Source organism: Netta rufina (genome assembly GCF_964035555.1).
Source record: "Netta rufina genome assembly, chromosome: 1".
NCBI lineage: Eukaryota > Metazoa > Chordata > Aves > Anseriformes > Anatidae > Netta > Netta rufina.
In genome coordinates, this window is record NC_140123.1 from 64093034 (window position 1) to 64358102 (window position 265069).

Genomic DNA, 265069 nt, shown 5'->3' on the forward strand with positions numbered 1-265069 from the left:
GGTTTTAATCACTAAAATTCTAATTATCTGAAAGTATTTGATAAAATACTTGCCTGTTACTTATCAACCATAAGAATTAATCAATGAATTCATAAAACTCTCTGAAGAGTAGAAAGGAAGTAAAATTTCTGCCTGTATGGAAAGGTTGGTATTAGTGATCTGCTTACTCAGCACATGCAACTTTAACTGAACGGATCCAATTTCTTAGACTGTACAAGTCACTCTGGACAGCAGCAGTATGTCACTTACAAGTATGAAAGAGAAATTTAGCATATTACATTTTTTCATTTTCCTATTGTACTGGGTCTGGCTGGAATGTTAACTTTCCCGGCAGCAGCCCATACAGTGCCGTACTCTGTACTTGTAGCTGGAACAGCAGTGTTATCACATCAGTGTTGTGTCTACTGCTGAGCAGTGCTGGCACAGCATTGGGCCTTTCTCTAACCCTCCTAGGGGGTGGGCAAAAAGTGAGGAGAGAAACATCACTAGGGCAGCTGACCTAAACCAATCAAAGGGATCTTCCGTACCATGTCACACTCAGCAATAAAAGGTGGAAACAGGAAGAAGAGGGGAGGGGTGGGTTCTCGTTGGGAAAACGTCGGTCCTCCTCTTGAACACTGGCTACATGCGTTGAGGCTCTGCTTCAAGGACGTGGTCAATCATCGCTCATTTGTGGGAAGTAGAGAGTAATTTCTTTCCTCTGCACTTCCATATCGCTTTCATTTATTTTATTTGTTTGTTTTTCTCCCTTCTTTTTATTTTTCCCTTTTCCCCTCCCTCTTCCCCTTTCCCTTTTTATTTCCCCTTAGTTAAATTGTTTAGTTCATAATAATCTTTATTTCATTATTATTATTATTTCCCTTTGATTAAATTATCCTTATCTCAACCCGTGAGTTGTTCTTTGCTTTGCTTCTCCCCCTCCTCATCTAAAGGAGGGGGAGTGAGAGAGCGGTTGTGGGGTTTAGCTGCCCAGCACGGTAAAACCACCACAGTCCTTTTTGGCACCCAACCTGGGGCTCGAACGGTTGAGATAACAATAGAATTGATTAAACGCATACAACTAACACACTTGCTTGCTAGTAACGATGTCCATTTTCCTGTTAATAATAGCTTTGATCATATGTCATGCAATCCGTGTCATATTCTCCTTTCTCCTATATATCCAATCCGACAAAGTGCTACAATCTGTGTTCACTTTTTTTAATTCGCTGTGCTGCCAAGCACTGACCTTGAGTTTAATCTGGAATTCAGGCTCTGCGCTGTTATCATTTGGGTCCCATGGAAACTATCTTTCAGAAAATATTCAGAACTACACTGCCTTCCTTTTCTCATCTGGACACCAGTTTATTAATAATATTATGAATATTATGAATATTATGAATATTATGGTACCTTTCCCTTCTTTCACAGTGGGCTAATTACAACAGTTTGGGAGTATTTTGAAGATCCATCTGTAACCCATGTATTGCTATTTCTAATTCTGAATAACAGGTTTCATTTTCTCTCTAAGATTAGTCGATTGTTTAGAAAACTTATTTGGGAATCTGTCCCGAAACAGTCTCGTGGTGAGTGGCACGGTGTGTGGGATGATGTTAGCAGATACCTGTCACGAGTGTCTCCTCCAATAGTTTTGAACTTCACCCCTGAGCAAGTGCTAAATCCTAAAAACTTGGTAGAATATTTGAGAGTTGTATGTCCTGACCCTGATAATGCCGGAGAACGACAGCTTGCAACATTGTGATGGGTCCTGGCTTATTCCTATTAAACACTGTTTAACATCATCCAGCAACTTGAAGAGAGGGAGGAAGTCTCTGAATCTGATGACCAAGTAACACACGCTGTGGCTGACCCAGAGGACCAACCAACTATGGTATCAGTCGCCCCCATAGTCAAGTCAAAACAATGGAAACGGAGGTCAGCTCGTTTAGTAAGGGAAGAAGGCTCTCCTAAGAAGGAGGGAGAAGGGGAAATGGCAGGCACCTCTAAAGCAGAGCCATCACAAAAACAGCAGGAAGAAGAGACGGAAATCATAAAGGAATCAGAAATCACTCGATCCTTATCCCTGAGTGAGATGCGAGAAATACGAAAGGATTATGGTCGACGCCCAGGTGAACACATCCTCACCTGGCTACTTCGATGCTGGGATGCTGGGGCCAATAGCCTACAATTAGAAGGCAATGAAGCCAAGCAGCTGGGATCTCTCTCTAGAGAAAGGGTAATCGACAAAGTAATCGGGAGAGGAGCACAGGCCCTCAGCCTCTGGAGACGACTCCTGGCAGCTGTGAGAGAAAGATATCCCCATAAGGAAGATATTGTATATCACATAGGCAAGTGGACCACTATGGATAAAGGTCTCCAGCATCTGCGGGAATTAGCTGTGCGGGAGATGATTTATAGTGATTTGGACAATGCCCAGACACCTCAAGACCCCGATGAAGTCCAGTGCACAACATCCATGTGGCGTAAATTTGTGCGGAGTGCACCATCAGCACATGCCAGTACCCTGGCAGCAATTCGCTGGGAGGAGGGGATGGGACCAACAATGTATGATGTGTCCTGCCAGCTTCAACAATATGAAGACAATCTCTCTGCTCCGCTACAGTCCTGTGTCTCAGCTGTGGAGAAACTGTCTAAAGGACTTGACCAGCCCGTGGAACAAGTATATTCCCCCTCATTTAGACAGAGTGATACTTCAGCCACTAAGAATCAGCATTCGCCTGCTCAAGAGAGAGAGTACCCAAGACGTACACCACGTGGCACCTTGTGGTTTTATCTGCGTGACTATGGGGAAGATATGAGGAAATGGGATGGTGTACCTACTTCAACCCTAGCTGCTCGGGTACGTGAACTGAAAGGAAATACAGCAGCAAGAAGAGGGGCTCCTAAGAGAAATGCTGCTCCAGTTTCTATTGGGCAGTACCCCAGAGGCAGTAGAAGAGCTGACGTTATTCTTGACCATGATGAAGGGACCTCTGCCTCTCATTTGCAAGAATTAAGTGGCAGACACTCCAGCCAGGACTAGAGGGGCCCTGCCTCTGGCCAGGTAGAGGAGAGGGATAACCGGATTTATGGGACTGTGTGGATCCGATGGCCTGGCACATCAGAACCACAGGAATACAAAGCTCTAGTGGACACTGGCGCACAATGCACCTTAATGCCATCAGGCTACCAAGGGACAGAACTCACCTGTATCTCTGGAGTAACAGGGGGATCCCAACAACTATCTGTACTGGAAGCTGAAGTGAGTCTAACTGGGAATGAGTGGCAAAAGCATCCTATTGTGACTGGCCCAGAGGCTCCGTGTATCCTTGGCATAGACTATCTCAAGAGAGGGTACTTCAAGGATCCAAAAGGATACCGGTGGGCTTTTGGCATAGCTGCTTTGAGCACAGAGAAGATTAGGCAGCTGTCTACCTTGCCTGGCCTTTCAGAAGACCCTTCTGTTGTAGGATTGCTGAAGGTTGAAGAACAACAGGTACCAATTGCTACTACAACGGTGCACCGAAAGCAATATTGCACCAACCGAGACTCCCTAATTCCCATCCATGAGTTGGTTCACTGACTGGAGAGTCAGGGAGTAATCAGCAAGACTCGCTCACCCTTTAATAGTCCTATATGGCCAGTACGAAAGTCTAATGGCGAGTGGAGGATAACAGTGGACTATCGAGGCCTGAATGAAGTGACGCCACCACTGAGTGCTGCAGTGCCGGACATGCTAGAACTTCAGTACGAACTAGAGTCAAAGGCAGCCAAGTGGTACGCCACAATTGATATTGGTAATGCATTTTTCTCCATCCCTTTGGCAGCAGCATGCAGGCCGCAGTTTGCTTTCACTTGGAGGGACATCCAATACACCTGGAATCGGCTGCCCCAGGGGTGGAAACACAGCCCTACCATTTGCCATGGACTGATCCAGTCTGCACTGGAGCAAGGGGGAGCTCCTGAGCACCTTCAGTACATTGACGACATCCTCGTGTGGGGCAACACAGCAGAAGAAGTTTTTGAGAAAGGGAAGAAAATAATCCAAATTCTCCTGAAAGCTGGTTTTGCCATTAAACAGAGCAAGGTCAAGGGGCCTGCACAGGAAATCCAGTTCTTGGGGGTAAAATGGCAGGATGGACGTCGCCATATTCCAATGGATGTGATCAATAAAATAACAGCAATGTCTCCGCCAACTAGCAAAAAGGAAACACAAGCTTTCCTAGGCCTCGTGGGATTCTGGAGAATGCATGTGCCAGGCTATAGTCAGCTTGTGAGTCCTCTATATCAAGTGACTCGAAAGAGAAACTATTTAAAGTGGGGCCCTGAGCAACAACAGGCATTTGAACAAATCAAAAAAGAAATAGCTCGTGCAGTAGCCCTTGGGCCTGTCCGTACTGGACCAGCTGTGCAAAATATACTGTACACTGCAGCTGGGGAGCATGGCCTCACCTGGAGCCTTTGGCAGAAAACCCCAGAAGAAACTCGAGGTCGACCTCTGGGCTTCTGGAGTCAGGGCTACCGAGGATCAGAAGCCAATTACACCCCAACTGAAAAAGAAATACTCACAGCATATGAGGGTGTTCGAGCTGCTTCAGAAGTTGTGGGTACAGAGGCACAGCTCCTCTTGGCACCGCGGCTACCTGTGTTACATTGGATGTTCAAAGAGAAAATTCCCACTACACACCATGCAACTGATGCTGCATGGAGTTAAGTGGATAGCGTTAATTACACAGCGGGCTCGAATGGGAAAACCCAATCGCCCAGGAATCCTGGAAGAGATTATGGACTGGCCGGAAGGCAGAGATTTCGGAGTGCCAACAGAAGAGGTAACCCGTGCTGAAGAGGCACCACCATACAATGAGTAGCCAGAAGACAGAAAGCAGCATGTGTTGTTTACTGACGGATCCTGCCGTGTGGTAGGGAGCCATCGGACATGGAAAGCTGCTGTGTGGAATCCCATACGACGAGTTGTGGAGGCCATGGAAGGGGAAGGTGAGTCGAGTCAGTATGCAGAAGTAAAAGCCATACAACTAGCCTTAGATATTGCCGAAAGAGAAAAATGGCCAGCATTGTATCTCTACACTGACTCATGGATGGTGGCAAATGCTCTGTGGGGGTGGCTGCAGCAATGGAAAAAGAGCAACTGGCAGCGCAGAGGTAAACCTATCTGGGCTGCTACCCTGTGGCAAGATATTGCTGCCCGGGTAGAAAACCTGGATGTTAAAGTACGTCATGTAGATGCCCATATGCCCAAGAGTCGCGCTACTGAAGAACATCAGAACAATGAAGAAGTGGATCGAGCTTCGAAAATTGAAGTGGCTCAGGTGGACCTAGACTGGGAACGTAAGGGTGAGCTGTTTGTAGCTCGATGGGCCCATGAAACATCAGGACATCTGGGGAGGGATGCCACTTACAGATGGGCTCGTGATCAAGGGGTGGACTTGACCATTGAGGCCATCACACAGGTTACCCATGAGTGTGAGACCTGTGCTGCAATCAAGAAAGCCGTGAAGGTAAATTCTCCCTGGAACAGGGGGAGACGGCTAGGGTTTCAATATGGTGAGGCCTGGCAAATTCACCATATTGGACCACTCCCAAAAACCTGCCAAGGCAAACGGTACATACTCACCATGGTAGAAGCAACTACTGGGTGGCTGGAAACATACCCTGTAAACCATGCCACGGCCCGAAACACTATCTTGCGCCTGGAAAGACAAGTACTGTGGCATCATGGTACACCAGAGAAAATTGAGTCTGACAATGGGAGTCACTTCCGAAACAATCTTGTTACCTCCTGGGCAAAGAGGGATGGTATTGAGTGGGTGTACCACATCCCTTATCACCCACAAGCCTCTGGGAAGGTTGAGAGGTACAATGGACTGTTAAAGACTATGTTACGAGCATTGGGTGCTGGGACGTGGAAACAATGGGACACAAATCTACCAGAAGCCACTTGGCTAGTTAACAATAGGGGGTCTGACAGCCGTGCTGGTCCTGCTGAAACAAAACCCCTACACACTGTGAAAGGAGCTAAAGTTCCCGTTGTGCATGTAGGAAGGTGGATGGGGAAGGCAGTGTGGGTTGCTCCTGCCTCGGGAAAAGGCAAACCCACTTGTGGGATTGTCTTCGCCCAAGGACCAGGGTATACCTGGTGGGTCATGCAAAAGAATGGGGATATCAAGTGTGTGCCTCAAGGAGATTTGACATTGAGAGAAAACTAATCTGTAATCTAAGTTATATGTTGTAGGAAGATGCTGTAGGATCAACGACAGGTCAATTTTGCAAGGAGCCGGGCAGTGCAACAAGGACTTGAGCTAAGCTGGTGCTGGTGTCCAGACATCCAACTCCGCCTGCCTTGAGTGGCCACTTTGGCAGATGAAGACCTAATCATCAACAGTTCTTATGAACATTTTCCAAGAAAGACCTATGGAATGAAAAGATACACCTGCCTATTAATCCTGTCCTGTTAAATGACAAGGAATAATGATGAGAATGTTTGTATGCTAAAGTATGGGGATCTGAGCGTGACACAAATGTTATGGAATAAGGGGTGGAGGTTGTACTGGGTCTGGCTGGAATGTTAACTTTCCCGGCAGCAGCCCATACAGTGCCGTACTCTGTACTTGTAGCTGGAACAGCAGTGTTATCACACCAGTGTTGTGTCTACTGCTGAGCAGCAGTGGCACAGCATTGGGCCTTTCTCTAACCCTCCTAGGGGGTGGGCAAAAAGTGAGGAGAGAAACATCTCTAGGGCAGCTGACCTAAACCAACCAAAGGGATATTCCATACCATGTGGTGTCACACTCAGCAATAAAAGGTGGAAACAGGAAGAAGAGGGGAGGGGTGGGCTCTCGTTGGGAAAACGTCGGTCCTCCTCTTGAACACCGGCTACATGCGTTGAGGCTCTGCTTCAAGGACGTGGTCAATCATCGCTCATTTGTGGGAAGTAGAGAGTAATTTCTTTCCTCTGCACTTCCATATAGCCTTCATTTATTTTATTTGTTTGTTTTCCTCCCTTCTTTTTATTTTTCCCTTTTCCCCTCCCTCTTCCCCTTTCCCTTTTTATTTCCCCTTAGTTAAATTGTTTAGTTCATAATAATCTTTATTTCATTATTATTATTATTTCCCTTTAATTAAATTATCCTTATCTCAACCCGTGAGTTGTTCTTTGCTTTCCTTCTCCCCCTCCTCATCTAAAGGAAGGAGAGTGAGAGGGCGGTTGTGGGGTTTAGCTGCCCAGCACAGTGAAACCACCACACCTATTCATGAATGAGAGAAATATCAGTACGATTCTACATGATACAAAGTAACTTACAGAACACAGAGGTTTTGGTCAACAAATTTATTGAAAACACTAAAACGAATAAATACTTTTTCAATTACAAAAGAGAGTTGGCATACCTTACACAGAACAACAATTTGATTGAAAGATACTGCTAGTCAGTGCTTCGGCTGGCAGCATTGCTCTTTGCCACTCCCAAATTATGCAGAATTGCTTTGGCATCTATGCTGATGCGAAACTGTTCCGGATGTTTTATCCCAAGCAGTCCTTCGATCATTTGGCGAAGTGCAAATATTTCAAACATATTCTTATTGCTTCTGCAAAAGATTTAACATAGAATAATTGACATAAGATAATTGACAAGTTTCAACTTTACTGTAAAGATTTTACAGATTTATTATCTTTCAATGAAAAAAAAATATTGGGAGCTTCACATAACTGTCTCTAAGCAGAAAGTTATCAGTACATGGTAAGAAAAATCTCGACAAAAACCATCAAGAACTATGCTTTCTCTTGACTAAATGGTATTTACATGTAGTATAGTGGAAGATCAAGGAAAACCTGTAAAAAGATTTCCCCAGTGAGAAGGAAGATTTCAGAAACAGGACGTGTACAGAAAATCCACACTAACATCAAGGCAAATATACTAATGAACTACTACAAAACCAAGGATAAAAAATTAACTTTAAAGAATATTTCAAGGTTCATTTCTTAAGATTTATGGCACCACCTGTGAGGTTGTCTTTTAATTAAACAAATTAAAAAATCTGGATTTCTGAGTACACTTTTAGTTTATTTCTGATGAAAAATATTATTTAAATTAGAGTATTTTACAGGGAAACTTTTTTTTTCCCCCAGAGTTCAATTTTGTTCCTAAGAAAAATCAAACAAAACTCTCAGTTTTGTAAATAACTAACTCTAATGTAAGCAACAGTTTAGTGTAAATACCTGCTTTTATAAATGAAACAATCCCATTAAATAATGCACATCAACGGAACTCAGCAACATTCTGCCACTGACATGCTGAAGGTCTTTGTTATAATAAATTAGTAACCAGTAAGCAACAGAAACCTATTTTGTAAAGGTTAACGTTCCCCCAAAGTCTTAAATGGCTCAAGACTTTAAACTGTGTGTTGGTTTTGTTTTGTTTTGATAGAGATGAAAATTGACAAAACTGAAATTTAAGTCACATACAAAACAATTTTCAGAGGACATTTTTACCAAGTAACTCAGTAAAACTGAAGGTCGGGGGGAAGAAGGGTTTTCTTCTAAGCATTCTTGTCATCTAAATAAATGAGGAATATATGCTCTTTAGGCTAGTTATTTTTTAGTTCACATTCTGAACTACACAGATACATAGGCAAATTGAGAAACTCAATCTTACATATCTGTGACAAACATTTTAGACATAATTGCTAACAATGAAAGTCCAGCATTATTTGTATTGGAGCAAATGAACGTTAAAACAGAGATGAGCTTTTAAAAAAAGAGAAAGGTCCCCAGGTTCAGTGATCTAATGGCAATTAACAGAAAAACAGTAATAAAGGATTACTTTATTTCGGAGAGTTTCCGTAATATAAAACAAATCCTTTCCAAAATTGAAATGTCTAGTTCGCAATTCTGAAGCAATGCGGAAAAAGTACAGAAAAAGCGTTCATTACTGCAGTCTTCCAGGAAAATCTTTAAGTAAGCTGTAAAAGAAAATAATTAAAAAGTTTAATCACAGAACTTGGCTCACGGAAAAATAAATCATTGATTTATAGCTTTTGAGAGTTTTATATGCGCCTCATGTTGTGCAACCATGAGAACAAAGTAATAACTGGGTATATTCTAGGCATGTGATGCAAAAATCAGGTAAAACCAAGAACAAAACCCACCCAAGTTCCTAAGAATTCTGATATTACCAGCACTTGTGGTATTAAAACAAGGCCTATTCCCTTGAGAACAAAGAAAAACAGGACACTGAGCAATTTTAAACTCAGATAAAAAAAATCTTATCTTCAACATGTTTATTCAATGCTCGTTGATCATGCTCCTTTTCTTATGATGACGTGAGGAGAACACTAAGCTATGCTAAAAAAAATGACAAGGAAATATTTTAAGCTGCTGCAAAATGACGTACGGAAATAGTACATGTAGACACTGATGTGATACTAGACAGCTTTTCATTATCAAAACACTGTCACCGTACCGTTTCAAGACAGGCAGAATAGTAATTGAGAGGTCAGAGTTGGATAAGAACACCTGAATATCAAAACAATTCCTGTAAAATGCTGGATAATTTTTAAACATGGCCATATAGTATAATCTTTTCTATTTATCCTGCTCCCCAAAACTTAGTCAATTCAGAACAAAGTAAAATCGGTTCCCTTGTGTTATTTCACTCTTGATTCGAATAGTACAGACTGATTTATAGCAACACCATAAAGAACATAAGCACCGATTTAATAGGTAACAGAACTGAACAAATTTGTTAGAAATCCAACAAAACAAGTCACTATTCACTGCACTCTGCCTTTAGCATATAAACACACTTGGTATGCCCCAGGATATAGTTACTTAGAATATGCCATTAAATTAATAGTTATTGTAATATTATTCTACTTTTACTGTAGAAGAAGGAGGTCCTACAATTTATTCCTATAAATATCCTTAAATATCTAAAAATTCCTTAAATTCCTTTTTGTAGGTGTAAACAAATACCATATTCAGCTTACTTGGGCATTTCTTTGCTGGCTTGTTCTTACTGGTCTCAATAATACTGTATTATTTTATTATTAAAAATACTGGTCTTAAGGTATCTTAAAAATACTTTATTAATATATATATACACACATATACATACACTGTAAAAATGTTTTAACTGTGAAGTTTATAAAACAATATAAAAAAAATATGCTGAGGGAATTTTACTATAAAGCAGAAGAGCCAACGTGGAAATAATACCTCAAGTTTCACAAAGTTCAATTACATGAAAGCAAACTGATAAAGACATGCATTTAAAGAGATTTTTCCTACATTGTTTATATATTCATTTTATATATTCATTTCAAATAAGCTTTTGCAGAATATATTTTAAATCATCAAAAATGTACAAAATAAGCATATAATTTAAATGCCTGTCTATCTGATGAACTAGAAGAATAAAAACTGTATATTTTTACATATTTTTCTGTATCATCTCTGCACAGATTTTGTTTTTATTAACTACTGTAGAAAAACTAAATTGGAATCTATCCTGTCAGGATTTGACACAATTTTAAATAATCTGCAAAAGCCTCCCATAGTAATCATAAAAAATTGCAGCATTTTGTAGTTACATTAACTTAACTTCATTGGTAGACTGTAATGAACAATGAGCAATTTATTGCTGTTGACAGAATTCATCTGAAATTTACCCTCAAAGTAATCAGTCACTCACAGCATCAAGTCTCACCAGCTATAGTTATTCAGAAAATTCTGTTTTATAGCTAAAGCTCTGTCACCTCAGAAAATGAAGACTGTCGGGAACACCAGCTTGAAGTTCATGTTTTAACAAATTAACCATTACGCTTTTGCCTCATTCCTAATTGCATGTGGGTCTGCCAGGAGACCCGACCAACTTAACAGAGTGATGGAGAGTTAGCTCATGGAAAAGTTACATAAGGACCACAGAAACAGAAAACACTTGAAAGAACCAGTAACAACACTGAACAGCTTGCTGATGAGCTGTTGTCTCTTACACAGTCACTGGCAAGATTGGAACCATTTGCTGAGTTTAACTGATTCTCGTCATCAACAGCTGGGCCTGGTAAGAGCCAGTGGTTATAGCACAACGGAGGGCAGGCGAGGTCACAGTCAGTGCAAGGCCCCTTGAGTGCGGATGCCTTCGTGGGTGACCCTGAGTTAAGAGAGCCCAAGGACAGGTCCAGCCCATCACCCAGTACATGTTGACCTCAGGATGGTATGAATTGTTCTTCAGCTTCCTAGATGTGCAAGACCTTCACGCAGCTATGACACAGGATGTACGGGAGGCCACCATCATTCTTAAATGACCATCACATACACACACACAAAAAAAAAGCAATAAAAAAGGTTAAAAATAGAACAGGATTCCTTATGTCACAGAAGTAAGTTGGACTGAACAGAAGTTTACAAAGATCAGAAAAGACCAGAACAAAAACCTACAACTTGGAGGCCAGGAACTACCTTTATAACAAGACAGATTGACAGGATTCTGGATGTGAAACACCTGAACCAAACAGGGATGGGGTACATGGAAAGCTGTGTGCCAGTCAAGATGAACAGCAATAAGACTATTAATTCTAATTTGTCATTAAGATACTACGTATAGATAGGAAACAGATGGTACCAATACCTGAACTGTTACATTTGACATTACGTTTTCAGTAACTGGATGCCTTATTAGCATTGCTGATGTGTGAACTAGCAAGGGAAACTTGGGACACCCACTGGATCAGAAATACCACGAAGCCAAAAGGAATGATACGGCTCTAAAATCTGAAATAAATGAGTACTGAAACCAAGTCGGTCAGTGGGCTTAAGGAATACTGCAGAATCTCTTATAATTTCTATCAAAGCACAGAAATGTCTGTCTTAGGCCAACAGGTCCTTTCTTCTCATGCAGCTTAAGTAATTTCCCTCAATGTATGAGGGAATCTAGGTCTTATTTCTGGAATATGAGGACAGGAATTTTTATTTATTTATTTATTTTTTTAATAGGAAAAAGAACCTACAAGAGGGCTTCAGATAGGTCCAAAAAGTATAGAACCATTAGCATATACTGCTTACTGTAACAACAGGTACACGCAGTTACAGGAAGAGGCAGTGCAAAGTATTTGGTATTTCGCATCTGACTCATCTTTCAGCCTGGACAATTAAAATTTGAATCCATAAAAATACCTCACAAAAATAAATTAAAAAATTAAGTTATGAAAAAGAACATCTGGAAAAAAAATAAACACTTTTTTTTTTCCTCACTTAGTTCCTAATCACATAAGCTGTAACGGTAATATTTTTGAACAAAAATACTGGAATACTCATGCAGACTCAGAAAATTATTCCAGCAAATCGAAAGAATGCTTAGGGATTGCATATCATAGAGGAAAAATTTCGATTTCTACTCCTGTTGGTCAGAGGCTGTTTTTTTGGGTAACACGTTTCCATATTTTAGTACAAGATCAGCTACTTACGACTTCATATTTAAGGCTGCACAACAATACAGCTTTAAAATTGTGCATAAAGTCCTGTTTTAGTCTAGCACAGAGAGACCTCTGAATATTCACAGCTACCTTCCAGTTTGTTTTTAATAACTTGTTAACAAGAAACATACAAAGGTATGAAATTATGATTTCCTGTCAACAATACTACTTGTCAACATTAACAATTTCTTGGAAAATATTAACTATATTGGAAAAGAACAGACTCTGACTATAACGTGGATATGGGGAATTCCTATACCAAAGAGAAGGCTCTGCATAAGACTTTATATCCAGTTGCTGAAAAATAAGTTCTCAATCATATGTCAGACCAATTAAGCATTAGTCCTCCTTCCCTGGTTTTGCATATCTATGTTCTCTGAGAAGCAACATGGCAAAATGAGAACTTCTCACAATTTATCTCCACTATTCTTCCAAATCTAGGCATCCAGCATATAGAAATGACTACTACTAGATAACAGAACATGTACTGTTAGTGGGATTTTTCTTCAAAGTAATGTCAGATACCATCAACCCTGCTTAGGTTTTTCTTTCCCAGTTACTTTACCGATCAAAATTATGATGATTAGAAATACTTTAGTGTAAAAAAAAAAAAACTAAACTAAACTAACCACACAGTCTGAAAGGATGAAAACAACATCAGGTAAATCTTTCTGCCACTTATCTCACTACAAAATGCCTTCTAACTCAACGTTGTTCCATCCCAAGTCAAACACGCTTTATTTTTACCCCTATAGTACACAGTAACAAAATAGCCCAAGCCAACAATATACATTTCACAAATAGCAGCAGTCCCTTCTCCTTCCCTTTTCTGTTCCAAAAACCAATAATTTTTATTTTAAGAAAATTAACAAGGATTATTCCACATGACACTGGAATGGCTCACTACTTTTGTGTTCATCCAGATTGTTATCAACTGATTCTTTGCCTGTGTCGCCTGGAAAACCACTGTGAAGGAGACTATTAACCCTTTTATAGGACCACACCACAGTACAACTCATTGAAACATAACCATCCCTTACAGATGTGCCATTTCCAATTATTTTAAAGTGAAAAATGGCTAGGGGTGAGCTGTTCACATTAGGGGGGTAAATAAATAAATAAATAAATAAATAAATAAATAAGCAAACAAACTTTTATCTTTTATCTCCGCCTGCTAACAGGATTTCATGAAATGGCTGCCCTGGCACAGCCTTACTTCAGAAGAAAATTACTCATTGGCAAAACATCAGCAAGGTAAAACAGTGGAATAAACAGAAAAGCTAAACTAAATATCAAAAGAAATCACACCAGTAAGAAAGCAACCAGGACAATATGTAAAGCATGGATGCTGACAGTGAGAAGAGACGGACAATTCAGAAACATACTTTATATCTCTAATGAATTTAAATTACACAAATGAATGCTAATGCTAGATCAGGTTATTTATAGAGAAGCAGCACGTTATTTTTTACTTGGTATTTATGCTTACTTCACCTATTTTCATCATAACTTTATATGTATTTTTTTCAATTACTCACTTTTATCATTGATCATGGCCATCTCAACTAATGCATTAAGTGCAACAAAAAGGAGACATTTTTTGGGTATAGTTAAGTGGCTTAGTATGATAGGCACACATCGGTATTGCAAAAATAAGATCTTTCCTTCATCTGTCTTCAAGTCCACGCAAAGGGAACGAAATGCATGAGACAGGTAATTCACTGAAAGATAACAGAAAACAGGGAATAAAAATTATATAATCACAGTTACATTAGATGATCACAAATACATGAATATTTATCCAAAGAGTTACCGTTGCAGATATATACTAATTAAAAAAAAAAAGTTAAATGGCTGAAAATATTAATTTTATTTACTTATTTATTTAAATGCATCTTCTGCCTATTTTTATTCCTTAAAAAAATTGTTGTGAGTGGAAAAAAAGACAAGTTACAACTCACAAATTGAGCAAAATATATTTGCAAATATAAAACCTTTCTAATATCTTCCTTAAGAGAGAAATCACAAGCTGCATAGTTTGGGACTATATTGGTTTCAACATCTGGGAAGCCTCTAATAAAGGAGTAAAAGGCTAATTCATCTGAATAACTGCAATTACTGTCATGACAACAACTATTCGCATTCCTTTCCATAAAAAGCTGTAGTTTAAGTTATATATGCATCTACGTTATATATGCATCCATTTTGGAGAGCACTAAATTATTCAGAGAATTTAGATTAAGTGAATCAATTCAATTTTCTTAATTTCATGATGTCAAATCTTCCTCAATATCTTGGAATAGCATTGATCATCTGGAGCACAGAAAATTAAGAGTAAGGGAAAAATTTATCACATAGCAAAAGTTTAATTACAGTGCCATCTGCTGGATATTAGCATCTCGAAGGGAACAGGATATATATTTAAACTGAATGTGCTGCTTTATCATCACTAGATCATTAGACATGTGGTCAGTGATGAAAATTCATACACGGTAAGTTTCAACATAAATTTAACAGATAATTTTTTTTCCATGTTCTATAGGCTTGCAGTAAAAACCGACCATGAGAAGCTAAACTGATTCATTCTGATCAACAGCTTTCATCTGCTTACAGTTAATCTCTGCAATAAGTACTTTTTTTGTATTGTAATTCATTTGCATCATTTTTATCAAACATCTCTAGAAATGTGAGTTTCAATTTCAGGGTAATCATGCTTCACCAAAATATTCTGACTGAAACTATATGATACTGAAATTGAAAATACACTGATTCTTCCCTCCAACAGCTGAAATACTGTATTTGTTTATTAATGGTGACAGGGTGGTCTTCCAGAATGCTTAAATCCTACTTATTCTAAGTACTACCAGTATAAATACTGCACAGGTCAGTATTTTTGTCATCACTTCAAAGAAAATGTTTTTTGTCTTTTCAGGCTCTGTTTGTTTTTAAAGAAACTGCTGCCGAGAAGAGATGCTACGGCATCCTGGAAATTGCACAAGTGGAGTAACTATAATGAACTGAAGCAAAAGTTACTAAGAACTGTGATATCTCCAGACAAGTATGACCTTGTTTGCTTTTGCCTGTTAACAAAATACATTACTATACTGCATCAGCATATGGTAGCATTCTTCAATGTTGATAATGTTTATGGATAGCCACTTGCAGTGACAGACTTGGTAGGAGAAAAGGGGAGACAGCAGAGAGGTAAGAGCTAGATGGAGTATGAGCTTTACATTAAACTTTGACAAAGCAATGAAATTCTAGAACTGTTTTAAATTTGCTACTGATTTCAGTTTACTGAGGAGCAATTAGCTGTACCATTATATGCAGTGAAGATCTTGACAAACAAATCACTGCTATAGTGATTGCTTGAGAGAATTACCAACATCTCTTTTCCCCTTTGTCACAAAATACGTTGATCTCACTGACATAAATAAAGCATATTAAAATGACCACACAAATTCTGACATGAATAATAGCAAGGTTCATACTTGCTTCCCTATATTATGCTTCATCAGGTGGTAAAATTCAAATAAAACATCCTTCACTACTAAAGCATTACAGATGCTACAGTATCATTGAACTGCTGCATTTTGTACATTTGTTTTTTGTCTGGGCACATACCTGAAAATAAGATTTAAAAAAAAAAAAAAAAAAAGAAAAGAAAACGGTAATTTAAAAAAGACATAATAAAAACCAGAACTTACTTCGTTTTGCTGTTCTAAGCACAACTAAAGTTGACAGAAACCTCAAAGGCATAGATTTGCTTTTAAAGAAATGTGCAAGTTTTGGTTTACTCTGTGTAGGCTTTCCGTTCCAGTTTTGCACGCTTCCCCTTTGTACTACGCCTTTGAGAAGAACTTCTGCAAGTCTCTCCATTGTTGATGTCATGCTTGCATCCTGTTTCAAACAACGTGCACATTTAGCGTAAACATTAAAATACATGAAAATCCTGTCTGCTAAGTATGTATGTTCCCCTAAGGATTAAATATTAAATAGCAGATGTCGTGACCGTGTACTGCAATACAGTCTGTACATGGGATACTACTTTGCGTTCCACAAGCAGTTGAACAACATTAGCACAGGGCCTTGTCAACACACACTTCACAAAGAAACAAGGTAGTCAGGGCCCCTGATATGCTGACATTATTTAATTTGCCTCTGGTTCCAGAATAAAGTCAGTTCAAACTCAGCTTTAATCAGTGCTGCCTACTACACTATCCTCTTTTGTGAAGATGCCTGAAGCTAGGTCCTACAAAAGCGTTTACAGAACTAAGGTCTAAACATGACCCTTAAGAATACTGTACAGGTAAGATGTATTGGACTTTTCAAAAACCTGTACAGAAATATTACTTCAGAATCAAACTTAATAACATGCTCATTTAAAATATGTTCTCATTAGCACTGGAACCACCAGCTTACAGTTCTATTCAGTTAGACACTGAGTAGAGAACAAAGAAATCAAAATACTTTTGCTACTTTGCCACACGTTGCCATCAATTTCAACAAATCTCATGCATAAAGTGAACAAAAATATATTTCTTTTCCTAGTTCACAAGTTTTGTAAGCACATATGTAAAATACCATTTCTGAGATGCTACACACTACTGCAACAAAGATCACATATGTATGCAAAAATATGTTTACATACACGGTGCAAAATATTACAATGAATGTGAGAAAGTTAATTTGGTGAGAATTATTTTTTCATTTGCTATGTATCTGTGGTAGGCATTTATGCTTTGCAAAGACAGCAAAGTTTCTTTTATATATACTCCCTGAAAATATCTACTTTTCATACTCATTTATAATACAAAATATCTCTTGGGAATTTACCTGACTATCAGTGTCTATCTGCCTTAGAGACCAGTAGATAAATTCAATCATAGGCATATGTAGTTTAGGATCCACAAATGGCATCCACTGGAGCTGTCCAATGACCATAGGCAAAAGCTGTAAAAATACAGAATGGCAAAGTTATGTGCAGTATACGAACTTACAGGACAAGCTAACCACAAGTAAAAAGCAAACTAAGCAAAACTAAACTAAAGTCAATGTATTCCCGGAGTTTAACAGACTATATGTACAAATACTCACTGAGCAGATCTGGCACAGGTAACAGAATTATATACTGAATTTACATTTTACACAGGTTTACACAAAAAGTGGAAAGACATTGTGTGAGCTCAAGCTCTGAAGTCTAATACCAACGGCTACAAATTTTAAATATAATAATAATTAAACAAACAAACAAACAGTAAAAGCAGATTTCCAAGCCTCGGTATCCCAAAAAAGCGTTACAAGTATAGCATGGTATCATCTTTTATAAGACATAAATTGAACTTTTAATACCTAGTATCAGCACTAAAATACTTTAAATTAGATGTGTGTATCTCCTTAGGAAAAAGGAATTACATGCTGTATTACAGATAAAACACGAGATAAATTATCAGCTGAGAAAAGTGACTTAAAATAGAAAGACAGGTGGAATCTCAAGTTCAGACTGAACACTACACATTTCCTTAAAAATGATCTGTATGAATATTTGTATGATAAATTATCTATTACATCTCACTGTTGGAATTAATACTGATGGATCAACTGCTGTTTTCTTTTAATTAATGTATTCAAAGCGTGTATAAAACAGGCTGACCTGTTACACTCAGAAATAATAAAAAGAATCTTAACATTTCAACCTAAACAAATTCAAATGCCTTTACCTTCACACAATTTTCTAGAGTGTAGATTTCTTTAGCACAATGAGGTTTCTCACTGCCCTCTCTCTCTTCTTGTGTTTTTATTTTGCGAAGGTGTTGGTCTGAGATCCAGTCCATAAGAATAGTTAAGGGGTTGTAAACATTTACATTCAGTAGTAACTGTAATACATCCACAACATCAGTTATTTCAGTTTTCAAGTCTATGATTTTCTAAACCACAATACCAATAGACTAAAATATATGAGTACATTAGTAATATGCACGTGCTTTATTTTGTGCTTAAACAAATGTTTATGAAAGGCTTGGGAAGAGATTTTCACATACAAAATCACTCTATTTTATAATTCTAACTAAATGGATTATAGGAGAAAGAAAATCTTTAATGATCTTTAATGATCTTTAAGGATCTTTTTAATTTCTTTCGCATCACTTAACTGAAAGAATCAAAAAACATTCAAATATCCAAAGATTCAAAACTCACTTTTTGACTTAACCAGCACATTGAAATCATTTGATGTGATTGCTAAATAATTAAAAGTTCAATTTTTTTCTTCTCAGTATGGACAGTGATAGAAACAAAATCACTGTCCACTTTCTCAACAAATCACGGGATGGCCAAGGTGGGAAGGGACCTCTAGAGACCATCTCGTCCAACCGTCTTGTTTAAACAGGGCCACCCAGAGCAGGCTGCCCAGGACCACGTCCAGGCAACTTGTGAAGATCTTCAAGGACAGGGACTCCCTAACCTGTCCAGGCAACCTCTGCCAGGATAAATAAAATAGTAGTGGCTCTTCATTGACTTGCAGCCCAGCCTTTCAGCTTACAGGGGAATAAGCACAATACCTCTTTAGGTATATAGGCAATACATATTTGATTACTTTTCATAAAGAAGTGACACAAAAAGTGGAGTGCGTATTTCAAGAATGGTCTAATGGCCTTGGAAATAGAGAGGGTGAAAGTTTTCTTCTCTACAGAATGACACTGTTACTGAGCATGATCTGTGAGAAAAGAATATGAGGCAAACTATAACCACCATTTAAATATAAGTAGCATACTCTATGGATACAACAAGCATCCTGATCATCACGTAAGTCCTCTATGAATACTTCAGTTTGCACAAAAGAGAAAGATAAAGATTTTACTGAGACTAGGAAGCAGACGATTTTAATCATACTCAAGAGCATCAGAACTGCAATTCACTGAAGGAGCAATGGTCAAAAGAGTTTAGGCAGCAATTTGCTTGTCAGCATTTAGGTCAGATTTAAGTCAAGTGAGAAGAAAACTTTAACTTTGTATTATTGTGAACCACTGTCTCAGCGTGTCTTTAAGAACAGAGAAAATACTCCTTTAATTAACACTTTTAAAAACAACTAACTCTAAATTCTTTAATACTGGAAAAGCTCGGAGAGACTAAATTTCATGTACTAGAAAATGAAGCAGAAAGTAATTACAACCATTCACACAATTCTTGTCTTAGAGAAACAAAATCAGCAATTTTGCAAACAACTTGTTCAAACATTTAAAATTGTTGACTGTAACTTGCAAAGCTACTTATAAACTTGACTGTACTGCTTGACTACTTGACTGTAACTTGTAAAGCTAATAACAGGAAATAATTAATCTTGCCTGTTTTTTTAGGAATTCATTATCTTCCCTCAGAGAGTTAAGCGATGACTTCAGTTCATTATTTTCATCAGTCATATTTCTCAAGGTTTCTCTCAGTTGGCTCTTTTTTGTCTCAGGTTGCTATAGAAATAACAAATTTTAAAACATGATTAACAGGAGTGTCTTTTTAGAAATAAATCTCAACTAAGTTCCATTTTAGTGTTAAAAAATAGGACAAACTTTCAAAGATCAAATTTGTAATTCTTCATGGTCCAATCTGCACATACCACCAGTAGTGAAGAAAGCAACATCCACACCACGTATTAAGAAGAAATATAAAGAAAATGGGAGCCATGGTGTACAGCCTATGGATCTTATTTTTTTTTTTCCAGAAAATACCTAGATCTTCTCATTGATCCTCTTGTACATTCCTCAGTTAAGTCAGGTGTGGGAAAGAAGTGTGAATGAAAACAAATGTCAAAGCTTTTGTTTACACTTAGCTCTTTTTTTTAGCATCCATTTTAACCACAAATATGCCCAATTCTCCCTTCTTTGAATCTTTCAAATATTCTAACCATTCACTGCTGATAGTTAAGATGCTTTAGTTCACCTGTACTTAAACACCTGTCCTGCAATGTCCAGGAATGTATCCAGTACGTGCTACATTTCATTGAATTGGAAAAAAATAATTGTGAAACTCAAGATAGTAATCTTTTAATATTTGTTATTATTATTAGTCCATAATATAATTTAATACCAGTACATACCATTAAATTATAAGCAAAAACAGACAAAAAAACTGCAACAAAGGAAAACTGAAGTGACAATTACTTGTAACAGTCAAAAACCTGTGTGTCTTGAAAAAGAAACCAAGGAATGTCTTTTTTCCCCTTCACTGGAAATTTGTAATATAATTAAATATTTTCCAGCAGATTCTGAAAAAAAAACAACACTGAGGCTTTGAAACTGAGTATAAAACAAATGTTTTCAGAAAATAACATTCCTTTTCTCAGAAACCGTGAGAATCTTCTATGTGAAAATAGCTTTTTGTTCAGAAGTGTTGTCTTCTGCACTAAGAATTCAACCATCCACTACATTTTCTTAAGCCTCACTCTCAGACTGTTATCATGCTGCAAAAAGGACTTAAGCGGTAAATATAGAAATGATCTCATCAACAAAGAAAATGCTACAGATAGGCTCCAAATGGAGTGCTCAATTACTTCCATTGGAAAGGCCAAACCTTTAGAGTTAACCAAGCCTAGGAAAAGCTTGCTCAGCTTGGGATGGAACAGGAGCAAGATGGCTTGAAATTGACCATAAACTTTCAAAACAGTCAGGGACAGCAGAATTACAAGTGAAAGGTTTTGAGAGAAAAAAAAAAAAAAAAAAAGAATTAATACTCTCAATTTCTCCAAACTACATTACACAATGCTTTATAAGGCTTGCGTATTCGGGGTTTTGACAATAATTTCACAGTTCTTCAGGGATTTGGCAATAATTTCACAGACCACAGGGTTGTTGTAGGTGGTGCCAGGATGTCTAAACCATCCAATTCTATTATCAAATCAGGTACCATCCATATCATAATAAACTGCATCACTTCATTCCTGCCAAATGTTTGTCTAGTCTGTTCCGAAGACCTGCAAATACTGAAAGCATCAGTCTTACTGACCTCTCTAACCCAGTGGTTAACTGCTTTATTTTAATCTAGTTTTTCCAAATTTCCAAATTTCAACAGTAATCTGCACCTACACATCCCACAATTAACTGCACCATTCTGAACTGGAAACCACACCAAACCCCCTAACAACAGTTTAGTACTTTTTATGCTAAATCTTTAATTTAAGGGTTTCAAACACTTTAAAGAAATAAAGCATTATATCTAGCAAACATATGATGGCTTAAGAAAACTACAAGCAAGTTAAAATGTATGGTGAGCAATAAGAATAATTAAGTAAGTTATTGTACCTTTTTCATAGTTTCAAGTTTTGCCTGAACGTCTTCATCAGCATCTTTTATTGCAGCGAAAGCTGCTTCACGTCTGTGAAGCAATTTTTCTCGCTCAACTGGAGCACGTTCTCGTCTCTTGAGTTCCAGTGCATATTTCTCCTGTGCTGAACGCTCTCTCTATACCAAGGAAAAAAAATGTTGCAACGGCTTCAAAACATATGAAATTACCCATTTATAGTGAACTAGAATTCTTTTATAGTGAACTAATTTAGGGGAAGAGGTGGATGATGACAGTGATATAGTTAGTAATTTCTGAATTCTCTGTCAAAAGGGAGAATCTTTGTAACATTAATGAACATTACAAAATGTCTGAGGCCATTACAGTTCCTACCTGGAGCTTCTGATAGGCGACTTGCACTTTGTTACAACTCTGACTGGTGTCAGGTGGTATTGGGCCTCGACTATTGAGTTCTTGAGCTTCAGTTCCACTCGCAGTCTTCCTTACCAAACCATCAGTCTTATTCTGCGTGCCTCTTCTTTTCGTACCTTTACGCAAACTGGATGGTAAGGTGTCATCTATGGAGAGAAAGAACACACTTTACATTAAAAAGATAGTCTTAAATAAAGAAAGACTGCTTATCCAAAACAGGGAAAATGTATTTTAAGCGTTTACAGCGACCAGTATAAAGCAAGATATATTGACATGAAAAAGTAATCTCCTAAAGAATTACAGAGAAACGCTCCAAGTTTTGTTCCATGACTTGTTTGAATCAATCTATGCACGGACTGAAACAAGAGGCAGCCCTGTGGTTTATGGCCCAAGAAAAATTAGGCTATTGCCTTAGGTGTATCTGGACCTCCTAAACATTCTAAAGGAACAAAGCATATGAAAGGAAAGGTTAAATCTCTATGTTAAAAGTATATTTTCACTGATTCTTGTATTTCTGAACTGAGCAGAAATACATTTAATAGAAACTTTTAAAACTGCGGGTTGTACTTTGTGCAATATTTGAAACTCAGGATTTATTACCTGTTTCCATACACATACCTGTCTTTTGAACTGCATCAGGTACAGAACAATCAACGGTCTTGTCTTTGGTTCCTAGACCTCTTCCACTTTTACGGGTTTCTGACTTTGAAGAATCAGCATGTTTGGATGAAGACTTAGTTGTCTTTCTTCGTACGCTGCCATCTGCAGAATATATAAAATAACAATAATGATATTTTGCATTTGAGAAGCTGACACAGAGAAATCATCAAGGACATATTGGAAATGCTTATCACATAGTCATGTATATTCTACTCAACATTTTGTTGATTACACAGATTTTCATAGATCAAATGCCTTTCTAGTCCTTTAGAGAAAACATTTCTAATGTCATGTAGTCAACAAGAATAAACTGGAGAAGTCTCTACAATACTCTTCCCTTCCCATAAATTCAAAGTTTACTGCCATTCTGAGAAGTGACGTGCAATTATATTTAAAAAAGAGATCTTAAGACTGAGTTAGGTTCAGTTTGATAAGCGTTCGCTTTATCACTTTGATAAGTAGTCACACAGCATTTAACAATAAACCAATAGCATTGCTCTGTAGCAGTCTCATCTGACCATATCAGAATTTGAAACACTGAGATACTTGCAGTCCCCCTCGTGTTTTCACTAGATTAGTACTCATGCTTCAAATTCAATATTGCTACTACATCTGTCCAATGCAACAGCTAGATTAGACAAACTGTTCTACAGAAAAGCATACTTAAGCTCCTAAAAAACAAAACAAAAAAAAACAGACAACAATATAGCTACCGTTGACTTTACCTTGAGATGACACTGAAGGAACTGATTCACTTTCTTTTTTATTTGTCAGGTTTACAGGTTTCTTATCACCTGCTGGTAACTTCTGCTCTGTATGAACATTGCCTCTGCTGGAAGATGGCTTCACATCAGCTGATGGAACTGGGGCAGCTGATGGAGATGCTGCAGCTGATGGAGCTGGTGCTCTTTTAATGGCAGGGCCTGAATCAGTAGAGCTGGTATTTTCATCGTCCTGAGAAGTTGAATAAAGAGTAAAGCAATAAGCAAATAAGCAAGAAGGAGCTTAATATTCACTTCATTTATTCATACTGGTGCAATGGACCTTGCATTCTCTGGTGCATTACATTAACATGTAACATTGCCAGGGAAATGATAGCCATCATAAATTACTCTGGTCATGTGGCGATCTCTTACGGACTAGGGCTTTGATTCTTTGCTTGGCTAGATAGGAAAGGCTCCTACTCTTTGAAAAAGCCTGATCACGAGGCTTCAGGAAAGCTCACAAGCACTGCCAGCACGTTTTCAGAGCAGCAATTGCTGGAGCAGCAGCAGATAGGGAAGAAACGTGTTATGGATGTGCTTCATACGTGACTTAAAACTGCGAAGACAACCCACGCGTTGCTAGACCCAACCGACAGGGGAATTGGAGGACTTCTAGGCAAAAGCTAAGCACCAAGCCCCTCAGGCTGCGTTCTGCGGATGCTTACAACCCGGGACAGCGGATTGCGGGGGCAAAACCACGTCCAGACGAGGATGAGCCCCCCCCCGCCCCTTCCACCGCGCGGTGCCGCAGCCCCTGGGGGCGGCTTCCCGCTGCCTTCCCCCGGCCCCCTCAGCGGCTCGCGCCGGGACCCGCTGTGGCACCGCCCGCCCTCGCCGGGGCCCTGTGCGCAGGCGCAAGAGGCGGCGCTTGAGGCGGCCGCTGCGGGCGCTGAGGGGCCGGGGCTGGCGGAGGGGGTTAACGGGGACATTTTCTGCTGTGGCTGAGTTGCATCAGCACCAGAACTGAGGCTGGGAGCTGGAAGTGCCTGAACAGGAGGCACAGGCACGTTTGGTTGACTTTGTGATTTAGGATTCTGGCCAGAATGAGAGTTTTCATCATTGGCTTCAATGGGAGTGCTCTGTAGGCCTAGTCCAAAATGACCTTCTTTTTTAGAAAAAGCAGTTCCTAAGTCATTTTGAGTAGTCTTTGGAGTAGATTCAGTTGATGGGGTGCCATGTGCTTGCCACGTATCTGCATTTGGGCTTTGGCACGGTACACAATTCTTTGCAGTTGTGTCATTTGGAACTAAACATACCTTACGTCCCCATTGAGCCTTCTTCAAGGGTGACTGTCCAAATCCAGCAGAAGAAGAGGTTTGCTGAGCTTCCTTTCTGAATGACAAGTCAGGAAGACTGACTTTGTTACCAGATTCACTGGTCACTCCATCTCTTGGGAATTGAAGTACAGAGTTCAGGGTCCCTGAGGTCGATCCGTTAGATTTCTTGATATCCTGACTTGTCATTTCTCTAGCAGTCCCACTCCTCTGAGTCACAGGTGTGTCAACATTTGATCCTAAGGTTCTTAAAATGTTCTGAGCCTCCTCAAACTTGTTTTTGAAAAGCATTGCTTCCTCTGGTGTTTCAAACCAAATTCCAAGATGCTCTGGTTTTAGCAACTCGTCTGCATAATCCAAAGCGTGCCATACGAATGACCTATCTGATCCAGCATTTGGAGTTAACTTCATGTCAGTATTTATGTAGTGATTTGCACAGATTTTCAGTACTTGGTCCCGTCTCATTAAGAGACGGAATTTGCCAGAAACTTTATGCTTCAGTATTTTCACATTTCCAATACCCCTTTCTTTCCATTCCTTAGATTCTGCATCAAAACGAAACAGTTTGGCTCCGTTGCAGAAGAATTCTTCTTCATCTTCTTCTCCTGTCTTTACTGCAGTCTTGTCAGGGAGGGGCACCACAGGATCAAAATGACGAACAACATCATTCTTATCTCGGAGGGTGCTTCCTCCCCCTGCTGCAGCTTGTGGAGAAGAAAAGGTAAAGTGTCCATCGTTAGACTTGAAGTTAGTGTTGAGTTTAAAAGCTGGTGGTTGACTTGACTGTGCTGGTGTTGGCAGACGTGGTTTTGACCCTTCTGCTGTTCCAGGCTGTCCAAATTTAGATTTTGGAAATTGTATCGGTTTTGATTCGGCAGGTTTTAAAGTTGTTGGTGCAACTGAAGCCTTTTTGAAATAGCCAGGTCCAGAGGGCTGTGGAGAGCAATAAGAGTCACTAAGTAAGTTATTGTACCTTTTTCATAGTTTCAAGTTTTGCCTGAACGTCAAGAGGGCAAGTGCTCTTGAATGCCCAGAGTGAAGAGAATAGTTTCAGGTGCTGTCAGGAAAAGCAGTGGTTGCAGGTGTTTCTCTCCATGCCAACACCGCATCACAAGACACAACTCTTGCAATAATAGCACTGTGTTCAAACTCCCTTCAGCAGAGCAAATACCTGATCTAACCACTACCCATGTCATTACCAAACCAGTGAACTAATTTAGGGGAAGAGGTGGATGATGACAGTGATATAGTTAGTAATTTCTGAATTCTCGGTCAAAAGGGAGAATCTTTGTAACATTACTGAACATTACAAAATGTCTGAGGCCATTACAGTTCCTACCTGGAGCTTCTGATAGGCGACTTGCACTTTGTTACAACTCTGACTGGTGTTAGGTGGTATTGGGCCTCGACTATTGAGTTCTTGAGCTTCAGTTCCACTCTCAGTCTCCATTTCCGAATCATCACTCTCATCCTGTGTGGCTTTTCTTTTCGTACCTTTACGCAAACTGGATGGTAAGGTGTCATCTATGGAGAGAAAGAACACACTTTACATTAAAAAGATAGTCTTAAATAAAGAAAGACTGCTTATCCAAAACAGGGAAAATGTATTTTAAGCATTTACAGCGACCAGTATAAAGCAAGATATATTGACATGAAAAAGTAATCTCCTAAAGAATTACGGAGAAACGCTCCAAGTTTTGTTCCATGACTTGTTTGAATCAATCTATGCACGGACTGAAACATGAGGTAGCCAAAGTTTCCTTTTTCTTATGGCTTCAGGAAAGCGATTAACTGCTGACTAGACCCGGACCTAAGCCAGTTAGGCCAGTTAATCACTTTAAGCTAACTGAATGGGACTTAAAATGGGACTTACTGGACATGGCATGAGAAATTGCTAGACAAAGAATCACAGAACGGTTTGGGTTGGAAGGGACCTTATCCATCACCCAGTGCCACCCCCCTGCCATGGGCAGGGACACCTCCCACCAGACCAGGTTGCTCAAAGCCCCATCCAGCCTGGCCTTGAACACCTCCAGGGATGGGGCAGCCACAGCTTCTCTGGGCAACCTGTGCCAGGGCCTCACCACCCTCTGAGTGAAGAATTTCTTCTGTATGTCTAATCTAAATCTACCCTCTTTCAATTTAAAGCCATTCCCCTAGATTTCACAAATAGTTAAATAACCAAAATTCACGGATAACTGGAGGGAAGCATTAGGATCTTCTAAGGAATTCAATATTGCAAGCCCAACTGCATGCTGGTACTACAAAAGACAAAGATTATTTTGATGATGATAGCAGAATAGCAGAAATAGAAACTTGGGTACAAAAAAAAAAAAAATCAATCAGAAACACCTGGACCTGATCCTGGGCAACTGTGTCTAGGATGCCTGAGCAATGAGTTTGGACAAGATGATCTCTTGAATCACAGAATCACAGAGTTTCTAGGTTGGAAGAGACCTCAAGATCATCGAGTCCAACCTCACAGCTAACAGTCCCCACTAAACCATATCCCTAAGCTCTACATCTAAACGTCTTTGAGGTCCCTTTCAATCTCAACCTTTCTGCGATTCTGTGAAAACTCAGGGCAATGGGGAAAAAGTGGTTAAGGATAGGTTGTTGATGGCAGGCAACTGGGGAAGGGAAAGGAAGGGCAAACAACCACAAGCAGCATCAAGAAAAAGGAAAAAGGTTAACAGATAAGGAATGATGTCAGCAGGGCTAAGAGGTGGTGCACCACCACAAGAGGCAGCCCTGTGGTTTATGGCCCAAGAAAAATTAGGCTATTGCCTTAGGTGTATCTGGACCTCCTAAACATTCTAAAGGAACAAAGCATATGAAAGGAAAGGTTAAATCTCTATGTTAAAAGTATATTTTCACTGATTCTTGTATTTCTGAACTGAGCAGAAATACATTTAATAGAAACTTTTAAAACTGCGGGTTGTACTTTGTGCAATATTTGAAACTCAGGATTTATTACCTATTTCCATAGACATATCTGTCTCTTGAAATGCAACAGGTACAGAACAATTAACAGTCTTGTCTTTGGTTCCTAGACCTCTTCCACTTCCATAGGTTCCTGACTTTGAAGAATCAGCATGTTTGGATGAAGACTTAGTTGTCTTTTTTCGTACGCTGCCATCTGCAGAATATATAAAATAACAATAATGATATTTTGCATTTGAGAAGCTGACACGGAGAAATCATCAAGGACATATTGGAAATGCTTATCACATAGTCATGTATATTCTACTCAACATTTTGTTGATTACACAGATTTTCATAGATCAAATGCCTTTCTAGTCCTTTAGAGAAAACATTTCTAATGTCATGTAGTCAACAAGAATAAACTGGAGAAGTCTCTACAATACTCTTCCCTTCCCATAAATTCAAAGTTTACTGTCATTCTGAGAAGTGACGTGCAATTATATTTAAAAAACAGATCTTAAGACTGAGTTAGGTTCAGTTTATAAGCGTTCGCTTTGATTTATCACTTTGATAAGTAGTCACACAACATTTAACAATAAACCAATAGCATTGCTCTGTAGCAGTCTCATCTGACCATATCAGAATTTGAAACACTGAGATACTTGCAGTCCCCCTCGTGTTTTCACTAGATTAGTACTCATGCTTCAAAGTTAATATTGCTACTACATCTGTCCAATGCAACAGCTAGATTAGACGAACTGTTCTACAGAAAAGCATACTTAAGCTCCTAAAAAACAAACAAACAAAAAAAACAGACAACAATATAGCTACCGTTGACTTTACCTTGCGATGACACTGAAGGAACTGATTCACTTTTATTTGTCAGGTTTACCAGCAGGTGCTGAGAAACCTGTAAACTCTGCGCTGTATGAACACTGCCTCTGGAGGAAGCTGGATTCACATCAGCTAATGGAGCTGGTGCTCTTTTAATGGGAGGGCCTGAATCAGTAGAGCTGGTATTTTCATCGTCCTGAGAAGTTGAATAAAGAGTAAAGCAATAAGCAAATAAGCAAGAAGGAGCTTAATATTCACTTCATTTATTCATACTGGTGCAATGGACCTTGCATTCTCTGGTGCATTACATTAACATGTAACATTGCCAGGGAAATGATAACCATCATAAATTACTCTGGTCATGTGGCGATCTCTTACGGACTAGGGCTTTGATTCTTTGCTTGGCTAGATAGGAAAGGCTCCTACTCTTTGAAAAAGCCTGATCACGAGGCTTCAGGAAAGCTCACAAGCACTGCCAGCACGTTTTCAGAGCAGCAATTGCTGGAGCAGCAGCAGATAGGGAAGAAACGTGTTATGGATGTGCTTCATACGTGACTTAAAACTGCGAAGACAACCCACGCGTTGCTAGACCCAACCGACAGGGGAATTGGAGGACTTCTAGGCAAAAGCTAAGCACCAAGCCCCTCAGGCTGCGTTCTGCGGATGCTTACAACCCGGGACAGCGGATTGCGGGGGCAAAACCACGTCCAGACGAGGATGAGCCCCCCCCCGCCCCTTCCACCGCGCGGTGCCGCAGCCCCTGGGGGCGGCTTCCCGCTGCCTTCCCCCGGCCCCCTCAGCGGCTCGCGCCGGGACCCGCTGTGGCACCGCCCGCCCTCGCCGGGGCCCTGTGCGCAGGCGCAAGAGGCGGCGCTTGAGGCGGCCGCTGCGGGCGCTGAGGGGCCGGGGCTGGCGGAGGGGGTTAACGGGGACATTTTCTGCTGTGGCTGAGTTGCATCAGCACCAGAACTGAGGCTGGGAGCTGGAAGTGCCTGAACAGGAGGCACAGGCACGTTTGGTTGACTTTGTGATTTAGGATTCTGGCCAGAATGAGAGTTTTCATCATTGGCTTCAATGGGAGTGCTCTGTAGGCCTAGTCCAAAATGACCTTCTTTTTTAGAAAAAGCAGTTCCTAAGTCATTTTGAGTAGTCTTTGGAGCATCTAACTCAAATTTAAAAGAAATTTGAGAAGATACTTCTGTATTCATTTTGCTTGGATTCTGGGAGGCAACAGGTTCATTTCTCACTGAACGCATGCTGCTGTCCCACTTACCTTCTTTTTTAGCAAAGGCAGAACCAAATTTGTCCTGCGCAGTGTTACCACTGGCTTTGAAATTTGGAGTAGATTCAGTTGATGGGGTGCCATGTGCTTGCCACGTATCTGCATTTGGGCTTTGGCACGGTACACAATTCTTTGCAGTTGTGTCATTTGGAACTAAACATACCTTACGTCCCCATTGAGCCTTCTTCAAGGGTGACCGTCCAAATCCAGCAGAAGAAGAGGTTTGCTGAGCTTCCTTTCTGAATGACAAGTCAGGAAGACTGACTTTGTTACCAGATTCACTGGTCACTCCATCTCTTGGGAATTGAAGTACAGAGTTCAGGGTCCCTGAGGTCGATCCGTTAGATTTCTTGATATCCTGACTTGTCATTTCTCTAGCAGTCCCACTCCTCTGAGTCACAGGTGTGTCAACATTTGATCCTAAGGTTCTTAAAATGTTCTGAGCCTCCTCAAACTTGTTTTTGAAAAGCATTGCTTCCTCTGGTGTTTTAAACCGAATTGCAAGATTCTCTGGTTTTGGCATCTCGTCTGCATAATCCAAAGCATGCCATACAAATGACCTATCTGATCCAGCATTTGGAGTTAACTTCATATCAGTATTTATGTAGTGATTTGCACAGATTTTCAGTACTGGGTCCCGTCTCATTAAGAGACGGAATTTGCCAGAAACTTTATGCTTCAGTATTTTCACATTTCCAATACCCCTTTCTTTCCATTCCTTAGATGCTGCATCAAAACGAAACAGTTTGGCTCTGTTGCTGAAGAGTTCTTCTTCATCTTCCTCACCTGTCTTTACTTCAGTCTTGTCAGGGAGGGGCACCACAGGATCAAAATGAGGACCATCACCATTCTCATCTCCGAGGGTGCTTCCTCCCTCTGCTGCAGCTTGTGGAGAAGAAAAGGTAAAGTCTCCATCGTTAGACTTGAAGTTAGAGTTGAGTTTAAAAGCTGGTGGTTGACTTGACTGTGTTGGTGTTGGTGTTGGCAGACGTGGTTTTGACCCTTCTGCTGTTCCGGGCTGTCCAAAATCAGATTTTGGAAATTCTATCGGTTTTGATTTGGCAGGTTTTAAAGTTGTTGGTGGAACTGAAGGCTTTTTGAAATAGCCAGGTCCGGAGGGCTGTGGAGAGCAATAAGAGTCACTAAGTAAGTTATTGTACCTTTTTCATAGTTTCAAGTTTTGCCTGAACGTCAAGAGGGCAAGTGCTCTTGAATGCCCAGAGTGAAGAGAATAGTTTCAGGTGCTGTCAGGAAAAGCAGTGGTTGCAGGTGTTTCTCTCCATGCCAACACCGCATCACAAGACACAACTCTTGCAATAATAGCACTGTGTTCAAACTCCCTTCAGCAGAGCAAATACCTGATCTAACCACTACCCATGTCATTACCAAACCAGTGAACTAATTCAGGGGAAGAGGTGGATGATGACAGTGATATAGTTAGTAATTTCTGAATTCTCTGTCAAAAGGGAGAATCTTTGTAACATTACTGAACATTACAAAATGTCTGAGGCCATTACAGTTCCTACCTGGAGCTTCTGATAGGCGACTTGCACTTTGTTACAACTCTGACTGGTGTCAGGTGGTATTGGGCCTCGACTATTGAGTTCTTGAGCTTCAGTTCCACTCGCAGTCTTCCTTACCAAACCATCAGTCTTATTCTGCGTGCCTCTTCTTTTCGTACCTTTACGCAAACTGGATGGTAAGGTGTCATCTATGGAGAGAAAGAACACACTTTACATTAAAAAGATAGTCTTAAATAAAGAAAGACTGCTTATCCAAAACAGGGAAAATGTATTTTAAGCGTTTACAGCGACCAGTATAAAGCAAGATATATTGACATGAAAAAGTAATCTCCTAAAGAATTACAGAGAAACGCTCCAAGTTTTGTTCCATGACTTGTTTGAATCAATCTATGCACGGACTGAAACAAGAGGCAGCCCTGTGGTTTATGGCCCAAGAAAAATTAGGCTATTGCCTTAGGTGTATCTGGACCTCCTAAACATTCTAAAGGAACAAAGCATATGAAAGGAAAGGTTAAATCTCTATGTTAAAAGTATATTTTCACTGATTCTTGTATTTCTGAACTGAGCAGAAATACATTTAATAGAAACTTTTAAAACTGCGGGTTGTACTTTGTGCAATATTTGAAACTCAGGATTTATTACCTGTTTCCATACACATACCTGTCTTTTGAACTGCATCAGGTACAGAACAATCAACGGTCTTGTCTTTGGTTCCTAGACCTCTTCCACTTTTACGGGTTTCTGACTTTGAAGAATCAGCATGTTTGGATGAAGACTTAGTTGTCTTTCTTCGTACGCTGCCATCTGCAGAATATATAAAATAACAATAATGATATTTTGCATTTGAGAAGCTGACACGGAGAAATCATCAAGGACATACTGGAAATGCTTATCACATAGTCATGTATATTCTACTCAACATTTTGTTGATTACACAGATTTTCATAGATCAAATGCCTTTCTAGTCCTTTAGAGAAAACATTTCTAATGTCATGTAGTCAACAAGAATAAACTGGAGAAGTCTCTACAATACTCTTCCCTTCCCATAAATTCAAAGTTTACTGTCATTCTGAGAAGTGACGTGCAATTATATTTAAAAAACAGATCTTAAGACTGAGTTAGGTTCAGTTTGATAAGCGTTCGCTTTATCACTTTGATAAGTAGTCACACAGCATTTAACAATAAACCAATAGCATTGCTCTGTAGCAGTCTCATCTGACCATATCAGAATTTGAAACACTGAGATACTTGCAGTCCCCCTCGTGTTTTCACTAGATTAGTACTCATGCTTCAAATTCAATATTGCTACTACATCTGTCCAATGCAACAGCTAGATTAGACGAACTGTTCTACAGAAAAGCACACTTAAGCTCCTAAAAAAAAAAAAAAAAAAAAAAAAAAAACATTATACCTACCATTGACTTTACCTTGCGATGACACTGAAGCAGCTGATTCACTTTCTTTTTTATTTGTCAGGTTTACAGGTTTCTCAGCACCTGCTGGTAAACTCTGCCCTCCATGAACACTGCCAGTGGTGGAAGCTGGCTTCACATCATCTGCTGGAGCTGGTGCAACTGATGGAGATGTTGCAGCTGATGGAGCTGGTGTTCTTTTAATGGGAGGGCTTGAATCAGTAGAGCTGGTATTTTCATCGTCCTGAGAAGTTGAATAAAGAGTAAAGCAATAAGCAAATAAGCAAGAAGGAGCTTAATATTCACTTCATTTATTCATACTGGTGCAATGGACCTTGCATTCTCTGGTGCATTACATTAACATGTAACATTGCCAGGGAAATGATAACCATCATAAATTACTCTGGTCATGTGGCGATCTCTTACGGACTAGGGCTTTGATTCTTTGCTTGGCTAGATAGGAAAGGCTCCTACTCTTTGAAAAAGCCTGATCACGAGGCTTCAGGAAAGCTCACAAGCACTGCCAGCACGTTTTCAGAGCAGCAATTGCTGGAGCAGCAGCAGATAGGGAAGAAACGTGTTATGGATGTGCTTCATACGTGACTTAAAACTGCGAAGACAACCCACGCGTTGCTAGACCCAACCGACAGGGGAATTGGAGGACTTCTAGGCAAAAGCTAAGCACCAAGCCCCTCAGGCTGCGTTCTGCGGATGCTTACAACCCGGGACAGCGGATTGCGGGGGCAAAACCACGTCCAGACGAGGATGAGCCCCCCCCCGCCCCTTCCACCGCGCGGTGCCGCAGCCCCTGGGGGCGGCTTCCCGCTGCCTTCCCCCGGCCCCCTCAGCGGCTCGCGCCGGGACCCGCTGTGGCACCGCCCGCCCTCGCCGGGGCCCTGTGCGCAGGCGCAAGAGGCGGCGCTTGAGGCGGCCGCTGCGGGCGCTGAGGGGCCGGGGCTGGCGGAGGGGGTTAACGGGGACAACGGCGGGGCCTCGTCCCGTGCTGTGGAGCTGAAACGGGGACGAGCAGGGGAGAGGCTCGCTGTTGGGTTACAGCTCCGTGTAACGCAGGCCCGGGTGAAATCTGTGCGCTAGGGGCGTGCAGGGTAATGCTTGTGTAAGCAGCGTTCCCTGGAGAGGCTGAGGGAAGGGTTGCTCTCACTATCCTCAGAAGTAAAGCATGATACGAAGATACAGTGCATGACAGAAATATGTGATGTCTATAATCATCTCTAACTTCATGTATGAACGGCAAGGCAGTAGTTCTGAAAAAAAATAATACTGATAGTCCTGGCGCTGAGCTGTAAGAGAGAAGTTAAAAATAAAACTTACCCATGCACGTTCCCCCTCTGCACCACAGCTTTCCAAATAACACTCCAGGAAATGGTTGTCACTAAAAGTTACCAGCCACTTTATCATACCGTGTACAAAAATGATGTGGGTCTGGAAGGTAATCTTCTGAACAAGTATGAACTAAATCCTGTGTCAGACTGCACATAAGAACTGCTTTTTACCTTTCAAAGTACTCAAGTGCCAAAGAGCCTGCAGACAGCACAAAACAGCATCCACCTGACCAGCACCTACCCAGCTGCCTCAGCTTCCTCATTGCTCATCAGAATAAGAATGACATTTCAAAGGCCTTCAGTCTGACCATCAACATCAATTAGCATGTTCAAAATAAGTACACAACACATGATGCAAATTGCTCTTCAGCAAGCCAAAGTGAAAACAATAGTTATTTTAACAAGACTAAGATTTAATTTTTAAAATTTGACATTCAATACAAATATGTCATAACACAAATACACCCGAAATATGCCAGTGTCTGAACTTATTTAACATGCAAAAAAAATCAATTAGAACACATAAAAAACAACCATAAGCTGCAATTTTACATTTATACATCAGAAGTGTCCTTTTTAAAGAAGTTGAAATAATTAATCAATAACATCTAAATACTGATTTATACTGCTAGAACATCTGTATACTCAAAAGCCAGAATTCTATATTTGCCCACAGTCTGTAATGACAACTCTTCCACTTACTAACCCTTTGGGAGAACCAAAGGATTCGATCTTTTTCACAACATCCATTCCATCTTTCACAAAACCAAACACCACATGTTTACAGTCCAAGGCTTCTACTTTTTTGAGTGTTATGAAGAACTGAGAGTTATTTGTATCCCGACCCCTATTTGCCATTGACAGCAATCCAGGACCCGTGTGCTTCACTTCAAAGTTCTCATCTTCAAATGCATCTCCATAAATTGACCGTCCACCTGTTCCATCATGGTTAGTTATATCACCTCCCTTAAAAAAAAGGCACAGCGTTTACTTTCAAGTCCCAAAGAACAAGATCATCACGAACATCATGATGTTCAAGAACATCGACCAATAGCACAGTTACATTCTTTCCAAAATAGAGTTTTTGTTCAAAAAACACAGGTAAAACCTCATTCTTAGTTATCACAAGTACTATATTTACTTGGATATAAGGCTTTCCACCTTCAGCAGATTTGCTCATGGTAACAAAGCATTACTGGAATGTTCCTCATTTATCCTGAGCACAGCATTTTATCTTTGTTCCACATGGAAACTACTCTAAGCTGGTCATTCCCACTTTCTGTTTCCTGCTTCACTCGGCCCTTACAACTGGCAACCACGATTATCTCTATTCTCACTTAGTCCCTGCAGGCACGAAACTGACCACCCAGAAAAGGTCATGTTACCACTGATCAGAACTTTCCAGCTTCTGTGCAGAAAGTTTAAAGAAAAGAACAATGATAGTCATACTTCAGATTCACTTAATACCCAGTCAAGACTGGAGAGTTTTTTACTCTGATGACAAGCCATTTGTATATTGCTATCCATTTCTGAATTTGGAAACGATTGTGCCCTGCCTTGAGGGATGTAGCATTATGCAAAAGCATTACTGTAGCATGTAAGGAATTCAGTTTATCTTACCTGTTTTAAGTCATTATACCTCATACTGAATATTTGGAAGACTTTTAGGAACGAAGGGAAGGTATACGTGAGCAGATACCAATCTCCTAAGCCTTCAGAAATTATGAAGAACTTGCTAGTGCTACTAAATGCACGCGAAGGTTTAGCAGCAATGTTGCCTACATCGGGATTCACAAGCAATGCAGGAGGATATTGAGAACTCTGAGTATTTTTAGGACAAAGCCACTGCATGATACAAGAGATAGAAGACCTTTTAGACTGAAATTGGAGCATTTAAAATATATGGAATATTGATTTTGCAGTGCAGGTCATCTGAAATATCAAGTGTTCATCAAAAGGTGGAAAGTAAGTGTTCTTAGCAGGTGAGCAATATGGTAGCTCCTCTCTGTGGAAAGAGATGGCTCTGAATGTTCGTTTTGGGAAGCTTTACTTACTGCTTCTGTTCAGCAACAGGCCCCTTGTCTGTGGGAAGAAGAAATCTCTATCTCCATTATTTCTTCTACACTAAAATGGCAGCACTAACAGCATCAGGCAGCTGGCAAACAGTTAAAGAGCATTCAGCTTAGGGCAGCATGTGCTGCTTACACCATTGCTTGTCTCCTTGTAGAGAAAGGACAAGTAAGAGTATCTTGGACTCTAGATTCACGCTGCCACTGAGCAAGTGCTATCCTGTGATTTTTGTAGTGGCACTGTTAGACCAGATGGGTTTCGTTCCCTCAAAAAGTCTTCACGTTATGCTTACCTGACACACAAAGTCAGTAACTATTCTGTGAAATTTGGTGTTCTTGAATCCAAATCCTTTCTCTCCTGTGCACAGGGCCCTGAAATTTTCAGCTGTTCGAGGGACAATATTTGAAAACAACTCCATGGTTACACGTCCTAAAGGTTTGTCATCAGCAGAAACTTCAAAATAAACAACGGGATTGGTGTCCTTGGACAGTCCTTCTGGCAGTCTGTTCTTCAAATTGGAAATGCTTCTTTGGCAGCTTTCAAATACATTCTTGAAATTAGCAGCTATTTGTGGATCTTTAAACTTGACTGCAAGTCGTTCTACTTTTAGCTCCCCATCTGAAAACAAATCCAAGAACAGGTTTCTTTAGCTCTAATTCAGAATAGTCAGATACAAGTAGCTTTTGTTTGGTATAGTCTCCTCAGAAAAAAAGCCACACAAAGATATTTTAAAAAAGTGAAAAAACACCAAAACAACCCACCTGCATAATCTGTGGCTGTCCAAATTAAAGCATTGTTTGATGTATCTGAAGGTACTAAATTCATTTCATTGGTGATTACATGGTTTGCACACACTTTAAGAACTTGTTCCCTTCTCATTAAGACTCTGTAAGATGTCTTCAGAGTATTAAATAGGATCTTTATCTCTCCAACACCACGCTCCTTCCACTGAGTAGCATCTCTGTCCCACCTGTACAGTTTGGCTCGCTCTTTGAAAAGAATTACTTCATCTTCTTCTCCTGATTTTACTTCCACCTAGAACACAGCACAGTAGAGTACCTATGATTTCCCAGAACTGCTGTCACCAACAGAATTACATATTACACACTTATCATGGTTCTGACATATTACAATGGGAAATTTTTTCATGTTTTCCTTTCTTGAATGGTTTTGTGCCGACAGCTCTACAGATATTCATCATGGACATAAATGAAACGCCCAAGCTTTTCAGAATTTAGGAGCCCAATGAGCCCCAGTGTTTGAAATGAATTCTAGCACTGCAACACTACTTCCTCATGCTGCATGAGGCTTTATTTTTTGTGTGCATTTTTCTTTTTTACAAAAGCTATTGAGTGTTCTGGCATGTTCCCCCAGAAAATTTCGTATGTGCCGAATGATGTGCACACTGAAGTGAGAATACAGTACTACTGGCATTCTGGGCATTACCTTTTCAAGATTGTTAAAGAACTTAACATTTGCATCTGAACAGAATAAATATCAACTGTGAATAGTAAATTGAGGGCTGACAGCTGTAGCTCCTTGTTACTTTACATACGCGTATTACTGGTCTCTAACACCCTTTAGTTAAGGCATCTTCCAAAGATATGGAAGACTTGAGAGAACTGGAGAAATAAGTGACAAACAAACTTTTCTGAAGGGAGAAGTGACACTGAAGGAGACACGAAACAAAACAAGTAAGGCAAGAAAGAAAACCACAGGAGTCCTAATATGACAAACGGATGAGGAAACGCACACAATATTTTTATTTATTTATTTTTTTAAGAAAGAAGGAAAGCACATTGTAGTTTGTAATCAGATTAGCTGTTCAAATTAAAGGATACTACATATTGTTTATTTGTGCTGTGGTAGTGTTCTTTAATAATTACATTGATCTGTAATTAAATTTTATTATTTACAGAAAGACAGGCTATAACCATCTCAAACTTTTTTCACCTTGTTATACGCACTAAGGCTAAATACTAAATCCAGAAACAAGGAACTGCATCAAGCCTCAGAAAGTTACAGAAGACTACCTAAAGTTAAGCTTTAATGAAGTTTAAGGCTCTACTTCTTGAAAAACTATTTCTTTTCAAATTAAAAATAATCGTTTCCATAGCCTTGTGCAGTTAATTGTGCCACACCTTTAATGTTCAGTGATTCTAGAAGTCTCTCACCTATCTTAGAGCAAAAATTTCAAATTGGGTGGCTTTCAGAGAACTGAAACTACAAGTCATCAGTAGAAAATCCTAACTGAGTTGCATTAGCAGTGACAATTGTTCAAGTCCCTCCCAACACACCTTGTTTTTCAAATATGGTGTAATGAAACAATTTTACTTTTTAGAAGTTACTTGTACAAATTTTCATGATCTACACTGAGTGAAGATATAATACCCTGAAATTTTGTATCATTAACTGATGCAACTGATACCTTCCCCCAGCAGAAGTTGTACCAGGATTTAGAACAGCACGAGATTCTACACAGGCAGCAGACAAAAAAAGGACCAAAGCACAACAGATAGGAAGCATAAGTAGTCAAGTAAAGCATTTTTATACATTTCCTTTTTTTAGCAGATATGCTTATCTTAATGTTCTTTTATATTCTGGAAGTTTCTTTACCTCTGGTAAGGAAACAATAGGCTCAAAGTGGATATCATCATTATGTACGACTTCATCACCGCTATCACCTTCATCTTCATCTCCTTTTCTGGGTGTCTGTGCTCCAAATACGGTTGCTCCAGTATTTGCCCATTTGAAATCTTTATCTACAGTTAAGAGACATGCACTTTAAACGTTTTGCTGAGAAGTACAGTAATTTGACAATATGCAGAAGCTTGGTACACAAAGGTATTCTGTATGAAGCAGAAGTCCTGTTCAGTATCCGTCTCAGAGGCTTAACTCACCTTTTGACCCAAAAGCAAAGTCTCCAGAGCTTCTGGAAGCCAGATCTGCAAATGACAATTCTGAGGTACTGTTGAATCCAAGTGAGATGATTTTGCCTTCTATCAAACAAGATGGGAAAGTCAAATGCTTTTCTAATTCTTTAGGGAAAAGATTTATCATGTCATGTAGTCAACAAGAATAAACTGGAAGAACTCTCTACAATACTCTTCCCTTCCCATAAATTAAGAGATATTAAGTCTGAGTTATGTTCAGTTTGATAAGTACTTGCTTTGATTTATCACTTTGATAAGTAGTCACATAGCAGTTAATAATAAACCAACAGCATTGCTCTGTAGCAGTCTTATCTGACCATATCAGAATTTGAAACACTGAGATACTTGCAGTCCCCCTCGTGTTTTCACTAGATTAGTACTCATGCTTCAAATTCAATATTGCTACTACATCTGTCCAATGCAACAGCTAGATTAGACGAACTGTTCTACAGAAAAGCACACTTAAGCTCCTAAAAAAAAAAAAAAAACAAAAAAAACCACATTATACCTACCATTGACTTTACCTTGCGATGACACTGAAGAAGCTGATTCACTTTCTTTTTTATTTGTCAGGTTTACAGGCTTCACATCAGCTGATGGAGCCGGGACAGCTGATGGAGCCGGGACAGCTGATGGAGCCGGGACAGCTGATGGAGCCGGGACAGCTGATGGAGCCGGGACAGCTGATGGAGCCGGGACAGCTGATGGAGCCGGGACAGCTGATGGAGCCGGGACAGCTGATGGAGCCGGGACAGCTGATGGAGCCGGGACTTCTTTAATGGCAGGGACAGCTGATGGAGCCGGGACTTCTTTAATGGCAGGGACAGCTGATGGAGCCGGGACTTCTTTAATGGCAGGGACAGCTGATGGAGCCGGGACTTCTTTAATGGCAGGGACAGCTGATGGAGCTGCGACTTCTTTAATGGCAGGGACAGCTGATGGAGCTGGGACTTCTTTAATGGCAGGGACAGCTGATGGAGCTGCGACTTCTTTAATGGCTGGGACAGCTGATGGAGCTGCGACTTCTTTAATGGCTGGGACTTCTTTAATGGCAGGGACTAAATTGGTAGAACTGGTAACTTCATCATCCTGAGAAGCTGACTAAAGAGTAAAGCAATAAGCAAATAAGCAAGAAGGAACCTAATATTCAAACCACTTTAACTCAGGACAATAATGACAGTCATAACAAAGAACTCCTCCCCCCCCCACAGTGCTATCAGTTTCTTAAACTACAACAGCAATACTGAAGGTACCATGAAATTGGCACCATATTAAGTTCTGACTCCCACTTTGCTACAGTGCTTCTAATGCTTCAGAACTGCTCATTACTCCTTTCAGCCAATATTTTCAGGAAACTCTGGACAGAAACAAGCTGTGCATCTATGCAACTATGCCTCCTACAGACAACATAGGTGGCAACAAGTTCTCCTGAAATTAAGGTGGGTTCATTCTGGAAACAACTAGAAATCAGGGGCCCACACGAGATGAAATTAAAGATGGCCACCTCGATTTGCATAAAAAAAAAAGTAAGAGTTGTAAACAGCTAGGGAAAAAAATTGTTGTTGGAAGCTTTCTGACAGTTTTATTAATTCTTTTTTCTGAGGCTTACTACACATTGGACACTAACTTTACAAGAGACCCAACTACCTTTGAAGCAGAATGCTTCCGCAAAGACACAATTTCTTTGAAATCAATTAATTCCCGCATACATATTCACAGGGATATTTCTAGCCAAGGCTGTTTATATTAGGAAAACAGCTGCACCTCCTTTCTCTCCCTGACAAACTTCAGGTCTGAACCTCAGTTTCTGTGTCAAAGACTTGAGGCACAGTCAGAGGAGTCAAATAACTTTTCCCCCAATATATGGTTTTCTTCCTCACAAAGGGAAAAGTGTCAAGTCTCACGAGTGTGAAAATACTTCTACAAATTCAATGACAAAAAGTTCTATGAAGACTTAGTTCATACATCAGGAGTTGTTTTCTTTTCCTGAGCAGTAACACATTCTCCTTTGGTTTTCAACTCAGTTTTGCCTGTGATGTCTCCTGCAAAAAAATTAGTAGAAGAGAGCTGGTAAGGCAGCTAACTACTGAGAGAATTTGGGGCAACTATGTTATCAAATAACATCGTGATACACAGGACAACGTAAAGTAAGACTTCAAGAACTTTTCAAACAGCAGCATTATGTCTTCTACACTTGTATTATTACTACTGAGACCAAGTACTTTTTTCCTTATTGAACAGTATTAATTCACATGCTTATAATTTAAGTCTGCAGAATTAATGAGCATTTACAGCTGCAGACAAGGTTTTTTTTTCTGTTTGTTTTTTCTTTTGGTCTTTCAAAGGCATCTTGCAAAGCTCAGCTGTCTGTATTCAGAATAAAGACAGAAGTTTCCAGGTAAGAAGACAGTTTGATGTTCTTGCTTAGAGGCCCTCTAAAAATGGGCCTAAGTCTTTTTTCTTTTCATTCAGGTACTACTAACTGCTAACAATTCAACATACTGTGGTTAAAGATGCATTTTAAGCTGCAGCTTTTCTGATTCCAGTGCAAGTATTCCTAAAACTATCTCAGGAAAAATCAAATTAACCTCAGAGCCCTGGTGTTCTCCAGATTTAGAGCTTAAATCTCAGTATAAAAAAGTTACCTGTTGTCTTTTCAGACGTATCTTTTGCAGGACCTTGTGATTTCCTTTTCCCTTCTGGATAGAGTCTTCCATTAAGTTTTTTAACAGCTGTTTCATAGTCTTCATCTTAAGTATAGGAAACAAATATAAGTTCTCAAATATCCTCCAAGTACAGAGAAGTCTGTTAAGCCCTTCAGACTCACAAGCCTAGCGAGCACACATAACTTCTGCTAATGTTTATTAAGTTTTACTCACCAGCAAGTAAGCCTTCACTTCCTATTTTGCAAGTGAGTGCTTTGGTGCACTTGGTTCTTTTTCAGTCTAGATGTCTGGTATAGGTTTCATGCTTTCAGAAAATCTATTTCTTGTTCATTTTATTAAGAGTACCACTAAACAGAATTGGGAAGGGAGATGGAAAAGCTTTTGTATAAAATCTAGCAAGCCTGGATCTTTGTGGGAGGCTGCTCATCATCTCCTATTTCCTGTTGAGTGAAACGCTTCAGAACTGCAATTTAACAAATTGCTACTAAGTAAATTAAGAGGAGTTTACAATGAGAGTTGATGTAAAATACAATGAGAGTTTATGTAAAATATTCAGTTTCTCTATTAAGAATTTAGTTTAGAATAAAGAGAAGCCAGTCCACCATTTAGGGAACCTGAGCACTTTCATTTTTGATAAAGGCTGCCTCACACTCGACTCTAAAAATACTTATAGATACGCCTCTTGCTCGAATATTTAGTCCTACCTAACCGACTACATTAGCAATGAGCGTGAGCACCCATATAGCCCCAATGCAAATTCCTTTTTGTCATTCCTGGCCCTCCCTTGTTCTGTCTTGAAGACCCAAGTGTACATCTTTGGCACAAATGACGATAACACAAACATTACTGCCCATTGTTCCAAACCAGTATTAGAGTGTCTATTGGTTCTAATAGTATTATACGCTTTCCTGACAAAAAGGCAATACAAAAATCAATTTTGACACTCCTTACCATCATCCTCCTCACTCACATATCCAGGCTTATTCTTATAGCAGAAGAATGTTGAAGGTAGTTTAAGAAAGCCAGCGAGAGCTCTCTGCTCAGGCGTAGGTGTTAACTCGTAAACAATTATAACCTCATCAGATGGAAGATCATCTTCTGGCACTGTCTTCTTCTCCTCAGCTTTGTACAGAAAATGAACAAAGCATTAAAACTAAATTATTTTAGAACAGACAGCAACATTATTAGTCCGACACTGCCATTATTACAGAGCTGAATTAATTCTTAGGTGGTTAGAAACATATTCAGATCCTACATGTTTTTATTCATCCACAGGAAACAACAGTTAAAGTTACAGAATGCTAGGACAAAGCATGCTACAACTTAAGAATTTCTAAACTACATGCCAAACTACAACCTGTTTTATTGCCTTTGAAATTCAAGCCTCAGATCAGGAACAAACCTGCATTTTTATAATGTTACAAGGATTATTTATGTCCTTACATCAAACAAAATAAGATGGTAGAAAAAGAGCCATATAGGTGTCATTCACAGAGAGAGAGGAAAAATGCAGGACTGAGAAAGAAAATGTAAAGCCATCTACAGCAACTACTATTGAATTGCTTTAAGTGTTTGAAGTTCCAGAAAATATTAAATAGCAACTGAGCAGAACTTACGTCAAATTACTTACGAGAAATTTGAGCTTTTTACTAACTAATCTCAACTTATTACGACAGCAGCTGCTACTGAAACTTTTAGTGTTTTAAGAGTAATCTTATAGCTTCATGTTACTGGAATAACAAAATACTGCTATCAGCCTGAAGTTTAACTAGCTTTCCAGCAAGGACAAACACTACCGCCGATTTTATTATACAGCTTCTTCTGCTCTCCAACATCAAGTTGCCTATTCCACTTTTGCTGAATAAACACTGCTAATCAAAGGTTAAAGCTAGTAATCTCACATCTTTATGCATAATAGAATGGAAGCAAAGAGGAAGGATGTATCAGTTTAAGGGTCACATGTGGAGTTCCTTTCACTTGTTTTTGTTTAGAGGGGTAAATTACTACGTAAAGGTTTGAGAGAAACACATTGGTTAACTATTAAGAAGAACTACCCCATAAGCACATCAATATCCATATATTATCTGTTTCCAAGAATTATTTGATTGCTTTAGTACGTTAGCCCACTTGATAACATGGTAACATACTGCAGTAGAGGTCTGCATTAAGATGTTCAGCAGAATTTAAAGTGGGCTCTCAAAAGCTCACTGTCCTTTTCATAAGAAAGTATTTGCCAGCTTTGTGGCACAACATAGTCAAACTGGAACCTAAAGCTTCAGCTAGGAACTAATCAGTTCCTGAGGAATACTGATTTTCCTGCTCAAGCATTTTGACATTAATTTCTGCAAAAGATGACATGGAGAGATGATAAATTTAGTGTTCATAGACATGCCCCTTGATACTCTGGCACAACTGACATATTAAAATAAAGCTGCTTTTAAAAGTAGCTTTCCCATTTGTATCTTCCAGCAGAATAAAGGAATCTAAGTAGTACTAAAATAAAAGCAGCATTTCGAAGTTCTAAGCCCCAGTTCAATTATAAGTGCTTTTGCAGTGTTGTGTGCTTCACATTTGTCCCAGCTGATTAATTTCTAATCAAAGGGAGTAAATCACTTCAGGTTCCTAATATAGCAAAGAGAGTAGCTCAAACCCATAGCCAGCAGGCTTATAAAGGCATCCTTTTAGGTCATTTTTTTAGATCTCGATAGCTCTTCTGAGCCTGTATAAGGTAAATGCAGCAGGATAAAATTTTTGAGCAACAAATTTCTAGGTTCCTATCACGATTAAGTTACATATGATTTCATATTTTCTCCAAACCTCATGCAAAAAAACAACAACAACAACAACAACAACAACAAAAAAAAAAAACAACTCACTAGCCCTAGCCAATTTAAGGGTTAGTGGTATTATCAAGTACTGTGTTACTAAGGTAGGCACATATGCTGCCTGCTAGCCCATGCTTTATTCATTCAGATTAGTTAAGCAAGTGCCTCACTTTGGTTGAGTAAATATAAAAACTGAATAAAACAAATGCCAAGAAGTCAGTTCAGATCAATACCCAGGTAAAGTTCTTCACACACTGATCAAACACTGATTAAGATCCCAGCAATTCAAGCATCCACTTGAAGTGACAAAACACTTCAGCAACAGAAAGGATTACAACATGCATTTGACTTCAGAATATGAAGAATGAGTGAGATGTTCATGGGATCACTTAAATCAGTTTCTACTCAGCCTCTCCACAAGTTAACTTTGCTTATTTAAAAATGCTGTAAACAGATTAAATGTATCTTCACAGGCTGCAATGAAAACAGTGCCATGCACGTGTACAGTATATTCTTAAAAGGCTGTTGATTTTGGGACAATACCACTTCCTACTCAGAGAAAAAAATCCACACAATTGTTAGCATATGGAAGCAACAGAATAAAGAGCAATACCACGCGCAACAGCTGGAAGCAGTTTCACTGATGTATTATATTTTTGCTTTTATTTCAGCTTGGATATAAAGATCATGTAGACATAAATATCCAGCTAGTCACAATAATTTTGTTTTATCCCCCCCAAACATACCAGTATCTGCTAAATATAAAAACACTGAAGTTTAAAACTTAACACATGCAATTGATGTAACTATGAATTAAAATTGTTAAAATACTTGAGAAAAGCTCATGAAAAGAGCTGAAGAAAAGAAAAAAATAGTTGTTTTGCACCTCAATGGAAAATGACTTATGAGGTTCAATTTCTTTTGAACCTTGCCCTAGCAAAACTCAGAAACCATTCCCTGGGAAGATGTTCCCCGTGAGAAGCTCTCAAATTATATTTATGTAGACGTGAAAAACTAATTCAGACAGGACTTCTTGAAGTCATTTGCTATTAAGCCAGTCAGAGCTCAAAACAAAACCAAAAGCTACACTGAAGGTAATATAACCCTATCCTAGTTATCAGGAAAGCAGAAATTAACTGTCTGAAGTACCAGAAAAGCATATGATTTTTTATTTCAATTCTTTAAAAACACCTTCCCTTCTCCCAATGGAAATACAAATTAAACTGCCCTTGCATAGCTGCATTAGCTTGAGTATGCTTCCAGCAAGCATAACTTACAAGAAGTACTGTTTTTAACATCTTATGATGACACAATCAAGCTGTAAGGTGTAATTTTGGTTAAGGGTTCTGGATGTAAACAAGGTGGTTACATCAGCAAAAGCTGTTTGGCTAACTAAGGTGGACTTCATATTATACATGAAGCACGTGCATGTAAACAGTAGCTAAATTTGGCTCTCTCATCTCTGCCTACGCCTTGTTTTTAAGATTGCAGAAGTTAACACTGATAATAAGGAAAATGAATTAAGCATTTCCAGCACAGAGCTTGAATATATTTAAAGTTTTACTGGTTAACATGTCTAGAAATCTGCAAGCATATTTCACTGAAATGGAAGACCTCAGGTAGGAAGAGAATCACACTTTAAAAATAACAAAAAGAGAACATAATTCCTTTAGTAAAAGAGAATTTTATAGATGTGATATGTGTGTGTTCCGTAAAACTGTGAAGAAGTGCAAGGCAGGTTTCTGAACACCCTGGAAAAGTAAGACAAACAAACATGCCAAAAGCATGAAAAGGACCATCCATCGTGCTCACACATCAAAGGCATTCTCTTACCTGACAAATGAAGTAGTCAGACACAGAATTTTAAGTACTCTCTTCCAGCATGCATGCTAATTGTAAGGATTACTAAGCCAACTGCTGTGCTACAGTTGGGTTACTGTCCATGCCTGCTAAAGTGTTTTTATCACACATTTAGTGCAGCATGTAAATACCTTTACCGTCAGGTTGCAAGGAAGGTGTGCTTGTCCAAAAGGCCATTGGATTAGATTTAAAAAGGCTAAAATTAAATCCTAAAAAATAAATTGTTTGGATATAAGTGTTTAACTGTACTTATAAAGGGGGAGAGGGGAACACTTATCTAAGCTTTGGAAGCATTCTGTACTAGCTACGTGTCACAGTAGGAAAATTCATGTTTAATGCTATACTAGCTTACCCTACTCACCTGAATAAACCACGGCTAACATCTCTGCCACCACACTTTATTATACTTTAGTTAAGAAACAGTTTGTCTTCGTAAGTCTGAGACTAGAATGCAAATTATATACTATCATCTGGTTAAACAGTCTTGGAATGGTAGGAAGCTAACCCATCACAACCCCTCCCTCACTGCCCCCTCCTCAAAAGAAGGGGAGAGAAAGTATGCTGGAAAGAAAGAGAGGTGTATTATTGGGACAAAAAAGTTGTGTGAGTAGCATTAGGAGATAACTGCTTAATAAGTTGCATAGCTGAAAAAAAAAAATATTAGTTCAAAGGATACTCACCTTTTTCCAGAATTCTAAATGAGAAGTTGGCAGGCCCATCATGTGCTGAAGTAGCCAAGTTGTCTGCCTTGCCGTCTCGAGGCTTCTGCAGTGCACTGGAGCTTCTTGGTCCAGCTGCTTCCTTTTGCGATGCTGGAATACTGCTTTCGCCTTTTCTTGGAGGAGTAAAGCTGAACCCAAAGAGAGAACCAGTTGCCGAAGTATTTCCAAATGTGAACGTCTTTGACTTTTCATTACTGAAAATGCTTTTGACAGATTCAGATCCAAATACAAACTTCGGAGGAGAAACCACTGCTTTTGTTGGCGTTTCAGATGTGCTCGACACCTCTGAGGCCTCTACAGTTGTATCGGAAGTATCATCGCCATGGCTGAGGTCGGTTCTTTCTTTAGTAGTTTCTTCCAGTACAGCTACAGCATTTTTACCACACGGAGATTCTTTTGGTGTATTGGCACGAGAGGAAATGGGTATTATCAGTGTTCCTTTCTCCTGGGCATTCTTTGCCTCATCAAAAATCTGCTTGAAAGAGTCTGCCACATCTTGCTGTTTGAATCGCACAGCTAGAAGCTCAACTTTCCGTTCTCCATCTGCAAAGTCACACGCGGTCCACACCCACACTCTATCAGTTCCTTTCATTTGTTGCATATTCATATCTGGTGTTATTCTGTGATTGGCACAGAGTTTTAGTACCTGGTCTCTTCTCATTACTATACGCACTTGTTTGTCGTCATAGTTCTGCAGTATCTTGATCTCCCCAATACCTCTCTCTTTCCACTGATTAGTGTCTTTGTCATATCTGTAGAGTTTAGCTCTGTGACTGAAGACAACTTGCTCGTTTTCCTCACCACTGGTCACCTCCACGAGGTCAGGCAGAGGTACCACAGGCTCAAAGTACTGCCCATCTCTCTCCTCGTCTTGAGTAACATCAGAATCTTCATCTGTGCCTACAGACGTTCTACTCTGGTTCTGCTTGGAAGGAGATTTGGATGGGCTCAAGGCAGATTTAAAGCTGAAATTAAAGCCTGTAGTAGACTCCCCAAATCTAAATAGATTTTTCCGTACAGGGCTACTTGCAAGAGGTGATGCATACACGGAGCTGCTTACGCTGTCATCCAATGTTTCCTCACGCAAATCGCAGTTGTCCCATTCCAGAGCAGGCCCGGTACTTTCAGCTTGGGGCTTTACAACCAAATCGGAAGTACTGCTGACAGAAGCAGAGTTGACATTTTCCTCCTCTGTCAGTTTAGTTTTGTCATCTGTCAGAAATGTTTTGAGATCCTTTAAGCCACTCTTCATTTCTTCTGCTTTCTGTATAAGTTGAGCTGTCCTACCTGTATCGACAAGTTTGTGGGGTGTCTGTAGTGGTATATCTAGTAGTAGCCTCTGACATTCTTCAAACTTCTGTTTGAATTCCTCAGCCTGCTCTGGTGTTTTGAATTTTGCTGCCAGCTGTTCCAGCTTCGCATCACCATCAGAGAAGTCGCTGGCCATCCACATCCATGCTTTGTCAGAGCCAGAGAGCTGTTTCAAGTTCATTGTTGTTGTTATCCAGTGATTTGCACACACCTTCAGTACTTGCTCACGTCGCATTAATATTCTTACTTTGCCATTAACCTCGTTTTTAAGAATCTTCAGGTTGCCCACCCCACGTTCTTTCCACTGGCTTGTTTCTGCATCAAACCTGAACAGCTTCACTCTTTGTGAGTATAGCACTTTCTCATCTTCCTCTCCTGTGAACGGTTCTACTTTTTCAGGCATCTGAACTATAGGATCAAAATGGATATCATCGCTATCCTCAGTCTTATACACATCATCATCTTTCTCACCAAGATCAGCAGAGGTGCTGGCTTTGTGATCCGTTTTAGAAAGCTGCGAAGAAAACAGCTTTTCACCTGCACCTGAGAAGCCTTTGAAGTTAGGGTCCTTTTTGCCAAATTGAAAGCCTTCCCCAGCAGTACTTTTTGCAAGCTCTGCAAAAGTGCTGCTATTTTGGCCAAAAACAAACTCAACTTTCTCCTTGCTTGCAGTTTCTTGAGATTGGAGGGAAATTCCACTATCTGAAGGCAGTTCCTTTTTGTCTTTTTCATCAACATTTGTTAAGAAGCCAGCTGCACACTCTTTGGATGGATCATCTTTCTTAGTGGCATTTTTGCTAGGTTCCTGTATGCCAAATTTAAATCCACTTGATGGCACTGACATTGAAAAGTTAAATCCTTCCTTTGCAGACTTTGCTTCAGAATCAGCAGGAATTTGAAACGTAAATGCTGGTGTCTTGCCTTGCTCAGCATGACCAAACTTAAAGCCCTTTCCTAAGAAATCACACTTAAAACCTGTTCCTATTTGTCCTTTGGCAGGTTCAGATAGTTTACTTTTCAAATCAGAAGTAGATGCTGATGAAGCATCACTAACAGACTTAGCAGATGGATTTGGTGTTTGACAAGCTACACAGGCTGGTGAAGAACCTTCATTCCTTACAAGACAAGTATTACAATCCCACTGGCCTTCCTTTTTAGCAAAAAGCTCAGCAAACGTATTCTTCTGTGGCTTAGTTGCATCAGCACCAGAACTGAGGCTGGGAGCTGGAAGTGCCTGAACAGGAGGCACAGGCACGTTTGGTTGACTTTGTGATTTAGGATTCTGGCCAGAATGAGAGTTTTCATCATTGGCTTCAATGGGAGTGCTCTGTAGGCCTAGTCCAAAATGACCTTCTTTTTTAGAAAAAGCAGTTCCTAAGTCATTTTGAGTAGTCTTTGGAGCATCTAACTCAAATTTAAAAGAAATTTGAGAAGATACTTCTGTATTCATTTTGCTTGGATTCTGGGAGGCAACAGGTTCATTTCTCACTGAACGCATGCTGCTGTCCCACTTACCTTCTTTTTTAGCAAAGGCAGAACCAAATTTGTCCTGCGCAGTGTTACCACTGGCTTTGAAATTTGGAGTAGATTCAGTTGATGGGGTGCCATGTGTTTGCCACGTATCTGCATTTGGGCTTTGGCACGATACACAATTCTTTGCAGTTGTGTCATTTGGAACTAAACATACCTTACATTCCCATTGAGCCTTCTTCAAGGGTGACTGTCCAAATCCAGCAGAAGAAAAGGTTTGCTGAGCTTCCTTTTTGAATGACAAGTCAGGAAGACTGACTTTGTTACCAGATTCACTGGTCACTCCATCTTTTGGGAATTGAAATACAGAATTCAGGGTCCCTGAGGTCGATCCGTTAGATTTCTTGATATCCTGACTTGTCATTTCTTTTGCAGTCCCACTACTCTGAGTCACAGGTGTGTCAACATTTGATCCTAAGGTTCTTAAAATGTTCTGAGCCTCCTCAAACTTGTTTTTGAAAAGCATTGCTTCCTCTGGTGTTTTAAACCGAATTGCAAGCTGCTCTGGTTTTGGCAACTCATCTGCATAATCCAAAGCGTGCCATACAAATGACCTATCTGATCCAGCATTTGGAGTTAACTTCATATCAGTATTTATGTAGTGATTTGCACAGATTTTCAGTACTTGGTCCCGTCTCATTAAGAGACGGAATTTGCCAGAAACTTTATGCTTCAGTATTTTCACATTTCCAATACCCCTTTCTTTCCATTCCTTAGATTCTGCATCAAAACGAAACAGTTTGGCTCTGTTGCAGAAAAATTCTTCTTCATCTTCTTCTCCTGTCTTCACTTCAATCTTGTCAGGGAGGGGCACCACAGGATCAAAATGAGGACCATCATCATTATCATCTCCGAGGGTGCTTCCTCCCTCCGTTTCATGACTTCTATTGGCCAAATCAGAAGTTGGAGTCATAAATAAAGACTTGTTTTGTTCTTGGAAATTAAACATTTCACTCTTCTCAAAAGCTAAGTTTTTATGTGCATTCTGTGCCATGCCTTCTGTAAAAGGGATGCCTGAAATATGTTTATTGCCAAAATTGAATGAGTTTCTTTGACTAGCTGTGGGGTTAACTGCTTTTTGCTCGGCATATCTATCATCTTGTGAAGGTTTATCAGATGTCAGAAGACCTAAAAGGCTTTCACTGCTGTTAAATCCTGCATTAGCAGGCTGTGCAGCAGCTTGAGGAGAAGAAAAGGTAAAGTCTCCATCATTAGACTTGAAGTTAGTGTTGAATTTAAAAGTTGTTGGTTGACTTGACTGTGCTGGTGTTGGCAGACGTGGTTTTGACCCTTCTGCTGTTCCGGGCTGTCCAAATTTAGATTTTGGAAATTCTATCGGTTTTGATTCGGCAGGTTTTAAAGTTGCTGGTGCAACTGAAGGCTTTGTGAAATAGCCAGGTCCGGGGAGCTGTGGATTTGTGCTTGCCTGTGGAACACTGTAATTGTAGTAATCACCAGCTCCACGAGGAGAAATGATCCCAGGAGCGTCAAAACGTAAAGATGTGCCATATAGGTCTTGGGGAAACACACACGCAGAGGTGTTTTGCAGAGGTGGTGTATGAATTGGTTGTTGATAAGCATATAGATGTTGCTGAGGTGCAAGTCTGTTCATGCCATAGACAGGTGCCTAAAGAAATAGCAGGTGACAATCACCTTTTTTTTGTTATGACGACAGAGAACAAGGTATTACTATGCTAGAGCCCACATAGACATGCACTCTTAAGAACAGTGCACATTTTAAAATTAGTTTAGACTTAAACTTACGAGCTTACCTTAAATTGATTATTTTAGATCTTGAATGGCATCTGAAAATAAGCACTAAAGAGGAGCAAAAGATGAACGGGCTCTTTGGTGTTTTTGAGGCTTGATTTTTTTTGATAAGCAAAATGCTCCTTTCCTATATTACTTTTGGGAAAAAACTTAAATGCCATCACACGTACCCAGCAGGGGACACGCATTAGCACATTTACAGACCTGTTTTGCCAGCCGCTCTGCCTGAGCCCCACATTAAAGAAAAAGCAGAAAGATCAATCATCAGCTACCTCCATTTTAACAAATGCTATCCACGGAATATAGTTACATTCAGCTACAAGCAGTCATTCAAAACAATCAAAATCACTCTTTTCTGTAGACCAGTAGGAACAGCTTGAATGAATACATTCATCCTTACCTTTGTTGGTGTTACATTGGTTGCAGCAGTTCTGAGAAGGTACTGAGAGTTATAGGCAGGTGACTGGCTATAGTAAACGGATGGGCCAGTAGTAGCAACTGAAAATGAACACCAGAAGAGGTTATATCCAGATTCAGTTGTTTTGAATGGATTTTCCCCAGAGATCAGTTTTAGTTGTGAACCTTAAAACATTTCTGCTATATTTTATCAAGTCTACCTCAGTTTAGCTAAGTGTTTAATTAAAAAATCAGCAACAACTTACCTGTTAATGGAGCTTCATGAAGATTTTGTGCTCTCTGATAGCTATCTGACATAGAGTCTGCTCCATAGCTTTCACCAGGCCACCGATGAGATGACACATTCGAGTTGGAATTACTGAGTTTCATTTTTTGCATCTCATTCTATTAAGACAATGTTTCGATTAAGAGAATGTAACTGCATATACAGGCACTTGTAGAAGAAAGCATAAGGAGCAATACCTACACTAATTACAATCATGTTCAAGTTCTGAAAAAAAAATCAAGAGGTGGCTGCTGGAATAATCCAAGATCTGTTTATGCTATACAATATGCTGGGAGTGTTTTCTAAAGCCAGAAACAAAAATCCCAGAACCAACTGGATGATACCCAAGCTGATGAGAGAAGAACTTTCTGCACACACAGTCTTTGGAAGGTTTGCCTCCATACCCCTAACTGAGTCCCAAATCAGGGTTTTTAGGCAACAAGTTTTACTCTTGCACTCATTTTAGGTAGATGTTTACAGAAGATATTGTCACTGAGTTACGTGGTGGCCTAGCAAGCAAGCATTAGTTCATGCTAGGATCACTGAGTCCTTACTATAACAAAAAGATGAGCTGATCTGCATTGAACGTGGCGACAAAGTTGTTTACCTTTAAAGCTTCCACTTGCTGACAGATCATTTGGAGTATAGATCTGTGATCTTCTGCCCACTGAGGGGGAGTTTTAGGAGAAAACTGGGGAGTGGAAGAAAAGTTCATTTAACCTTTTGAATTTTTATTCAAATCTAACACTTCCCTAAAATAATATCTGGCTAATGTACCTTGTAGCTCTTAGTCGGTGAGACAGAGAACTTATCAGACAATGGAGTGGAATGTTTCACTTCTGATTCTATAGCTGGTGACAGATCATTTCCGAAGGCAAGACTTCCCTCTTCATCATTCTCTCCGAGTTCCTGAGTCACTGCATCCAACATTTCCCTCACGGTTTCAACAGATACCGGCAGCTAGAAAGTTATTTGAAATGCAAACCATGATTGCATTCTTCCTCAGAGGAGGAGACTACGTTTTGATCTCTGGTTGAACAATTCACAAGGTTTTCATTACAGAAACACTGTTTTCTCAGCAAAGCTCTAAATCTATTAAAGTTAATATAGCAGAACAATTCACACAAGCTTTGATTTTATTTGGAAACTATTAACCTCTGCAAGAAAATAACAGGCAAAAGCTATTTGTTGGCAAAGAAGCTGTCAACCACAGAGTACTGCATGATCTGGTATCTTACAGAAGTTTGCCAGAATCTGCTAGCCCACTAGTGTTATGCGGGTTACTTATCACATGAGAAAAAGTAAGTTTAACTTGCCTTTAAGTAAAATCTGGTCTAAAAAATCTGACTTGAAGGCAAATGGTTTCATTTTAAAATAGTAAGATAAACCAATGCATCTCTCAGAACAAGCTTTTAGGCAAGAAGTACTTACTTTCTCAGCTACTGACATATCTGAGGAGCTTTCATCTAAGATCTTCATTAGATAACGCTTGCTTTTAAGAAGATAAGCTTTGTGTTCTTCTTGTTCTTCTGGCAACATGGCACCATTCTCAATCTCCTCTGCCTTTCTTTGGAAGATCTAAGAGTATGCATGTTAATTAGAATCAGCCAGATTGCAAGTGAAGAAAAAGCATTTGCAGGTAATGAAGTTTATGAACTTACTATAGCAAGATTCCAGTATGAAACTGGATTCTTAATAGCTTCAAATGCTAACAAAGCATCATCAGTTCTGCCATCAACTGCATCCAACGTTGCAAATGCTATACGTGCCTCTTCTTCATAGACTGTAACCTGCGAGACCTACAAAGCAAAACATGAGTCATACCTAACTCAATACTTGGAACAGAAAGTGCATGTGAACATCCACTAAATAATCGGGCAGGTGGAGGTTAACGATATTACTAATTTTTTATTCCTGTAATACAAGGAAAACACTTTTAAAAGGAAGTTGGTACTAAGGGAGTTCAGAGGCTTCCAATCAAATAGTTTTAAAACTAGAAATAAAGTTATAAGGAAAGATTCCCCTGCCTTTATCAGACATGCACTTACTACCAAATATCACTGTTAGTAACACCACAGAGCTATAGAAGGCAAGAAAACCCCAACCAACGTACATATACACACTTATACATAGATATACATTAAGATTTTTGTGATATAACCCCTCTTACTTCAATTTTAGATTAATCAATCTGTACCTGAATGTCAATGCTATGGAAATGTTTGAAGAGAGGTTCAGTAGGTTCAGGAATACTTCTCTTCTTTTTGACTGTTTCCAGCATAAGCAAGACTCTCTTCCAGTAGTAAACACTTCGTCCAATGTACTCCTTTTGGTCATAAAAGGAGTTAAGGCTAATGCCCTGTTGAAGAACAGGGAATAAAGGCAGGTCACCTCAACAAATTCAAACCCAATGCTATTCATACATATTGTTCTCTGAACCAGTAAGATACTAATTATCTTCTCTAATACTTGTGATAAACTTCAGGGGACCTCTCCACAGAACTACGTAAAGCAACATACTGGTAGAAAATAGCACTACAGTTAAAAGTAGTATTAAGAGAGTACTGAGGGAGAGAGAACTCACTAGGGTGACTAGAGCAACTAACTTAACTGATAAAATTAACCACAGTTCTCTCATCTGATTTTATTTACTGTTTAGTTCACAGAAGAAGAGAAAAAACACATCATGTTATACATATTTTAAAATAATCTTAGCTTACGGTTTTTTGCAGTGTTTTTGCCCAATGTATAATTAAGGCAGGTTGAAGGCCATGTTTGTCCAGTGCTCGCAGAGTACTTATTCCATGCTGTACTACAAGCCTCAGTTTTACTGCTGTTCCTGGTCTGCATATCAAAAGAAATATTCCACAATTAGTGTTCCTTATTTTCTCTGTTTTAGTCCTAACCTACATCTAGCTTAGAAATGCATTATTAGAAATTAAAACCCCATTTTTAGGAAGTTCTTAAGTGTCTCAAGCCCCTCCAGCAGTAAGACTTCAATGTCCAAAATACATCAAGAAAAATGAATTTAATTTTACACATAATCTATGGGGATCAATTCATGATACCCTTGCAGAAGCTACTAAAACCCCGGTTTTGGATATTTCCAACCTTAAAAAGCCTTACATTGTTTTTCTCTGCGTAAGAGTACGAACAGCATCCCACCAGGCTCTTTGCTTTTCAGTATAGAGCTGTTTGCACACTGGCAATGGCAAGAACTGAGGCTGATGTGCACTGTAGCGAGCGTTAAACTTCTCTTGCAATTGTAAGTTGCTAGTGAATACCACTCCAAGCAAAAATACCTATTTTTGTAAAATTAAAAGATAAAAGGTATTAAATAACAGAAACTCTTAAACTGCATAGTACATCTAAGAACTGGGAAAATTTACTTACTTCAAGGTCTAACAGGCAAATGGATTCAGGAGCATCTGTCTCTAGTCTTGATGTTTCTTGGGGCAAGTGAAAAATTTGTTTTAGCCATCTGCGCACTGGGGGTAATGCTGACATCAAGGTCCACTGCAAACAAAGCCACACGAGGTGCTGGAGACTACCATTGTGCATTCGAACGGCACCTATGCAAAAACAAAGTTGTAGGAAGTTAATACCTGCATCCTAATTAGGAAGACTTGTATCTGATTGAAGCCAGATTTCTTTAAATGAAAAGTAGAGTTTTAGTATATATATCACACTGAAGGAGCTTCCTAGCAGTCTCTTCCCATCTTTTTGCCTCCATCTAAGCTGGAAATAAGCATTTTAAAAATAAGATGTAGCATGAAGTGATTTCGGCATCTATTTATATTATATAAATATCTTCTGAAGAAGCAGCATCCACTTCATGGAGTGCACAAGCTAAGTGTATTATGGAGATAACATTTCCACTGAAATGCATAAGGATTTTAAATTTTAGCCTCTTCATTTTGAGGCAGCAGATTAAACTAATGTATTAAACAGGAGTACTGCAGTTTTTCTAGTTCTGTAATGCTCGTGAAATCTCTATCTTCAGCAATGTTAAAATAACTTGAACACAGTTTCTAACTTAAAGCCAGACTTTTTTTGGCAATTATGTTTTTGCACTTATTTCCTTATCAGGGAAAATCTGTAGGCTGCATGCAATACACACAGACTTTCGTTGTTTTAAAATACATAACAAAAAATACCATAAATAAACTGCTTATGAGAGGTTGTGGTAGTATAAGCTTTTAGTTATTTAAGATAAAGGACTGTAAGCCTTATTATCTAAAATTACCTAAGAGAGTTAGGTAGTATGCACAACAGATTTAACAGCCTAAAAGTTAATAAAAATTATCAGCCAGGTAAAAAAAACTACTAGTACTCTAACCTTATTACACCAAAATTCAAAGCCAGACTTCATCATCAAGTCAAGTTCAAAAAATGAGAAGTTTTTACTAGTTTGCAACTCCTCCTAAAGTTACTTTTTTTTGGTGCTCATAAGCCTGTATTCATAGGTCACATAGGAAGACAGACCTGCCTTCCCATTGACGCTTACCGATGTCCAAACACAAAGCTAAACAGGCAGCAGCAAATGAAAATGGATCAGAACAAACTAGAGAACACAGAAAGGATAGAAGTAGGGAAGTATGTGACAGATTCTTAAGAACCAAGCATAACAATACTGCTTCTCAGCAACATGTTACAGCATAAATTGAAACTCCTTACATATCACTCTTTTGGAGTGATTAGGGCCATACTAGCTGTTCAGTGTTGCTATCTGTCTCTTACTGCAATACGAAGTATTTCTAGAAGAACCTCTGGTACAGACAGTCATGTTTATGCTGAGTTTCAGAGAGTAACACCTCTTACCAACATCATATTTATGAAGTTCCACTTGCACTGGTGCTTGTGTACTGATATTTCCGATATCCTCTGTACCAAGGAAAGACCTCTCTCTGGAAACCCCACTCTTGAAGAGATGATCAAACAGTGTAGATGAACCACTTTTGTTTGCCAAAGATTCCACTACCTCTTTCAGGAAGTCTTCCTTGCCATGGCTCAATTTCAGCAGCATATGGCCTAGAAAACAAAAACATCACATAGATAAAAGAGTGAACTTCATTAAGGAAAGTAACATTTGATACAGTGGGCTGTTCTTGCTACTGGAGGCTGAGAATCAAGATTTCCCCTTATGAAACTCACAAACTGGTAAGTTACATCCTCTCTGTAATTAGGTCAGTGTTTCAGCACATAGGCTTTCTAAGCCTTTAGTGACACCAGTCCCAAGGCATTGGTTTTCCTGGAGAACTGGAATTACAGAGTGTTTTTTTTTTTTTTTTTTTTAATTATTGTTCTAGGGGCATTGCAACTGTATTCAAAATAAGTAGCTATAATACAAGTCGGAGTTGATCTTATCAAAATCCATTCTGGAACAATTCAACCTGATGTCTACTGTTCTGTTGTTTTTTTTTTCTCGTTTGTTTTCATCTAGGGGCTATAGAGCATGTAGATTGAAAGCCTGCCTAAGCTTAGCAATAGAAACAGCAACCCTGATGAACAAATAAGGGGATGGAAAGGACAGAGAAACAGTAGTATTTTCTTTTATGCTTGGGCTAACAATACTTGTAAAATAGAACCAGCAGGCAGAAGCCATTTTCAGATTAGGAAATGCTAAAAAGTTCAATTCTACTTTAGTGTCCTGGAGATAAAAAGAAAAAGCTCACTTGAAAAGAAAGAATGAAGTCTGCCACCATGCTGAAGAGGAGGAAGAAAACATTAGATGTCAGGATCAAACTACTATTTTGCATTTTATATGTAGTCAGAATCCAGAGAGTATTACTGCGTTTTTCAAGACACAACGTGTATTCTTTAACAAGAGTCACTTGATTCTTAAAGTAGCTATTCATAAGACTAAAATGGAACTAAGGGATTTTAATTATTTTTCATTACCAGACTGGCTTTTCCGATCACAGGCCAACATTTCCAGCGTATCTTGTCCAGTATGCTCCCCTTTTATTAGTTTTGACTTTGGTTTAGGAACCTGGTGAAGAATTGTTATAGCTTCTTTACTATACAAAGCAGATCACTTAAATTAGTCTCAAAAGTTAGGAAACAAGCACAAAAAAAATAAGAAAAACGCACCAATTCTGAAGGTACTATATAACATATCCTTGGAAATATATGAGGTGGACAAATGCATCTATTGCAAATAGCACACTTTTTTAGTTCTGCTGTCTAAGCAAGAATATGGGAGTTACTCAGTTCATCTTCTTCCCTCCTTACACCAATAAGCTTACTATTCATTATGTTTTCAGCTGTATTGCAGAAAAGAACAGACTGCAGAAAATACACTCATTAGCCTTTAAGAGTCAATTTACTTTTGACAAGAAAAGCACAGTTGACGATACACTTTTATTCTAGTGATATCACTTGAAATCTTTTAAAGAATTGTGGAATAATAAGATTTGGTGAGGAGGGAGTCTTACAAACACTAATTAATTTTCAGAATACAGATGTTTAACAGAGCATTCCAAGAACCGCATCAACTAAAGGCATACACTAAAAAACAACTTACCTGGAAACTTATCAAGTAACACAATGCTGCCAGTTCACACGCCTCTCTCCACTGTGCCTCATTCTCCTGAGCCATTTTCAGTAGCAAGGTTCCTGCATACATGTATAACTGTCCTTTCATTTCAATGAAGGTACGAGATAACTCGTCAGTCCCATTCACATAGGTTTTCACTGAGTGAAGCACACGATCAAGGCTAAAACATAGAAAAGACTCAATCTGAGCAAAGTCCTGGTAAAAGCTATAGCATGATTTGGGTCGGTGTTATTTAACTGTGAATCAAGTAACTCGAGTTAACTAGAAGGCAGAGTAACTGTCTCAAACTCCTAAAGCTCTCAGCTTTGCTTGTTGAAGTAAAATTCACTTCACTTACCAAAAGGACAGACCAAAATACAGTTAGACCAGTTCTTCCAAATAAGAGGTACTGCAGCAATCTAAAGAGCTGCAGGCCAGTAAATAATCTCCACTCAGGAGCAGCTTTCCAATAAACAGTCAACACACCCTTTCAGTAACCTAACAAAACTATAATAGCTGTTAACATTGCCACGATCCAGAAGTGCTTCAGATCTAAGTACCTTGAAGGACTCTAAGGAAATGTTAGAAGAACGACTACATGTTTATGGTCAACGTTGGGGGGGGGGAGAAATGAAAATGTCTTTGGACATTACCTATTCCTCAACCATTACCTGTATTGCTTCATATACTCATTCAAGAAGAGCAGACCGAAGAACATTGTTTGTTTGTTTTTGTTTGTTTTTGTTTTTTTTTTTTTTAAAAAAAGGTAACAATCATCACCTAAGCAAGGAACAAAGCTATGACAATAGAAGTTAGTGAGAAAGGGAATCACAGAACTGTAGGGGTTGGAAGGGACCTTGAGAGATCATTGGGTCCAACCCCACTGCCAAAGCAGATTTCCCTAGAGCAAATTGCACAGGTAGACATCCAGATGGGTCTTGAACATCTCCAGAGAAGGTAACAGAAAGAAGAGAACGTAGATCTAAGGGAACATAGCTCTTCATCAACAAATTGGCTACAAATGTTGTTTTATACTACTTCACCTGTGACACAGACGATATGCCTTGAAACCAGCTAGCCCTGAAACACTATCCAGTTTTCTCTGAAGGTGAATGTTCTTACTGCAGGCAGCTTCCTCCCTTCCAATTATATTATATACCTTAAGTTTTTAATTATTCCAGCACGTATTGTGTTAACTTGACCAGGACAAAGCTGATACACAAGCATCTGGGAAATTTTAATGAGACAGTTGCTGAGGTACAGAACATTCTCTTACTGAAGGGCAAGAAGGTAATTGACCCAAGATAATATTGAGTCTTCCTCATGGTTATGGGCTGACTACTCAAACAAGACTTATGGCTTGGGGCTCAAGCCTATTAGGAACCTTTCTTTATTCTAAAACAGAGTCTCCTCTACCATCCACAAACTGGTTACACAATGAAATTGAAGCTTGTTTTGCAACCTAGAAAAATACATGCAATTCATAGTTTTGTTTTGCTTTAAATACAGAGAAGTTAAAACAATACCTTTCGAATGCACTTCTGCATTCTTGCATGTCTCTAGAAGATAGCGTCACTTTAAGAAAGCTGCAATAGGCCAGCAGATGATCCTTCTTGATAGTTTTCCAATTACTTTTATCAGACTCCAAGTCTTGTACAGATTCCAGGTATTCCTAAAGAAGAAGGTTCAGAGGATAAGGAACAGTCATCCTTCCATAAAGGCAAAGACAGTACTTCTCCAAAACAAATCATTATCATTTACTGCGTAATCTATTTCCACTACTGAGATATTCTTCAACAGCAAAATTCCAGGGAACTATTTGCCTGAACAGTTTGGTCCCTGAAATTAGAAACTAAACAACTCCGTAACATTTAACTCTAGGAAGAAAACTCCAAAGAAGTACTTTGTAATTTGAGTGGTTCCACTAATTTGCATTTGAAGGAGTTAAATCACTTGCGAAACAGCTGTCAGTGTAACGAACTAAGAGACACAAACTATCCAGTTTAAAGGATATGGAAGATAATTACAATATCAAAATATGATTATACACCTCAAATGTCTCTATGACACAGGAGCACCATTCCAAGCTTGACTGCAAAGGTATTTTCTTCTTTGCTTCCTGACAATGGAGAACAGCATCTCTTAGCCTATTATTTGAGCGGTAGAGTGTAACTAGTCTGATGTTAATGTAGATATCATCTGGTCTTGCATAGAGCTCTGCTTGAATCATGTCGAAAAGTTGATTCCATCCATCTTCACCTTTACAATCCAGCAACTGCTCCTATTGAACATGAAGGCAGCGCATTAATATTTCATCTTGCATGTGGGCCTTTTCAACAACTACATTAACAGACAACTCTTGCCTCCACCACACAAACTACATTACTTAAACTATTAAAGCTGAAAAGCTTCCAGTTATTACGAAGCTTAATGAAACACTCAAACATTTAAAATAAGGAAAAAAAAACAGAATGTCTCTTATGGATGGTATGTTCAGCTTGTGAAACCATTTGGTTCAAAGGCAGCATATCCTGCCACAGAATAGCCTGTCTAAAACAAACATCTTAAGACTAAGTGTCATTGCTGCTGTGTTACACAAAACTAATACCTGTGCAAAAGTGAGACTGTGCGACTGAAGGCTTTTACACAGTAATTGAGAGTTAGAGCATTCCTTACTTTCTGCTGTATTTAATCCAAATTTAGAAAACAAAAAAGCAGCATAGAGAGCAAGGAAGTCTGAGTTCTCAGGCCTGATACCTTCCTGCCAGTCACACAATAAATAGAGAACTGCCTACCTAGTCTTAACTTCTTGGATGTGACTACTAACATGATTTTCCTGCATTTTTGAAGACTATCAACCCTGAAACCTTGAGAAGTGTACGAAAGCCTGCAGTTGCAGTTTTCTTGAAAGCTAGACAGAAGTGTCAAATGGCAGAGAAATTAACATTTCTTTAAATAGAAGAATATTAAATCTAGAAAAATAGAATAAATTCTAGAAGAATTACATCTAAAGAATATTAATTCCATTAGATTTAATACTCAAGATTCTAAAATAATTTAGCCAGGAAGTTTTACAGAAGATGACACGGGAAAAGTGCTCCTCCAGTCAGATGCTAGAAGCTTCTTAACGTCACAGAACAGAGGTTGGAAATTGGCATTTACCTTCAACTTGTACACAGCAGGGCTTCCAGGAAACAACTTAGCAGATTTTTCAACCCAGTATTTTGCTCTTTCATCAGTGACGTCATTATTGCACAGTAACTCTGCTATCTTCAGTACCAGATCTTTCTGCGTTGGGTTCAACTCCACAGAACGCTAGTTTTCCCCATGCACACACACAGGAAAAAAAGTCAGGAAAAAAAAGGTAACTTGATCTTGCAATCCACACAGAATGGGAAAGAAAATTACAACAGTCATTGAAAAGACACAGGTATTCAAATTAGACAGATCTATTAGTAAATCCTTTTTGAGTAAGTTAAGAAAGACCTCAGTTTCTAAATGCATCACTAGTCTACAGCACCCAGATACATCTGCTGCAACTCAAAAGAGCAAAAATTCAGAAAAGAAAGAATTTCAAAGGGAAAAAACGCAGAAGCCAGCTACTCTGCCCCCACCAGCAGCTATACGCAGGCAGCTGGACTCTTAAGTACCTTTAGTCTAACTCCATATAGACATTTTTGAAGAAATATATAATTAAGTCACACACTACGACAAGCTGGGATGTATTGGCAGCAAAACTTTTGAGCACATCCTCTCCCTCCCCAAAACCTGAACAAAGGCATTCTGATGGTGAATTTTTCATTGGGCAATCATATAAATAAATGTAAATTATGTTCGCCCTGCCCCATCTCACACCCCCCCAAACAAAACCCCCCAAAAAAGCAATAAATACGAACAACTAGAAAACACCCTAGGTCTAGTCTTCCAGTAGCAACTAGATTACTGCTGTCACCTGAGCCCTTGCTAAGAATCTGTGACTGTTGTCAAATTCCCTAGTCCAAAGGGCAATGTATGATATGGAAAGAATTTAGTAGCAGGTAGCACAAAGACCCAGTCTAGGTCACAAAAGAATCATCTTAAAAAAAATACTGATGAAGCAAAACACATCAAATGAAGAATCCCCTCTGCAGTATGTCATATACACCTTTGGCAACAGAAAGCATACATATTACACTTTTTCCACAAACATGTTTTCTTCTATGCATTTAAGAAAAGTCCAGAACAGATTGATTTTAAAAGTCCCTTTACAATAGATTAAAGCAGGACATCGGAGGTCGGTGGAGTACTTACCTTGTAACATCCAAAAGCTTTTTCTATGTTGTCCTCAGCTTCATAAATTTGACCAAGAAACCTGTGTGCTTTCGGATCTCTTTGCTGTACACTCAGGTATGTCGATATGTATCTATGGAGCAGGAAAAAAAGGATCAATATTCCTTAATAATATGAGTCCCTGTGTCCTCAACCCCAGCCTCCATGGAACCGGGGCAGGAATTTAACATGTGATACAGGAAATGCAGACATGGTTGGTTCTAGATAACTGGTCTGGACGTTAAAGTACAGAACGTTATTTTTACGTTCAGACACTACTTATTTGCCAGCAAGTATTGGTATTTGTTAACAAAAAAAAAAAAAAGAAAGAAACTGTAACTGTAATTACTTCATAATACAATGGAATAAAAGCCATTTCAAACAGCAAGTTTTTCAATATCACGTAACTAATTATCTAAGTTGCTGTTTTATAAAGATTTAAACAGCACTTGATACCCACATCTACTGCTACTGTAAAGCAGCATGATAGTGATCTTGATTTCTCCAGTCTACTTCATATTCACTTAGCTTTTCTAATGTACTTTAGAGAACAGAATAGCAGAACACAGCAACACGTGTTACCTTTTAGCCAGTTCATACTCCTGTATTTCAAAATACAACTTAGCGAAGAAGAATCCTTTTAAAGACTTCTGAAAGGAAAACACACAACAAGCACATTTAGATGTACAACACTTTTAAAGTAATTGAATAGGAAGACCCTCCTGATACTTTTGAGAGACTGAATTTGGTAACTAGTTATCAGCTCCAGTCCGCTCCTCATACCCAAAGTTTGGTTTTGAAAGATGTGGGATTTGGAAAACAATGTTTTTCCAGTAACTGGCCAAGGCTACTAATGTGAAATTGAGGTTACTGGTGAAGCAAGCAACAAGCCTTAATACTTCTGACATTTCACAAACACTTCTGACTAAAGAGTGTAGAAGAAGGGAGTCTGCTACATTTAAAGTACAGTTTGTTTTTTTCCCCCCAATGTAACAATGTTGCAAAAAGAATCCCTAAAATCTGACAGAGTAAACAAAAAGATGTTACTTAGTCCTGCTCTAGTACATATCACATACAACTGTTTAAATATAGGTAAATGCTTTCTCCCCAACTAAGAAATCCCACCTACTCTCAGTTTATATACAAAATGCATCGATACAGTAATTTATTTCTAATGTCATCAGTCTGAGATAACTTGAACACACTTGTTCCGGGGATGAAAGATGAAAGGTATTTAAGGAGGAATAAAACAAGGAAACGAAAGTGAGAAAAAGCAAAACAGAAAACTGAGCAAGCAAGAGGGCAAGATGGGAGAAGCATGGGCAGGAGGAAATGAGTCAAAGGAATGAGCTAGAGAACTACAAAGTCACCAGCAAAAACTTCGAGGTAGAAGCTATTTTCAAATATGTATTTAAAATCTGAGCTCCCAACATCGGATCAAAAAAGCAGGTTTTGTCTGTGAACTCCAAAATACTGGAGATAGTTAGGCCTAATGACGCAAAACGTGAATCAACTGCCTGCATTCTAAATACATTCAAATTGCTACTCCCCACCCCTCTCCCACCCCCAAGTTATCTATGTAAAATTTTAAGAAGTGAATTTAAATGAAAGCAGGCCTCCTAGTTTTCAGTCCATATTTTCAGGTATCACAAGGTATCAGTGACATGCCAGAGTGGACTCATGCTTGACACCTTGTGTACAGGGATGAAAAGCAACCTCAAAATAAACGCTTGCAGCCTTTTAAAATAAACGCTTGCAGCCTTCCCTCCAAAATCAACACAACAAGGAAACCAGTAACTATTCCCACGGTGGACTGTGCTACACAGTCAGCTGTAAGCATCGTTCGAAAGTCAAAACTAAACGCGCGCGGTGGCCTTGAGCACAAGAAAAGGAGAGGAAATATTTTTTGTTGAGTCCACCGGGGAGTATCAAAACTGTGGGAAACGTATCTGTGAGTCCGGCGGCGACGCACTTGACGCTGCCTAGCCTAAACAGCGCCCAAATCGTATAAACTAAGTCACAGGACAACTTTGCTGCTGCTGGGAAAGGCACAAATGGAAGGCACAGGCCCTGCAGGCAGTCCCTAACGCACCACGGTTAGCTCGGGCACATTCACGCCGATTAAAACCAACTCAGAGGGGCAGGCCGGGATCCCTCAGGATTAGGGCCCGCTGAATTGCATCAGTCGGCTGAGCGCTTCCCAGCCATAATGGGCACGGCTGGCGTTTGCCACCCCCCGGGCCCGCTGGGTGACAGGGAGCGAGCGGGGCTGTGCGCCCCCGGCTCCCCCTCCCTCGGCGCTGTCGCTTCAGCCAGCGGCCGGCCAGAAACCCCCACACGTAAAGGAAACCGAAACCTGAAGGCGGCTATAAACCCCCTCCTCCCCGTGAGGCGCCGCGGGGCAGGGGCAGCCCCAACCCTCCCCTCACGACGCCGGGACCCCCCCCTCCCCCCCCACCCCATCCCCAACCCCACCGGGACCCCCCCGGGACCCCCTCCGCCTCCCCCCCCACCGGCCAAGGGAAGCGGCGAGGCCTCGCTCACCTCTCTCAGAGAAGGCGCGGCGGCCTGCACGGAGGCGACATAGCGCTCCACCTCGGCCTTGCTGCGCCTCAACATGGCGACGGCAGCAGCGCTGAGCCCGGCCGAGCTCCGGGCTCCCGCTCTGCGCCGCGCCGCGCAGCGACGCAACCGCAACCGCTCCCGGCCGGCCGCCGGCCACGCCTTAGGAACGCTGCGCACGCAGCACGCAGCACGCAGCGCGCGCGCTACGCACACTGCGCACGCTCCCGCGCGCCCCTGCGGCGCCCGCCCCAGTGGAGGGTGCGCAGGAGCCGCCGCGCCTTACGCAAATTCCGCCCCCCGCAGCGCGGGCGCCCGGCGGCGGCCCCGCCCCCGCCGAATGCGCAGGAGCCGGCGCCACAGTGAGGGGAGGGGCGGGGCGGGGCCATGACGCATGCGCGGGGCGGCCGTTATGGCTCCGGTTGTGGGCGGCCGTTGGGGGCTCCCTGACAGGGCTTCAGGAAATGAGTTTGCAAAGGGTCCCTTAGAAACTAGCTGGGAGCAGCCCTTCAGATGCACAGGCTGCAAAGTTTGAGACACGAGATATAAATTATTATTGTTTGTTTGTTTATTTATTTATTTATTTAAGCCGTAAGGCGGTTGCCCCACAGCTTAATTCCCAGCAGCAGCCAGCTTGCTGGAGGTGTGTGCCCCTCTCGCTTTTCTGCAAGTTCCAGGCACTTTGGTCAAATTGAGGCCACTGGGCCGTCCCCAAGTCGTGTCATATCTCTGCGAGCAGGCTGCGTTAAAAATTCATCCCCTCCTCAGTCTCTAGCGTCCCGCTGACATGCACAAGTTTCCTGCTGTACCTAAGCACTACCGACAACATCTCCACAACTCCTCCCACCTTTATTAAAAAAAATAAATAAATAATGAAGTATCCACGTTGTTTCTGTAAGCAGCAGCCACCTGACACCCTGCCAGAGTTAACCCTCTGTTTTATTATTAGCCCTATTAATGGTGATTTCTTTACACATTGGTTTTAATTTAAATTAAGAAATAGCATTTTTTTCCCTCTGCTTTTTAAATGACGAGGATTACAAAGTTTGTCAACACCTGCCAGGCTGAGGATTAAAAGTCTTAGCACTGGTGCAGAGGAGAATCTGAGTGCTAACTTTACAACCAGACCATACTCATCTTGGCTCACTGCACATCTTGATACCTTGGTAGGAACTGAGCTCAGGATTTGCCACTGCTGGAGGCAGAAAAGCTTTAGGCTCAGCTCCTTCCCCCTACAGCTACATCCATTGGGCTTTCTGAAGTGCTCCCTACTGTTACTCTAAGCAGGAGCTTCAAAAGGAATCTCTCTTCCTCGTGCATGATTGATCCCATGCAGTAAAAAGGGGGCAAAACTGAGGCATCCATTCCTAAATCCCAGGCCCACAGCCTTCTTTGAGAGACCTCGTAGGGGTCACGGTTCAAAAAGCAATAATAAACTCAGCCTCTTTAAAGAAAGCATGTCCAGCTATGTGAAATATTTATAATGCTGACAGGCCAGGAAGTCAGCTTCAACACTAGACCTGCAATTGTCCAGGTTAATTGTCTAATTGCTAGCTCCCTCCCTGTTTTGCACTGCTTTTAATAATGCTCTTGATGACAAAATCCATGGGTATTATTTCAATGATAGTTCACTCTGAAGACAACTCCCGAGGGAGCAGTGTGAATTTGGGCAACCCTCCACTGGAGACAGGACTCCAATAATAAGAATACAGAAAAAAAAAACAAACCACCAACACCTGGAGGGTGATTAAACACTGTGACATATTGCCTACAGAGGCTTGTGAGATCTTCCTTGGAGATACTCAAAACTTGGCTGGGTACGACTTTTAGTGTTGGTGCAGCTTTGAAGTTAGACCTGCCTTGAGCAAATGTTTGGACTACCTGGCCTGTAGCAGCCCCATCCTTCTGAAATATTTCTGTGACGCAGCAGGCTTTGAACCCCTGAACCCTTGGATGCTCGTAGTGCTACATAGTGGGGTCTGAAACACATACACTCCTGTTACTGACACATAGACCACCACCTTGGTGCTACTGCACTATAGCGCAGTCTTCATGATCAAGAATGTGGAAACACAGCAAAAAACATTGTGTTTGGGCCACAGGGTTACTGCGGAGCCTGGAGGAGGTGCAAACAAGGCTGCCACATTCTGGGATATAACCACACAAGGCAGGCCATGCCTCTCGGGGTCAGGGACTGTTTCCACCCACAGTAGGGCTGTGCATACAGTCAGTGGAGTGTAAAAAACCTAGAAGAACTGAATTACAATTTAAAGGAAGTATTGCTGAGAATGGTCTCCTGAACCCATGGCACAGTCCGAAATCCCAACGGTGTTATCAGGCTAGTTATATAAACTCTTTTTTTTTGGGGGGGGAAGAGGACTTCTTGTCATGAACACAGTTAAGGACTGCATTCAGCTACAGAACTGTTACTGCACTGAATAAACATATACAATAATAACAATAAAAAATACCTTACCTAATACTAAACTGGATATTTGAGGTGAAAGCCGCATTACATTGAAAACAGGAGAGAGAAAAATGTGGTAGGAAGGTATGCATTTTAAACTCAGACAAGGTATTTTCTTTAGGAAAACCTAAACTGTGCCGATTCAGAAAACAGCCAGAAGAACCAAGTTGTTCCTTACGAAGCAAACTGCAGTTTCTTTCTTAAACCTAAAAACTAAAGTGCATACATAGGTTAGGTGCATGTCTCCTTTAAATCAGGATAAGGAAGTATTTACATAGGCACAGGTAGAAGCATAGGGAAGAAAGGCTGCCTCGCTGCTTTTCCACCCATCTCAAACACTCATTTAAGAGAGCTGATACAAGTGTTAATAACATAGCCTTTATTGATGACACTGGAAAGATGTTTTGAAGCAACCAGTTCTCCATAAACAGGAAAGGAAATTTTGCTTGCTATGATGTAATTACATAAAATCTGTGTAAGTCACTAGTATGAAAAAGAAAAAAAACAAACACGTGTACTTGGTAACACAGTACCATCAGGAATTCCTGAGTAACTGCATTTTCAATAGAAAAGGGAAAAATAAAACAGGTGTGCACGAACAGAAGTCAACGGTATAAAACAATCAGGTGTATGTTATAAGGAATTCTGATGACTTGTGAACTCAGTTCTTGAGGATGACTAAAGAAATAGATCCTAGTAGGATCAAACCACATATATTTACACTCACAGTGTAAAAGTAATATTGCCAGTTAATTGAAATATGCATTTCCATTACTGTTCTAGAAGTTAAAGAAGGCTAAGAAGCTAAATTTAAACCTCAGGTGTTCACATTTGTAACAAAATTCCTCTTGCATCCTGAATAATTAAGGCAAAGTATGTTATCTTTTGAAAATACCTTGTATATAGTTTCTGCATAAAAATATGAAATAAAAATAAAACTATATATATATATTTAATGGAACACTGTTATGTATGGTCCAGCAGAATAAGGCACAAAAAGTAAATAAAATGCAAAAGCATATATAAAAGTTAATGTGTTACTCTGAATGGAATATAGCAAAATTCAAGTAGTTCTGAGTATGCTCATTTCTTGCAGTAGGAATATAGACTTCATACAGATATTTCATGCTAAGTCTGATGTACAGATTCATCATGTAAGCACAATCAGAAGCAGGTCATTTGTACAGTAACTGTATCTAGAAATAAGATACTTTTCAAACCATCTGAAACCAGGCTCCTTAATGAGACTATTTGACCTGAAATCTGGGCGTATTTTTGTTTTTGTTTTTGTTTTTTTTTCCCATGAAGTGAGGTATGTTTGGTTTCTTGCCCTAGACACTTGAAGTTTTATATTCATGCTTAATCTGCACATCAATACTTTCATTAATATAAATGACACTATGTGTCCGTAACGTTGGACACATTTGCAAAGTGTGTCTTTGCAGGTATTCACAAGCATATTCTCTATCTAAAATTCCACAGAGACTACTGTGCACAGTGGTGGACTTGTACCAATTCAACGGCATTATCAGGGTCAGAAACCTTTCAGGTGAGTTGATATTTAATTTAGTCTGTAAGTGTGGTCTACTTACCAACAACTAAGTATACATGTACATGTATAGAGAATGGAAATTTTCAAAATATCTCAATTTGATTAAAAGGCATGCATCATAATCTATTATCTGATTGCAGCCTCAAAGTCCCTCCCCATGAGTAGTATGTATAACGTTTCCATAAAGAACAGGGAGAGCAGAAAAGTCTTCACTTCCTTCCCAAAGTTTCAGCTAGTTTCTTCAGTCTTTTCTTCAGCTCTAGAGGAAACTTCTCATAGCACTTTTTGCAGACAGGCTTCATATCAAATTCAACGAATTTATTCCTAAAATGACAAGGCAAAAAAAAAAAAAAAAGAAAAAGAAAAAAGAAAAAAAGACTTTTTTAATGGCAAGGATGTTGAAAAAAATAAGTATCATGGCTCACATACACAGACAAAAAATTAGAACTCCAATTTATACATATCTACAAAGTTACTGCCACGAGGTTATATACATTGTAGACAGTAATTACAGTACTGCATGTGAGTTATGCAGCCTTTTCCCAAGTGTCCATATTTATTAGCTGTGTCACTTACAAGGCCTTTCTAATCTCATTGTAGAGCAAGGCAGACTAAGATAATGAAATAACATTATTTCGAGTTGCAGTTGTGTTAAAAATATTTTGGTTTTGATTGCCATGAATGCATGCAAAAATTTTAAATAAAAGCATCCTTAGCACTAACCAAAGAAGAAAGGAGCAGAGGTGGTGGTGAGAAGGAAAAAAAGTTTACAGACAGATTGGCTTTTTCTTTTTCTGCTTCTCTTTATCCTTCGCTTCACGTTCCCGTTTGGCAAGGCGTCGCTTAAATTCATCTGGCATTTTCTCATAACAATGTTTGCAGACAGGTTTTAGATCAATTTCAACAAACTTATCCCTTTGGAGTTAAACAGAAAAAATAAAGGGACAGAAAAGGAGGAGAGTTAAGAAGACTTAACTGGAGGAAGAACTGAACAGACAGCTGAAAAAGATGTGAATTAGTAAATGGAGCTAGAGGAAGAAAGGCACAATTTTCTCAGTGCTGATCCTATGTTTTTTGTACCATAACAGTTAAACTACAGCAACATCTACACTGTAAAGATAACCACCGATACGTTTTGAAGGCATCACACCTATCAATAAACTTACTTGAGTGTTAACTTAGTGTTGCAGGTTGAACAAGCGAAACAGTTCACACACCATGCCTTATTCAGAGCAGACACAACTAGAGCAAGGGAAAAAAGAAAGGAAATCATTAGCATTACAAAAAAAAATATTTAAAAAAATAAGCTGTAATGTTCATGAGACATGAAGAACAAGCGTTTGATTCATATATCCAGAATTGAGGACCGTAACAATAACATGGCAAGACTAGGAAGGCACATGTGAATGCTGTGCAGTGGGACTATAAAGTGTTGATAAAGCTGTTTCTGAGGGCACACACAGCGCTATGGGCACCAACAAGACCAGTTTAACAAATTTCTGACTCCTGTTGCTTGCTTCTACCTCATCTCATAGCATGCCGACCTCAGGCAACTGTTTTGTGAGGCCATGTTTCGAACATGACCAGGAGACTTTTTCAGCTGAAAAGCAATCCAGCAAAAGGGTGTTTATGTTTTCATTCTGCTTCATTCCCCAGATCCTGCTCAGACCACAGTGCCATCAACTGTAGCACTTGGCTGGTCGAAGAAAGTAACATGATCCAGGAATCAGGGTAATTCAGGTAAATCAGGGCTATCAAAGTGAAAAAAAAAGTTATGGACTAACGAGATAAATCACTTTATCATGATAAACATGAATATATTTTTATTCTTTGTTTTGGAGAGAAAGCATTTTCTCTTTGTTCTGTATCTCACTTTTCTGTTCCTCCTCTCTTTCACAGTACACCTTCCCAACTTTCCTTGCCAAAACTTGCTTCTCTTTTTAACCAAATGTAGAGGATCCAAGGCAATGCAATGCTTTTCTCCTATAATGCAACATTTTGTCAGCAGCAAACAGAAACACACCATTGTCATGCAAAACTTTTTTTTTCCTACTCTATTGGGTCAAGCACATCCACAGAAGAATAGCATACAGTTATTCACCTGCTTGCCAAAGTAATACTAAGCAGATGAAAGTCTTCACTTATAAGCAACCTCTCCGATACAGTCATAGACACCCTCTTGAAAAACTGCTGTCACAGATGTCTGTTTCACCAGAGAGAGGGAAAAAAAAAGGATACTCATCATTTGTGACAGCAGTTTTTGTCAAATTTCTGTGCAGAAGTGAAAGAAGAAATGTAGAATAATTGAAGACACGCAATGAAAATAAAGAAATGACGACATTGCAATCTGTTCAGTTCAGTGGCTGACACACACAATATGGGAGTCAGATTACACGGTGTAATGTAAAAAATACACAGAGATGTGGTGATCAGACAAGGCTGCACTATTCATTTGCTTCAAGCCCCAGTTCCTTCATTCAGGATTTCAGCAAAGATGAAGATACGGCTTCCTCCAAAGCCTTCCGGATTGTTGTTCTGCAGGTACAGTCCAGTCCCAAAAACGCGGGGAAAGCACATCCCGGGAATGTGGGTCTCACCCTATATTTACATGACTATGAACTACTTTATGGCTCCTTTTAAAACCTAGAGGCTTCCGCCCACTTTGCTAATAGCTTTGGTTTAGGCGAGGCTAACATTGGTATTACAGTGTTTACTTCAGGCAGGTGTAACCAGGAACAAAGTAATGTGGCATTATTGCAGGTAGAATGATTTGCCTTTGGACACCCAGCTACGATAAAATGCCAAAAAGTGTCCAAAATAATCCCACCCCCCCAAAATTAAAACACTCGTTTCCACTTATGCCTTCACAGGACAGATCTTTACGATTCCTTCCTGGTTTTGTGAAATTATCATCAGCCTAGATTTTCAAGACAGGTGCCTGAGATAGATAGGGAAATATATCCAGGAAGTGGATTGAAATGAAAGTTAGGCACTTTAAAAAATCTGTTAGAAAGCCCACCTAAATCTTTCAATATCTAAATTATTTTCCAAATCCGGATCATGATCCCTAAATTCATTTGAGAAGACGCCCATGTAGTCATTCTCACAGTTGCATGTGTTCATTTTTAAGGTAGGTGGGGCAGGAAGCCACCAGTGCATCTCCCAGCACCCCTGAACTTTGCTTGTTACTAAAGGTTTTCCAGCTGACCACAGTTCTCTTTAGACACTGTCATAAAACATTCGCTACTAGGTCTTCTTTCCATTTGGCCTCTGACTAATCAGATCTATCCTAATTTCTCATCAAGATAATGACTTATTTTGGTTTAATGAGAATAGTCAGAGATTCAACAAGGGTCTGACTTCCACTGTTAGAGAGAACTTCCATCAAAATGTAACGTTAAGAAAACAGTCAGTAAAGTGCTTACCATCCCCTTCAATCACACGATTGCAATGGAAACAAACATCACCGAACAGCTGAAGAGGAAGGAGAAGTAATGAATTTTTAATGGAATGATTTTATCAAAGGTAGCTTCTCAAAATAACAAAACATTCTATTTTGGCTTAAGGGCACAGTAGCTTTACTGTTTATTTCAGTAAAAAAAAAAAAGAGAAAATCGGCAGGTCTGCTTTTGTTTTCCAATTAAGTTTCGCATTCATCTTATCAGAAAAAGTCTCTGTAATGCTGAAGGTGAAAACATCTGTTTGCATCTGCATGACCCTCTAAAAATGTTTGTTTGATTTGTTTTGCTATTTCTCTAACCCTGAACATTTAAAATACAGCAAAGTCACATACAGATCTTCAGCAACCATCCAATTTAACATTTGGAGCCATGACTAGAACAACATACCACTTTTTCTGGCAAAAGCTGTAAGGAAATGCTATGTTTATTTATTTTTCTTAAAATCAATCGATCAATAAATAAAAGGCCAGAAATCCTTCATTCCATGGCATTTATTGCCTACAAGTGTGCCAGCAACATTTCAGTCATCTGCTCTTCATCACTGACAAATTAAGAATCCATCTGTAATTAGAAGATGCCTTACAACTCCCAGGGATAATTCCTCCTCTTTACTTAGCCAAGCAAAGGTGTGTACGTGACACCTTGTGGTTGGCTTCCAAATAAAAATGGTTTACACCTTGCAGTGCTGGACTGCACAATTAAGGGAGTGTTAGTGTGAGGTCAGAGGTTGGACTCGATGATCTCGAGGTCTCTTCCAACCTAGAAATTCTGTGATTCTGTGATTCTGTGAGTCTGCAGGGAACTGTACAGAATCACAAAATTTCTAGGTTGGAAGAGACCTCAAGATCATCGAGTCCAACCTCTGACCTAACGCTAGCAGTCCCCACTAAACCATATCCCTAAGCTCTACATCTAAACGTCTTTTGAAGACTTCCAGGGATGGTGACTCCACCACTTCCCTGGGCAGCCTGTTCCAATGTCTAACAACCCTTTCAGTGAAGAAGTTCTTCCTAACATCCAACCTAAAACTCCCCTGGCTCAACTTTAGCCCATTCCCCCTCATCCTGTCACCAGGCACGTGGGAGAACAGACCAATCCTCACCTCGCTACAGCCTCCCTTGAGGTACCTATAAAGAGCGATAAGGTCGCCCCTGAGCCTCCTCTTCTCCAGGCTGAACAAGCCCAGCTCCCTCAGCCGCTCCTCGTAGGACTTGTTCTCCAGGCCCCTCACCAGCTTCGTCGCCCTTCTCTGCACCCGCTCAAGCACCTCGATGTCCTTCTTGTAGCGAGGGGCCCAAAACTGAACACAGTACTCGAGGTGCGGCCTCACCAGAGCTGAGTACAGGGGGACGATCACCTCCCTAGCCCTGCTGGTCACACTGTTCCTGATACAAGCCAGGATGCCGTTGGCCTTCTTGGCCACCTGAGCACACTGCTGGCTCATATTCAGCCGACTATCCACCATAGGTACGTAGCTCTTATTTAAATGCAAGCGGTCACTAGGTGGTGTCCTCTGACAAAATAAAGTCTTTGTAGTCTTAGGCAGCTGAATGAATGAGCTGGGTGATGCTGTGTATCCTAACACAGATCATCTTAGAGTAGCAGAAAAAAACATGCTACTCACAAAGGCTTCGTGTTAAACCACAGCTCCTGAATCGCAAATCTGCTTTAACTTCTTGGGAAAGATTGGGTGTTATTAGCTGCTCTCACCTCGCAGACATGCAAAAGCTTGAAACAGCTCTACATAAGCGCCACTAAGCTTGAAGAGCAACTCGATACTGATTAGCCCATCTAGTCTTTGTGAAATCCCTGAAGTTTTCTTTTTCAATGCCAGATTTATAATTAGAGAAACCGATAAAAATTAACTGCAACAGAGCATCTGCTAATTAGCTTTATACCCACAGGTGATTATGAGAAAACAGAATAATGCCTATGGTCTTCCACCTCCTTTAATAAAATCCATTCATGAGTTTAACAACACAATTTTGAAAAAGAGGCAACCTTACCTGATTGTAGTGGGTTTCACAATATGCCAAGCCTTTTCTCTCATAATGACGATGACCCAGGAATGGCTTCTCACATTTCGCACACACAAAATGCTATGAAGAAAATTATATACATTTTTGGATTACTTGGAAGCAATTGTAGTTTTTTGGAAAGCAAATTAAATGATGTGATAAAGCAAATTAAATGATTAAACGTCACGTCTACTGAGCTAGCTGTGCCGTCTTGCAAAGGAGAATTAAAACTTGTCTTCAACATTTCAATCCAAATGTTACAAAAAAAGCAAGCAAAGTGACGTGTTATCAATTAATAGAATGAATGGAGATTAAATAATAAGCACCATCATTACACTCTTGTGAAGAAAGCTCTTGCTGGAGGAGATTTTCAACACAAAAGGAATAGGCTGCTTATCTTCCTAAGTTAAAAGGAAGATATGGAACTAAGTCTTGTACATGCCCTTGAAATATGAAACCTTCCCATGAAGTGCTTTAAATGTGGCAGGTAACTGTGAAAGACTTAAGAATATTATGGTGCCCAGTAGTATTACAGCTGTCACAGAACTTTACTGCCTTTCCATATATCCTCCTCTTCACTTTGTGAAATTTTCTTCTATAAGGAGCTGGCAGTGCTTCCTCTGATTAATGATTTTAGCTTCACAGTCAAAGGTCTCTGCAAGGTTGGAAATAATTCTCATTTCACAGTGAAAGACGAGACATAAGAAGGTTGAAAATGGGATTAGGAGAATGCATATACTAATTATTCCTGCATCCTTTTCTAATCCTTTCATGTAGATTGATCAGCAATATTCCAGCTATGTTAATATTTACACTTGTGAAAGACAATGTATCAGCTATTGTTTACCTCCACATGCCACTGTTTGCCCATAGCATTCACCACTCGTCCTTCAATTGGTCTTCTACATGCTCCACAGATGGGGACACCCATTTTGTCATGGCAGGGTAAACAATATAATTCTCCCTTCAACTCACGAGCATCAGCAGTAAGCTCCTTCCTGTTCAAAAGTTAATTAATTGAGAGCATGAATAAACGAACTGAATGATTTCAACTCTTGAGAGTTGCTGCAGATAACCTAATTTTTAGCATTTGTTTTAGAGATTGGATTTATACTACAATAATGGATCTAGCAGCATCAAATATGGCAATTCTTTTTTTTTTTTTTTTTTGAAACAAGACTGATTCCATAGTAAACTGAGAAAACCCTGCTAAGTACAATGCATTAAGTCTCTCTGAAAATAGCTACTGAGCTGTTTTCAAACGTGTTTGAAAGCTGTAGTCATGCTTGGCTTCTATTCTGGTCCTCTTATCACCTGTTTATTTTAGATTTACATAAATGTAACTGAAAGGAAAATGCAATTCTTTACTTTTTCCCTATGGCATTAAACATCAGAGAAAGAAAAATATGAGCTGACACTGGCACTGACGCAATAGTACAGGTTGCTTTTCAAATAAATCAGCCTTTGTTATGGCACTGAAACGATAGCTTCCTTTATACCAAAAATAAGCAACTAATAATACAGTGTGCTGTATCCTACAACGTCCCCTGATCTGTGCATCTGGGGATGTAGAAACACGAATCTATGTAGACTACAGTTGCAGAAGCTGATAAAATGAGGTAAGGGAAAGCTTCTAAGAAAATGTCTTTAAAAGGAATGAACAAAGTTTTCATCCAACTCAGCTAGAAATAACACGGGCAAGATAATAAGCAGCTAAGGAGGATCACTTTTCTACCCTTTGTTGCAGAAGAAGAAGCTATCAGTCATTTTGCTGCTACAGAAACATCTATCTGTGCCCAGACTTCATATTTCCTACAGAAATGCTGAAAATTACAATCTTTCATTACTCCCCAACATACTGGCTGTTGTCTGAGCGAAAGGTCTAACTCCACCATCCCAAAAGCAACAACCAGACACACATCTGGCTACAAGGCACCCCAAACCTGTCCCTCTTGCCTGTGTAACAGGACTGGATTTCACTTTAAAATGTACATGGATGAAGCAAAGAAAAACAGCATTTTCTTGTCTTCCTTTGCAGAACTCAAGTTACCCGCAGTTTGCACAGTTGAAGTGATCAGGGTGGTAAGGATCATTTTTGAATATGAGAGGCTGTTCATCAATAATGGCATGGCACTTCTGGCAAATGTACTTTCCCAAGCCTCTGGCCTTTTCCCTGTTATGGCAAGGACGGCAGAGATGCCTGAAACAACATAAAAAACGTAGGTAAGTACCAGCACCAGTTAGTACAGTGAAAAATATAGATCAAACATCTATTAGAACTTCATTTCAATCAGCCTTTTTGAGGAGAAGGAGGGCTATCATATTTCCTATCATTTCAGGACTATAATTTCTTCAACTTGTTTGAATTTAAGCTGTGTCAAAAACACAGAAAACAACTTTCACTACAGATTCTCACTGCTGAATATTTTATTCTCAAACTCTTAAAAATTTAGCTTGGAAGCTGGATGGCCACACAGGTCCTAATTGTATAAAAGCAACTCTGTATGACATATTAAACTTATGAAGTCAATGGCCATATAATCCACTTGCAAAACATCCTTGTGATTACAGCTGGTAAATAAGGGAAGGCTCCCAATGAACTGAAAACATTTATTGATGAATAAGGTGCTGAACTGGACTCAAATTGGAAACCCATGTTGGAAAAACAAGAATTGATTTAAAAAAATACAATACTTTTGCATCTGAATGTTGTCTCTCTTATCAGAATGTACCCTACCAATCCTGAAATGTCACTGGGTACAGACGAGACCTGGTGTTGACAAGAAATCTGGGGTTGAGGTAGATAAATGGTTAAGAATTTATGTGCTTATTCTAAGATATCCATTCTTAATTTTGTGATGCACCCTCAGACCTTTTTCTCATAAAAGCCACTTCAGTTACTCCACCTCAACTGGAAAGTTTTAAGGGCCATAGCTGCTAAGTCCCACCTCTCATTTCATTTTATTCATGAGCAGTAACAGAAGGATGAAGGCCTACCTCCCAGCATTCTTGACAAATCCAATATCTGCCAATACTTGTTGGCAGATGTCACAGCAGAAGCATTCTGGATGCCAACTGTTGTTCATAGCCTTAATAACACGACCAATAATGAACTCACCTGTAAGAAAGACAATACCAGGATTTACAATACCGTGCTAGACAATGTTAAAAGAAACCCACAACCGAATCACTACAATTACGTCATCATCCTCTCCTCATATACTGCCCACCTCCCCCCAAATCTGGTAGGATATATTATTTTCAGTGTTGCAGTTCTGGTTCTAAACTCTGGAATTTGGGTTGTTTTTGTTTGTTTGTTTTTTGCTGTGGGTCAGAAACAGATGTCCTTGCTGATGGACAACCTTCTGTTCTTTATATATAAGTCTTTCTCCACCTTCTCTCTGCAATTATCCCTTTCCAGTCCTATCTGTTTTTTCTTATCTGATCTCAAACTCTTGCACAATATACAGAGTTCTTTTTATAATATGGCATTCTTGTCTCTTTATCATCTTTGTCTTTCTCCTCTTTTAGAAGAGGGAAATTTTAAATTGTCATTTACACAGTAGTGGCTTCTACTCCGCTAGGCCTGTAATCAAGCCTTGAAGGGGCTCTATACTGAAAGCACAACTGAACTGAGCTTGGGTGGCCTTGAACCTACTGAAAATAACAGAAAAGGAAAACAAAAACATGAAGTCAAAGCACAAAGATGCAATGGGAGAATGCTCTTGTTAAACAGTAAATCCAACACACACAACAACTTCTAACCTACTACAAGGAGTCCTGTCCTGCAAGGCATTGAAAAAGTGTTAAAATTACTGTTGTGCATGCACTGTGTGACTCCACTGCACAGGCAGTGGAGCCATGTCCACCACACAGGGGACACGTGTTTAGTTGTTGTCTACGTGGATGTTGCAGCCAAGGCCCCTGAGCAGTGCCCCAGAGCACTCTGCCTAAAACGTGCTGGGAGCTCAGCTTCCTGGTGCTGAGGAAGGCTGAATCCTGGCTGCAAAGAGCCTGCAAATCAAACAGCTGTCAAAGAGGAGCGATCAGTCAGATAACAGATGTGAATGAAAGGAAGTCTAGCATGCAACTCTGTGGCATTCCCATGAAGTCATCGCTTTTCAAGAATAAAACCTGACGGACTCTAAAAATGTCAGGAAAGCTTGAGGCATCGCTGCTGACAACAGCCCTGTTGATTTTGGCCACTCTTAGTAAATCCAAACACTGGAAAAGCCCAGTTCCAGTTAGGACCCATGAGGTGCTGTAGGTAAAAGAGCAGAGTGACCCGGGAGGCCGCCCAGCCAGCCAGTCACACCCTCCAGCAAAGTCACTTACTTTCAACCCATCTGTCAGAACTAGTCAGTCTGCAAAACTGATGAGGTTTTAACAGAGCTGGTGCTATGAGGAGCCAGGGTAGGAGCAGCTGAAGCTGTTCTAGATGAGGAGCTGTGCCAGCTGGGCAGCAGAAACCCTGGAGACACATGGTGTAGCTCCTCCATACCCCTCTGCCTGGGACCAGAACAGCTTCTGGTATCCTGCAAAAGGCTCCTGGGTGCTGAAGAGGTAAAGGCTCCTCTGCCCAGCCCACCGAAGGCAAGTAACAGTGCTAACAGAGAGGAGCAGAGCTCAGCCATGTGTGGACAATGCTGGTGTGCAGGAAGAGCAGCACTTTCTGTTTAAAGAGGTTAGAGAGGAGGGTTTGCAAAAATCCTTTGCAGGCCAGAAGCAGGGATGCAGAAGGGGAAGCCCTGGCACAGAGGAGCAGGAAGGGGACAAAGGAAGGGGATTGCAGAGTGACAGGAGGAATACAACAATTCTTCATGCTTAGGAAGTGACTGGCCTGCCTGTAGAAGGAATGAAGTGAGACACTTTCTGGTTTGTCGCATACTTCAGGTTTAGCTCAGATATCATCAGTAAGCCCTGTCTTCCTCTTCCCCTTCCCCTGCTTGCTCAATTCTGCAGCTTTAAATTCAAAGCTCCAGAACATCTGCTTCCCCCTTTCCCAGCACCCAGCCCCTCCCTCTGCACAAGGGAAAGGCCTTACTAAGATAAGCAAAAGTTGTAGCGGCTTGCCAAGGCACCACAGAAAAACAAGAGCTTCCAGACCAGCTCAAGCAGTGGTACAGTAATGACTTGGGCAGCCCTGCCCAAGCAAATGTGTCACACACAGAGAACACAGAGGGAAAAAAAAAACAACCTTGCAATTGATTGCAGCGTAGCAGAAATGCAAGCATTTACATCATCAGACAAATTGACAAAAGGCAGCCCTCGGTGTTACACAGGTTAGACATCAGATGCTGAAGGAATTTGTTTCAGAAGGATGAAAGGGGACCAGCCGACTTATCAGTTGGTGGTAAGAGGAGATGATAAAGACCGGCCCTGCTTCCATGGAGGAGGACAACATGGATGGGTTGTGACTGTCAAAAGAGGTGACGGACTCGCTGGAGGGTTTCAGCTGCATGAGAAGGGCTGAATATAAGCACATGCATGTAGATGCAGGTAACCACGAACGGTCTGTTCATTGGGTCACTGGACCAATAGCTTAATTTTACACTCAAATAATGCAAACCTTTTAAAAAAAAAAAACAACAACTACTGTTTGATGACCTTTAGGAAAAGCAGCTCCCCAAGTTCTCTGAAGCCTCCTTCATTCTGGAAGTTCAGATGTGTGGGGCCACCTCCCCGAGGAGATACAGAGGGGTTGCACATCTTCCCCCAGCAAAACGCGGACTTCCCATTTGTGATCAATGTGAAGCACTTCGCCTCAGCGGAAAACTTACCACACTGATGGCAGCACGGGGCGAAAAGCATTTGGAAATCGTGTTCACAGTACTTCCTCCCTTCAAACTGCAAACGGAAAACAAGCTGAGTGTTAGAGGGATTAGGAGCATGCCCCCAATGTAAATACTGTCACATACCAAGTTGTTTCCAGATGCAACTGGGTAGTAGAAGATGAGGAGTTGTACAAAAAACAAACCTGACCATCTGCTAGAAAAACAGGCACTAAATTCACCCACCTTAAGTCAGCACACGGCATTAAGAAAGTACTATTCCTTTAATACTGTTTAGAGCACGTGGCATTTTTCTGTCACCCCTTTACCTCACAGCGGATGCCTGAATTTTGACAGACTGACGACAGTCTGATGCAACCGATAGGATTCTGGGCAGGAAATTAGCTTTCGAAAACCCTTCCTGGGGGGAAGCATTTTCTCTGAACCCATTTGATCCCTTCCCCACTCTGCATTTCCTGTAAGAATGGCCCAGCACACTGGAGGAAGTAAGTCTGGGGGGGAGGAAGAACCCCCAGGGACTGAAATCCTCACAATTTATGGAGCAGTGCAGGCAAACATACAGAGAAATCATGCTTTTCCTTCACCATGGTGGTTTGAGGAAATGTTAAGGAACAAAATTCTCTAAATTGACTAGGTGAAATTGGGACATGATCTAAAGGGATTTGGAGCTGAATTTTTTCAAAGCTTAGAGAAGTTCAGTTGTAGTTCAAGCTCATGGAGAAAAAAAATTATGGAAAAAAAAAAAAGTTCAACAGCACTGCATTAGCAACCTAACCAAGGAATATGTAAAAACATGTAGACGAGTATGTCCTGAAGTGAAGGGAAATGTTTAGATACCTCCAGGCACATCATTAGTAGACACAAATGCCAACTAGCATGTTAAAACCAGACAGACAATATCAGGTATGTTTGGATTTGAATGTCTCTGTTTAGTACGCTGGAAAAGGGATCGCAGGAAAACCCCAATTCCTTCTTTGTACTGAGTCTAACACAAAACGAAGCAAACAGCATAAAATACTACCCACAAATTAAGTTTTGGTGCATGGATAGAGAATACAGCAATATCCCTTTACACTATGAAATATCAAGGAGCAAATACAACATAGTCATTACTTGTGCAATATACAGAGCCATCGGCAGGGTGGTGATTTAATGAAATAGTCTAGAAGTCACTGGAAACTTGAGAGCAGAAACTTAATTCCTGTGCTCAACCTGAACTGCACCTACAAGGATCAGATAGACACATGAGATACATACAGACTCTTCCAGAAGCCTATCCTAGCGATTTATCAAGTTGTTTTTTTTCAATGTAATACTCTAAAACAGATGAACTTTTAATTTGAGAGTTTTTTTTTGTTGTTGTTGTTTTTTAAATTGAGTGACAGAGGACTGACTAAAGAAAATTAATGAAAATTATTGGTTTGTTGAGAATGGTGCTTGCTTCCTGCCAAATACAATCCTTTTTAAACTAAAGAAAAGCAGAAAGCTTCCAGCTTTGTGCAAACAGTTGGTACAATGGAAGATGCAGAGGCTTGCTTGGATTTCAGAGCCACCACATGTTGACCTGGGCAGACCAAACAGGTTTGTGTCAGGCAGGCTGGTTACTATTCCGTGTTGTTTGTATTTTCAACCTGCCTGACTCATTTGTGCTGCATTTGTGGATGACCCAGCAGCTCCCCCTCTTAAAGAAAGCCTTAAGCTTCCGTAACAGATCCCACAGCATGTGTTTGAAAGGCAAAGTCATCGAACTATTGCCTGGTGGAGGTCCATGGGTTAGCTGCATGGTTCTGTGTTTCATTTCAGAACATTTCACCACAACATTATCTCCAGCTGATCTCCGCATCTTTACTAACTCAGGTCACGGGAAGGCATGCCCAAAACCTGCTTCTTTAAAGACATTTCCTCTAAGGGAGTTTTTGGTAAAGCCCAATTTAAGAAAACACTCCAGGTGCAAATGGAATAGAAATAAATCTGAGAAGCTCACTGCAGCTGCACTTTCCTTTTATCTTGCTATAGGTTGTTAGAAACAACTTCAAAAATAAACAAAAACTGAAAGGAACTCTCCCCTCATTTAGGCCTCATAAAGCAAAAGTCCTGCGTCTTTCTATTTCAGTGATCATTATAATAACAAAGCCATACAGATTCCCCTGTTATAGGAGTACTCTTGGGAGTCTTTCATAAGGATTTTGCTTTCTTTCTTTCTTTTCCTGTGGGATGCACCTCTCTAAACCCTTTCATCTCCCCGCCCCTCAGCACGGAGCAGGCTGGCCTTTTTCTGAAAGGGCACAGAAAGGGGTTCTTACTGCCCCCAAAGGGCTCTTAAGGGCCCCAGAAGGGCTTCAAACAAACAGCTGCACTCCAGGTAGGCTTCATCTCTCCTGATTTCTGTTGTCTGAAGGTGAAATGCTCATGGTCCACAGTGGGATAGACCTCTAGGGAAGGAGAATTGCTGAACCCAGGAATAACACGGTCTTGAGGAAAAGCCACCGAGTAATTACAAGGGGAAGAGGGACAACCTGTCCCTCTGGGCACGGTGCCACCAAAGCTGCCCATGCAAGCAGGCTGTTCTGCTGTAAGTACAGGACTGCACGCTCTGCTGGGTTACAAAACTGTGTGACAGCAGCTGCAGGGAACGCAGACGCGTCCTGTGGTGCAGCAGACCTACCTACCCCTGCATTTCTTCCAGCACAGCCCGACCAGTTCCACCCCACCACGGTGGAGCACGCAGCATGGCAGCTTATCACGTGGCAGCGTTTGAGTGCAAACGTGATAAGCGGCTTAATGGCTAACTGGGGGAACTCTGCATTGCTCGTGATAGGCAGGGGGAGAATATTTGACTTCCCGAAATCATTTCCAAGGAACACTAGCTTAGCTGAACGGGGCACAGAACAAACACGAAGTGATGCAGGTCTACCAACAACGCCTGTGTTTACCCACAGGGAACCTGCTCTGAAAAACACATTGCCTGGCCACACCTCCACATGCAACTCGTTAAAGGGTGCATTAAACCAGTCGGAAGAAGATAACCTTTCTGCCCTTCTTCTCCAGTCATGGTTTCCTCACAGTGATACAGATCATCTCAGAGCACTGTCAGCCATCTCCTGATGGCAAACCTAAGCCCACCTTCTACCTGCTTAGGGCTGTTCCTGTTCCTGCCTCTCCCCCAAAACGCTGTCACCCATTACATTCCCGACTTGCTGAACTAACTCACACCAAGCTCTGCCCTTGTCCCTCCTTCTCCCTAAGGAGCAGCACCAGGAACTGTGCCAGGCTTTCCACTGCCATCATCTCACTGACCACTGAAGCGCTAGGTGAGAGCTGTGCTGGCAGCACAGGACATGTGTGGACACCCTAAAGGGTGCAGAGACAGAGGAGCGGGCCCTGCCGAAGATTTCCAAGTTGAAACAGCCCCAAAGGCACAAGGGCTGGCACAATATGGACCTTCGCTTTCTGTAGAAGGTGCCAAGTACAGGCCAATATAGACGGGGGAGGAAGGCTGGGAGAGATTTCTGAGCCATCATCTGAACCATCATCTCTTCAACAGCGGCAGGCAGGCTTGCTGGTATGGAGAGAAACTGCAACATCTTGTGGTAGACACTGGGAGGACTAGAGGAAGAAGGGTGGCCTGAAGTTCAAGCCACACACAAGTCTTTGGATATTCCCTTAATCCCAATCATCATCTTATCTCTACAGTGGCTGTGGCAAATGGTAGCTTTTCTTAACTGAGACTTTCCACTTTCTCTGTAACGTTTCTCAAGAACGTGGCAGTAGGAGGCAAAATGCACACATCCAACATATTTAAACACCATCAGGATGCTTTCCCTGGCCAAGGAGGCTCAGGTATGGCAACACGTGAGCAACAGGGAGGTTGTAATATTCCTGGACTAGGTGCAAAGATAGGACTTCCTTTCCACTGCAGTGCTCCTCCATCCTCTAGGAGATACAGGCTTCCTGGAGCAGTATTTCTCAAACTGTTACCTCAAACAGGACCATCCCATTTTCTGAAAGAGGTTTCATGAATAAAGCCCTCGTTATTTAGAGAAAATACATTTTATTCCTTTAAGACACTTTTATTAACAAACGTTTTAGTTCTAAAATATTTCTATCACTTTACATTTGCCTCAGGTCTCAACACTCAGGGCAGGCAGTAACTCAGGGTATATTAACAATTATAATGCAATGCGTAAGTATCTAGGGGGTGTTTTGTTTGTGTTGCCTTTTCTTAATTGCGACCGTTTTGCAGCTCACCTTTTGATGTTTTGTGGACCACTAGTGGCTCATCTGCCACAAATTGTGCAACACTATCCCTACCCCGCTGAAAAATCTTTTGATCCTCAAGCAAGGTGAGAGAAAGCAAAGGCAGGAATCCCTTTTGCCATTTTCTTTTCCAATCAACACTCCTCCCTCAGCCTCCTCCTCACCATATAGCACAGCTCTGTAGAAATAAAAATACTACTGTGGAAGATGAACTGTTTTGCTCTTGACACACTGGCACGCTCTGTGTGAAAGTGGATTAGAATAGGATTTTCAGATGCAACTGAAGAAATTTGATACTTTTGAGAACTCTGCCTTTGTCTGCATGAGCTTCTGCTCCCTGTTCACAATCTTGAGGTAGTAATTCCCTGTCTCCCATGATCTACCCTTCCTTACACCGATCGCTTCACGTTTTATGAACTAGTCTAAAGCTTTCACTAAAGCCATTTTGCACTTGAAATAGCTGAGCCACCTCTGAATCCCCATGGAAGGGGAAGACAGGAGAAAACAATTCTGATACCAAAACACACCTTGAGCTTAAGGACAATCCAGCTGGGGCTAAGAAAGCTGAGTGGGAGTGTTTTTGTTCCCTCAAAGGCACATTAAACTCCAGGTTTACCTGATTCTAGGGTTGACCTGACTTAGGCCCCATCTGGTTTGGGCTGTCAACACACCTTGACCTCAGCACGCTGGCTTACAGGTCATCCCTACCAGCAATATTAGATGCTGTGCTGGTCTCACTCCCTCCGCAATAAACCTCCTGAGGACTGCAGGATGCTGGGATTTCCCTCTATATGAGTGCTCTCCTCTAAGAAGGATGCTTCCCCTATGTTTCTGATACAATATATAGTGTTTACAGATTTCAAGAAAAAAAAAATGCAGTGGGAGGGAAATCTCCAGTGGTTCTTTTCTCAACTGTGATACCGTTAGGCTACACATTTAAATAAGGTTATCCACAGTGATGTCCTCCAAATGGGCACAAAAACATTTCTCCTTTTTTCTCCCTCTACTTTTTCTCCCTCTCTCCCAATTTCTTTCACAGCACTTCCTAAGCTACTGATCTGCCCGGAGTTACTTCTCCCGGCTTACCTCGTAGAAGAGCCCTTCGGGGAACTGCTGGAAGCACTGGGCACACACAAAGCACTGCTCGTGGTACAGCTCACCATTGCTGTTGACGATTTTCTCTGCTGGTGCAAAGCCGCCTCTACAGCGCTCACAGATGGCATTCGCGAGCGCATTCGCCATGTTGCTGCCATAAAAAAACAAAGGGAACAGAAAGAAAATTAGCCCCAAAAGGCAACACCACTGACTGTGACTCAAAGTAAGATTTTCCATGGACTTAATGTCTTGTGGTGTTCCCTTAGCAGTAGAACTGCCACTTCCACCTGTCCCTAAACTCTTTAAAAACAAAAACCTTACAATACATTCTAATAACAATTAATTAAAAAAAAAAACAAAAAAAAAAACACAGGAGCAGTGTTACAGATACATTTACTGGCTTTTTACAACACGAAAAGGCAGGTAATTCAAAGTATTATAAAAAATGATAAAATACATTAGAATAACAGAAAGCACGGGCAAATGTTAAGAACAACTGAAGACTGGCATCACATTGGAAAATATAAATGACAATTCTATAATAATTCATAGTTCTAAAGTACATACAACAACAGTGCTTCAAAAGCTCTAAGCAAGCAATATGGAAGATCAGAAGGTGTTTAGTCTGGCAGATTACTGAAAACCAGAGCAAACAGTTTTTCCTGACATCATCCTTGCTTGCTTGAAGTCGTTTTAAAAATTTGGTTTAAAGTCAAGGGATTTGGGGTTGGTTTGTTACGGCTCTTCTGAGTTAGAGCAGCTCACAGCACCCCAGCATCAGGCCAGGGACAAGGTGGAAGGTGGGAATGCTCTTGGCTGCAGTGCTGGGATGCTCCATCGTGACCCAGGCATAGGTCAACACCAGGGAAAAAATACTCAAATAGCAACCTTGGCTGCTTCTCAAAGAGCATAAAATGACAGTGTGCTAGCTGCAAAATAGCAGAGGAATTAGCAGCTTCACTGGGATCATGTCCGTATCTGCAACAGCCAGCACAACTGCGGTACAATTAATTAAGGCCCTAGTACTAGAAAAAGGCTCATTCAATTTTTCCTTTGTAAGCATTTTCTTACTTATGCCTGGAATCCCAAAGCTATGCCTTTCAGGATCACCCCTCTGCCCTGATATCATCTGATAGCAGATTGATAGCAGATGATAGCAGAGCAAACACAGGGTGATGGTTTAGTTTCACGCAATCATAACACAGCTGACGAAAAGACTGCCTCGAACATCTATGTGGAAGCTTGTTAAGACATTATTTTACATGTACGTGCACACAGGCACACGTTTTGATACAGAAATCTGTTGCATTTGTAAGTGCAGGGCACTCGGTCCTGTGCAAGATGCCCCCCAAGGGTTAACACCTCTTGGCTCCCACCAGCTTCAACAGGAATCAAACCCATTCCTTGCACAGCACCACGTACACCTATCACATGGCTCAAAAAGGAACGTGCTTTATCTATTTCTTACGCTGTACCACGGAGGAACCCTACACAAGGTCACATCTGACCAGTTATTATTAGCTGGCTTTTTTTTTTTCCTCGCTCTCTGGAGCTCTCTGCAGAAGAGGCCAACAGTGACTGCTATCAAAATATTCGCTGTCCTCGCAGTGAAACAATGACTGGGCAGATTTCACAGAGGAGGTCAGACCGGGGAATGGTCTATCTCATGCGTAAGAGACAAGCACACTGAAAAAGTGCAGTGATTACACTATAAAATGTGCTTAAGTATAAAGTTAGCCACACTAAGTTCAGTGGGGGGGAAGAAAGTCACTTCATCCATACTCTTTATTAATTTAAATGAGCGGTAATCATAATAAAAACTGTGATCCTTCATCATCGCCCCAACAGTTCCTGAGTACCAAGGATGTTATGCTGCAAAGTTACTTGATGTTAAGTGCTGTCAGAGACAAAACGCAAGCAAAAACATGAAACAAACTTTGAATGCTAATGAAAGCACAAAGTTTGCCTCCTCGATATGCAAAAGCACTCGTATGCTTTGATTTGAAACACATGTTGTGAGAAATCACCGATGCACGCGACAGTTCTATAGTAGTGAGATAGATGGGCTATACGTTTGCCCCAAATAAGCAACAGCCTAAAAATCTGAGACTACTTGGCAAATGCCAACCCTGTTTCAACTGCTGATAAAAATTTCTGACGCAATTACAGATTAAGTTCACAGCAACAGCTCAAATTTTTGCCGGTGATTACAACTGGCACCGTACCAAACACAGAGCAGCGGCAGAGAACGGCTCCCGCAGCCTGCCCAGAGCTCAGAGGGTAAAAGCCCTGGGTACCCTACGCCAACGGCATCACCGCGGTCACACCCCACAGGCGGACAGAGCCAACTTACAATCTTGCATAAAAGTCACAAAACTCTTTGTAGAGCTTTATGTCACTGTGCCTACGCTGCAGTTTTGACACTGGTTTCTCGCCTTCGTTTCCCGCAGGGTTGTGGCCATCGCGAGCGACCTCGTGGGCGATCTCCTCGTCCTCCGGGATCGCGTAGGGGTAAGCTCTGCGCTGGAAGTCCATGTCTCTCTAATTGCTGTCACGGGCGTGTATATTCTGTGCTTAGACTGCAAAGGAGCTGAAGGCAAAGGCGGCTAAAGAATATGCTGGGCTTCCCCTGGTTCCCAGACGAAGCGATTGACTTTCACAGCTCCGTGTCACTGAGCCAGACCTACCCAGAGCCCTGCCAGAGCTTCAAGTTAAAAGCTGGGCTGTGGAGAAGCACATTCCAGCGCCAGGCTGTCATGCAGCCCGGATGCTGGAAAGGGGCTTCGCTGCCGGCTGATGATAGAAGAAATCTTTTCGGGCCTGGGAGAGCTGTTTTATGAGCAACCTATGTGAGCGAACATGTTCCCCGGTGTCCGCAGCTCCTGGCTGCTGAGGGGTGGATTCCAACAACACTTTATCATGGGCAAAACAGCAAGGTAAAGCAACAGGAGGAGACTGCTGTCATTAGGTAAATATTGTTTTAACACCACGGCACAGTAATTACACTGTAAAAATGGCCTTTAATGCTCCTCTTCCATCTTCTAAGTCGTATGTGCCGAATATATCTCTAGGCATCTCCCTTCTTATCAGCACTTCGGAGAAGGCGTAGATACAGGGGGACAGTTTGTTTTCTGTTTTGCCTCGCAGGCCATTAGCTGAACTGCCAACTATGTTATAATGGGCAGCTGATGAAGGAGTTAAAATGGAGCTTGGTTTTCAGTGCTGTGTTCAGAGCAATTACCCAGTGCAAGAACGCTCCACAGGGTTGAACACCAAAAGTACTTTATAGTGGGTATTAGGGAACACAGAGAGCAAGACAGGGAAAAAAGGAGAAATAATGAAAATTTATCATTCCTTAACCACAGAATGCCCTACTGATGTGGCAGTTATTTTATGGTTACAAACCTATGGTGTGCTGCTTACTAGGGGAGGCACCGGCAGCCACGGGCCTGCACTCCCGAAATGCTTGGGGCAGGCAGCTTCCAGGAATGTGTAACACCAAGCCAAAACAAAAAGGGGTTTTGGAAAGCGGTCTCTTGCATGGAACTGACTCAGCCTCGTTAGCAATCGGTGAGGCAGCAAAGCCACATGCACTTTGTGCTGGTGACACACGGCGTCTTGGCAGCCAAGGAACTTGCCGGCCTGAGAGGGAGCAGGGAAAGCGGAGGAGGACAGGAAGAAGACTAGAGGGAACACGCAGAGAAATGAGAAACAGATGACAAAGGACATGACAGAAATCCCAGTCAAGGCTACTACGTGTTCATATGCCTTCAGCACCTAAATAAAAATAATCCTTAAGCCTCTAGCAGAGGGTTTATGTCATGACTACTTTGCACCACACCTCTCAGCACTGGCTGAGGTGGCCGAGCTAGCGCCCAGCAGAGGGCAAGGCCGAGACCCCTCAGGGCTCACACCTCACTGTCTTCCCATCACCTGGCCACCACAACACCACAATTCTGCTGAAAAGCAAACAGGCCAGATGTTGGGAATGGGTTTGGTCAGGTGTCTTCTGCTTCACTCCTCTTGGTAGCCCCCCACATGCCACAGGACATGGTGGCCGGTGGGGCTGAGGCGGCGTGGCCCTGAGCTCAAGCCCTGTTTTTGTTTGCTCCAGGTGGAGCAAGAAGATGTCCATCCAAAAAGCCTGATTTCATTGCCCCAGCTTTGTCCAAGGGGCAGCCCTGCGAGGCACGGCAACTCCATACATGCAGTAAGCAGAAGCAGCCTTGTTCTCCAGGCCTCTGGCCACTGCTGCCAGCAGAGTTATTCCCGACTCGTTTCCCATTAGGGAAGAAAGGAGCGTGCCAGGAGTTTAAAAAGGGCCTTCCTGCTACTGAAACTAAACACATCTTCTACGGGGATGGTCTGGCAATCCACAAATGCAGAGCAGCTGGCCATCTTTCTCTCCTTTTTGTCATTTTGCTGGAGACTTGCTGCCAAGATCTGAACCGGGCTGTTAAAAACGCTTTGTATTTTCACTAGGAGTTTGTAAGTTTCCCCACGGTGCAGCAGGGGAGAAAAGGTAGGCAGGAAGGAAGACGACAGAGTGGCTCCTCCTGGCACACGGGGATCTGCTCAGCAGCCAAAGGTGAGGTGACAAAGGAAGCAGCAGGGAGAGGAAGGGAAGCGTCCCGCTGCTGTTGTGAAAAACAGCAGCAAAACAAATGTGAAATGTGCTGCTTTATTGTCTCGGAGGGAAAACTGCCTCCTGTCTCCCTCCAGGAAAGCCCACGCTGGTGGCAGCCCACAGGGACTCTTACCGAGACGGCTCGGTGGCTGGTGAGCCTTGCTTCGTTCCCCAAATAGATGCGCCGAGCGGTCAGGGCTCCAAACAAGGTGCTTGGCAAAGGCAGCTGCCGCTTGGCAGCCTGCCCTCATGCCCCCGAAATAACGCTGCCCGCCCCGTGCAAACCTGCTGCATCACCGCCGCTTTCGGAGGCCACGCACTCCATCGGGATGTGCGGGCGATTCACCAACAGTCACGGTGCAGCCCTCCCCTTCCCACAGAGGTAGGGATGATTTCAAGTTCCCCCTATTGAACACGGATGGCACGCAGCGATCCTCGCACGCAAAACGCAGAACAAGCAGAGTGGGAGCTTTGCTGCGAAACAGGCGTGACCCTGGAGCGCCTTGCGCCGAGTTCTGCACCAACCTTTTGAAGTGCTAATTGGTTTTTCGTGTCTTTTTTTTTTTTCCACTGGAATTGGAAACACTCTTGGGTTCTGGTTCCTGCAATCGCTCGTCTCTTAAGCAATAAAATTCTTTCTACGTTAAACGGGTCTCTTAAGGCAACTGGAAAGAAGGTATAAATCTCTTCCGTAATAAAGATGTACGCTGTAGGTGGGATTTTCGTGTGTGCTCAGCACTACCCTGATTCTGCTGAAAAGGATGGAAAACCATCTCGAAACCACTGCAATAAAAACCAGGTGAATTCCGAGTGCTCCTAAAAGTTTCATCCTTTACCTTTAGCCACAAGAAATATGATTAAGCTTCTGCGGTGGGAGTTTAAGCAGGGCAAACAAAAAGACAACTCTGGCTGTTTCAGATACTTCAATAGAAACGTATTCTAGTATAAACATGTCCAAAAAATGCTTTGGTCTCTGCAAGCAGAGAGGGTTCACATTCCATCACTTCATAAGGAAATGAATACGACTGCAATAAACAGGTACGCAGCACCTTCCCACACAACAGCTTTCATTGGTCATGGGAGCACGGTGAAAAAGCAGTCTCTAGCAGGATTCACAGAAAGGCAGTGTGATAGTTAGCTCTGGGACTCCTCAGGTGTCCACAATATTGAAAAAAATATATTGTATTTTCTTCCTGTTAATTGCAAACGTTACCAAATGAAGCCGTGTTTTGCGTCAAACAAGGGATGACTTCTTGTGTGTACAGATACTTGATCCTCTTTAAAAGGGCCATCTCTTCCTCCCCCACTACTATTTTTGCAGCCTCTACAGACATGAAAATCAAAACAGAAATGTCACACAGGAGAAGCTCACCAGTGCTCTAGCAAACCTGTGTTACGTGAGATACGGCATCCCCTCAGTTGTTCTTTAAACACCTCTCCCTGTGCTGTTAGCCGTATGTGTACCTCCCCATGCTAAATGTACTGTGCTCAGACTCTTCCAACTCAATCCATTTTAAAGCCTTTAAAGATGTAATTACACTAATGCATTTCATTTAACATCATTTCTATCCCCGTGCCTAATTTAAGACCAATAAAAAAGGTCAGCTACTCAGTGCTAGGGACTGCATATCCAACGTCTCGAAGAGACTCCCTCTAGGAAACAAATCTTTTCGAGAATAATGAGACAAAATCAGGCCCACCAAGCTCAAAGGCCTCTTTCTGTTTGGATACACCACAGTGAACTTCACAGTGAGAACAGATTGTGGTCAGGCAATTGCAAGCAAATTACAGCTACGTGTATGTGTGCTCCTCATCCATTGCTTCAGGAACAAATCTAAAACCCAAACACATAAAAGTGTATGAGGTTGATTTTTGCATTTTCTGACATTTGAAACCCTAGGAAGATGCTGCACTGCCGTGCTTCTCTCCAGAATACCCGTTTGCTGCCTCCAGTATTCAGTTCATGTCATCTCTCCCTGAAATTCACCAGAAATGCTTTCCTGAATGTGAAGGCAAGCATCAGCCTCCCCTAGCTGGAACTGATGTTACGTTACAAGCCGAGCCCTCTGACCTGAACAGTTCACCCGGGAGCTATAATTAATACCTTGACTAAACATAACGCCCAGGCTACCAGGAAAGACGTCCAGAATGTCCACGAAGCTCCTTATAGGGCTGAGATAAGTGTCAGCAGCAGGCTTTCTGGCTCTAGCCAACGCTCTTATTATAGCAGCGTCTCCACTGGAGACACCGTGCCGAGGACTGACCTTCAGCCAAGCTGCCAAGGGGCAGCCCTCACCTCTCTCCCGAGTCCTCTTCAGTGCTGCTGCCAACCTGCACCTTCAGCAGCGTAGCCTCTCTGGCCATTTTTCACCTTCATTAAGTTTGTTTTTCTGGTCTCGGGCTTACAGCGATGACGTTTTTCACGGCCCGAATTAAACAATTTGTTTGGGGTAGTAGGCAGCATGTGGTAAAGGAAACATCTTTTCAGCTGCTGCTCTTTTAATTCTCTCATATACAAATTAAACCATAATCGTGAGTCATTCTGGGGTTTGGTTTCCCATTTTTTCTCTTCACATGCTCACTGCAGCATCACCTGGCTTTAAAAACAGCAGAAGGGAAGGCAGCTGAGCCATCTGCAGTCATTACAACAAAAATTAAACACCAGCACTAATATTCAGCAGCTGAAGGAGAATAACCAGAAGTGATTTGCACTCCTATGAATCGAGCATGACTCATATATTGACAAATAAAGCTAATGCAGAATAACAGCACCTTTAGACTCCATTATTATGGTCATAAAATTTTGGGTAATACTAAGGGAGGATCTTCATCTTGTAGCAGCCATTTCAAGGAAGGAAGCATGAAAGAATTTCAGTACCAGTTACCGAAAAGCATTACTTGGCAAGCATCTCCCAAACCAAAGCCTATGGTAAGCTTTTTTTTTCTTTTAGTTTTCACCCCAGCAGTTGTCCAATCCTAAGTGAGTAAAGCAGGAGTGAATGAATCCAAAACGTGCATGTGATGCCACAAGCAAGATTGTGAGGAAAGATGGAAAAATTCAGGCTCACAACAGAATATTTCTGGGATTATCTGAGGGAGCAGAGCTGGGGATCACCCAGGTTATTTGGAAGTGAAGGGAAGGGTGAGCAAAGGCAGAGCTTTCTGCTTTGGATCAGACGGGCTCGAGCCCTGCCAAACCTCCCTCCTTTTGTTACATGACACTGAGTGTGTGGGTATGATGTGAGGATTAGCTAAAGAAAGGAATGCAGCTTAGAAGTAAGCAACTGCTTGTACACTTCAGGCAAAATTCACTACCCGCAGCCTGGTCGCTCTTGGAGCTATCCCAAGGCTGCAGTGCTGGCGTGCACTTCTGGAAAAGAAGAAAATATGTAAGGAACAGCTTCTAAAATGTAACAGAAATACAGTGTGTGCTTCAGTCTTTGAGATGAGCGAGGAGGAATGTACAAAACAACGTAACGAAAAGCCAAATATCAAGCCAGACAAAGAGCTTGCAATGCAAACTTTCCATACGGAACAAGAACTAGACCAGCCAGGGCAGTTTTGAGTCATAAGTCTGAGTGGGTAACATTTTTCTAATAGCTGCATAGGAACAGAGTTCAAGAGGTATACCGAACCTGGCATCAAGAGCTTTATGACCTATGGAGAGCGTGGCATGCATGGATCCAACATGCTGGAAGAGACAACATTTTCATCTTCATCCATTCATTCCCTGCTGGAAGAACTTGAATCTTTTGGATGTTTTATTTAAAAAGGCACAGCTGACAAATGCTGCCAGGTATCACTGGCTTTGTGCCAACATGTTACCTACTTTTTATTTTGGTGAGGCTGATGGCTAATAGCTTTCACTTAATTTTCCTTGAGCTCTATCCTGGCCAGTAGAGCCGACAGAAAAAGCAGAAAAGCTACAGGGAAATGCCACGGAAGTCATAAAACAAGTCCCTCCTGTTGGGAAAAAAGCTCTACTCAGATAAATCATGAAGTTTCATCCTGTTGATATATCAAGATGCATCCCAGGATGCCTTACAATCTTCTGGCACATGTGCCATCCAGAAGCAGTGCGCACGGAGTGTTACATATGAAACCATCACTTCAAAATGCCACCAAGAACTACCTAAAATCATCTAAAAGGCCCACCTGCTCTGTCTGCCCCTGTCAGAGGCAAGGTGCTTGGCAAGCTGGAGCTGCTCCCGTGCCCAGAGAGCAAGAGGCAAGAGGCATGCGGGTCTCCGGAGGTCACCGTGCCTGCCAGCGCTGCATTTTTGTGGAGCAGCTGCGAGACCACAGGAAGAGAGAAACGGGAGGGCAACCCGCTCCTGCACCCTGTGAACTTGTTCTCCCCGATGCCTGCACGTTGGCAATTTTTAGCGAGTGGTGGCACTCACGTGGGATTTAGCTTTCTCTCCTCTGCAGAAGTATTTCCATGCGTAAACTCAGTCCAGCGCGACAGACTGCACTCAAAGGAGAACCTAATTAGAAGGAGGAATAACGAGCGATCGCATCACGTTTTCTGTAAAGAACACCTTTGATAAGATGTTATCAAAACACGTGAAGTCAAAAGCAAAAATAAATCCACAACTTCTGTTTACCCAACCGATGCTGCCAGAGCAACCAAAATACTAATTGCTCTAATCATCGAAGCCGAACCGATTCATTGAAATCACAGCTTATGGCAAGGAGGCAAGCGTAAGAGGAACACCGGTAATTGCTCGGTTTTCCGTCATGCAGGCAGCTACCTCCGGTCATTCGGAGTCACGGGAGGTGATAATCAGAGCGAGCAAGTCAAACCGAATTGCTCTGCAGCTATTATGCAATCTCAAAGACAAGGGGTGAGCGAGGAGGCAAGAAAAAAAAAAAAAAGGGTGTGTTCATTGTGAGCTATTTTAACCCCTAAAGCAATGAAAAGTGCGGCACAATTGAAAAGCGAGGCCTCCAGTCATTTGGGTATCTCCAACTAGGGTGCAACACAAATTCCAAGTATCGGAGTATTAATATGTAAGCATGAAGTGTATTTTTGCTGGCTGGGAGTTGCTATAATTAATAACGTTAATAACGCAATGCTGCATTTACATGGACAAATCCTCTCTTCAATTAGAGCACCTAGCAGATGAGCCAAAGTGTTTTTTTATTTGGGAGTTACAAAGCGTCTGATCCAAACAAATATTTCGAGGTCCCAACTCTATTACTCCAGCAGAGCTTCTAACCACAACAATGATGAACTGTACTTTTCTTGTGGCTGAACATTTATTTCCAAGCTCTTGCTGATTTAATACGTTGGTCTATCTTTTTATTTTTATTTTTTTTTTTAACCAATATATTGAATAATTCCTGCTGGAGTTGCTGATACGGGCACCACGAGGAAGCAGAACATCCCCCTACTGACAGAGGTTAAGTAAATGTTATTGTTTGCGATGCTATTAAGAAATGCTGCCAGTGGAAATCAAATCTGCGGTGGCTTCCAGTTACAGAGCTTTTCCTTCTGCCTTCCCCAGTGCCCTGAGGGGGCTGAAAGCCCAACAAGGTCTCTAGTTCCCGAAACTGGAGGAGACCCATGGCCTCGCACAACTCCCAAAATGTGGCATCTCAAAAGCTGAGGCAGGCGCTCAGCCCTACCGCACTGCCATTGTTTTGTTGTTTTTGTTTCTTTTTTTTTCCATGTATTTCTTCTTATACTCACCTACGAGCTTTGCTGCGCGGAGCCTATCCCCCCAAGGCTCAGTGGGCTGTAGGAATGTGCTTATGTCTCCTGTTTTCATCTGCGAGGGAGTCTTTGTGCCTGAGATTTTGGGGCACATCCACATGCCTTCCAGCCCGGAGCCGGTGTGCGCAGGCAGGCGGGAGCCTGAATGGACCCGGCAGAAGGCTGCCTGCACCTACCCACGCAGACGTACCCGTCAGCTTCGGCAGCACAGCCCAAAGGGGCCAAAAGGGTTTCTGCCAACGCAGAAACCATCCACGGAGCTTTCTGCACAGGAGAACGGAGCAGTGAGCTGCCCGGGTGACTGACAGCCACCGCATGAACCTTGCCCATTGATCAAAGTAATTTTAAGTGTAGTTATTAGAAAGAGAATTGCCCCTGCTTTTCCCAATGCCTTGTATTAGCTTGGAAATCGATATTATCAATTTTTCAGAGGAATCACCATATTTCTTACAAAGTGCATGAGAAAAGAAGGGGAACGTGCAAAACCAGCGAGCATGCTGCCACTGCTAAGTGACTCCTAACGATTGATCAGAAATGTATGCTTACAATTTCCTTCGCATCCTGTTCGCTGAGAAAAGCGAGAAAGAGTAGCTCAGCACAGAGTTAGTTGTGTTTTTTTTTTTAAACCCCGTTTCTAAAGACAGGGCGAGACAAGATTTATCAGCGATGCTTGCGCCGGATCAATATAGCTGGAAAAGAACAAGTCCTTCCCTCTGTGCTGAAAACACAATAATAATAATAATAATAGCAGTAATGAAGCAGATGATTTCTCAGCTGGCATGCAGATCGATGAGGGCCACCTGTGCTCCAGGCAGGGCTCAATGCTCTTCCAGCTCTGTGCCCAGGGAACATCCTGGACAGCCACAGTTCAAGCCTCCATCAGGCAGGGAAGAGAGCATCCCTGCCCCAGCAGAGGCATAAACCAAGCACCTTCTTGCACTGTGTACATTCAAAGAAAGGGTGAGCTGTCAGACCAGCTTCGACATGAGGTGGCCAGGCTCCAGTTCCCTATAAAGTCAGTAAAGCTACCAGGAGGAGGGGACGTGCCCTCAGAGGGCAATTTCCTTCCATACAAGCTTTCTATGAGGGTGATGAGTGTGGGGCTTGCTATTTATGGCTGTGGGTGGCCTCAGTTTCCTCCATCGGCTGTGCTGGTGCTCCCCAGCCCCCTCGTGTCCTCACCGCTGCTGGTGGGACAGCTCAGCTGCTGGGTCACCACGCTGCCAAAGCAGCTGGGGCAGTGACTAAGTGGGAACGAGCGAAACCATGCATTAAATCAAGCTCTGCTGCTTGTGAATTAGGCCCTGTATGTTGCCAGAGCTGTGTGAGATGAGTTCCTCTCAAGATGACCCAGCACCTACTTGCTAAAGCAGGACTCTGCTGGAGAGACTCGGTGAGGTGTAAGAATGCATTTATCAGCTCTTACTCTACGCTGCAATCTGACAAATTAGGAAACCTAACAGCAAGAGCCAAACTGTATTGCTGTGCTCCTTCCTGGAAAACACCGAGGGAAACGTGCTTAGAGACTGACTCATCATAAACCGAGTAGCAGACCTGAAAGACAACGACGGGGGTCAAACCTTTGGCTGAAGCGACACCAATGGCCACAGATGCAGAAGCTGAAGATTGGCTTCCCGTTACGGAGCTCCGAATCCCACAGCACACGACCTATCACGAAGTTATGTCAACATAAGACATTAGTTTTATACCTCAAAGGATCCAGAGCTGCAATTACAGCCGTATTTGCAGCATGGAGAGGCTGCAGACATCATGTATGGCTTCAGCAGACGGTGATTTTAACTATTATTTTTTTAATACAGAAATTCTCAGAGGATGCCCTAAGAAGATGAGCAACTCAAGCACATTTTGACCCAAGATCAGAAAAACAGGATAGTTTGGGATAGTTTAACCGGGAAAGTAACTTAGGGTAAACTGCTCCTCAGGGGGCTGATGTTACCTAGCACATTTGGACGTAAAAAAAAAAAAAAAAAAAAAAAAAAGAAGCTAAACAAGAAGCTGGGGAGAAAAACTACAGGAGGGCAGGCAAAGCCAGGGAGGATGGCAAGCTGTATTCAGCAGAGATGAAAGAAACCTCCTGTCTTTCTTGCAGACTCTAGATACTCAGAAAGTATGTGCTAAGGACAGGCATTTAAGTGTCACTGGGCTGGGGGCAGACGTGAAAAAAGCCAGATGTTTCCAGTTTTAGAAAATTAAAGGATTTTTCCTCTTCACTCCGTTTGCTCCTTGCCCTGTTGTTCTGTCATTATTTTGTATTTACAACGCCTCATCCTTTTGTCACGGAGAATGCAGCAGAAACCATAAAACCAGGCTGCCTGGCAACACCGGCTGAAATATAACAAAACGGGTTAGGAAGAAGCAAGGTCCAGTTCGACCACGCACCCGCTGAGCCGCCAGCAGTACCAGAGGAGCCCTCTCCTCCGCGGCACCGTGCTGGCAGCATCCTCCAGCCACGCTCTGCTCGCCTCCTGCACCTCAAGCACCAGATCTGGGTTGTAAAGGCCTCGATTTGGCATTTCCTCTGCTTGCATTTTATTTCGTAAGACTGATCCTTGTCTCGTATTTGTCTTGAACAGGAAGAAGCTCAGGAAAGGATCAAAACACCCAGATTTACGCCACCGGTGCAAGGCAACCTCCCCCTGCCCACACAGGGCTCCATTCCCACCTTGGCCACGCACACAGCAGGCGGCTGGAGGCAAGAGAGACACCAGGGCTTATTTTCATATGTAAGCTTTAAAAAGCAGCTTTCGCTTCCGTAACTAGAGTCTTCCTCACAGCTAGTTTTGCATAAAGGAAACTAAGCACAAATAGTCAAGAGTCTCTGCGCATCTTTCTCTAGCAAGTGTGAGTAGTCTTCAGTCTATGATCATACGAGTATGATACTATTAATGCTAGTGAAAGTCCATCTAAGCAATCAACTCAGAATTAATACTCTATATAGATGCCAAGGACATGTATCAGAGCCACAAGGTGCCACATTACTAGAAATGACTCAATGTTTCGGGTATATTGTGGCAAATAACCTCAACAGGCTACCATAATACGTTTTGCCACAATATTTTTAAAGGGAGGTGCTCAGCAAATCCCCCAAATCTGACCTCCCATCCTTCTGGAACTGCTATGAGGGTAATGAAAGTGCAGTGCCAAAACCCATGTAAGTTACAAACCCTTCCAATGTGATGCATGAGTATCAACAACGAAAAATAATCTATAAATAAACCCCAAGAAAAGGCACTAGGGGATAGGAAGCGCTTCCTCTCCGACGATGCTTTTGTTAGCATTTACACAAGAATCCTGTTCCGGGGAGCCTGAAGTAGAAGCCGACGGCTTTTGCAGGGGTTGGGGGGAATTAAAAAGAAATTCAACCTCGCATTTTCACTTGCTCACGTTGTTCACAACCCCTCACCCTTTCTGCTCCGAGCAGAGGCTTTGTGAAAATTCCCCGCGCCGGCTCGCGAGGCGGGCAGCCCCGTGAGATAAGCCCAGCCACCGAGCGAGCGAGCGGCTTTCCGATTTTCGGGTGCCCTTCCTGCCCCGAGGTCAGGCCTTCTTCACCTCCACAACCAAGGTGCCTGACGTCCCGAAACCCCAGGGAGCTGCCCAACCCCTCTGTCCTCCCCGGCGTGGTGCCAAAATGGGCTTCACACCACACCGGGCCAGGCCGTGAGGTGACAACCCCTGGCTCCCTCCCGCCGGCCGACGCCACACCGCTGCTGCCCGGAGAGGAGGCACACCACCACCGGGACCCCGCGTGTCCCCTCTCGTCCCTCCTGTGCCTTTTCCCCAAGTGCTTCGGGGCTGTTTCTCCGCACACGTGCGGAGCAGCGCTGGCATTTCGCTCTCTGCAAGCCCCGACACCGTCACCAGCCGGCCCTGCACTCACCTCAGCTTCTCCTCCTGACAGCCAGGCTGCCCCACGCTATCCGGACGATCCCGTCTCCTCCTGTACAGACCCGACTGTGACAGCTCTTTCAGCTGCAAGGCCGTCATATTCCTCTACCTGGAAGTTTGTTGCTTTTTTTTTTTTTTTTTTTTCCTTTTGGTAAGGGTTGGGGGGTTGGCTTCGGCTTGGATTTCCCCCCCTCCTTCCAGATGTGGCTGCCAAGATGCCCGGAGAGAAGCGGCTCGGCGCCTGCACACCTGCGCCCGCCGGAGCCGTGAAACCTCCGCAGGCAGGCAGGCAGGCAGGCAGGCAGCCGCTCGGCTTCCTGTTCCTCATAGGTACACACCCTCCTGCAGGGCACCACGTTTCCTTGATCACTTTATCACACCTCGGGGATGGCCGCCACAAGCTCACCGGGTGCCCCAAGGGGCTCTGCTGTGCTCCCACCCGGACAGGAGCGACTCCGGCGTGCGCTGTGCGAACACCGCAGCCCTTCCAGAGCCGTCTGGAAGTAGCCAAAAAAGAAAATCCACCGGGCTGTAATGGGCTAGAAAGTCTTCCCCACTGTAATTTAGCACACAAAGGAGCTCATTAGTGCTATAAAAGTGCGGAGCTACTCAAGCATGCCAGCAAACTCCAGAGATTAATCCAGCAAAAAAAATTGTGCGGCAAGGAAACTTCAGAAATCAGCACTAAAACACTCTTTTGGCAACACAGCAACACTGTGCTAGTCAGACAATCCAATCACTTTTTTTTTTTTTTCTTTTTCTCCCCTACTCCTGGCTACCAGAAGGTAGCCGACAGCTCTTTGTCACATTTTGCAGTGATGGAGCGTCCTGTGTCGCTTGCAAAGCAGGAATGAAAATGTTGAAGGTTTCCTGTGAGACAGGAAGGCGGCTAGCAGAGATTTGCAAGCTGCGTGCCTCATCTCGGTTAGTAATGAGAAAGTCTTCATTTGACTGGGAAGGTTTCAAAGAACCTTACTCCTATTTCAAAAAAAAAACAATTAATTCGAAGCTTCTTTGATTCTTGGCACATAGGAGCCCTGAATTCACTGTGTTCACTTCTGTGATGAGTGTGGGGGAGGAGACGGGTTGGGTTTTTTCAAATCAACTCCCATTTAATAAAAGCAGAGAAACCTAACAATTTGCAATGAGTGTTGAGACCAGGACAGGAAACAAGATCTACGTGGCGTCAATCTCACGGTTTATTGTTAAAGTGCTTATTTTGTAGTGGAATACACACAAGAGAGCATTACTGTAATTCTTGTAAGAGAGAAGTGCAAAGTCTGTACTAATGAGCATGTCACTCGCTGTCAGTTTTGTCAAGATTACCAGACAGAACGCCAGCCCAGGAATTTTAGATAATATTTTCAGTGTCAGTCTGGAATGTCATCAAAATATAATATAAAACACCACACCATGGAAAAATAATAGAAATTACTCTGGCATCATATAACATGCCAAATGGATGATAGTTAGAGAGATCCCAAGTGATTTATACGATGTTAGAAGGCTGCCCGCATTGAAGTGTCAGCACGAGCTATATATCCGTACTCTTGTCCGCAGAAAATGAGAAGGATTGGTCACAATATTTGCCTAAACACGCTGCATTCCAGTTTCGAACAAAGTACTTAAAATTACTTCTCAGTGCACACAATAGGATGAGCTTAAACATAATTAAACGACAGTTCCCTGCAGTCAGCCAGTGACTCAGTGAAAAGTTAATGCTGTTACAGGCAGATGTTCAGGACGGAGGATGACAGATGCCCGTGGCACAGCAACATTTACACGTTATCAACAGTTTTTACTGTGCTTTAAATACCACTGTAGCAAAGACAGATCTTTGTCCAAACAATTTCAGATAATAGCAATCTAAAAAGTGAAGACAGAGCAGGTTTTTGCTACGGAGAAGCTCTTTATAAACTAATAAAATTCAACTGTTACCTAAATTTCTTCATAACATTTTATTGACTACAGTAGCAGTCTCTTCAGTGTACTTTTGTATTAATCATGATACAAGTCCATCAAAAAAATAACAGAAAAATCTTCCCTGGCCTTGCTGCAAGTTGCATTAGTGTGAAGCAGCATTAAAATCCAGCCTTATCTGCGTGGACAGCCGCTGAAGCTGCATGGCCTACAGGACATCAGTTTTTACAAAATGTGCTTTGAAACCTCACTTGCACCAAACTGGTATTATCGGAATTTAAAATCTGTATCAGCAGAGAGAGCACATCAATTAAAGGAATACAAGAAGTCCAGGCACAAAAATGAATTGTTTGTTACAGAGCTGCTTGAGATCAAATGGCCTCAATCCAAAGGAGGGCAAGATGGTTATTTTTTAAAACAGATGTGGTAGGCAACTCCACGGCATGCATTTTTAGCTGGCTTCTTCAGCAAGCCTTGATAGGGGTCTAGGCTGCTTTAGAAAAGACTTTCTTCTTGGAGGACTTGAAGATAAGCTACAAGCTGTCTGCAAGAAGAAATCCAAGTGGAATTCCTTTTCTGCCCCATGGGATCCTACACCAATTCTCACGAGAGACAAGGCTTCAGATCTTAAATTACTCAACTGTTAAGTTCCGAATATCAAATACACATTGTAAGGGTGGTTGTCAGCGAGGTGCTGGAGAATGCAAATGACTTTTCTCCACTAACGTGCTGAAAGGTTTCCCAAAAGCAGCTCAGATGGAGCTAGCTCAGCAGGAAGAATTTCCCAAGTGAGTGCCTCCTGCTCCCCCCACCTTCGCTTACCTTCCAGCCTCTATCTCCTGTTTATAATTCAGTTTTAAGAGATTACATTCTTACATTCCTCCTGCATAGGATGGGGCTACTTGGATCTTGCACATTCCGGGAGAATTTTTGAGGACCAGCCAAGTTGCCACAGCTCCTCTTGTTACCAGTAACACACAGCCTCCTTTCATCTTCTGCACTTTGAAGATTCATCCTTCATTTCTGAGTGTGTGCCTCTTCACTCACGCAACCGGCCTTCCTCCCTCCCCCAAAAGAAAAAGTTCTGCCTACGTCGCTGCTGCAATCTGGTTGATAAGCACAATGCTGTCGATGTTTTGTTAGAGGAAAATATTCATCTGCACCTAAGTACCAAAAGACAGAACCTAAACTGAAACTATGCGCAAGTCCTTCATCCATCCCAAGCTATAAATGACTTTTTGTTATGTGTTACAAGGGTCGCCCTTGAGTTTTCACTTCAGTCCTACAAGGCATTTATCTTGATATGTCAAGCCTGAATTTCACTGATATCTCATGCCAGCGAAGTGTTTTGCAAGTGTTTGTGCTTGCAAGTGTTTTGAAACAAAATTCCGAGCAAGTGCTATTGCTTTGGGGACTGTGGGTATTCAGCAGGACTTTACAATTGAAAAATCATTTGAGACAGGCTGTGACTTGTTACTTTTCACTATGTTCAAAGGGACAATCTGTGATGACCCCATGTTGTGAATTTAGGAATAATAATCATTTTTTAAAAGTACTTTTAATTCAGTGCATTTCCTTGTGAGTTCTCATTTAGAGAGCACACACGTTAACTACAGAGATTAGGAAAGACAAGGCTTTAGTGTTCTTATTCCACACAGAGAAGCCTTTATCAATGTTATTGATCTTTTTTTCCGCTCCAGTGGCACAGTCTTGTACTTTTTTTTAACTTTGAACAGGCGACGCAACTTCAATTGAGTTTAGTTTGAAGATTTTCGAAGTGATAGAAAAAGCTGTTTACAGGGCAGCACAAAAGGCCAAAAAAATAAATCCAGAGAGCATCACGAGAAGAGCAAGCAGATGCCTGTTGAGCGCCCACCGTTAAAAGGTGGCAGCTCACGGTTTGCTGCCTGGTGTTCCTCTGCCCATGGAGAGAACGGTGCCAGCAGCAAAGCCAGCATCAGGCCAGCATGAAGCACCCCTGCAGCAAGCAAAGGAAGATGTTGACAACTCTTCTGGCGGGTTTGTAGGAGCCAGCAAATTTTGTGATGTGCCAGCAGCAAGTGAGGTGCTGAATGACACCGTGGTGGCGAGCCCCGGGTGACAAAGAATGCCTTGGGTCGCTGATGAAGCAGATGAAGATAAAAGGAAAGGAGCGGAGAGAAATCAAGCCACAGATCTACGCACATGAACCTTGAAAAGGAAATTTCAAAGCTTCACAGGAGCCTAAATGGTTGATTCAAGGAGCTAAATAATTAACTAATTACATGTTTCCTTCCTTGTGCCTAATGGGACTCCCACATCTGTTTTGATGTCTCGTGCCCTGCTCCACTTTGCAATCAATCAATCCCAAAGCGTGCATATTTAATCTGTGGATGGCACTAAAAGCTGAGGCGCTTTATCCACGTATGCTGCAAAGCACTGCTATGGATTTATGTCCAGTGATCAAGTGCTACTGCCATCATTTGCCAGCAGCTGCTGGTTTACCTTAACCTCTTCTAATTCTGAGTACCATAAAAAACTACATGGTGATGTACAAGCATGCGAAAAACCTTCTCTCCATCTGGACTCGAATCAAGTTCTTTCGGCTGCCTCCTGCGAGCTCTGCGCCCCCTGACCTTCTGCCCAAAGGATGCATAATTCAGCTGCAAACACATAATTTTCTCCAGCAAGTGGAAAGCTGCTCGAGGATGTGCTTAACAATATCTCCCTCTGCTGGGAAAACGCTGCCTTCTTGCCCAGTTCCAGCATTTCCCTCTCCAGCCGGAGGGATCGGAGTATTATCCCAAATTCACTTTAGTAATTCACACTGGGGCCAAGCTGAGAACAGAAGGGCATGACAAACCAGCAGCTGAAGAAGCAGGTTATTATTATAACCAGACATGTATGCTGTTAATCAGTTGATGATCAATGCATGAGTAAGCGTGCCAGGAAAACATGTGACACAGCATGAATCAGTCTTCCCTGCTGTTTGTAAATAAGCCTCTTAAAAAAAAAAAGAGTGATAAACAAACTGGAAAGCAGTTGGAGGGTTCAGATGGACATAAATAGTCATACGGACCCTGACCTCACGGGATAAACATCTTAAAAAAAAGGCAAAAGAACAAAAAGATGGGGAGGTGAGGGTAACAAAGCCAGCAAATTCAGGATTTTAATCCATTTTAATAGCCTGGGACATGTGGAAAAACACAGGTAAGGCACACACACAATTCCCAATCTGAATTTCTAAAAAGAGAACCTTCCTTCGGGAGCATTTTACTGTCTTGGTATTAAAAGCCTCTTCCCAAAAGAGATTTTATTTTCAAACCTTCTCAGGAGGACAACCTGAGAAGTCTTATTTTTAAGCAAGTTGTCTTCCACCAGCACCCTGCTACCGTCGATCTATCCAGAATCTCTCTTCTATTGTCATGAGATAAAACACCACTGAAAATGGGGTTAAAAGCCCCTGGAGCCAGCTGGTTCCCCAGGTACATCCTACAAAAGGCCAAGAAAGCCTCAACAACAACAACAACAAAAAAAGACAACAAAAGTAGAACCATAAAATGGGTGGCAAGTGAAGGAAGCACTCTGTGTTTCAGCACTTTGATAGCTGGTTTTGTGCCCCAAAAGCCAGCGAGCCCCTCGAGAGCCACAGAAAGAATGGATGATCCACTCCAGGAGGGCATAACAAGACCTGGTTTTGCAGGAGAGCGAGGGAGAGATCTCAAAGCAGGCCCCTGGCTGACTTCTCCCCTTGGCTGGAAGAATGGGAGCATTAAGGATTTCTTCATTTTTCTCCATAATGCCACCAATCGAAGCTAAATAAACGGGAACAAAAAAAAAACAAAACCAAAAAACAGCTGCCTAAAAACTGCTTCCTCTTTTGATTGCCCAGTAATGAATTCTCCTCGCCCCTTTGATTTCCGTCTAACAAATAATTTTCAGATGACCAATGCTGCACTGCAAGCAGAGAAAGACAAAGTTCTCATCGAGATTTCATAACTTTTACACTGAAATGAAAAGAAACTGGCAAAGGTGGAAGATTGTGTGCTCCCTCTGAGAAGGACAGAAGAGCTCCTGGTGGCCCTCACAACACGGACATGCTTGAAGACACCACCACCACCACCACATAGACACCACCACCATAAACACCACCACATAGACAGGCAAGGTGCAATTTTCAGTCACTCAAGAAAATCTTAAGTTTTAAGTATACACATTTGGGTTTCAAGGTTATTTGAACTTGTAATTGTTATCCATGAAAAAAAAAATCCATACAGGAAAATAAATTCACAGTGTGAAAGAAACAAAACTAATTTGTCCTGAAAATTATGAATAATGGAAAATGGAAACACTCACCCTTTAACACTGCAAACATTACTTTTAGATTCAGCAGAGAAAATAAAAATATAACCTCATACAGATTTTTCAAAACATTTTAAAGCACATGAAAAGCATCCTTAAGACTTCTATATTAGAGGAAATGTCTTACATCCAAAAAGCACCAATGCCCCACCTGAGAAGATTTACTTCACCGGCAAAGTGACTGACTTTTGAACGTAAAGAACTCCCTCAAATTGCACCAGAAGAGACACAATTTCGGCACCAGGGGGGACAAATCCATTCCTTCCACTTAAATTACATGTTCAGGTTCAGCTCGTCTGTGGTGGTCTTTCCAAAACACGTCCTCTTCACCACCCCGATCGGCACAACCAACACCCCACTGCTCAGTAGGGTCAGAGATGGCATAGATCTGCAAACCAACCCTGAATCCTCTTTCTGCAAGCCTGCATGAGGACAAAACAGTTTCCCTAAAATCCTTCCAGATGAGCAACAGCAAAAAGCGTACTGGGAACACCACGGCACTTCTCTATATTTTGAGAATGACAAAGGACTGTCCAAACCTCTATGAACAGTGCCACTCGCTTCTAGTAGAAAGGCAAACCAGCAAGCTGAACTATTACTCATCCTCCTCCTAATTTCATTTATCACTGCTCCCATACACGGCTCCTGCTCAGAGCAATTTCCCCACAAACAACTGAGAGACCATATAACGTGTAGCCAAACTTTTGGCTCTAAAAACAGCGTGGCTTGCGTTCCAGCAAAAAGAAGAGACAGACCCAAGAACATTCGGGTGGGCACTTACTGACAGGGGGTATCCTCGCCGGCAGCAGGTTCACAATAAGCAGCCCTTCCCATATATAGCTTTACAATGAATACCCACTGTTTGCACGTTTTCCCCGTGGTTATTACTGGTAGTTGTGATAAAGAAGAAAAAAAAAAAGTGACTTAGCAAACCACTTCCTTTTTTCACCCTGTAAAAAAAAAAAGTGATGCAGCGAAGAAGACAACAAATACATCAAAGCTCACAGTTTAGGCTCCACAAAATCCATCGCACAAATTGTCCACCTGTAAACAACCAAGGAGAGAGAATCAAGCAAATCCTTCCCCCAAAAGGAAGAGTATAGCTTAATTTTATCACTTTTTTTTTTTTAAATGACAAAAGTACTAAAGCCTGGAGAGGGAACAGCCAACAGCTGTAGGTCCACATCTTGGGATCATTCAGGGATTCTCATCTTATGTGTTTCCTGATGCTCCAGGGACTCAACATGAATGTGGTAACTTCCGTCCCTTCTGTGGTTTACCTTAACTTGTGGCTTTCTGTGCTCTCACAGCAGTCCTTGGGTTGATCAGCTCATGCTTAGAGGGCAAACTGTGGCTGATTCCAGCACAGGGTTTCAGAAGGGGACCATGTGTCTGCTGCACAGTTGTCTCCAAGGGTTTCCTCATTTAGGAGTTAAAAAGCAAAGGAACAGGTAACAACATCATGCATAAATCCAGAAATCTTAAGGGATATGAGTCACAGCTGGGAGTAGCAACACCTGAGGTCGCGGGTGAGCACTGAACAGCAGCACAGTGGCACCCTACACCACAAACACCTCTGCCAGCGTCAAAGGGAAGGAGATAACTTCTCTCCCCACTCTCCCACCCACTTCAAAATGAGGAAAACCCTTTGACTTTCTTCTTTTCTGAGGTGAAGGCAGACAGCTTCAGTCTCCATCTCTTGGAAGACCACCTCCTTCTCTGCTAGCCTCAGCACTGGGCAAGGACTAACTGGGAATGGAAAACAACCACCGCCTCCCAAAGCAGCTCACAACCTGCATGGCTGAGCAGGAGCTGAGCTGCAGCTCTGTTGTGCTGACACAGCCCAAGTTCAGTTTTCCTAAAGCACTCCGAATCTGTTGAAACCATTTCAAAGACCCCAGGCAATCCTTTACAGCTCCAAGCAGCAGTCACCCCACGACACACAACATTCCCCTGCCACCTGCTGTACACCCAGAGCTCTGCCAAGCGCACCTGCCAGTGATGGGGATGGAGAAGCAGGATGACAAAAACTGCATATGGGGAAGGTTCACGAGGCCACAGCCTCCACAGGGGACATGCATCTGGGCAGAGCTTCCCCTGAGCTCGACTCACACAACAGGATGGCTCCAGGACACATGCCAGAGGAGATCTAACAAGCAGCATCGTCCACTGCATGCTCTTAATGGAGTGACTTGTGGCCTGCTTACAGAGAACAAACCATGAAGAATAAGTTTTCATATGCTTTCTTCCATTTAATAGTGAGTTGGACAAAGCAAGTCAAACAGTTTCTAAAGGTTTCATATTTCCTAACCACAAGTATCTAACCCTCCTCACACTATTCAACCACATACTGACAATAGGGGTTGCAAAATATTCTTGTAGAGCTTATAAAGGAATTGAAGAAAATTGCTGTTCTTTTCTTGATCGCTCAGAAAGGTATTTATCAATTTGTGCGTTTATGGACAAGACCGCTAACATTCCTGTCCTTTTCAGATTAGTGCTTGTTTTACAAAACAGAAGTTAAAAGTAAATACAGAATGGGCAAACATGACTTTGATTCTCCAAAGCAGTGAAACTGAGCAGGGCCAGTCTTCGATTTACAGCAGCATTTAATGGAGAAACTGATGTGCTGCTTTGAGACACAACATTTGTGCTGGGATTTGACAGTGGCCCTAAATAAATAGGTCTATTTGGATATTTAAGACTGTACTTAGTATACTGTAGTGTATTTATCTGCAATATTCAATGAATTTCTGAAGTCTGTTGCACAATGCCTTGCCTTTTAGGGCCTTCTTGCAAAATTTTTGTCAGAAAATGCATTTATTTCATTAACCTTTCCTGAATATTTTGTTTCCATGCACCAAAAAATACTATCCTATAACAACAGATACTAAATTTGCTTTTTCTTCTCCACTATGTTTCTCTACACTCTCCTTCTTGCTATTTCTGTCTTTAGGCCACTTAACCTTATCAGTAACCCTTTTCTCTGGACAAATTAACAATGTAAGTTATCTTTCCAAGCTGCTGTTTCCTATAACACCGCATAGTGCTTCCTCATTTGAACTCCTTATCTCTTCCTGTGAAGTCCCGCCAGCACAGAAACAGCGGCGAAGTCGTCTTAAATTTATCACCAGACAGTTGACCAGACTAGGAGAAAGAATGCACCGCAGCTTTGTCTCTCAAAAGCAGCATGGCAAATGGCAAGGTAAGTGCAGTTTGTTCCTGAGGATACAAAAAAAAAAATAATAAAATCACAATAAAGCAGTTGCAGCGCGGAATGAAAGAGAGGCCACTTGCTATTCCAGTGCGTGTTATTTCATATATTGCTCGTACGCCAGCAGGCCCACTTGCAAAGGAAGCCAAGGACAGTTGGTTGATTCATGGTGACTGTAAAAGCTGCATGACTGCATGGAAAATGCCAATAAGCATCTGTTAAAAGGGAACTAGGAAAACACGCGTTAACTTTTAAATTAACACTTTTTTTAAAAAAGAAGAAACAAGTCTGAGTCACTTATTAAGGAATCTGGCCTGGGTAAACACGATTTTTCAGCTTTGTTTACTTCAGGGTAGGTGGTCCTATTGTATAACCAAGCCAAAACGCTGTGCTAAAAGAAAACTTGCAAACGACTTTACAGCAGGGAGCAGGATGAGGCCAGCCCTTGCTAACGTGCACTGCACTGCCCTGCCTCTGCGGTCTCTGATTGCACAGACCAGGCATATAATGGGGAAGTGCAACACGGAGCCACTTCAACCACCCCAGACGACCTCACGAGGTTGTGGCACTGAGCTTCCAGCGCCAGCAGAAGAGGGGGTGGCAGCCCCCAAGGGAGAGGAGAGGGGCTGAGCATGGGCAAGGCCTGGAATTAGGCCGGTGTTGTAAAGCAAAGGTTGCTGATGGCAGGGAACTGCTTCAGTCCCACGTTTCCCATAGGATTTCCCTTTGCTCTTTGAAGCAGAGCAGCAGCAGGTCCTCACAGCAGCTCCCCGCTAAGCTCTCGGAGGTGCTGGCATTGCCAGGGGCTGGTGGAGAAGGCAGACAGACACACCCTGCAGCTGCCAGCCCTGCCACCCCGAGGGGTCACCGCTCACAGAGCAAAGCAGAAGGAAGCATTTACTCATGTCTCAGCTGCTTCAGTCTGCGGAGGGTGTAGACATGAGATGACTGGGCTGGTCTAAGAGCTCGCCACCACTGAAAAGGCAAAGTCTAGTTCCTTTTCTTAGGTTCCCCTGCTCTTCCTCCCGCAACCACCACGCTCCTTCCTCACCTCCAGCCCCAGCTGCAGGGAGCAGTGCCCTCCTTCGGGCCATCTCTTGCTCTCACCAGAGCTCTCCCTGAGCTGATGCAACCCACCAGACGACGACCTTTTTATGGGGGCATCCCCCCTGAGGTGGAGGGGTGACCCCATCCCTGCACCCTGCAGAGCTCCCCGCAGATGGAGCTGGAGAGCTGCGCACCGCTGCGGGCTGCACTCCTCTTCCTCCTCCTTCTTCTCCTCCTCCTCAGCCCTGCCCTGATTGCTGCTCCCCCATCACATCATGATGCTGAGCAAGTATTTGGTGTCAGGAGCTGTCAAAAGCTTCCTCTTCTCTAACATGGACAGGAATAACAGGAGACAAACATGACCTTTCCACCAGCGTACTCCTGGAAGATGTGAAAGCGGAATTTATCCTGTTGAGCAGGGCAGTAAAACCACAGAATTTGCCCCAAAGCTAATGCAGTTTTGAATCCCTGAAGGCATTTATGTTCACCTAGCTGCCTACTTTGAATCTGCCCGCAGTCCTGCTTGCTGTTATAATTCCCTTATAATGCCCAGGACTACGTCAACCAGACCCTGAACAGCCAGGATCCTCGTGGCCAGAAAGGGAAGAGATCCTCACCGTCATTTGTACCTCCTGCCTCCTTCTCGGTATGTGATGGGGGAAAACAAACAGCGGGGCTACAGCTGCCCAGCGTGGCTGGATCGCTCCTCGTGGCCAGATCCTGACACTCGGGGAGGCACACGCGTGCAGGCAGCACGGCCGTCAGGGCAGGGTCCCATTTCTCCTCTGACTGCACCTCCCTGCCTGGCCACACCATCTCCTTTCTGGAGGACGAGCATGCAGGAGGAGGCGATGCTGTTCGGTGAGAAGAGAGACTCTAGCTCCCGGGTAGGGCTATCACGTTTCTCCTAATTTGCTCACGGAGACTGCAGACACATTAACTCACAACCAAAATAGATCTGCCATTCGCGGAAGCAACCCTGTTCCCATGTTTCAGGAAAGCAGAGTGCACCAACTAGTGGATGCTGTGCTCTCTCTGGTCTTTTCCAAGTGCTTTTTAGGCTTTAACAAGGCCTCTCTGTTGTCCTCCTCTGGCAGGCCTGCTCTCAGGCTGTCTCAGTCATGAATACGCAGCCCTTTCAAACAAATCTAGGTCGGCCACCCTTTGTTTTTTACACACAACATTTCCAAAAGACGATCTGCTTTTCAGTGCAAGCACATCATACTGCTAGGTCCTTTCAATACACCCTCCAGATCCCCTTTTAGCATGCCACGGCCATTTGAATTCTCCCTCACGAGTGCTTCTCTTACCACTTCTCTTTGTGACACTTCAGCCTCTTCCTTGTAGAGCTCTCTCCAGCCTGCCACGACCACTCTGAATGCCTCTCCCGTGCCCGCCAAGGCTGCTGCAAACCCTACCAGGTCAAGGGCACCTGTAGACTTCACAAGCTGTGTCTGGGTCGCTGATCGAGTTATTGAATGCCAGTGGGAAAGGAGGAACTCCTGTAAGGATTTCCATAGCCATATTTTGGATATGGAACTATAGCCATAGCCATACATTGCCAGGGATCAAAGTTAGGCTTACTGGTCTTAAATCCTCCAGCAGTCTGTTTTTGCCACCTTTTTCAGATATAAATCGTGCATTCACTCTTCTGCTAGCCCTCTGGGGCCTTTTATATGGGCTCTCAAAAAGCATCACTAACAAGCATTACTGTGGTCTCTGTACTACTGCTGGCACCACAGGCACATGATTAAGCCAAAATATTACAGAAATTGTATCACACTGACATTAATGTTGAGAAAGGCACTCTTCCTGAACATTACTGCTGCACATTGCTATTATCTTTAAGGATTAAATGGTAACAGTGACAGCCAGGGGGAAATAAACAAAATTCAGTGCAAAAGGAAAGGCTATGTCTGTGGAATGGTATGGAAAGAGCAGAAGATAAATCCCTTTTAGGAACTTATTTACACATTTCATACTGCTCCTAGCTGCACTCACTGCCAGCTGTGTGAAGCTGGAAGCAGGCTGCACAACCAGCATCATGCTGTGAAACCGAAGCCCATGATGGAGAATGTCATTTATGGGCTCCCCTGTCCCCATCGAAACTTGGAAGGTGAAATGAGATAGTGCTGAATCCACGGCTCTTGCAGAGCATCCAACAGTAATACTCTGCCTAACACTATTGTTAACCACTTTCCTCCCAAGCTCTCTAGCCCCAGAGCTTGGAAGTTTCTCACCAAGCACAAGCTGTTCCATTATACTTTTGCAAAAAGGACAGCAGCTTGGCTGGTAAAGGCAGAGCATGGACACTACCAGGTGGCATTTATTATTTATGTGAATCTCACTGCATCTAACAGGTTTCTTGCTGAAGCATCAGCCAAGACAACATCTCTCTGGACCTGACTACCCAGTCTGGGCTGCACTACAGAACAGAAAAGAGAGCTAGGGCATGAATGCCTGCCTGGCAAAACAGCAACAAGCCAAAAAACTTACTGACTGCAAAGCCTGGATTTCTTTCAAGAAGGATTTGCTCGATGCCTCGATTAAGAAACTGCACAGAATTATGGCGTAATTCAGATATCTGTGGCAATCCTACTTGCAGATGTGAACTTCTCAGTTACTGATTGACTGTGCCATAAAAAATCATTAAAAAGGTTTACATTTAACAAGACTAGAAGAATAAATTTAGGCAGCAGAAATGGGAAAAACAAGTTATTACAAATCAGACCAGTGAAAATGAACTCAGCTTAATTGTTTGGAGAGGAAAATACAGTGAGTCACCCTTTAAAATTTCAAGCGTTCCCAACACAACCTCTGACAAGACTGTAAATTACTTTAAAGGTTCAGAAAGGGACTGTAGGCTCAGGCTTCAGATGACCCACCTACCTACAAATAACTTTTTTGACTATTGAACATCATTCATGTTATTAGCCGGGTTTCGATTTTTGAATAAATGTGTCAACATCAAACTTCCTTGAAGCTTTTTATTACCTACTGTTTAGAATATTTGCGTACTAGCAACAGAAATCATTACCATGTGTGTAACAAAAGATTTCTGTGCTTATCCTTCCACCTTACCCACCACACTGCTTTCCTCTCTTGCCTTTTTCCCACCCTACTGAAGGAGATGAGAAACTGAAGAGTGCAAAGATGTGTAAGGATACATCTTCTTCAGACTTTCTAACCAACTGGAAATGCACACAACATGCTTTCTGAAGTCACTGCAGACTGAAAATTGTCTTTTCACAGGCCAGCCCATTCCAATCCACATGTCTATGTTGTATGTCAGGGTTTTAATACTCAGGAACTCATCCACCCCTTCAGGCCAACAGCATTAGGGTCTTAGATCTGCAGAAATCATACCAGAACCTTGTCCAGCTTCATCACCCAAGATTTGCAGTCCCTACCCATCGCCCTCCTCCCCTCACCTAGAGGCTTTTCCAGGGAGTTATTTTCTGGATCAGTGCTTTTATAGCAGTATAGTTGGAAGGTGCAGGGTTACATACCATAACAAAGAGGCAGGATTGTGTGTTGAATGTTTAAGCTGGTAAGAAGCAAAAAGGTATTCTTCAGAAGACAAAACCAAAAAAAAAAAATCCGTAATCATTCACAGCTAAAGTCTTATGTTGGACTTTAGATGCACAAAGCTTTGGTGTACTACTACCAGAAAATGCTAAGGGTGCCAATTTGCAGAAAGCCAGTAAACACATTGCATGTATTTTAAAGCTCTGACAATTAATTCTGCTTTATGTGACAACAGCTATGCACAAACTTTCTAAGCTGCTGCTATCATCTGATTCTTTTTTCCCCTGAAAGATGGGGACACCTTACTGCAAAGCAGGCCAGTCATAGTTACAGGATGAGCTGAGGTACTACTCCATCCTGCTGGCTGTAACAAAGCACATCGCCTTTTTTTTCACCTGTGGAATTTTAAATGCACTGTAACCCTAAAATTGTATTCCTCTGGCAGTATTTTTTTCTTATTTTAGGTAGGAAGGGGGGTGTCAAGGCAGACACATTCTCCAGATGACTGATGTCTTTACATACCACAGTCCTCTGCTGCCTGCTTCCCTCTGCTATGTACAGACCTGACTCTTGTGTTTGAGCATCTCATGGTCCCTAAATTATTTTCCCTCGAGCACTCCTGCAAACTTGGGAACTGCTGTGCAGCTCAGCTTGTAGCCTGGAAATTTAAGGCAGGGGCAGCATAACTTACCATGGGTCAAAAAGGAGAGGGTGCAGGGCAGGGCTCTGAGCTTGCATACTCACTTCAGGCCACCTGGAGCCTGGAAGCACACTCCAGAAGGAGTTAAAAAGGAAAAAAAAAAAAAAAAAAAAAAAGTTTAACTCAAGCAAGAGGGAAGGGTTTCAGGGCTTGAACTCCTGCGCAAAGCATTCATTAGTGGTAAGCTCCAACCTCAGCTGCCAGCAGGGCTGGCATTCAAAAACCCTCTCTCAAAGCACCGGGTGGAGACACAACTGGGCAGGGGACATCCGGCAGCACACTCATTTCTTACACCACTGCGAGCTATTTTTTTTATTTTTGTTTTTGAGAGGGGCGGGGAAGCGTTTTTCAAAGAGCGAAGGAGCAGCCGGAGGAATCCGGGCCCAGAGGCGCGGCCGGGCCGGGAGGGGCTGACGGGTCCCGCCCGAGCCCGCCCGCCGGGCCCGCGCTCCGGGAGCCCGCGCTGCTGCCGCCGCCCGCCCGCCCCGGGGGCTCCGCGTCCTTTCCGCGGTGCTGGGCCGCGGGCCCTCTGCCTCCATCCCTTCCAGCAGCGCCCCTGGGCCCGGCGCGGCACCCCGTCACCACCAGCCTCCGTTCAAGATAAATTAATAAATAAACAGACCACACTCACGTGAATGCACTGAAATTTAACTGCTCCGAACACGTTTTTGCGTTTAGCCCGGCCCGTGCACTTAGGACACGTCTTCCGCTGGAGAAGGGGTGGTATTCAGAGGAATTACTTGTGGGATTAGTTTTGTTACATAGCGTCTGCAAGCTGGGGCAAGGCTGTATTTGCAGAAGGCTGAATTTAGCAGAGACATCATGAAGTGGCAAACAAGGGGAGGAAAAAAAAAAAAAACAAAAAAAAAAAAACAACTTACCACCTGGCTACAGCAGTGGTCTCCAAACTATTTTGATCACATACCCCCTTATCAATAAAAACACTAAGCACACGCCCCCAACTTATGTATATTTATTTATAAATCATGTACATATCCTACTGAAGGTTTAATATTCCCATACCTCAATGCATTGTCATGTATCCTGCTTTGGAGACCTCTGTGCTAGATACAACATGAGGACAGTGGCTGCTGTGTGACAGAAGCAGGACGCCTACAGACAATGAGCAGACGACTGCTGAAACCCAATCGCTTCAATCTGAGGCCAGCAGAAATGATTTACAGACAAATTACACAAGAGACAGGAAATGAAAAATAGAGTGGGGGAATGGAGGGTCATATATTTACGTGCCCCTTATTCCCCCCCCTTCTCTTTCTCCTAGTCTTTCCCCAAATCCACTTCCACTGCCCCCAGGCAGCTCCTCCACAGCCTGTTTTCCTTGGTAGGGACTAAAATAAGGATCACCTCAAGTTTCACCTTTCTGCAGTTCTACGTCCTCAGGGCACCACCACAAGCACAAAAAGGTTGCTTGTGGGCTCTGCTGGGGGAAAGTTAATGGCAAAAATTATGGGTAGATGAACAACCAGATGAACAGAGGAAGTGCATTTGTTCACACATGAAGACTGCAGTGGTTTATGAGCCATTTCAAATTGATTTGCATAAACTCTGACAGCTATCCTTGTTTAGATTGAAGGGAGATGATTTTTTGGGTTTAAAGATGATCCCATGCACAACTCAACACTAATTTAAGGAATATGGATACATCAATTTTTATCTGCTCTCTGGTACCTGTCTCTGGCCCACCATTACAGGTTCTTATGCCAGTACTACCATAAAATATTCCAGTGCAACTTTCAGGTAGCGCATATCTCAGGAAACAAAAAAAGAATAAAAAGAAATACAAGCAAAAGAAAGACAGCACAAGACCTCTTTGGACTAACAAACAGGGTGTGGTATTTCTCATATTTTTTTCCATTAAAAGTACTTTTAAGTGCCTCTCCAGACACACACCCTTCATGAAAGAATGTGAGAAAGTAGCATTCGCAGGGACCTTAAAACCAATCTAAATATGGCTTTAATAATAAATCCCCTATGAAGTGTGCAATGTATATAAATGATCATGTTAAGATAAAGAATTACTGTCAGGGTGTATCCTTAACAAGCAGTTAGAAACCAAGGTCTAAATTCAGGGCTAATCCACAGTCGGTTTTAGGTACATCATTTGTGCTTCCTCTGACAACGGACATTCCAGCTTCTACTTCCATTTACTTTCACTGCCATAAAAAGAGCCAGTCATGAAGTTCAGCTGCATGTCAGGAGCTCAGAACAGCACGTACATACTAACTTTTCTCTTCCCACAATTTAAGCTATGGTGTGAGGTCATTTGCCCAATTTTATTTGTGGGTAAACTTGTGAAAATGGAGAAAAGTAGCACTAGAACTCATCCTAGAATAATATGCTTATTTTTCCTTTAATTCAAGTTACGTGCTTATAATAATGACAGGAATAAATGAGAAACGTGTAAGCATTTTTCTAGAAAGAAATGTGCTTTACCTGGGACTTCCATAAATACTCAAAACTTACAATGAATTAATTTGAAAATACCACAACCGTACAGATTCAAAAGATCCCTGATGTACTCCTTTCAAAACAGCTATCACCAACCTAATCCGAACAAAAGACATCAGAATCCCCAGATGTTGTGTGGGACAAAAAGGAAACACTAGTTTTGTGCCTGGGGTATTCCAATGAAAGAAAGGAGTTCCAAAATTTATTTTCCTGCTTTCTAAGTAATACAGAGCTGCAAGGATGCCAAGTTATTTTGAACACACTGCATAACAAAATTCCACTGGGACAGCAAAAAAGCACCAGCTCACTGTATCTCTATTTCATTAACATTTCTAGATCATGACAATGTCAATAACATGCAACCACTGAACCCATATTTATGCATAAGGTGTATCCCTTTTGGTAAGGTATAAAAAGAGTACTAAATTAATTTTTGAAAAGTTACTTTGCTTCTCTTGTGGATGCCTATTTCAGTAGCTATCATCTGCTACTGAAAAACGAGGCATCAGTCCAAAGTAAAGAGCAAGCCTAGGAAGAAAAAATAAAGTTTTTGAATAATACTCCACAATTTTTCCACTAGCTCTTTTGACAGAAAGAAAAAGAGGAAGAAAAGTTTTTTCATCTGAAACCACACATGGAAAAATAATTTGGCTTGCCTCAATGTTAGGGGGGAAAAAAGCTCAGAGGAAGTTTTTTTTTTATGTTTTTTTCTTTTGTTTTTTTTTTTTTTTTTTTAAAGCACAAAAAATCCCAATGCAGCCCTGGGCAGAGGAAGCTCAGCCGTGGGATCCCTCCAGCAGCATCTGCGGGCCCCAGTCTTGGTCCTATGTGCACAGGGGCAGCAGCAGCAGTCGTGCCTGGCTTGGTGGCTCCACAGGAGATCCCCCATGCTGCAGTTCATAACCTGCGGGCAGCGATAACCCAGAGAAAGGTGGAGGCACTTTGTCACTTTTCATTCTCACCTGACTGTGAACTTAGAAATGGGGAAGGAAAAGTGCCCTGCAATAGCTTGGAGTGCTAGTGGAGGCCAGCCTGCTGCAATGAAACCCGCTACTTAATGCCACAGTGCCTGTTTTTGCTACAACCAGGGATTCAAGAGACATTTCAGATTAGTTTTTCTTTATGTAAGAGATTCAAAATGCACTGGGCAGTGACAGAAACACAACAGTCTTCCCCATCGTCAATGCTCAAAACAAAAAGAATGGTGAAAAAGAATTAAGCAGAAGATGGGATGTCGCGCATCTCTCCTGATTTATTTCAGATCTCATCCTTCATGCCAGGCCTCTGGCTGCTCTTCTGAGCCATTTCAAATTACTTAAACTTCTTGCTGTCACTACAGACAAAATGGTTCAAATGGGATTTGCGTGAGGGGGGAGACAAAGACAATAATGAACAGGGACAGCTCTGGTAGAAAAAGCTGGTACAGCAAGAAAGGAGTTGAAACAGCTGAGGGTGGGAGGTAGGGAGGGGAAGGCAATAGCCAGCCACAGCTAATAAAGGGGAACAATGAATCCTTGAAAACACAACATCCCACCAAGTCCCAATATGTTCCAAATTTATTAGTGGTTAGCAGTGAATGCTTGGAAAGAAAGCACAGGATTCCCAGTAAATGGATTGAAGACAGATACAGCCAGAGGAGATGACATACACCGATGTCATGTGAAATATACTACATGAAATGGAAGCAAGACTAATGGGAACACCTACAAAAAGCCAGTTGGGGAAATACATCTGAACTGCTGCTGGGATGAAGGAGAACAGCTTCACATGCACAATGTTCAGAGATGGGACTCCATGCTTTATATTCCTGCGATCACTATAGAAGTTTTTAAATCCAGTTTTAAATTATCTTAAACTATCCTGTGCCTAAAACTTGAAATTACATACAATTCCCACAAAGAATGAACTCAAAGTGGCCCAAAGTTTCTTTAAATTCTGGTCACTGCGTGTCCCAACTTTCAGCCTATGGATGCAAGAAGATGTTAGTAGTAATAATAATAAGAAGAATAAAAATAAACAGAAAGCAGCCTTCAGTTTTAACCGTCATTGCCAGGAACAATGGAGCAGCAATTAAATACTGGAAGCAAGAGGCAAAAGGGAAGAAAAATAAATGAAAATAAAACTTTCCTTGTGGTCAGATAAGCCACAGGCTTTCCAGCTGAATTCCTTTCAGTTACAGAGACCTTCATTAATACATTATTTGTACTTGGATAAAGTACAATAGAAATGCATATTTTAAATAAAATCTTAGGGAACGCGTACAGGCCAGCCATGCCAAAAAGCACATACCTACCCAAAGGGAGGTGTGAATATCACCGCTGGGACTGCGTGAGGCTGCCTTCGCCCTCTGAATGGAAAGCCAGAGGAACGCGCTGCAGTGCTTTATCCAGAGCAACATCCTCTACTTAAGGGGAAGAGGATGCTTTATAATCCGGCCAACACTAATACACGCTTTGAGTGCTCAAAGGCACCTGCCCAAATACAGAACCGTCAGTCCAAGCAACCCTATAACTGAGGATATAAAAACCCAAAGGGTTTGAAAAGAGACACCACTAAGGAACAACCGAGACTCTTCTTTTCCCCCTCAGGCAGGAGACGGATGCCAATTCGAGAACATCTCATTGCTCTTGTTCTTATAAGCAAGACATTTGGCAAAGCAAAGGCTTCCTTTGTTTGCTGCTTGCGTTTGTTTGCTTTTAAGCTCTCTTTCCCAACAGAAAAAAAAATAAATAAAAAAATAAAAAATCTGTATACCATTCCTGGCCCTGTTCTCTGACCTTCAGTAAGCTACATCATCCTTGAAATTGTGGTTTAGAGGCACGGTTTATGCGTAGCCCATTTCACAACTTCTCCAGATGGACCAAAATTGCTGCAGCAGTGTGATGCTGAATACAAGTTCAGTACAAACTCTCCTACCCAGACCACTTTTTTAAAAAATAAGTGACCTGCCCTGGATAGACTCTACTAATATGAAGTTATCATCCATCTTCCCACAGCTGGCATAAACTCCAGAAAAAAAAAAACAACACCTGTAGGCTCTGCTCAGTTCTACAGGGCAGTCACTAGCTCTGTGCCTGATCGTGTTTGTTCCACCAAGTAGCATCATACATGGGTGTAAACCCAGCCCTAACCTGCATGTACCTTACACGTAACGTGTGTCCCCACGCATCTCCTGCATTTTTTTTTCTTTTAGGAACTAGGATAGGAATTACGTAATTGAAATCTGCTGATACTTATGCCCGCCTGTACTCTTATGGAAACACTTGAAATTTCAAGGCCATGTGCAATATACTCTAGAAATGTAAAAGTCATCTCCAGCTGGATGGCCCCTTGGAGTTCATCATCACTTTAACCCTCCCTCAGAAAATGATTTAGAAAATGGCTAAATCCTGGATTTCCACCCAACGTCTGACCAGTGATGCAAGTGAAACCAGGAGTAATGCACAGAATTGAAGCTGCTCAGGACGTATTTTGGAAGACCCTCTCTTCTCCCCCTGCTGCTGTTTGATGCAGCAGGACCCAGGTGAGAGCACAGCCCAGGACAGACCAAGGCCCTTGTGTTCTCACACTGTCTCTCCCTCCAGAAGCTGGCTGTCACAGGGGTAGTCACAGAGGAGAAGGCAACAGGTAGCTCACAGTGTACCTGACGTGGCGGTGCTCGGCGCTCAGCAGGAATCAGCAGCCTTATGTAAATGAATTAGGAACACAAACAGAACACAACCTGCGCAGACTAATGGATAAATCATTACAGTCGTACAGAATCAAATCAGGCTAATGAAGGACTGGGAGAAGATAGCGAATCATGTTTGTACCATTAAATCCTAATGTGCTGCTCCTAATGCCATTGGAAAAGTACTATTATAATGCAAAGTAACACACGAGATGTCGAGCAAGCAGCCCAGATAAGCCAGGCACCTTAGAAACCACAGTGACAGACAATAAAACTCTGAGTCTTATCTTCCTTTCTTCTCTGCACCAAAGCGTCCTGCCACAGATGCTGCAGAGCCCTGCACGTGGGTGCGAGCAGAAGCCACGGCTCTGCCAGCCCTCGGTGCCTTTCACCACGCGTGCTAACAGCGCTATGCTGCCTTAATTCCTCCCCAGCTTTTTCACGCCCCGCCGGGCGAGCCTGAAACCCGGCTGCCACCCAAGTGGCGGGCTCCTGAGCGAGCAGACCTGCACAGGCTCGCTTTTCACTGCCTGCGGATCCAGGGTTTCACCTCCTTCCTCACCCGTAAATCTGCATGACGGTTTGCCAAGCTATGCAAACTCATTTACGGTATTACGGCAAGAGGGTGTTGCCAGGATCTGTTGAAAAATGGCATGAGTGACGCTACAGGGGTCATATAATGCAACAAGCCTTTTTTTAATTAAAATTTAGATGTTTGGATGAAAAAAGCTGAAACAGCTCCACTGATTATAGAGACAAAAGTTACAGTAGATGCACTTTGCCAGGCAAAAACGCCAAGCTACACATCCTCAACTGAAGGCATTTATCTACGGGCACAGAAATGGGCAAACATGCTGCACCCACTTATCTAACATGCAGCTGCTCTTCTTCAAATAAAAGAAAGAACAGATGAGGAAACTACCTTCTTGAGCTATAACTGTTACAAGACCAACCTTACTGTGCCACCCTGACAAAACCATCTCAAAAAATGGATAGTTTCCTATCTATACTTGACACACAGAAGCACAGTTTCAAAACTGACAATTATTTTCCATGTATTAGTATGTATTTTTCTCTCATTTGGCCATTTATGGACCCCTATGTCTAAGCAAGTGCCAGTGACTGGAGCAAAATTTCAGTTGCCTTCCACGGGAATGGGGAAGGCTTGCTGCCATCCACCAGCACGGAACCAGTTAACCACTGCAGCACTTGCACGTGTTATCAGAAATGTTAAGCAACAAGTGTTCAAACATATGGCTTGAGGTATTTCTGCGTTCCTAACCACACGCAGAAGATAATCAAGTATTACCTTAAACTGGTGCAGGCTTCACTACTTGTATGCACGCAGTCCTGAGGAATTGCCAGAAAGCTCCACTAATCTGTTTTCTCCAAAGTAAGCAACGCACCCCATTATCAAGGATTTTAAAGGAACTTCATTCTGAGGAAGGGAAAAAATCACCTGTGTTTCTGAAGGGTAATCATTTCAACTCTTATCACAGAAGTTGGCAAAAAGATGTATCAAAACAACCATTTTCGGAAAAACTTTCTTTTTTTTGGGGGGGGTTGTATTTTCACAACTAGAAATTCAGACCGTATCTGGGCTAAAAAAAATCCTCTCCCTTTCCTTAAAGGCTGTGAACATGACAACAGCAATAGCAAAAGGGATGACACAGTAAAAGCTTCGGGTGGACAAATCTATATCCATTCCCAACAAGCATAGCCCAAATTTTCCAGATACAGGAGGCAGAGAGGCCAAAACTGACATTCACAGAGATAAAAAGGGCAAAAAAAAAAGGGGGGGTGCAGAAGGAGAATATTCTTAAAATTTGTTCCTCGGGTATTTTCGTATCACTGTCAAGCAGCAACAGAGAAGGAAACTCCACATTAAAAAAGATGCTAAATGCAGCTGGTGGTCCAGCTCATTTCTCTCTTCACATGCAAGTGCAGACAAACCCTTCTGAGCCACAATACTCCAATTTTTATTTTCAAAGGTGGACGCATTTCATCCCTTGCAGAAATCAGTTCTCTGTTCTTAGAAAACACCCCTGTATTCCTGGAAAAAACATGGGTCAATTTAGTCTTTACTGTCACTGGGTTCCTGGCCTCACCTTCCAAAAGATACAGCCAGAGGGACGATGCAGAAAGCAACTCTGTAAGGGGAGAAGCAAGCAGCAGTATGCTGGCCAGTTAGCTAGAGATGACCTCAGCTTGGTTTTTTTAAAAGCTAATGAATAAGCTAACAATTTCTGACCTCAGCTGCAGATTCCTCTCCTCTCCCCCCACATATATTGATCAGTGCAATTGGTTAATAGCGTGGCCGTAAGCTTGAGTGCAAGAACAAGCCGCTGTTGTGGTTCAGATTGATTAAGTATTGAAGATGTCCCCTGTAAAAACACACACTTGTTAGCACAGAAAATGCGTATTTACAGAAGCAAAGCAACTGGAGACGCCCGAGCCATTAGAAAATTGAACATCCTAGCGTGCCATGATAAAGTAATATTAGATAATGTGATATATAAGGAAAAACAAAAAGCAGTGCTAATGAGAAGAGACAGCAAACATGGTACCACCACCCGGCAGGTTTCCCAGGGCAGCATCCATATCCACGTCACCTTGTCAGCCTCCTGACTGCTGCCTGGCATGTGGACGTCCCCAGAAGCTGTCACTGCTTCTCGCTGCCCCTCTGTCATTTATACGGAGGGAATGGTGCATCGCAGCGTGCCGAGCCCATCGGGATACGGCTGGTGGGAGGTTCTGGAGATCAGGGCTGAAATTGCTGTCACATACTAAGAAACCCAGCTCAGAAGAGCAATGCTTCTGCTATGGTCCAAGCAAATTGCCCCACCAAAGGGCAGCTGCAAGGCTCCAACATAAAAAAAAAAAAAAAAAAAGAAAAATCCCAGCAGTGACGACCTGTAAAGGCAAGAGGCAGGAGCAAAGTACCACTTACCAGAGCGCTTTTGATGCAGTACCACCATCTACCGAGTGTTTAAAATGCAAGTCATTCTTTTTGACACATTTCTGCTTCAGAAGAAAGGCTTCAGTAGAGGCAACCCGTCTTTATTTATATACCTGACGGGGCCATTACTAGAAGTATTTTGGAGACAATATCCTATTGCAACAGCTGCCTGTATACAACGAGCAAAGTTATTTAAAATTATTCAATAATTCAATTTTTTTTTTTAATTATTCAGTAATTTAGAGCAGAATCAATTAAAAAATCTACACTTTCTTCCTGCAACTTTTTACCTGTTTGGTTGGTTTAAATGCTTTGTGTACTAATAATCTATATATCTCGTAGGAAAGCTAACACACTCCTCTTGGAGTCAGGGACACCAGGAGTGGCTGTAGGCGCTGTCCCTCAGGCGGCATGACGTGCCAGCCCCGTGCACTTGAACTCTGGACTCCAAGGAAATGAAAATTTAAACTCACAACTTGACCTGAGCGAACTCGGGAATTTAACTCAAGTGCTCTGCATGATTGGGACTATACAGTGTTCAGACTAAATAAATTAACCCGATTATTTTTACTTAGATACACTCTACTGTTTATGAATTTCCAAAACCAAAATATGTCCTTTTTGTAATTTTTTGATGTTTGCTTTAAGATAAGAATATTTGAGATGAGTATTATGAGCTACTTGCCTTCCCTGTTTTCTACTCATATTATAAGGAAAAAGGCAAATGAAACAATCGTCTTCAGTCGATGCAATTATGTTAACATCCTTGCAACATTTCCACTCAAGCACTTGGGAAACATTCAACATTACAATCTGAACTGTTAGACACCAATGGCACAAATACTTTTGGTTTGTTGCACTTTAGATCCAGCACGAACTTTATATGAACTTTAGATATTTCCGTGGTATGCAGAATATATTTTTAGTGTGTCAAACTATGAATCCCCTTCCAGCTAATTCAGGTAGACTCTGTCTCTCCTCTACCCTCAAGGCCAACTACAAGAACATCATTATTTAAAGCATGTGCACAGAGCGTACAACGTAGTATTTCAAAGTCTGTTGGAAAATCTTGTGGTCTGGAACTACAGCCCTGATCATTTTACAAACACTTACGCTAAAAGGGATTCACGCTGTGTTAGAAAATGTGCATTCAGGAGTTTTTCATTTTATTCTCCCCCTGCCATGGTGGGAAGAACTGGTAAGTATCCGTAACGCAAACACCAAACAAGGCGCATTACTCAACATGAGAGAGAAAAATCCTCTGCTTGACCTGAGTACCATCAGCATCCTTCAAGCCTACCCAGGTGACACCAGAATACAATTTTCATCGGTGCGGGTAGCCTTCTTGGAGGACAGAGCATATTTTTGGTGTCAAGACTCTTTTCTCAGGTGGCAAGTGACAGGACATGAGGAAACGATCTCAAGTTGCACCAGGGGAGCTTTAGATTGGATATTAGGCAGTATTTCTTCAGGAATTGGAGTCGGCTGCTCAGGGAGGAGATGGAGTCCCCATCCCTGGAGGCATTTAAGAGACGTGTGGATGTGGCACCAAGGGACATGGCTTAGTGGTGGGACTTAGCAGGTCAGGCTGATGGTTGGACTTGGTGATCTTGAAGGCTTTTTTCAACCTAGATGATTCTATGATTTCCCAGCACCGTATGGCCACCACCCAAATGATCATTATGATGGCAGCAGCAGCTCTGCTGGGAATGCTGTGGCTTACAACTCATCATTTTCCCCATCATTTTGCTTCTGCAGAGTCCAGTGTTTATTTCTGTACGTGTGTGGAAAGCACAGTGCTGCATCTTTTTACCTGTGCGCTCATGGGCTCAGCAGCATGTCCATATCTGCAAGTCAAACCACTGCACAGCTACTCAGCCATACGTTATCAAAGTCTGTCAGGTAAAAATAACTACGTGAACTTTCCCTCAGATGACACAAAGTGCTTATTTCACTGTTCTGTCCTACCTTGAGAATACATTTGCGCTAAAACTTCTATAAAAAAAACATAATTAGCAACCTTAAACTTCTTGAATGTCAATAGATTTAATGCAGCCCGAGCTTCCTGCTGGGAAAGAGAGCCACCGGGAATATTTTATCATTCCCCTGACGGCAAAGCTGTCCCACAGATGTCCATGCTTTGGAGCTCATCTCAGCCTGGCAAACCAGCAGCTCGGCACCAGCATCCCAAGACATCAAGTTCCCAGCATGGCATCGGATGGTGTTAGGTGACACAATTTAATGGGGGATGATGCCGTGGGAGGTGGATGCCAGGGGGAAAAGAAAGGGGCTTTTCTCTTTGAAAAAGAGAAACCATAGCTGGTTAGAGATGACAACAGAGGGGGATTCATTACAGGGCTGCAAATCTGTGAGTTTACCCCAGGGATTGTCTTGGTTCCAGGATTTCTTTTATAATTTTCTTTTCCTTTTTTTTTTCCCCTTCTTTTTTATTTTTTTCCCTCCTTTTTCTTTTTTAAATGAGAACCTGAAACAGTTCTTCAGTCTCTCAACGAACAGGAAATCAGCCAAAAGAACAAGCCCCACAGGCTCTGAGATTATTTTAAACAATTAACAATAAGCCACTATTCTTTGATACAGTTACAGAAATCTCACTGCTTTGATACACAATGGCAAACAAGCTCATTGAAGGGGCAAAAGGAGGTAGTTCTTTTTTCAGGAAGATAAGTACTTTTCTAAATAACACATACCCCAAGGATCGTATTTATACAACCATTTCAACAAGCAAGTCCTTTTTAAGTCCACTATAATCCATTGACAATAAAAGATGAAAGAAACCTACAGGAAAACACAGGGTATAATCAAAATACTTAATCGGTGAGAAGTTCCTTATCTGAACCGTGAACTTGGTCGTGCTGTGGTTTGTCCTGTTTTACCCCTCCGCCAGAGCTTGCCACATGGGTCACCAGCAGCATCCTCCATCACCGCTCTCCCATGCTCAGTGCAGTGACATTAAACATCTACGGGTGGAAATGTTCTTTATTCTCCTTATCCACCCCCCTCCAGAGTTAAACATTTGGCCTTGGCTTTGACTAAACAGATTTTTCTTTTTTTTTTTTTTTTAAACCAAGTCTCACGATCTCCATTTGACCCCGGTGGGAGGCAGAAGCTGAGAGCATGGTGCAAGGCGGCGAGACCCCGCCGCCCACTTGCAGCGCTGCAGGGGCCAAGCGAGGGTCAGCAGTGGCAGAGATGGGTGTAGCGGCTTTTTTTAAAAGAGGAAAAAAGAAAGGAAGGAAGTAATTAAAAGATTATTTATTTTTACAAACAGGAGAATAGCTACTGGAATATTCCTCCTCACACCTTTTTTTTTTTTTTGAAGTACGCTTGGCAGACATCAGATACAGATTTGGATGCAAGTGATATTAAACAACCTCTCTGACAGTTAACATTTTTGAGAAAAAATAGCAAATTCTCACTTTCTTTTAAGGTTTTACTTGTTTGTATGTTCCCTGAGTCACCAGCATATTTCCCTAGGCTTTTCTGACAGCAGTATCCGTATCCTTGTAACCAAATAAGTATGGGAAACTCTGGGAACATACAACTTTGTGCAAACACTTAAAGCTCAGAGACCCTAATACAAAACAAATACCTCTTCGAAACAAACATATCCAGATGTTTTAACATATTCTTTTATATATATACGGAGATATATATAAGATGTGACTCAGGCATGGAAAGCCAAAAGAATGTTCTCATTTCCTGAGGCTGGCTAACAAAAAGGAAAAAAATGTGAATGAAGGAACAAAGATTTAGGAAGTCAGCTTTTTCTTGGTAACAGCAGCTTTAAAATTATCCACTTCGATTCCTTCTTAATATAACCGGAGTATTGCCTCTCTCTTGCAACTGCATACACAGGAGAGAAGAAAACACCATTGTTTTCTGGGGTGTGTAACAGCGCTGCAGGCATGTCCCACTTCAGAGACTGCTGCTCCATTTATTTCAATGGTTCCTCCAGGGCCTGAAAGCAGTGGGTGAAGAGACCCCCCTGGCACATTCAAACCTGAATTCAAACCAGATTCTGCTGAAGTCAGCCCCACTGACAAATGTTACATAGATTTAAACTGGTGTTGAGGCATCGCTGTTCTCCATGCCCTAGGTACAACCACAGGAGTGGTTTCAGGAGTGGTTTCCCTTGGGCAGGCCTCCTTGAATGGCCCTGGACAGTCCAACAGAAGCATGGAAGTGCCCCCTTTCCTGCTTTGTGTCCACCACAGGTCCAGGTCCCCAACAAATATTGCTTGGTCCTTCTGCAGGTCCCCAGTCACTCCCCACAGGAGCCCCACCTTCAGCATTGCTCCTGAGGACAGTAGCTACATAGTCCAGTCAAAGCACCTATCTCCCTTCCACCCCAATCATCACCACAAGATCACGAGGAATCAACCCAGATCGAACCAAACCTGGTTTCCAATCCATACATCTGCCCACCTATCTGGCCCCAAGTTTCCAGCGGGGTCAGTTCCCCAGGCTCAATTAAAATCCCCCTCTGAGGGAGCAGGGCCCTGGCCTGGCCCTGGACGGTGCCCCCTGCTTTTGGGAGCCGGCCAGGCCCGGGGCTGGGAAGCGATCGCCACAGGGAGAGCCTCACCCTGCTCTCCAGTGGGGCCTGGTGAAAATAAGGGACTTAATCTAGCACACATGTTGGCCTCCCCGCCGGCAAAAGGCGGGCCCGTCCTGCTACCGACGCAGTTCGGAAGCGCATGGTTTTCATCTGCGAACCGAAATACGCTCCAGTTCGTGAGCTTTTCCTCACGATGGAGCGCTTCCCGATGCTGGAGGGTTTTGTGAGCACAGGCTGCTTTGCTGATTCAGCCCTCAGCCTGCCGGGGCCGCATCCAGGCTCTGCCAAGCCACGCTTCTCCCTCCCGAGCCAGCGGCTGAGTGTGCCAGGGATGGGAGAGAAAGGACAGGAGGGGAAGGCTCCCTGCCCACCCACTCCCCAGCACCCTCACAGAGCCCCCTTTTCTCCTCAGAGCCATCTCCAAACCCATCCATGTGTGCAGTCTTATCCCCCCACACCAACCCCACTGCTGCTGTGTGCCAGCACAACGTCTGGACAGGAGCCACCCTGCCATGTCGCTGCCTCACAAATACTTGCCAGCATTACCCTGCTGCTTCACTGTGGTCCTTCCCGGTGCCCCCCACCACAGTAAAACACCACATTAACATAGAAAATCCTTTTAATTCTAAGCTCAGCCACTTCCCCTGACTGGCCAGGCCATGCATCAAGTCATTACACGGTCTTAGTTTCCCCAGTTAGCCCCACCCATGACCTTAGTAATACTCCCCAAGATTTTAACTCAACGCTTCCCATCACTTTAGGTTTTGATCCATCAGAAGCCCATCCACCGTGCACGCTTAGGTCTTCAAACTATTTAATGCAAGCAGGGATTGAGAAACACGACAAATGCAGAGCACAAAACCTCATCCTGGGTGATGACACTGTTCTTCATACATCCTAGAGAAGTGCTCCAGACCATTTACATACTTCTCAGTGCAGGAGGAACGTGATTTCAGGTAGAGACGAGGTCCACGTTGCTCATAGACAACTTGCCCCTAGACAGACCACCAGCTTCTGCCCCAGAGAATTCACCAGCAGTCTCTATGCACTGAGACAAATCCATTAAACTGTCCCACAGAAGGGATTGATGGGGCACACATAACCAGCCATGCAAATTACAGTATCTTGACTTTCTTTTATCTGCTCACAAGAACTTAAGTAAGCATTTCCATAAAGATTTTGACACTTCGGGAACAGGAAGTGCTGAAGTAATTGCAAAGGAGTGTCCTAATTTGCAGAAAAGTATTTCCCCCAGGGCACAGTCTTCTGTTCTGCTTTCTCCAATTGTCAAGCTGAATTAGGACTTTCCCATCCTTCTTTCACTCTTTTAAAGCACGTTTCCGCCTCAACACCAGCGCCTGTGCACAAGCCGTATCGGGAATGTGCTCCGTAGCACATCCCCACAATGACAAAAACAACAGAGCACATACATGTGCCCGATTCACGCTGTGGACGGCTTAGACAACGTACAACTTCAGCTGTCAAAACACAACTGTCGTTTCGATTTTCCTCATCATCAGCACCTGCCATCATGGAAAGACCTTACGTAAGTGATTTACCCACCAACTGTCAGGCTGCTTTGAGCACAGATAATAGTTAAAGCGTCCCCACACTGGAACGCAGTAAGAGACTGCATCGAACGACACAGCAAAAAACCTTTCAACTTGGATTTGGGACGAACAAAATACAGATGAATCGGGATGTCTAGCCCAACACAGTACAAAACCACAATTGCAAGAGTGGAATAGCCTGCCTTAAGTGCTTTGATAATAAATATTTTATTGTAACTTGAAAAAGAATTTGTTAACTATGCAAGTGATGATGCTCCGTGCATTATGGGCCATTAAATGGTTCCCCTGCAGAAGCCATCCAGAGCCAGTTCTAAGAAAAAGACTGCTGTGATTTAACTCCAGGATCACCTACAGCTTCTTGTTTGTCTTATCAATGCCTTCCAAAGCCAGTAGCACTAGGAAGTGCCCACAGTTTTCAGCTTCACACGAACAAGAGCTGTAAATCCAATGAGTCTACACTAATTTCTCAAACACAAATATTCTGTAAATAAAGAGGAGCTTGCTTTGTTCAGTATTTGACTGCACACTGGCCTAGATTTATTACCCCAAAGAAAAACTTAGTTTGCATTAGGAAACTACAAATGTTTAAGATAATAAAGGCTCTGAGCTGCAAGCTAATATTTTTCTCTGAATCCCGTAAGAAACTTATTCCAACAATAACACGTCAAGATGAATTCAACACAACCAGCTGGAAAAGCTGCCCACAAAACTCAGCCTGTGGTCCCCCTCCTGTGCCCCCGCCAAAAAAAAAAAGCCATACAACTCATGCACTCTCGATCCAAGTATCACACTTCTTACATCTTACATTCATATGTTGAATGCTGGGTGCATTTTTGGTTGAATCTATAACATTTATAACAACTATGAAGCAAGCGTGCGTTATAGCAAGTATCTCTCAGCACCAGGATGCACACTCAGCAATCCGGAGCGACAAACTGCTGCCCAGCATCATCCCAACTGCACATCCCACACCACCCAAAAAACCCCTCTCCCCCGTGGAAGACCTTCTTCTGTCTGACACTGAGCTCCCACAGCAGTGCCCTGGGGTTACAGGCATTCAGGTTCCTCGCATTGCAAAAACAAAAGCAGTGGCAGCAACTGGAGCTCAAAAAGCATCCATCAAGCGGAAAAGATATATTAAGTTAGAAAGAACAGAATTTCAGAGAACATACTGACCAGATGTCTGCTCCACCTCCGTACACAGGTCTGGAGGGAAACCTCAAGTCATTCTTTCCCTTTTTGGTTCTCTTCCGCTGATTCAAACAGGAATTCAAATGCACTGATTTTGAATCCCCTCCCCTCAGAATTCACAATACATTTTACGTGGACGTTGGCATTAGTTTTACACTGAACCTAGCACAGCTGCGTGACCCGAAGGCAGCTCCCCAGCCTCGCGTACCCAAGAACCAGCACCTTCTGCCCTGGCACAGCCGTGCTACCACTCAGTCTTCACCTTCTTCCACCCCCTGGTCCTTCCTATGACAACATGACCAAAATAATACAAGGAGGAGAGAGGCACAGGAGGAACCACGCTTGTTTTGTGCTGCAGAAACTTCCTCCCCGTGCAGCCAGGAGGGAGGTGGGCTCCCCACCGGCACGCTCTGCCTGCTTCACCGCGGCAAGTTCCTGCACGCGGAGGCCCCGGCCTGACGTTGTCCCAAAATTTCTGGCGGTGCCAGGGGTGTAGCTGAGCTCACGCCCTGGGGAGCGTGTAGCAGCAGTGCCACCGGCCCGACACCAATAGCTTCAGTGAAGCAGGCAATGGCTGCGCTCACCTGGAGAGGCAAAGCACCTGTGCGGGGCTGGATGCCCGCAGCACCACTGCTGTCACCTGGGCTGCTCCCAGGAACAGGGGAATAACACAGAAAGCATAAAGAAGCCCAGATGGGCAGCTCCGGCACCCCAATAAGAAAGCTAAGCGGCTGAAATAAAAGCAGTGAGCCCTGTAAGCACGGAGCCACCTTACCTTTTCCAAGCGTGCAGGGCAGCGAGGCTCAGACCTGGGGGCTCGCCCCCAGCCCCACGCCACGTGGCGGGGACGCGGTGGGCCACGGCTGCACCCCGGGGCTCGCTGCTGCTGCTGGTGGTGGTCCCCGAGGAGCAAGGGGGGCTCGCGAAGGGGCTCAAAAAAGGACGAGGCAGGCTCAGGTCGTCCCGGAGCGGCTCCTTCTTCCCTTCCTTCCCCCGGCCCCAGCCTGCCCCGTGCCCGGGCTGTGATTCGGGCTGGCTCTTCCCGAGAAACGTTTACAATGGGCGAGGCTCCGAAGCGCCGGGCAATTAACAGAGCAGACTTTGCTTCCCCTACCCCATCCCCAGTAACCTTTTTCCCTGCAGGTAATGCTCCCCAAGGACTCTCCAAGCTTTCCCTCCATGTCCCCCTTCCCTCCCCGCCGCCCGGTAAGCGCGGGGCAGGCACCAACCCACACCAAACACCCACGGGCTCCTCGGCATCGCCTCCCGGGCCGGAATCTGCCATCCCCAAGCCCTCGCAGCCCCCGGCCGCCATCTCCTCCTACCTGTTGGTCATCCCCGCCGCCGCCACCCCCAGCATCCCGCTGTAATGGCGCTGGGCGCCCGCCGCCCCCCCCCGCAGCCCCGCGCCGCCGCCGCTGCCGCCGCCGGGGGGCGCCCGTGGCCCGCACCGCCCCCGGCCCCGCTCCCGGCCCCCCGCGGGCAGAGCTCGCCTCAGCCCGGGGGCTGGGGGAAAAAGGGTCGGTGGTCCTCGGTGCTGTGTGTCGGGGTGCCACAGGTCCCCCCCCCTAGCCTGCCTCAGGGCAGAGCTGCAAGTGTGGAAACGTAGAAACACCACCGGGCTTTTGTTTGCTGGCTTGCTGCCTTCTTGGCGTGGTTCGGTGTTGCTTGCCATGGTTAGGGGTACAAGGGTAGCAAAATCGGGAGTGTGTTTCTGTACGCAGACTTAAATAAATTACATGGAAAAGGGAAGGGAGCCTTCCCCTTGGAAGGGGAAGCGCTCCCCACACCTGGAGCACTGAGTCTGCTTCTGAGCCCCCAGTACACAACAGCCCTGGGCATACAGCATAGAGTACAAGGAGGGTCACCAAGGTGATGGAGGGCCTGGAGCAGCTCTCCTGTGAGGAGAGGCTGAGAGCTGGGACTGCCCAGCCTGGGGAAGAGGAGGCTCAGGGGATCTCATCCATGTCTGTAAATACCCAAGGGGAGGCTGCAGAGGATGGAGCCAGGCTCTTGTCAGAGGTGCCCAGTGCCAGAACAAGGCGCAATGGACACAACGTGGCCCCCAGGAGGCTCCCCCTGAGCCCCAGGAGCTCTGTGCTGTGCGGGTGAGGAGCCCTGGCACAGGCTGCCCAGAGAGGCTGTGGGGTCTCCTCCTTGGAGGCCTTCCAAAGCCGCCTGGAGATGGGCCTGGGCAGCCTGCGCTGGGTGGCCCTGCTGGGGCAGGGCTGGGGCCTGGTGGCCTCCACAGGGCCCTGACAGCCTCAGCCATTTCATCTGATTCTGCTAAAAAAAAAGAATAGGAAAATGACAACCAAACAAAAAACCAACAACCAAACAAAACCCTCCACACACCATCTGGCAGCAGGACTTCCGTATATCATCTCAATAGGTAAGTGCTCACTCTGTGCTTGTTGAAGGTAACACTACCCCGGTTGTTTTTCTTTCTAATCAACTTTGGGCAGCCTGCCACGTTACTTGTAGGCAGCTTCTCAAAAGTCTTTAATTAACCCCAGTTTGGCTGCAAGGAGCCTCTCAGATCACAAGCAGCACCTCTGACCAGCGTGGCCTGGAACAGGACCTGTGCCATCAGTACTGCACCATGCCTGCCCCTGCCAGGGCAGCAAACACCAAAACGGCCACCTCTGGAAATAATTAACAGCCCAGGCACGGCAATGAGCACAGCTGTTGTGGTCCTTCCTTTAGTAAACGCATTAATAGCTTTAATAGCGAGTGAATTGCACCCTGTGCAGTTTTCCGGTGCCTTTAAAGATGACAGCCCTGGAGCGCGCTCTGCTAGCAATCTCATCTCAAAGCAACAAAGGCACTTGTAAGGAGTGGGAGAGCCTCCACCAAGCAGTATGCCAAATGGTAAGTGCTAACAGCTTTCGGAAGCACACTAACAAGAAGATCTAGGCATTCAGTTTTGAAGATTGCCTCCCCAGACTGTGAGCACTTTACAGCAAGTTTGTGCCTTGGCTTTGGGATCTGTCTTAAATTTTTGCTTTGGCTTCCTGTACATCAGAAATAACAATTCTTAATGATCTCCATTACATAATATTAGAGCATTCTGGCATCCTAATTAACTTGTAAAATTCAGTCCAGAGTACTTACGTTAATAGTTTAATAGGATTCACAAACACATACTGCAAAACTCAAAAGAAAAAATGTAATTTTTTCAAATCCTATATAATGAAAGACTATGACCACTTTCTTCCTATGCAGTTTTTTTTTTTTTCTTTCTTTTTTTTTTTTTTTTTAATGGTAATCTGCCTATGAAGCCATCATTAGCTTGGCTGTTCTACCACTAACATGGTTAGTATCAGGAGGGTAAGTGCAAGTATCCCCAGAAGGCAAGTGAGGAGGTGGAGACAGAGAAGTTGAAATTAAGTTCACAAAGGAAGCATGTGGCAGAGCAGGGATTTATGACTCCATGTCTCCAGACCAGCGTCTTAATCACAATATTAACATTTATTTATTTTTTAATTATGTCTCCATGCTAGACCAAACTAAAAATCAGTTTTATTTGAATACATGCTTTTGATGTTCTGTTTCTGGGAAACATTAAGCCTTCCATCATTGTTGAAATACCAACGTGTAATACCAGGGCTGGCAGTGGTAGAAATGACAGTGCAGAATCTTTACCTACTCTTTACCTATTCAGAACCAAAATTATTAGTGTTGCTGACGCCAGAGAAACAAGACCATTATTGTAGGCCTGGGAAAGAAGTAAAGAAGGAAATCTTGTTGGAGGTACAGCCCCATGTGTTTAAGAAAAGGTTGGATGTGGTACTTAGGGACATGGTTTATTGGGTGATATTGGTGGTAGGGGGACAGTTGGACCAGATGATCTTGGAGGTCTTTTCCAACCTTTATGATTTTTATGATCTGTGATGATGAATGCTATCATCTTTACACCGAGTTCTTTCCATTTCCAGAAAAAATGTTTTACAATTTTGACATGATATAAAGAAATTTGAGTAAATAAGAGCCCAGGCACTTAAAAAATTACCTATTGCTTTGTCTTCTTCATTGTCTTCACAGGCTCCTTTCCCAGAGTAGTGGTCACAGCACCGAGCCTGCCAGAGTTCAAGGAGTGTTTGGACAATTCTCTCAGACACATTGTCTGATTTTTGGGTGGTCCTGTGTGGAGCCAAGAATTAGACTCAATGGTCCTTGTGGGTCCCTTCCAACTTGGGATATTTCATGATTTTATGATCTTCACAGCTTAAGCAATAAGGCTTTTTTGGTAGGTTTTCCTTATATAAATACTTCTGCCTAGAGAAACAGATGCTATCAAGCAAAAAGGTTCTAATTTAGGCTTGGCTACACAGAGTCTTGTCAATGCTTACACTTGAGGGTCTCAACCTCAAGGGTATTTGACCTACCTTTTGTGTTCTCACCGAACTTCATGAAACTGCAGGTACTGCATTCTTCTTATCGTACTTTCAAAACTATGAGGCTAAAGCAACAGCAAAGGCATCTTTGAGTGTCTTCTGATCATTTAAGTATGAATAACTTTTGAACACAGGATATCCAGGTAACATTCCTAGCAAAACCCTTAATGGATTCACAAATTATGAATTAAATTTCAAATTCTTGCTCAGCATTAATAACTTTTTGCAACTCAGTTGTAGAAACAACTATTGACCACTGTTTGAGCTCCACAGAAATCTCTGATATCTTTTTACATAGTGTGTAGTTTATTCAGAATAGCTGCAGCATCGTTCTAGTGATCATTCTGACATCCCTATAAAAGCAAAGGCAAATTTCTGCTTCATGCATTTTAGTGTATTTGGCTTCACCTTTTCTTGGAAGCTGGAAAGGGATAGTGCAGGAACAAGGACATAACTCTTATAGATCAACCTCCAAAACCTGCAAAATTGATCATTAAAATTCTGTGCTTAGCAGCAAAAATTTATGCTTCATGACAAGGTCAGTAATTGGATGGATGGACTAATGGCTGAAGAAAAAGCTTCTGGCAGCACCACAGAACAGGTACTTTACAAAGTAATTTAATGACTTTTAGTGCTCATGGTATTATGCTCACAGTTTTATTTATGCTTTTATGTTACTTGTGTATAACAGAGGAGTATTTGTCCACAGCAATGTGTACTGTTGGTGATGCTTTAAAAAAAGTTCAGGGAATCTGTTCCAAACTGAAACCTTAGCCTACACTGATAAATGAAGCCAAGAGAAGAGTTAAAGCACTACGCAGCCATCCTTTCTGCTCACTAGGCCATTATTATACTTGACCTGTGACAAGAAATAAGCCACTACCTGACCCACCCCAAATTCCTAACCCACCCATCAGAAATATTTTTTCCAAGTCATCGCTGTTCTACCACAGAAGGTAGGGAACAGAAAGTAGGGAACAGGCAAGGATCCAATGATCTCTTTGTCCTGCTGACACCCTCCTTTTTCTCTGTCACCCGTGGACCGTATTTTAGCAGAAACATTGTCCCTCGCTGTTGCAGGATCAGTGGTATCACTGTTGGGGAAATAAAATAATTGCTTAATTCTATTTATTTGATGCAACCAATTAGAATTACAGACGCATATCAGCACTCCAACATCCCCTCAATGATAAACTGCCTGCAGCTGGGAGTCCCAAGTCCCACATCTTTCCCCTGGTGCATTTAGAGCATCTATCATCTTGCGTGGCTATGTGGATGTTTTTGCTAATGCCACTGCTCTGCGGTCCTCCAGAGAAAGAAAATGTAGCTCAAGAGTCAAGAAGCACAGAAGTCAGCCAAATACCTTGGAGTAACTAGAGGGGAAACAGGTTACAACACAAGGTAATTGAAGTATGTAATTTTTCTATTTTAAGCTTTTTTTCCATTCAACTTCTCACAAAATCTATCATTAGCTTTTCTGCACTTTCTGAAAATCCTTGTCCTGCAAGAAGAATGTGATATATCCACTATCCCCTAACTCTCTGCAAACAACTGGTTTGAGTGGTTCCCAGGAGAAAGGCTGCTAGAGAACGTGAGGGCCACCCCATCAACAACAGCTTCACTTGGATTGCTGTGGCTGCAGGTTTGAGTAATTCCTGTTGACTACTCGTGAGAGGAACAGTAACTGGTCTGTATAAATATTTAGCTACCAAAAGCCAAAATGCTGTGACTGGCCTCCTCCCTTGCCAAAAGCACTGCTGAGCATGAGCAGCCTAACTCCACAAGGGGGAATGAGGAGAGTTAAGCAGTACTTAGGTAAAAGCCTTTTCCTGCAGTTGTGCAACATTTTCCATGGATTTTATTTTTCAGATGTTTTGTGCACTACAAATGGCAAGAGACCCAAGAACTAATACGTGCATCCACTCAGGAAAAGGGCTGAGTGTTCTCAGAACAAGCTTCGATTTTCAAGCAATTAAGCTTTCGGATGAGACAATGAAACCCTTAAATCCTGCGCTCACATGCAGCTGCTATCCAATGTCTATCAATTTCAAACACTTTCAGAGGCCATTATATGAGGTTTGGGACTGTGCCCGTGCCCAAAATAGCACGCTGGTTTTTACACTGATTACCTTGGATTCTTAAGATGCCTTAAGATGCTCACAGACATTCAGCTGTCAGCAAAGAGAATGATTTGCTAATACCAGAAGGTTTAATTGCTGAGCAGTAACTGATGAGCATTTTTCAACTTCACTTTACTACCCCCTACCCTCATTATTCAGTCTGGCCTTGATCAGGACAGGAAGGAAGCTCCCGACCCTAATATCTCATCCTTGCAAGGCAATATTAGATATTTTAGATCGCTGAATCTGAGAGGTAGAAGAGGTAGGTTCCTTCCCTTCCCCAAACACGTGTGTTCAGATTAGAAGTTGACTTTGGACTTCAGGCTTTTTTTTGACTGTTTATCTGTTTGCTCTTCGGTTTACTTTTCACACTTTTTTCCCTAAAAAATATTAATAATTTCATTTTTCCCTCTTCCATCCATCCAAGTTGCCATTGCTATTACTGTGTTCTACAGAAAAGAGCACACAGCTACTACACCAGATCCACATACTCCTTTCCTTAATGCTACAGCAAACATGCCCCTTTTCTGCCCCTGTTCTTGCATTGGAGCAGCATTTCCTCAGGTAAGAAGAGGCATTCAGGGAAAAAGAAAGGCATGCTGTTGCGTAAAGGTGAATTTTATTGAAGTGATGGCCACATGAAAAGGGCATCACAGCCCTAGTAATTCTGAAATTACTACACCACCTTTTATCTCTTTATACATTTGGTTTCAGCTTGGGGTTGTTAACTGCTATCTGGAAGGCTCTTTTGGGAGACATTTTCACAGTAGCAGCAGTAGTGGAACAATCAGTTAAGGAAGAAGTGGTGCACCAGGTGAAGCCACTCATGACAGTTTTAAAGTATTTTCCTCCCAGCAATTTCAGGATACCTGCTTCCAAAGCAGAAAGATGCAGCAAGGAAGATTTAAATTCTTCTCAGTGATGCACTGGGGAAGGCAGAGGTGGGTCAGGAAAGGAAGACAAGTCCACTCTCCCCTGTACCACTTCTAATGTGGGCTCCCTCTTGCCCTTACTGAACCCCAAACCCAACTGGTCATATCTATACTTCAGTTTTACAGCTTCTGGTCTTCCAAGTGAAAGATGTTTTGCTTGTTCTGTGGAAAACAGAACACAAGGCACATATATAACCCACTTCTAAGTCAAAGCCCACAAATAGTTAAAATGGGGCCACAGTGCCCACAATGTCTGAACTCAGAATCACTCTGCATAGTGACAGTAGGGTCTCTTTTATTAAGCTGTGCCCTGCTGTTGGGAAGCTAGGGCTGAAAGCAGGCAGATAGGAGTAAAAATCGGTCCAAAGCTCAAACTCTTTGGGTAGGGATTACACTTTCTGGAAAATACCATAACAACTATGACACTGTGAAGAAAGGAAAAAAATAGAACCAGAAAGCAAAGCCAGCACAGTACTCTTCCAACAAAGAGCACCACAGCACATCAAGCAGCAGCAGTAATTACAACTTTCAAGCATAGCTGTGATTTGCTTTCAAAAAGCAATGCTGTACATCACAAATACATGACAGAAAAACTTCATTATGCAAAATAATCCTGCTTCTAGTCCACATTCTTCTACGCCACTTAATGCAAGTGCATATTAAACCTTGATAAGTTTGTTTGCAGAGTTTATTGCCACAAAGGTTAAATTCTAGCAGTCTTAGCATTCAAACACAGTTTAGTAGCAGTTATTAAAATAGTTTTATATTAAGACTTTAATCTTCCATTGTACAAAAAATATATATAGCGATGCAAGAGGTGTCCACTACATTCATCAGTATAATACTTGAATTTTACTAAAATCAGTGAGCATGCAACTCAGACCTGAAAAGTCAATAAGCAACTGGTACTTAGTACAGCCAGTGATATGTTACTTGCATACATTTATTCACAGTTTACAACGATAAATAATCTTCAGTTCTGACATAGGCATTTAAAAAGGAACTTGTCACAGCTTTCCTTAGACAGTTGAGCAGGCATCATGAAGAAGAGACTAAACCAGATCAGCTGCAAACAAAGTCTGAACCAAATGAAAAAAATTTGTACCCCTTTGCTCATGTGCTTCCATTGTTCAAGTCACAGCAGGAGAATGACTTGCACATATTTTTATGCATATTTGAAACCTCCCCTTGCTCTGTTCTAGCATTCTTTTGAGTGACATTAACCAAGTTCAGCTGCAAATGGGAGTTAGAATTAAACAACCGAGATCTGGAGCAAATCACAGATGTTGAAGGTATGGTTATTTCAAAAAAGCAAATATGGCTTCGTGCTTGCAATCTACATTTACAAACTGCAGATGCCCTATGCTGTCAGTTTTCAGTTTTGTGACCTGAAACAGGATGTTTTCACTGGTAGCACAAACCATAAAGATTCCAGTTAGAGCATATAATAGAAGAAAAAATAAAAAATGGTACTCAAGAGTATGGAAATTAAAATACCTAAATGAAGTATGTTGGATTTGTCAGTTGTGCACTGAAATATATACAAGTAAAAAAAAAAATCTAAAAGCTCAGTTACCGAACAGTTTATTCACAGTACATGCTGACTTTCTGTTCTTATATGCAAATACATTTCAGCCCTGAACAAAGCAATATTAAAAGGAATAAGCATCATTTCCTCAGGGCCTCAATTAAGATGGACAGAAAGAAAAGAATACTATTTAGCATTGGTATGTGTAGCAGGGAATGATTCACTGTAAAACTGCACAGAGCGCATACGAGTGGAAAAAAACATTAAAGGACTCCGGTTGGAAGGTAAGCAGGGTACAAAAGCACTTGTAAGCACTTCAGTAATGTACAAATAAATTAAGATAGTGAAAGGCAGTATGGACTAGCAAGAGGAAAAAAGACACAAGCTTAAAAAAAGGTGCTGTGCTAGTAATAGAAGAAAAACTTCTGTTTCAGAGATTTATTTTTCTTGGAAACGAACAAACAAAAACAGAAACATTCTGTTGAAGAGCCTGGAACAGAGATTAGAGTACCTGTCCAAAAGATTTGTGCAAACTATGTGTGCAAACACAGAAGTGACAGAAGGTAACATCTTTGATCATCAGGACATTTAAAAGATACATCTATTGATGATATCTGTCCTTTTCCCTCCAAAGTCACCACTAGGAATCTGATATATGAACTCATAATTCTTCCTTTAGTATCTTCAATAAAACTATGAGTAGCCTTTTAAGTACAGGCATCACTGCAGTAACATAACATTTCTTCCTGGTCTTGAACAGAACCTCAGGTTACAAAGTCATAGCTTAAGCCTTTTCTCCTAAAGCTTCAGCTCACTTATGACTGCTGATGTTGGAATACTATTCCAACACTTCCACAGATGCCATTAATCTCCATTACAGTACCATGCCCCAGATGTGCCAGACATTACGCTTTCTATAGCTTTAGGCACCTTCTAAATTTTGTGGACCACTGCCTTCATATCTTCACTCCAGCTACTGCGTAAGAAAAATATAACCAAGACTAAAAATTTAGTCAAAACAGAAAATCCCACTTCTGTTTCCAAGTGATCTTACACCTTGTAAGCATCACCAGAAAGGAAATAACTATTTTCATTTCTACATGCAGAGAATAGCACGAACCGTATAGATTAGTGAGCTGACAAAAATATGTGAAAGAAACTGTAAACAATTCAAAACGCTTTACATCTGAAATCTAGTTATTCCAGTTACTATTAGATCAAGTTTTAAATCAATATCAGAAGACCTGGCACAGATTTGCCAAATTCTGTGTCAAGCAATTTACAGTTAATTTGTCACTTCTCATTATACTTCTGATCATCAGCTCTAACACGAGGTACACTGCTGTCAAACAGCACAGGACAGCCTTTCAGAGCTACCAAAGCTTCTTCCTTAGAAAAAGCTAAAAAGCTGAAAACAGAAATCTTAAAGTAGAACAACCCATTGGTGTTGTAGCACTGAACTGTGTTTTTTTGTTTTGCAATGGTGGAATGTGTTTAAAGCTTCAGTATTTCCACTGTCTCATCGAAGTCCTGACCAACTGTGAAGGTACGAAGCCCAGCCAGAGGGCCTTGAGGTACTCTCTTCCTCACCTGAAGGAGAAGAAAAACATACTGTGAACTAAATTTAGTGTGCTAGACATTACATCATTTGGAAAACTGATCTTGACACCCTCCTCCCCTACATCAGTTTTCAAATGCTGTCCTTGTAAACTTGCTGAAGAGGTAACATATACTTATTTTCATGTTGCCAAAAACGTGTTCAAGGACTTTAATCACAAAGTGCACTTAAAATAACCACTTTATCATCTTCAGAAAAATCCGGCTCATTATAGTGCCAGAACACTGAAATGCTACAGGCTTAATTGAAGTCATACATTTCCAAATGTGGAGATTATCATGGAATGCATGATAATGTCACTTTTCATGTTCAGTGTTTTTGTTCAATAGTTTTAAGTGTTCATACATACACACGGTACTTACTCTATTTTAAAATCATTTGTAAGTATGTGTCAGTTGCTAATGATGTGCTAAAGCTACATGTTGATTTTGAGAAGATACAAACAATACCTTAAAAAGGAGTTTTAAGGGGACAAACCAGATAATGTTCTGGCTACTTGTCAAATACTCTGTTATATATCATTACAGCTCTTGGGTTAATTTCTTTAAAAGGCTTAACTCTTCTGCCTTCCTTCCCTAGTTCCAACAGTTCTTAAACAAGAGGCACACTTAGCTGAAGATGTTTTTTAAATTAAAGCTGATTTATTGAAGTGAATATTAGGTCTGCAGTACTGCCTTCAGAGGACCACTTTAATTATCTTTCTAGAACATCTGCCAAGAAAACTATTAACCTATGGGAACCTCTATTTTAAGGTTACTTTGACAGAAATCTTTAATCCTACTCAAAATATTGAGCACATTACATTTTTATAGCTTACTATCATCTTTCTAAAGTGTCAGAAGTAATTAAAATTTAAGTATACATGTAACTATGTTTTCAAGTATTTATTTGTTTTATGAAAACTGAATAGTAGATTCCCAAAAGACTAGCATGACTTTATTTTAGCTCACAGGCACTATGCTACTAAACTTGCTGCTAAACTTTGTTTTTCCTTAAAGGTCTACATAAAAGACAGCACAGAATTCCAGTTGCCTTCAGTTCCATTTCTCCTTTTTTTTTGGTGACAATGTTTTGAATCTCACTTACCTTGGGCAATTGCAACCAGCTTTCCTTTCTCTTCAGGACTGAGCTGCAACATGGTGTCTATTACTGGCAGCAGCCTTTCTCTCTCACTTCCCGATTTTAGAAATATAAACTGCAACAGAACGTTCTTCAGATATTCCAGATTAGCTACAGACTTTTCTCTCTCCTGATTTCGTTCCAGTCTTCTTATTTCACTCTTAAGAAGCTGCACATGAGGAAAAAGACCACGCAATACTGTTTGCATCACATAAAAACAATTGAACAATGGTACTTTGAAGAGCTAAAATGCAAATTATTCAGCTTGCTTCAGAAAGGACAATGTGTGCATAGCAACGTTCTGGACAACAACCCAATGAAGCTTGAACAGGTGACAATTTTGTCCAGAAATAAGTTTTTATTGATCAAAAGTAATTATTCTAGTAAAATATATTCAATAATTATGAGATATTATTCAATTTCAGTGGTAAAGAGTTGAGAAGTTAGAAAACCTGGATCAGAGTTACGAAATAATTTATAAAAGAAAAGTTACATTTAGAGTACGTTAACTTTAAAAATGTTTTTAGAAAAATTCCAGGAGGTACAATCAAATCAAACCAGATTCTATTAATATGTTTAGAGAGATGCATATATCTTCTTTTAACTTAGGACAGTTGGAAAGGGATTACAGGAAGAAAAACTACTGTTTTCCTCAGAATTTAGTGTTTTTAGCTAAAAGAAAACAGTAAAGGCACTTTACTAGACACTAAACTTCTAAAATCTGACTTTTTTTTAAAACTTCCCCTCCATCCCAAATAAGAGAAACTGGAAAATAAAATGTTCACTTTAGAAGCACTAATTTCTTTTGTGGAATAAAGCCCTTCCCAAAATTAAGTTTTGCATCACTGAATTTCCAGAGACTGGGATTTTCTGAAAGATGTTTGGTGTTAAATATTTGGTCTACAAAATAGACCATAGAAATTAGAGCTGTCCCCACATTCACTGCACATCTGCTAACCTTTATTTGTTCCATTAGGATCGCATTGGTTGCTTCTGATTCACGAAGTAATTCATTCAAGTGATCAGCACTCTTCGTTGTTGTGTTTAATTTTTGAATCAGTTCATCCTTGCTGAGCTCTGTTTGCCACTGAGATGGTTCTGCGATGAATTGGAAAAGAAATTGGAAAAGAAAACTGAGAAAGAAGGAAAAGGCATGTGCGCCTACTTTAGGCTAACTTAACATTAGGACTTCATTAACACAGGAAATGAAATCCATGCAAATTCAAGCTGCCAAATTAATAGCCATCACTTCTGCTGCTGCATGCTCATTTTGCAACCTATTTTTGTGTACATAAATTTCTTAGAGGACTGACAAATCAGTTCTAAGTACATCAGGATATACGGTTTTAATTTAGCCCTTGTTTCCCACCCTTATATGGAGATTTTTCAACATTTCTCCATACGGTATTCAGTAGACTTTTCAAAACACAACTAGATGCTACTATATTTATTCTTCTACTTTTTCTACTCTTTTGTTTTCTACTGTTCTTCGCACTGGCTTTCGTTTTCCTGAAAAAAATATGAAACTATGTGTTCATCTTTATCAGAACAGGAATTATCTTTTCATTAAGGAGAGTTATTTCACTTAATTGTCTCAAGCAAATACTAGTCCAGAACACAGTGCTGAACTACTCTGATTTATTCAACCATCCTTTTTCCCTTTAGGAAGTTACGGATACAGTCTTTAAATTGCTAAATAATGTCACAAGTTTTTGTTGTTAGTCTTTACTGAAGGAAAAGACTCATACAGAACTTCAGGACAGGGTATACTCAGTGGCACTAATTAGACTTGCGTATTGCACCTATGAGCCTGAGAACAAAATATTTTTGTGTATTTTGAGGGTGCAAATTTCTGCAGCTTACATGGGCAAATGCTTCCAAAAACCATGCATTCAACCTACCAGGCTTTGTTTCTGGGGAGTTCAGAAGCTGTTCCAAGGATGGAATGTAAGTACCAGCAGAAGACACGGACTCTGTGTCTGTAGTTTCCATACCCTCTCCCTCTTCCCTGGCTACAGCATGCACATCAAGAACAGGGAGGTCAATGTTTCGCCGTTCTCTTGAGTTCTTTGTTGCTGGATTTGAAACAGCTGGACCTGAAAGATACTTACTGATGATTGTCATCAAAATGAAATTGGTTGGGTTACTTCACAAGCACACTAATTCTGGATTAGAAAGCAGTACATAAAGTACAGCCTTAAAAGCCAGATATAAGCATGACATTTTAAACAGAAAATACAGCCTTTCACCTCAAAATGACCATTTCAGTCAAAGCCAGTTTCTAAATCCAAACTTGATTAGCAGTGTTCACTTCAGTGCCTATGAAACCTTAATGCTGTTGTGCCTATGAAACCTTAATTAAACCTTGAATATGTTGTAGCTATAACAAGAATGCCGAATGTTTTTAATGCAAAACAGTATTAGCTTTTCTTTCAAGTAGTCCTGTGGGTGGTGTAAATTAGTTTTAGTACTTTGTGTGCTATTGTGCTGCTTCAGTACAATCAGTTACTGCACTACAGGTAAATAACATCTGGAAAGACCAACTTCTTAAGTTGTTACTGCTTTCTGACAAATACCTGACTACATCCGAATTAGTAACTGCACAGATAAAAAATAGCGCTTGAGCTTGAACAGAGTAAAGTTTTAAATTAGAAATGGGGTCAAATAGCAAGTATACAAATAAAAAATATTGTTAAAACACCTTTCAATATGCTTCTCTGCAGCTATACCACTCATTCTGGAGGCAGAAGTCCACTAACCTCTCTAAAATCTGAGAAAAACTGATAGGGAGAGCACCAAATATTTACAAAGTGATTTCCCTCCATCTGTCTCAATATATATGCTGCATAAAGCAAGTGATATTTATTTTGAAGGTAGAGTAGTAACTTGTCCTTTACTCAGTATCAGTGGACTGATACGGCTTACTGCAAGTTTTCCATAGTAAGTTTCTGCTGCATTGTAGAACCACACACTATAGCTTTGTTTCAGGTACACACTCAAGTACAGGAAATATAAGTAATGCCCCAGAAGTGTGTAACCCAGGAAAACCTGGTTTTATGACCAGAAGTTACCTCTAGTGCTTGGTTCACTCTTGAGCTGGAAGAGCTGAGCTTCTACCCTGGAGAGTTGCTGCTGAAGTGTCTCTACTGTCTTCCTGTGCTCTTCTTGCAGATTCCTGACTTGATCTCTGAAATTGTTCCGGAGAGCTTCATTCTGGGCTGTCAGCTGACTCAAAGCTTGGGTATGCTCTGTTTTCATGACCATGTTCTCAGATTGTATTGTGCAGAGCCTGAAAACAGCATACACACAAAATGTGAGGAACAAACACCAAAATACTTGTTTTTTTACATTTAAAGTTTTTTTTTTTTTTAGCTTAAATTCAACTCTAAAATTGCAACACAACTATTTATATCCTCATGCAAGGCACATTATTTACGTTGTATTTCTTTTAACATTTACCAAACACTCAAACAGAACTTCTGAAAACATACATTTCTATGATAAATGTTTTTTTTTTTTTTAAACTTCAGAACTCAGTGAAAAAGTGGGTAGAATAACCATTCTTGGAAAGAAATGTCAGCATTTTTTGCATCAATTGTACTCAATTTGGCAGCACTCCACAAGCAAGACAAAATTGTCACAAGCAATTAAACGAGTGCATGTATGGAATGACTAAGCATAGGACTTGCCCTTATAAGCATACAAACTTAAATTTAGCCAGAGAAGCAAAGAGCTAGTCTTTCTGGGTACGAAAGAAACCTACTGGTTTCCAGAGAAATGCAAAACGATATAATTCAGCTGATTACAATGAATTATCACATGGCTATCAGGAACAGAAAACAGTACATAGATAAAGACAAAGTCAAGAATTCCTAAGCCTAAGCTGTAACTTGTAACGAGTATCTCATGTGAGTTTTTTGAACCCTAAAAATAAAGAGAAGGCACAGAAAGACATTTCAGAGCTCAAGTAGGTCCTCATGTCATTTCTCAAGAAGCAATGCACATTAAACAGACTCCTTACATTTTGAAAGAAAGCTTGTGGCAAATAGGGACTTGGAAAAAGTACTTCCCGTAAGGAAGGCACTTCGTGGTGGTTATTTTATCATGGAAATTCCTATGGAAATAGTTGGCATTTAACCACAGTATTTTTCCAATAAGAAACAAATGCATAAAATGTAGCTGAGCAGTCAAACAGAAATGTAGTGTTGAGCTTTGGACTCAGCAAATAGTCAGCAAATTAACATTTTTTTAAGCATGTTGAATTTTTAAAATCTGGCATTTAATGAGTAGAAAGCTTGCAAAGATCTCATTCTCATCAGCTACTGCTTCATTTTCACTGCTGAAACCTCTGAAGGCTGACAAAAAGTAGCAAACTATCCTTTTGAAAATTCCTTTAACTTTCTCTACAGCTACACCCTTTCTTTGAGAAGTATTGTTTGAAGCCAGCTGCCTGCCCAGTCCTTTAGGTTTACACAAAGTAAAGTGTCTCTATCTAGTCATCAGCAGACCCTACTTTTCACGAAGTTCTGCCTCTTTTGCAACTGTCTCTTGCAGCATCTTATTGTGTCTTTCCAGCAGGGTGTCATGTTCAGACTGCAACGCCTGGAAATCAGCTGTATTTAGCTGTAAATTATGCTGAACATCTTGTAGCTTAACTTTAAGTTGATCTATCACCATTTCCAACTGTTCTCTGCAAGGGGGAAAAAAAGAAAAGGTATGTTTAGAAAGTTATATTATCTCAGAACCTATATTATATGCACAGCATTTAATGTAGCTGATCTGAATTAGTTTATTCCATATTTGAAATAACTACAGCACTCTGACCATAATCATCTTAGAATGTGACCACAGCAGAAGTGATTAGGAAAGTTCTGATCATGTTTTAATATAGGTGCAAACTGGTTTATCACATCCCATCTGAACTGCTGGGAATGTACCTTCTGGGGTAGAAGGTGTGACTGCTACCACTTTCTGCTTCAATCCAGTTTGAAGGAACAAGAGAGAAGAATATCTGGCATGCAGACACAAGAAAGAACTTCTACTTAGAAGTAGAAGAGGGCTGTTTGCTTAGTAAATGCATATCAATTCAGTGAGACTGAATAAAGTGGACAGTAATCTTCTGCAACCACTTCCTAGGAGACTGGCAAAGGAGTAGAAAGCAGCATCAATCCAAATAAGATATATTTCTGACCAAGAGAATTTATCAAAAATCAGATATACCAGTAGGAGTAAGTCTTTTTACATATTTACATATTGTTACTTCCATTATTTTATGAATTGCATATCCCATTAACCCCTAGAGTTAATACTTGTAAATCATTCCTTTGATAATTGTCTGTTTATTATTACTTGTCCACTTTAATAAATGACCCTCCTTCATGAGCTTCCTGAACAGGAGACAGAAATGCAGCTCTTGCAATTTGCTTGCTTCAAAGAAGTAGATGCATTAAACAAACAAACCAGACAACCAAAAAAGACCAAGTCCTCTAAAAAAACACAAGTCTCCCTCTGGTGGATTGTCAACAGCAATTTTATGTGCTGTTTTAAGATCTGTATCAGAAACAACTTACATCTTATACAAAAACACCCAGTCTGTCTCCAAGGTCAGCCATCAACTGGTTCTAAAAATAACTTACAGAAACAGATCTATTTTCAATGAGATTCATACACATTCTGAAGTGAACCTGAATTTACATGGCTCACAACTATATTTAAATGATCTCCAGGGAACTTTATGCAGTGTAATTTTTTTCAAGTCTTTCCATATATAATAGCTGATAAGACAACAGCCTAAATCTGCTGGAATTGATGACTGAATTGGCAGCCAGAGCTTCACCTACAGTAAACCATTCCTTCCTGAAAAAGGATCAAAGTCAGCTCAGATGAGCAGTATCAATCTGGTGTTAACTTCTTAGTTGGTGCATTGCTTCAATACTTTACATCAGAGAAAACGTTTCAAATTTACACAAGTGACACTGGTCTATTTCTGCTTATGAGAACCATGAAAATCTAATACTATACATTTCCTCCCAACTGAAAAAGCAGGTAACCTGGAGAATAAATATATTAGAGATGAATCAAGGGATTAGAAACTAGCATAGTACTACTGAGAGCTGAGACATGGTTCAAAAATTGATGATCTTTTTTCTGTTCAGATAGGGAGAGGCAGTTAGAGAGTCAAAAAGTTAAAAAAAAAAAGTTGAGTTAAATAGCTCTATTTCTATATACACTTTTTTCCCCACTTTTTGGTCAGTCATTAGCACAGTAATTCAAGTACCAGTATTTTTCTGTACACAAGTTTTGGTTTTACCTTTCTTGTTTGGCTCCCTCAGTTTCTGTCTGAGAAGCAGATTTACTCTTTTGCTGTTTTAGAACATTGTGAACACGAACTTTGTAGCTCTCAAATTCAGATGTAACAGATTCCTGTTCAGCCTATGACAGAAGATAAATTCTTAGTAAGTCATGCAATTGCCTACGCTCACCTATGTGCTCTAAAATGAAATGCATCTTGCGCTGAAAAAAAAAGTAAAATGAACCACCAGCAGCATTTTCTTCTGAATGGCTAATTAAAACAGGAGTATTGCAACAGATTGTGTTTTTCTTTAGATCTTAATTGAATGATATTATCAATCTTGAAACTTAAGAACAAGAAGCTACTGATATTCAAAATTATTTTTTATAATATTTATTCTGATTCAATATTTATATACTATTAATATATTTATATATTATATATAAATATATATTCTGATATTAAAATTATTCAAAATCTGAGTCTTCAAGAAAGGGAAGAATATTTACAAAACCCAAAAATTACATTCAGGAGATATTCACATGTAAAAGGCTCTATCAAACAGATAGAAAGGAAGACAAAGATGAAAGGAAGAAAAAAAGAGGGTCTAGTTTTCCTTTCTATGCTAAGTGTGAAATGTCTAATAAGCTTGGAAACTACACATAATTGAGAAGTTATATCAGCCTTGAAGGGATAATATATAGTGTAAGATATGATATAGTTGCTTGTAAGGGTATTTAGTTTGTCTGCTCTTCTGAACTGAGCTGATACACAGCTGAGACACTGGACAGAAAATTGCATCACAACATAATAGCTTCATCCTTTATTGTATAGTATACAGGCAAGAGTTATTCCCATGTGAACAAGTACTTGTGCTATTTTCTATGAAGATAGAGATGTAGGTTTTCATTCTTGGCTTTTAAGGACGCTTACACGTCCAGTCATCCCTGAGATGACTAAAGTTTTTTTAATTTCCACAGTGATCTACATCTACCAGTAGAATTCAGGCAGGCCTCTTGTAGGACTAATGACAGAGTTAGTCCATTTCAGTTCACCTTCTAAAATCGAGATGTTTTTTGGAAGGCACTCATGTTACTTATCTGTAGGACTGGCATTTATCATACAAAACAAGCTGTGGATCAGCACACTAGTCTGTGTAAGTACAGCTGGAACATAACACTGCTACTGAGACTGCCTGTTTCTAATGCAAAAAACAGAATTAAATTCCAGGCACTTCTAACACTGTGTCATACAGCCAAAAAATAGAAATAAACCTCACCATTACTGTCAACTCCACACATAACTTAGCTGCCAATTAAGAAGCTGCTCATACAGCAGCATATTAAAAGGTGCTTGTGAATACACTTCATTGATTTTTCTTTTAAAGTGGTAGCTATGTTACTGTTTTTACAAGCAAATGATACTCCTTCCCCCCCCTTATCTTTAAGAGGTAATTACTTCTCTTTTCTCCCCAACATGTATACTTCCTGACCATCTTAAATGAATTCCGACTTCCTACTGCTACAAGGTTTTTCCTACTGGAAACTCAAGACCGCAGTCCAGACAGTTGAGATTTTCCCAAAGAATTTCCCAATTCTTGACAGACAAAAGACCTGTGTTTTTAGAGATGCGAACTGTCTCTAGACTGAAGTCTCCTTTCTATCTACGACATGACTTCTATGACAGTACCTGGGCTGCTCTGCATTCTTCTTGCAAAGTTGCAATTTTTTGCTGGTAAGCACTCAATGTACGCTGGTGTTGCTCAGCAGAGGTTCGTAGCTGTTCCTGGACTTTATGCTTTTCCGATGTTAATACAGACACTTGAATCTGAAAAGGCAAGTTGAAAACTCAGTCTTTAGTTTGTCATTTTTCTTCCCTTTTCAAGAGGGTGTGCCACAGAGCACATCAGATTGTATTACAGTAAACCCTGCCCAGAATTGGTGAATATAAAATTAAAATTCAATAAAAATAGGACAAATAGACATAAGTTCTGATATACTTAAATAAAATATGGCATTTTTTAAAGAGAAAACTGAAAACTACAGTGGTGGGTGTGGCGACAGCATGTTAGAATAAAAAACTTCCATGCCACTATTTATCATATTCTAAGAGACTTTACACAGATGAAAAACACAAGATTTCTGCTGATGAAGCCACTTTTTTTTAAACTGAGCAGCTCCCATACGTAAAGTTATTTTAAAATTTATCCCAGTTAAAAGCTTCAAAATTATTCGGTTCTCTGTTTTGGGGAAAAGAGAAAAGAGGAGCAAGAAGGGGTAACCCTGTTTAAACAACATCACAGGGAAAATATTTGGGGAAAGCAGCAAACAAAAAAAATCATTCAAGAAACAGAACCAGTAACTAGATAATAAAAACACTCTTTCTTCAGCTTATATTCCATCTGCCCACAACAAATCACATCTGTATTGCTTATATAAGAAATACTAACTTATAACTTTATTATACTAACAAAGAAGTGAAATGTCTTGCCTTAAAGGATTCCACTTGTTGCTGACTGGCTTCCAGTTCCCCTTTCAATGATGCCTGCAACATTAGATGATCATTTTCCTGCATGATAGAAGCATCTGGTTAATTAAAGAAAACAAACCACAACAACTTAGTAATTCAGCTACAAGACCATTATTTAAAAGCCAGTTTAAAAATGGAAGTATGCAGTCATTAACTGCTGGACTTACAGCTTGTTTTGAATCAGCCAGTTCTTTTTTGGTTTTCACCAGGAGTTGTTTTATCTTGGCATTTCTTTCCTCATCTTGTTGCATAGTTGACTGAAGTGACTCTAGTGCAGAAAACAGTTACATGCTAAGAGAACTTCCCCTCCTATATTTCCTTAAAACTATTGGAAAAAATTTAAACAGTTCTTACAATCTATCAGAACTTGCTAAGTTACTTGTTTGCAGCAAGTTTATTGTATTATTTCTGTATCAAGACCTTCTTACAAATGCAACTGTTTCGAGAGTTCCACTTAAGGATAGGAAGAAACCAAAGTTTTTAACCACATGTTAACTAGTAAAGCTTTATAATTGTGGTATGTCAGAGTGAAAATCACTGCCAATCACTTTCAGAAGTAATGATTCTGTTAATCAGGTAAGAAACCATTTGTCAGTCATGCTATTTAGTTTTTCATTTGCTGATACTAGATCAAGCAACTGAAGACCTAGTAAAGTTTACTTTCTAGAAAGTATTTTCAACTATGTAACTGCTTAGTGTTCCCTCAAAATCTTACTCTCACTCACTCAACTTCGGACATATGTTTTTTTTTTTTTTTAAACCATTACTACTAATTGTGCCATACCTGCTGTTTATATTTTACTCACTTATTTCTTCCTGTAAGGTCTCTTGTTTCTGTTTCTGAATCCTCGTCTCCTGCTCAAGATCTTCTATTCTACTGTCTTTATCGGCAATCTTCTGATTAAGCTCTTTTACTAGCCTTTCATAATCAGCTATTTCCATATCCATCAGTGTACTCTTTTGAGCATCCTGCAAGTTACATGCAAAGAAGATACAAACTTAAAAATCTGCCTCAGCTGCCAAGAATTCCTTCCTCGCCCACCCCAAAATAAATGAGAAATATAGTTGTTCGATCTTTTAACAAAAAGTCTTTATAACTATCGATACCCACAAATAATACCCACCCATCAGGTTTCCGTATCCTCAGCAAATAATTTGTTTTTGAATAAGAACCAAAAGCTTTAAAGCATCTGTTGACAATTTCAACAGTTATAAGCAGTAGGTATTTTGCAGCTATTAGTTTATACCATCTTCACTCCTTGCAAGGGTGGCTTCTGAATAGTGCACTATACAAGTACTCCAAACACCTGAATTCTATTCCTTTCTAGTTGTGATAAAATGCTTACCCAGGCTAAAAACAACCCTCACCCTCCTCTGCCAAATACCTCCTCAAAAAGTACACACATCAGCTCTGCAAAGAAAAAAGGGTAAAAATCCTGATGTTTCCCCTTTTGCATACCTTAGGATTAAAGTCCTCAGAACAAAACAGGAGACATTAAACACAGCAAGAAGGACCAAAATCGTTGGTAGTCTGTCAAGTACTAACACAAACAACAGTAATAACTGTACCTTTTTGGCCAGCTCTAATTCTTGAATAGTCTTCTGCAGATGCTTCTTTTCCTTCTGTAGTTGCGTCTGAAGCTCCTCCAATTCTCGGAGAGCGCCACTATGTTCCTGAAATTTAAATACTTTTTGATTATGCAGTCCAATTTCAAAATAGATGTCAGATGAGTACACAAGTTTACAACCAGACACTCTCTACAGTTGCACAAAGATAAGATTCTTCAGGAAGTCACTGGGAACCAAAGAAAACTTGTTAAGACTGTAAGATGTTCACATTTCATCGTTATTTCCGATCCACTCTAAGTGATAGTACTGCGAAGTTCTTTTAATGAACACACTAAGCCTTCAAAAGAAGACCGAGTGAAGTAACAAGAAAAAGCATGGAACTTGTTCTAAAATAAGCACAATTTATAAAACTCTTCCAGAAGTCACATTCACCGACAGTAATGCTTCAAATCCATTCACCATCTGCACATAATATTACCTTTATTTTCTGTTCTTTTAGAAGCCTTTCTCCTTCCAGTTCTTTTTCAGCCTTTGCCTTGACTTTTTGTAGCTCCAGTATCTGAGCTTCCAGCAGCTTAGTATTACATTGCAGTGTTTCAACACGAGCCAGTAGATCTTCATTAGCAGAATGTAACTGATCATGCTAAAATGATGGTAGCAGGAAGATAAGCTGAATTGGCATGTGACTGATTAATAAGATACTATCTATACTTAAAAAAACAAAAACACACCAAGCACACTGATTTTCATCCATTTATCATATAATCAGCACTCCTACCAATGATAGTAGAAAGTCTCATCCACCTTAGTTGCTTTAAACCAGATTAAGAAACAAGCTAAATTAAAGTCACCAGCACAACTTGGTTATTTTATTCAGAGTCCCTGTGCCCAGCTTTCTTTATGACAGTTGTAACAAATTTGAAAAACACCTTTTGGCTCTCTGCAAGAATTGTTTCCTACAGTAATAAGCAAGATTCAAATACTCAATCACCCCACATCAAGTGCAGTTGTATTTATAACTGAATCACCATCCTATTAGTCCCCCCTAAAACATTTAGCTTCAGCACCACCAACCCTTCAATGAGATCACATCAGCACATAAGAAAGAACTCTTCCTGTGTCTGGACTACTGCTGCAATGATTAGCAGCAGTATTTTTGACATCTTCAATATTTTTTATCTCAGTCTCTATAATGCAAATTAAGAATGCAGTATGAATGAAGTATAGGTGAAAGAAGCTGACAATTGCCTGAACAGTGTTTTTATTTACAAAATACTTTATGCAGAAGTTATTTTTCAATTTATTATAATCAGAGTATATGCTATTTGTGATTTTTTTTCCTTATGCTATTCACTGCTAGATTCTGTTTATAAGAAGAGTGGCATAGGTCAATCTTCAGTGTAGTTATGTGGCCTGGGAATTTAAATCCTAAATCCCAAGCCCATTTCAGTTAGCATTGCAGAATGTCTCACAGATATTTAATCCCATCTTAGACTTTTGAATGTCACTACAGTACTCCACAATGCATCCTGAAGTCTAGTTCTGTAGAAGATCCAAAAATACCTCACCACAGTTAATTCTGTATGTTTAAACATTCAATTGGTTAAGCAACAGGCACATTTTATCTAAGGAACTGAAAAAAATTAATACTAAGGTTACTGTGGTTCATGAGAAGTGTACGTGTGAAATCAGAAATAGCCTAAGTCCCATACTTGTTTTTGTATTTGGTACATGTGACAGAATTGTGTCTCTAACTGAAGAGAGAGCTGGACACCTGCTCTTTTTTGTGGGCTGACCTTCCTATTAAAAAGGCCAGTCACTCTGGACATCCTTAACTTTCTCACAGTCCAGATAAGCACCAGATGCTGAGGAAAAAATGAATTTCAAGTAACCATCCATAACACACTTTGGTAGTAATACATAATTTCATAAACAGTCACACAAACAAAACTTAGCCCAGACACTTAGCTCAGACACAAACACAAAACTGACCTGCTGGGATGACACCTGTAGCTGTCTTGTGAGGTCATCTAGCTGACGTTCAAGATTAATCGCTCTGGCTTTTTCAGAATCCAGCTCTTCTCCTTGCTTATCATATTCCATCAAAAGATTCTTAACACAAACACACACGAACTTCAATTTCTACAATATACATCGCTTGTCTTTAGCTCATGCTAAACCCTAGACACTTAGCCTTCCAATATTTCAGCATATGAGGTGCTTTACTGCCACATCAGAAGCATCAAAATGAAACTACAGCTGTAGTTTCATTACAAGAGAAACTGGGAGAAGTCATTTTCCGTTCATAAATTTCAGTTCATGAAACTATAGTAATTCAGGTTGGAAGAGACCTCAGGAGGTCTATGTTCAACCTCCGGTGTAAAGCAGGGTCAGCAGTGAGATGAAACAAAATTATTCAGAGCTTTGTCCAGTCAGGCTTTTCCAAGGACCTGACTACAAGGATGGGAGATGGCACTACATCCCTGCACAACCTGTTCCAAAGCTCAACTGTCTTCAAGGCAAAAATGTTCACTGTATAGCCTTTTTTTTTTTTAAAAGCACCTGCATTTAAAAAAAAAAATTCTGTCCTTCTAGACCATAACATCTTAACTTGGACAAGAGTATTGAGAGAGATGGTGTTAAAGGCCTTCCTAATGTCAAGCTAAGTGACATTCACTACTCTCCTCTCATCCACAACTCCAGCTGCTCTATCACTGCAAGCAATCTGGCTTGGATTAGTCAGACATGATTTACTCTCAATAAATCCATGCTGACCATCCCCAGCCACCTGCTTCTCTTTCAGGTGCCCGGAGATGTGCTCCAGAAGGAATTGCTCCCAGGGAATTGTTAACTTTATCACTTAAGGGCTTTCTAACTGATCCCCAATGTTATGTACTTAAATTCATAAGAACAGATTTGCCTCAGCAACAGTGTTTGACACATACAATGCCAGATTTAAAGGGCCATTTAAGAATACTACCCAGTAGAAAAGAATTGCCTTGTTTTCTTCTGACAGTAGATACATGGTTCTGTTACTAGAACCTTACATTTCTTGATTGTGGTACTTAACTGCACTGGCATAATTTCTTTTACCAAACATACTTGTGCAAGTAAATAACGTATATCCAGGCTAGGACTCAAAAGCAAAGTATTTTTCTGACAATTAACCATCTTTTGTAGATAGTGTTCTTCCTACCTTATAGCTTTCAGCTCCTTGAATGACATCTTTCATTGAAGCAGACAGCTGATCTTTTTCTGATTGAACCGACTCCAATTCTTCCCTCAGCAATTGCACCTTATTACAAAGAAGCATACATCATTAAAACAAAACCCTACAAGCAGAACGCTTTTTGTACTAAGAAGCAGTCAGAGTACCTCTTTTCTGCTGGCATCCAATTCTTTCTTTGCTTTCACAGCAACCATCTTGATTTTATTTAGCTTCTCTCCTTTTTCTGCAGATTCTTTTTCCAGCCTTCCTATAATAAAAAAGTAAGAAAGTAAATAAACTTGCTTTTCCTCCCCCCAAGAAACAAAACTCAATCAGAACACATACTAGTTTGAAACAGAACAAACCCTAACATGTTGCAGGTATTCAAAGATTTCATTCTGCTAAGCCCTTCAATTCACTCTGAAGCTAGAACATCCAGCCTCACAGGTAAGCCTTCCCTGTTTCAAAGGCTTCCATTACAGTTTACAGTAAAAGCCATGTTTCTGTGCACTTCTACATATAATTGTAACAACTTAGAATGATTTTCTTTCTATTGTGTTGGGATGACTGCAACAAGGCAACAGTAGCTTCAGCAAAGCATTGCTTTCCTCTTTTCTTGGTAGCCTTAGGGATTCCTATTGACAAGTATTATCCGTATTAAAGATGAGATCTAGTACACTGTTTAGAGTTAAATGTACTTAGGAAGAAAGAAGAAATATTAAATGAAAACAGACAAAATTGCTAATGTTACTTTGAATGCCCAACGAGAGGAATGCTGTAGGAATTAGCATTGGTATCTACTTCCCCACCTTCCTTGGTGTAGAGGAAATACAGGACAACTATGCAGAGAAAGAAAAACTCCAAGTTTAACAATACAAAAAAAACACAAAACTGTTTACATAGAAGACGACAGCAAGCAAGATACCGATTTTTTCCTGAAGCTCTGCTACTGAAGACTGTTGATCATTTTTCTCTGTCAATGTCTCCATTACATTCTGTATTATAAACAAAGATATGAGAAGTATTACAAGAAGTTTCTTTGCGGTATCTGTTTTTCAACAAGCCACTAGCAGTTCCAGCTACAAGCTGGACTGCATCTGCATTCTTATTATCAAGGAAGTCTGCATGTGCAATTTCATATTAGCTTGGTAACTAGCCTGATAACTGAAAAGCAAAATTATGTTGAAAGAAAAACATTCCAACATTTTAACAGCTGTTTTCCATCCTATTCAAGGACAAAAAATGGAATACCATTAATACTGACTGACCAGCTGTCAGTTTTACATAACCATCTATACCCACGACCTGAAGTAGAAGTAGGTAATGCAGATCAAGTAGTTTTGTTTGAGATGGAGCCACAGAAAAAGGTGAAAAATTAGGCCAGTTAGTCCATCTAGTTAAATGATCACTTTTGGCAAAACCAATAGGAAAACATTTTCAAATGCAAGCACATTTCATCAAAACAGCATTAGGATTTTTGTTGCTGTTTGACTTTTTTTTTTTTTAATTGAGGGGAGGGAAGGGAATCTGAGGTGCTAGGCAACTCAGAAACATGCGCTTCCTAGAAGGGAAACTCACTTTGAGGCCAAGGAAAAAAAACAAAGAGAATGAAAGTATTTTTTGAACCTTAATTCTGAAGACTTTAGAGGTTTAGTCTGTATACTTCAATAACAAAATATAACCTTTAGAGAACTCAGTTCGTCTTTCACATTTCTAAGTTCAGTTTCCTTTTGTTCCAGAACGAACTTTAAGTCATCTTCGTTTTTGGATTCTTTTTGCTGTTCTTGCATTTGACTTTCATAAAAAGCAAGTTTTCCAGATATTTCTTCAATCTTCGCTAAAAGCTCTTGATTTTCAATTGTTGTTTTTTCACCAGCATTCTTCAGCTCCTGGATGTCACGTTGAAGGGCTTCTTTTTCAGACAACATTCCTTCCAATTCTTCTCTCCAAAGACCTTTTTCTTTTTCAAAGTCCTCAATCAGGGATCTATGTTCTGTATACTGAGCTGCATTTTCTTCCTGTAGTCTCTCAACTTCCCTCTGCAGATGAAGAGCTTTCTCCTCATTCTGTAGAGCAAGGCACTGCTCTTCCTTCATTTTTGCCAAGCATTCATTTGCTATTTGTAGTAAGCTGAGAAAATCACAGTCCTCATCAGAATCTGAAACGCTGGACCCCACTTGCTCAAGGATGTGGTGTATCTGAGCTCTTACAAGGGAGCTGTGTGCTCGTTCACTTTCAAGTAATGATGAAATATGGTCTTTCTCTGCAGTCATCATCTGTAGTTTCTTTTCTAAGTTTTCAGACTGTTCTTTCAACCAACCATCTTTCTCAGATGTAATCTCTTCCAGCTTTTTACTTAAGTCACCTTTTTCCTGAATGATTTTCTCATTTTCCTCACGAAGAGTATACATTTCAGATGAAAGGTTCTCTCTTTCACCCACCAGAGATTCAACCTGCTTTTCCAGTTGCATTAGCAGTTCAGCAGTTTTATTCTTTGCAGTTAAAGTTTCATTCAGTTTCTCTGTTAATTCCTCCAGTTTTTTCTTCAGGTCACTATTGTCCTTGTTAACAACATTTATTTCTTGCTGAAGTTCCTGAACTTTTCCTTCTTCTTGCTTGCACCTCTCCTGAAGGGTTTCTCTCTCTTCACCCAAACACCTGACTTCATTTAAAATATCCTTGTTTTGATCAGAAAGAGATACGATCTTTTCTTCTAGTTCTTTGATAGCAACCTCTTTTTGGTGGACGCAGCTTGCTATTGTGCCATTCTCCTCCTGAAGACTAACAACTTTATGTTTAAGTTCCTCTGTCTCTAGTTGATCAGATGACATTTTTTCTATTTCTGCCTTGAGACGATTCACAGTTTCAAGAAGAACATCCTTCTCATTGAAAGCAGCCCGGAGTTTCTGCTGTAGTTCACTGACATCAGAAGCTTGCTGTTGTCTCATTGATTCAAATTCCTTGCTGATCTTTCCAGCAGATTCTCCTAGCTCAGTCTGTAGTGTTTCCAGTGTTTCTCTCAGGGTATCATAATTGAACAATGCTTCTTCCTTCTCTTGAGTTAGCCTTTCAAGCTGTTCTTTAAGTTCCTGCATTTCAAAAACTAATTCCGTCTTTTCTTTTTCAGAACTAGATAATAAGGTTTTATTTACTTCAGAAATTTCTCTCTCATGTTGCTCCTTTAAAGTCTGAATTTCTAATTTATGCTCTTCTGCTGTGGTTTCACATTGGTGTCTTGTTGTTTGAAGCTCCAATTTTAGCTTTTCAATTACACAACAACAATCTTCCTTAGTAAGCTGCAGTTCATTTATCTTAAATTCCAAGTCTTCCCTCTCATGAAAATACTCATCCTTTATGCGGCGGATTTCCTCTTCCAGTTTTAGTTTAACATTGCTCATATAAGTTAGCTCATCTTTTAAAATGGCATGTTGAGATTGGAGATCTTCCAAGCTATGCTCCAAGTGTCTAATCTCTTCTTCCATTTTGGCTTCTATGCACGGTTCTTCTTGCATATCTACAAGATTTGTCTTGTTCTCACTATTTTTATTTACCGCTTTTAGCTGCTCCAAGTCATGTTCTTGCTGGTCAGTGGAAGCATACGCTTCATCTTTCACATTTTTCTCTGTTTTTAAGTCCTTCTCTACCAAACTGTGCTGTAACTGATTTATGTGATTTTGCTTTTCTTCATTTTCTTTAGAAGATATTTCAATGCGATGCATCAACTCTGATACCTCTTCTTGATGGGCAATTTTTAATTTTTTAAGCTCTTCATTCAGACTGAAGATTTCATTATGGTAACACTGAGAATTGCTTTTAATAGTTTCTTGCAGACTTGCAATTTCTTTGGTTTTGTCATCATTCACAGTTTCCAACTGCTTGGTCAAGCACAAAATTTGCTCCTCATAAGTAGATTTAATTTCTTGGACATTGTCTTGTAATCTTTTAACTTCTTCTTGATTATCACGGTGACATTCAAGCTGTTCCACCAACTCCGTTTGTTTCTTCACTTGTTCCTCTAATTCTATTTTCAGCTTTGTTACATCATCGTTGTATTTGGATTGTGCATTTACTAATTCATTCTTCAGAGCTTTTATTTCTTCCAGAGAGTCGGTATTTGATTGCTCCAGTTGCTTCTGCAGTTCTTCTGTCTTGGCCACTGCAGCCTAAACAAACAGACAAGTCATCAAATGCTGATAATTTAGCACATAAATTCTAAATAAACTGTTTATAATAACAAACTGGAAGATTTAGGAGTCCTTAATTTTAAAAATTGCTATGATTTCTGAACAACCAGTTATGTTGGAACAACTCAATTCAGAAGACTCTGCAGAAAATACAAAATTGTTTACAGAATGAAAAACGAGAATTAAGTCTTAGATCATGTTTGCCTGCTTGGAAAGCAGCTACTGTGATTATGTATTAAAGATCAAATTACCTCTATAACATCATATTGAAGAAGCTAGAATATAAAACCATTCATCAATTCCATGTGACTGAGTCTTCACTTTATTATTAACTGAGATTATTGACATGATTTAGGTGACTTAGGTGACAGGCTGCTTCCTAAGAATATCAGAATTTAAAATCTCCTATTTACCCTAAGAAGACAGTTGATTTGGAGGCATTGCATATCTAGGCTACTGAAGCATGGACTGAATTACTTTTGAACAGTTGTGGGTCTAACCAATACATACAGAGATTTTACGTTTATTGTCAGTCCAATGAAAACACTGAAGTATCTGTTCTCTGTAGCCTCTAAATTACATAAGCCACCTTTAGATCTTCTAAGGTGTAACAGAACACACGTCAGCGAAGAAAGATTAAAATAGAAATGAAACACACGAACAAAAGCAAAAAAAAAACCATTCTGAAATATTTTAGTAATGCTTTATTCATTTCAGTACCTCTGCTTCTTGTTTTCTTTGAATATTTTCTTTTTTCAGAGCTACACACTGCTGCTGACTTTCAGCTTTTTCCAGAAGCACAACATCCAGTCTTTCTGTGAGAGCCTAATTTAAAAAGAAAGAAATTATTGGAAAAAGGGTTCCTTAACAACAGAAGCCTGAATGATTTTTGCAAAGCAGTAAGAAGTTGCATATTGGTCAGGGTTTTTTTTTTTTTTTTTTTTTTTTTGCTGTTGTCAATTAAGTAGACCAGCCTGATCTTAAAAGTTACTTGCAGCCCAAATGGAACAGATACGGAACAGGAAGACTAGAACAATGATGTCGCTTAATAGGTTTTGTTCAAAATCTTAGTTGTGCTGAGCTGATTTATTTTTACTACCATGTAGGAAGAGGAGGAAAAAAGCTTCCCTTCTGTCGAAGGGAAATCTCAATCCAAATTATTAAAAATATTTCCCCAGTTGATGAAGTCCTCCTCACTGCCAATTTTCACTTGGGTGTGCTGCCTATAACCCTTACTTTGAGACAGATGTTCTTGGCACTAAAATAATTCCAGTTACATTTTCCCTAAAGTATTTCTTGTGACATGCAACTTTAATTCTGCATTTCTGATCTTATGAAATGACTGTCTCAAAAGACTTCAGCCATTTAAAAGTCTTTCTACAGCAGTCATTCTGAGATAAACAAAAGCCTTCCTAACCTATTACACAAGGACAAAGTCTTGCTGGGGAAATTTTTATTCTATACATTTTTTTTTCTCAAAAAACTGTTTCCTGAAAAGCAGAGTAGAGATACACAGTAAGGAGGAAAAAAGATTTTAGGAAGCAACCTGAATTCCTGAAAATAGATCACAGATTTCAGTAACAGTTCTACAGCTGTTCACTACATATCACAAGTCATTTCTGTAGATCTATTTCAGCTAATATTATGCAATACATCAGAAACCCATTATGGATTCTTACCTGAATAATGTCATCAGCTCCTCCAGAAGCCGCTTTAGATTTGAGTTCTTCAATTTCTTTCTCTAGTTCTAAACAAAACAGTAAAAAGTAATACAGAACTTCCACATCAAGCAGGAATTGATGCTTTATCACCGTATCTAATTTCTAATAAATCCAAAACGTAACATCACTCTATTTAAGTCAGAGGAGCCTTAGCCCATGAATTTTTGTTGCCAAGTGATACAAAGGGCTAACAGAAAGAACAAGCGTTCAGTGCTATTTCTCTGGTGCTAATGTTTAGCCTGATTTCCTGAGGAAACAAAGCTTCCTTGTTTGGGTGGAAAGACAACAAACAAAACCATGACAATTGTCTTACCTTCTATTTCATGGCCAATTTAAGACAAGACGTTCATTTCCTACTAGCCCTCTAAAAATAGGCAGCAGGTTGGAGAAAAAGATCTCAAATAACCCCGCCGAAGAAACACCCAGTATAGCTCATCCCCATCCTTACTGTTCTGCTGGGCAGCTACCAGCAGCCAGCATGACTGTAACCCCAAAGAAGGGGAGGTGACACTGGTCCAAGCAGGGAGCCACTATAGGAAAAGGGACAGCAGAGAGGAGGGGGAGAACACATGGGAGCAGACATACTCGGGATACTTTTTGGTATTAACACAACATTTCATTTTCTGTATTTTATGATTTCTTGTCCAAAGAAGCAAATGATCAAATACAGAATAGCTAACATTTCTAAAGAAGCCACTGCACTCCTCAACAGGACTAATTATGAAAAACCTAATAGAGATGCCCCCCCTCCCATCTGCTGTCTTAAAGGTTATCCTGCTACAGGTATGTGGAACAGATAATGGCAAGCCCCACTTCCACAAGCTACACTGTTCCATCATGCTACATACATGATTAAGTTTATATTTGACAAAAAGCAGTGCTTCTTTTTCTTCCATACCTCTCACTCTAGGGACTTGAGCCCTTATACTCCAACAAAAATAAGGAAATCACAGGAAGGAGAAAAAAAGGAAAAGCCTAGAATTTAAATCTACCTAGCAAATATATAGAGTGAAATTAGGAAAGGTCAGATAGTACCAAGCATTAAGGTAGAAATTATTCTCTCTCCAGTCAAGTACCTGTGCATCTTGACTTCACTTTCTGTAGAAGCATCATTTGCTTTTTGGCAAACTTGATGAGATCTTCTTTGGGCAATGTGTCCAGCTGTAAAAAAAAAAAAAAAGTACTTATTACAGAAACTGACTCCTCTAGCCCAAAAGTAAACAGAAAGCAGTGCATCTTAGCATCCAACTTTTAAGGAGTGAAATTTTAGGATGAGAAAGCCTTAGCACACTCATTAAGGACAATAACAGGCCAAATTACAGAAGCTGTGTTATCCAGTTCTATCATTTCAGGTGCAGCATCAGCTAGAAAGGAGAACACTCAGCTGGGAAGGGTTATATTTCAGTAGACTGGCTAAGGTGTTTGGAGTAACAAATTGAACGGTGTTTTAACCACAGCACACGTACCTAACATCAACATTGTTTAATTTACTTCTAACATATGCAAAGAAGCCTACATACATTATGAAACAAACTGCTACTAGAGCTAGATGCTATTAAATACTTTATTGGTTATTATGACAGAAAGTAAACATACCAGTAACATAATTTTTGTTTCATGCATTCTAAAATGCCTTAGCTTAGCATTCACACATCAATTTTCAGAACACCTAGAAGACATGAAATTGTTTAAAAATACCTTTATATCTTCCTATTATTCACAGCTAGCATGCTAAGCTGCTACCCTCTCAACCACTGACAGCCAAACACCAGGTTTGTGAGGTCTGATTACCTTTGATTTGCCCGACCCCGGTGTGACAGCAGAAGCCACCATCTCTTGCCCCCCATCTTGTACCTACAACAAAATAGAGGTAAGATGGGAGAACTGAACTTTTTTTTATAGTGTACACTACCAAAGGAACCAATTGAAAGCCTACAAACATGGAGAGTAACTTGGTATAGTGGGAACTCAAAAAGACAGTATTTGTAGGGCCAGTAGGACAAAGGAGGAAAAATTGAGAGCTCTATTTGATTAATGCAATAAAACAGCAGAATTGAAAACTGCTAGATCAGTACGATCCTATGGCTTCATTACTTAAGTGGCATCTAGAGTTGTCACTCTAGCAAAAAAAAATCTTTTAATTTACAGGCAATTAAAATAGTGTATCTATCTTGTTACTAAAAATGTACAAACCAAAAAAGCTTGTAGAGAAGCAGCAGTTAAATCGAACTTTGGCAACTTCTGAACAAATTGTACTCCTCAACTATGTTCTCATTTTCTTTAAACATCCACTCTTTAAACATAACATACTTAACACTAGAAGCTTCAGCCTGACAATGTAAAAAAAGCTGTGTGTGTGGGCACGCATTTGTGTGTGACACAGAGAGGAGGAGGGTGTGTATACACACCCACATCCTTCTCACTTTTATTTTGCTACTCTTTATTCTCATGAAGAAACCCTTGTAATAGAAACCAGGGAAAGAACAAACTGGAAACAGATAGTGACTGACATTTTTTGAGAGAATAGCTAAGAGAGGTAACCTGAAAGACTAATTAGAAATAGGAGTTCAAGTACAGACCAAGGACAGAGATAGTTTAGTTATCTCTCTGGAGAGCCTGGACTCTCACACGGTCTAGAGCTTTTTGAGGAAGCAAAAGCAAACTTTTTTGTATTTCACGGTACACGGAGCTATGTCAACATTGACATTCTTAATATTTCAGCATTCCTATTAGTTAACCTCTGCAAGTACAAGCAGTATACTTGCACAGTATAATTATGGATAACACATTGAATGTACTGCTTAAAAAAAAATGACAGCACGCCTCTGTCCATACTATTGCAGGATCAGATGATCCTGTTATTTTTATCACAGAATCACTCAGGTTGGAAAGCCCTCCAAGATCACCTGGTCCCACCATCTCCCTACCCACCACTGTCACCCACTAAGCCATGTCCCCAAGCACCAGGCCCAACCTCTCCTTGAGCACCCCCAGGGACGGTGACTCCACCACCTCCCTGGGCAACCCGTCCCAGTGCCTGACTGCTCTTTCTGAGCAGAAATGGCTCCTCATTGCCAGCCTGAACCTCCCCTGGTGCAACCTGAGGCCATTCCCTCTAGTTCTATCACCTGTGAGAAGAGGCCGACCCCAGCTCCCCACACCTTCCTCTCAGGTAGCTGCAGGGAGCAATGAGGCCTCCCCTCAGCCTCTTCTTCTACAGAGGAAACACCCCCAGCTCCCTCAGCCGCTCCTCACAGGACTTGCGCTCCAGGCCCTCGATGCCCTTCTTGTTTACAGGCACAGCGCCAGAACTACGCCTCACGCAAGAAAACGCAACCCGCATTACTTACCCACTAACCAACCCCACCCGTGGCGCTTCACCTCCCCGCCCCCGCACGCACAGGGGCGGCTGTGAGGCACACAACCCCTCACGACCCTCTCAGCCCTGCAGGATCACGAAATGGCGACCCCCGCCCTCCCTCCCCCCCTCCCCTCAGGGATAACGGCGCGCGCCAGGCGCGGGAAGCGGCGCGCGCTCCCCTCTCCCCCCCCGTTACCTCCATGTTGCAGCCGGCTGGGCGCCAGGGCCGCCGCTACATCCTCCCCGCCGCCGCCGCTTCCGCCTTCGTCATCCCTCCTCCCCGCAGGCCACGTGACGCGGCGCGCGCGCCCCCCTCCCCTCATTTTATAGGCCCGGCACGGGAGCTCCGCCCCCTTGGGAGGGGTTGGGCCACGCCCCCTCGGGCGTCGTGGCCCCGCCCCCTGTGCCGCGGGAGGCTGAGGGGGGCGGGGGTGTGGCAGAGGCGGGCTGCCCTGAGGGGAGCCGGGTGTGGAGACTTCCGTGGAGGGGCTTTTGTACATCCATACACATTGTACACACATATACACACATATACACATCCGTATATACACATATATGCACCACAGCAAATAACAGAAGCCAGTTATTAAGGCTTGAAGTTCATTATTTTAAGTTAGGAGCCCATTTCCTCCGTAGTTGGTTGAGGGGAGCGATGTTAGCCCACCGATGTTATCACACCGCACACCTTTCTTACCATAGTCGTGCAAACACCTTTGGTAATGCTTGAAATGTTTCTCCCGAAAAGTGATTGATTTTTAATGAGAAGTTTCCCGGGAGAAAAGAGTTTAGGCACTTTGTTGCATTTGCAATTCACTGGGTAGATATTGGATGGCACTGAATTAATTGTGGTGCCGTGAGAGAATGCCTTTTGTTTTTGTAAAAAAAGAGTCACGTTAAGCAAAATGCTGCTCTCGCAAGAATAATTTGTATTTGTCCAGGTCTTCCTATTGTCATTCTTCTTTTAAAATCCAAATGACTAATGGTGACTAAAGGCACAAAGGCTGTGTATACCTCCAATAGCATTTCCTTATTTCTTTTTCTCTGATGCATAATGTATGTTTATTGTATATTGTAACATAAGCAGGCAAGCAATTATGGCAGGAGCAGACAGTTCCTTGTTACAGAATTACAGAATCACCTAGGTTGGAAGAGACCTCCAAGATCACCGAGGCCAACCTCTGACCTAACACTAACAAGTCAAGTCCTCCACTAAACCATATCACTAAGCTCTACATCTAAATCTTATTCTCACAGAGGTTGCTGGCCAAGAACAGATCTCCATAACCAAACCACCAGAAGCTGCTTTTCCACAACTTCCATCCTTACACTCCTCAGAAGTCCCACTCTTTCCTCATCCACTTTGGGATGCTCTGAACTGGGTACCCAAGCCTGTGGTGCCACAGCCTAGGGTGGAGGTTTCATGCAACTTCAAGAAGAGCCTTTCTGGAGAGAGTCCTTGCCAAACCATCTTGTGGCCATAGCATTTGGTCCTAAACTATGCCATACTGCACAGCTCAGTCCTTCCACGTCCATCTCTGACTGAAGCTGGATGTCTGGAGAGAACATTATAGAAAAGCCTAGCTGCTTTTTTTTTGGAAAACCCCAGAGAAACAATGTTTCTGCAAATGCATTCCTGCCTTCTGTCCTCTGAAAATATGTATTATGATCCAACTCTTGGGTCATCACCTGACTATGCAGAAAATGATTTTGGAGATTGGCCAAGGCAGATGCACAAAGGTTTTTCTGATCTCTTTGTACTGAAGAGACTGAACTACCTGCTCACTCATCACAGGCTGACACCACCTGTTTCTAGCTGGAGGCACTCACCCCTTGACAAAGCTCCCTACTCCTGTGGGGTATATGTTTGTCAGGCCAGTTCTCACTCTGCCATCCCCCTTCATTTTGTGCAAGAGGTCTTAGCTACATTTGGCAAATAAAATAGTCTTGAAGGTCTTTCCTTTGGGTCCTAAATTGCAACAGAAATTGCAAAGCATCCTGTATAGGAAGTAGTAGTTCTTCCTAAAATAAATAAAACAATAAGCATTGAAGATTTTGACTGCTGACTGTTTCAATTTGTTAAAACCAAGTATTTCTTACAGTAAAGTTGCTTCATATTTTTTTGGGGGAAAATGCTGATTCATATCTGCAATAGTCTTACATAATTTTCTTAAACAGATTGTGAATCTTATCTTATCTATCCAGAAGGAGCCAGTAAAATTGCATCTATGCAGCTAATTTGGGACCAGATAAGTGAGAAAAACAAGAATAATTTATGTGTTCTGTGTATTCTGTAATTTTATTATTTTTGTAAAGATAATTAGTTCTCATTTTTTAAATAGCATTGTTTATGTAAAACAAGATTGCCAGGAGGCTTATGAGATGTGTGGAGGCAGAGGATAACAAACTTTAAATCCTGCTTTCATAGAAAGGCCAAATTCCACAGGACTGTGGTTGGTTATTCCACTAAAGCAGTGTGTAGATGTTTGTTCAGTAGCATTGGAATTATTAGACCTGCAGGAATGTTCTGAAGAGAACAAAATGAGAAAATTACTGTAATTTTGCACCTGAGGAATGTTTCCAGCTTGCAGAGCTAATGCTTTAAATACTGGCTCTGTAGAATCTGCTTTTCCTGCCAGTTCTGTGGATGACAAACTTTCCTTTGTGAACCACTCCAGACAAGCTAACTTTCTTGCTTTGAGTTACCTCTGTGGGTTCTGTACATGCAAAATTAATATAAATGAAGGCAGGGTATGAATTTACAGTGTGTTAACTATTCACCCCTGTGTGGCAACTTAAAGTATTCTCCCTGCCCTGTGCAAATGAACCATAAATTCTTTGGCCATACTGACGTGGGTTTGGGTTTAGCAGGTTCCCACTGTAATGAAATTGTACAGATATAGTGAATTAAAGAGGGTGTGAAGGGGGAGACTATTCTGAATGCTTGTAGGATGCAGGGGCAGTACTGACCTCTGTATTTATCTCTATACTACTTTATGTGTGAAGGGTTTCCTTAGGTATTAAAAAAAAAAAAAAAAAAAAGTTTATGTAGCTCTTAATTCTGCTCTGAAATTGCAGAGATGAGAGGTACAGTCTGGTGTTCTATTACTAAACTGCAAAGCCCACCAAGCCTGTTTAAAGGTTATCATTAAACAAGGAAACTAACATTTTGTTTGAGCACCTGGGGTTGGGTCTGGCTGTAGAAGACTGTTCCATTGTTGACTGAACGTAAAAGCTCTTCGAACCGCAAACAGAAATAGTAGCAAATACAGATTACTGTGGGTTATTGGCACAGTAACAGGTTATTGTGAATCAAGAGGCCCAATTTTATCTTTTTTTTTTTTTTTTTTTAATAGCTTCCTTATTTTCAGATGTCCAGCCTCAGACCCTACCTATATTGCCCCTTTATTGCTACCTGTATTGCCCGTGCCAGAGAAGGACCCTGAGTGGCCTGCTTTTGACATAATCCCTGTGTCTCCACGAATGGGTTAGATGTGCATAATTCAACTGTGAGCCTTCACACAGTCTGTGCTCACACTGCTTATAAATACCACCTGCCCTTGCAGCAGCTTGTGCTGAGGCCCTTCTAGAAAATGATCCGTGACTGATTTGCCTCTTCAATATTAACCACGGGACACTGCTGCATGACGACATTCCTGGTCCACCTACACAGTGCCTAAGTCTGTGCTTGGTCTGGAGGGCAGGCAGAGACAGGTTATCTAGCATAAGCCCATGGCTTCAGGCCTGGAGGCTTGGTTTGGTTGCATCCTACGAGTATGGAGGGCTAGACTTTCTCTCTCATTGTGCTTCTAGCCTCCCTCACCTATAGCCTGCACTGAGCCAGGGCTTGTCTAAATCATCAAAGACAGCAGGGTGGAAGCTTCAGTCCAGGTTTGAAATACAATGTTAGCAAAACTCTGGAAAATTCCAGAATTAATCATTAACCTTGTTGGAAAGATAAGGTTCCTTCTGAGCACGTTGACACAGATCATAGAATCATAGAATCATAGAATCAGTAAGGTTGGAAGAGACCTCCGGGATCATCTGGTCCAACCATCCCCTTACTACCAATGTCACCCACTAAACCATGTCCCTAAGCGCCAGGTCCAACCTTTCCTTGAACACCCCCAGGGACGGTGACTCCACCACCTCCCTGGGTAACCCGTCCCAATGCCTGGCTGCTCTTTCTGTCTCCTAACTCCCAATCTGATCATTATAAAAAATTTTAAATTGTGTACATTATAGGCTAATATATTCTTATCCTGTAAAGACAGGACAAGTGGTATAAAAACTAGTCTCTGTCAATGGTCGGTTTCCTACTGGATAAACAATAACTTTCAATCCAAAGCAGGAAGCAAATCATCTGCAGTACAATTAGTGGAATGTAAAGCAGTGTTCCTCCGTCTTTGAATGCTAGCTAAGATAGAACAGCTTGCTTCTCTGCCTCTAATTTATTTGTTTGTTTGTTTGCTTATTTATTTTTAAGCTTGGTGCTTCTCCCATTCTGCTTTGTAAATGGATGCCTTCCACCTGAAAGTAAAACGGCTGGCCTAGTTCCTAAAGACAGTCAAGGTACAGTGAGATCACGACTATCCTGGAATTCATATAGCAATTCCTGGCAAAAACTCTCTATCAAAGCAGGAACCTTCATTAATTCCAGCAGGGGGATTTGTTCTGGTAGTTGTTAGTGCAGAGCTACAAAACAGGCACATGCAAACAGATTACATGGATTAATGAACACTGATTTTCAGATATTTGTTAGAGATTAATAACAAAGTTTCTTGGCTATTAAAACTCTGCTGGTACACTTTCTTAAAAGAGACAAGCAGCACTGAAGAAGTTGCTGTGGGGTTGCATTCAGCTAAACTGACACGAGTCCTATTTAAGCTGACATAGAAGTTGCACCTCTGTAAGAAAGTCAGTAAAACCATACTTCTGGGTAACTGGACAAAAATAAAGCACCAGTGTATGCTCGGGGCATATGTCTGACTGGAGCTCTGTACAGAGTTTTATCACCACAGTAAATAGAGAGTTACTTGTTTGCACCAGAAGCTTGACAGTAGTTCAGATTGACATGAAATAATTTAGTTAAATATGTACAAAATCTCCTTCTGCTGATGCTCATCGATTTACAGTATCAAAATAAATTAAGCTTTTTACCCCCTGAAGCCACTGTTAGTGAACAGTCTCTGTATAATACATCATTTAAGGCTCTTCTGTGCATAACAGCTGACAAACATAAAGATATGGAAGTTAAAGGCACTCTAGATATAGGCACCCTCCAGTTATCTGCCCAGAAGCACGCGCACATCTCTGTTGTAATACTGTGATAACAGACAACAAAACACTGTTTTTTCAAGCTATTTTTCAAACCCTTTCCCAAACTTTTGGAACCCCTTTTCCAAACTTTCCCAATAACTACAGATCCGCTTACTGTCATTTACAACAATTCATTGTTCCCTGTAGTTTTACAGAGAATTAATATTCAATTAATAGCACATTACAAATTATGACTGAATCCACAGGTTGATCTGTGTCGGCTGTGCTGGCTTAACAGAGCATAAAAGGCAGAAACACCCCATTTTTCTATTCCCAGGCCTGCTATATTTTGACATAAAGGTTAATATTTCTGTCTTTGAATTTATATATATAATATGTAAGGATAATGTCAACAGGGTAAGGAAAGCTAGTTTTTATTTACCCACATATCCAGTAGTTGCTTCTCTTCTTTCTGTTATTTTTTTTTCCCTTTATTGTATTCTCTGACCGGTGTTACTTTTTATCTGTTTTTTTTTTTTTTTTTTTTTTTTTTTTTTTTTTCAGAGCAGCTGAATTCCAGTTGGGTGAAGGTTTACCTAAGGAAGAGAGAGTAAAGGTGACTTAGCCAATATAACTCAAGCCTCTATCACCCTTACCCTGCCGCAGTCACCTTCAGCATTTTTGTCCTTCTAATAGATGGAGAGATTTCAAAGGAGGAACAAATAGGTCATCTATGTATGTGACCTTTCGTACAGCTCAGCTGCTAAAATGTCACCCAACTACTAAGTTAAGCATTTTTTCCATTTACTGATGGCTCCTGTGACCCTGAACGAGGATTAGATTGACAAACAGCTGACTCATGTCATTTCATGGAGTGACCCAAGAGAATGAAAAAATGCCATAGAACAGGCAACGCCTTTTCCTCGTTCTGGTGACAGCAAGTTAATAATGAACAAAAACTAGAGAAGCCACAGAAAGCTTCCCAGGCTCGTATTTAGTTTTGCTGCAAACAGCAGCACCTCTGCCAGGTGATTTTTTCTCAGGTAGTTGGTTTACAGAAACGTCTTTTTTATGGAGGCAGGAATCTCCATTGACCTAAAGCCCTCCCAATACCTACATTTGCACTTGTATAGCAAATGCCTGCTTCTAGGTCCAGTGTTTCCTGCATTTTTTAAGGGAAACTCATTGGATTGGGAGCTTACAATGTAACTTCCACATTTAATGGGAAGCCTTTTATTTGTCTCTAAACTTGATATTGATGCCCTTTAGAGAACGGCATTCAATTTAGATATTTAGATTAAATCGCTAGCCTGAAATGGTCTGTGTGTGCTGTTAGTGGCTGCTATTATTAAATCCCAGGAACCTTCCACAGACCAAAGAGAAAATACCCCCAGCAAACATTTTGTGTTTAGCTATAGAGACTAAAACAGAATTTTCCTCCAGCTGTGGCTGTCCATGTAGTTTTCCCCCGGCATTCAGAGTGTAAATGCAGTTAAACAGGAACTCTTCAGAAGTGGATTGGTAACAGTTGTTTATGCCTATAGAAACGCCTATAGATCATTTAAATTAATTTCCTACCAAAGTATGGCTACAGTGCTGGTGCTAATGCTAAGGCATTATATGATAATATTGGCCAGGCCCTATTGCAATTAAAAGTCCTCATTAGGCTGTTTGCATATTTGGTCAAGGGAAGAGCAAAGAGGAGGAGGAGGTGGTAATGATACATTTGATTTGCGCATTTGCAAAGGTGGAGAAGAGGCAAGTGTATGCTGCAATGACTCTTGTCCTGCTTCATAGCAACTTTCAGGATTTTCCAGATGTTTACAGAAGTTGATGATATCCGTTTCAAAAGGCAACAATGGCAAGAGCTTCTTGACTTGATGCAGTAAGAACGACTACCTCCACAGATGGAATACAGATAAACACCTCTATATAGCTCCTTAGCAAGTTTTGTCAGTGGAATTAATGGGTATTTGGTGTTTTTGGAAATGTTGCTTTCATCTCAATGATATTTATGATGTCCAGTTTAAAGCAAGGAAAAAAAAAATTCTACTTTCTGCAATTCTGTTGCTCTGTTTGCACACTATGGGAATGACATATAATGCCCATACCTTGTGCACTCTTTTAACTTTTTTTTTTTTTTTTTTTTTTTTGTTCCTAATTTCTCATTTGAAATTGCCAGGTTGATTTGAAAATGCCAGCTGCAGTTTAATAAAGACACAAACTCAGAACATGTCTGAAATATTTTAGTTAATGCTAAAAGTTACTGTGGGAGGGTTGAATGACAAGTATCCAGAGAGGGATTATTTTCTTCAGATAGACCAGTCAAGACTTCCTCATAATTTGGGCACTCTCATCATAATGAAAAATCAGTAGTATGTGAAAGAAATATATTGAAACATTAGGGGCACAAGGAGAAGCAAAATACATAAAATGGAAAGGCCGATAGATCATAAAGAATAACTCCCATTACTAATAATCACAATTCCTCACGAAACACAAGAGATGTGTTAGCCATTTTCTTGTTATAGTCCTCATCAAATTTCTTATTTTGTGCCACAGTGAAATAATTCTTCCAGTCCCCGACAACTCCTATGGAAAAAATAAAAATAAAAATTACGAGTATTTCTTGAAGCCCATTAGCCACGACTTACTAGAGGATTGTAGTTGAAGGGAAGGATTATTTCAAGGCAGAATTACAACCAGGAAGAGTGAGTTGATGCCAGTAATAAACCTCAGTACCTTTTCTCATGAATGGGGAAACTGAGTGATCCATTAATCCCACAAAATCCTTAGTGTAGTTTGCCATGGGATTTTCCTTCATTATCTCAAATGAGGTGTTATGGATTATCTTGTTAAGAACCTCCTGTTCCAAGTCCTTCCCCATAAACTTCATAATCTTCTGAATTTCTCTCTTTGGATTCTGCAGGGAGAAGAAAATGGGGTAAGATGCTGAGCCAAGAAAAGGAAGGAAATCACAGTGTTAACACTGTGGTTGTTGCCAGGGAGAGAAGTCTGATACAGCTAATGTTATAATAGATAACTATTGAGTGTAGATTATATCTACTGAACTTTCAGGTTTCAAGCAAAGCTATGTAAACACACATTCAGTCTTTACCTCCTTCATATCTTCATAGAAGAGGTAGAGAATACGGTGCTTGTCTTTTGCCTTCCACCAGCCTTTCACGTGGTCATACCAGGAGCCCCAGAGCACTGAAAAAGAAGAGCAGCAGCCTCTATAAATGCCCAATCTGTCTTTAGGTACCCATGGCCCTCACATTCCCTCCATAACCAGTGTCTGGGTGTTTCCTAGCTGGTTTTGAATCACTGTGGCCATGACTGCTGTGCTCTGTACTGAATGCAGCACTCATGCCATTCATCCCTTAGGCATATGGATGCTCAGAGCAGGATTGATGTCTAACTGCAGACGCTTACATCTGAGTGAAAAATCTAGGCTGCCCTTTTGATGGAGAGAAAGAGACATTTCCAGAATGTGGCTCATGTTTTTGACTGGACAAAACTGCTTTTAATTTGCCCTGCTTTCAGCAGGGAGTTGGACCAGACAGACACCAAAGGCCCCTTCCCACCTGCATTATTCTGTGCTCCTAACTGGTTTAACTATTTAGTGTGCTATCAGAAGTGCCTGTTTCTCTCCAGCAAGACCGTGATGACTAGCTCGGACAGAGGTTCCTATATTATAAAAGTCTGCACTGGGACAGAGGGCTCACAAGCTCAGCCCATCAAACACAAGACTCAAGTTCTCATTTAGAAATGAGACTCTTACGCTGGTCCTGACAGTGGTGTTTCTAGGCCTACGTGGTGGCAAAAAAAAAAAAAAAAAAAAAAAAAAGGACCTATGGAAGTTTTACTGACCCAAACTGAAATGGTCAGCCTTTATTTTTTGGATATCAGCATCTCTTTTAGAAGAGGAAGAATCAGTTTCTGGGCTTGTCTGTCCTTAGCTAGACGACTGTCTTTGTTCAGATGCCTGATTTTTAGACAGGTGAATTGAGGTAGAAAAACGTTCTTAGCTCAAATTCATACTGCACAATCTATACAAAATTAAATTTTACATTCTTGTGTGTCACATTAGAATACAGCCATTGAGCTGCTGTTTCTTCCCAGCTGTGTTCCAAGCAGGTTTCTTTTAACCTTACAGAGAGAAGAGATTACCTTAAAATCATCATATATGTTTTTGAATGATAGTGGAATAAAAAGCAACAATTGTTTTTCAAAATGTGAGTTTAAAGATAAGATTCACCTTTTCGGTACTATAAAACCCTCTGAATGAAGCTACTACTAGAACACCTCTAGTGGATATTCTTCCACAGAGTGTCAGCACTGGATTTCAAACTGTAGCTGAAATAGATAAATCAGTGTCGTGCATTTTTAAAAATGAACAAAATCTCTTATAAAACTGATTGCAATTTATCACCTTTTCCAGCCATGAATTTCTCCATGAACTCTTCCATGGTTCCTGGGTCAGGAAGTGCTTTATTCATTCTGTGGAAATGGTAGTATGACACCAGGTTGTCTTTTGCATTTCTTGCCACATAGATTATCTTTATGGAGTATGAAAATGAGAGAGAGGGAGAAAGAGAGAGAGAAATATGAGCTTACACATGGCTGCGACATAGATATTGAGCCTCTCCTGAGAGAAAACTGCAAGAGTGTTTTCTCTTGGAGCCTGAGTGACAGGCTTAAGAGATTTTGCTTTGAAACTGCCATTCTCTGAAATCCAACTTAGGTAATTCAGTCATAACTTTAGTTTCCCACAGACATTGCACAATAAAGGGAAGATAGGCGAGGAGACGTTTAGTTTTCACAAAGACTCTGGAAACCATATTGAGTCCCATTTTATATCACTTTCTTTCCAGTTGAAGTAGGCAGAGTCCTACCTCTTCAACCTTACCTTACAGTTTTGTTCCCAGAAGGAGGGGGGCACCATCTGCACAGGAAGATGAGTTTTCATTGTTCGTGGAGAAGGCATAGCTTCAGCTAACTCCAGGCCTGTGAAATAACATTTTATGAGAACTGACCTGTTCTTTAAATTCTGCTAGCACTTCTTTGCTACTCTCATAGGTGGGATTTTGACTGTCTTCTTGAAAGCAACTAGGTAGCAGTGTAACATAGACAACATTGCATAAGCACCTTCAGTGCTTCTGGAGGATTTTGTACCTATGTTTTCAAGAAGAAAAGGGAGAACATTCATTCATATCTTCACTTTGCTTTCTTGGACCCATGTCTAAGCCATGCATCCCAAAGGATAATAATGAGTACTAATTTATGTTTACCCACCCAATATTTTTCCTCCACAATATTTAATGATCTCCCTTTTCTTTGCAAATAAGAGGTGTTTATTTTGTTTGTTTGCTTTTTGTTTTGTTTTTGTTTGTTTGTTTTTCCTAGGAAATGAGAATAACTCTGCTGACTAGACTTTCTGGATAGCACGCAAGGAGAAGCTGGGGGAATGATGGATGAAGTTCAGATTGTATGCAGAGTAGATTGTGAGTAGTTCTGGATATATGGGAATCTATGAGAATATCTGGGGATATGTGGAGATATGTTATTTTTTCCCCAACTTTAAATGTCTGTCATGACCTCTTTCAATTATTTGCTAGCATCCTCTGTCAACTTCTATCATTTTTTTGTGTCTCTCTATATGTCAACACAGTCTGGATTAGAAGACAAAAAGTAGCACTTCTGCTGCAGTCAGTCAAGCTTTTTGGCTTCAAACGTGAAGAGAGTCTGCCTTAATGGTTTGTGTGGGATGGGAGTCCCTTGCTGGGGGAAGGGTCTTGCAGGGAGCTGTCTTTGCAGAGTCAGGCCTGCCAGTTCCCTGAATGCCCGGTAGCTTGTTGTGATGACTAGACCCTTGAATTTAACAGCAGTTACTTAAAACAATAGCAAATTAAAACAATTAGCAAACCTACAGAAAACACATCATCCACATTTTGGGAATATATCCAAGACATAGGTTTCCATTCCGTATTGCCCCTAGTCACAGGATGGGGATCAGTTTGCACCCATGTTGCCACGTGATGCCCATCTGCTGCTGTGTTAGGTGCCGTGAGTATCTATCGTATGCAGCTTTCAGAAGATGTTCTGGACCAGCATGGTCTTCAGCAGGGCCTGTGCCCTATCTGTCAGCCTTGCACTGGCTTGAGTAGTGCTCGATGTTTGTGTTAAGCCAGCTGAACTGTGCCCTGATGCCTGACATAGCACTTAGGGCAGGGGCAGAGAAAGCGGGACCTTCCCCAGAAAAAATGTGGCATCAGTTCTGGATGTTTGCTTTGCTTCATTTTGTCTGAAATACAAGCCTATTCTCTTTGATATTCACCTGAGTAACCATTAGGCGAAGGATCTGGCATATACCATTCAAGGAAAGGATGGCGTCTGTAAGTACTGGCACGTCTACACTTCTCAATGTCTCCATTTTGTTGAATCATATCCACTATCTCCTGTGTCCATGTGGTACCTGAAAATATCAATGTTTAGATATTTCTCCCAGGGAGAGATGAGAGTCTCTTCTGCTAGAGAACTGAAAGCCAGAAGGATGGACACCATTTCAAAGAATGAAGGAACAGCACAGCACATGATTGACAAAATGTAAAGAGATAATCATGGAGAAAAAAAATGCATAACTAGGAATGCACAGGTCATTTCTGAAGACATGTTTCTGAGATTCTGTTTTGGACAGGTTTATTCTTGCCAACAGAAAAACCCTCCACTACTACTACAGTAATGAGGAAAGCTCTGAGATAAACTCACATAATACAATTTGGAGACTGTAGTATTTGAAAATTTGAAATCCCAATTTTCATCCCTTAAAACAACAACAACAACAACAACAAAAAAAAACAGCTAATACAGCTTCTTCTTTTCAAAATTTGAATGAAAAAATTAAATACCTGAACTTTGAGTGAGTAAAAATTTCATACAGTTTGACTGTATGAAATAAAGTCGTATGAAAACGTTGCAGTATTTTCAATATTCCTGTTTGAAATGCTTTAATGAAATTCAGCACATTTTACTTCATCTGCCTGAGCTAATGCAACGTCTTGTAAGAGATACCAAATTGTGTCCCTTGGGTGCCTTTTTTCCCCTATAGCTGTGGTCACTGGATTAACTACATCTCATCTCAGGTACTGTGTCAGGTCATCTAGGGAACAGACTAAGGGATGTTCTAGAAAGCACCGTGGGCAGGAAACTCAATCCTTAATAAGATGCTTGAAGGGTGCAGCTCTGGCAGATAGAAAGTAGTGTCAAATGGACTCCTAACTTTATTTCTTCTCAGTTCAATGGCTGAGATACTTTAATCCCGACTGATTAAAATAGCATGTCTTTGCTTTCAATATACCCAAAATAAGTTAAAAGCTTTCAGCAAAATCTGTTTTTTCCTACCTTCAAAAGTAATTAATTTTCAGTAATAATGATTTTACTTTTTTTTCCTCTGCTGGAAACAACACTTAAAAATTCTTTCTAATTCAAGTCATTAATTTTTTGTGATCATCTAATGTTACACAGTCTGTTCTTGAATCCTATAAACTGTTTTTGTTCACCCAAGATTAATATTGGATGTTTCTTACTCATTGTTTTCCTTTATATAAATATAAATAGCCTAATGAAGAAGAGAAATATTAATGAGTTGTGTCCAATTTATAAATATAAATAAAAATACAAATACCAGATAGCTAAGATTAATGGTGGGCATTTTAATGGCTGAAATTATTAAGTGAATTTGGTTATTACTTTAAAATAAGTAAGCCATTTGCAGGTGTCAGTACAGGTTTACACCAAGTCATTTGCCATATTCATAATACAATTCATACTTGAATGGTTTCTATTATTTCTTAGTAAATGATGATTTGTACCAAGCTTCCTTAAATCTTGTAAAAGTTCTATAATACATTAATATGTATGTATATAATCTAAATCAAAGGAAATATGTAATTAGGCTTTGATAGTGTGAACCTCAATAGTAATACACTGATATTAGTTCTGCCAAAGAAGTCAAAAGTAGCTTACCACATCTGGCAGAGCTTCACATCTTTGAAATATAAGTCTATTTTGGGATTAAAAATTATCAGTCACAATAGAAAAATATAGTTTTCCATTCCAACAGTAAGAACTATCCCAAACTTTTCTATTCAATTTCCTCTACACACAAACCTGCTTTTGCATAGGTTGCAATGAGAAGGTCGTCAGGTCTGGCTTTGAAGTTCCACACTTGATTCCATATGCTGCATATTGGTTCTGTTAAGGGAATACCTTCCAATTCACGCAGCTCAGTTCGAATCATTTTATCTTCCAGATTCAATTTTTCCATTTTATCCAGGGCCATTGTGTGCTGCATGAGGAATGAAAGGCTTGGAAATTAATGTTTGCTCTGAAAAAAAATACCCAAATTTACTCACCCATTCTCAGGTTCTCTTTTACGGAATGAATTCCATATCTTTTGATTTCTTTGCCTGTGATTTGACCTATCTGGGTCCATATTTAGGCTCCTTAAATCTGGATCTATCTTTAAGAAGTGCTTGGCATATTGCTGTTGGTAACTCTCAGCATCTTTAAAAAACACTCCATATACTCAGATACAGAAAGAGAAAAAAAATACATTCTTTCTAGCTTTAAATATTTTAGCAAACATATCTGTGTAAAATGTTGACTGTAAGTTGGTGGCCTTTGAAAGGCAAGAAAAAGTCATCAGGGATGCGATTCAAAAGAGAACAGAGACTAAAAGCTCCCACTGGAGTCAGCACATAGGACCCAACCCTTCTTTCTTAAAGAAGAAGAACAGAAACTTCTGATTGTATCTTTTTGGTCTCATACTCACAAAAAATATTTCCAGGGCTTTTCCGTGTTTTGTTCCTGGAGCTTTTCACTCTTAGGATTCTTTGCTGAAGATTTGAATTTGCTGCAGATCAATAACCTGAAACAGATAGATGATTAACTAAAGGTTGTTATACATTACTTGTTCAAATTGATCTAGTAAAGTCTAGTGCTGATCTTGCAGTTTTCCAGGAACTAGTTACTGTTTTCAGGATTTCTCTTGAGGAATATTTTAGCCCTAAACTTCAGAGCTCCAGAATCTGGTCAGAGGAACATTCTGCTTAAGAGGAGGCTACACAAATAATCTCAATTACGAATATCAGTCAGAAGAGATAAAAGCCAGATTTCAATCTCAACAGCAAACATTGCCAAGATATTTCCTTTAATTTTCTTATTTACTCACACCTGTTTTCACATGGATTCTGTTGAGCAGAGCAAGAGGTTGGGTTGGTGTCTGGGCACTTACCCAAGAAATTAAAAAAAAAAAGAAAAAGGAGAAAGAAACTTGGCAGAGAATTTCTCATGCTTGAATGTCTTCAGTCCTGGGCTGTATTGATGGCTGTGCACCTGCTTGGATCTTCAGACAGAAGTAGGATGAAAACTTGGGTGGAGTTTCTGTTCCTCCTATGAGTGTGAGGAGAGCGAAGGAAGAAATAGAGCACCAAACAACCCCTGAACATTTTTTTTTTTCTGGCTTAGTTTCTCATGTAAAGTATGATTCTTTGCTGGCAACAGCATTAGATGTTGGCTAGTACCTCCAGAAAGATTATTTTAACTTGTCTGTGTTGTTGTCAATAGTTACAGAATAATTTATGTTTTTCCTAATGTTTAACCTAAGTTGCTAGAATAGTTTATTATTCGCAAACACCTAAGATCCACAGGACTGAGTGAATTGAAAGAAACTGGGTTCATTTTTCACCATATACTGCACAATGCTCATCTAAACTGTCCAGGGGTCAGTTTCATTGCTGGGACAAGTTGTTTTTGATATAGAGAGTTTTCTAGACAGGGTTATATTTCAACTAGCATGACTAGGTGATTTAGGATCACTGCACATGAGGTAATGTTTCTTTATAAAATTTAAGGCCCTGCTTATCTGTAGATCAGGTTCTGGGAGACAAATGGCATGCCCCAGATCAGCCATAAACAGCATAGTAACACCGGCTGCAAAAGACTGTCAATGTCACTTTAATATCTAGTGCCTTGCTGGTGCAGACATCCTGAGATGTTTGAATGCATTGGGAAAAGCTGTCCTTTTTCTGAGGCAAAAGGGAGGTCACTCCAACTGAACTCAAGCAAGTTTGAGTGGGAAAATATTTTGAGAGAGCATTGTTATCAGGCATCGCTTCTGTGTTCCACTGAAGGCATGTGAGCACTGTGAGGCCTCAAGCTCCTGTTTGCTCATCCTTTGGGTGGCCAGGCAACATTTTTATCTAAAAAATCTTTCTGTTATCTCATTTTTTAAAAGATTATTCATACATCTCAGTCAAAGGAGGATGTGGCCATCCTTGCACAAATCTGATCCTTGTGTGGTGGGCTAATCAGCAATCCACCCCTCAGTCCACATGCAGTTTACCCTTTCCGGAGATTTTGTAAATTACAGGTTACGTTAGTGAAGTGGGCTTTTGCACAAAGCCCAGCAGAGCTGACATGGACTGTTCAGGATTGCTGGTTCTTCAAATATAATGATATATATAGGCTCCCAGTACAGAGGAGTACATAGTAAAGCTATGCAGATAAAAGAATGAGGACAGGAATAGAGAAGGTGAGTGCAGGATACTGCAAACAGAATGACAGGTAGGGAAGATGTGCAACTGTGAGAGAGAAGAGGAAAGAGAGGGACGGGGTGATGACTTTTCCCATGTAAGTCATAGCAAAGGGTTAGTGGATTCCCTCCAAGGAGCTGGACACACACACACAATGAACTGGCAGCATTCCCTATGCAATTTCAGGGAAAGTTTCCAAAGAATCAGGAAACAAGCAAAGAAACTGAAAAGACTTCTTGATTTGTTTCAAGCCAACTACTTCATTGGCTTTTTTTTGGCTCTGACATGGTGGTTTTGTTCTGAAGGTTGACAACAGCAGATCTAAAAAATAACACAGAACAAGCACAGAATATGCTTTAAGGCCTAATATTTCTTTTTCTGTTTTGCACATCATTTTTATGTGGCTGTTATTCTCGAGTTCTGTAATCAGAGGCCTTGCCCTTTTCCCCACTACAGAAGCCCGTGTTGATTTTGCTAATCTTTCTCCTACCTACACGTGAGGGTTCATTTGTTAATTCAAAATGGTGTTTATGATCCTTCTGGTTATGCAACTATCCTGATGATGCAGTAATCCCCGGAGTAAGTCACCTGAATTTCCTCTCTGAACAGAGAAAAACCCAAGAACTCTTTATCAAGGGGCTCTCCTTTATTGCAGCTGCGAATCTGAGTAGCCTGTGAACAGTGCTCTGTGCCAGATAAGCTCTAATTGGGTCAAAAACTCTACCAACAGCTTTAAAACTGCTTACAAAGTAGGCAATGGGTGATGGATTTCTCCTATGGTGAAATAGGGAGGTGAGAGGGGAAAAGCCAGCCCAGAGACTGAGTTTCTATATCAGGATCGTGTTTTTACTAGGCCACTCTAAAGACACCAGGCACTGTCTGTGAAAAGCTTCTTCCAGGTTTTCATTGACCTCCTCCTGAGTGCAAACTGCTGGCAGGTGTTTTCACCTGTAGTGCATGCTGGATTTATTTTATTTTATTTTAGCTCGGCTGAAAATGCTTAGATCTAGGAATGGAGAGCTACAGGCAGTTCATCAGAAATAGTAACAGGAGGAGACTGCAGTGTGGCTGATGAGTGGCTGTGAATGAGGGGTATGTTGGGCTGTCCTTGGGAGCATTTCTGCTGTATGGCATGGGCAGTGAGACTGGGTTAGTTGGCACTAGGTTTCATCGTCACTGGGCTTTCAGAAAGCCCAGAAGTCTGTATCTAATCAGCCTTTAAAGGGAGTACAAAGGAAGAAGAGATGTACTTTTATCTTAGTTTTGTCCTCATCTTCCTTCTTTGAGCTACATGTGGTAAGCTGACAAGTTCTCATTTATCATTGTTTTATCATTGTTTATCATTAATTGTGTATGAGTCTTTCACTTAGTTCCGGGTAAAATTCTCTTTTCAGCACACAAAACAATTAATCACAGAGAGACTCAGGAACACAATTGCACGGGATCACCAAAGTCCTCCTGTGGCTGCTCACAATACTTACTGTACTGCCTCCACTTCTCCTCAGTCTAAGGATTCATTTTCCCTTTGGCACACTGTCACTGGAGTTGTTTCAGGGATAATGTTACATTCATACCATTTTCTTACATACTTTTTTTTTAGTGGAATAGAGTAATTACTGTTTCTTCTAATTTTTGCTTGGTGTGAACTGAAAAGCAGAAGTGTATGGCTTGCAGGCCCATAGCTATTTGGCTGATTCAGGACCCCATTAGTACATGCTGCTGCCGTGCATCATGGCTTTCCATGCCTACATTGTGCTGCTCTTGACATTAGTTATCATTATTAATATGAGCAGATATTCATATATTAATAACTAGAACATCTGAAAGCAGTTAAGCATAGATAGACAGCACTACAGTGGAGTCAAAACTAGAAGTAATTAGATGAATAGACACACTTTCTTTTAGCATTCCAGGGGTTGGATTTATATATATATATTTTCTGTTATTTAAGTGAAATCTCCTTTAAAATATCTTCTTCTACTCCTATTAAATATAGCAGATTTGCTTTAGGTTTTCTAGCTTGAAGAAAAGACGGAAAAATGATTACCTAAGAAATAATTTCAATTAGCATATGAAGTTGTTTTTTTTTTTTTTAAGTATTCATAGAACATTTCTTACTGAAGACAGTTCTGGAAATAGATTCTCTTTCATTAGCTAATGGAAAGCCCTAACATTTCTATATTATCGCTTTTTACCCTACTTTCCTTGCAGTGAGTGTTTCAGGGACCATATGTGTATTAAGAAAGAGCACGTGAAAGAGTGCATTTTAAATTTAATCTAGAATCACAATGGGACTTTGAAATCATGTTAGAAAAAATGTTTTCTGTTGTTATTTATACAGAATCACACTTGAACTGGAATGAAGGCTGTGAATGAAGGCTGTGAATCCTTCATCAGTATCCAGTACTGTAATATGGCTTTAAGTATGATGTTCATCAGGGTTTTCATATATTTAGCTTTCTATATGATCTAGGGAGATATGTGTTAGAAAAAAAATCTGTATTAAAATCTGTAGCTGTACATTTGAGGCTTTTTTTTTTTTTTTTTTTTTTTGTGTGTGTGTGTGTTATACTTAGAGTTTTTATTATGTTTATAAAAAACTCTAGTCTCCCTCTGCTGGACAAACACAGTCTTTATTCCAAAAAATGTTAAAATCATTTTAACTTAGCACTACATTTGAAAGCTACTGAAGTCCTTAGATACTCACCTCTGTTAGTCATCCAGAAATAAGCATACTCTGGAAAAAAATAGGAAGAACAGGCTGGACAAGCCCAGGTTTCACTTTCAGGCTTTTTGAAATTTAAAGCTGATTGCTTACCTTCATCTCTCAGTGATTGAAGAAAACTGACCTGACAGTCAGTCAGCGAGAAACTTGAGGCAAAGAAAGCTTTTGGTATTGTGGGGCACAGCTAGAGTTAATCACAAATACGATGAGATAACATGAAACCAGGCGGAGTGGCTGATTCCCCAGAGGACTGTACTGCTGTGCAGAGGAACCTGGACAGGCTGGGGAGGTGGGCTGACAAGAATCTCATGAAGCCCACCAAGGAGGAGGGCAGAGTCCTGCGCTTGGGGAGGAACAACCCCAGGTACCAGCACATGCTGGGGCCCACCCAGCTGGAAGCAACTCAGCAAGAAGTAACCTGGAGTCCTGCTGGACACGGAGATGAACATGAGATAGCAATGTGTCCTTGCCACAGAGAAGTCTAACAGTATCCCTGGTTGCACTGGGCAAAGTATCACCAGCAGGCTGAGGGAGGTGACCCTTCCCCTCTGCTCTGAATTGATGAGGCCATGCCTGGAGCACTGGGTCCAGTTCTGAGCCCTCCAGTACAAGAGAGACCTGGGCCTACTGAAGATAGTCTAAGAGAGGCCACCAAGATGATGGAGGGCCTGGAGCAGCTCTCCTGTGAGGAGAGGCTGAGAGCTGGGACTGCCCAGCCTGGGGAAGAGGAGGCTCAGGGGGATCTCATCCATGTCTGTAAATACCCGAGGGGACGCTACAGAGAGGATGGAGCTAAAACTCTTGTGAGAGGTGCCCACAGAGGCAGAGGCCCTGGGCATAAACTGGCCCCCAGGAGGCTCCCCCCTGAGCCCCAGGAGCACTTCTGTGCTGTGCGGGTGGGGAGCCCTGGCACAGGCTGCCCAGAGAGGCTGTGGGGTCTCCTCCTTGGGGATCTCCAAAAGCCACCTGGAGATGGGCCTGGCCAGCCTGCATTGGGTGGCCCTGCTGGGGCAGGGCTGGGGCCTGGTGGCCTCCAGAGGGCCCTGACAGCCTCAGCCATCCTGTGATTTTGTGTCACAGACACCTGGTTGTCACAACCCGTATGTTATCAAGAACAATCCTGCAGTTATCTGTAAAACAGGAACAGTACTATGGATCTTGTGGTGGTTAGTTAAAGACTGTCTGGGGAGCAGCCATATAAGGTCGATATAGTTATCAGAGATATACTTATGTAATAGCAAAACAAATACTAAGGGAAATGTAAAGTGTAAACATGGAATGGAATGTCAAAAGGCTTTGATTCAACAAAATGTTTAATCCCATATGTAAGTGCAGTCCCTACCAATAAAGCACTTATGTTCCATTACCATCACACTGCACAAATTTATTTGATTTAAGTATCCTCTCTCCAGCAGAGTTTCCTGTTAGAGGAGGTGTTGAAACCCATGGTTTGTATAACTCTGGCCAAGCTCTGCCTGTGTTGGGGTTGCAGTCATATTAATAAACAACCTTGTTATTGTGAGCATGCATAGTCAGGTGATAAAGTTTAATTGGTCTCCAACAGCTTTTTCCAAATACTTTTTCCAAGAAAATATGCATATGAAATGCTGCACTGTCACCCTGTCAGAAGCAGTACATGCTTTTGGCTTTGTTTCTGGAAATTACTTTGTAGAAATAAAAGGTCAGGTATTCAATATGTAGGATAACACATTCGCGCTTGTAAATGAGATTTGGTTTAGAGCCACAGGGTGAAAACAAAATCTTGTAATAAACACAGAGTTTGGTGTCCTTTATATATATGAAATGGTGGAATTTACTTACAAACATTAGTTAACAAGTTAATACACGATTCCCAGCTGTCTGCAGGCTCCACTTTGCTAGCAAGCTCAGTGTTGATGATGTTAATGCAGACAACATTGTTTGATATAAATAGGATAGTAGCTGTCCAGGCATCTCAGTCTTGAACAGCCTGGCTGTTTCTTCAAGCAAAAGTCTATGTTAGAGAACATGGGAACACTGCTTGGGTTTTAGGTGCATGACACAGCTGTGTCCTTGTCTCTTCTCAAATGAATCCCCAGAATTTGTGCCAGATCCTGTGGGAGACTGGTGTGCCAACACCCCAGTTCCTGCTGTGATGAGCAACCTGAAGTGAAGAGATGGAGCCTAAGAACAAATGTAACCAATGAGCCTATGAAGCTGGTGAAGTATCCAAGTTTCCAGGCTGCAGGCATACATGGCTTGATGAGCAAGTGCTAACTGAGCAGTTACGGTCCTTTTCCTCAGAGCAGCGCTAAATGGACAAGTCATTTATTTTCTCTAGGCTTTCCTGTCAACCTGTCCTGCAACTGGCAAATTACAGCAGGAGAGAAATGCATTTTACATTATTTTTTAGAGTGAATATTTTAAGTTATTCTTGATTCATTTGTACCAACAAATTAATCTAATTTTTAAATCTGGATTCTAATTCTCCTAAATGGAATAAGGTGTCACATATTGCATCCATGGATCCAATAGAAGCTTCGCGCCATGGTAATAGTGGGGGGTTCTTTTAGCAAGCACCTTCATGAACTGATATGAAAATATTTCTATTCAAGCCAAACATCTACTTTGTGGCATAGCTACTTGTGAACATCTCTACTTGCATTTGGTGAATTTTTTGAACAGACTATTTTCATGATCACTTTATTAAGCCTTTTTTATGGATATAAGCAAACTCTTTGCAAAGGGCACTTTTTGAACTGACATAGTTTCATATTTGTTCTCTTTCAACTGGCATTTCTATGGCTTCAGTTTGACCATTTATTGAATGTTTGTACCACAGCATCAGAACAGACAGCCTGTGAGCCAGGGAAAATGCATTTGCTCTCAGATATCTATAAATACCTATATATCTTCTGCACACCTTTATACAGGTTGTGATTGAGACAAAATGGCTTCACTACTTTGGGTTCACTACTGTCATACAGGTCCCTTGGGGCTACTGGCAACTACAGCCTCCCCAGATGCTGTGTGAAACCAGAAAACTAGGTCAGAGCAAAACAAAATCAGATTTGTTCAAAGGTGGTCATTTTTGCAATTATTTGCTGAGAAGAAATACGCACAGCTTTCATTACAGCTGAAGACTGGAGATTGAAAATGTTATTGTTGGATCTGCTTGTGGTATAGCAGGATGCTCAAGTGCTATCCTGCACTCCTTTAGGCACTAAAACATCTTGACCTTTCATCTGGAACAATTAAATGGAGTTTTGCTTAAGTGCCGCATCTGCTATTCAAGCTGGGACTTTGTTGCATGAAGACTGCTGTTCCCAGTTCAGAAGACATTTGCTTATCCAACCAAATTATAATTCCACTTTTCTTTTTACAAACATCTGTTTGGAAACAGTGAAATCTCTCCGGATGTGAGGCATCAGAAAACAGCTTCAGAAATTTTCATGCAGCGTTGATTTTGGGATTACTAGCCAAATTCCTCTCCAAAATTCTGGAAGCCCAGTGATTCACTTATTCACTTTAGTGCTTCTTGGATCTGGAAAATCCTTGTATGACTATTTCATAAACTGGAGAAAGGAATCAAGATGCTACAAACAAACAAAAATCGAATACAGATGCTATTATTTCTTCAGTACGATAGACCTGTGTGTCACAATTCTTGTTAGGTAGCAGAAAGAACATTGTGTGTGAAATACCTGAACTTTAAGAAAATCTTACTAATAAAGGTTATAAAAATAGTTCTCTTGGCAGTGGCTGTCTTTATGTGTGGTTGTAAAAAGACCTTACTTGGTTAAACACAGTGCAGTGATGGAAAGCAAAGCAGTAAAAATGTTTAGTAGGTTCTCTTGTGAGCATAAAAATCAAATTATTGCCACCAACATTTTGTCAGGAACATTCATTAACAGCATAAAATCTGATACTCTTCATAAGTAAAGAAGCACTACTTGCCTATGTTTTTTTGATGCATAAAGCCAGCCTGAACTTAGAACAATGGATCCTTATTCCTAAATCCATGATGGGATTTTATGTATTTATTTTCAAATGTCTGTTCACATTTTAAATCACAAAGATATTTTGAGCAGCTGAATATTCCCTGAGCTTCAGCTGAACCTGAAATCTGCACCTCTCCTCACCCCTTAAACCAAAGAGCAGTTTAATAACCAGATACCAGGATGAAGTTCCCTGGTGTTAGTGGAAGATGGAGTACAGGTGCCTTTATGTCCTTACGGAGATGGGAATATTATGTGAAAAATCTGTTCTCTCCCTTTTAAAATATTCATTTAAGCTTTCTCATTGATTAAATCTACTCAGAGTGTAATGGATATGTTTCTCCTCTCAGTTGGGCATTCTTTCAGGGACTAGTAGGAGAGAAGTTGGTCTAGGATTCAGTCTGCTGATGTTGTCATATATTTTTCTTCCCATAGGCTGACAAATCAGTTAACCTGTTTTCTTCAGGCAGCTGATAGAAAAACAGATAGCAGTGGTCACATTTTTTGAAGAATTGACACTCTTCTGAAATGAATGACCTGTGTTTCAGTGTCACATGGCAGAAGAAGCCTGACTGAAAAAAAAAAAAAAAAAAAAGGAAGAAGTTCTCATGCTGTAAGAAGTAGCTTTGAGGCTTAGAATGTGTACTACTTTTTTTCCTTAAGCTACAACAGCAACAACAACAACATCTGGAGGTGTTGAAGGCTGTATTTATATGGTGGCAGCCAGAAAGGCCTCCGGAGTGCTCACATCACCAGCCTGTGGGTGCATTTCTTCTGTTCTTGTGTCACTCTTGGGCAGTGGAAAGAGTAAAACCATTTTCTGAGCAGCTAATTTGTATCTGTAAAGACTGGCAGGTTCTCTTCTCACATGAGGGTACTCCAGCTAAATGCTATATATGAAGTCATTCATCTCCATACCAGATGCAAAGCACAAAAAATTAAGATCAGTGATAAAATTTCATCAAACAAATCATTCCGCTCGTTAAGATTCTTATTTGTGTTAATATTAACATTAAAAGATCTGACACTGTTAGGAAAATAAGATTCAACTTATGTAATATTAGATACTTCAGTGAGACATTTTGTATAATTATCACACAATTAAATTTGTATTAAAAGATCAAGATGTGTTGGATTTTCTGCATATTTTAGTAGCAACTGTTTGCTGGATGTTGTCTCCCTTTGTGGTTGTAAAGCTACAATTACATGATATCAGAAGTCTTAGGTGCAGCTGAATTGCCTTGGTGGACTTCTACCTCTCTTCATTGACAGCTAGGGCAGATAAAGCAGCTAAACTCCTAACGTAGGCACTTTTTCATGTTTCTGGAGTTAGGCAAGCTAGGTCTAGACTCTAATATGCCTAGCAATAAAATGGGTTCAGAACTGTGCTTCTTAAGTGCTCTCAGTTACACATCCATATATAAGGAGGAGTGATCTATTTATAAAGAAACATATATATATATATATAAACAGAGAAAATTCCTTAGTCTAACCTTTGTTTTCTAACCAAATATAGAAGGTATGAAAGAAAAACTGCATGAATAGCCTCATTTCTAAAATGTGTGGCTAATCCTGCTTCCACAAAAATGTAGGGCAATGTATCTATTAACTTAATGGGAGAAAAACTAGGTTGTGGTGGTGGAATATTCAAAACCGGTAATGTGTCAGGCTTTAAAAAGTCTTACAAGCATCTGAAAAATCTGCACTGAGCAGATACTGTTGTACTATAATTCAAAGAATATCTGTTAGAGAACGATCCTCTTGTCTAGAGATTGTAAAGGAAGCATGTGATCTCTCTTTTTTTTTTTTTTTTTTGTGTACTTTGTGTCACACTTTCTGTTCCTCTTCATCCAGACTTATTTCTTGGGATGCTGAGGTACATAGTCATTCATGTCACCTGCAAGACAGAAGGACAAGATCTTGCTGTCAGGTTTTCCCAACAAGAAAATTTGAATTTAAAATTAAAACAGATATGAAGTGAGAAAGCCGTAGGAATAAAAATTGACGAGTCAGGTATTTGTACTTTGAACTAAACTATATGAATGACAAAAGTTTGACAGCATGATATCTAAGATATTAGAAATATCTTACCTTTCAAAAAGCTCATTCTTTACTATTATAGTTCTCTTGGAAAAGGTCTGTTAGAAATTCACTAGTGAACATTAAATCCAAGTAAACTTTTTTTGTGTGTACCTTCAGCGCAAAATTAAGAAAATTATGTTCACTTATTCTTTTATCATTTTGGATAGATAATTTTCCTTAAATTCCCCATGGCTGATCTAAAATTCTGTTGAATTTTGTGGGAATTCACAAACTCTACACTGACCGCATCTTTACAAATGGGGAAAAGTTCAGCAAAATATTAATAATCTAAATTTTTATTTTATTTTATTTTTTAAAAAACAAGAATGATATGACAAATAAAGATCCTCATGAAATTAAGGAACAGAAGTTTCTGAATTAAAAGCAAATATTTTACAATGTCCTCATAAAAACTATGGTGGAATTTTAAAGATTGGGCAACTATGACCATTAATAGAATGCATTTCATTTTACTTGCTGATAAAATTCCTCCTCTCATGATAAATGACAGCCCTAATACAGGATGATATTTTTAGTACTTAAAAGACAGCTATTCTTCAGTTAATATATATGCTATTCATCACTGTCATTAAACTATTAGCATGCTTTTGTACCATATGTGAGAACAGCTTCTAATGCTAGTGGTTTGTTTCTGTTTGCTTTAATGAAGATGTTTCCTCTATAGAACATCCAAGAGAGAGACCTACATAAAAGAGATGTGTGAATTATTTAAGGATAAAATACCAGATTAGGGATTTTTAATGTCAAAGAAGCATTCTGAATGTGTTGCCTGCATTCATCAGACTCACTTTTGCATGCATTGAATATGGAAGCTGTCAAAAGAGTTGAAAGTCTGACAGATTTTTCTGAGCTAAGTATTTTATTTTTTGACAGAACAGTTTGGTTTCTCAGACCTGCATCTTTGCTTCACTGAGCAAAGGATGCTGCTATGTTTGGCTCAGTTCATTTTGAAGTCTCCAGTGGTCATAACCTATAACCTAGAGTGGCACAGGGCCATCAATCAACACAAGATGACTCTTGTCTACTCTTTGAATTCCTGAGGTTATCTTTGCACATGATGTTCACAGTGCAACTTGTGGAATATCAATCATTTTTATAATGTGTGATAGTGGAGCTCTGAGGTTTGAGTTCCTGTCCACATCTGAACATTTAACTGGTAGGTGACCTGCTTGACAGCACTGCTTCTTCAGCCATGGGGTTTCACATGTAAGAAAGAATGTCTCTAAACATCCTTGAGCTGTACCTTAATGACATGGCATTTAACCAATGAGCCATGACTCTTTCTGGGTTTTGGTGGCACTCTAAAGCAATCACACTCTGATTTTCTTCAGATTCAAAATTATTCTTTTTTTTCTTTCTACTGTCACTAGGTGGTAGTTAAAGATGAGTACTGACACATATGCCAGACTTAAAAGTTGGCAACTTAAAATAGTGATATAATCTGCTTACTATTTGCATATCTCTATGCTCATTTCCAGATTTTACATAAGACTGTCTTTTGTACCCATCCCATACAATTAGCTACATAGATTTTCTGAAGTATTCAAAGGAAAACACAACCTCTTGGCTCATGTAAACCATTTAAAAACTCTGACCTAAGCAGTGCAGTTAATACTGCTGTACTCCAAAAATGAGACCTAGAGTTTGCTAACATCCTGAATTGTGGTTTTATTGTGTCATAAGGTTGGGGACTTTTACTGATCACCTAGTTTATAGGATTCTGTGAATCCGTCTTTTATAAGACAGCTGATTCCAGAAGTTTGTTCAAAAATACTAAATGAAGTTAAAAAATGCACTCAGTAATCTTCAATTTGTATGAGGAAAGGTAATTGAAATAGGAATTAAAGTTTCGTTTAGGATTCAGCAAGGAAATTAAGTATGTGGCTGATTCAAAACATTCTGAAATCCCATGATTTTTGTTTTCACTGATTTTGGGAACTTCAGCGTATGATTGAAGTCAGGCCTTTGTGTAAGTGCTTCGTTGTTTTGGAGCTGAAAAGTTGAGTACAAAATTCTTTTTTTTTTTTTTTTCCTCTGAGAAAACTGTTCACTTTCTCCTTTCATGCATAGCCTACCTGAGAGTTTTAATTAAGCTTTCGTTGTAAGTAGTCTGCTCAACGTGATCAATCATTTTTCTGTTATTCAGAAGTATTCATATTTTTAAGCCACAAATCACTTGAATGACTTTTCAGCCATGCCTATTGTGCTCTCCTAATCCTGGTGCTGCTGTAAGCCTTGTAATGAACCAGAAAATTCTGTGACTAGCTTACATGGATTTCCTGTGGCTCGCTAGTGCTGGCATGGCTGTTCAAAGGTGGCACCTTCTGCTGTTTCCAGGGAATTTTGTGGTGGAGATGAAGCAGTGGAGAGGCTGTACAACACCCAGCGATTCCTGGGGTGCATGGATGTGTTATCCTGGGGCCAGCATGACGTAGATGTTATCAACATAACCTATTTTGTTGCCTAAGCATAGAAGTCTAATCTCCTTGGATACTGTGATGGATATAAAATGTATTAAATACTCTCTATCATCTTCAAGAGCTGTAGAGAGCAGATCTCAAGACTTAGTAGCTGAAGCTACTGTCCCAGAACCATGTATTCAGGAACTGATGAGTATTCTTACTTCTCATTTATCAGCTGGCAGCAAACATTTAGCAGATCTAATTCAGAAAGTAAGGTTGGGAAACACTCACGTGAGGAGCCTTCTCACACTCGTCAGAAGTGTGAGCACTCTGTGAAAGCGAGTGCAGCAGTAGGCCAGAAATGAAGATTTTTGTCTATTAACACACACTCAAAATTTGAAACAAATATTCTCCTTTATTTAAGTGAGTTTTGGTATTGGCAGGTCTTCCACCAGAATTTTCATAGGGAGAAATTCTTAAATTTGGTTGTTGTTCAGCAGGATTACATGCTATGTACTACTTGTCTCATTTTTGAGCATGTAAAGGCAACCAGCACTGACTTACAAAGATTGCAGGTATGTCTCTAGCATCTACCATGCATCAGCAAGCATTTGGTTGTGGGTTGGAGCACCCTGAGGAGGACTGACCTTATCTGAGGAGGGAGCCTTCAGGCTATATCAAATCAGAGACTCCACGTCTTGCCTGACACTGTCGCAGTGACCAGGACACCCAATACCTCCCTCCTCTTCTCCATGGTATCTGCAAGACACAGACCCACCTGTGGGCTGCTGGAAAGACCAGGACTCTGGTCTATATGGCAGTGGATATGTGATGCTAAATCCATAAGCGGTCTTTGTAGCTGAGAGTGTGGTTTGTGGTGCAGAGACCACCAGCATGAAGTGGATCACTAGAGCAGTTTTAAAATAACCCCTTTGTAGAACACACATGGTGCTGGCCTGGGGAGTACCTTAGGTTTGTGCTTGCTCCTTGGCTGGTCTCCCCAAATCCTTCCAGCCTGACTGACCCACAGCACCTGACTGGAGATTATTTAGCACTCTCTTGAGCTCATGAACCTAAAAATTAACTTTAGCACTGCAGTGCTCTGCCATAGGAGTGGAGAAGCTGAGGGGCAGTAGGGAGATAACTAAGCATTGTGTTCTGCAAAAAGCTTTAGGACATCAGTGACAGACCCATTCATGTTTAAAGAGATAATAACACATTTCATTTCCACTTGTGGTAGACTCCTGGTAATAATCCTGTATGTTTGTGACAGGCGTAAAAATGCGTGGGATTAAATTTAGCAGGCCAAATGTAGCTGGACACTAGTGTGATTTTTCTCATGTTAAAAGGTCAATGTGCTGCTGTGCTGCACATTGCAAGAGCTAATCCCACAAACAAAATCTTTTCCCTCTGCTCCAGAGACAGCCCATTAATGCCAAGAGCTATTGTCAAATATACTTACTGAACATAAAATATAAATATATACGTGTACATGTATGTGAGTATGCTGTGTAAGACCAAGGCATGCCTCAGGACTTCCCATCATGCTTACTTTCTGGAAAAAGGTATTACTATCACTTCCATGCTTTAGTTTATGTGTACTTCACCTATAAAATATAAAATAAAATAAAATAAAATAAAATAAAATAAAATAAAATAAAATAAAATAAAATAAAATAAAATAAAATAATAAAATAAAATAAATTGTATTCCCATTTTTTTGATCTAGATACAGCTTACTTCTTGCTACTATCTCAGAAGGACTCTGTTTTCCCTTTCTAGGGAAAAACACCATGCTTCAGTGAGTAAAGGGCTCTAATCTGTGAAACTGCTCGAGAACTATCATCCAAAGGGTCCTCTGAGCAGTGTCCTGTGAGCAGTCAGTGATCTTCACTTAGCAAACTCACTGCATGTTCTTTTACTCTAATCGTAAAACCTAATTTCAATATTACCTCCCCCATCAGCCAGTCACTCCTGCTCTCACACAACACTGGCAGCAAATCAAAGGATTGATCAGGTTCTCTATGGCTAAAATGAGATTTTATTTTTTTTTTTTTTCTAATAAGGAAGACTGGCTGGTCTCCAAAGCTTCTCTGTCTCTACCTGCTTTGATGCCAGTATCTTGTCATGCTTGCACTCCTGTTTGGCTCTTAGAGGAATGGTGCAGATAACAGCCTTGGAGCTGCTTTTCATGCCCTATTATTAGTTCATGGCATTTAGCCTTCTGTGCTTATGTCTCTACTGTTTTATTTCTTAATGAGCTCTTAAATCACTGATGTAGGAGGCTGGAAGAACTGATGTAAGAGCTAGATTACAAAATTAAATCTCCCAATACCACAAATGGCGATGCTGCACCAGGACCTGCTGAATATGATACAGATATTGAGAACTGGCCTGTGGCTCTTACTGTGTCACTGAAGTAGGTGTTTGAGGGCCTGCTCACAGCTGGGACAGATATTAGATGTTCCTTATCTCTCTCACTTTGTACAATTTCCCATGACAGCAGTAGCCATTTGTTAGATCCTGAATCAACCAACCCAAGTCTGATTAGTTTCAGTTTATTATTATTTTTTTTCTTCCCAACCTATAGTTTTCCTGTGAAGCACATAACATCTCTGAGAGGTGTGCTCTGATACTTTCTGTTGAGCCAGATGTTTGAGGGTTCACCAGCATCTGAGGAAATCCCATCCTACTGGGGTTGAGGCAAATGTCCTGGCAAAAAATGGGATACCAGGGATTCAAGTGACTCCCACTGCTCTGAAGGAGCTGACTGGGCCTTCTGAGACTCCCCAGGTGCCTATGGAGGCAATCACACTGCACATGGGTGCTAAAAGCTTTCTGTTGACGTGGCAGTAGGCTGCAAGACACAGTGATCACAGTTGGTCACTAATGATGTGTGTCACATTGCCTGGAGAGCAGCATGAAGGACCTGGGGATAGATTTGTGGTAGTACTGTGCACTCAGAACTGATTGAAAATGGGCTTTGAATATGCATAAGACTATAAAAACGTACTTCTCAAAACCAAGAATTTAGCATTGTACCTCTTTGATGGAGTTACCATCCATAAATATAGATAATCTTTTGGATTTTTTTTTAATACTTCTGATATCTATAACATAAGAAAATATTAATTTGAAAATTTAATTACAAGTTGTTCTAAAAATGTATTTATTTTTACAAAAAGCTCAACATGATAATTCCACTGGACATCTTTAATTTTTCTTTTGAAACTTATTCCCTCTTCAGCTTTTTTACACAGTATGTAAAGTGATAAAACAAGCGTCTTTAATATTTGAGACAGACTCCACAGCTAGCTCAGGTTTGTCACCTAAGAGTGATAAGCACAGCTTAAATTCTAGCTTTTTACATGGTTGTTATCAGAGTTTCTCAAATGTAAGGCTAGAGCTGGTATAAACGTTGTAAAATTACATTAGTATTGTTTTTGATGCTTTTAGAGTAGAGAAATATTTTTAGTATATTAAAAAAAAATCCATGAAGAGTTTGAAGTTATAAGCACTAGTTTTGTGAAGTCTAGAATTAATTTCAAAAGATAAGAATTTTTTAATTGCTGAATATTGGCTTGCCAATTACTTCAAATGATTCATTGTCCATTCTAATACAAGCAGCGGTGTGATTTTTGCAGTGTGTGTTTTCTTTACCTATGAACTAAATTTTTTCTTCACATACACTTCTCATTCTGAATCTAGACACTCTGTGCATGATTCCCTGGTAAATAAGAGAGCTACATGTACATTTATAAGCATTTTTTTTTCTTTCTTTTTTTCTATTCTTTTTTTCCTTCTGATCTCAGGTCATGTCCTACAGGACTTAGAGGAAATGCAGCTATTACCACCACCTTCAGAGAAGCCACTTAGTTGCTTAACAGTAAACATTAGCTTAAGTGCTTTACTGATTAAGCTTTTATCACACTGGAGAGTTATCAATTAAAACAAAAAATCCCTTGTCTCCCTCTTGATTTAAAACAATCTAAAGAAACTGAGCACTGTAAAGAGTGGCTTGACCTTTACCAAAGCGTTTTGTAATGCATTTTAATGAAATGCAAAGAGTACCTCTAAAATCTTTAGTATTCATCAGCCATTGCCCCATCTATCAAAACACCTGATTTAATTACGAACATAAACCAACTAACAGACTTTTCCGAGAGGCACTGGCTCACAGGCTCTATCCGGGGAGCTGGTCCCAGCAGATGGCACTGTTATGAATAATTTGAGCAACGGCTGGAAATTCCTGCAGGCCAGCTAACCCTTCTCAGTCTGTCACTGCTCCTACCTCCTGTGAGCTGGCCTGAGCAGCATGGAAAATCCCCCTCATGACATGTCCTCAGCCTTCCTGACCCTGGCAAGAAGGAAGAGTTTGCATTCTCCCACTTAAAACTGATGTAGGCTTGACATTTTTTTTTTTCTTTTTAATAATCCAAGAGTTTATTGCTAGTGAGGGAAAATAATTGGTACCCCGCTGTGTAATTGTAATTGTAATTTTCCATCTGCTGCATATACCTGTGGCTTCACTTCAAAATAACTTCCTCCCTTATGGTTTTCAGCAAATTCAACATTTGTTTTATAGCTTCACAGAAAAATCTTCTGGCCGTGTTGGTGATAAGAAGCACCCCTCCCCACCTCCCCAGCATCTTGTGAGGTGCTTTGGAGAGCACCATGTGTCTGCCAGGGGGTGAATTCACCCCACTATGTTTCTGCATTTGCTGATTTGCTTCCACAGAGAGACACAGGGACATAAATACTAGATCTACAAAGGGAGCCAAGGACTGGAAAACTTCACTTTCAGGTGCCTAGTGAAATTTTATGTCTTGATTTAGGAGCTCGAGTTTCTTTGAACAGGAAGAGACTGGTGTCAAACAGCAACTTGGTGTTCATATTTGGGATAAACAAAGACCCTTCTCAGTTTTTGTTTGCTCTGTTTTTTTGTCAGTCCTCTTCTGAACTTTGACACTTAATTCAGGCATTTTGGATCTGACAACATTTTTTGGCTTGCTGGCTTTGCATATTATCCTGGCCTTACTCTGATTCCTGTGAGAAGAAACATGGGTGCCCCAATCCATCTGAGCTGTAGGGAAGAGAGTATACATGAGCAAGGGGTCAGCTTTGATATGATATATTGAAGGGAGAACCTGGCTTCCTTCCTAAGATTTTGAGATTTGGAGGATGTGACTTTTAGTTTATGCTTGTTATGAAGCAGATGAGAAGTCTGAAAACAAGTCCTCTCCCTCTTCTTGTGATACTGGGGATAACAAAACACAAACCTTCTGGTTCCTCAGGTGGAAGCACCTGATACTCATCTCTGCATATTGCCACAGTCATCTGGGATGAGTTCCCTCAGCAGGGTATAAAGACAAGACATTGGAGCCAGGTAATGGTGCAATCACTGGCCTGTGGCACAGATTATTCTCTCCAACACTCAGGCTAACACCTATTAAGACAAATTATACCAAGTGGGACGAGTAGGCTGGGAGGATCACAACCATACAGCCCTGTTGCAGTTTCCCCTGTGTGCTTGGAGGGGCAGGAAGAAATCTCCCCAGACAACTGTGGAACTGAATTCAGTGCTCCCAGCAAGTGGAAAGAGCGAGGTTTGGAGGCAGAAGGAGCCCCCTCCCTCAGGGGCCAGGCTGAGGCCTCCTTCCAGGAGAGAGCAAAGCTGCTGGCAGCAGATGAGACTTCAGCCCTACCTTTCTCCTTTGAGTTCCTGTTGTGCATCTCAGGCAGGTTTTGCACTCTTGTCTTTAGCCCTGTGCTCATTCCTTCTGCAGGTCGCAGTTTTCATTGCATCCTTTTCCCCCACACACTGATTTTGCCTCCTATTTTTTCCCCTTCTTCTCACCACTATTCCAGTTTTGTTCTGGGTGAAAGACAAAGAAAGAACATCTGCCTTCAGATATCTCAGTTTCCTCTTTTTTCCCCCATTTTGTCTTCTGTCAGTGAACCCCAGTGGCAACTCACCAGCGATTTGCTGTATACACGGGACAGACTCTGAAAGGAAACAGCATTTCTTCTCTTAAGCAGATTGGGTGCTAAGGAAACTAAAGTGGAGTGAAATAACTCCTCTTTTATAGAAACCCAAAGGAAAAATATTCCTTCTGAATGAAGGAAGGAATGAATCCGAGGTCCTGGGGATTATATCTGTTATGGGAAAAAAATGGTAGCTGTGTCTCTTGTTTCTTTGATACAACCCTGATAACTATTTGCAAATTATGCTTCATCTTGATGGTCCTGGCTGGCCCTGAGCAGGGATTGCCTTCACTTCACCAGCTGTGCTCAGGGCAACTACATGGCCTAAACTGGCTATACTGTGGGTATTAACAGAGGAAAAGGATAAGTAACTCAGGCACTTTTCTCTTTGTGCATTTTATAGGCTCCAGAAAAACAGCCTTCTCTGAACAGTCTTAACTCCCACAGTTTTTCTATTTTCAGAGCTTTCGATGGGAATTCTGTTTGATGTTTTCCAAATGCATAAAGTCTGGCTTGCTGTGCTGTGTGTCACCCTTCAAACACCCCAAACTAAAGGTAGCCAGTGACCAGGAAACACTGGATTCTCCTGCACCTCTTTCCGCAGGCGATCAATTCTGTAAACACAGAATTTCAAACAAGTAAACCTGAATATAATTTATTGCTGTTTCCTACTGTGATAAGTGACTTAAGGTCAACTTTTCTGTATTTACAATGTGTGGCTTAAAATACAAACGCCTTTGTTTGTGCTTTGTTAGTGTGTACGCCAGTGAATGCTTTCACGGATGTATGCTGCTATAAAAGACGACTTAGAAATTCAATGTAAAAAGGCAGCCAGTGCCACTGGGGAATACAGTACTCTATCCATAAAAATGTATAGCCTTAATTGACCAGGTTCACAATGCAATGCTCTTTCTAAAATGTATTTAATGCAGGGCTGAAATTTATGTGTCATAAGGGGACAAGACAAAAAAAAAACAACACAAAAACCAACAAACATCTGCCAGCCTTTTCAGCATTTGGAAGGAGCTTTGATCAGCAATTTAATTAAATATCGAGTTGTCTAAATTTGTAAGGTCTGCTTCAATTTTGCCTAAAAGTGAAAACAGAGACCTTTCTGGACATCCTGTTCCTACCTTTCTTTCTGTACAAGAATGCCACATTTTAAAGCCAATGGGCACTTTCTTTTCTTCCACTCCTTAAATGAACTGCATAATATATTTTGAACAGAGAACATCTTCGCTGTGGCTCCCAAGCCTGAAACATGCCCAACACAGATCTCTCACTTTTGCCATTCGTCTTCCTCCCCCTTTAAAAAAAATGATCATCGAGACAAACAGGTCAAACTGAAAAGTTTTTTTTTTTTTCCCTTTTTTTTTTTTTTTTTTTGTGTTTTGTTTTTGAGGCCAAACAGATTTTGGTTCTTGTGCCTGTGATTGCCAATTGCAAAAGACAGCAAATGTGTCCCCAGGCTTGAGAATAAGCCTCCGACATCCATTCTGGAATGAGCACTTTCAGGGTTACTGGGCTGTAATTATAGTTGTGTTAGCAAGTGTGAATTATTTAGTTAAGGTCAGGAACCAGCCTCCTTTAGAATAATTAGGTTTTGGATGCAGTTTGACCATTTAAAATACATTAATTGCTTGATGGGGTAAGTTATCTCATTATAGGTTGCATTACATTTTTTTTTGAAATGAGTAGGTCTTTCATTTAAGATAGTTTTTAGAAGCAATAGGCATATATCTCTGCCCCAAACAGAGGCAGCAGGAGGGAGCTTGGAAATGTGGAGGAGCTGGGTCTATGTATTATTAGGGCAAGACTAAGTTATGTGAATGAGAGAAGAACAGTAACCGATAAAAGAAAAAATCACAACACACATTGAATAGCATCTGTGTGTGGTCATGACAGTGTTGAGGTACTGGATTGAAAAAATGGGAAAACTCCCTTCAGTGTTCAGTTCACCTGACTTTCAAGAACGCAGGATGTTGTATATCACTGTGAGTATATAAAAAAAATACCACACAGATCCCTGATTCAGTCACTGAGTTCTGCATGAAGAACATCACATCTGTTCAGCAGGATCCCAGAGGCCTTGGACTGTTTGTCCACAGCCTATATAATATTCTGTAACTGATCTTTTCACATGCATAATGCAAGTGCTTGTATTAACGTCTAGTGTGCATCTAGTCTGTCTCATTGGCCCGAAGAGCACAAAATAACCTGGCAAGTTTGGGGCCAGCTGTAAGGGAGGGAATGATGGAGTTCAAAGGTGCTAGGCAGTGGATGTGAGATAAATTTGGCTGAAGCATTGTGGCCAACTGAACTTATTTTCTTCAGCTCTCCCCTGCTTTACAAAAGCAGTCTTCTCACCCATGCTCATGTCTCTTTTCATTTTTGTATTTGGTAAGTATCTACCAGATGGTTTTGTTGAAACAATCCTGCGGAAGAAGTAGTAAAGAGAGGGAAAATAACAAGGAGTTATGAACACTGAACAAGTAGATACTGGAACTTGAACCTAAAGCCTCAGTAGGAGTTGCCCTGGTAACAGCATCCTGAAGTGCAGGGATGGAGAGAGGGAGTGAGAGACCCCATCCTGGGGCTGAACCAGCACGAACTGCTGAAGCCCAGGGAGATGTCTAATCAGCACTGATCATCATTAAGGAAACTGCTTGGTGGTGGCCTGCTTCTCCACAGCCACTGATGAGCAGCCTGACCATCAAGCATTATGCATCGGTGAATAATTTTGAGTAGCCAAGAGGGCCTCTCATCAGGTATGATGGAAATCGTTCCCTCGACTTGGCTTCTGCAAGAAAAAGGACCTTGAATCAGGCACTGCTGGCAGGCAATTCTCAGATGAAGAAAGAAGTTGAATTAGTTGCTCTTTTCTTAGTTCTTGCATCCAACAGAATGGAGACATTGTATATCATCTGCTTTGGACCTGGAAATGGGAAAGAAAATAAGTGAGACAGATCGTATGCAAGTAGTGGTGTTATTTATATGGGAAGAGAATTTAGAGTGTGATATAGTCAATTATGTATGAATTATGTAATAATGATATGTGTATGTAATATGTAATAATTATTTATGTATGTATGTATAATTATGTATGAATTATGTAAGGGAGGAAAAGTAAAAGCAGAAACCTAAACAAAACTTTTCCTTTCTTTTGGGTGTCATAGTAAATAAAGAGTTATAGCAATAATGGCTAACTCCTTCACTGACTTCTCACTGGAATCACTTAAAAAACCTTGGTTTGGCACTCCAGAGGCCAGGAGAGGTAACAGCATACAGGGAAAGGAAAGAAAGTCAAACACAAGAGCTGGAATGTGAATGAAATATCGTTGTGGTGCAGCTAACGCTATATCTCTCTTTTGCCCTCCCTAGAATATCCAGACCCATGCCAGCTTTGTGCAGTGCTACAGCATGGTGCCTGCCAGAGCTTCCACAGCTAAGCTCCCCAGGGTCATAGGATCTGCATGAACACTAACATGCATAGCACTGTGTATCCCTACACTGGATAAACCAACAGCTAATGGCTATACAACTGCTATCTCTTTTAGCAATTTACCAGTTACTTGACTGATATACTCTAAAAAGTGCTGGTAAGGGAGTTTTTTTTCATCAGCAGGCTGAAGGACTTCACAACTTTGTTACCAGAACCTGCTGGGTCAGACCATTCACAGTACCAATAGAAGAGCATCTCCAGAAAATATGCAAGCTAAATATTAGAACCAAGAGTGCTCCATACTCTTGGATATGGTGTGGGGATTGTTGCAAATGATGTTGGAACTGAAGGGATTAGGGATATTTGTGGTTTAAATCCAGCCCTTGTCAGTACTAATGCCCAGAAATTTGTTACCAGCTGGTGACTTTTCCAGTTTATTCCTTATGAAAAACACATTCATGAGAGTAAGATGAAAGAGGAGAAACACTTTGCCCCTCACTACAAGAAGGACATCGAGGTGCTTGAGCGGGTGCAGAGAAGGGCGACGAAGCTGGTGAGGGGCCTACGAGGAGCGGCTGAGGGAGCTGGGCTTGTTCAGCCTGGAGAAGAGGAGGCTCAGGGGCGACCTTATCGCTCTCTATAGGTACCTCAAGGGAGGCTGTAGCGAGGTGGGGGTTGGTCTGTTCTCCCACGTGTCTGGTGACAGGACGAGGGGGAATGGGCTTAAGTTGAGCCAGGAGAGTTTTAGGTTAGATGTTAGGAAGAACTTCTTTACTGAAAGGGTTGTGAGGCATTGGAACAGGCTGCCCAGGGAAGTGGTGGAATCACCATCCCTGGAAGTCTTTAAAAGACGTTTAGATGTAGAGCTTAGGGATATGGTGTAGTGGGGACTGCTAGCGTTAGGTCAGAGGTTGGACTCGATGATCTTGAGGTCTCTTCCAACCTAGAAATTCTGTGATTCTGTGATTCTGTGATTCTGTGATTTCCTGTTGCCATTTCTAATAAGGCAGTATATACTGTTGAATGCCAGAATAAAGAGTATGGATTTGATTTTTCCTGCTGAAGCTTTCTGATGAAGAATCGAATCTGCTTGGAGGCTGAATTATTGATGAGGTTTGCTGTTTTTAACCCTGTTGTATAATCTGTGATATGGTAAACATAACTTCTCCACAGGTTCTCATCCTTATTGTGGACCAAATTTTATTCTTAAATGTCCAGATGTGGCTGCTATTAACTTAGATAAGATGCACAAACATAGTTTTGCAGTTAGTAATTAGACATTATTATTATTATTATTATTATTATTATTATTTTTGTCCTAGGTATATCCTGAGTGGTGAATATGAAAACTCACATAAAAACATTTGTTTTCATACTTAAATGTCAATTCTTCCCGTAGTTTCTAATCAATAGATTGCGGCTTGTACAGTATATGCACACAGCTACAGCACAGGATCAAAGTAACTCTTTCACACATCCTGCCTGCCCTGTCGTCTTACTCCTTTGATGCAGTTATTTGGTATGAAGATGCATCAAAAGCACATATCATGTCTGTCTTCCTCAGTCTTTGCCTGTACAACTAAATAAGAATGGCAGGGGTGATTACAAAGGTGTGGGAGTTTTGCACACATAGGAGAGCAGAAATCTAAATAAAATTATGCTGTTAGAAAGGTTTGGGAGACAAGCAGGATGGAGCTTTGCTGAGGACACATTTCTTCTGTGCTTTGGAGCAATGAACCTCTTTACTTAGCTGCACCCTCAGATCAGTGATCCATCCTCACCCATAATGTTAGAGAAGGTGTATTCTCTCTCTGCTGCATTTCTCAGTGTTTCATCACAAAATATAATAAGTCCATATTTGTCGTTTGACCAGTTGTAGAGGGTTTAATAAAATAACTTGTGATGATAATACCAAAAGGGAGGTTTTTTTTTGAAATGAAACCTTTGCTACAAAAGTCCTTAGGCCCATTCACAGGAGGAAGAAACCCAAGTGTCTGTAGCCATATGAGAATGTAGGGTACAAGGTGAGATGAATGTAGGTATAAAGATTACTAACCGTAACAATCACAGCATTTATTCCATAAAACATTTCTCGTCTGGCAAGAAAAGTTGTATCCTCTGTGGCAGAAAGTGCTTGTTTCTGAATACACGTTTACAGCAGCTTTCTGCTACACAGTTCACATTGACGTCCATAAAGATGCTCTTGTTTTTGTCCCAGGCCAAAGTCTGCCCCAGAGCTACTATTTATACAGCAAATGACTGACATACAGGCTATTTTATTTTATTTTATTTTATTTTATTTTATTTTATTTTATTTTATTTTATTTTATTTTATTTTATTTTATTTTATTTTATTTGTCAGGCTTGTGGTTGATGCATAAAACATGGCTCAATGTGATGCCACTCAGCAATGGAAGCTGTGGAATAATTAAAATTTTCTCACACATGTGTTTTGTACACTGGTAAGGATTCATAGCTACATTGCTCTAAGTATTGAAATCTATAATAATTGTGAAAATAACAGGGAACATAAGAAGTACTATCATTAAAATTGAGAATGCATTGTTCTTGTTGGAGGAATACAAGCACACTCTTTAGGTATGCTTGCTGCCTGTGGGAGATAAATCTTTTTTCTCATTTCCCTCCCCTAGCTCATCAAAGGACAAAGGCTGGGAAAGTGAGTGTAATGGCTTCATTATTTCTTTGTGCAGTGTTTGTGGAAGCTAACAGCAGTAAAACCACACAGTAGGTTAAAAAATAGTTCTTTAAAATGCTTTGTGAAGAGGTACATTGGCAGCATCAGAAAAAAATAGAAGGTTGCATGTCATTTATAGAATGGTCAGGTTTCAGTGGTCTCCCAGTGTGTTTCTGAACCAGATGTTTAATTTGCCAGATGTCCTCAGCTGATAGGAAGATTGTCTTTAGTAGAACAGCTGCTTCAGCAAGAAGTGTTTTAGAGATTCTGCAGAACCACATTTTCCCCTTCTTTTCTTAATTCGACATAAGTCACAGATAGTCATAAGTCATTTTCCTGAAAGTAAGGCCTTGTTGTGCCAGCACTCCAAGGAGCTATTAACTCAGCCATAGCTACTAAAGGTACCCTGCAAATCGTTCCAAAATCAAGCCAATTGTAGCAACTCATTGAACAAGACTTAATGGTGATATTAGCACATACTTGAAACTAGCAATGGACCTAGGTGGTTAGCTAATCAAGCTCATTCAACCACAGCCAAAATGATGGTGTTGAATAATGTCTTTTTCACATTCTTCCTTTTATATATATATATATATATATTTATTTATTTTTATTTTTATTTTTTTAGTGCCTCTGCATAAAAATTGCTCATACTGCTGTTTACATGTAACATTTGGAGTTCTCTGCATGCTATGAGCAACTCAGTTACTGGAGATATTCAGTCTGCTTATTATTTAGTTAAAGCAGTTTGTGATGTTTTCTGGATGTTAATATATACTGGCAAAGTGCTTATGAATTAATCTATGCTACACTTACACAATTAATGATCAGTTATGTAATGTTGCTCAAAACGTTTAAAAAGTATGTTAATAAGAATTTGTGGTGTATCAATAACCAAAAGATCAAATAATCAAACAGTGAAGAAATATACAAAAAAATAAATATTTCCATTTTTAAAGAGCTTTATCACAGTTGTGAGGAAGAAAGAGATGGAGCCAGACAGATTGCTTATTGCTTTGCGAGCACCGGGTAAAACTAAGGGCAGTGTGTTTGGTTTAAACTCATGTAATTTATTCAAATTAAAGTGACAGAAAGATGGTACCTGATGGATTATTTTCTGTAACTGAAAGAAGATTTCTTCTTAGATAATGTCTAGTTTTGTCTGATCTTTCCAAAGCTGTAGTGTATAAGGTGACACCAAAGAGTTCTGACAATTAACTTTTGCCCTACAGGAGCTCTTTTGCATATTAGATCTCCAAATCTTTGTCTGTTCTCAGAATACCCATCATACTGAAATTTAATATTTTCTTTCTAATTTAAATGGTCACGAGCATTAAGTAGCTTCATGTTATCTTTCAGTTTCAGTCCAGGCTAGTTTGCCACAAGTTCTGTATTACCTTTCCCTTAAGCATTGTCAATGGTTGTTCAGAACAAATGTAGTTGAATCCAGCACAAGCCTTGCTTTTATTTGTATTTTTTTTAAGAAAGAATTATAGCTACAGTGACTGTGAGCAAAAATACTTTTATTTCTTTAACAGATGAATAACTTCTGAAGTGATAAATTACTTGTGCCGGAGCCACATGTTAAATATTTGATAGTTCTTTGTTGGATTCAAAATATGGAGATGTGCAAATCTACATATTTAACATATAATAACAAAACTAATATTTTAGCTCATATTTCTTAATCCTAGGTTGGAAGAGAGAAAGCAAGAACATGCTTATTATGGTAAAGAGCAAATGGAAGTCATTGACTGCAAAACTTGTCAGGATGAAAGGAACAGTTAACGGAGGAAGAAAATATTTACAGTGTGATGTCTTTATTGTCATATCTCCTCCACTGTCCCCAGGAGGTTACCTACCCTAACGACCTATCCATCACTTCGTGAAAGATGTGCAAACTTTGCTAACTTAAACCTGATTTGGATCTTTAGTATGTCAATAAAAGAGGAAACTAAATAGGAGGTAATAGAAAAAGCAAAAATAAGGGAAACTGCAGTGGTCTTCAGTGGTACATTCCTTTGGGTCTTCCTGGCACCTGGATAAGATCGTTTGTTCTGTTATAGCTGTAGATGATGATAAGATTGTTGCATATGATGTTATTGTGTCTGTTAGAAAGCTGCCTTCCCTGCTGTCCTGGTTAACTCCCTTTCCTCACCCTTCTTTCTGGGGGGAAACTCGTAATACCTTCCAATTACTCCCGTCCCCCTCCCTTCCCCCTGCCCCAGGTCAATAAACGTACTTTTTTATTTTTTTAGAAATGCAGCCACTAGTTTTTCTGTTCCACCCTCAGTCCCCTCCGATTCCCTTTCTGTCTCTCTCACACTGCTGAAACAGCTCGAGACAAAAACTCTCCAGAATAACTCTTTTTAGCCAACCCCCAGAACTGCAACTCCTCTGAATGACTCTAGGTATCCCACAGTCCCTGCATCTACTCAGGATTGTCAGGGAACATTAATAGTTCAAAACTACCTGCAGCCCTTTATTCCCTTAGGGATTCGGCATGAAGCCTCACCTGAAGTAATTGTTGGTTGCCAACGTTAACTAAACGGCCCTGTTCATTCATTGCTCTATTGCTGTGTGGAAAATTAAGGGTGAACAGCTTTACTGGGACCTGGGAAAAATCTTGTTACTTCACAAAAAATAAATGAAGTCTGTCAAGTCCTTGGTCTTCATCAAACTGTGGGTTTGTTTATTTATAAAGAGAGTGAAAGTAATACATGTTAGAGGAGAGTTTGGCCAGAGTTACTGTCTGGATGTTGCTTCAGTTTAGAAAGCTGGGGAAGAAAAACAAAATAGGTAACAAGATCAGAATAGCAAGGTGTTTGGAGAAGAGGAACTCGAGTCATGATTTGCTTCTGCACTGACTGCATGTGAGAGGGTTCTCAAGGACAGATGAACAGCGAACAGCCTACCACTGTGTGTTTTGTATTTAAGCAGGTTCATTTTGGCACACAGCAATGAGAACATGGCTGGGCAAAGAGAAAGAGAATTGACTGTGACTAAGAAAGAAAATCAGACTGGAGACTGCAAAATGCTAAACCATTGAGAACATGATTGTAGAAAAACAACCCCCTAGAGAGGCAACTAATTCATGGCCCTAGCCTCCCGCAAGATGCTATTCTTTGCACAGAGTTTAATTTGCAAATCATCTTTCTTCCTCTGCTGATGTCCTGCAGTGTAACCCCCAACCCCATCAATAAAAGATGTGGTAATGAGTCACACGTTCATTGTAGTCATCACATCCACAATAAAACATCAGTCCTCTGACAGTTTACAGGATACAAATCATATCGGCATGCAGCTAAGGTTGAGACTGCACAGGAGTAATTTAGGAAAGAAGACTTCATATAATGTAATTGTCTCTAACCCAAGTATTAGACACTGAGAAAATTCAGAGTTCAGTTTATGTGCAAAAGGCATCTGGGCAAGCTAAGATAAGGGATGTTGACTCTGCCCCTCTGACTCTCACAACAACAAACCAGAAATGTATTGAGTGTAAATGGAGGAGTTAATAATGCTGTGTTCAGGTACAGTTCGTTTAGGCTTGAAATGAAACAGCTGAGCCTTCGTTCAACAGATTTGCAAGAAACAGGTTAGTGTTCAGCACTGAGGCAAGCTAATCATGGCTTTTAATAAACCATTCCAACGTCCTGCTTGTTACCTTTGACATGCAAAGATTACACTTTCATTTGTAAACTGATAAGCAAACACAGCTCTGAAAGCACTTTCCCCATGGACATCTTAAAGATGATTTATACTATTTTTGCCTCTGTATCATGCACTGGAGAGAGACTACTTTGCTATTTATTTTATTTATGCTGTTTTGCCTCTGAGAGGAGAGTGACAAAATACATTAATCAGAATTTCTTATGCAAGCTCCCTGCAGGCCTCAAAGCTTTCTGAAAGGAATCAATACGCAAAATGAGATAGTTATTTTGGTTCTGTATATTGAAAGGCTTTGTATTCTATGGGAAAACTGTTAGACTGGTCAAATATTTTTAAATGCCAGACATTGAAAAATAAAAGGGTGCTCTTATCAGAAGATGAGTAGCTTATGTACAAGTTGTGGGTACCTTGCTAATGTATCTTCTGGAGAAAAAAATGTGATGTATACGTAGAAGACCCATCTTTATTTTTAGGTTTCTTGAATTAAGGCTGTTTTTTTCCTCTGCCCAAAGTCAGTATACCTTTGAAGGCTAGAACAGAGTCAGTTGGAGATGTGTCACACGATACACACAGAAGTCAGTACCTGTGGACACAGAAATAGTTTTGCTTTTAATTTCCTGTATCTCATATGAACACAGTAGGAGGAATAGATGGAGTGTACCTCCAGTGCAGAAATATCCTGGGTAGGTTTTAGTCAGTCTTAATCAGCTCTGGAGTTAAACACCCCAAATTAGATACAGACCTGTAATTATTTACCTTTGAGCCAGGGGCATGGCTCAGGTGCCTAAGCATAGGTGTGATGCCCTAGTTATCCACCTGGCCTCCAGCTGCTACCCTGGAGGGGGGTGGGTCTCTGGCCAGTCCTGTGCCTGCTCTATTTACTAGTCTGCAGGTAGATCTTAATGGCAAGGCTTTGCAAAAGAGATGGGATTCAGTGCTTGGGCCACTGAATCAAGCCCCAGGTCTCCACTGACTCAAATAGCAGCTTCAAATCCTCTCTTATATGAATAAATTTATATGCAAAGGCCTACACTGAAGTGGTTGCACCTTAAACTGAGCTGTACCTGCAGCCTGGCTCCAGGTGAACTAACTTGGCTGGGCACTTTGTGTAGCCAGTCATAGAGACTGACCTATCTCACTACACTCAGTGATGCACACGTGTGCTTGGAAGCATCTGTTTTGATCTTGTTCAGGATAAGATTTGCCTTTCTTCTTTGCATTAAGTAGTTCCCTGCTGTGCAAACACTCCCCTCTGGAATTGATATAACTTCTTGTAGGAAGAGGGATGGGGAACTCTTCCAGTTTCAGAAAGGGTTCTTCATTTTTTCAAGGGAAATATTGTCTGTGTGAAGGAATTAAGCTAGGTTAGAAAGAGCAGTAGTGGTTACAGATGTAAATATTTACCAAGCATTTCCACATATCCCTGTTCTACCCACATTTGCTGCTCAAACTGGAGCCATGATCACCTAGGCAGCCTGTGCCACCTGCTCCCAGCCATGGCAGAGACTTTTCTGGTTTTGAAAATGTGTTCAAACAAGGTTGATAAGAAGGTTCAGAGTGACCTTTTCAAGTAAAGCACATATCCCTGTTGTGAGGGAATCTGTGCTGAACTCGAGTTTGAAAGCAGAATCATGTAAAATTAGTAGGTTTGCTTAAAACATACGATTTGATTCAAAGGCAAACTTAATTTGAAAGGCATTAGATTCCAACTTCATAAAATGCAGCTGTGATATTTTGTATACCCTATTTGTTTACTGTATGATAATAGTAATCAGGTGTGAAATAATGTGGAGCTATTAAGCTTTCTTTTTCTTTATGAGATTGTGGCCATTTTATTTCTGCTATTTTCTATGTTCACAATTTCATTAAAAATATAAAAAAGCCTAACCTTCTGGGCAGTACTGTTGTTTTCTGCTTTTACTTTCCACCAAACCAGGCTGGGTTTCAGACTGCATGGAAGCTAGCACATCCCAGGAGAGCCTTATATTCACTTCCAGACATGTAAGGAGTCAGAAGTTTATCTACTTCTGAAAGGTGGTAGGCAGGGAGTTACCTAAATCCTCTGCTCTAGTTGGAATCACAGAAGAGCTGAATTAGTAATTCCTTATAAGATATAAATAACTGTCTTTTGGAAAGTAAATATTTGTCTCTGAGATAAAAAATGGTGGTTGTTTTGTTTCGATGACTTATGAATTGCAGCATCCCTGGAAGTTTCTTTCAGTCTGGGATGGTTTGTATGCTTCCTCTTGCACACAGCTGCACATGACGCCAAGCCCTGCCTCAGCCAGGGGAATTAAATTGAGTCTACCACTTCTACACAGTACATACTCTGGGCAAATTTCTAGTTGTTACATGCTAGCACTATTCAGATTTAACTTGGCTTCTGTCATGTGTGAGAAATGCTAGGTAAATAAATAAATAAATAAATAAATAAATAAATAAACTTATTATTATTGCCACACAATGACTCCCACATATTTTGAGATCAGGCTATGTAATCCATCTTCACTGCACTCACCTAACCAGTTTTACATTAGGAGTATTTGTACCCCACTTATTTTGATATCTTATTATTTCTTACTCCTTTACTGGAAAACCATATGGAGACAACACAAATTTTGCTGCTGTCTCCAGTGGGGCAAGGTCTTTTCCCCTTTTTATAGGATGATACAAGATGTCAGCTTGTATCAGCCAAACTACTTGGTTAGTATGAATGACTATGAATCATCAGGGGGAACTGTTAGTACAGGGATAGGGGGACATGTTTCCTATTCTATAGAGCAATATTAGTTTACCCTCAGACATCTATCCATTTTGGAATTGGCTCCTAATCAATCACTTTAAAAACAGAAAATTGTTAGATTAACTCTGAATATTTGTCACTTTGCTAATTATCTTGTTGCAGCTCTTCACAGTTTTCAGAACAGAGAACAGATATAGACCCAACAAGTACCTGGGATGAATAATGCATTGATCCAAACCCAAACATATGCTTTTGCTCATCACAGTTTCTCAATATTACATTTTTGGATTACGTTGTCTTTAAATCATTTTAAAGAAGGCTGGCCTAGTTGTGTATCCTACATAATGTTTAGTTTGAAGCATAAGGCTCCAAAATCCCTTTTCAAATTTGTCTAAAGTGTCAAATATCTGGTAACTCACAAGTCTAATGCCTATTTTCTGTGTTGCTAATGAATGAACCCAAAGTGTTTGTGGTTTGCAGAAGCCTTGTAAAGTTCAAATACTCATCACATAATATCTGGTGACCAGTCATTTTTTCTCGTTCATTCTTTTTAGTATGGGGAAAACACATACTGAACTTTAACCACCCATGTCAAAACCACGAGTCAAACCCCTCATAACATCCCTGCATCAGTGTAGAAAGGCTGTCAGCTGTACATTTTCCAAGCTAACTGTCTGGGGTCTCAAGAGAGCAGAGCAGAGAGGGAGAATCACCTCTCTTGACCTGTTGGCCATGCTGCTTTTGATGCAGCCCAGGATACGGTTGGCTTTCTGGACTACAAGTGCACATTGCTGTTTCATGTAGAGCTTTTCATCCACCAGTATCCCCAAGCACTTCTCTGCAGGGCAGTTCACCATAATTTATCCTTTTGCCTAGAACAAAGCAAGGAAGCTGCAAATCTTCCTAGTCAGTGTATTACTGGAATGAAGGCGGGATTTGCTGTTCGCTGTTGCTATCAAGAGGTTGGACTGAAGGCCACGTTACTGGAGAACATTAGATGCTGAGTTCCTAAAATGGCCACCAGAACTCAGTCTGAATGGTGATGACCTCTGTACAGAGAAAGGGGAGCAATGCAGAAGAGACCGACAAAAACCTGCTGAGACAGCCTGTCCTCTGCCTGAGAAAAGTGCCCTTCTTCTCTGGGGACTCCTTGGACAAAACTGCTGAAAGTAAGTGCCTGTGTTCATTTTTATTCTAAAGAGAGCAAGGGGTCATGGCTTTATGATGCCACCAGAGGAAGTGTCTTTCCTCCTCCCTGGTGGTAAGCTCAGTGTCCGGTACAGTCATCTGTGACGTGATGGACAGAAGTTCAATATCCTCTCCTCTCTGGTGGGAATTCAATGCCACATCTTCCATCTATAAGGAAAGCACTCACTAAATAGAGGGTGTGCCAGTCCTGCTGCAAAACCATTTTATTCCTCTCATATAAAAACTCTTGATTATAATATGAAGGTGTACCCAAACAAGACTCAGAGTAGGGCAAGTGCTCTGTTTAACTCTAGTGTTTGCTTCATTTCACTCTTACGTTTTTAAAGGAACAGCAGATAAAGTCATCTGTCTTCTGGAATGGCTTCTAGGGTTGTGATGAGCAAGGGGAGTGGGGAATGAAAGCTTGAACCTGGTAATGTCACTGTATAAAATAATTTCTTTTTTCCATATCCTAGATGAATGTTCTCATTTCTGGGATTAAACTGGAGGGAATTTGTATAACATCTGCACTATGCATCACAAAATAGGCATTTTAATGTGTTTTTGTTAACCCAAATCTATCAGAGACATCCCAGAGCTTGAGCTGGGAGCCTGATCTCCCCCAGTCCCCACTCTTCAGACTCCTGGCCATACAGAATGGCTGTAGTAGGGATGTTAGAGGGTAACCCTGCTTTTAGGGTTCATTTCTGGACCCATTGTCCATGAGTTTATCTCAATTATTTGGGATCTGCTGATACTGTCTGCTTCCACTACCCCTTTTAGCAGCACCTTGCAGAAATCCACTGCCAACCATTTTATGTGGGTTTCCCAAATTCAGGCTGGAGTTATGCATCTGCATCAGCAGTGCCTTGCCCAGCTGTGACAAGTCACTGCACCTGTGAGCCTACGTGGGCATGGAGGCATTGGGTTCCCGCGGTCTATGATTTCAGCAGGTGAAGTGTGGATGGAGAATCGCTGTCTGTAAGGTGAGGTAACAGCTGTGGGATCATAGATGGCATGGCAAGTTTGCTTCCAGGAGTCTGATTTTCACTTTGGGATTTGATCTCTGAGTTCTCCTCTGTTCCCTTTACTCTCTAAGGGTGGTGCTGTGTTTCCAACTCTTCTTTCAACAGGAAGACAGTTAAAGACTCCAACCTTAGCCAACGAGTAGAGCCTTGAGTTATTGTAGTGTGGCCTATCATGTGAGGGAGAAAGGAAAAGAAACAGTTGTAATCAATACATTGCTAGTTAGGCCTTGCTCCTTCCTCAGCTTCATGCAGCTGTCTCACGCTGCCCTTTGTGCTTATGGACAGAGAAAAGCAGAAGGGAGAATTTAACTTAAGCATCTGTTTAACTCAGTATTCCTTTCTTTTTGATGGAAACAGGATCAGCATGCAAATGCCATTCTGTATTTTATTTTTTGCTCTGACAGCGTAGCTACACAAAAATATTATGACCTGCTGCTGCCAAATGCAACTGAATGAATTATTCTGAAGTACTCCTGAGCCCGTCTTTGTCACAGTCTCCTATTTCAGTCCCTGTCATGCACTGCGCCTATCATTCATTATAGTTGATAGGCTGAGGGCAGAAAGGTGTCTCTCGTCTTGTTCTCTGGAGAATTTCATCTTGGCTGTCTCACCTTCAATCACTGCTAATAGCCTTGCTGGCACAAATTCAGAAAGGGGCTGTGAGGAGACAATGAAAATATTTCACAAGGCATTTTATATTTTAATAGCTAGTTTAAAAAAAAAATTGCTGGAGCAGACCAAAATGAAGCTTGCTTAGAGAGATTTCTCTTACAAGCTTTTTAACTCATTTTTTATTGTTATTAATCTTTAAGCCTTTTGCATCCTTGTTACTTTTTCTCATGTGAATGGCTGTACTTCTCTCCATAAAGATTGAGAGAAATAGGCTCCATTCCTGGCTCTGTTGCAGGGTTTCTTTGGCAAGGAGGCCAAATCATCCTGCAAAACTCTTGCAAGATATGTCTTTTAGGCACACAGGACAGCAAACAGGTTGATGACTGTCATTCCTCCTATTTCTATTAGTCTCAGTTCTGGATGCCTGTGGCTTAGTAAGATTGTTTTCTCAATATCAGAAAGCACAATGAAAATAATATATGGATCTGTACATACTTTTCACAGTGTAAAATTTAAATCTGGATCAATGAATCTTTTGTTAAATAGTTAGTCGTTAAACGTGGTCTTTAAGATGATATCAATGACTTAATGACCTCTATTTCATTATCTCTGGTGTTTTCTTACAAACTATTTAATTGCTTCAAAGTAAATTAGGTGCTGTACGTTGAAGCCTTTTTAAACTCATAGATTGAAGTGTTACCTTTTCAAGTGTATCAACCCCCCTCCCCGGATTACAGGATTAGGATTCATTTGGGAAGAAAATAGGGCATTTTTATGCTAGACTTGATGAAATCATTGTCTGCAACTGTCAAGACAAAAATGGCTTGAAGACTGATCATCTTGTTATAGAAGACTTGCTTCAGCAGTCTGGAACTTACAACCAATTTAGTTATGTCAAGGCATTAAAGCTCCTTTTCAGTCAAGACAAGGTGTGAAGTAGTAAATTAGAAGTCTTTTATCCAATTTTAATGATCACCAGTTTTTAATTAGTTGCAGAAATGAGCAGTAAAGAAATTATGTTAAACATTGTAGTTGAAGAGTTTAAAGATGAAAATATTCACATCATGACTAATGGAAGTGTCACCAAAAGCTGTGTTCCAAGAGCACACTCGATGAGCTCTGGCTGTTCATGGGAATTTGGGACCTGGAGCTGGAGCAGCCCTCAGGTACCCCCTGACCTGCACAAGGTGTGGGCACAGGCTCCTTAGTATCCTGTTTATAACTCTGGTGCTGTGCCGTGCTGCTTGCTGATGCATAGCCATGCCTGTATGGCAGTATGTGCAGGCAGTCTGACTTGCTAATCTCTGTGTCTCATCCCAGCACAGAGATGGGCTGCTGAGGTTTTACTTACACATGGCTTGTACTGCTCCTCAGCATTTGTTATGGTTTCCTTGCAAATAAAACAACAGGGAAAAGGTGTAGAATGAAATTTGCCTCTCATATATGAAACTCAAGAACCTTAGAATATAGATGTGATTATTTAAGAAGAAGATTAATTAACCTCCTTTGTAGGCTATAGCAGATAAGTTAGTAAGTGTCCTTGGAAAGACAGTGTGGTATTTTTGTTTTTACTTCAAAAAATACCAATCTGTGAATACCTGTTTAGACAAAGATTTCAAGAAACCATGAAAATATGAGGCAGCTTTTATAAATAAATGCATTCTAACAAGAAGCAGAATAAAGGCCTTTCCTTGTTTACACAGTGTGAGTAAGGCTCCATCTCTGTTCTGTCCAGCTGACAGAGAAAACAAACCCACTCTTTCATTAGCACAGGAAAATGTAGCTTGTGCCTGTATGCATAACAAAAAGTGGTGCTTGAGTCTATGTTTATCTGGACTTAGCAGTCATGAAATTGTTTTATCTTGTCAGTTGAACTCATCTAAAAGAATATCAGTCAGAGTGAGATCAGCAGAGGTCACACTCTGTGGGAAGCCCATCAGTTCTAGCATCTTCCACACCCCCCACCCCACATTTCTAATTTCACTAATGGTATTGTGACAATTCCAATGCTTGTGGACCTCGTAACTGAAACACTTTACAAGAGACTAATTCAAGCTTTCAGGCATGGGCAATGCCATTTCTATTCTGTCTCCATTGGAAGGGGCTCAAAACGAGTTATTCTTGTCCTTTTCCATTAAGCATTCCTCTGCTTAGTAGCATAAATGTAATTAAGATTGTGGGCCTCATGACTCTTTTTAACTGGATTAGATCTCATGACTCACTTGGGCATTATCTGAAGAAAGTCTCCCTGTACAAAATGACTCAATCACGAAGATTGCTATCTGGCAACATGCCATGATATTAGGACCCAGAGAGCTAGGGTCCTAATAAGAGCTAGCACTTAATCTGATTCAGGCACATCTTTACTATTTTTTGAACATATGCGCAATCTTATTCCAAACATCTTCCCCTCCAAAAAAAAAAAGAAGTTAAAAATTTATTTTAGGCGCACTCTGTACTTTGAGATGTCTTACAATATTATTGATCCTTTTAAAGTAATTGCATTTAATTCTGAAACCTTTGCACAATTTCAGGTGAAGAAATAGTGCATACAAAGCAGGACAAAGTTCAGGGCTGTGAGAAGGTCACTGAGCACTGGGAGTGGAGAGTACTGGCAGTTTCCTTGGTTTAGTCATTCTCCCATTTGTCCATTTATCCTCTCTCAATCTTGGGATTGAGTAAAAGAATTGGGTCAAGCTAAATATTCATTATTCTATCTCTACCATTACATTCAGTAGCTAGTAGTTAGGGAAATGTGATGGGAAACAACAACCTTTCTTGTAGTATGGTCTTCCGTATTCTGAGCATAGGTAGTAGTGGGTTGTCTTGGCTTGAATGTTGTTTATATTTAAAGTCCCAGTGGATTATTTTCCCTGAATTGATTCAAGTGTTCCTGATTCCACTTAAACTTATACGACATTCAAAATACACTTATGCTGTGTCAGAAAGCAACCATTTTCTTGTTTTGGAACGTCCTGTCTGAACATTTAATGAGTACTTCATAGTTCCTTTGTTGAAAAAATTGGAAAATATTTTCCAATTTATTTTATTATAATTTTATTTCCAAAATATTTTTGCTCTTAGGTTTTCCGTTCCTTTTTTTTTTTTTTTTTTTTTTTTTTTTACATTTTAATTAATTTTTTTTTTTTAATTTTTTTGGTGATGTTTTGGTTGTTCTGCCCCTCTTTCTCCTCAGAAATCCATTTGAAGCATCATAATATATATAGCCGATCTCTAAAGGGTGAACAGCTAACATGTCATTCAGGACTCTGAAGACCTGCATTGCTAACCTATAGCTGCTTCAGAAACCTTGGAATTGTCCAAAGGGAAGCTTGTCTTCTGGTGAGAGGAGAAAATAAACATGGTAATGTTTGTTGTGACTACGTTCCCAAAACAACTAATTTCTATCTATCCCAAGACGACGCTTAAAAAAAAAATATATAAAAAAAATCTAATTTTGAAGCTTGCTGAGTTGACATTAAAAGCCAATGGAGTAAAGAGGAAATGCAGGTTCTTCTTGTAGGTGTCTAACATGACTTTGTTCAGACGTAGATATCCAGGCCTAGAAATGCCGACCAAGAGTTTGATTGTGTTTTTCCTGTTAGAGTTATTGTCACAATTTATTATTTATCTGCTGATTTCCAGAGAGATGATATTTCCTCCCTGTAAAAGGAAGAGGAAATCATTAATAATTAAATTAGCACAATTAATTTTTTATCAAAATTGTTTCCATCAAGTGTAAAATTTCTTATGGCAATGAATGTTGAGCAGTGCCATACTTTACGTTTGTTCTAGCCTGACAGAGGAGAACTCATCTTTATTTATGAGAAATCACTAAATGTCATACATTGTTATAATTGGAACAGTGAACTTTCATTTGTCCAAAATAAAGTTGTGTGACATGACACAGAAATTATAGTTCAGTGGATTTAAAAAAGTATACTAATACCCATTCAGTGATTATGCAAGACCCTTTTAATTGCCAAAAGAGTTTTGCCATGCATTGGTGCTGAAATAGTGTCATAGCTTAGAAAAAAAATTAATTATTTAGCAAAACCTTATAGAAAAGCTGTTTTTTGAGGGCTTAACTTAACTTAGCCACCTGACATCAGAAATACAAGGATTCAGTTGTCCAACACTGTGTCATTTGTTTTTCCTTCATCAGAATCACAGAATCACACAGAATTTTCTAGGTTGGAAGAGACCTCAAGGTCATCGAGTCCAACCTCTGACCTAACGCTAACAGTCCCCACTAAACCATTTCCCTAAGCTCTACATCAGCCTACAAAATACTTTAGATAACTGTGTAAAGCAACCTAAACAGTCAAAGTATTTGATTACTTTAAATGCTGCAGTCATTTGAACCCACTGAAAGATTGTGACGAGTGAGTAGTTTAAAAGATTACTAATACACTCACAATGCTTTTGCCTTCAAGCTATCCTTGAAACAAAACTAATTTGTTTACAACCCCTATTTTGACTTAAGTGCTTTCTTTGCAGGGCCCGTAATAACAGCATTAATATGGACATTTTTAAGACTGTTTAGTTTTCTGTATGAATGTTGTTGATATCATGAGACCAGAATCTTGATTAACCAGGAGGCAACTGTGCATTGGAGCAGGAACCTTTCCACAGACTTTTGATGAAACTTTCTGCATTGTACCTCAACAAAGTTGTGGAAAGTGTGAAAGGTCAAAATCCTGTTACTGTCTCTCAAAAAATCATTATAGGAGGAGGAAAGGGAAGACTTGTAGGAGGCCAAGTGAATATATTGAATATGTACTGTAATGCTTGAAGACCCTCCAAAGTGCTGCATGCTTAATACAATGCCCCATCCTTTACAGTTTATTCTTTGCTACATAAGAAGGCATTAAAATAAATAACATTAATATTAAAACACGTAGAAAAAAATCAACCTTCTCTTCAAACATGCATAGATATTTTTGTGTGTACTAATATATAAATATGCATATACACATACTTTTATTTATCTACACGAATACATATATAAGCATATATGGGCCCTTTTTCATTTCTCAGTGGTACTACCAGACTTAGGGTATGTGTGTGATGAAGACTGTTCTTCTCTGTTGAGACAACTCTCACTGATGCAGGAGGAGAGCATGATGAATGCTGGACCTCCAGCTCTATCCTTGGGCCAGCCTTGGTGTAGTAGATCTTCCCATGGACTATGCTAAGTGCTACTGTAGCTGCACCATCTATCCTCCTTTCCACCTGGCTGCTAATAAGCAATAAAAAAATAAATAAATTGTATGCTCACAGGTAAGTGGAAGAAATAGAACAGAAGAAAAAAAAAAAGTAAAGGAAATAAAATATATCCTTCAGTTACCAAATTACCAATACTGATTCAAGAAAAGAAAAGAAAAGAAAAGAAAAGAAAAGAAAAGAAAAGAAAAGAAAAGAAAAGAAAAGAAAAGAAAAGAAAAGAAAAGGAGTACAAAATAAAGTTTCCTCAGAGTATCCCCCTCCTACATCTATTCTCTAATTCTGACCTCCTGAAACATTTATGAATCTTACCTTTTTTCTTACATGCAACGTGTGTTCTTTGCTAGATAAGTGGCATGATGCTTCTTTAAAAGCTGAACTTTCCTTATCTGAACACTGTCCATTCAATCCGACAGCTACACCATTCCTACTTTATTAAATTAAAGACACTGACAAAGCCCATAACTATGAAACTTGATCTTAAGGAGCTCAGCTGTAATTTGTACAACGGCTTCCACTACATTAGCACAGAGGAAAGATAAAGTGAAAAGCTGCCTCTGTGTGCAAGCTAGATTGTGCACAGCAAAAAAATCAATAAAAGCCACAGAAAGTCTGCTGCTATCCTTTAGCCATTTACTTATGGACTGAAGGAATTTTGACCATCAAGTTAACCAGGTTCCAGACCAGGCTTTGTTTTATACTGGGTTTTCCCTTTCAAGGAAGAGCATTGTCATACTGGAAGCAATAGTTTTCTTCTTCCCTTTAACATGTTTACAAACATAACAGTAAATCCTTATGATTTATTTTGGATTCTTTATAAGAACAATTCTGCTAAAAGAGAAAGTGAATAGAGAGTGTGTTTTCCAGTTATTGGTCAGCCAGAAAACATCTCTCCTTTTATGGGAACTTCAAGAGGTATTTTTCAAGGCATCCATATATTCTACCCTGTGGAAACAGAAAGCTAGAAATGTCATCATAATTGCTGAGGGGTTCATTTAAATCAGGAGATTTTTTTGAAACATGATGTAAGGTCTGTGACTGTGAAGTCATAGAATGATTCTGGTTAGAGGAGACCTCGAGAGGTCTCTAGGTCATCCTCCTTGCTCAAAACAGGATCAATGCTAAGTTCAGATAGGGTTGCTAATAACTTTTACAAAGGTTGTGTCTCAGAGGCCAATGAAGCCAGTAACTCCACAAATTCACTGGGCAACCTGTTTCAATGCTAAATTTTCCTCATAATAAAACACTTTTTTTCCCTCTCTTATATCCACTTGGATCCTCTCCCATTTCTATTTGTGACTATTGTTTATTGCTCTCCTCTTATTCATCTCAGTACAGAGCCTGGCTCTACCTTTCCAGTTATCTTCTCTTAGCTACTGGAAGGTTGCTGTTAGATTTGCCCCCAGATTTCTCTTCTTCAGCCAAGGTAGTCATGGGGTTAAAATGCATTTGTGTTTGAGACATAAAGCACATTTGTGACTCAAGTCCAAAACCAAATTGTTGTTTATTTCTTTCATTGCCATCTTTCTAAACAAACATCAGTAAAAATGAATTGTCATTTTGCTGGAATAAAATGTAACATGGAAACTCAAAGCAGCATTATTGAAAAAAAATAAATCTATTTATTTATATAAACGAGTTCAGTAGAGTGACCTGATAAGCAATGCTAATTTGAGGCATAAACATGCAGATACTTAGTTTCTAGTAAAAATTGTGTTGCTTTTTAATTTTTTTTTTTTTAATAAAAGTAATCTTATTCTATGCATATCCAGATGCAGAACTGCTAACTAAAACAGATATCAAACATTATTAAATTTGCATTGGCATAAATGGGAATTTGTCTTTTTTTAGATGAAGGTATACAGTTTCATAATCACCACATTTGCAAGGTTGGTTCATGTATGCAGACCACCTTCAGACTCAACTGCTGGGGTTCCCTCCTGCTAATTTTAGATGCATAGCATTTATTTAACTTCTTCACTACCTGAGGCAGCTCCAAGTACTGTAAATAGAAAGAAACAAACATCTTCAGAGAAAACTTTTCATATAAGGTAATGGAAGTAGGTGTGATAAGCCACCATTTCCTGGTGCCTCCTTCTCTTTACTCAAAGTAGAAGGATTGGATGATGACTCACTTAGACTTAGATAACTAAGTTTTAGGAGAGATAAATCATGTCTCTTGGACATCAGAAGTTTACATCAGGCAAATATCTATGTTATACTGCTCTCCTCCTCTAAATCATTAAGCTTAGTTATTACAGTACCTATGCTGGAAGAGCAGTCAGTCACTTCCAAAGGAAGTCCCCTACTGACTGCTTAGCAAAACTTTTTAACTTTAATGTTCTTCTCTTCTCCTTGTTTTCCTATTAAAAGTCCAGTCTACAAGACTGTGTATTGCTGCAACATTTGTAACCTTCTGCAGAACTATGTGCTTTTGTGTGTGATGTCACAGCATAGATGGAACAATTCAATTCTTGACCACTGTGAGAGACTTAATGCCTTGTGTTATATTGCCTTCTACTAGAAAGGGAAAGGTTTTATTGCATTTTCTTATCAGAATGTCTCGTCATCCATTAGTGCTGGACGTGGACTTGTACTATGCATTTCTGGGGGAAAATGCTTGATGATGAGAAACTTTACTATTAGAAGGAATCAAAGAAAACATTGAGTTGTAAAGGACTTCTGGAAGTCAGCTAGTCCAGCCTCCTGCTGGGCACTGTGCAGCTCTGAGAAAAGCATGAGATGTCTCTGAGATGGGTCCTTACTTTGAAGCTTCTGTTTTTTTTTTTTTTTTTTTTTTTTTTTTTTCCATTGACTGTGAAAGGAGAAGGGATAAGATGTAAATATTCATGCTCCATACATACACTGATTAGAAGAATATTGTCTCCTCAGCCTAGTCTTTGCTTCCCTCCATTGTAGCTACAGCAGTTCCTTTAATCTGGAAAGCTTTGTAACTGTTGATCCATTAATGTAGTGGATTGAGGAGCAGAGTAGAAAGGCAGAACATTTTCTTATGCTATTGCTATAGACAGCATTTCATTTTTATCATGTCAAGGTCTTGTGCAAGTGGATCTCTACCTATAATGCTGTCTTCAGATAACCTGAAAACTCACTGTGACTTGTTTAGACTGTACTTGAAGCATAAGCGGTATGTTCAACTGATGGTAAGCGTAGTCTATAATGCAGACAATGCTGTGAATAGTGTACAATGTATTAGCAAGTGGTAGGAAAATACATCTAAATAACTTAACCCGAATCTGAAAACTGTGTGCTAAATGGGCCACTGGTTGTCTGTGGTATGGCAATTCTTATTTTTGTACCATGAATAATATGGAATATTAGGAGGTTGAATTTACTTAATTTAGCACTGAATTGCCACTTTGTTAAAAATTCCCAAATACCCATGCATTGTCTGCCTCTATACACTCACACGTGTATTAATATTGCTAATTAAAAGGCTTCCACAACAACAAACATATGTACACATATATACAACAAATACATATATATACACATATATATATACAAATATATATACACATACACACACACACACACAATTTGATAGACCTTCAGGAGACATTTTGTGCCATTTCTCATTGAATTACAGGTCAGTATAAATTTACTTTTTCCATTTGTAACATCAAGACACTAGCTCAAAGTCACATGCAGGTTCAGAAGGGTATTCTATGTATGTGGATACTGTTGTAGCATGGAAGCTATAAGGGAACTTGGTTTATGGTAAATTACGTTAGAAAATAAGATTAATTTATTTGATTGCATTTGTCATTACAGGGCAAGCATGAGCAATTTAAAGGATTAAACTGGAGCTGGGCATCCATTTAGTGCTCTCAAAGCTTGATTATTTTGATAAGACAGCATTTGTGCCAAATGAACATTAGAGTAGCCATCCAATTGATCTTCAGCTGTACACTGCTACTTCATTAGGGTGACTTTGAATGCAGTGTTGTATCATTTCCCCACAGGCTAACTCTTCTTTGTTACTCTACATTATCCCATAAAAAATCAAATCTTGCTTTTCTTGCTTATTCTTGCCCTACACAAAATTCCTATGGACATCTAAACCGGATATGGTTTTCATTCACAATAGATTTTGGGGAATATGTCCATGGAGTATTCAAGTGAATGACCAACAGGCCAAATTAAAGGATGCAGTGGACCTATGTTTATGCATTTTGTATTGGCCTCTGCATATTACAGCCTAGACAACAATACTATTTTACAAGACTCTGCTTCTGCAACCCAGAAAGAAAAGTAACTATAGCTGCTCTTTCAGACGCTCTACAGCACTCCTGGTTGTCTGCAGACTGTCTGACATTGCGGGTACAATGAGCACTGTGACTAGAGCAGGATTCTGAGCACACAAGAAGTCATTTAAACATTTCTCTTATGTCTACCAGGCACGGCCCTATTGTGAGTCATATCCTGAAGTTTTATATTATCAGAAATTGTGTTTAAGAGCCTTTCATAAAAGTATCTGCAGTTTTCTGTGAGCACATAAAATATGCAGTAATATGCTATACAGTTTGAAGGGTAACTTTTTCTTTCTCTCAAAAACAAAACAATCAGTACTGCATTTAATGCTTAAGCATTAAATAGGAAGAGAAGGAGGAAAGTAGCCACAGAGTTGTAATCCATCATCTATTTGTAAGCAGTTCTGAAGTGATTGTACAGAACATCTCAGACCATGAGGATGTAATTAGGAAAGATCACAGTTTAATGAGCATTTCTCTCTGGGAAGGTGTGGTAAGACAATCATGGTAGTGTCCATTTTGTTTTCTATTTGGCTAAGAAAAAAACTGGGGTCGTCATTTTCTTTTTCACCTAAATGTGAGTTTGACTAAGACTGAACACTTCCTGCACCTCTTTAATAGTATAGTGAAATTTACTGCACTGAATGCTGTCCTATAGGGAACTCATGAGAAAATGTAATTTCCAGAGCTACCATAGTGCCGCTGAGCAATTGGTGACTTCTTCAGGGGTTTCCACCTTTTGGTAAGGGAGGAGTGATAGTCTGTGCTTAAACATTCATCAGTGCAATCATCTCTCTTGTCTACCTGCACATATGTTGGTCTGCCACAACTCCTTAAAAATAGCTGCTGTTTTGACTCTGACATGGAAGCCAGAGCTACCTTAGCGATGTGTTATTACGAGGCTGCACAACAGCTATGTTCATCACAGTTGCTGTTTTACTTGGTGATACTTTGGGCTTGGGTGATACAAAGTACCCTTGAGAATGGTTATGAGGAAACCACTTGGAAAATGGTAGTGCACTATGGAAAGTAAACAATTTACTTGACTTTTTTAATTATCCTACATTCTTTTCCTCCCTCCCTCCCTCCCTTCCTTCCTTTCTTTCTTCCTTCCTTCCTTCCTGCCTTCCTCCCTTCCTTCCTTCCTTTTTTTTTTTTTTTTTTTTTTTTTTTTAAGTCTTTTCTCTTGTTAGCATGCCACCTCTCAGTTATTTTTCTGCTTTCAGAGAATGAATTTCAAGGAAAGAACCTCATCCATCTTGTCCTGAATCTGCCACAATACTGTAGACGGCTGCGTTACTTGGTGTTTATAGGGCCAGATTGAACTATTGATTTTTTTACAAGGAACTCCCCATTGCCCTGAAGAAATCATGCTAAGGAAAAGCAAATGGCATAATATATGGTCCTTACAGATGAACACTGACTTATCTGGCATTTTGTTTTGTTTTCCAGTCTTAGATTGTAGCAATGATTTGTCAGCATGCATTTCTTTCTTTATTTTGCTTTAAACCTTTTCATAGTAAAGTAGTTGACAGAAGATGGTTTTAGTTTTATAGTATTCAGAGAGTTAGTTACTGGTATTCTCATCTATCATTAATGAATGGAAATTCTACATAATGATTTTTTTTTTGATGTCAAAATCAACATTTCAAATCAACACAATTACTGTGGCACCTCTGAGAAAGAAGCTCATGCTATAACCTGAGCCATTTCAGAGGGAGATCATAAAAAGCTGTTCCCATATTTCTGTGCAAAAATGAGGCAAGGTGCTCTGAATCACTGGTGGTTTTACTTAAGGAAGGAAGATGAAGTTGGCTGGCTGAGTACTTTGCTTGATGTATAAATAGGGTTCCCACAGTTCACACTGATTTGTAAAAAATGAACTCTAGAAGAAAAGGAAGGACATGTACCAAGGGCAAGGCTATGGTCTTTACCTCTAGAACATCCTGTTCTCCAGATGACAAATTTTATCTTCCTCTCTGTAGGATGAGGGGTAGCCTTATCCCTTTTTCTCACATCTTATCTGTTTTCTACCACTGCCTGGATAGAGGTGTAACAGCAATGTAAGATTACTCAAGACCAGAGCTATCATGTAGCAGAGAGACAGACTGCAAAATGACAAAATAATCATAAAAATATGCATCCCCCCCTTTCTATGCCAAATATAAACTATAATAAATGTCTGAATGACATAAATACAAGACAATGTATACTAATGATTTATTTTAAATATAGGATTTCAAAATACAGAACTGTCAACCATGCATTTTCAAGAAATGCTTTCAAGTTTTCAGCTACTGAACACACTCTTTTTCTTGGAAGCTGAAGTATGCTATGCTTTTCCTGATTTCATAGCAGCTTATTTCAAGAATGAGATAATTTGACTCCTCATTTAACTAGAAAAGAGATTGAACTCTAGCCCCTTAAGGTGTAGTGGCAAAGATTCCAATTTTGCCTCCTCCAAATGGTAGTTGCTTAAAATTAAGGTCAAGGAATGTTTTCTTAACATTCTATACATGGTTTTATTACTATGTATGCTACTGGAGTTTTGTTTTGTTTTGTTTTGTTTTGTTTATTCATAATTATATCCTTCAATTTTTCAGTGTTCTAATAGTTTCTGCATTCCATCTTCATTCTAGCCTCCTTGCCACTTAATGCAAGGATTATTTTACTATTTTATTTACTTGAAATATTTCTATATCTTTCCTTGTTTTTCCTAAAGCCATTTGAGAATATCTCTGCAAAACTTGAGCAGAGAAGAAGAAAATGTTTTGAATACTTTCAGCTCAGGGAAAGGGAATAAAATGGAGATCCATGCTGCATGTTTTATGGACTGGCTGATTTCAGTACTACAATTCTGTAGGATGCAGAGTATATTTTTCTCACAGCAAAAAATAAGTTATGATTTATCCCTTAGTGGCACTGAACATCTGCTCAGCTTTCTTTTGTCCTTCTCCCCTTCCCACATTTCTCTGTTTAAAAGCCCATGAGAGAAGCAGATTGCTTGCTTTACAAACTTGGAATCCATTTTCTCCCTTCAGGAGAGAAACGTGTTTCTGCATCAGCATGTCATCGCTATTATGTTTGCTGCAGGTTATCCCGTTACTTCCAAGATAACCCAGCACAGTATAGAAGCTGTCTTGCTCCATGGACAGACATGCAAGGTATAGAATGAAAGAGCAGATTTTCAAGAGATGATCACTTCTGTGAGACTTTGCTGGGTATCATGGTCAACTGTGTGAATCTGGACTGAAAGGTGGTGATCGCTTGTCTTGAGCTGAACTGTTTAGTCTATTCAACAAGGATGAGGAAGTTGGGCCTATTCAATTTTCAAGATCCCCATGAACAGTAAGAGCACAACAAAGCAAAGTACAACAGCAAAAATGACAAATTAGCTAACCTTGAATTTGCCTGAACATTTCCTGCTTCAGACTCATGAAAGTCTCATCAGGACCTCTGCCTAGGACCAGAGATATTAAAAGTGTACTGTTTGAACAAACAATTTTGAAATTAAGTTAATGCTTTATAAACATGCTTTTGGAAGAATACAATAAAAAGTAAGAGCTTTCAGGGACCTCATCTTGTATCCATTGGACTGTCTAGAGGATTTCCATTGTTTTTAAAGAAGATGGAATTGAGCTTCACCCTTGAAATTGGCATTCTTTCCTTTAGTCAAGAAAGAAGAAATATTACAGATTGTGAAGATAGACTATTTCTGAAACAGGGACTGTTGTAGAGTAGTTATGCATGAGGTGAAGGGACTAGGAATTCAAGGAGTTCTGTTGTCAAAAGTGTCTGAATGTGGTGGTCTGTGCAAAGTAAAAGCAAGTCTCTTTTCTTCCCTGTTGGTGCTCTCTCTTACATCATACCAAGGGTTGGGATAATCCAACCACAGATTATGGTTGGTGGATTTCAGTCTCTCTACAAATTATCTCTGTAAATGTCCTTTGTCTTAACAAATGAAAACTCAGCAGTGAAAGCAAAAAGCTCTGACTAACAAGTTGTTCATTAGACAATGTGAACAACATTGTTAATCCATTTTATTCCCAAGAGTGCTCCCAAAAAAACCACCAGATTTTGCATATGATGCCTGTTGCAATTTGGGATAAGATAAGACGTCTGGCAAGAATAACTTGAAAAGACACTCTGAATAATGAAAGAGAAAGCTCCATTAGAGTTATTGCTATGTTTCTCCTTTGACTAAGTTCCAACATCATTATTTACAGGAGACTGTATATACATTCTGTGTAAGTTAAAGGCATTCTTACTCAATACTCTGAATGTATAACCACAATGTATCCTGTTCTTTGGGAAAGAATAATTCTGGAGGCTAGTTCACCTGCCATTCTTAGTTTTCAGGAGGTTCCTATATGAAAATCACAAGAGAAACAAAATCTATGTACACATTCAATGCTTATATTGTATTTAAAGCAGGGATTTGTTCCAGACATTATTCAGTGTTGTTCAATAACTGTATCTATCAACTGTGAGAAAATAGAAAATCATTACTTTCAAAATGAGTGGATGACCACAAGCTACTGGATAAGGAAGTAGAGACAGGAATAGGTTAGTCATGCAGAGTGAGGTGGACTACTTGTAAAGTGGGTTGATTTGAGTCATAGACCTTTGAAGACTACTGAATGTAAGGTTGTAGATTTTCAAACAAAGAATGCAGGCGCCACTTATAGGACACTGTAACGTTGTGACATTGAAAAGATCTTAGGAGAACAGTACATAATCAGCAGGATAGGAATTTCATTGAGATAGCTATCCTATCCATTGAAGAGCCAATGTGACCTGTGGCAGTATAAGGAAAGTCAGAGCTAAGAAGAGAGGCAGAACTTTCTGTGTAAACACTAGCAAAGCTATCACTGGAACACTTCCGCTCTGGGGTCCCAATTTTCATAATTCTGCTGAAAAAAAAATGAAAAGATTTTAGAAGAGACAGAGCTATAGTCTGGAAAACAAGGACAAAACTGAACACCATAATCTTAAATTATTCAAGTTGCAAATATCTTCATTGCCTGCTGATACATACACCCAGGAAAAGTTTCAGAGAACCTACAGCTCTTTAACGCACCATCAGAAAATATAACAAGACTTCAAGACTGGAATCTTTGGAATCTTTTCTAGGCTAATCTAGATTATAAACAACGTGCAAGTATATTAACTGGCGATTATGGCTGATCTCCTGGAGCAGTTCAAAGTAGATGATGTGTATTCCCATTACCAGAAGGCTGAGGGAGGTAATACTTCTTCAATCCTAAGCAATGGTGAGGCCTCATCTAGAGTACTATGTCCAACTTCTGGGCTCTCCTGTACAAAAAAAAAAAGACATGGAGCTACTAGAGAAAGTCCAGTAAAGGGCTATTAAAACAGTTAAGGGACTGGAGAATCTGTCACATGAAGAAAGCCTGAGGGAGTTGGGCCTGTTCAGCCTAGAGAAGAGAAGGTTCAGGGGGGGAATCTGATCAATGTATATAAGTTGCTGAAGGAAAGGTGTGAAAAGGATCAGACCAGATTCTTCTTAGTAGGTGTCCAGCAATAGGACGAGAGCAATGGGCACTCAGTGGATACCTGGAACACAGGAAGTTCTGACTGAACATGAAGAAAAGCTTTTTTAATATGAGGGTTACTGAGCACTGGAACAAGTTGCCCAGAGAGGTTTGTGGAGTCTCCTTCCCTGGAGATACTCAAAAGCTGTCTAGTCACAATCCTGGGTAATGTGCTGTAGGGGACCCTACCTGAGCAGGGAGGTTGGACTAAATGTAAATGACCTCCAGAGGTCATTTCCAACCTCAACAATTCTGTAATTCTGTGATTCTAAGATTAAGAAACCTGACTGAATATATTTCTGGAATACTTGACTTGGATTCAAAGTTCAGAGCTAATATAGAAAATATTCAGTGAAATTCTAGTTCCAGTGGTTAGACTAAAAGATGAAAGGTTCTTGCTGTCTCAGAGATTGATGAGCCTTTAAGAAAGTTAGTGAGGAGGGATACTGTCAACATCACTGACTGCACCAAAAGTGATATTATTACAGTACTGGTTAGTGTTTCAGTAATATCAGACCTTTTAGTCAAGGAATCTCTACAGTTTCAGATGTCACAGGTGGGGACAGGATCTCTCTCCATTTTAAGTACCAAACACACTCCTATCTGATTTGTATGGCAAGAGGAGCCATAGGAACTTCCTGATGGGAACTTCACCCCATGGTGGAGCAGGATGACAACAGGACCCTGTCCATCTCCATCAGTGGCCTAAGGCATAGGACATGCTGCATCAATGCATCTGTCCCCTTCAACTGCCAATACACTCCCCATATGATCCTGTCCACCAGCTCTGCTCTGATGGCTTGCTGGGGAGAAGGCAGATTCCTGCCACATGAGGCAGGGAAGAGATAAAGGAGTAAACTGTAGTGAAAAGATGGTGCAGGGAGCTTAATCCAGCTTAATTCTGAGCTTAATCCTGACAAGGAATAGGGAGGCATCACAGGTGGAAGCACCAGGGGACGAGGCAGGCAAGGGCTGGGCTAGTGTGTACAGCATGCCTGAAACTAGTGTGTAAAACAGCTTGTTCAGCACGTTGTACCTTTGGTATTATTCTTTAATCGTGAGGGTAACAAGGCCCAACAAAAGCAGTTGGAAGATTCCTTAAACCTAATAAGACATGTGGGTAGGTGTGCATGCATATAAAGCAGTCTCCCTGGAAGGAGGAAGGCTTTTCATTCAAATTTAAAAGGGTTTCAGGAAGAACTTTCTTGGATGTGGTGCTCAAAAAATTGGTCACTGTGCAAGCTGTAAACATTCTTCTCTAAGTTTCATAGAGTCCAGTAAACACATGGACAAGCTTTTCTGAACTTAGTCAAAGATCTGTGAACATCAAAACTCACTAGAGGATACAGATATATTTCAATAGAGTCTGGATGTCTTTATTCAAATAGCTTCCCAGTAAAGCAGAACATAGCAATTATGCCCATATCCAGAAACAAATTATGTACACCCTGTAATTTGATTTTGATGTTATGTTTTGCAGTTATCTCCCTTGGCTCTGAGTCATTTGTAGTGGAAATACTGACACATATAATGGCTCATAACAACATATTGAAAGCAGTACAAGGCTTTTCACTTTTCCCTCTGCCCCTGGTCACCAGGACTCATTCACTCATTATATTTTAGCAGCAGAAAGCCATTAGACTGCTTATAACCTTAGCGCATTTGCATGCACCAGGGAAATGTTGAAAAAGTTTCTTCTCATATAGGTGATAGAGATATTTAGCCAGGCTGAACCTTGTACATATGCATCATATGAAAGGATGTAAGACTTCTGAATACTGAGGCTTATTATTTTTTCTTCCTGACGTCCTTATAGTTCTTGTGCAAGTTATTCCATCCTTTCTGTGAATTTCTCCTCTGATTTCAACACAGTATAATTCCATTATACTACCTCTGAAGGAGAAACAGCTTAAAATTGGATGAAATTGTAAAAAATGGAAAATTAATCACAGCTTTGTTCCAAATGTAGAGAAGCTTACTTCCTTCACTCCCAAGCTTGCAGAAACAAGGTTAAAACAATGACTTATCTCACATTTGTTGCCAGTTTTCAAGGTAAAGTTGAGATACAGTTATCTATGCTTAGAATATAAATGCATATATTTTCAGTAACAGAATGAATTCCCATAATTGCATTACAGTAATGTAATTTATATTTCATTATTATAATTTATATTATTTTAATTTATGTAACAATTTCACTAGTCTCACTTTTTCAAATCAGAAGACACTCATTTTCAAAGAGCTGATTTTAATCTATGCATTGCTTTTCAGCATCAAGTCAAGACTGACATTATTTACCAACAACCTACTACAAAACAGAAAATAACCCCCCTCTCTAAACTTACTTAATCTCCAAAAAGCAATGATTTCCATGATTTTCTTGGTGTGACTGCATGTGAAATGTAGTCCTCTGTGCTGAGATGTATGTAGGTAAATTTCTGTAAAGACAAGGAAAATACTGACTCCTGAAAACATTCTAATTATATGTATTAACATTCAAAATTATATTTATCCCCTTGATGGCTAGGAGCAATACTTGAAGCTATATCCATAAAAGTCCTTCTGACTCATTGCTAAGGGAGACTGTTGCAGTGCAGCATAATTGTTTGTTGAGTGGAGTGAGACTGAGAAGGCATTTAGATCCTGAAAATCTTGCTTAGCTACCTAATGTGGTGCTGTTTTGAGCTGCCATGACTGCTGTACTGCTTGGGAACTCTTCTGCACATCTCCAGAACTGCCCAGGCTCAAAAGGACAGTGATTTTAGAGGAGGCCAGCTGGGAGATGGAAACGAGTCCTTCTTCTACTTTAGTTTCTCCAAAGGGCTTGATCTGATGAGCCTTTGTATATAACTCATAGCACATTCCCACAGGGTCTTTGTAAAATGCAGCCATGACTACCATTTACTTATATTTTTTAATATATAAAAAGTAGGTATGATGATGCTTTTTATTAATTTGCCAGTGACTGGACCATTTTCCAAGAAATGGGAGGACCTCATAACCAACAATCACTACCGCCAACATCTGAGCAAAGGCTTAGTTAGGATTTACAGAAGTCTTTTGACTAGTGATGAGAAAAATAGTCACAAAACAGGACAGATATGCAATTGACTAATGATTTGAGGTGTGTAGAGGAAAGTTTAGGCCTCCAGCTTAGGTTCTGTCTGTACTAATAAATGAGATGTTCTTAAGGCTCTTCTCTGTACTGAGGCCAACTGGCAAAGCAATACTTGAATTGTTTTGTTGAGGTTACTCATTCTCTAAAACAAGGTATTTGACTGAAGCCTGGGTGATACCAACCTCAACAAGCTTTAAAAAACTGCTGCCATTATTATTTTATTTGACCAAAAGGGGAAGTCTGCACAGGGTTGTACAGACCTGAACAGTGCATTGGTCTTGACCAAATAAAAGAGTTGTTTCAGTAAGCAGTTAAGTGACAACCTGCATAGAAATTTTAGCACTGGGGTAGCACAGAGAAAGCTTTTGTGCATCAATGGTCATCTGCACAGAATCAGCAGTGCACCTTGTGTTTGAGGATGAAGTTACTGAGCAAAAAGTTGGAGAGGGAGGAAAAGTATGCTGACAAAGGTTAAAAGATTCTCATAGGTAACTGAAGCAAGAGGACGAACATCTTCCAAAGAACATGCTGAAAGATAATCGTAAGGGAAGGAGGAGAGGGAAGAGAGAACAGGGCAAAAAAGATAAGAAAACACTTGACAGAGCATACTGCAGGTGTCTGAAGAGGTGAGGTAAGATGGAGACAAATCCTGAGCCAGAAGAGGAATGTCCACAGGCACTGGTAGTTGTGAGCTTGGTGGAAAGCCACTAGAAGGAGTCAGACTAAAGAGAAGAGAGGAACACCAAGAGTTTTATTACAGGCTGTGCTTCAACTGAGTGTAATGATGAAAGGGAAAGAGGGAAAGAGAACGAGAAAAGGCCTAACCAGTAACTTAATGGAGAGGTAGGCTTATGGTGGAAAAGGCAAACATATATTCATGCTGTAGTTAGAGGGAACCAGAGATGACCAAGAAATCAGAGACAACATTAAGGGGTGAAAGATATGTGAGCTCATTGGAGATCATATGGCAGAAATTAGGGATCTTATCTATACAGGGAGGGAAATGGCATGAAGAAAAGGGAAGGACCTGAGGATCAGTCCAAAAGTACAGAACTGTACCACTGAAAGTGTTGGTCCAGCTTCAGCAAAGCTGGTGGCACAGATTCATTTAGCCTTGAAGATATCAGAAATTAATCTGCAGCAGGGGACTAGGATTTCTACAAAAAGTTTTGATGTACAAGCAGGTGCTAGAAACGTCTTCTGGGTTTGATAGGTTAAGGCCGAACAGGGAAAGAGAAGGAAAAAAAATGTGAATGTAGGCTAACAAGGCATGACAGTATTACTGTAAGTAGGTAAAAAAAAAAAAAAAGGGCAGAGGAAAAAATGTGAGCTAGTTCTGGCAATTTATGGGAAATCCTGTGGGAACAAATAGCTGATGGTGAAGGGATGGCCAAGAGGAGGAGTTTAGCCACAATGAATTTAGAGAAGAGGCAGTGCTGGATGGAGGCCAACTCCAGTGAATAGCTTTCAGCTGGAGCACTGAATCTTGCTGAAATATAGATCATGGGAGGTGTACAGGAGAAAGCAATTAGATGGAGGAACTGGAAATGCTAAGTATTAATATGATAAATTGGAAAAATAGACAGAAAGGGAGAGTGAGTTGGGGGTAGCTGACCCCAAAAGGTTGGGATGATGTTGCAGTCTTCCTTTTGGAAAAGCTTATTAAATTATCAAGGCTGTAGTAAGCATCCTCTTCTTTTATTTATTTATTTTTTTTTCCCATCTAGGAATATTACCCTAGGAGTCTTATTTAACACCATAATTATACCATTTTGTGCTCAGTTAGCTTTATAAGCCTCAGAGGAGGATCATGAGCCTCCCTTCCACACAACCCTGCGTTTCTCTTGCTGTTAATTTAATGCTTATGAAGAGCCCATAAATTTGTATTGATCTTTTTCTTTTCTCCTTGCAGGCTTCAGCTACATTAGTATATGGAACAGATGGGAGTCTTTAACTCATTATAGGGAGCCACTTTAATGCTGACCCCATCAATCTGTCCTATTTTTACCTTGGAGACAGAAGTTTTTTCTGTAAAGGGTGCAGTTTTAATGCACCTGCTGTTGTGTGTATACCTAGACGACAAGGAGTTCAGAAGTTACTGAGGCAGAACAAAAGGAAACAGCAATGTTGCAGGATGGATGAAGAAGAGATCTTTTGGCATGCTAACGAGCAGACAGCAAAACTAAGATTGAATTTCTAACTGTGTTGCTGTTACTTAAGGAAAAACAAGAATACAAAAACACAGATTCATATGCTTGAGAGTTTGATCTGTCTAAAAAAACAGAGTTTGATCTGTTTCTAAAAGAAAAAAAGAAAACAAACACACACAAAAAAAACCCCTGAGCTGATGTATACACTGCCTCTTTTAAATTTAATCACTTTGGGACAATTAGAGTAATTTTGTGTATTCTACTTCAATGCTTCTCCGAAACTGCAGCATCTGGATAGCTTTAAGGACTGATTTGACTCAGTAAAACAGAAAGGAAAAATGTGTATTTCTGTGATTAACAGCTTTATTTCACCAGTTTTTTTTTTTTTTTTTTTTTTTTTTCCCTTTATTATTCTTTATTTTTTCCCATTGTTTTCTGAAAGGTTAATGTATGAACTAGAATAGGTAAAAAATTAATTTGGAGGATTACCACACATAAAGCACAAATAAAACACAGAGTGGGATATGGAAAATAATATGTCATTCATTTATTAAACAAATTCAGTTTCTGCACTGACAGTAGTTTAATTTCTTGTAATTATCACAGTGTACAAGATAGCAATACTTACTGTAGTTTGGGAAAACCAGAAAGATGGCTGAAATGTGTGGCAACAACATACAGTTGTTGCCACATAAAACACATAAAACAGTTCTTGCATTTTACAATTTTATTTCAAGTCAAGACCGTGGACTTGAAAGCACTGAAAACAACTCATTTGAGCAGCAAGTACATCTTGAATTGTGCTTATGCTATTGCAAGCACCTAGGTAAGTGCAATGGGAAAAAAAAAAACACAATGATTGCATGATAAATTTATTTTTGTTTTAGAAGCTTAAATTTTCTCATAAAAACATGGAGGAAGTACAGATGCTATAGAGCATAGAACAATTATAAACTGGACAACAGACATATTGTGTCCTTTGTTTTCCCCATATTTTTGGTTGGTAGGAACAGGACCATAAAGCCAGATCTTCATCTCTCTGTGATCTTATATTGTCCTATTTCTTATAGCACAACGTGACATCAGCATAATATCTGTAGCAGCCAATTGCTATATCCCAGCCAGAAGTTTTAGCCAGAGAATTGTTTTTTTTAGTGACAAGCCATTAATTCTATTCCAGTAGCTAATTGCAGTGCCTTCAGCTGCATCTCCAAAATACATTCTTTTTACTTTTGTCTTCACAAAAAACTGTTATATGATTTCCTGAAAATTCAGTTTTTTTCCTTTTAAGTAAACTTACAAAGACAAATGACTGTAATTCCACTTTATAGCCACAAGTAAAGAATAAACTGTTAGATCAGATAAATTCCTATTCAAGTTTTCATAAAATAAATAAATGAAGTAAGAAATTGATGCAAATGTTTTCTAAATAGATGGCAGATTAAAAAAATCTCAAAATCAGCGTCTTTGAGTTTTCAAACTGTTTAGTATAAAGGTTTTACAAAACATAAATAAACATCCTACTTACATTAGTTCCTGCTCCTTTCAAATTTGAGATGATTAGTAACATATTTGTTTATCATATTTTTTCTTTAAATAAAATAGCACAACAGTTGAAGAATTAAAGCATTACTGATTTAAACAATGATTTTTGTTACTGAGAATTTCCAAATCATATGTTTATGTCCCCAGAGAGGAAAAAAAACATATCTGAAGAATGAAGTAACATATAGAGAACATCATTTTTCTTTTTGCTTCTGTCAGAAAACCATGAATAAAATACAGTATTGTCAATGAGTATTGATCAAAGCATTAAGGTTTCCTGCTCTGATGTTTTTTAAGGTAACGTGTGATTAGTAGTGACACTTGAAAATAATTACAGATTTGTTAAAACACCACCTAATCAATCTGGACCTTGCCACATGCACCTTGCAGCTCAGATCACAAACATGAACCTCAACCCAAATCTTAGTTTTCAGTCAGATATCTTCTGCACAGTCCAGACAGTATCTGGACCTTTGCCAAGATGGAGGAGTCTGTATTACTCCCAGTTTGTGGTCTTCACCCAAGTATTTGACACACAATTGGGTAAAAAGAAACTAAAGTGCATAAAATCAAATAATAAAAAAGGTTTTGTTTGTTTAATAAACCAGGACCAGTCCTGAAGAAAACATGTCCTCACCACCACTGACCTCCAGAAAACCTGAACCTGCCAGTGTTTTAACACTTTAGCCCCTAAAAGAAATTAAAAGGTAGTCAAATGCATTGCATTTGAAATAAACATAACTTTTCTTCAGAAAAAAAAATAAAGTGAGACTTTCAGCTTAAAAAGGACTGCAAAAGTTGATCTGCACAGTTAGAATGAATCAGAATCAAAATTAATGGTAATCCCCTTCACTATCTTCACCTAAAAGAGAAATTCAGATTTATTTTTTTTATTTTTTTCCTATGATTATTGTTCTACCTGGAAGGTTGAATTCTCTTTGAGGTGATTTCAAACTTGTTTGTAGGCACAGATTTCTTATTTAAAATACAAAATAGTATTATAAGATTGATATATTTTAAATGTTCACTTTAAATGTTCATAAGGTAAATTATTTTTTAATTGTCTTCCTAAAAACATCATACAAATGAGAAATCCCAGACTTCCCTTCAGGTAATTTTGAGTCCTCATATAGAAGGGTGAATATGTGTGTATGTGACCACACATGTTTTTCTGTCTTGAGTTACCTTATAGCAATGGTTCTTTCAATATTTTAGATGCCTCTGGGCCTACCTGCTTAAAGCCTACATAGTGCAATCTTACTGTAACAATTAAAATGTCTTAAGTAATAAGTTTATTATTATTATTATTATTTATTATTTTTTAATGTTGCCTGATCATAGCTTTGGAAAATCACTTTATTTAGAAATTAAATGGAGGCAAAGATTTTTATATTTTAAGATCCAAGAACCTGATGAATTGCTGCTGTCAGCTACATGCAAATTGTGTCTAGAAACAGAGCTTTTGCCTTCACTTCCCAGACAGCATAAAGTTAATGAGCCAAACACATAAGGTCCTCTTATACAACCAAAATAGAAAGGAAAACAAAACTTTGGACTGGCAGTTCAGAAATGTTAAGACTGTTTGTAAGTATGAGCACAAAATGAATAAAAGCCAAAGGCTATTAACAAATGAAAGCTTGTTAGCAGTGGGAAAACTATGATGGCAGCAAGATAAGGGTGGCATTTGCCAAAGGTGGTGGGATATTAATTTAATTCGTCATCTATAAGTTCATGTGACAAAAGTCTTCTGTAACAACCGAAGCTACTTTGAAGGAGGTCCAAAAGAAACTCAGAAGTTAAAGACATTAGTTTAAGACAGTTCAGAATCTGGAAGTTTCTTTGTATTTGTACTCTACAGCAATGTCCTCTCAGAAGTACAGGGGCCCTACCTTGATAGCTTTGCAGAATGGAGCCAGAAATTTCTTACTTATTTTTGCATGTTTGGGAGGCACTGGGGTGGGGATAGGGGAACATCAACTTATTTTTCTTTCTCAGGGTGCTCATGTTATGGAACATAATATGTCTTTACATACCTACTCTTGGGCATTCTTTATCCCAGTATAGAGCCTTCCAGCTATTAGTTGGACAAGGCCAGGACTTCTTGCAGAGAAATATGTGAAAAGGTGTACATGGAACTGTTAAATAGCAAATAAGTTACAATGCATCAAAAGAAACCTCAATATACTAGTTGCATGAAAAGTACCAAAAAAGATGTGGGAAGGACAAATGATTGCCAGGTCTACCGCAAAGGCATCTCTAAGCAAAGACCTCAAAGGTGGGACAGCTACATGGTCTGCAACAAGAAAATGACTGTGTCTTAAAAGGAGGATGAATGTACGCATCCCTGCTTGTTATTCTTGTGAATGACACAGAAGTTTTATTAGTATCTGTCCCTGATTTTGAATATCCCAAATTGTAAATCCAAACATTTATTGGAGAACTTTAAGGAAAAGAAGCTAAGGCTACTGAAATGTCCAGATTTGTGGCAATGGAGAATGACTGGAGAGATTATAATTTTTGTTTAAGTATGGTTAATTATCTGTTGATGATTATCTAGTTAGTAAGGAAGAAACACAGAGGCATAATCATGGTGCTTTTTATTTTTTATTTTTTTCCAGTGCAATCCTTTCCCATTAGGGTTGTGGGCAACTCTGTGTTGAATGGCTAATGGTTCATTGTTGGTGGTGCTTTCCATGCTGTTCACAGTCCAGGGATAAATAACTCCATTGTAGAGCCTGTCAGTTTGTTACCTGTCACAAACAGTTGATTACACTTGCTAGTTTATTAATTCTATGTGAGTCTTGCTTCTGGATTCCCCTTCCTAAAACATACACAGTCTTCCTTCAGGCTATGTTGTCCTTATAAATGCCACTGCTAAAGACTTAATGGTTTTTGCATCCTTCTTCTGTAACTTCTACACATCATGTCTTATTTCCCCTGCTGAGTTTGGCAGTTCTACCTATTGAATTAAAGCCTTATTTAACTATACGACCCACAACTTCATCAAAAAACAAAAAGGTAAAAAAAGCGCAACCCCTTCTTTGTTAATGTCTCTCCAGATGAGGGCCAATTTAAATCAGCCTGCAGCCTTTCAATTTCGACATTAATCATGGACTCAGAAAAGCTATGTGCATTAGCGCTTTTTTGCCATTAGAAAACTTATGTTTCAGTGGTGGTAAATTCAGTGTTTTAGTAATTTCTTATCCTGTAACTAAGGCTTGAGCGCTAAAAATAATTGTGTATTCTTTGTAATTTGTTTTTCTTTACAAAAAAGACCAGAATCTAGTATACAAATATGCATTTGCTAATCTGTAGCCATTGTTGATCAGACTTGTGCTGCTCAAGGCAGGAGATAAACTCAATTTCATCGGTGCAAGGAGACAGCATGTAGCTGTCCTCCACAAAGGCCAGAATACACTCTTTTCAATGGTGAAACAATCACTCTTCATGTCTTAACTTGACTATGGGAAAGTACAGATAAAATTAAGAATGAGCAAAGTGAGAACTGCATGTAAGCCTCCTTATATGATTTCTTGTGCAATTTTTCCAGGATATACGAAGGATAACCCTGTGTTCATATGGAAAAAAGAGTTTTATGTGTTTGCAAATACATACTGAAGTGCTCAGTGCTATGGGGGAGATCCACCCTGCCTAACTTCAGACCTACACTGCATGAGAATCTGCATCTAAAATAAGGATGTCATCTGGCATCCAAAGGTCAGCTGGATCCCACCTAGGAGGTCTACACCACATCTGCAAAGCAGCTGTGGTCAGTCTGCTTAGTGGTGACCTTGGCAAAACAGACATTTTTAACTTACCAGGCAGCTCTCGGGGAACTTGGCTGGCCTTTCCTCTGGTTTAACATTCCCTCCTAAGAGCAGAACCACAAGTGTCTGGCCCAGCTCTGCAGACCTCCCACTAACATCTGAGCTCCAGTCCACTTCTCTGGTCATTATTCCTGCCTCATTTCCTTTATTTTATTTTATTTTATTTTATTTTATTTTATTTTATTTTATTTTATTTTATTTTATTTTATTTTATTTTATTTTATTTTATTTTATGGGAAAAAAAAGGAAAAAAGAAAGAAAAAGAAAAAAAAACAAAACAAGGGAAAAGAGCCATGCACCTTATAAAAGTTTTCTAGTCTCTGATGTGACTTCATGATTGCTTTTGTTTTGGTTATAACACATACATGTTAGATGACTTTGTCATCAAGATGACCTTCCCTGCCAGCAAAGTATTTACTTCCATAGGAGGCAGTAGTTTTTCTGGGTTGATTACTTCCAAGCAGTGAAGGATTTCAGCCAAGGGTTTACTCTGACACATTTTATACTAAAGTGTGGGTGAAGATGCAGCGGAGAAGGCCATGAGTTCCACAAAAATAATAAAAGCTGGGCATCCAAAACACACTTGATGGCTAGGAAATAGCCCAAACAAAGAGGTTTTAATTCCTATGTTTTACAGATCACAGACAGATTCCCCAGTGGTCTGTACTTTGATATGTGTAGAGCCTTTTTTTATTTTTTATTATCTATTTATTTATTTATTTATATTTATATTATTGTGGAAATGATTTTACTCTTTTGTGAGGGGAACTGAGAGCATATATGCTATGTGGTGTTTTTATGTGGTCTTTCTCAACCAGAAGAGAGTAAGCTCTGATACATACTGCCCCAGCCAGACACTGCACATCCACATTAGCTTGACATCAAGGCTAAGTTTATTTACCATTTCTCTTAGTGGGCTATGACTGCTTTCTTATGCTAAACATCTTCTTGCTCACTGAATATTGCAGGACCTCCTGTGGCTCAGATGATGAGTTCAAACTGTTGTGAAGCCATAGAGTGGAAGGAAAGAGTCACAGGAAGGAGAGAAAGGGAACAGAACATCTGTGTTTTTCAATAAAAACTCTAGGAAATATAACTTAAAATAAGACTCTAATGTTCTTATGATATACAACTGCTAATAAACAATGCATTATTCTGCTATAGCAGAGGACGTGTTATTTAGTACTCCTGTCTTTAAGAGTACTTTCTAAACTATGGAAGATATTATGACAATGTCCTGCATATACTATCTATTGATGCTATCTATTTGACTATCTTTCAAATAAAACCTTCTTTTAAATCCCAAACTAATTGCAGCTCTTCTTAATTGACATGAGGCACAAATCACAACCATGCCATTGATACGCATTAAGGATGCCACTGTTGACAGCAATAAGGCATCAGTCAAGCAGCTACAAAAATGGAGCCATCTTAGAACATTTACCATTGATTAAAAAAGCAAAGTCAGATCTTGTATTGACTGAATAATGGCTATCCTGTGTTTGATAATAGAAATTCAGATGGTAATCACCAGTTAAAGTACAAGACGATATTTCTGATTTGGATAAAAGCAGATATATCCAGAATAAAGTGTAGCTACACAATAAAAATATCTGTCAAATACATTCACATTGAAACTTAATTGAAAAATAAACCAGAATGTGTATTGGCAGACACACTTAGATCTTTAGCTAGCATAAATCAGCATAGCTCTGTTGTCTTAAGGCGTGATTTATACCAACTGAAGATTTGACCTAATATTAAAAAAAAAAAAATAATTCCCCAAGTAGTTGGTCTTATCAGGACACACATTCATGTGTTACACAGTGTGACATTTTTTGGTAGTCTGTTTAAAGGTAAATTTAGTCCACTACTTAAGCTCAGTTTCTCATGTGTGGTCATAGTTTACTAGTCATTGAGGGGATTAGGATTTTCTGCACTAGTCAAGATTGGCTGTTGTTTGCCATATGTATTGGCCTATATAGAGCAAGTAAATGATGCTGCCCAATATGCTCTGTGCTAAGCTCAAAAATGAGAAAACTGTGATTTGGTGTGAAGGTCCTGGGCAAGATTCCCATCTTGGCCAACTATGGAGAATGGTTTTTCAAACACAGTTTCAAAAACAAAACACACTTCATGGGCTCCCTGGCAATAAAACCCCCTGGCTCTGGAGTTGCTTACTGCTTAATTCCTGCCTCTCTGCCGTGTTGGTCATCAGGAGACATGCAGGGAGCAAATGGTCAGCAACAAACCATGTTTCCATGGAAATCACCCTCAGATCTTTTGGACATTTTGTCAACACATTACTAGAATATTTCAGCTTTGATAAGTCTGGTCTTTTCTGTCAGAAAAATGCAAAGTCTAGAAAAACTTCTGCTTTATCAGCTTTATTTTTCACTATGTGTCTATTTATGTTAAAGCTTTTTATCTTGCTCACTGTTGCTTTTCATTTGGAACTAATTGAGATAATCGGAAAAGCCACTTAGAACAAGCAACCCTGAAAGGCACATGTTTATGTTAACCATCAGAGAAAGTCTTGTGGTGATTGTGGAGACTTTTTACAGTGCTGTCATTGAATTGGTCCTAGGAGATGGCCAGGAGCACTTGTTAGTCCTGATAGCTGGCTGCCACATTGTAAGATCTTCATCTGTGGTCTGGCAGAAAAACAGGGCAGCAGCCCAGCATCTTGGCAGGTCCTTACTGAAGCCACCAAGATGGGTGGGTGGCCCTGTCCTGGGACTCTCACTCAAGCAGGGGTTAGGATGGTGAATTTTGCAGTGGTCACATAAAGAGCAAAGTTCCACCATGAGGATGGTGCTTGAGCAGTATGACAGCTGACACGTATGGATCATTTAAATTGGTTTACTGCTTTGTGAAATGCTCTGTACACTGACTGATGTGCAAATAGAAGAGGCAGCTTAGGTATGAGCTATGTTACTTGGGTTTCTCCAGAGAAAATTGGTTTATCTTCTACTGACCCATAAATTCAATTTGCCTCTTTGACTTCCTGTATTGATACAAATGGAGTAAATCAGAAGATGGCTGAAGCAGACATGTTGAGGTAAGCGTTTTTCATTCCCTTTTCTCAATTAAATGAGCTGCAATTGCATTACGGACGACTCTGCTCCTCCAACTCATAAATATTCTTAATGCATTCTGTCTAGCTAAACCTATGATGACGCAAACAACTGCCCCTCTGACCCGTCCTTTCCATTCTTTGACATATGCTTGGAGAGCTACATTTTGACTTGGAGTTATTGCTAGCTGGGATATGGAAATGTTGAAAGTTCTTTGTATACCCATTTTCTTTCATATGTGGGTACAGACTGTCTGATTGCCAGATAGCCATTAGACATCAACAAATTGTAGCTGGAAGCAGGATTTTATAGTACAGGCTTGCTTTTAAGAACCATTCTGGTACTAGTTCAAAATTAACTTTCAAAACATTTTATAGGCCGCTTTCTTGCCTTAGAGAAGAGTGTGGCTGGAATGAAGAGGATATTTTAGGAGTGCAGATGCTTTTGCAAAGCCAGACAGAAAAAATGAAATGTCTCCTGAATCATACTGCTCTACATATGCCTAATAAACAGATCAAAAATCAGTGAAGGTTTGGAGAAAAGGTATATAAAAAACACCAGCATTTTTGTGGGTTTGAATTTACAGAAACTCTGAATTCTTAATTCAAATTTATTTTGAAAATGCTATTTTACTAACTTCTGTAGGAATAATTTAACACATGTTCAGCAGCTGACCCATGAACTAGTTATTCACTGCACTTACAAAGAAGAGAACATCAGCTCTCAGAAGCTTTTTTTTTTTTTTTTTTTTAAATGCTTTGACTCTATGCTTGTAAATGAGGATTTCCTTTTATTTTTATTTGTATTTTTATTGCTTTTATTTTATTTTATTTTATTTTATTTATTTTATTTTATTTTATTTTATTTTATTTTATTTTATTTTATTTTATTTTATTTTATTTTATTTTATTTTATTTTATTTTATTTTATTTTATTTTATTTTATTTTATTTTTTAAGAATAAAGATCCTGGGCTGTTGAATTGCTCTGTTACTGTTTACTTAAAGAATGCAACAGACATATTTAATCCAATTTTGGAGCTGGCATGAGAATCAGTTATTACTTTCTAATTTTACATTTTCTTACTGGCAGTGAAATAAACAGATCCTGTCCAAATATCTATCTTTCTCATGATACATCTAGGATTGAGAAGACTAATATAGATATTTTATTTTTCTATCATAATTCAAGCAAGTATTCCAGTTTGTAAAGACTATTGTAACACTGCTTTGGAAAGGAGATCTAGGAGATAATAATATTTTTTATTTTGCCTTAGTAGCCCACCACAGCATTTGCATTGTAACTACCAAGTTTAATGAAAGTGTTTTCACAGGATCAGATGTGCAAAAGCCTTCCCTACCACTGCTACGAACATACCCAGAATATTTCTTTTTAATTTTCCCTGCCCTAAAGGATTACTGTAGTCCCAACACCCTGAGATAACTTGGCAGGACCACTGGCATTTGTTCACCCTGTAAACCAGAAACCAGGCCTTCCATCCTCCAGATTAATGTCATAGTCAGTAGGTTACATGGTAAGGTATTCACATTTCTCCTCTCAGCCTTGAAAACTCTTATTTTATTGTCTGCTGAGCTGCAGAGGCTTCATGGATGTTTCTCTTGCTCAGAGTAACGTATAGATATATGGTGAGGACGTGCTTCTCTGGAAAAGGTATTTTTGACATGGTTCAGGGCCTAAAGAGACCTTTCCCTGAAAATATCTCGAGGTGCTTACCACTAGGAAACAGCACCTCACTTTATCTTGCAAATAGACCACATCTAAAATATATGGAAGAGTTGAGAATTTTAATTATCTGTAATTTCTTGGCTTTCTGTGCAGTTGTCGTGGTTCCGCTCGAGTGGGCAGCCGAGCTCCACCACAGCCGCTCTCTCACTCCCCCTCCTCAAAGAGGAATGGGGAGAAAATATGTGAAAAGGGCTCAAGGATTGAGATAAGGACAAGAAAATCACGCAATAATTATTGTAACGGGCAAAACAGACTCGGCATAAGGAGATAGTAAGATTTATTGCCTACAACTAACAAGCAAGAGAAGTGAGAAAATAAAGGAAAAAAAAAACAAAAGCACCTTCCCCCCCCATCCACCCTCTTCCACCTCCTTCCCCCGAGCGGCGCAGGGGAACGGGGAATGGGGGTTATGGTCAGTCTACAGCACTTCTTCTCTGCCGCTCCTTCTCGGTCACTCTCGTCCCCTGTGCTGTGGGGTCCCACCCACGGGATGCAGTCCTTGATGAACTGATCCGGCGTGGTCTTCCCACAGGCAGCAGCTCTTCCAGAACTGCTCCAGATATGGGTCCGTACCACGGGGTCCATCCCTCAGGAGAAAACTGCTCCAACCTGGCTCCCCTACGGGCAGCAGCTCCTGCCGGGTCACCTGCTCCTGCGTGGGCTCCTCTCCACGGGCTACAGGTCCGGCCCGGAATCTGCTCCGGCAGGGGTCTTCCACAGGCGGCAGCCTCCGTCGGTGCAGGGCCACCTGCTCCACCGTGGTCTCCTCCACGGGCTGCAGCGTGGAACCCTGCTCCACCGTGGTACTCCATGGGCTGCAGGGGGACATCCTGCTTCACCATGGTCCTCACCACAGGCCACAGGGGACTTCTGCTCCGGCGCCTGGAGCACCTCTCCCCCTCCTTCTACACTGACCTTGGTGCAAGGCTGTTCTTTCACTCCACTGACTCTCCTGGCTGCTGTGTGGCGCAGCGTTTTTTCCCTGTCTTAAATATGCTCTCACAGAGGCGCAAAACAACATCGCTTATTGGCTTGGATCTGGAAAACAATGGGGCCCTTCCCAAACATGGGGCAGCTTCTAGATCTTTCTCACAGAAACCACCCCTATGGCTCCCTGCTACCAAAACCTTGCCACATAAACCCACTACAGCAGTACATGGGATATTTTTGGATTGCCTTTTGTAAGTGTGCCTAATTCTCTCCTTTAATTATGTAGGATGCCAGGATGTCAGGATACCTTGTCCTTCTGAGTTGAATTGTATAAGTTAGAAGTGCTCAGACTTATACTGTGGATATTGCCTCCATCCTGTAATATTGGGTCCATTAGAAAAGTAGAAAGGCAACTTTTTTAAAGCAAACATCAGTGCTGGTGAATTCAAGGAAAGCCCCACCATGAAGCTTGTGTGCTATGTCCTCCCCCCAAGAAATTCTTGTTCAGATTAGCATTACGTTGAATACATGCACAGTAGCTGAACAGTGCAGATGAAATATTGACATAAGAGAGAGCAAAGTCAAGTCTGGAGACACCCTGTAATCCACCATCCCAAAGAGAAGAGAGTCCTGGAAACTTACCACTAAATGCTCTTTACTGGGACAAGGTCTGTACTGCCTCCCAGCCTTCTGTAACATCAGCCTCTGCTGAGAGGAGCCAGGAACACCAAGCTTCCTTGAGCCCCATTGTATCTACTGGAAGACTCCAATGAGTGGTAGGAGCAGAAATCTGCTATGTGACAGCATGCTGTGTTGGAGCTGGGTCTAGCAGGAGCTAGAGATGCCCTTCAGAGCAGGAGCCATACATGCTCTTTAATTGCATATGGAAAATGTAGTGGATAGTATCCATAATGTGCTTTGAAGACTGACTAGAAGTATTTAGTCATCTGATTTCACTAAGGTGTGGCCCAGGCTCTGAAGGATAGCTTATATCCTGCCACTGGAAAACTCTAGAAATCATTTGCTGAGTTGGATTGACAAATCCCTGCTTTCTTCTGAAGCCTGCATAGAGTAATCCTTGGAATATTAATTCTTAATTTATACTTATTCTAATATTTTTAGAATACTTTTTCTCTGTGAAGTATTGTTTCAACATTAAATAAAAAAAAAAACATAGATGCTACTTAATGCTTTTAGCGAAGGTCATGATGGTAATAATAAACAATTGTTTTCTAAATAAAATTATATAAGAATGCATTACATCTGTTTCAGCTGAGTATATTGAAAGAAAACAATGAATTATTTGGGGTCTAGCAGATAGGTAAGAGTGAATGGAAAGTTCCCAGTAAGCAATACATAAATCATACTTGAAATTCTAGTTAGTTTCAGATTATTCACATCCCCACTTAATACCAGTGTAGAGGTTAGTGCAATTTGTTCCTAATGGATCTGACTGGGAGTAGAGAGGGCTTATGTTCCTCATTTTTATCAGAAGAGTGGCAGGGATCCAGCGTCTTACAAAGCTAATATTTCTGTTTTTGTCCTGCAGATTTTCCTTTTCTTCTGTCTCTGTGCCAAAAATAATAAAGCACTTAAGCTGATGATGTGAACTGCTTAAGACATCAGCATGAGTTATGCTGCTGTGACAAGAAGCGCAGAGCGGCATGCGGTCTTCTGACTCTCTGCCCCTACAGGGCACCAGAAAAGCTTGCTAGTTTTAGACAGTCAGAGTAAACAACTCTCATTTTACAGGTTTGGTGGGGCCGCGTTATCACTTTGCGAGGGACAGGGGTGGCACTGACAGCCTCCTTGGTGAAGGCTGTGTCCTCAAGGTTCAGTAGACAGTAAATGCTCCTTGCAGTTTAAAGCCAAACTCGTGGTAGCACTGAGAGGCAACAAGAATATTTGACAATCCTCACTATTATCTAGCTTTTTTTAAAATTTTGTTATCTAGCTTTGATATTGCAGCTGTCATACACTGATGATGGGAAACAGGTTCCTTCCTGGCATTAACTAGCCAGCAGAAGATGGCTGGATCTTTCTAACTGGGAAAACAAAAGAAAAGCAAGAAGTAGATCCTTTTGGGCTGACTCCGTAGTCTTTATCCCAGTCTTTATCCTGGAGTATTAGCTTTAGCAGTGAGCGGGAATTCTTTGTACTGCCTGGGCCTGTGGCTTTTGTGTGCTGAACTATATGCCAGAATAAGTTACATTTTTTCTAACTTCATGCTTGTTGTGTACAAGCCTCAAACTGCCCTTTCTGATGGAGCAGGGGCTGCTACCACTATGTTTCACTATTTGAAGAGGCCCCTGAAGAGATTTTTGTATAAATATTTATATAACCCTGAAAGCTGTTTTGCACTGCTAAACAATTTCAGAGGACTGGTGCTACTGACTTTGAAATATTTCTTCAACAAGTCACCATGCAACTTAAAAAAAATATAGCACAAATGTCTTGAAGAGAAAACAGAGTAACAATCTTAATGTGTATTCTTACACAGTTTCTAGCTCCTAGTAGTCACCAGCTGTATTGAGTGAAGAAACAATTAAAAAGAAAGTCACTAAATAACTCCAGCTAATAATGATGTTGTTTAGCTTTAATTACCTATAAATTGAACCTAGATTGCTACGAACAGTTCCCATTTTCTAGCAGACTCAGAGCATGACTTTGAACTTGACCAGCACCTAATTTAAGATTCATCAGTGCAATGTTCACAGAAGCTCCACTTTTCCTGTACAGTTCTTTCTTCCTCATTCTGGAGTTACAACACCAGCGTCTGGGTAGTGGGATAAGGAAACTATTTTCTCTTTAGCTTTACTAGTAAGAATAAACTTATATAGGAAGAATCCCAAAGTCCATGCTTGGTTCCTTCTTGAATTCTATCAGTATAATCAGCAAAACACTCAAGGTTGTGTCTTTCAAATTCTGGGCACTTCACTTATTCTTTTCATCTGCCTAATCTGTTTACAATATTTTAATGGTCTGTGGCATCAAGCCACACTGTTGTTTGTGCCCATGTTTTTTGCATTCAGGATCATTATGCTAATGTCTTCTAGCATAGGTACATTCTTGTGTAGTCCTTTGCAGAAGAAGCATGGGTAAATCCAGTCCATCAATGTCCACATACTAGACACCACAGATAAAGCATCTATCATGCACTTAAGCAAAAGTTTAGTACCATATTATTGTAGAAAATACTATTTTTGATTATATGTGTCAGTAAAAATAAGCCATCAGATCACCACAACTTTTACTTTATCAAATGCATGAGGATCAGTCAATTAATTCTCTTCATACCATACTGCATTTGGACAATACTGCAGACTTGATGATGGGATTTACTAAGGACCACAAGGCATTCAAACAAATACAAGAAAAATGTACTTTAGGCTGACAAGACATGTAGCAGATGCCTTGATTTATATCCCACTCTCTGTTGGCTTATTTACAAGATGAATTGTTCATCGTAGGTGCATCTATTACCCATAATATTTCTGCATATCTGACTGCACAAGGCATTAAGAAACATACTTAATAAATCAAGATCATTAAAGAACCACACATGTCAGATGTTCTGTGGATTCACTAATTAGCAGTTAGGAACTTCCAGAACTTATTTCAAGTGGCCGGGTGTTCAGGAAGATTAATCAGCTGGCTATAAAGCTCAGACAGTGAATGAGAATGTTCAGTGGAGGAATAAAATCCCTCCAGGTAAACCAGAACTTGCATACCCTGTTCCCACAGTTGTCACTCCCCTATTCATTTATTTAATATAGCAAATTACCATTCCTATCTCATCATAGCTTGCCTACTGAAAGCTGAAAGATCCCCAGCCAGCTCTACCACAGACAGAAGAGAGGAGTGCTGGTACAGAGCTTGGGTCCCAGTAAAAAATGTTCAAGAGAACATTTACTTGCCAAATTTATTTTATTTATTTTTATTTATTTATTTTCACTGTGACGGGAATAGAAACTGTATGTGACATGAAGTACCCACCAGATTTGTGAATACTATGAGCATCTTATAGTTCACTTGGAATTCTCTCATTTCTGTGTTTATTTCCATTGACATGTAGAGGAATAAGGTGTGCAGTAGATGGTCATATACATTTAGCTGCAATAGCATGAAAGCAGCTTTGCAAAGAAGGACATGGGAGACCTAGAGGGCAATGAAGTTGACTGTGAGCCACCTGTGTTGACTGCTTGCTCTTGTGGCAAAGAAAAATACTGACTTCCTAAACTGTATTTGGAAGAATGTTGCCAGCAGGTTGAAGGAGAAGATCTTTCCTCTCTGCTCAGCACTGGTGAGACATATCTGAAGTGTTGGGTCCAGTGCCGTGCTCCTCACTACAAGAGAGGAATGGACCCAGTGGAGTGGGTCTAGTGAAGAGCCACAAAGGTGATTAAGGACAGAAGTATCTGGTGTATAAAAAGAGGCTGAGAGAGATGAGACAGTTCAGCGTGGAGAAGTCTCAGGCAGGTCTTATCCAAATACATAAATATCTGCTCTGGTAGTGGGGCAAGTGGGGTAAAAAAGATAAAGCCAGGCTCCTCTCAGTGGTACCCGATGATGGAACAAGAGGCAATAAGCACAAACTGAAATATAGGAAACCTCTTTTAAATTTAAGAAAAAATTGGTTAAAATGGGGGAGGTCAAACACTGGACCAGGGTGCCCACAGAGGTGGTGGAGTCTCCATTCTTGAAGATATACAAATCCCAGTTGGATGTAGTCTTATGCAAACTGCTCCAGCTGACTCTGCTTGAGCTGGGGCTTGTATTACACAATCTCTAGAGGTGCTTTCCACCCTCAGCAGCTGCATTATCATGAATTTGACACAATACAGCAGCTGGCTCCTCCTGGCCAGCATGACAGTTCCTTTAACATACACCTCTTTGCAGGTTGTTGATACATGCTCTTTGGGAGGCAGGGGAGAGAGAAAAAGACCACAGTAGAGGAAGTAGGGTTTTCTGGTCTTATAAAAATTACAGATGCAGAGTGGGAGAAATCCTCTTTGATTATGACTGTCAGCTTGTGTTAAGCAACATAAAATAAGTATATTTTGTAATTTTGTTGGGCAACTATATAACTGATTTCTTGCCCTTTCCAGAAAGAAATGTATCAGTGACTAATGGCTTAGGTTGTATTATATGACAAAATTAAATACACAGTCATGCTAGTAAGAGCCATTTTTCTCCTCTTCTTCTAATGTTTATGACAAATGCTCCTGTGTCTAGCTCTAAATAATTAATGACTAATGTGCTAAATTAATGGTAGTAATTTAAGATGGATTATAGCAACATCAATCAAGCAGCAGATATGCTTGTAAACAAAACAAAACAAAAAATCACAGTGGGTTCATTCTTCCTCTGTATTTTAAGGTTTTACATAGGATCATATCTCATGTAATCTCCCTAGGATTTCCTTTAATAGCCTCATATACTTAAGCTCCTATATAAGCAAGAGCTATTATGGAAAAAGGCAGGGCATCTGGACTCTGTCTGACATAATGTAATTTTCTTCTTCTTCGAAGGTCAGTTGAGTTCACTGCAGAAGCCAAGCCCAGCTATTAGCCATTGGGAAGATTACTCTTTGAGTCCCATTCTTTCAGGAAAGCATGAAACCAGGCATCTGTTTCCGGAAATGTAGTGGGTTAAAATTTAGTAACAGCCTTTTCTTCTTCTCACTTTTTATAAAATAATAGAGCTTATAAGCAAAGAAAGCATCTACAGTCTCAGAGAGGTAGCAGCACAGTCACATTTATCATGTCAGTTTTCTTAAAGATGTGCAGCTTCCAATAAATTTCATGTGCTGTCAGTGTGGAGGATAATGTGTCCCTGGAATAACAGGTATTGTAGAGCTGAGGAGCTTCTCCTCAAAGAAGCATAAAACCCACTTTCAGTTCAAGATAATGTAAAGCTGTGTTTTCAAATGTACAAGTTATCTTGAGGGAATTATTAGGCAGAAGAAGAAAAATGCCTTTAGTATTATTTTTTATGTTACAGAAGTGCAGAAGTCCCTGAGGGATAAACCTGGTGGCTCTGGCAAACTTAGCTTTATAAGTAACTCTGAAGAGACATTAAAGAGAGAGCTAGTGAAGATGGATGACTATCCGCAATGTCCCTTTAAGATGTTAGATACATTTTTTAACACTGCATAGCATTACCTGGAAATGGAAGATACACATTCACTTTACCACAGAGGGGAGTATGTAAAAACGTCAGAATTTTCTTATTATCAGTAGAGCAAGACCAAACTAAACACTTCCCAAACCAACACAAAGGAGCATTTTTTTGCAGAGGTGAGGATAGGCTCAACCTGATGAGGTAGGAATGGACAGAGACTCTGTACATTTAATCAGGAACCTCCTCACCTCTTCCTAAAAAGCGAGGAGAATTGACATGACTTAGCCACCTCCTAATTCCTGACTACCACGGATAATGAAGTTGACTCATATCCTGCCTATAAACATGCCTTACCTTGCAACCATATGCTCTTTCTTTTAGTCCTGTTGGTATATGTTGGACCACTGTGCCTGTACTTATATCATAGATAATGTGATCCAGTGACTAATTCTTTATTCATATCATCAAAAGCCACAAGTTAACATTTATTAAACCATGTAAGAAAATGCCAGTCATTGTGATACATGACTAAACAATACAAAGCTCTACATGTTTCCAATATGTGAAAATGTACATGCAAGTAAGCTAGCAATGGAAATAATGTATAAGCTTTCAAAATTAAATAGGATTTCTCCTTGGTTGTAAATAAAAGCTATGGAGACAGCACTGTATAAACTAGTCTGTGCGATTTTCACAAAATTAAGTTGGCTTTCTAATTAAAAGAGATTGAGAAGAACTGTGCTAGGTGATACTTTGGCAATCAGAATGAGTAAATCAGTTCTCTCATTGTAATTGGTATTCTCAGTTAAAGTGATTGCCTGTGAAATGCCTGTAGTGTGTTTCTAAGACACATTATTTGCATAGGTTCCTGCTGTAAAATGATGCCCAACCAGTTAATTTATGAGTGGAAATTGAAGCAGTGGGAACACACTGAGTGACAGGATGAGAAGACGGGAGTTTTGAAACATTTGAGAATTCTAGCTTCAGAGCAAGATATGATGCATGTTGATTATTTTGCAAAGATTAAAACATTTGAGTAAACATTGCCCATAGAGAGTTCAAAAATCTTGTATTTTCAGTGTGCAGTGGTTTGGTCCAAGTATTTTTGTGTTCAGTATGAATGTGGTTGCACACCCTGAGACATCAGTTTCCAGGCCAGCAGGTCATTATAAATCCTCTGAAACACTTGTGGCACACTGACAGAGAACTGACAAGTTGGTGCATTACACAGCACAATATACCTTATTGGTAGTCCTTGAACTACCACTCTTCTTCTGAGCACAGTTTAACCTCCTTAATCCATCACTTCCAGTGGGAGGCTTGAGAAAATTTTAGGTGAAATTGATGTCTTGGATGTTTCCACCCACATAGGCTTAAAGAGATGTATGACCAACAGGTGTAGATATCTGCTCTGTAACTTGCAAACTTAGAACACAGGAACTGCATTTCTAGGCTGTAGCTACCTGACGCTAGTCTCAAAACTAGATAACTTACTCAGTCCTCAGTTCATTCAGACAGGATGTGAATGTGCCCTACATTCTTTCTATCTATCTATCTATCTATCTATCTATCTATCTATCTATCTATCTAATCTATCTATCTAATCTATCTATTTTATTTTCAGAAAGCAGATGTTTATTCCATTAAGACTAGCTTCAGATTTTATTTTTTTATTCTTAGCAAAACCAGACAAACAACAACACAAGAACTAAGAAGTTAATAAAAGGGTTTCTTATACAAAGCTTAGCAATCGAAAAAAAAGTAACATTACAGATACAGAACAATTGTTTACTTCATCGGGAATGTAATTCCCTCACAGAAGTCTAAACTGGAGTAGATATAAATCATGGGTTGCTGCAGATACCTTGATGAACAATCAATAACAATTTTTTTTACAGGAAGCAAAATCTTAAGAGCACAAAAAATCACCACTGTTGTTATTGTCATTATCATCACAAGTCGTATTTCAGCTGAAGAAGTGGAAAGCAAAATGAAGAATAAACAGAAGACAGGAAAACAAAGAACACCCCAGAAACCATCCCTTAAGAATGGGGAGGGAGAAATGGAGGGAAGTGGACAGTTTACTTTTTATTTAGGACAACAGATTCTGGGAAATTCCACTGTAACTGTGAACAAGAAGTGGATAAGGACCAGGCATTGTGCTTCTCAGGGATGTAAGAAAAGCTGAAGAAAAATTAAGACAAGTCTTAAAGTCAGGCATATATATATATGTCACCCAGGCAGATCTAACTTATCACAGAATCACTTAATGGCCGAGCTTGGAAGGGACCTCTGAATATCATCTAGTCCAACCCCCCCACATTTATGTGTATGTAGACAAAAGATGCCTGTGAAAACTGGCTTCAATGCACATGAAGCTAAATAAGTTAAACATCTAGCCCAATACACAAGCCATGTAACATATAACACATATACCTGTATGTGTATACATACATATATATGTATGCATATACTCATGTAGATACAAAGATTTACTTGCTTAGTGTGGATATACTCACTCCCAGATTTGGCATAAAATAATAATTGAAGGAAAACATGCAGTTCCACTTGACAATCAGACCAATGTATGCTTATTAAGGTACACCTGAAAGCGGTCAATGAATGGTCCAAAAAATGTAGAAAACAAAGACTGTGAGGAAAGTTGCAGTGCAAATGTGACTGTATTGGGAAAATAATCAGCTGATTTGCAAACTTTAAATTGTCATAGCATGCAGAAAATGCTCACTAGTATTTCAAAATGAGGATGGTATCAAAGTAGGCTAGCATTATTAGAATAGGAGAGTAAAGTATCACATACAGCTGTGGGACTGAAAACCAGTGCTAGCACTCAAGGGATCTCCATTCTGCCCCCAGCTCAGGTGAGGCTTGGGAAGACTGCTTAGTTGTGGTCTCTCTTCCTCTATTATCACCTGTTAAATAGTTTAATAGTCCCACTTTTATTTTTCTTTCCTATTTAGATTATCTTTACTTTTTTGTTACCGTGGATCTGTGAACTGTAAGTTGTGCTGGCTTCCAGTGCCCCATGCCTGGCAGAGAGATGTTGCACTGCAGCACTGCCCTGCTCTGTACTCCTTGGTGCATGCATCTTGCACAGCTCTGTGCTGTCGTATATAAGTGAATCCCCACCCCACATGGTGCTCTTTAATTAATCCTGGACTTGCTTACTGTGTGATTTCTCATCATGCCACCTCACACTGTTCACTATCACTCCCTGTGCTGAAATTTATAAAATTCAGTGAAAGCCCCAAATGTCAACAGCAGAAAACACCCAGCTAAAGGAAAAAATGTTTCTGGTTCTTGCCATTCAGGCCTCAGCCTATCTGCTGACCAAGAGAATTGCTGCCTTGTCTCACAGGAGAGTGCCTTCATATGGACCTTGTTCCTCATGTTCACTGGGGTCACACTGTGATGTGAAACTGCAATGAATGTATATTATACAACCAGTGGACAACAGCTATAATCAAAGACAAGAATCCAGAATTTAAGTACAGAAGCAGGCCTTCTAGAAGCATAGGGCTTCTGTTCAAGACCATTAGCTCTAATGAAAATGCAGATTTTTCATTAGGCTCTAATAGCCTGCTTCAAAGTAGGGCAACTGCTGTGCAGTGTTTGTAGAAACAAATTGCTAATCAGTCAATAAGGACCTTTACTGTGCACTCTGCTACAGACAGCTTTTAAGCATTTTCAACTACATTGAATTATTTTAACTCATTGAATTGTTACTTAGTGAAAACGAAAATATGTTTTATTTATAGAGTATTCAACATGGCAATGCAGAGTGAATTTCACATCTTGAGTCCATTTTGTTAACATTTATACAGGAGATTTATTATGAGTTCTATTTGCCTCATGACTTTTTTTATCTAGGTTTCAGAAAGTTTTTATTTTATACTGAAAGATGGTAATTAATTGCATCAATCATTCTTTTAGAAGTAGATTTTATAATTCCATTACTAGTATCCCAGGCACCCTAAATCTTAATGACATGAGCTGTTACTGGAGCACAAAAGCCCACTGATCACTGTTGAGTGAATTATTCACATAGAAAAAAATCACAGGATTAGGATCACTACTGCACTTATATGTGTATGTAAATGTGTATGTGTGTGCATATGTAATATACATAAATGAAACAATGTAACTTTTTTTTTTTTTTTTTTTTTTTTTCTGGTAAGAAATAAACTCTAATTGTTTACTTTCTACAGAAGGTCTGACTCATCTGATCAGATTCACTCATGTTAATAGTACTAGGCACAGAAAACAGAACTGGACTGTACTTTTCCAATCTAGAATATGGAAAGATTTCTACATCTCTTTTAGTAGGAGAATCAAACAACAATATGAATCCTTTTTGGGTATGAAATGATGATGCTCCACCATTTCATGACAAATAAGAATATAATATAATATAATATAATATAATATAATATATAATATAAATCTCGTGTGTGTGTGTGTGTGAATGGTATATGAAGAAATTCTGTATCTCTATAAGTAGTGATAATATTAACCTCTGTTGTGCCTTTTTGAAGTGGAATGCATAGAGTAATATTTTGAAGGAAATTAGGTTTCTAGTTGGGAGCAAGAAGTACTGAGTTTGAGGGAAAGGTAGAGAGTTAAACGTCTGTAGCTTGAAAACTAAACTGGGACCTGGAGAAATATGATAATTGTCTAGAAATATTTAAATATTATCAGGATGAAAGATTAGTTTAATTTTTATTTTTTGGCCTTCAGATAAGCTTACATGAGAGACAAATGGTTAGTACGACATGTCTGGATGTGAAGCATACCCCTGTAAAGTGAATGCAAAAAATCTTAGATCTCTGTATTTTCAAGAAGACCTCTGAGGTGGATCTTATTGATGTGTTTGATCTTAATGAATAGGAAAAGCCACATATTTGGGATACATGCAGTTGCTGATGAAATAATTCCACCATTATGACTGCATAGCGACCTGAATTTTACCATGATAAACTTGAGAAATATTTGATTTTCCACATTATGGTCATGTTTTATGTTGATGTTTTGTGCTGGATTAGACTATTCATTACAAAGGCATGTTGTACATGGTTCTCTAGAAAAGAGGGCATAAACCATAGTATAAAGCAGATGGAAACCAAATTTCACAAGATAAAGGGAAAAGACTAATGCATTTTTTACTTACAAGATGTAACTATTCTGAAGTATTTGGGGAGCTTTCTATTACACCATGATAAATGACATTATTATATTGTCTGGATGTATACTATCTAATCAGTGTATCCAATATCTGCTCAATCCGGCAGAGCTACAGGATGCATATAAACCCCCTTTCAGTAAAGGAATCTCATATGATAGGCTTTTGGAGAAGTGTTTGACTTCTGAAAGTTGACAGTGAAGTTAATACTAGTATTCTGAGAAGCACAAGTGCCAAAAGGAGTTGTGAAATATGCCCTTGTTTTGAAGTGAATGGTAAAAGCAGACTACTTAATGCTTCAGGAGCTTTACCGGAGTTTAAGACTTGTGGGTAATAAGATAACATAAAAGCCTGGTAGTTTCCACCTCATTGTATTTAGGAAAATAATTGCTAACAAGTGGTGTTTATAAACTAACTCCCTTTCCTCTCCTTCATCTTTTCATACATATCTAAGAGTGGCCTCAGCAAAAGGATATCAGTCCAAGAAGCAACAAATCAGAGATTACTTTGACTCTTCCTAAGCCCTATTTAATGTGTTGAAGAACAGTATCTGCTTAAAACACTCCTTGAACCCTCTCAGACCTATATTCTTTTCAGTCAGTGGTGTGTGTCTACAGCAGTGGCATTGTCCTGTAAATAAATTTAGCCTGATGAACTGCAAGTACCACATGTGAGAGTGGTAGTGGCCTTAGTTTTTTGAACCAGTATAAGTGCACTTCATCCAATATAAGTATTCTCACAGACTGATTGGTTATAGTTGTACCTTTCTGTTTTCTGAAATATGTTCGCTATACTTTAAACACTAAGTTTTACCATAATCTTTTCTTTGTAAGGACTGTTGGGGACTTTTTTTTTTCTGACTTTTTCTTTTTTTTTTTTTTTCACTTTAACTTTTCCATCCTCTAGGGGTTTTTCTTTGAACCGATGACCCTGAGAAGGTTGCAGTATGTCTATGTAATGAGTAATATATTGTGTCCAACAGAATGAATCAGAGAGAGAATAACATTATGTGAAACACTCAGAGTTCCAGCCCTTGGAGAAGTGAGTTTTTCTGAGTTCAGGTTAACCCTTACCTTATAGAAACAGCCTCTACCTCAACTGGATGTGAAAGAGACCTGAGGTATCTGGCTACTATGCCTACATCTTATACCCCAATAAGTCAGAGAGACATTTGGAGTCCCATGAGATAAGTTTTGCTATCTGGACATGTGCAAGGTCTCTGGCTCCATCTCACTCTTTCTTCCATGGGTCTTTGCTCCCCTACCTAGCCACAGATTTGTTTTTTTGGTTATCAGACCTTGCTTTAGCTATGGGTTTAACAGAGGGAGAATTAATTTAACAGGTAGAATGGCTGCTGAAAACAACCTTATGCTAGCAACAGGCTACATTAGGTTTGGCAGTGTGCTCTCCGGGTATATCTAGGTTGTTTTTGTTACCACACCCATTTGTTTAGGCTATCTGAAGTATCTCTACATAACATTGTATTGTCCAAAGTAAGCTTATTCAAAACAATAGTTGTTGGTGAAGCTGTCTTAGAGCTCTGAATGTATGAAGATGATCTCATGTTCCCAACAATACCATATGAACAATGAGCTATTGCTTAGACTTCCCCTTGGGAGTGATGCCAGCAGTTTGGAAGGTAGATGAATGGAAAAATTTTGCCTGACAACATAATTCTGTTTGCTTATTTGAGAGAGAAATAAAAAAGTTTTAGGGTTTTCTTAGCTTGTAAATACCTGACAGGCATAAATCCAGTCATAGAAATGCAAGTAAAAGAGAGCAACACTTCTGTGCCTCATTATTCTCAGATGTCTCAACTAATGGATTTGCACCGAGGGGTTCCTGCTTTCCTCAGAACTGATTGTGTTATTCCTTGGGAGCTGAGGCAAAACATATACCTGCCATAAAAATGCTATTGTTCTTCAGGAACTTTTTGTGGTCAGGATAGCATCCATCACCTTTTCTGCTTGTCTTGGATGAATTATTGGGATACTTGTCTGCTGGCTCTACTTCTGCTTCTGCATGATCTCATGCTCACCCTTATACTCCCAGGGCAGCATTTGAATCGTAGTGATACAGAAGCTGTGCTGGCTTCTCTCACACTAAAAAAGCCTCTGGCTTGCTTCTTTAAGTTTCCCCTTCACAATGGAAAATAACAGCTTTTGCTAAGCTGTGCTTTTCATGCATATAGAGCATATATGGGGCTCTGTACCACAGACATCCAAACCACCAACCACTTGTTTCTCCTTAGGTATCTTCTCTCTCTCAAAGGACAACAGACCCATGTCCTTTGAAGAGTTCTCTATACTTCTAAAACAACCTTGTGCTTATTTAATCACAAAAATTGTACATGGAAACTGGCAGAGAAATTGTCAGCATCTGCTGAGAGGTCCTGTAGTGTGGTAAAACACTGGCCCTGTCAGGCTTAACATGCCTAACAGAAAGCCTACAGCATAACCAGGTCCAAACCACATCTGAGAATTTCCAGGAAAATGTTTGCAAGTGGACACAGTTCCATATATCAGGAAAAGCATTTGTGTATACCATGAGCTTTCATACATTTGCATGTGAAATAAACAGATAAACTGTGTAAGTAATTAGCGAACATGCAATGGACTGTATTAGACGTGTGTGTGTATAGAAATAAGAGTTTGTAAGGTTAACTTTGGATACCGGCTGCTGGGCAGCTGTATCCCACTGAATAGTTTGTACAGCAATGTGCCATGCTTGACTGCTTGCAACACTGCCTGGAGAGTTGGAAAGCTAAGGGATAGTTCTGGTATGCAGCAAAGCTCATGACTAAGATAGTTAAGGAACCATGCCTGGCAGAAGAACAAGATAAACATATGCAATGTTCATTTATCCTCTAGTTTGCTGAGAGAGGTTTTGCTAAAACCTAAGAGACTAAGTGTTACTGGAGATACTTGGCATTCTCAGCTTCACTAAGATAAAATGATTTAAAAAGGTGGAAGGACTGGCAGATCACAAGCTGGCTCTCCAAAAAAATTGTGTGACTGTAAAAGCAATTCCTCCAGCCTTTAAAGGACATGGTGTTTGAGGATGTATTATTTGGACCAAAATCAACTGGTACATCTCTTTTCTCATGTTTCTGAGTGATGGCTATACATTGAAGTACATCCCAGGGCATAGGGTCAGCTGACTGGAATGGGACTCTGAAAAGAGCACACCATGGTTCCTGCCTACCACAAGCAACTTGCTTTTTTCCCTGTGGAAACCTATGCATGGTGGAGGGAAGAAGGCTGCGTGCCTGAATCTTGCTCTTACAGTTAGGCAGTACTCAATAATGGTATAGATAGCAGAGCACAGATGCTTGGAAGCATTCCCAAGCACATTGGCTGAGAGATAGCCAATGGAACCAGAAACTTAGATAATAACAATAATATGCTTTAATGGCTTATTAAACTATTAGTTATACATAGCAAAACATAAAATGAACGGACAAATGAAAGATACAACTTTTTATGGTGAATACTATTTACAGAAAAAAAAAAGTAAAAAGTATGAACACAATGCAGTAACACTATCCAGATGCTGTCTCCCTCAGCACAGCAGTGAGCTTGTTGTTGGATTTTTATTCAAAATACACATGTACATTTTCATCCCACAGAATCCTCCAAACCAATGGAAATACAGATTATTGCCTCTAAGCACTAATTTTTAGTGCTTAGAGGCAATAATCTGTACTAATTTTTAGTGCTTAGAGCAATAAGGATTGCTAATAAAGCCAGTATTGTTCCTATGTCTCTTCCAGTCTGATCTTGGCATTGAAAGGCAGTAACATTTTGGGTGATGGCTTTTTTATTTTTATTTCCAGTAAACAAGTCATCAAAACTACTGTCTTCCCATACAATTTACTGCTGAAACAATATTTTTGCTGTCGGGGGAAAAACAAAATCAGACCATGCAGCATTAATATCAAAGCTCCTTTACTTAGTTCAGTAAAATGGGGAAGAATTCAAGAGATTCACTGCAAGAAAACACTGTAACAGTGTCAGGAAGTGATCTTCTGTCTCCACAGATAGAATGGTACATTCTTTTTCTGCTGTCAGAGAGGTATATGAAGTCTTGCAGATTCAGTTTATCTCTGCCTTCCCTCTTTCATATTCTGATATTAGCCAAAGGTTGAAGGCATCTAATTCTTCGTAGCTGGACATGATCATCACTTCAGACACAGACTTTTTGCTTGATCTTCCAGTACTGAAGAACAGTGAATCATCTCTATACTATTCATGTCCTGACTCAAAGCCAGCTCTGGCCAACTCTATCACATGTGATTCCATGTAGCAAAAGGAAACAATGGACGGTCAAAGTGAGAGTGGATTCCAGCTGAAGAATATAATAGAGTGAATAGGAGACCAAGACATTTAGGACTAAGCAATCATTGAAAACTACTCATTCCCTACCTTAATTGTCTTGGTTTACAACTTCAGAAAAGAGATGAAGAGTGGTCCGTATGCTTTGTTGGGTTAGAAACTGGCTGGGTAGCCAGGCTCAAAGAGTCATGGTGAATGTAGTTAAATCCAGTTGGAGGCTGATCACTAGTGGACTCCTCCAGGGCTCAGTAGTAGGGCCAGTTCTCTTTAATACCTTTATCGATGATCTGGACGAGGGCATCGAGTGCACCTTCAGTAAGTGTGCAGATGACACCAAGTTAGGTGCATGTGTCGATCTGCTCGAGGGTAGGAAGGCTCTGAAGGAGGATCTGGATAGGCTGCACCGATGGGCTGAGGTCAACTGCATGAAGTTCAACAAGGCCAAATGCTGGGTCCTGCATTTGCACCTGGGGCGCAATAACCCCAAGCAGAGCTACAGGCTGGGAGAGGAGTGGTTAGAAAGCTGCCTGGCAGAGGAGGACCTGGGAGTATTGCTTGACAGTCAGCTGAATATGAGCCAGCAGTGTGCTCAAGTGGCCAAGAATGCCAACAGCATCCTGGCTTGCATAATAAACAGTGTGGCCAGCAGGGCTAGGGAAGTGATCGTCCCCCTGTACTCGACTCTGGTGCGGCTGCACCTCGAGTACTGTGTTCAGTTTTGGGCCCCTCGCTACAAGAAAGACATAGAGGTGCTTGAGCAAGTCCAGAGAAGGGCAACAAAGCTGGTGAGGGGTCTGGAGAACAAGTCTTACGATGAGTGGCTGAGGGAGCTGGGATTGTTCAGCCTGGAGAAAAGGAAGCTCAGGGGTGACCTTATCGCTCTCTATAGGTACCTTAAAGGAGGCTGTAGCGAGGTGAGGATTGGTCTGTTCTCCCCTGTGCCTTGTGACAGGATGAGGGGGAATGGGCTTAAGTTGCACCAGGGGAGGTTTAGGTTGGATATTAGGAAAAACTTCTTGACTGAAAGGGTTATTAGGCATTGGAATAGGCTGCCCAGGAAAGTCATTGAGTCACCATCCCTGGAGGTCTTTAAAAGATGTTTAGATTTAGAGCTTTGGGATATGGTTTAGTGAAGGACTGGTTAGTGTTACATCAGAGGTTGGTTGGACTCGGTGATCTTGGAGGTCTCTTCCAAGCTAGATGATTCTGTGATTCTGTGATCAATCAAATCCATGTCTCTCCATTTTAGAGATAAGTATTTCATGCAGGACAGTGTTAAATACTTTGCACAAGTCCAGGTAGATGATGTCAGCTGCTCTTCCCCATATCCATCAATGCTGTAACCCCATTGTAGAAGGCCACCAGATTTGTCAGGTACAATCTGAACTTACTGAAGCCATGTAAGCTGTCATCAATCACCTCCTTATCTTCCATGTGCCTTAATACAGTTTCCAGGAGGATCTGCTCCATGATCTTGACGGGCACAGAGGTGAGACTGTAGTAGTTTCTTAGGTCTTTGTTTTTTCCCTTTTTAAAAATGAAGGCTTTCTTTCCCCTCTTCCAGTCAGTGGGAACTTCACCAGACTGCCACAGCTTCTCATATATGATGGACACTGGCTTAGCAACTTCACCTGCCAGTTTCTTCAGATGAAGATGCAGACCTGTGCATTCATCTCATCAGGTCTCATGGACATGTGCAATTGCAGGTTCCTTAGATGATCTTGAACCTGATGTTCTCCTACAGAGATGGTTATTCATTCTTCCAATCCCTGCCTTTGCCTTCTGTAAATTGGGTGGTGTGGCCAGAGCACTTGCAGTGAAGACCAGGACAAAAAAAGGTCTCTTCGAGTACCTCAGCCTTCTCTGAATCTTGGGTAATCAGGTTTTCCATTTCCTTCTGGAGAGGGCCCACAATTTCCCTAGACTTCTTTTTACTACTGACAGACCTATAAGAGTGTTTCCTTTTGCCATTGATATCCCCATCCAGATTTCACTCTATCAGGGCTTTAGCTTTCGTAACCTCATCCCTGGCTGCTTGGACAATTTCTATGTATTCCTCCCGGGCTATCTGTCCTTGCTTCCACCTTCTATAGGACTTCTCTTTCTGCCTGAGTTTGGCCAAAGCTGTTTTTTTTTTTTTTTCATTCACGCATGCCTCATGGTGTTTTTGCCTGACTTCTTCTTTGCTGGGATACATTGCTCCTGAGCTTGGATGAGACAATCCTTGAATATTAACCAGCTTTCTTGGGCCCCTCTTCCCTTCAGGGCTTTGTTCCATGGTACTTTACCAAGTAGATCCCTGAACAGGTCAAAATCTGCTCTCCTCAGGTTTAGGGTAGGGAGCTTGCTTCTTCCTTCTTGCTGTCCTCAGAATCCTGAACTACACCATTTCATGGCCACTGCAGCCAAGGCTGACCTTGAGCTTCACATTCCTCACCAGTCTCTTTCTGTTAGTGAGAATGAGGTCCAGCATAGCACCTCTCCTTGTTGGCTCCTTTATCACTTGGAGAAGGAAGTTATCATCAGTGCATTCCAGGAGCCTCCTGGATTGCTTATGCCCTGCTGTGCATATACCTCTAACAGATATAGGGGTGGCTGAAGTCCCCCATGAGGACCAAGGCTTGTCAACATGAGGCTACTCCCATCTGTCTAGGGGGCTTCATCCCTTTGGTCTTCCTGATCAGGTAGTCTTCAGCAGACCCTCATAAAGTCTCCTGTCCCTACCCTCCCTTTAATGGTGATCTATCAGCTCTTGGTTGGATCCTCACCTATTCCCAGGTGGAGATCCATGCACTCCAGCTATTTATTGACATAGAGGATGATGGTCTGTTTTCATCACCCCTGACTGTCCTTTCTAAGGAGCCTGCATCCCTCCATTCCAACATGCCAGTCCCAGGAGATATCCTACCATGTCATCCTG

At 40.5% G+C, this 265069-nt stretch overlaps 5 protein-coding genes across 13 annotated transcripts; all 5 read right to left on the reverse strand.

The window, feature by feature from the left end:
* Positions 1–7418: 7418 nt before the first annotated feature.
* CCDC138 (coiled-coil domain containing 138) lies at positions 7419–34525 on the reverse strand (the record flags this gene model as incomplete). The annotated part of the gene is made up of 19 exons (XM_084286558.1): positions 34174–34525; positions 32845–33085; positions 32090–32233; positions 31433–31617; positions 30070–31026; positions 28634–28820; positions 27843–28004; positions 26205–26389; positions 23553–23781; positions 22786–22929; positions 22129–22313; positions 21756–21914; positions 19809–19928; positions 18186–18392; positions 17302–17418; positions 16173–16365; positions 14004–14186; positions 8817–8955; positions 7419–7581 (listed from the first exon to the last, which is right to left on the reverse strand). Exons 1-19 carry the CDS (start codon positions 34258–34260, stop codon positions 7419–7421), a joined length of 3987 nt encoding a protein of 1328 aa, XP_084142684.1. The 5' UTR covers positions 34261–34525.
* A 13-nt stretch (positions 34526–34538) lies between these two features.
* Positions 34539–66180, reverse strand: RGPD4 (RANBP2 like and GRIP domain containing 4). Of its 5 annotated transcripts, none has more exons than XM_084301040.1 (30): positions 65944–66180; positions 63982–64049; positions 63382–63493; positions 62254–62406; positions 61142–61372; positions 60618–60763; positions 59080–59272; positions 58455–58545; positions 57375–57584; positions 55947–56125; positions 55680–55855; positions 55274–55397; positions 54751–54912; positions 54215–54352; positions 53985–54131; positions 53331–53513; positions 53161–53244; positions 52534–52672; positions 52272–52369; positions 47219–51728; positions 46676–46747; positions 42805–42975; positions 41833–41937; positions 41153–41229; positions 39700–40288; positions 39155–39253; positions 38871–39016; positions 37016–37289; positions 36547–36872; positions 34539–35150 (listed from the first exon to the last, which is right to left on the reverse strand). In XM_084301040.1, exons 1-30 carry the CDS (start codon positions 66016–66018, stop codon positions 34845–34847), a joined length of 9384 nt encoding a protein of 3127 aa, XP_084157166.1. In that variant the 5' UTR covers positions 66019–66180; the 3' UTR covers positions 34539–34844. The 5 variants fall into 5 exon arrangements, with proteins under 5 accessions (XP_084157166.1, XP_084157167.1, XP_084157165.1 ...); XM_084301041.1 differs by having other exon boundaries at positions 39712–40288; positions 46670–46747; XM_084301039.1 differs by having other exon boundaries at positions 46670–46747.
* Positions 66181–68817: 2637 nt separating this feature from the next.
* LIMS1 (LIM zinc finger domain containing 1) lies at positions 68818–130322 on the reverse strand. Of its 4 annotated transcripts, none has more exons than XM_084306133.1 (11): positions 130213–130322; positions 86595–86754; positions 81240–81306; positions 78457–78577; positions 77510–77659; positions 76307–76457; positions 75448–75540; positions 73406–73454; positions 71147–71222; positions 70704–70895; positions 70176–70304 (listed from the first exon to the last, which is right to left on the reverse strand). In XM_084306133.1, exons 2-10 carry the CDS (start codon positions 86748–86750, stop codon positions 70748–70750), a joined length of 1011 nt encoding a protein of 336 aa, XP_084162259.1. In that variant the 5' UTR covers positions 86751–86754; positions 130213–130322; the 3' UTR covers positions 70176–70304; positions 70704–70747. The 4 variants fall into 4 exon arrangements, with proteins under 4 accessions (XP_084162257.1, XP_084162259.1, XP_084162258.1 ...); XM_084306132.1 differs by lacking the exon at positions 130213–130322 and adding an exon at positions 107901–107954; XM_084306130.1 differs by lacking the exon at positions 130213–130322 and adding an exon at positions 88957–89230.
* Positions 130323–140218: 9896 nt separating this feature from the next.
* GCC2 (GRIP and coiled-coil domain containing 2) lies at positions 140219–166898 on the reverse strand. 2 transcript variants are annotated; one of them, XM_084295885.1, is made up of 23 exons: positions 166822–166898; positions 165056–165118; positions 164341–164425; positions 163223–163290; positions 162264–162368; positions 159042–161522; positions 158285–158354; positions 157527–157627; positions 157348–157446; positions 156144–156263; positions 154630–154794; positions 154152–154256; positions 153389–153551; positions 152750–152850; positions 152544–152621; positions 151743–151880; positions 150072–150193; positions 148275–148451; positions 146833–147050; positions 145663–145851; positions 144720–144859; positions 143729–143930; positions 140219–142614 (listed from the first exon to the last, which is right to left on the reverse strand). In XM_084295885.1, the coding sequence occupies exons 1-23, from the start codon at positions 166825–166827 to the stop codon at positions 142544–142546; spliced, it is 5067 nt and encodes a 1688-aa protein (XP_084152011.1). In that variant the 5' UTR covers positions 166828–166898; the 3' UTR covers positions 140219–142543. The 2 variants fall into 2 exon arrangements, with proteins under 2 accessions (XP_084152011.1, XP_084152010.1); XM_084295884.1 differs by having other exon boundaries at positions 145663–145857.
* A 7462-nt stretch (positions 166899–174360) lies between these two features.
* SULT1C4 (sulfotransferase family 1C member 4) lies at positions 174361–180225 on the reverse strand (the record flags this gene model as incomplete). Its single annotated transcript, XM_084287189.1, has 7 exons — positions 174361–174473; positions 174624–174804; positions 175000–175094; positions 176317–176443; positions 176794–176891; positions 178222–178359; positions 180054–180225. The coding sequence occupies 7 exons, from the start codon at positions 180223–180225 to the stop codon at positions 174361–174363; spliced, it is 924 nt and encodes a 307-aa protein (XP_084143315.1).
* Positions 180226–265069: the final 84844 nt, after the last annotated feature.

Coding starts and splice junctions, on each gene's coding strand:
- RGPD4 (XM_084301039.1), bottom strand. CDS start 66,018: ATGTTGAGGCGCAGCAAGGCCGAGGTGGAGCGCTATGTCGCCTCCGTG. Junction 52,673..53,160: donor AGCAAGTGGAAGCTTTAAAG/GTAAACAACTTT, acceptor TTGTCTTAATAG/AATGAGATGCAAAAAATGAA. Junction 46,748..47,218: donor ATTTAGAATTCTGGAAAAAG/GTGAGTATCCTT, acceptor TTTATTTTTTAG/GATTTAATTTTAGCCTTTTT.
- LIMS1 (XM_084306130.1), bottom strand. CDS start 89,138: ATGGACTTCCAGCGCAGAGCTTACCCCTACGCGATCCCGGAGGACGAG. Junction 81,307..86,594: donor CCGAAGGGCTCTTCTACGAG/GTAAGCCGGGAG, acceptor TTCCGTTTGCAG/TTTGAAGGGAGGAAGTACTG. Junction 75,541..76,306: donor GCAAACAGTGGCATGTGGAG/GTAAACAATAGC, acceptor TTTTCTTCATAG/CATTTTGTGTGTGCGAAATG.
- GCC2 (XM_084295884.1), bottom strand. Junction 145,858..146,832: donor GAGTGAACCAAGCACTAGAG/GTAACTTCTGGT, acceptor AGTATCTTTCAG/GTCCAGCTGTTTCAAATCCA. Junction 143,931..144,719: donor TCCTAATGGAACAAATAAAG/GTTAGCAGATGT, acceptor CCTCATGTGCAG/CTTCTTAAGAGTGAAATAAG.